This window comes from Muntiacus reevesi, chromosome 21 (assembly GCF_963930625.1).
Source record: "Muntiacus reevesi chromosome 21, mMunRee1.1, whole genome shotgun sequence".
Lineage (NCBI taxonomy): Eukaryota > Metazoa > Chordata > Mammalia > Artiodactyla > Cervidae > Muntiacus > Muntiacus reevesi.
Window position 1 is genome coordinate 48,793,507 of NC_089269.1, and position 258,749 is coordinate 49,052,255.

The 258,749-nt window shown below is 46.9% G+C and overlaps 1 protein-coding gene across 1 annotated transcript; it reads left to right on the forward strand.

The window, feature by feature from the left end:
* Positions 1 to 20,184: 20,184 nt before the first annotated feature.
* HUNK (hormonally up-regulated Neu-associated kinase) lies at positions 20,185 to 142,810 on the forward strand. The gene is made up of 11 exons (XM_065913751.1): positions 20,185 to 20,451; positions 64,774 to 65,066; positions 80,043 to 80,098; positions 85,928 to 86,063; positions 100,708 to 100,835; positions 111,580 to 111,715; positions 117,240 to 117,402; positions 122,736 to 122,819; positions 129,312 to 129,359; positions 134,854 to 135,034; positions 139,545 to 142,810. The coding sequence occupies exons 1-11, from the start codon at positions 20,185 to 20,187 to the stop codon at positions 140,192 to 140,194; spliced, it is 2,142 nt and encodes a 713-aa protein (XP_065769823.1). The 3' UTR covers positions 140,195 to 142,810.
* Positions 142,811 to 258,749: the final 115,939 nt, after the last annotated feature.

Genomic DNA, 258,749 nt, shown 5'->3' on the forward strand with positions numbered 1-258,749 from the left:
TAACGGAGCCGTCTTATCTAGTTTTAACTGGATTCTCAAGAGATTCCATATCCTACTTTCCATGTGGGAGTACCAGGCAAGGTTGGTAGACAGGTGTTATGACCCTTGTTTTCTCAGACGTACAGAGCGCACAAAACCACTAAGAGTGAAGTTTGTTGTTGTTCAGGTGCTCGGTCATGTCCGACCCTGCGACCCTGTGGACTGCAGCACGCCAGGCTTCCTTGTCCTTCACCATCTCCTGGAGCTTGTTCAAACTCATATCCATTGAGTCGATGATGCCATCCAACCATCTCATCCTCTGTCGTCCCCTTCTCCTCCTGCCTTTAATCTTTCTCAGCATTGGGGTCTTTTCCAATGAGTCGGCTCTTCTCATCAGGTGGCCAAAATTGGAGCTTCAGCTTCAACATCAGTCCTTCCAATGAATATTCAGGGTTGATTTCCATTAGGTTTGATCTCCTTGCAGTCCAAGAGACTCAAAAGTCTTCTCCAACACCATAGTTCAAAAGCATCAATTCTTTGGTGCTCAGCTTTCTTTATGGTCCACCTCTCACATCCATACATGACTACTGGAAATACCATAACTTTGACTATATGGACCTTTATCAGCAAAGTGATGCCTCTGCTTTTTAATATGCTGTCTAGTTTGGTCATAGATTTTCTTCCAAGGAGCAAGTGTCTTTTAATTTCATGGCTGCAGTCACCATCTGCAGTGATTTTCAAGACCAAGAAAATAAAGTCTGTCACTGTTTCCATGAAGCTAGAGGAGTCTCTCCAACCTAGAAGGGAGAAAGGGATGCTTGCCCTTCTTCCTAAGTGTAGGGAAAGGTGATCCCGTGGGCCCACCTTGCTGTTTGTGTCCCACAGCTGTGGAGGGGGGAACCTGTTGGCTGGTGTTTAATTCAGTCCAGAAGAACCTTAAACTCAAGGATCTGTCACTGCTCTGTGTGGCAAGGGGAGGTGGCCCCCAGTCCACCCCTCAGGACTGCCCTCAGCCCCTCTACCCTCCTGGCATCACAGAAGCAACTTCCCAAACGACATCAGCTTAGCTCCTTGCCCTCTGGCTTCCCACTGGCTTTGGTCATCAGGAGGCCCCAGGAGAGGGGAGTGTGGGCAGGAAGGGCTGCTCACAGCTTGACATCCCTGCCTCCTCTCACTTCTCCAGGCCCAGGGCTGAGAGATACTTCCGCTTTTCTAAGTTTCAGAGGGCTTCCCTTCTCTCCTGGTTCCCCTCAGAGCAGCCCACGCTTCTGTGGCTTGTCCTCTGCTGGTTTTTCCAGTAGTCATGTATGAATGTGAGAGATGGACCATAAGGAACATTGAGAGCCCAGGAACTGATGTGGTGCTGGAGAAGACTCTTGAGAGTCCCTTGGACTGCAAGGAGATCCAACCATTCCATCCTAAAGGAGATCAGTCCTGAACATTCATTGGAAGGACTGATGCTGAAGCTGAAACTCCAATACTTTGGCCACCTGATGCGAAGAACTGACTCATTGGAAAAGACCCTGATGCTGGGAAAGATTGAAGGCAGGAGGAGAAGGGGATGACAGAGGATAAGCTGGTTGGATGGCATCCCCGACTCAATGGACATGAGCTTGAGCAAACTCTGGGAGATAGCGAAGGACAGGGAAGCCTGGTGTGCTGCAGTCCATGGGGTTGCAGAGTTGGACACGACTGAGTGACTGAACAATTCTGTTTGTTGAATCAGCTCTCGTTTCCCTTCCAAGTGGCCCGTCTGCCTCCCACTGGAAAGAAACCTAGAGCCCATGTGCTGCAACTACTGAAGCCCAAGCACCCTAGAGCCCGTGCTCTGCACTAAGAGAAGGCTCTGCAATGAGCGGTTGGAGCGCGGCAACTAGAGAGGAGCCGCCACCCGCCCCAACCAGAGAAAACCCGCGCAGCGACAAAGACCCACTGGGAGAGAAGACAGACAGCTTGCTTGATCAGTTTTCTGTCTGCCTGGTCTGCCAGTGTATTCGTCACTGTGACACACGGTTCTAGGTATCTTTGCTGTGTAACAAAGCACCCCAAACGTGGTGGCATTTTGAAAAATAATTTTATTTATCTCTTTATTTTTGGCTGGGCTGGGTCTTTGGCAAGAATACTAGAGTGAGTTGCGGTGCATGGGATGCTCACTGAAGCGGCTTCTCTTGATATGGAGAGAAGACTCTATGAACTTGGGCTTCAGTAGTTGCGGCTTCCGGGCTCTAGAGCACAGGTTCAGTAGTTTCAGCGTACGGGCTTAGTTGCTCAGCAGCATGTGAAAATCTTCCCAGAGCAGGGACTCAAACCCGTGTCTCCTACGTTGGCAGGCAGAGTCTTTAGAACTGAGCTGAATCTCCTGGGCGGCATTCAGCTGCAATCACGTATCGTGCTCACACATTCTGTGGGTGAGGTATTTGGAAAGGGCACCGTGTGGATGAGACTTCCCTGCTGCGTGATGGCGAGGTGTCAGCTGGCAGGACTCCAGGCTGGAGTGGAAAGAGCAAAGGCTGCAGGAAGCACTTCTGGATGGCTCCTCCTGCCTGGGGCCTGAGCCGGGCTCGCTGAGAGCTGGGCTCCCCTGGGACTGTAGAGCCCAGCACCTCTGCATGGCTCACTTACGACTAGGGTGTCTTACGGCACAGTAACGGGGTTCAGGGTGGGAGCATCCATGCGGAGTGTTTGGGCGATGAGCCTTCTGAGTGCATCGGGGGAAGAGACTTGCTTAACTTCGTGGTTATAGGGGGAGGGCAAGGAGATGTGTGAAGCTGGTGAAAGCCGACAAACTTCCAACTGTAAGATGAGTAAGTTCTGGGCTTCCCCAGTGGCTAAGACTCTGCTCTCCCAATGTAAGGCACTTGGGTTCCATCGCTGGTCGGGGAGCTAGACTCCCACACGCTGCAACTAACCAGCTCACACGTCTTGACTAAGACTGGGTACAGCCAAAATAAATAAAAATAAATATTAAAGAAAAGATAAGTGAGTTCTGAGCCCTTAATGGACAGCATGGTGACTATAGGTAAAAGTTGTATACTTGAAAGTTGCTAGGAAGATACACCTTAAATATTTTCACCAAACACACACACACACACACACACACACAAGAACCATGTGAGATGACAGATGTACTAACTCACCATATTGTGGTAATAATTTCACCATATATGCACATATCAAATCACCATGTTGGATACCTTAAATTTATACAAAGTTGAAAGTCAGATGTATCTCAATAAAGCTGAAGAAAAAATTAAGATGACGTTTTCAAACCATCTCGTATATACTCAGCAGCTAACGCAGCTCCCAGCACATAGAAGATAACAAGTGTTTGTTGACTGCACAAGCAGAAAAGCTCAAGCCAAGTGGAAGAAATATCACCCTTATTCTACTCCCTGGAGACAATCACTATTAAAATATGCTTCTGCTATTTTTTTCAATGCATGGACTATATACACGTATGTTGTTTTTACTGAACCATTACTTCTATAAGTGCCATTAGCCTTATAATATTTTCTGCTTCATATTAAACATTTTACGTGTCCATAAATGTTCTCCCACACTTTCCAGGTGGTGCTAGCGGTAAAGAATCTGCCTGCTAATGCAGGAGATGTAAGAGGTGTGCATTCAATCCCTGGGTTGGGAAGATCCCCTGGAGGAGGGCATGGCAACCCACTCCAGTATTCTTGCCTGGAGAATCCCATGGGACAGAGGAGCCTGGTGGGCTACAGTCCATAGAATCTCAAAGAGACTGAAGTGACTTAGCACGCATGCATGCAATATGGCACTTTCAGAGGTACCATATTTTATGCATTTGATCCTTTATTGCTGTGCAATTGGATGTTTCCCAATATTTTGCTATATGCAAATTCTGCAAAAAAGATGTTTGTGTGCATGTCTTTATATGTCTTTTGAGATTTCTTTTCAGAATAAATTCCTGGAAGTAACACTGTGGGTCAAAAGGTATGCACGTCTTCAAGACCTTTCACATTTACATCTATTCCTACATTATGATTTTTCCTTTTTCCTGACGAGCCAAAACTGAAGAGTTAGCAAAATCATTCCTGCATGGCTTTATTTTAATTGGAGTATAATTGCTTTACACTGTTGTGTTAGGTTCTACAGCACAACAGCGTGAATCAGCTATACGTGCACACCTTTCCCCTCTTTCCTGGCCCCGCTCCCACCCTCTCCCGTCCCATCCCTCTAGGTCGCCACGGAGACCCAGCGAACCCCCTGTGGTATACAGCGGCTTCCACCAGCCATCTGTCCTACACCTGGTGATGCATGTCTGTCAGTGCTGCTGTCTCAATTTGTCCCGTCCTCTGCTTTCCCCACTGCGTTCACAAGTCCATTCTCTATGTCTGCATCTCTATTGCTGCCCTGAAAAGAGGTTCATCTATACCATTTTTCTAGATTCCATGTATATGCAGTAATAAACGATATTTGTTTTTCTCCTTCCAACTTACTTCACTCTGTATGGCAGACTCTAGGTTCATGCACTTGCATGTTTTAAATGAGATTTCTTGTCTTTAAAACAATAAAGCATGCATGTATTTTTTTTTTGTCTCTTCTGAATGTTGATCTTTATGACTTTTGCTTTTTTTTTTTCATTTCCATAAAATCAGGAGCACTTCTGAAAAGAAATCTCAGGAGGCTTTCTAAAAATAGCCATCTTTGCAAAAATGTTCAGATTTGAAAATGAAATGTGTCCCTAGTAATTGAATCCCCCTGCAAACCAATTCATCTTGGTTCTGTGTAGCAGAGAAAATTGTAGGGTGAGAGGCGTCACTGGAGTACATTACTTGTGCTGCATGACTTGCAAACTTGCTTGAAAAAAAACCTGGAGCCTAGATGCTCACAAAGAGATGATTTAAGTTTTCAGTTTTATGATAGTGATATGACATTTCATCTCTTAGAACACAATTGTGTTCTATGAGTTTTAATCTGGTTGGGGACCATCTTGTCTCTTTCATGGTGGCACAGCTCTAGTTATATTAATGATGGGTATTATCCTGATGGATAATCTAACTTTTATAGTCTCACTAGAGTTGCAGAGTAAAGAAACTGGCTGTCATACCACATGATGCCGTTGTAGCTGCATCTACAATTGGTCATCTGTGTATAATCGAACTCTCGCTAAGCTTGTACTGTACGTTCTACATGCGTAAAAGGTGCACATTCTAGGAATCATTTGGCTTCACGGCATCTCATACTGAAGTGCGCCAGTGTGATGGCCACTTACTTCAACTATATTAGGAAGACAACCTGTAAAACATATATCTGCTTGTGTCTCTTACAGCAAACATCATCACTGGAATAAAATACTGCTGCTGCTGCTGCTGCTAAGTTGCTTCAGTCGTGTCTGACTCTGTGTGACCCCATAGACGGCAGCCCACTAGGCTCCTCTGTCTCTGGGATTCTCCAGGCAAGAATACAGGAGTGAGTTGCCATTTCCTTCTCCAATGCATGAAAGTGAAAAGTGAAAGTGAAGTCACTCAGTTGTGCCCGACACTTAGCGACCCCATGGACTGCAGTCTACCAGGCTCCTCCATCCATGGGATTTTCCAGGCAAGAGTACTGGAGTGGGGTGCCATTTCCTTCTCCAGAATAAAATACTAAAGGCTTCCAATTTTTAGATTAAAAATAAAATGATATATACTAGTTTTCTCCCCCTACATTGAAATATAGTACTTTAACATTTAAGATTTTATTAGTTTATACTGTACAACATAATGATTTGATGTTTGTATATATTACTAAGTGATTACTGCAGTAAGTTTAGTTAATATCCATTATGTCATACAGTTATAATTTTTAATCTTACTATGATTTTCTCTCTCAGTCATTTTCAAATGTGCAATATAGTATTGTTGACTACCATCAGGATGCTCTACATTACATCCCCAGAACTTGTTTATCTGATACCTGGAATTTTTGTACTTTTTAACCACCTTCACCTCCTCTGGTGGTTCAGACAGTAAATTATCTGCCTTCAATGCAGGAGACTGGGGTTCACTTCTTGGGTTGGGAAGATCTCCTGGAGGAGGGCATGGCCAGCCACTCCAGTATTCTTGCCTGGAGAATCCCCATGGATAGAGGAACAGTCCCTGGGGTCGCAAAGAGTCAGACACGACCGAAGCGACTGAGCGCACACACACACACATGTTACACATGAACGTTGTTAAGGGAGTAAATGCTGAGCTCTCATCACAAGAGATGAGAGATCTTTAATTTTACATGAATGTGAAACAATGGATGTTCATTAAACTTACTGTCATAATCATGATCACTGACTGTACTATATGTTGTACACATTAAACTTATACAGTGCTATATGTCAATAAAACTGGAAGGAAAAAAACCCAGAAGTCTAGAAACTCATTGATAGCATAAGTAAATGGAAATAGAAATACATTCCTATCCCAGTTCATCAATGACATGTCACATTTCTTTTCTTCTGTGTATTAAATGGAAAAAAAAGCCCAGTGATTTTTCTCAGAATATTTCCATTGAGTTGTTTTTACCTTGGTGCCTGGACTTTTCTTCCTTGGCAGTCTTCTGCACTCTTGAAATTCATCAAGGCATGCCATAGATTAGCCACCAAAGCTTTATTTTTATGCCTGTTTTCTTTTGCACAGTGTACCGTATCACCAAAGAAGCTATAATTTTGACTAATTAAGATGGAAGGCACTAAAATCTTTTATTACAGTTTGGTACAAGACTGGACTAAGAATTTGCTATTATGCATTTAGATTTGCCTGTATAAGCTTTAATGTGAATATTCTTTATTGATTCTCTTTTGAGATTGGTTTATATTTTATGCTTTATGCTTTTGATCTAAAAATAGCATTTAGTTTTTCTTTTACTTGTTAAAAAAAATTAATTTTATTGACGTGTAGTTGATTTACAATGTGTTAATTTTGGCTGTACAGCAAAGTGATACAGTTATATGTATATATTGGTTTTCATATTATTTTCCACTATGGTTTATCACAGGGTATTAAATATAGTTTCCTGTGCTATATAGTAGGATCTTGTGTTTGCTTCATTAGCAGTTTGCATCTGCTAATCCCACATTCCTAACCATCCCCCCTCGCCCCATGGCAACCACAAGTCTATTCTCCAGGTCTGTGAGCTTGTTTCTGTTTCGTAGATAAGTTCATTTATGTCATATATTAGATTCCACATATAAGTTATATCATATGACATTTGCCTTTCTCTTTCTGAGTCCACTTAATATGATAATCTCTAAGCCCATTTATGTGTTCGCAAATGGCATTATCTCATTCTTGTTTATGGCTAAGTAATATGGCCCTCACTTATATGTGGAATCTAAAATCCATTTCTCTGCTGACGGACATTTAGGTTGCTCCCATGTCTTGGCCATTGTAAATAGTGTTGCAATTAACGTTGTGTGCATGCATCTTTTTGAAATATGGTTTTCTCCACATATATTACATTTCTTTTACTTTTCACATCCATCTTGACAATGGAGGATTCACTTTTCTTTACTATTGTGATCTCATCCCTCAGTTAAGGGCTAACACTTCCCTCTTGTTTGGGAATGGTGCGGAGGCCTCGTTCCTCCTGGCCTCCTGGTCGAGGAGGCCAACCTCCTGGCCTCCTGGTCAACCTCCCCTCCTGGCCAAGAGATCAATAGCTAAGATTAAGTAACAACATAACATAGTCAGGGAAGTGCTGATCTGAATAAGGGAGCAATGCAAGCATATGTTGTAGGACCTAGCCAATGTGTGCTGGCAGAAGCAGAAGAAGAACAGAAGGAAGTAAATTCTCAGATGCTGGATGAAGGGATGTGGAATGTGAAGTCAGATAAAGGAGAGTTTATCAATTTGGGAGTACTCTTCTGGGATACAATCAACAAAATGAAAAGGCAACTGTAGGATAGGAGAAAATATTTGCAAATCACATATCTGATAAGGGGTTAATTAATATCCAAAATATACATGGAACTCATGCAACTCAATAACAAAAAAGTAGATAAGTTTATTGAAAAATGGGTAAAAGATCTGAATCTGAATGGGTAAAGGCTTGTGTAGTCAAAGCTATGGTTTTCCCAGTAATCGTGTACGGGTGTGAAAACTGGACAAGAAAAAAGCTGAGCGCCGAAAAACTGATGCCTTTGAACTGTGGTGTTGGAGAAGACTCTTGAGAGTCCCTTGAACTGCAAGGAGATCAAACCAGTCCATCCTAAAGGAGATCAGTCCTGGGTGTTCATTGGAAGGACTGATGTTGAAGCAGAAACTCCAATACCTTGGCCACCTCATCCGAAGAGCCAACTCACTGAAAAAGACCCTGATGCTGGGAAAGAGTGAAGGCAGCAGGAATAGGGTATGACAGAAGATGGGATGGTTGGATGGCATCACTAACTCAATGGACATGAGTTTGAGCAAATTCTGAGAGATAGAGAAGGACAGGGAAGCCTGGCATGCTGCAGTCCATAGGGTCACAAAGAGTCGGATGTGAATGAGTGACTCAACAACAACAACAAGATGGAAAACAGAATAGAGGGCCCTCAAAAAATTGAAATAGAACTACCATACGACCCAGCAATTTCACTTATGAAGGCATATCTAAGCGAGATGAATCAGTATCTCGAAGAGATAGCTGTACTTCTATGTTCATTGCAGCAGTATTCACAATAATGAAAATACGGAAACAAACTTCTGTCCATGAATGAATAGTAAAGAAAATGTGGTGTATAAATACAGTGGAATGTTATTCAGCCATGAATAAGAAGAAAATACGGGCATTTATAACAACACAGATGAACCTGAAAGACGTAATACTAAGTACAATAAGGCAGACACAGGAAGACAAATACTGCATACTCCTATTAATCTGTAGAATCAAAAATGATCAAACTCATAGAAATGGAGAGTAGATGGGACTTCCCTGGTGGTCCAGTGGTTAAGACTCTGTGCTTCCTCTGCGGGAGGTGGGAGTTCGATCCCTGGTCAGGGAACTAAGATCTCCTGTATGCCATGCAGTGTGGCCAGAAACAAACAAATGAAAAACATGAAGGAAGTGGACAGCTGGCTGGGGTTGGGAGGAGGGGACACGAGGAGATGTTGGTCAAGGGGCAGAAAGCATCAGTTACACAAGAGAAGCTACGGAGACCTAATATAAAACAGCAAAGTGATTGCAGGTGACAGTGTTATAGTGTAGGCTTGAAAACTTGCCAAAATGGTAGACATTAAGTCTTCTCAAACCACATACAAAAAGGGGTAACTATGTGAGGTGACAGAGCAAACACCCTCTTCCAATACAAGAGAAGACTCTACACATGGACATCACCAGATGGTCAACACTGAAATCAGATTGATTTTATTCTTTGCAGCCCAAGATGGAGAAGCTCTATACAGTCAGCAAAAACAAGACCAGGAGCTGACTGTGGCTCAGATCATGAACTCCTTATTGTCAAATTCAGACTTAAATTGAAGAAAGTGGGGAAAACCACTAGACCATTCAGGTATGACCTAAATCAAATCCCTTATGATTATACAGTGGAAGTAACAAATAGACTCAAGGGATTAGATCTGATAGACAAGAGTGCCTGAAGAACTATGGACGGCAGTTCGTGACATTGTACAGGAGGCAATGATCAAGACCATCCCCAAGAAAAAGAAATGCAAAAAGGCAAAATGGTTGTCTGAGGAGGCCTTACAAATAGCTGAGAAAAGAAGAGAAGCAAAAAGCAAAGGAGAAAAGGAAAGATATGCCCATTTGAATGCAGAGTTTCAAATAACAGCAAGGAGAGAGAAGAAAGCCTTCCTCAGTGATCAATGCAAAGAAATAGAAGAAAACAACAAAATGGAAAAGACTAGAGATCTCTTCAAGAAAATTATATACCAAGGGAACATTTCATGCAAGATGGGCACAATAAAGGACAGAAATGGTATGGACCCAACAGAAGCAGAAGATATTAATAAGAGATGGCAAGAATACACAGAAGAACTGTACAAAAAAAAAAGATCTTCATGACCCAGATAATCATGATGGTGTGATCACTCACACTCACCTAGAGCCAGACATCCTGGAATGTGAAGTCAAGCAGGTCTTAGAAAGCATCACTACAAACAAAGCTAGTAGAGGTGATGGAATTCCAGTTGAGCTATATCAAATCCTAAAAGATGATGCTGTGAAAGTGCTGCACTCAATATGCCAGCAAATTTGGAAAACTCAGCAGTGGTCACAGGACTGGAAAAGATCAGATTTCACTCCAATCCCAAAGAAAGGCAATGTCAAAGAATGCTCAAACTACCGCACAATTGCACTCATCTCACTCATTTCTTTAGCAAAGAAATGCTAAAAATTCTCCAAGCCAGGCTTTAACAGTACGTGAACTGTGAACTTCCAGATGTTCAAGTTGGATTTAGAAAAGGCAGAGGAACCAGAGATCAAATTGCCAACATCAGCTGGATCATTGAAAAAGCAAGAAAGTTCCAGAAAAACATCTACTACTGCTTTATTGACTATGCCAAAGACTTTGACTGTGTGGATCATCACAAACTGTGAAAAACTTTGAAAGAGATGGAAATACCAGATCACCTTACCTGCCTCCTGAGATTTCTGTATGCAGGTGAAGAAGCAACAGTTAGAACTGGACATGGAACAACAGACTGGTTCCAAATTAGGAAAGGAGTACGTCAAGGCTGTATATTGTCACCCTGCTTATTTAACTTATATGCAGAGTACATCATGAGAAATGCTGGGCTGGATGAAGGCCAAGCTGGAATCAAGATTGCTGGGAGAAATATCAATAACCTCAGATATGGCGATGACACAACCCTTATGGCAGAAAGTGAAGAACTAAAGAGCCTCTTGATGAAAGTGAAAGAGGAGAGTGAAAAAGTTGGCTTAAAACTCAACAGTCAGAAAACTAAGATCATGGTATCCAGTCCCATCACTTCATGGGGAATAGATGGGGGAACGATGGAAACAGTGAGAGACTTTATTTTCTTGGGCTCCAAAATCACTGCAGATGGTGACTGCAGCCATGAAATTAAAAGACACTTGCTCCTTGGAAGGAAAGTTATGACCAACCTAGACAGCTTTTGAAAAGCAGAGACATCACCTTGTCAACAAAGGTCCATCTAGTCAAGGCTATGGTTTTTCCAGTAGTCATGTATGGATGTGGGAGTTGGACTATAAAGAAAGCTGAGCACCGAAGAATTGATGCTTTTGAACTGTGGTGTTAGAGAAGACTCTTGAGAGTCCCTTGGACAGCAAGGAGATCCAACCCATCCATCTTAAAGGAAATCAATCCTGAATATTCATTGGAAGGACTGATGTTGAAGCTGAAACTCCAATACTTTGGCCACCTGATGTGATGAAGTGACGCACTAGAAAAGACCCTGATGCTGGCAAAGGTTGAAGGCAGGAGGAGAAGGGGACAATGGAGGCATCACTGACATGATTGACATGAATTTGAGCAAGCTCTGGGAGTTGGTGATGGACAGGGAGGCCTGGCGTGCTGCCGTTCATGGGGTCGCAAAGAGTTGGACACGACTGAGTGACTGAACTGAACTGAACTGAATGTGAGGTCGATGGATATATTTATTTACTTGATTATGGTGACTATTTCACAATGTATACAAATGTCAAACCATCCAGTCGTATCCCTTAAATATACAAAAGTTTTCAGTGTCTATTAAAACTCAGTAAGTTTCTTGAAAACAAGTTATTGAGGCTTCTGCCTTGCCTTCTCTTATACGTTACTGCACTGAGGGGAAGCCTTGTCCTGAGGATAGTCAAACTATTTGGAAAGGTCTATATGGCAAGGCACTGGCGCCTCCTGCCAAAAGCCAGAATGAACTTCCCACCCATGGCTCTTGGACTTGGACCATCCATTCAGTGAAGTCTTCTGGGATGGAGCATAACCAGGGCCTGAGGACTAAGCCGCACCAGCAGGCAGCTCAGACCTCCACAACTATACCATTGTGAAACCCGCAACTTTCCATCAGCTCACGTCTGTGGTCACATTTGGAAGGGGGATCTCTGGTGACTCACTGATGGAGGAGGGGAAAGGACGAGGTTGGGTGCTGGTAGGTTACAAGCCCAAAACACACAGTGATTATGCTATGACTGCCTCCAGGATTGGCCTTCCTTCTAATGGGTGGAGCTTCAGTGTTTTATCTGGTCATCCACTGGTCTAGATGGAAAATATATGTCAACCATCTATCTCCTATCTCTACACACAGACTCATCAGCAGTAACAGATGATTTGTCAGCTGATGAGGGGTCTCTGGAGAGGGGAACAGCAACCCAGTCCAGTATTCTTGCCTGGAGAATCCCAAGGACAGAGGAACCTGTCAGGCTACAGTCCATGGGGTCACAAAGAGTCGGACACTAAGCGATTAACATTACTGGAAGGAGAAACATTGGCAGGTCATCAGTCAAGGAGGTCTGATGTGGGGTGTGTGGATGGACCTATGACCGTAGGCAGAAATAAAGACGTCTCTGCTCATGTCAGTACTCCCCAGAAAGCCTCTGCCTTGAAAGGAAGAGGCTCTAAATGACCACATCTTTTCAACCATTCACTTTCCATTTTATTTAAATTTATTGTTTTTGAAGGTATACCCCTAGTGGCTCAGATGGTAAAGAATCTGCCTGCAATGTAGGAGACCCGGGTTCGATCCCTGGGTTGGGAAGATCCCCTTGAGAAAGGAATGGCAACCCACTCTGGTATTTGTGCCTGAAGAATGCCATGGACAGAGGAGCCTGGTGGGCTATAGTCCATGGAGTTGAAAAAGTATTGGACATGACTGAGTGACTAATACATACAATGTGTACCTAGGGCTTCCTTGGTGGCTTAGTGGTAAAGAATCTGCCTGCCAATTCAGGAGACTTGGATTTGATCCCTGGGTCTGGAAGTTTCCCTAGAGAAGGAAATGGCAAGCCGCTCCAGTATTCTTGCCTGGAGAATCCCACAGACAGAGGAACCTGGCGGGCTACAGTCCATGGGATAGCCAGAGAGTTAGACCCGACTTATAGACTAAACAACCAGGAGAATAAATGCCCCGGACACTTTCCATTTTGGCTTAAGACACCAATGACCAAAGTAGCTTCCATTTAAGAGGGGCACATGCATGCCAGTTTGCCTCATTTTATCCAGGCAACAGTTCTGGGGACTAGGAGTGACAGAAAGGAGTTATTCCCTTTAGAGATGGAGAAAAGTGAGGTCAGAGATGGTAAATGCCCTACGCAGGGTCACTGAAGGGGCTGGTGAGGGTCGATTCTGGTTTCCAGACTGGCGTTCTGTCTGTGGCTCCTTGGGCAGTTGAGTGGAGGGAAATCAGAGCCCAGTCACCAGCAGGCGGCGCCTGACTCTGGTTTGTCTGAGTCCGGCCGCTGGACCGCCCAGAGCAGGCTTCTGCAGTCAGCCTGCCTGCGTGCCGACCTGTGAGGGACGAGTGGACTCAGTTCCCCAGTGCCCCTCCTCTCACCGACCCTCCGCCCAGCACTCACACTCTAGAGCTGCTCCACTGTCTGAGCTCACTCCTCAGGGGTCACTGCAGACCCGAGGTGTCGCCCAGTCCCCAGCAAGAACCGGACAAGGGTTAGCACCCATAAATGCAGGTCATCAATTTCCAACCTTAGTACTAATAATAGCCTTTCCCTTCCTGCCACACTACAAATGAGCTTGCTTGGGAGGTTTATCTTTGTGGCATGGTTATTGATTCTTTTATTTTGTTCTTTCAAATCTGTCTTGATGATGTATGCTTTCTCTAGCAGAACCCGGTTTCGCTGGTTTTTTTTTTTCCCCTGCTTTCTTGTGTATCACCATCCCCTCTTTGGCTGTGGGAGAACCTGTGAATTACAAATTCATTCAATCACGGACAGACGTGTATTGAGTACTTCCTGTATGCCTGGCCCCAGGCAGAGAGCCCTGAACAAAGTCCCAGTCCTCATGGAGCCTCCATTCTAGGAAGGGAGACAGAGAGTAAACAAAGTAAATAAGGAAAATGCATGATTTGTCGCCTGGTGTTAAGCGCCAGGAAGGAGAATCAAGCAGAGAAGGGGAAGAGGGGGTTGGGGAGGTGGGAGTCTGGGGGAGGTCTGCATTGTAAAAAGAGGTTGGACCCAGGCTCACAGAAGGGGTGACATTTGAACCAAGACCCGAAGGAGCAGGTATTTGGGAGGAAGTTTTTCTAGGGAATGCATGATTTGAAGGGCCCACTGCAGGACTAAGCCCGGTGCCCATGGAAGCAACACGCAGTCCAGTGTGGCTTCACTGGAGTGAAAAGGGGGAGGAGAGGTCGGAGAAATAAAGGGAGGGGGCAGGGGTGGGGGTCACAGAGCGGAAGGGCTTTGTAGTACACAGGGGATGTTGCTGGTGAGGATGGTGTTGGTCTTGACCGACAATGAGAAATGCAAGCAAGGAGGAATGGTAGGAGGAGGAGGAGGTGTGAGGGTCTCTTTCTAGAAAACACTTTTACTTTCATTCCTTCTCAGTAGCCTCCCTCTGGAATTTGGAGGAAGGCACCAAATCTTAAATTGTTGTTATTGTTCAGTCGCTAAGTTGTGTCTGACTCTTTGTGACCCCATGGACTGCAGCATGCCAGGATCCCCTGCCCTTCACTATCTCCTGGGTTTGCTCAAACTCATGTCCATGGAGTCAGTGATGCTATCCAACCATCTCACGGTCTGCAGTCCCCTTCTCCTTTTGCCCTTGATCTTTCCCAGCATCAGGGTCTTTTCCAATGAGTCGGCTCTTCGTATCAGGTGGCCAAAGTACTGGAACTTCAGATTCAGCATCTGTACTTCCAATCAATACTCAGGGCTGATTTTCTTTAGGACATGGATTAGGATGAGAGAGAGCCTGGTGGCTGGCTCGAAGAGGGTGACAGAGGTGAAGGTGATGAGCCATGGTCACACGTGGGAGTGTTGTGAAAATAAAACCCATGACATTTGTATAGTCCAACTCTCACATCCATACATAACTACTGGAAAAACCGTAGCAGTTATGTATGGATGTGAGAGTTGGACTATAAAGAAAGCTGAGCACCGAAGAATTGATGCTTTTGAACTGTGGTGTGGGAGAAGACCTTTGAGAGTTCCTTGGGCTGCAAGGAGATCCAACCAGTCCATCCTAAAGGAGATCAGTCCAAGGTGTTCATTGGAAGGACTGATGCTGAAGCTGAAACTTCAATACTTTGGCCACCTGATGTGAAGAAATGACTCACTAGAAAAGACCCTGATGCTGGGAAAGATTGAGTTTGGGAGGAGAAGGGGATGACAGAGGATGAGATGGTTGGATGGCATCACCAACTCAATGGACATGAGCTCGAGTCAACTCTGGGAATTGGTGATGGACAGGGAGGCCTGCGTGCTGCAGTCCATGGGGTTGCAAAGAGTTGGACGTGACTGAGCGACTGAACTGAACGGACCTGACATTTGCTGAGGGACTGGATATGAGACTCAGGGAGGAAAGAAGGCGGAGGATGACTCTTAAATTTGGGGGCGAATTCGGGTGAAGCCCTAGCATAGGAGTAGGGCAGGGTGTGTGTGTATGTGTGTGCACGCGCTGAGCCCAGTGTAAGTCCGAGATCCTTCAGACAGCCTGGTGGAGAAGAAGGGGGTTGGTTACAGGACTCTGGATTTGGGGAAGTGAGCCAAACTGGAGGAAATGCTTTGGCTTCCTCCATGATAAGGGCAGTTGCATTTGTGGCATTCTGGAGTGACTTCTCCCAAGTGTCGTGATGATGCCAGAGTTGACTGAAGGGGTGAGAGCTAAAATTTACCAGGTGCTTCTAAGTGCCAGGCTCTGGGCTGACTGCTCTGTGTGCATCATCTCGCTGAATCCTCACACTTTCTCAATGCCCCAGTTTTCTAGATGGAGGAGACTGGGGGACGGGGAGACGGCGAGTCACGACTCACTTTCAGACAAGGAGTTCACCGCTAGGTGCTGCACGCGGTCCGCCCTCCAGAGCCAGGCTAAGTTGCCTCCACACCCCAGCCTGTGCCGGAGGGGACCCCGCCTTCCTCAGCCTTGCGCTGTGAAAAGATCACGGTGGACATGAACTCTGGGGACTATGAGTTCGAGTCCTGCCTCTATGATTAACCGACAGCTTTCTTTGGGGAGAATCAATGGGGAGCATTCAGAGAACTGTCTTCCAGGCAACGTTTCTTCGTGCCCGCTGTCTCCACTTTCCTTCTCCAGTCACCAGCCGGCTCTGCCAGCCTAACTCCCTCCAGCCAACTTTCATTTCCTGGCCATGCCAGCCTGATTACTTCTAATTGTCTTTGACTGCTTCCAGCTGGGTCTCCTAGCTGGCGTTCTGTGGGAGCACACAGGCTGTCTCCCAGCCATATGGTGGGAGGAGATGGAGAAGGAGACGACAGGGAGGAAGGAAGCAGCTGGTACAAGTCAACTGAGAAAGCTTTTCACGCCTTTCTAGCCTAGCCCACTGTCGTTGGCAAAATTGTTTTTAAAGGGTTAATGCATCTAAGTTAGAGACTTGTCCATCTTGGACAAGACAGCTATATTTGTTGACCACTCATAGGCAACCAATGCTTTTAGAAAGCTGTTAGAAATGCTTTCCCCCAGGACAGAGGGGTATCTTGCTGTCTGGAGCAGCGAAGCTCTGCTCATTTGAGAATCCGTGAACAATTGCTTTCGCTTATGCAATAAATACATACCTAAGAATGGCCATGTTTCAGGCACAGTGCTAGGTGCTCTAGGGCAAACATCAATAACAAATAAAATAAGGGAGCTCCCATTTGCAAAGAGTCTAAAAGAGAAGCAAGACATTCAATAGGAAGTAACATAGGCTTTGGAGGGCTTCCCCGGTGGCTCAGTGCTAAAGAATATACCTGACATGGGTTCGATCCCTGGGTTGGGAAGATCCTCTGGAGAAGGAAATGGCAACTCATCCCAGTACTCTTGCCTGGGAAATCCCATGGACAGAGGAGCCTGGTGGGCTACAGTTCATGGGGTTGCAAAAGAGTCGGACATGACTTAGTGACTAAACAACAACAACAACATAGGACTTAAGAAGAATGAGTGCTATGGAATAAGAGAGGAGGAGCAATTAGCCTCTTGCAGCTCATTGATGGTTGGGGGCTCTTTGGGGAAGGGAAAGTCTGTGTTGGTTAGAAATGGGGTCAGGGCAGCTGACTGGGCAAGTTCATGGCAGAGGCAAAGGTGCAGAGGTGAGGAACCCCCATCCGGATAAAGACAGCTGAAATGTAGTGCTCAGGGAAGTCCCATAGGTGGATAAGAAATAGAGTTTGAGATAGTCAGTAGAGAATCTTCAGTGCTGGACTCTGCTTTCAACCAGGTGTTTTCTGCATTTCTGTCTCATATGAGGGCAGTCCATTGTTTTGGGTACTCATCTGTCCTACATAACAGGATTTCTAGGGTTATTCCTTATTAAACAAGGCCATTTCAAAGAACAGGACCTGTAGTTCAAACCCCAGTTACTAAGTCCAGGAAGGGTGGGATCTGGACTACACTTTGGCATCCATCCCAGCTGATGGGATGCTGTAGCAGTTAACTTGAATCAAACCCAGGTATCAGGCTTGAAAAAGATTTAACGGGCTTGGATTTTCTCTCTTTTTCACCCCTTTCCTGACCTCCACCCCAAGAGGATAATTAAAAGGAAAGAAATCTCTATTTCATTGTAAATGCCTTCCACAGTGTTTGGAAGAATCAGCTAGCTTTTTTTTTTTTCAGGCCATAAAGACACTTTGATGAACTGTCTCTGACATTTGCCTTACATTATAAGAAAGTAATTTCTACATTTTCATACAGAGCTAATTATTCAAAAATTTAAAGAAAGTTAGAGTCCCTTGGACAGCAAGGAGAGCAAACCAGTCAATCCTAAAGGAAATCAACCCTAAATATTCATTGGAAGGGCTGATGCTGAAGCTGAAGCTTCAATACTTTGGCCACCTGATGTGAAGAGCCAACTCATTGGAAAAGACCCTGATGCAGGGAAAGGCAGGAGAAGCGGGCAGCAGAGGATGAGATGGTTGGATGGAATCAGTGACTCAATGGACAAGAGTCTGAGCAAACTCCGGGAGATTGTGAAGGACAGGGAAACCTAGCGTGCTGCAGTACCTGGAGCGGCAAAGAGTCACACAGGACTTGGCGGCTGAAGAGCAATACTCTACTGATACATATGCTATTAACTGGGGAAACTCTAAAACCTTTCTCTGAAAGAAGAGGCAGAATGGTTTTGATCCCAAAGTGAGCTCCGTGTTTGTCATCCATGAGATATTTGTTGAACATTCACTCTTCAGGCACGATGCTAGTCATACAGCCTCACTCTCCCCCGCCTTCCATTGTCCTAATACTTGATTATTGAATCTGAGACATTATTGTGACTACATTGGCCTTGCAAAAATTATGGGAGTGGAGAGGTCGTAAAGAAGCCCTTGAAGCACAGCAAGAAAAACATTTTTAAAGTGTATTTTTAATATTGGGAAAAGGGAACGACGAGAAGGCTGATGGAAGTCAACCTCAGTCATAACCCGTGAGTAGCTGATTACAGCATTTTTGAAATGAGATCTACTTAAAATAGGCGTTTCTCTGGGTCAGAAAGCCCCGGAGACACTGGATTAATGACTGCCGAGCATCCCTTTCTCATTCTGCCCCGCCCCAATCTCAGTGCACTGACGTGGATCGTGCCATAATTGTTTACCAAGGAATTAGTAGCGAAAGGAACTTGGTTAAGACCGAATCCTGCCTTTCAGCTCTGATGCTGTAACTCTGACGGGGGTGGGGGTGGGGGGTTAAGTATGCATTAAACGCTGGCGCCTTTTATCTGGCTGCTCAACAGGTAGCATTTTGTAACACAAAAGGGGGGTATCTCCCCCTACCACCCCTCCCCTCCCCACCCCCGCCTCCCCGCCCTCATTTTTTGCTTTGAGAAGACTTTGGGGATCCCGGAGAGGATCAGAGTGGTCAGGGCGGCTGCACTTGTTCGTCAGGGATGAGCAGGGTCCCGGCGCCTCAGAACAAAAGCCTCCAGGAGCAGGGAGCGCTGGTCCACCGCGTCCTACAATCACCGGCATCTTTTCAACGGAAAGCAGCGAAGGTGTAAATGTACAAGCAGAGGGAGCAAACGCCCTGATTACTACGTTGCTGCTGCTACTATTATTGTTGCGGCTGCTCCTCCTCCAACACCGCGTGCCCGCCTGGCGTGAGCCCAGGGTTTCGCCAGCCACTCCATTCTTCCATCCATCCACCCATCCCTCTATCCATCCATCCGGGGTCCAGAGGGTCCTACTGTGTGCGGGGCCCGGGGCTGGACACCGGGCACTTAAACCACAGTCCACGGGCTTCGAGAGCGCCTCCTTCCCTTCCTCCTGCCCCAGGTGGGTGCGGCTGCTGGTGGCGGATTTCTTCGCTGAAAGGTCCAGAAAGCCCAAGCCTAGAAGCCGGGCGAGAGGCACAGGCGGAGGCGGCCCGACAGCGCGCGTCTCAGAGGCCGCGCGGGGTCCCCCCCAGTCTGGAGCTCAGGTGGCCCCGCCGCCCCCCTCCCAGGGCCCTCCCCTCTCCGGCGAGGGTCGAGTTTGACTGTTGCGCGCGGGGAAGGAGGGGCTACGAGGGATTTGAAAGTGCACACGCTGCGGAGTGGAGCTCGCATCTGTTCCCGCCGCCCGCGACCGGATTAAATTTCTGCAAATTCAAACTGAATGGGGCTTTCTTCTGCTGCCTTCCAGAGGGCGCCTGCAGCCTGCCGCGCGCGCCGGCTCTCGGGCGGGAGCGGCCGCCCGGCGCGCAGCTAGGAACCAGCGAGCCGGACCCGCGTCCGTGCGGGCCAGCCGGCGGCGGCGAGGGCGGAGGCGGCCGAGGCGCCCCGGGCTCCGGGACCAGGCAGCTCGGCTCCGGGACCCGGCGCCGGATCGCGCCCCCCGCCTCCCCAACGCCCCTCCACGGCCGGTGCCGAGCCGGGAGACGGTCACTAGCCGCCCGGACGGGACTGGGGCAGGGTCTCCGCAAGCCTCCGAAGAAGAACTTCTTGGGGGTGGGGGGCGGGTCCCCGGTACCCCGTGGCCCCGGCAGCTGCTATTGTCTGCGCGCGGCGCTCGGCGGCGGCCCGGAGCGCGGGAGGGGCGGGCCGGGCGGGGCCGGGCCGGAGGCAGCTGCGGCGGCGGCGGCGGCGGGAGGAGCCCGGGGAGCCGGCCGAAGAGGAGGAGGAGCCGCGAGCGCGGGAGCAGAGCCGGAGCTGCGCGATGCCGGCGGCGGCGGGGGACGGGCTCCTGGGCGAGCCGGCGGCGCCCGGGGGCGGCGGCGGCGGCGGCGCCGAGGACGCGGCCAGGCCGGCGGCCGCCTGCGAAGGAAGTTTCCTGCCGGCCTGGGTGAGCGGCGTGCCCCGAGAGCGGCTCCGCGACTTCCAGCACCACAAGCGCGTAGGCAACTACCTCATCGGCAGCAGGAAGCTGGGCGAGGGCTCCTTCGCCAAGGTGCGCGAGGGGCTGCACGTGCTGACCGGAGAGAAGGTGAGCCGCCCGGGGCGCTGGCCCTGGACCCTCGCCCCCCGCCCCGGGACGGGAGATCGGGGCGGGAGGGGCGGCGGGGACCCTCCGGGCAGCCCTGCGCTGCGAGTCCGGCCGCGGAACCCCGGCCCCGCACCTCCCCGCTCCGCCTGCTTTTTCCTCTCGGGTTGAACGCGGGGTCTAGCCAAACGCGCGCGCCAGCTCTCGCAGACCAGGATACTGGCATTTCCCAGAGGGGCGATCTGGGGTCACTTTCCCTGGTGGGGGGGTGGGTGGGGGGCGACTGGTTTCCCAGCGAAGCCGCCGGCAGCTTTTTTGTATATCGAAGGGCGCCGCCTGGCGGACACCAGCGCGGGCTGGGGTGCAGTGGGGGGACTCTGCTCTCGGGCGAATAGGGGCGGCAAGATCAGTGGAGAAGCTGGACCCAGGACTGGAGTGCGTGGGCCCTGAGGTTGAAGGTGGGAGAGCCGATTAGCCAGCCCTTGGGGGCCAATTTAGAGCCTGATCCCCCTCACGGGCTCTGGGGAGGAGGCAGAGGAAGGCCGAGACCCCAGGGACATTGTCACCTGTGGGGTGCGGAGCTAGGGCACGTTTTACCTGGTTACAGGAGGGTTTTCACATGCCGCCCCTCCCGCCACCCACCCTTCCCGCCCCTGCGTCCTGGATGACCCCCACCCCACCCCCAGACATCCCACCCCCTCCTTCGCTCCTCACTCCCGCCTCTGGGTGGGCGCCACTGGCATTGATACCTCCAGACTTCAGATGCTGGGAGAGGCCTTCTCATCTTCTAGAAGCGAGGAAAGCAAAGGAAGACCTGCCCCAGACATCTGGAGGGGCACCCCCTCCGGCCCTGTGAAAAGTTAGCGGGGTGTGAGCCCGGGTCAGGCAGGGCCCTGCTAGACCTCAGCTGTTCACTTAGATCTGTGAGAAGAAACTCAGCATAGGATGACTTACTTTTGAGATGCTGCGCAAGCTAGCCTGGGAGTTACCTTAAGTTTGGAGCCACTTCAGGCTAGAGCTTCATGGTCATCTCAGACTCAAGGCTCCCCCCACGCCCACCCCCAGGCTGGGGCTTGCTCAGCTTAGGTCCGGTGGGGAGCAGCCCCCTTTGGTGGCCCATTCAGAAAGAGAGACGCCAGCAGTTTGGGAAAGGCAGGGAGGCTCCGGGCTTCCCACCTGCCCAGACACCCTCTGCCCTGGGGTCCTTTGCCAGCCTGGGGGGGCCCAAGGCCGCACTGCTGTGGGCCCTCTGACCCCAGGGCGAGCTCCCTGCCGCTCTGGTCCCCAGGTTCTCCTGGCTTTAATCTTCCTCCCCGGGTCACTAGTGTGCGCTGGAGCCCCTGGCATGTGACATGCCCCTTGCATGGTCTTCATCGGCCTTGTCGCCTATTCCCTTCCTCCAGCCTCACCGGGTGGGGTGCCCTTTGTTTCGGGTAAGTGGGGTTAGCAGTGCTAGTTTTCAAAGTGCCTCTGGCTTGAATTTCCATGCACAAGGGGGAGTGTTCGGGAGAGGAACTCGCTGAATGGAGGAGCTCTTTCAAGAAGAAAACCCCTCCAAACCGCCTTCTAGTCCAAAGTGAGCGGCAGCGCCGTTTCCTCCTGGGTTGGCAGTGGGCTGGGAACTTAACCCGTCGCGTCTGGGCGAAGGCGGGGATGCCCGCGGGTCCGGCTCGCTAATTACAGTGCGCTCACTTCCCCGCGCCTGGCACGGGTGGTAGAACTTTCTTTTCACTCGAAATGTAGAGGAGTCAGCCTGGTTACGCCCGTTTCCTCTTTGAAACTTAGCAGAAAGAGACGAGGTGCTCTGCTCACAGCATAATGGGCAACGTTTAGGCGCGCGCGCTCCCCTTGCCAGCCGTTCAGCTTGTGCGGGCCGTCTTCCTCTCTTGCGTGGCTCGGCTCCTCGCCGCTGCCCTTTCGCTCTTAACGTCAGGAGGTGAGCTTTGGCTGAACTGCCCGGGGCTGTACTCCGAGCTCAGCCTCTAGCCGGGTGCTGCGGTTCTGGAGCTCAGGGCTGGGCCCCCAGGCACTCTGGAATGCGAGGAATTCCTGCCCGGATGGGGGCCAGTGAGAATCCCCCCCACCTCCCCCCTACCCCCCCCCCCCCCCGCACTCCTTAGGGGCTCACACCCGTTTATCTCATCTTGTCTTTTTCAAACGCTGCATCTCACTTCCTCTCCGCAAGGGGAGGACCAATTAATTGGACGTAAAATTATTGCGTTGGGCTAACTGATTGAATCTAGTTAAGGAGGGTGGATCTTAGAGTGGTGGAGGAGACTGGGAGATATTTCTGATGTGTGCCCTACTTCAGCCCGGAGAATCAGGGGCTCCGGGACTGACTGCAAGCCTCCTGAGAAGTCTGGATTTTAGTTCACTTAATGGCGAGCTTTAAAGAAACGATGGGTGTTCATAGCTTGTATCTCACAGATCCAATAATGTGTGTGTGTGTGTGTGTGTGTGTACATGACTCTACCCTAGGAAGGACTGCTGAGTTGATGAGTCCCCAGCCCCACTCAAGTGCTGGTTACTGTCTTACTAAGAACAAAACAAAGGTGAAATCAACCTCACACAATTTGCAGCCTTCCTGGTCTCTTTAAAAGGTGACCTATTAACAGAGATTTCACCCAGAGAGTGGTTACTCCTGAGAGCCAAGCCAGGGGACACCTGGAGGTGACAGGACCTGGAGGAAGGGAAATGAAATGTCCCCAGAGTGGGTGCCATCCTCCATGGCGTGCTGGGAATTACTGTCTGAATCAGGTTGACAAAACGAGATGCTTTTTCCTGACTTTCATTCAATCCTATCTCATCAAGAGGCACCTTTTCCCATCACTGCCTGCAGGACAGTATTTCTGACACCCCCACCCCCACCCCCGCCGGCTTTTCTTTTGCATACCTCTTTCCAAAGTTGTTTGAAAGTCACTTGAATCCCGTTGGCCCTTTTACTGCTTGAAAAGAACCGATGGCTCTGGGCAGGACCTAATTTTGTCCTCCAGGAGCTTTCAGTTGGTACAGCCTCCCTTAATGTGGCTTTAAAAATAAATCATTCACTAGATCATGTGAAACTCTTAGCCGGCACATTCTCAGTCTTGTCTTTGACTAAGTTGATGATTAGACGAGGAGAAAAAAATGATGACAGGATCAGACTTTGAAAAGGATTCTCAGTGGCTTTGAGACCGAGAATGAAGTTGCTCTGCAGGAGTATGAAGTGATAACTTGGAGAGACCGAGAATGAAGTTGCTCTGCAGGAGTATGAAGTGATAACTTGGAAAGACCTAGAAGGGAGGTGTGTTCACGGCCTCTGATATTGGTCCCCAATACTGGGCAATGCAGAGTCTCTGGCACTTGATAGGTTATTGTAATTATTTTTTCAAAAGTATTTCTTTTTTCTTTATGGCTGCACGGGCTGCTCTTTGTCGGCACACGGACTTCTCATTGCAGTGGCTTCTCTCGTTGCAGAGCATGGGCCCCAGGTGCACAGACTTCAGTCATCACAGCGCAGGAGGGCAGTAGTGGAGACATGGGCTCCAGAGCGTGGGCTCAGTGGTTGAGCCTCACAGGCTCCGTTGCCTAGCGATTTGCAGCATCTTCCTGGACCAGGCCTCGAACCCGGGTCCCCCGCATTGGCAGGTGGAACCTTAACCGCTGGACCACCAGGAAAGCCCAAGGTTATCACATTTAAAACATGAAGAAAGTATAGTTGGAGAGGCTGACAGGGATGAGCGTAGGTGCTTTCAGGTATAGAGCTGTTTTCACTAACAGGCAAAACTGCAGGAAGGGGAAAATAGTTATTGCTGCAATTACTTTTTTTTGGGTGATTAAGTCTCTGTGAAGTTAGGTAGGTAAAATGATTGGTTTAGATGCTTAACTTCCTTGTTCTAACCCTTACTTGTTTTTTATTTTAAAGCCTGTTAATCATTTTCATTGGAGCTATTTTGGGGCTCAAAATAAGGGCTGCCTGCTTAGTAAGTTTCCAATAATTATGCCCGAGCATGACAGTGCCAGGTACCTGGAGTGAAGGAGTTACTAAAAATAGAATTTACTATGTTTTTTGAGCAGGAACTATGACTAATTTTAGAGGTGGCCTTTTGGCAGATCCCTTTTTAGCAAGTATTTCGGAGACAAACAGGTGCTAAATCCTGTAATTTTTTTTTTTTAAGTGCTAGAAATTTAGGGGTAATAGCTCTGAGGCACAAGAAATGCTTAGGGAACTGGATACTCCTATTAACCCTCAGCAGGGATTTCTTGGCAAGCGAGAGGCGTCGGGCAAAAGGCACCTGCTCCAGGAGCCGCGTGTGACAGGCTGTGCCTGTAATTTCGGAGATTGCGTGCTGCAGTCCGCAGGCACGGTCTTTTTGGAACTTCCTACCCTGCCTCATCTTTTTGAAGTCCCTGTGAATGATGGCAATTGGCACGTAGGGCTCGCTTCTCAGTGTTCACTGATCCTCAAGTCCCAAGGACTTCAAAGGGCGCTTTGAGTCAGCACAACAGTGCTGAACTGCGCCCATGAAGAGGAGCACAACCCCAAATTTTCTCTGCGGGTGTGTGGAGGCGCTGCTACAGGCTGGGCTCAACTACAGCCGTGTGCACGCCGGACGCTGTCCCAGGGCCACGAGGCGGTCATCCATGCCCGGGGCTCTCCTCCCCGGAGGTGTGGGGAGTGGCCCCCGTTCTCTGCCCTGAGAGGGGGCAGGCTGGGTGTCCTCTGTGAAAAGGTGGGCTGGGCACGAAGTATCATTTATCTCGGGCTATACACCCCATCTTGATTATTCATGGTAACCGAGCAACCTGCTTGCTCTCCTGGCTAATTGAAACCTATAGATAATCCCCGAGCCTTATTTTTAGCAAACTGGTGAAATCGCTTCCCCCACTCAGCCTGGGCCCTCGCCGCTTTCAAGTGCTGACCTGAATTGAATTTCACGTTCTTTGATGCAGTGCTGCTGGCTGGTAGGATGACCGGCAGGAGAGGGGTGAACCACAGGGCCTGAATGGTACCCAAGGAGGCGGAGGCTTCTACAAAGGCAGAGAGCTGTCGCCCCTCCTTTCTCCTGAATGCCAGCTCAGCGGTAGAGCACTTTCTGGTGTATCCAGGGTGTTTCATGCATTTTCTCATTAGATGCTTGAAGTGACCCTGGGCAAATGAGAACCACCTCTCTGGTATCCTTACCTGCATTGACCATGAGGAGGTTGCCCTGGGTGGATTTTTTTTCTCTGACCTTCTCTTCTCTATTGCCCGGGTGTGCGCGTGCTAAGTTGCTTGAGTCATGTCCCATCTCTTTGCGACGCTGTGGACTGTAGCCCACCAGGCTCCCCTGTCCATGGGATTCTCCAGGCACGAATACAGGGGTGGGTTGCCATGCCCTCCTCCAGGGGATCTTCCTGATCCAGGGATCGAATCCACATCTCCTGCGTCTGCATTGGATGCCCTAACAAATGACCGAAAGGGGAGGGGAGTTGGGGGAGAATGGATAGACGTGTCTATATGGCTGAGTGTCTCTGCTGTGCATCTGAAGCTATCAAAACATAGTTAATTGGCTATTGTCATTCAGTTGCTAAGTCATGTCCAACTCTTTGAACATGAACTTCAGCACGCCAGGCCCCTCTGTCCTCCACTATCTCCTGGAGTTTGCTCAAACTCATGTCCATTGAGTTCAACCATCTCTTCCTCTGCTGCCCCCTCTCCTTTTGCAATACAAAATAAAAAGTTTTTTTTTTTTTTTAATAACCACAAACTGGGAGACTTAAAACAACAAAATTTTATTTTCTTAGACTTCTGGAAAGCCCAGACTCCAAAATTAAGGTGTTGGGGAACCTCTGAAAGCTTAGGGGAGCTTCTGATGCTTGCCAACCATTCCTGGCATGTTTGGACTTGTGGCTGCAGCACCCCAGTGTCTGCCTCTGTCCTCACAGGTCCTTCTATCCCCTGTGAGTCTTCTCTGTCTCCAAATCTCCCACTCTGTATGAGACACCGGCCATGGGATTTAGAAAAGTGGCGAAAGCGTCAGTCGCTCAGTTGCGTCCGACTCTTTGCAAGCCCCCACCAGGCTCCTCTGTCCGTGGGATTCTCCAGGCAGGCATACTGGAGCAGGTAGCCATTTCCTTCTCCAGGGCATCTTCTGGACCGAGGTATTGAACCCAGGTTTTCTGCATTGCAGTTCAGTTCAGTCGCTCAGTCGTGTCCAACTCTTTGCCACCCCATGGACTGCAATGCAGGCAGTCTTCACTGTCTGAGCCACAAGGGAAGCCAGCTTCAGCCCAATTGGATTTAGGGTTGACCCTAATTGGTAGGAGCTTGCCTCGATGGCATCTGCAGAGATCCCATTTCTCATAAGGCCGTATTCACAGGTGCCAAGGATGGGACGTGACCTTCTCTCTGTGGGGCCCAGCTCAACCCGCAACAGCTTCTTAGATGATGAGGACTGGACTGCCGGTGACTTCCTGGGAAGCAGACCTTGGGAAGCAAAGAGTGTGGTCTTGGGGTGTAGATTCAGCACCGTGAGGAGGAGAGGCGAGGGGAGAAGTCAGGCAGCCTTGAACCCTGATGCAGTCCCAGCTGAAGTCCTCCACCCACACCACGCTGCACTCCCGAGCCGAGACGTCCAGGCTGGGGGCTTTATGTCCTTATATCTAGAGAGGGGTCCGGGTTGTGGGGACGGGACGGGGGCTTTATACCTGTGGGCCCTGGATGATCATTGGCCAGGAGCGGCCCTGGAGAGGGTCGTGGCCTTGGCACTCACTGGGGGCAGCAGCTGGGGAGGAAGTTCTTGGCCCAGAAGGGGAAGCGGGGCAGCGGGGCCAGGTGTCCACGGCTTCCTGCGGGAGACCAGGGTTCAGGGTCTCGATTTGAATCCAGGCCGGTTCCATAAATGAAGTGGGGGGCTCCCTGCCCCGCCTTGCCCACCTAGTGTGGGGCCACCCGGCCCTGGAATGAGGGAACAGCCCGCAGAGGCTAGTTCCCAACACCGAGCATCATGGTGGGAATATTCTGACATCATGGTTCTTTTCACTAGGATGCTCAGGGCTCTCTGTTGGGTTTGCGGGTGCTTTTGGGATAGTTATACATTCTATATATTTTCTCTTGAGGATGTCATGTCCACGGAGTTGGGCTAAATTTTCGACCAGTGGGTCTAATCAGAGACAGTGGGAGAGACCCTCCCTTTCGATCACTCTTGAGTTGTGGGAAACTGGATAGTTGTCTGAGTCCTGGTTTAGGACGTTTGGGTGACATTTGGGACATTTGGGTTGCTAGGTGAGCGCCATCTCCTAACATCCTGTTACCACCTCCACCGAACTGGCTCTGCCCTCCCTAGCTATGCGGTTTCTACTTACTGAATCCTTTTTGGTTTTTAATCACTTGTGTGTGTTTATGTTTTAAGATTCATTTGGTTAAAGTCTGGAATGTGTGATACAGACACGTGGTCTTAAATGGAAAGGTTTCCAGAGGGGGTGCAGTGAGAGGTAATTCTGCCTTCACCTGGGTGCCTTGGTGTTTGTTGGGTTTCTCTCCCCAGAGGCAACCCCACTTCTGGTTTCCTGTGTCTCCTTCCACACATACTCTGTCTGTATCCAAGTGTGCATACATTTGATATTCTATACACATACATTTGTAAATGGATAGATACAGGAAGAGATATTTTTACATCATACATGCTGTTCAGTGTCTTGATTTTTTTCACTTAGCAGTATGTCTTGAACATCCTTTCCCCAAATTTACTAAAGAATTGTCTTATTCTTTTTAATTACTGCGTGGTATTTAGTACATGCTGTTGTTGTTCGGTTGCTAAGTCATGTCCGATTTTTTTCAACCCCATGAACAATAGCCCATCAGGCTCCTCTGTCCATGGGTTTTTCCAGGCAAGAATACTGGAGTGGGTAGCCATTTCCTTCCCCAGGGGATCTTCCCAGACCAGGGATCAAAACTGCATCTCCTGCATTGGCAGAAGGATTCTTTACCACTATGCCACTAGCCCATTCAGTACGTGGAGGTACCATATTTATTTAGCCATTCCTTGATGAGTAAGTCAATGGACACTCCTTAAAGAGTTAAGCGCAATTAAAGAATTGAGATTTAGGTTGCATATGATTTTTTGTTATAATAAATCCCCTACATATGAATTGAGTTCTGTCCTGAAAGCACATTCCAAGAGTAAGTCCAGTTTGTTCGGAAATCCAACAAAGTTCGCTTAGGTACCCAAATAGTGCAATCAGTTATACAGTACTGTACTGAAATAGGTTTATAATACTTTTCACACAAAGAATACACAAAGACAAACACAAAAGTAAAGAAAACATTTTTAATCTTACAGTACAGTACCTTGAAAAGTACAGTAGTATAGTACAACAGCTGACATGCAGGCGTTGGCATTGAGTGGACAGGCAAGAAGCGTTGCTGCCTAGAGGTGGGAGATGGTAGCGGTGAAGGATTATTAGCAATGGGAGATGAAGGGCAAACCGCAATGTTACTCCTGTTGATGGCAGAGGCTCTGAGCTTGAAATAAAGATACTGAGCGGCTGGACTCTATACAGCACTGTACAGTGAAGTACACAAAAGAACAACCATTTGGAGAGGATGCGCGCACGTGACAATGTACGCCAGACATGTGAACTTACTTGCCTGATCGGACATGTGGTTGCCCATTTGCGTCTTTGAAAGTTCACAGCTTGAAGGTTCGTATGTAGGGGACTTGCTATATCCCCAAATCGTGCTGCAGTAAATATCTGTGCCTATGCATCACCTTGTAAATGCTCAAGTACATCTGAGGTCTAAACTCCTAGTTCTAGGTGAAAGGGTATGTCTGGTTTTCTTTTTTTTTTGGTCACACTGTGTGGCTTTCAGGATTTTACTTCCCCGACCAGGGATCAAACCCCAGCCCTGGCAATGACAGTGCTGACTGGGTCCTAACCACTGCACTGCCAGGGAATTTCCAAGGATATGACTGTTTAAACTGTTGATGAGTCTTGCCAAATTGCCTGCCGAGGAAGTTGTCCTAGTTTATACTCTCATCAACCTGGTGTTGGGGATATCTTTCCACATTTTTATCAGTACAAGATGCTGTCAGAGTTTTTGATCTTTGCCAATCTAGTCGGTTAAACTTAGTATCTTGTGTTATGTGTAATTTATCATATTTGTGAGTTGAACGTATTTCATACGTCCAACAACAATTTGCATTTCATTTCTGTTCATTGTTTGTGTTCATTCACCATTTTCTCTTGGGTTATTGGTCTTTATCTTACTGATTTATAAGTACTTCTCTATATTAAGGCAATCAGTCCTCTTTCGGTAATGTATTTTGAAGCCCAACCCATCTTGCTTGCTCCGTTTCCTCTTTGTCTTTGTTTCTTGGTAGTTCTCGCAGAGGTTAGTTCCCTGGATTCCATTAACTAGCAAGGGACCATAGCGGAGCTCTGAGGTTCTGTTCAGTTCAGTTCAGACGCTCAGTCGTGTCCGACTCTTTGTGACCCCATGGACTGCAGCACGCCAGGCCTCCCTGTCCACCACCAAGTTTATTCAAGCTCATGTCCATTGAGTCAGTGATGCCATCCAACCACCTCATCCTCTGTTGTCTCCTTCTCCTCCCGCTTTCAATCTTTGAGGTTCTGTGGATCCCTATACATTGTACTCTTGAGAGTCCTTTGGACTGCAAGGAGATTAACCAGTCCATCCTAAAGGAGATCAGTCCTGGGTGTTCATTGAAGGACTGATGTTGAAGCTGAAACTCCAGTACTTTGGCCACCTGATGTGAAGAACTGACTCATTGGAAAAGACCCTGATGCTGGGAAAGACTGAGGGCAGGAGGAGAAGGGGACAACAGGGGATGAGACGGTTGGATGGCATCACCGACTCAATGGACATGGGTTTGGGTGGACTCCGGGAGTTGGGGATGGACAGTGAGGCCTGGTGTGCTGCTGCCCATGGGGTCACAAAGAGTCTGACATGACTGAGCGACTGAACTGAACTGAATTATATTTCTGGGATGAGGATCCATAACTTCATCAGATTCTAAAAGGAATTATTTACCCCCCAAATGTTAAGAGCTACTGCTTTGATGCTCCTCCCTGTCAGCAGTGCTGTCTGGATGGAGGTTTGTGTGTTGGGATGAGGATTTGGGTCACGGTGGTATGTTAGCACTTGTGCTAATTGAGTTTGAATTGCAGATTACACTTGGGTGAGGCAGGTGTATGGTTGACACCATGACCTTGGCTTGACATGCCTGATTTCTTTCTTCCTGCCCCTGCCATGCCTGGGTCCCAGGGAAAGGACATGCTGGAGTGTAGACGGGTCTTTGGGAGAGCTTGACTCTTGCTCGGGAAACTCTGATTGTGTCCTGTTATTTCTTCCTGGGAAAGAGGATGCATAGAGTGTGTGGTCGGTGGTTGAGAAGAAAGAAAAAGAGGAAGCATTAAGAGAAGTGAAAACCTTTCTAAGGGGCAATAGCTGCTGTTTAACTTGGACATAAGATGCACTGAGCCAGGTGTAAGCACAGGTGTAGAAATACACCCGGGGCCCTCCGGGGCTGTTTTGTCCACCCGAGAAGCCCTTTGAGGGCTGGTCCTGGTGGAGTGAGCAACCAGACCTGTTTGGGGTCCTGGGGGTCAGCATGGGCTGCTCTGATGCCCCTCTGTCTTGTCCCTTCCTCTCTGCCCCCTCACCTTGCTTGTCTTTCCGCACAGTGCGTCCTGCCACCTGTGTTAGTTTGCTAGAGCGACTGTGACCAAGTACCGCATGCTAGGCGGTTAAGTAGCAGACACTGCCGCACGGTTCTGGAGGCCAGAGCCCAGGCCAGGTCTGGGTCTGCCCCAGGCCCCTCTCTCGGTCTGTGGATGGCTGTCTTCCCGTTTGCCTGTGTGTGGCGTCTGCGTTTCCCCTTTCTACGAGGACATCAGGCATGTTGGATCAGGGTCCGTCCTGATAACCTCAGGTGATGACCTCTGGCAAGATCATCGCTGCCAAATAAGGCACGTTCTCAGGTCCTGGGGGTTAGTCTGAATGTGTCCTCTCAGAGTTCACAGGTTAAAACCTCATCCCCAAGGTGATGGTATTAGGAGGTGGGGCCTTTGGGAGGTGATTAGGCATGAAAGCAGAGCCCTCGTGAGTGGGATTCGTGGTCTTAAACAGGAGTCCCCAAGAGCACGGGGAACTCAGCTCAGTGCCCTGTGATGACCTAGATGGGTGAGATGGGAGGCCCAAGAGGGCAGGGATATATGTATACAGATAGCTGGTTTGCTTCGTGGTACAGCAGAAGCTGACAGAACGCTGTAAAGTGGTGATACTCCAAACACACACACTTAAAAGGAAAAAAGAGAGACCCCAGAAAGCTCTTTTGCCTGTTTTGCCACCTGAAGACACAGTAAGTAGATGTCAGTTTATGAACCAGGGAAAGAACTCTTACCAGACACCGAATCTAAGCCTGGATCTTGGACTTCCCAGCCTTCAGAATTGGGAGAAATAAATTGCTGCTATTTATAAGCCATCTAGCCTCTGGTACGTGTTGTAGCAGCCTGAACAGACTAAGACAGGACTTACACTGATAAATTTGGGGTGGATTCCTTCCAACTCATAACATCACCTGACCCCATGGTGTATATTTATGGGTTCGTGTGTTCATTGTTTGTCTCCCCACTAGACTGTAAGCCCCACTGCTGTATGCTGGGTGGCTAGAACAGTACCTGGTAGAGAGAAGATGCTCAGTGAATGTTTTCTGAGCGGATTGAAGAATGCTTTGATCTCCCCAGGACATGGGGACGACCTTCTGGATGTTCTGGTTGGCCGGGAGTGGTTTGAAAGCCCTGTCTCTCTTGCTTGCCTTTCCTGGTTTTGCCTATGTGAGTGGTGGGTAGATGGGACAGGTGGTCCAGCTGGTGCTCTTTGGGAAACATTCCAGACCCAGAACAGCTGTGCCTTCTTTGGGGACTCATTAAAGAAGCCACCTAGGTATTAGAGGGACCTACCAGAGGCAGAAAAATATTCTGCAGTGTCATGGGAATGTTAAAGGACCCTCAGCTCTTTGCTGAGAAAATGTAGCGACACCACAACAGATGGGCGACGCTGCTATTTGCAAACATACATTTCTTTGGATGTCTCCCATGGAGATATATGGAGCTTTGGATTCTGTCTCTTTGACTACACACTTTTTTTTTTTTTATAATTTATCCGTCTCTTGGCCAGCTTGCTGCCAAAACATTTAGCAAACCTGCTTACTTCTCTTGCCTGTTCCCTGAGCCGTTTGATTTGTAATCAACCCTTTCCTTGAGTTTTTCTGTCATTTTTTTTTTTAGTGAAGTTTAGTTGATTTACAATGTTGTGTTAATTTTTACTGTACAGTGGAGTGTTTCAGTATATATATACATGATTCGCTGGTGGCTCAGATGGTAAAGTGTCTGTCTGCAGTGCCGAAGACCCAGGTTCGATCCCTGGGTTGGGAAGATCCCCCTGGAGAAGGAAGTGGCAACCCACTTCAGTACTCTTGTCTAGAAAATCCCATGGATGGAGGAACCTGACAGGCTACAGTCTATGGGGTTGAAAAGAGTCAGACAGGACTGAGCGACTTCACTTTCACTTTTTGCTTTCATATACACACACACACACACACACACACACACACGTGCATTCTTTTTTATCTTCTTTTAAATTATGGCTTATCATAGGGTAGTGAGATAGTTCCCTGTGCTGAACAGTAGGACCTTGTTGTTTATCCATTCTATACATAAAAGCTTATGTCTGCTAGCCCCGACCTCCCACTCCATCCCTCCCCGAACCTCCTCTCCCTTGGCAACCACTGGTCTGTTCTCTGTGTCTGTTTCATGGATTGGCTCATGTGTATTGTAGTTTAGATTTGACATATCACATATCATATATAAATATTCCCTGTATACATGATATCACATGGTGGTATGATAATCTCTATTAGTATCAATGTTGCTGCAGATGGCATTATTTCACTCTTTTATGGCTGAGTAGTATCCATTTACATATATCACATCTCTCTCTCTTTTTTTGGGTTGTACCCTGTGGCTTGTGAGATCTTAGTTCCTCGACCATGGGTTGGGCCTGGGGCTGTGGCACTGAAAGGGCCCAAGTCTAAGCCCTGGACCACCAGGGAGTCCCTGGTGCCGCAGGTTTATTTTTTCATCTGTTGATGCATATTTAGGTTGTTTCTGTGTCTTGGCTACTCTGAATAGTGTTTCTGTGAACATGAGGGTGCATGTATCTTTCCGAATTATAGTTTTGTCTATATGCCCAGGAGTGGGATCGCTGGATCATATGGTAGCTCTGTTTTTCGTCTTTTAAGGAACCTCCATATTGTTCTCCGTAGTGGCTGCCCCAGTTCACATTCCCACCAACAGTGTCGGAGGGTTCCCCTTCCTCCACACTCTCTCCACCGTTTGTTATTTGCAGACTTTTTAATGATGGCCACTCTGGTGGGAGGTGACACCTCACTGTGGTTCTGATTTGCATTTCTCCAATAATTGGCCATGTTGTAGCTCTGTCGTTTTAATCTCCTGCTGAGTTTCTGTCGTCTTACATCCCGTCTCATGGCTTTCTGGTAAGGTGTCCGGCTGTCCTTCTGACTCTGTTCAGATACTCTTGTTCCACGAAGTTCCTCTCTTTGTCATGACTTGCTCTTTGCCAGAGCTCTGTGCAAGCACGTGGCGAGGGTGAACAATCGTGATGGATGCTCTCCGGTCACAGAGCATGGTGCTAAGGGTCAGAGGAAGTGGAAGATGCACCTACCCACAAGGAGACTTGCTAGCTCTGTTTCAGATGATGGGATAAAGTTCAGAGTCCCAGGGATTCTTTTATCTACCTGGAGGAAAGCAGGGTTCTGTGACCTTCTGAATCACCAAAAGTCTACAGGAAAGGATTGAGTGCTTGCTCTCTGCTTTGACCATGAGGATGTAATACTGATAACGATAGTAATCATTAACATTTATGGATCGCATACCATCTGCTAGGCCATGCCCTAGAAGCTTTGCTGCAGAATAGAATTTATCCCTTACAATGGCCTTCTGTAGTAGGTACTGTTGTCCCGATTTTGCAGTCTTAGGTTGACCAGCTGTCCGGGGTGCCCAAGGGTCTCCAAAGTCTTGCATTTTGAGAAACTCAGGAAGTGGCAAAATGAAGAAATCTCATCAGTGTTTGTAATCCTGCTAAGGGTTTTCAAATACAACTATTTAAAACATATTTATTTACTGACTTGGCTGCACTAGGTCTTCGTCGTGGCATAAGGGATCTCCACTGCAGCTTCTCTGGAGTTGTGGCGTGGGGGCTCCAGAGCTTGGGGCTCACTAGTGTCGGCACATGAGCTCTCTAGTGGCACATGGGCTTAGCTGCTCTGCCACTTGTGGGATATTAGTTCCCTGACCAGGTATTGGATCCACATCCCCTGCATTAGAAGGTGGATTCTTAACCACTGGACCACCAGGGAAGTTCCCTGAAATAAAAGTATTAAAGAGCAGTGAATTAGGTCATGAACCAGCAATGAACTGAACCAAAACCCAAAGCCCTGGGGGTAACTGGGCTGCTTGTTGTGGATGATGACCTCCACGTGTGGTCCTGGGTGGTGAGGGGGCTTTTCCCACCCTTAGGAAGGGGACAACAGAGGATGAGATGGTTGGATGGCATCACTGACTCGATGGGCATGAGTTTGAGCGAGCTCCGGGAGTCGGTGAAGGACAGGGAAGCCTGGCGTGCTGCAGTTCATGCTATCGCAAAGAGTCGGACATGACTGAGTGACTGAACTGAACTGAAGGCTCCAATATGCTAGGTTCACAGTGCACTCCAAATTTCCCGAGTGTGGGCAGAGGTCCTGGTCTGCCATCTTTTACAAGTTCACTGTGAGATGAAGAGCTTGAGCCTAGTGTGTGTGTACTATTAAAAAAAATCATAATACTAAATAAAATAATAAACTAAATATCAACACACAAGTTTTTGGTAGCAGACTTTCTTAATAAAGGAAGTTGTGTGGACTGGTACCCACTTTGAGTAGCTCTGGTTAACGTTCAGTCTTAGTTTTAGTACCTTTCCTTTGCACTGGAGCCAGAAAATTCTGTATGAGGATTTTGAATTAAATGGTGAAGCTGCAAGTACATGTCTTATGTGGCTCACTGAACAGTCCCTAATAGCCTCCTTGTTAGATAACCCCCCTTCAAGAATGAACACAGATTATTTATTGAAAACAAAGAAAGTACCCAGTGCCTTTGCCTTGCCTATTATGCAGACGGGTGGAGCTAGAGTAACTTTTCTAAGCCTTTGGTCTGTCCTCATTTGGACTGAGAAGGGATGCTGGAGGCAAAGGAAGGAGGAAGTGCCAAGTGAAAATGCAGGTCTAGGGAAAGTGGCTGTAAAGTCTGGGATCCAAATATTCTAGCATGTTATCTGAGCCCTACTTTGGTGAAACCAAATGGCTACAGATGAGTGTTACCACTTACGTAATCTGGTCTTTCATTGGAATTACTGCAGCTCTGAAGTAGCAGTCGAGCTTTTTAAGTGCATTCTTTATTCCTGGTTAAAAATTTAATTAGAGAAACTAGTTGATGACTCAGTTCTCAGTTGAACATTTACACTTACAATACCAATAAAAAACTTGAAAACACTTCTTCGGGTTTGTAAAGTGTCAGTCCCACAGGATAACATTTTATTCTATTAAAAACTAACATTTGTGAGCGGTAGTTGTAATTTCAAGGCCAATTTGACATAATGAAACTTGAATTTCCCTTTAGAAGGAAGGTGCTTTATGGCTATGGCACTCCCACCCAATTCATTACCCTGAGATGTCTTTTCCTAGATCAAGAATGAGCTTTTTATCATAGAAGCCATTAAATTGAAGCACCTGAGAGCTTGTAGCATAACAGATAGTTTCTTTTCAATAATCAGACTTAGAGTAATGTCCTACAGATTTCAACAGGGTATATTTATTTAAAAAATATATGTAAATCATCTAATATAAATCTGTTCTCCTATGATTAACTATAAATATCTCTAAAATAATTTTTTAAAGTACTTTGGACTACGTAGCTCATGTTTTAGAATTCTTTAAGCTAGTCTAGTCACAGGTGCATTCTAGACTATTTGAAGTTTTTAGTTAATCAAAATAAATCCAAGGCTAATATTTGTTAATTACCATGGATTGATATTTTGTTCTTGCATTGCCACTTACATTACTATTTGCTACCACATTTGACTAAACATGTTTCATTGTATACTCCACTTCTGTTGTAGATACCTTAAAAATTATCATTTTAAAATCTGATTATTTAAATATGATCCCCCCCCACCCCCTGCCAGTTTCTTGTGGAAAATAAACAAACACAAAGAAGAAAGTAAAAGTTATCTGTAATCATACTACCCAGCAATAATCACTTAGTTTAGGTGTTTGGGCTGGTTACATGTGATACAGATGTATACATATATACACATGCATATGTGTATATATGTATAGTTTAAAAAGTGTGTTTTGATAATTAGTAAGGTTTATCATAATTTGTGTATCCTCTTTTATTAACTATTGTTAATGGTTTACCCCCAGGTTCCTCCTGTTTGTCTTATTGATTTGCACAAACTTTTTACATATTAAAGATAATAGCATTTTTATCTGTTATGCTGCAGATGTTTTCTCTCAGTTGGCATTTAGCTTTTGATTCACTTTATGACTCCTTTTTTGGGGAGAGGAGTACAGAAAAATTTTATATTTTGTTTAGTTAAGCCAATTAGTTTTTTTTCTTCAGTTTTTATCTTATTTTTTATGCTAAAGTAAACTACAGGTTTTTTACCTTGTAAACTATCAGTGAATCTTGTCAGTGTTTCACTGTTGTCTGCAGAAAAATCTTTGTGTTGGGTAGGGATTTTTGACTGAATTTTTTAACCTGTTGCATGACAAAGGGGTCATGTACTAAAACTCAGGCTTACAGACTGAAAGCCTTGGGTTCTTGTGGCTTTTCTGGTGCTGCCTAGTATCTGTGTGATCTTGTGCAAGGTACTTAAATACTCCAAATTCCAATTTTTGTGTGTATAAACTGATGATAATAGCTCATGAGAATTCAGTGGAAATTTGATTAAATATATGTGTGTTAAAAAATGTATATCAATTTTATAACGTAACATATATGTGTATTTTACGTATACATGGCGGGGTTCACTGGTGACTCAGCTGTAACGAATCCGCCTGCAGTGCCGTTCGATGAGACGCAGGTTCAGTCCCTGGGTCGGGAACATCTCCTGGAGGAGGAAATGGCAACCCACGCCCGTATTCTTGCCTGGGAAATCCTATGAGCAGAGGAGCTTGGTAGGCTACAGTCCATGGGGTCACAAAAGAGTCAGACATGAAATTTAGCAATTTTGCAACAACAACCATGTGTATATGTGTGTAAAGCACACAGCCTGAAAATGTATTCAGTATGTTAGTGAATAAAAGGCAGTCGGTAATTTTCTTCTGTTAGATTTGCACATTTATATCCAACCCTTTGAGACTTGTGTTAATTAGGCTCTCTCAGATAACTAGTAATGGACACCCACTAGTTCCTCATGCAAGATGGAGTTTAAGGATACAGGGAAGGTAGGAAGAAAGACTCAGGCTGCATCTCTCATCTCTGCTGCCTACACCTCCCTGAGGATCAGAAGGGCTGCAGGACCCCCTTGGGGCCAAAACGTCTACATTCCAATCATTCTGCTTTCCTCCTCTGCCTCTACCTGGAGCTTCCCAGGCTCCTAGGGAATATTCCTATATCTACTGCCTTCCTCTCTGCCTTGTGACTTCTCTGCCTCCTGGTTTTCCTTTCTGCTTTAAGTATTATTTGACTCCTTGACATGTCTTGAATTGGTGACATAGTGCTTGAAAGGTCTGACCATTGAATCCATACTGTGTTGACCTTCTTGTCACCTTTTTGGCACTGAGCATTCTTGAAAAGTTGAAGAAATAGTCAATGTATAGGTAATTTCTCCACAACTTTGTTCTCCATGCTTTTGATTTGGTAGCCAACTCTTTCCTCAACACTTAGCAGACTATTTTTCTTTCTTTAGGGATTCTGATTTCTTCTACATGAATGGCTTTGGAGATATGGACCTATATTTGTTAACTGTCCCTTTGCTAGGAGTTCCCACTATTTCCATTGTGACCTAAGATCTCTTTGGAGTCCAGGCTTGTACTGAGCATTTTTACTGGATTATTATTGCCAAAATATCTGTCTTTCCAGTCCCTATAGTGCCCCCAGACTTATCCCCCGTTCTCAAAAGCAACTTTATTCATTTTCCAGCTACATTTGGCTCCCAGTCGTTCTGTGATGTGAGAATAGAATATTGATTGTTTCCTGTTGCCTGTGGGACAGGAATGTTTCTTGAATTAAAGCTAATTTTGGAGTTTAAAGTACTAAATGTCAACTTTTGAAGATAGTCTAAGATCTCTTTGTTAAAGGGAAGGCTATTCAAGGCCAAGGGGAAAGGAAAGGAAGATAGAGAAGGGAAAAAAGAGCAAACAGCTGATGGCTTCTTCTCTCTCTTCTGAGTCATTCACTCTACACTCATGGAAAACTCTTTCCATTTTCATAATGTCCTTGTTAAAGATTTATCTCTTCATCTAAAACCATTTGCTAGGTGTACTGTGAGGTCAGAACGCTCATGGCTGGAGAAATTTCCCGGTTGTGAGTGAGTTTTTAAAGAAAGCATTACCTTGACTTGGCTGTTGCAGATGATCATGTATTTTTTTCATTCAAACATTTATTGATTTCTTTCATTATGCAGAGCCGCTGGCAACTTAAATGGCCTTTTGTACAAATTAGAAAAAGAATGAATGTCTAGACAGACTGGTTAGATAAAGGTGTTGCCCTGGGCAGACTGTTTAGAAAAAGGAGTCTCCTTTGGTAGACCAGTTGGAAAAAGGTGCCCCCCTTTGAGTGGCTGCAGCTCCACGGTACCTGGTGCCTCAAGGGCATACGGGTTGGCCAGCCATGTGGAGTCTGGGTTTCTGTCCCAGATGGCCCCGCCAATGAATGTTGTGTGTGTGTGTGTGTGTCTAAGGCACCAAATGCACTGTGAGTAGACCCAAGAACCAGATCTGCCCTCAGGAAAACTGGGTTCTAGCATCAGAACTGAGCTATGAACCACAAATACAGAACTTATGGTATTACAGTGAAAATGTTTCCACAGACTTGACTGTATAGCACAGGGAAGTATGTTCAGTATCCCACGATAAACCATAATGGAAAAGAATATGAAAAAGAACTGTGCTTACGCTTAGTTGCTTAGTCCTGTCTGACTCTTTGGGACCCCATGGACTGTAGCCTGCCAGGCTCGTCTCTGTCCATGGGATTCTCCAAGCAAAAATATTGGCATGGGTTGCCTTTCCCTTCTCCAGGGGATCTTCCCGACCCAGGGATGGAACCCGGGTCTTCTGCCTTGCAGGTGGATTCTTTACTGTCTGAGCTACCAGGGAAGTCCCATGGAAAAGAATATATATAAAAGAATATATGTAAAGTGAATCAGTTTGCTACATAGCAGAAATTAACACAACTTATAAATCAACTATATATCAATAAAATTAAAAAAAGAAAATTTCCTCAGCGAGGGACCAATGAAGCATTGTAGGGTTTTAAGGAACCACAATTAAAATTGTGCAGAATCAGTCCTGGTTCCTCTATGGAAACATCCACTGTGTTACTTTGCTCGATAAAAGAAAGACAAGCAAGATGAAGCATCTGGGTGAGAAATAAATTCAGTTGTGTTTGTGTTACTCACTGTCTGGGAGACAGAGGACATGCTCTGGCATATGTGACATTAAGATCTTGGGGGAAATGCCCTTCAGTGGAGCCTCAAGACCTATGACCCCCCTGTCTCCTGAGTCATCATTCACGGCGATGGAGAGGCCCAGGGCTCAGACTTCCTGTGTGTTAAGAACTGCAGCAGCTGTTCAACTGGGATCCTATAGACCCTGCCGCAGGAGTTCAAGCAGAAATATTCCCCCAAAGTGGTGATTGGATCTCGGCTCTTTCGGCACAATACTTTCCTTGGATGGGTAAATAGTGTGACCATTTAATGAAGGGTCAGTGACAATTACATGTGAGTGGAGAGAATGAAAAGCAAGAGCCTTAGAACAGAGTTGGTTTTCATTGTTGTTTTTTCTGGGAAAGGAACATGATGGTGTTGGATTTCTCCGTGTGTAATCTGAGAGGTTCATCCATCTCTGGGTGACAGAGGAAAATTTCAACATTAGGAAAGTAACGTGATTTATTACAAACAGCTGGGTGGGCCATGCCTCACTGGCGCCTGGGCATCAGCGACCCTTTCAGTTGAGTTGCTCGGTGAGGTCTGCCCCTAGAAGGGCTTGTAGGCTGGTGTTGGGTGTTCGAAGTGGTTGTGAGCTGCTGTCATCCTGAGCATCCTTACTTAGAGGTGCAAGTCTTGCATCTCTTGGAGTTTTTGCTCTGGGATGAATTGTGTCCACCCTCACTCCTGTCCATCTTCCCAAATCCAGTGTTGGAGTCCTAACCCCTCGGACCACAGAATGGAGCTGTTTTTGGAGATAAGGACTTTAAAGTGGTAATTATGATAGATGAGGTCTCGTGGGTGGGCCCTGGTCCAGCAGGACAGGTGTCTTCATAAGAGGAGGGGATGAGAAGTGCCCTGTGTTGCTTGTTTCTCTGCCTTCCCACGGAAGCCTGTCCACCCGAGGGACCCCTAACTCGAACCTGGGTCCTGTATTTCTCAACCTTGATGTTCATGCACATGACCCCCAGTGAATCCCCAGCTGGCAGAACCATTTTATGGTTTGTCGTTACTATCACAACAAATTTTGTATTTCATGGCTTTATCAGGGCTCCCCTGGTGACTCAGATGGTAAAGAATTCAACTGCAATGCAGGAGACTTGTGTTTGATCCCTGGGTTGGAAAGATGCCCTGGAGGAGGGAATGGCAACCCACTCCAGTCTGAACAATCCCGTGGACAGAGGAGCCTGGTGGGCTGCAGTACATGGGGTCACAAAGAGTCAGACACAGCTGGGCAGCTCAGCACACACACACACACACACACACACACACACACACACCAGGCAAAAGTAAGTGTATGGAATATGCATTTTGCAAGTTCTCTCTTCTTCCAGACTCTGTTGACTACCCCGCTGTCTCTGGGTCACCCCTGGGAGAGGCCCAGCCCTGAACTTTGCTGTGGGTTGGAGTGGGACAGGGCAGGGGGTGGGGTGGAGGGTGATTAAAGTCAGACAAATGTGCAAAGTAATGAGCTCAGAAAGTTTGGCGGGAAGGCACTTTCTGTGGATACTCAGAGACTGACTTCGAAAGCTAAGCCTTTGATATCCTCAGAGCATCCAATCCGTGTGCTTCAGTAGTTTGGTGGGAGCCTTGGTGAGCCGTTGGTGAACCTCCTCTCCTTTATGGTGCGGTGTTGCAGACACCGATGTGCATTGTAGTGGAAGCGGTGATTGTCAGTTGTCACCCTCTTCCGCTGTGGCGACAGCGGAATCAGGAGAACGCTGATTCCATACTTGCTGCTACAGAGGAAGTGACTTTCGGGCTAGTTGAGATTTCCTAGTGAACTAACCCTACTCACAGCTTCAGTTTCCACGTTCATATTTGTTTCCTGGACCCACGTCACAAGAGGGTGGCCTCAAACAACAGGAATGTGTTGTCTGATGGTTCTGGAGACTTAGAGATTCTGAAATCAGTCGTCGGCAGGGCCAGTTTCCCTGTGAAACCCAGAGGGGAGCTTTTCCTTGCCTCTCTCCCAGCTTCACTGGGCTTCCCTGGTGGCTCAGAACTCACAGGAACTGTGAGTTTACCAAGCGTTGTGTTTTGATTGAAAAATATATATATTTTATTTATTTATTTGACTGCTCCAGGTCTTAGTTGCAGCATGTGTATTCTCCGTTGCAGCATTCGGGATCTAGTTCATTGACCAGGGATTGAACCCAGGCTCCCTGCATTGGGAGCACAGAGTCTTATCCACTGGACCACCAGGCAAATCTCTGCATTTTGATTTTATCACCCACTGTCCAGTCTCTTGACTGCCTTCAGATTTAGTCCTTGTTCATCTTCTCCCATCCTCAGTTCCTTTAGGCCAGAATTCATCATCACCATTGAGAAACCAACTCTATGCCGCAGCCCCGCTTAAAACAAAACAAAACAAAGACCTTTCGATTGGTTGGCTTTCTTATTATCTACAGAGTGGTTTCCAAATTCCATACCCTGCATCACTGTTTGTGTTCACCCAGATCAGGTGGGTTCTCTGTCCTGGACTGTCCTTTTCCGGGGCCCGTGACAGCCTCTGCTCCCTCTGGTGCCACCTGCGGGCCTACCCTTCCAGCCTTGCTGAGATACCCTTTCTTCCAGGGAGACTTCCTTGATCTGCCTGACCTGAAGCAACTTCTCCTGCTGCTGTGTCTCACCTCCTCTGGTCACTTCTCACGCTCCACGTGACATCTTGGGCATGATCGAGCATGCATGAGCTTCCTCATCAGTTTGTAGGGTTATTCAGGCTTCCCTGATGACTCAGACGGTAAAGAATCCGCCTGCACTGCAGGAGACCCAGGTTCGATCCCTCCTGGGTCGGGAAGATCCCCTGGGGAAGGGAATGGCAACCCACTCCAGTATTCTTGCCTGGAGAATTCCACGGAGAGAAGAGCCTGGCGGGATACAGTCCATGGGGTCACAGAGAGTCGGACACGACTGAGTGACTAGCATACAGACACATTTAAGTAGAAATGGGTTTTGAAAAGTGAGTGTTGGTTGCTTACTCGTGTCTGATTCTTTGTGACCCCATGGACTGTAGCCCACCAGGCTCCTCTGTCCACGGGATTTCCCAGGCAAGAATACTGGAGTGGGTTTCCATCTCCTTCTCCAGGAGGTCTTCCCGAGCCAGGGATCAAACCCGGGCCTCCTGCAGGCACAGCCTTTCCCGTCTGAGCCACCAGGGAAGCCCGGATCCAGCTCTTAGTGACTGGACATGAAGACTCCTCTGTGCCTCGCCTGATGTCTCATGCACAGCGGGACTTGGCAGCTCCGGAGGCTCCAGGTCTTCCTGCGGGGGCTCTGGCTGCACTTCTGAGGCTGCGTGGCCGTCCAGAGGTTTCCTTCGGCCAGCGTGACTGCCGAGCCCTGTGTGAGACCTCAGTTAATCAGTACTCTGGAGGTAAGCCTTTATCCAGAGTCGGCCGCCGCTTTACGGTGGTTTATTTTTAACTTCCTGTTGGGCCGGATGTGGAGTGGTTGGGAAGGATTTTCTAGAGGTTTCAGGATGGACTGGGTGCCACTAACCCTGGTGTCCTGGGTTCATTTCCTGGGCCTGTGTAACAGAGAACTGTAACCTGGGTGGCTTAGAACAACAGAAATTGTTTTCCCATGGCCCTGGAGGCCAAAAGTCCAAAAACGAAGATGTCAATAGGGCCGGGCCCAGCTTCCAAGGCTCCAGGGAAGACCGTGCTCCGGGCCTCTCCCAGCTCTGACAGTTCCTGGCTCGTGTCAGCGGAAACTGACCTTCACCTGCTGTTCTCCCCGTGTGTATCTGTGTCCAAGTCCCCCCGCCCCTTTATAAGGATGCCAGTCATTGGATTAGGCCCGCCCTAGTGACCTCATCTTGGGCTTCCCAGGTGGTGCTAGTGGTAAAGAACCCATCTGCTAATTCAGGAGACTTAAGAGACCCGGGTTTGATCCCTGGGCCAGGAAGGTCCCCTGGAGAAGGGAATGGCAACCCACTCCAGTACTCTTGCCTGGAGAATCCCATGGATGGAGGAGCCTGGTGGGCTACAGTCCATGGGGGTCACAAAGAGTCAGATAGGACTGAAGCGACCTAGCACACGAGCGGTGATCTCATCTTTAATTACATCCGCTGGGACTTTATTTTAAGAACGGTGACATTATAAGGTACTGAGGGGTAAGCTGCTTAGTCGCTCAGTCGTGTCCGACTCTTTGTGACCCCGTGGGCTGTAGCTCGCCAGGCTCCTCTGTCCATGGGCTTCTCCAGGTGAGAATACTGGAGTGGGTTGCCATGCCCTCCTCCAGGGGATCTCCCCAACCCGGGAATCGAACCCAGGTCTCTCACATCACAGGCAGATTCTCTACCGTCTGAGCCACCAGGGAAGCCCGCTGAGAGGCTGGCGTTCACATGAATGTTTTGGGGGCACATTTCAACCCACAACAGCCTGTAGAGCTGGGAGTGTGTCTGCTAGGTTGACTTGGGTAAAGCAGTGAATTTGGAGGGAGGCACCCTGAGAGATGAAGGAAGTGAGGAGAAGGGGCTGACCATTCCCATCCACTCTGCTCACCTCTGTGTGCTAAGTTGCTTCAGTTGTGTCCACCTCTGTGCGATCCTACAGACTGTAGCCCGCCGGGCTCCTCTGTCCGTGGAATTTTTAAAGCAAGGACACTAGAGTGGGTTGCCATTTCCTCCTCCAAGGGATCTTCCTGACCCAGGTATCGAACTTGTGTGTCTTACATCTCCAGTATTGGCAGGCAGGTTCTTTACCACTAGCACCACCTGGGAAGCTCCTGCTTCCCTCTAGTCCCTGGGAGATAACTCTAGCCCATACACCCGTCTGTGGGTGCATTGCAAGCGGTTCTCCCATGGGGGTGTGGGGGGTGGGCTCAGGCTGGTGGCCAGAGGGGCCCACTAGGCCTGGAGATGCAGGCAGAGGTCGGCAGGAATGGGAAGGCCCTGTCTGAGGGAGCTTCCGAGGTCTCAGCGCTAAGATTCTAGCATCAGTCACGTCTGTGTTCAGCTAATGTTTACACGTAACGACTTGCACTTTGCTGTTTACACTGTCCCACCTGTACCACTGCTTCCGCTGTTCACCAGGTTCCCATCACGCGTGTGGTCGAACCCCTTCCTGTTGGTTAAGACAGAAGGCATAGGATTGTTCCATCAGGCTGTGGAATGATGTACAGAGTTAGGATTTAGGCTTTAAAAGTGACTAATGTGGATAGTAAGATAACTTGTTTTCATTTTTCTTGGTTGCATCGAGTTACCTGATTTAGCTGTTTTGTAATGATCTAATAACCCACTGGGTAAGGCAGCTCAGGCTTCAACCCAGATCCAGTGGCCCCTCCACATGGCAAGAAGCAGCTTAGCTGTGGGATGAGAGTTAAATTCAGGCTGAGTCTCATCCCAGCTTGGCTGCCTGTGGGACTCTGTATAAACCAAGTTTCCACTCTGGTAAAAAGGGAAAATAGAGACTTCCGTGGCAGTCCTGTGGTTAAGACCTGTGCTTCCACTGTAGGGGGCCCAGGTTTGATCCCTGATCAGGAAACTAAGATCCCACATGCTATGGCAAGGCCAAAAAAAAAAAAAGGTAGAATCTGTGGGACTTGCGTGAGACAATGCATGTGAAATGTCTTGCAGCTTCTTGCTTGGCAAGTGCCTAACAAGTAGGACTAGTCCCAGTTTGAACTTTCCATGGTTTGGTGGCTGTCGTCTTTTAATTTGTTTCCACACTATGCAGTTAAGGAAGAAATGGCGATTGCCTAATAGCTCATTAATTTTATGCTTATGGACAACTAAACCAGGCAATTTACATCATTGAATGGCTCCCCAGTTAGTTCAAATATTTATGTAGCTTCAGTTATTGAGACAGCTGCCTACATTGATTGATTATCTGAACCATGGAGACCCAATCCTAATTACAACATGAATTTTTAATACTGTTCATACTATGAATCTTTACTTTATGTAATGATAAAAAATATGTTCAATATAATGAGATTGTCACCACCGATCCATTTTAAAAAGTATGATAATGATCAAAGTATCTATTTTTTTCTTTTGGTGGAGAGGGAGGGTTGAGGCTGCAACCAGGAATTTTGTCTTCTATGAAAAACACTTAAAATCTTTCCATTCTGATTTTGACATAACAAAATGCCATTAATTTTAATGGGAGAAAGAGATAACTAGTACTTGACCCAAATTCACAGTACAAGACCCAGTACCATAGGTAATCAAACTGAGTAATAATAACTCCCATCATAGGTACACCTCCACCCCCACAAAAAAATCTCAGAATTTAAAATGTGTTTCTGTAGTGATCCCTTTCTTTTTAAGTGAGAAACATCCTTTTGAAGTCGGTGATAGTCTATTCTTTTGAGATGATTCTTTTTATTGAACCTGACTATATAAATATTTATGTTGCTGTGTGTGCATATTTCGCGTTGTTTCATTAGTTACTTTTTTGCCATCGGAATAACAAAAAATGTTTGCTAGGTACAGATAATACCTAGTTGAAAAATAATTTTAATTCTTGGCCAAACAGATTAGTTTATTATTATGATTTTGGCTGCACTGGGTTTCTGTTGTGGCACTTGGACTTTTTTTCTAGTTGCAGTGAGAGGGCTTGCTACTTGTGACTTGTGGTCTTAGTTGCCTGAGGCTGTGGGATCTTAGTTCCCCAAGCCGGGATTGAACCCATGTCCCTTGCAGTGGAAAGCGGATTCTTAACCACTGGACCACCAGGGAAGTCCCCACATTAGTTCACTCTTGCCCAAAAAATTCACCTTTGCTGCAGGCCATTGAATAAATGATGAATAAAAAGTATATATTTTAAAAGAATTGTGAACAGTGGTGTCCTGGATAGAATTGGGATAATTTCATTCCAGTCTGGCATGGCCACATTGTCAGTGTCACCCTTGGTGAATCCCAAAACTCCTTTTAAATAAAATTTACCTCCTGTCATCAGAAGAACAGAAACTCATCAGTAGAACATCATTAGTAGAAACAGAACTCAACTCCCACTCCCTTCTTAAGTGGTCACATTTTAGGAGGGTTTGTGCTTTGAAAAATGTATTAATACTTTGACAACATGAGCAAGATTTTAGAGAAAAAAGAAATGTTTGAGGTTAAGTCTTTCTAAAATTATCAGATTGTATCTAATGGGATGAATAATATTGATTTAAAATGGTTTCTTCTTTTTTTGGATAGCTGATTTGGATAATGTTACTCTTAGGACCTTGATACCATTTAAAAAAACAAAATGATATCAATGGAAAAATAGCCTCTTTGGGGATAGGTGTAAATTTCTCATCTGACAGTTACTGAAAGAGTTTTAGGGTTTCTGAGGTGGCGATAGTGGTAAAGAACCCCCCTGCCAATGCAGGAGATGCAGAGGACACGGGAGACGTGGGTTCAATCCCTGGGTCAGGAAGATGCCCTAGATGAGGACATGGCAACCCTCTCCAGTATTTTTGCCTGGAGAATTCTATGGACAGAGGAGGTTGGCAAGCTACAATCCATAGGATCGCAAAGAGTCTGACACAGCTGAAGTGGCTTAGCACAGCATAGAGTTTTAAAGACCTCTTTAAGGAGGATGGAGCCAAAATCCAATTCAGTTCCTTCCTAGAACCATCTCTATCCGCCCCTGCCCCCATAGGCTGAGCAATTAGTCACAGTCCTCTGTCTAGCATGATTGTGACTATTCACCGCAAAGGATTGGATTTTTACGTGTACATATTGAAATCCTGGAAATTTTTAATCAGGATTCGTTTCAGGAAATCTTTAGGAATCCATCCTTGCATCCCTTTTCTGTCTCTTTATTTTTTGCTAAACTTTAAAGGGGCAAATGGTATGGAGTAGAGAGTGTAGTTATCTGGTGTTTCCTAAACTTTGTGTATCACTAAAGGCAGCTACAAACAAAAATGACAAGAGAGTTCTTAATTTATCCCTCTCTCCCACCTCCCCCCTTTGGTAAGCTTAAGTTTGTGTTGTAAGTCTGTGAGTTTGTTCATTTGCATCATGTTTAAGATTCCACTTATAAGTCTTATCATGTGATATTTGTCTTTCTGATTTACTTCACTTAGATAATCTCCAGGTCCATCTGTGTTGCTGCAAATAACACAATTTCCTTCCTTTTGATGGCCGACTAATATTCCATCATATATATATATATATATATATATATATATATATATATATATATAGCACATCGTCTTTACCTAGTCCTCTGTGGATGAAAATAAATTTATGTTGTTGAAGTCGGCCCATCTGACGTCGTTTGTTATGGCAGTCGTTTGCAAACGAACACACTGGGAGATGTTAATTCAGACGATGGAAAGAACAACCTGTATTAAAAAGAAGTCCTGGAGCATTCTGGTCTCACCTTGGCGCTCTTCTTGCAGGCCGCGTGCGGTGCCCGAGTGCCTGCGAATATGCGCACACCGCCCACCCAGCCCTCTTGTTAATCTGCTTGTGAATTTCTGGCTGGCCCTAAGAGCCTTTATCTGCTGTCAGCGGAAGCCGCGCTTTCAGGATTCCCAGCAAGTGGAGGGGAAGCTGGGAAGATTTATGGTGTCATTGCAGGAACACAAATTCTGCTTTCACGCCGACTGACACCATAAATGGAGGTGTATAAATCAGAGCTCGAGCGAGGGAAGGAAGACCTAGTTTTCTCTTTCCAAGGAGCACGGGCGCTGGGGCCAGCTGTGATATTTAACACGTGATTTATGCGGAGAGGAAGGCAGCTTTGTGTGCACGTGGCGCTGGGAACCGTCGCGGACTGAGGACCTCGTGGGAAGGGGCAGCAGCCATCGGAGGGGCTGGAGGCTGGGGGACTGGGAAGGATTTCTTGGCTTGGTGGGTGCACAACTATTATTGTGTTTCTTTTTCTGGAACCATCACATCTCCCCCACCCCCCACCCCCCAATTTTCTGGGGGCTGGTGAACTTCTCCACCTTGAGCAGGTCATCTTTCTTCTTGAGGGTTTCCGTGAGACACCCACCTCTCCCCTTGCAGTCCTTCCCTCCATCCTACTTTAATCCCTGCCTCTTTTCTTTCCTCTTTACTGTGGTCCTCTCTTCGTTTTTTCCTTTCTTCCCCTCCCTATAAGCGTGGTGTGATTGTTGCTGTTGTGTTTGACTCTGTGCGAACCCGTGGACTGCAGCACACCAGGCTTCCCTGCCCTGTAATCATGGTGTGATTGATTACAGCACTCATGTTCTTTCCCCACTGTGGTGTCACTATTGTTTGCTCAGTTTTAATTGCAACTAGTGAATGGTTATTATATGCCAACCTCTGTATGCGGTGTATACTGGCCACTATCACCCCCCAGTTGACCGATCAACAATTTGAGGTTTATTGAAGTTAAGTTTCTTGCATGGGGTTTCTCAGTTATAGATCTCGATCTTAGTTTGGCTCCAAAAGTCATGATTTTATTCTCACTCCGAATCTGTGTGATTGGCATTCTCCTTCCGACTGTGCAGCCGAAGACCAGGAGCACCTCTTCATTCCTTTCTTCATTCACCAGACCTCTTTGTGAGTGCTCTGTCTCAGGTAGGCTATGCTAGGTCCTGGGCTCAGAGAGTAAGTGACTCGGTCAGAGCCGTGGAACCAGGCCTGCCTGTCCAACCCTGGCCACCCGCTCCATCTGCCTGTTAAGCCCTGGAAATGTGCCTGGTGTAAACTGATGTGCTGTGAGTCTAAAATCCACGTCAGCCTTCAGAGACTTAGTGTGAAAAAAAGAATGTAAAACAGTTTGTTAAGGATCATTCACAGTGTGGAAAAAAATATCTGTGGACAGATGGATAAGAAAAATGCGAAAAAAAAAAGAAAGAAAGAAAAATGCGGCACATATATGTGATAGAGTATTATTGAGCATGAGAAGGAAGGAAACCCTGACATTTGTGACAATGTGGATGAAATTGGAGGACATTATGCTAAGTAAAATAAGCCAGACACAGAAACACAGATATTGCCTGATCTCACTCATATGGAATCTCAAAAAAAAAAAAAAAAAAAAAAAAAAGACAAATCAAAGAAAGGTGATTAACAGAGGAGGAAGTCATGGGGAGCTATTGCTTAAAGAGTAAGGAGCTTCAGTTTTGCAAGATGAAAGAGTTCTGGAGATGGGTGGTGGTAATGGCTGCACAACAGTGTGAATGCACTTGACACTACTCGATGGTGTACTTAGTAATGCTTGATTTCATATTAGATGTCTTTTATTCAAATAAAAATGAATGAAAGACAAACAAAATCTTCGGGACTGTGTGTCTCACTACCACTATTATATGAAAACATTTAAAGCATGAAAACTTCATTCAACTGACAGCATTCGGGCTAAATGAAAGTTGATAAAATTCAAGCTGGTCAAAATTTTGTTTCAAAAAAAGAAAAAGTAGGTAAGGGGGCGCTGGTGTCAGATCATGAACAAATTTTAATTTCTCCTCAAGGAGTTGAATTTCTTTTAAAAGTTTTTAAGTACAGAAGATGGTCATAGCTGTCCTTAGAAAGAAAACCCAGGGACTTTCCGGGTGGTCCAGTGGTTAAGATTTCACCGTGTGATACAGGGGGTACAGGTTCTATCCCTGGACAGGAAGCCAAGATCCCCCTTGCCTCAGAACCGAGAAACCAAAACATAAAACAGAAGCAATACTGTAACAAAAATTCAATGAAGACTTAAAGGGGAAAAAAGCCAGGATGTCTCAGTGAGTAGAGAAGGAGGAAGGTGGAGACTTGAGGGAACCCCAGGGAATCCTTAGGAGACTGGGTCGGGGTGGTGGAGGTGAGGAGGAAGGAAACTTCCAGATGAGATTGGGTGACTGGTTGCCATATGGATGGGTTTTGTGGGGAGGAAGGGAGTCAAGTGCTCAGCCAGTTCAGTTCAGTTCAGTGGCTCAGTTGTGTCCAACTCTCTGCGACCCCATGGACTGCAGCATGCCAGGCCTCCCCGTCCATCACCAACTCCCAGAGTTTACTCAGACTCATGTCCATTGAGTCGATGATGCCATCCAACCATCTTATCCTCTGTCATCCCCTTCTCCTCCTGCCTTCAATCTTTCCCAGCATCAGGGTCTTTTCCAATGAGTCAGTTCTTCACATCAGGTGGTGAAAGTATTGGAGTTTCAGCTTCAGCATCAGTCCTTCCAGTGAATATTCAGGTAGGTTGTGATAATGATGGGCTCAATAACGAGGGGAGTGATTATCTCAGAAGACGAGCGTGGGGGTATGGTCTTGGAGGAGCTGCAATGGGAGTGTTGGACGCAGGCTGTCCGTGTAGGGTATCCTGTGGGCAGTGGGGAGTTGCCATTCTCAGCCCGTTGACAGTGATGGCTGACGAAAGGTAGTCAAGCCTGACCATCCCATTATCTTCTGAATTCCATGGATCGATTTGCTTCTAGGTGATGTAATTTGAGCCTTCCTCTATATTGGCCCCAAGTTACATTCTGATTCATTATATGTATGCTTGCTCGCTTGCTAAGTTGCTTCAGTCGAGTTGGACTCTTTGTGACCCCATGGACTGTGGCCCACCAGGCTCCTCTTTCCATGGGATTCTCCAGGCAAGAATATTGGAGTGGGTTGCCATGTCCTCCTCCAGGGGATCTTGCAGACCCAGGAATCGAACCCGCCTCTGTTACATCTCCTGCAGTGGCAGGTGGGTTTTCTTTCTTTCTTTCTGTTTTTTTACCATTAATGCCACCTGGGAAGCCCCGCTATATGTATACCTTTGGCTGATTCATGTTGATGTATTGCAGACACCAACACAATATTGTAAAGCAATTGTCCTTCAATTAAAAATAAATAAATTGAGAAAGTTGGGCCTAGTTGGAAGAGAATTGGAGCAGGAAGGGGCTGCTGGGGGATCAGAGGTAAAGGGTAGTTTAGACAAATGGACATTGAATCTTTTAATTAGTATATTTATTGATGTAGTATATTTGGTGCTTTCGGAGCCAGACTCTGTGGGGAATACGAAGATGAATTACCCATGCTCTCAAAAAACTTATTGTCTGTTGCTGAGCTGGGGCTTTTTGATGCTTTTCCAAAAACCAAAGAGAAATGATTCTAGCATTAACCGTTTTAATTCGTACCTCATCTTTTTAAATTTGTACCTCATCTTCCCTTAGGATTTCTGCGTTTTGGTGAATTCCAATTGGGCAGGGAATTTGGGCTTCCTTTTATCCTCGTGGATCATAAATACATTTTGATGACAAAGGAAGCCTGCATATTTTAACTAAGTGGACGGTAGATGGACTTATAGGAATTGTAGCAACTGCACTACTACTGCCCTTCTTGGGCAGCCTGGCCCATCTACCCAGCTCTCTCGAACATCCTCTGTTCTGCACTTTTCCTCCTTGCAGGAACCAGTTTCTGGATTCCTACCTGCAGGATGTTTTTAGGGTGTTGGGATGTGACTTGCTTTCTGAGTTGGAGCTGGACTCAGGGCTCAGAGATCCTGGTGATGGTGGCTTCAGAACTTCCCGAGGTGGGGGTGGGAGGGTCTCCCAACCCTGGGTTCTGCTCCCATCTGCCCAGCACTGGGTTTTGCTGTCATCACCAAGGTCAGCCCTAATGAGCTTCATTGTTTAGACTGGGGAAGGAAACTGTCCCCCCTCATTTCCACAAAGACAGATTTTAGTGTAGAGTCCCGGGAGGGTGGCTGGCAGGGAGCCAGGGGTCAGAGCTGTGTTGCTCTGCAACATAAATTACAGCAATTAATGGACCCCCATAAAAGACTGCGATCTGTGTTTGCTGTCCAGCGTCATTTCTCCTTGAATTAGAGCGACGCTGAAATTAATTATACAGCCGGCAGAAGATATTTTCTGCTTTCTGCTAAATGAGTATCCCCCACACAGGCTCATGCTCTACTCTGATGCGTTGAAGGTGTGAAACCAATTTATTTTCAAAACTTCCCACTGGGTCATGCTGACTGCCACAGTTTTCAGCCCTTTTACCCTGAATTCAGGCTTGGCCTGGAGCCTTGGAGCTCTCAGCCCCATGCTGTTTTCTCCCTGAATTTTGGGGCGTCCCGTCCAGCTCACGCCTGCTCATTTTACTTCATCCAACATTGTCTAGGTTTCTATACATCTAGATTTCATTGACGTAGATGAGATCTACAACGTGAGCCATCCTATCACTAGTAACTTGCATGAAGTTTCTGTATAAGTCCGCTCAGGCTGCATAACAAAATAGCACAGTCAGGTGGCTGAAACAACAAGTTTATTGTCTCATAGTTCTGCAGGCTAGAAGCCCCAGATCAAGGTGTCAGCAGGTTAGATTTCTCCTGAGGCCTGTCTCCTCGACTTCCAGATGGCTGTCTTCTTGCTGTGTCCTTGCATGGCTTGTCCTCTGTATGACTGGATCCTTGGTGTCTCTTCCACTTCTTAAAAGGACACCAATCCTGTTGGATTAGGGCCCCATCCTTATGTCCTCATTTAACCTTTAGCTCATCTCCTAGTAGTCTCGTTGGGGTTAAGTCTTTAACGTAAGAATTTGAGGGGAGACACAATTCAGTCCATAACAGGTTCTGATCTAGTTAAAATAGAATCTTTTCCTTCCAGCTGTGCTTTCATTCAGTCATTCATTTATTCATCCAAGAAATGTTTGTTGGGTGTTGTCTCTGAACCAGAGACCATTCTGGTCGCTGAAAGCATGACAGCAAAGGAGACAGACCCCTGCTTCTGCAGCAGCCGCGGGTCAGGCAGACTCCACACTCGGTTGATGAGTTCTGTGGGGTTTAAGAGGAGATGTGCACTATTGGGAGGAATAGACTGGAGTGAGGCTTTGTTGCTGTTCAGTCACTAAGCTGTGCCTGACTCTGTGACCCCATGGACTGCAGCACGCCAGGCTTCCCTGTCCTTCACTACTTCCTGGAGTTTGCTCAAACTCATGGCCATTGACATGCCATCCAACCATCTTATCCTCTGTTCCCCCCCTCTCCTCCTGCCCTCAATCTTTCCTAGCATCAGGGTCTTTCCCAACATGTGGGCTCTTTGAATCAGGTGGCCAAAGTATTCGAGTTTCAGCTTCAGCCTAACTTCTTCCAATGAATATTCAGGGTTGATTTCCTTTTAGAATGGATTGGTGTGATCTCCTTGTGGTCTAAGGGACTCTCAAGAGTCTTCTCGCACTGCAATTTGAAAGCATCAATTCCTCAGCACTCAGCCTTCTTCATGGTCCAACTCTCCCATCCATACATCACTACTGGAAAAACCATAGCTTTGACTAGATGGACCTTTTGTTGGTAAAGTGATGTCTCTGCTTTTTAATACAATGTCTAGGTTTGTCATAGATTTTCTTTTTTTTTTTTTTTAATTTACTTATTTGTTTGTACCAGGTCTTAGTTGTGGCATGCAGAATCTAGTTCCCTGCCCAGGGATCGAACCCAGGCACCCTGCACTGGGAGCAAGGAGTCTCAGCCACTGAACCATGATGGAAGTCCCCATAGATTTCCTTCAATGGAGCAAGTGTCTTAATCCCATGGCTGCAGTTGCCATCTGTAGTGACTATGGATCCCAAGGAAATAACACCTGTCACTGCTTCCCCTTTTTCCCTGTCTATTTGCCATGAGATGTTGGGGACTGGAGTGAGGGTTTGGCTGTTAATAGGTGGGTCAGGGGAGCCTTGTGAGTTGTGCCGCCTCAGCAAGACTTGGAGGTGAGGGCGAGAGTCTGTGGCCGGGGCGGAAATACCCATGTCTCATCAGAGGACCTACAGGGAGGCCCGCGGGTGAGCAGAGTGGGTGGCAGGGAGATGTGGTCAGAGAAGGAGGCAGGTGTGTGATGCGTTCTCCAGGCACCTTCAGGACTGTGAATCTCTGGGTGTATCTGGTTGGTCTTTGCTTTAGGGGGGCTTTCTTCCTAGATGGTGCTAGTGGTAAAGAACCCACCTGCCAGTGCAGGAGATGTCAGAGATATGGGTTCAATCCCTGGGTTGGGAAGATCCCCTGGAGGAGGGCATGGCAACCCACTCCATCACTATTCTTGCTGGGAAAATCCCACGGACAGAGGAGCCTGGAGGTCTACAGTCCACGTGGTCCAAAGAGGCAGCTTGGCACACACACACTCACAGCCTGTCCTTCTGGAGGAGCTATTCTGGAAAAGATGCAGATGGCGCAGATGCGTTGAGGAGGGAGGAAGGGTACCTGGCAGGGGTACAGCCCGGACGCTGGGAGGGAGAGACCTGGGGGCACCAGGGGAGCAGGAGGCTACTTCTGCGGTGGACGCCAGGTGCCCAGATGGCCCACCTCACTGCTGGCCATGGGTGTCCTTCCAGCTCTCCTTCTCCTTGGCGACTTCTCCCAGCCAGGCTCTCAGGAAGGGAGAGGGCGCTTTCTTCAGCAGGATGGCTGGGCGCCTCCAGTGGAGCAGGGGACCGCAGTCTACCCCCTGTTGCCTGGCAGCGGTCCTGAACTTCTCTCTGTGCCCTGGCTTACCCTGAGACGGTCCACCACGGACACTGTTTGTTCTGTGTCATCTGATCTCTGCTCTAGTTTGAGCATTTCGTGTCCACTGTCTGCCATTTGTCCAGGAATCCACGAGGCTCGCTCGTTAACTGGGGAGGAGTGGAGCGTCCGTCTGTCCATCCTTTCTCCCTTTCCCCCGCCCTCTCTCACGCCCTTCTCCTCTCCTTCCCTCGCACAAGCCTTGGCTGTCTCAGTGGCTCCGTACACGTTGCCTGAGCCTCTTCTGCGTTCCCAACACTGCCAGGCACCGTGCGCGGAGGAGTGAGCTCTGTTTGAAGTGACAGTGGGGATCGGGTTCCAGAAGAAAGTGAAGTTACTCAGTAGTGTCCGACTCTTTGCGACCCTGTGGACTGTAGCCCGCCAGGCTTCTCTGTCCAGGGGATTCTCCAGGCAAGAATCCTGGAGTGGGTTGCCGTTTCCTTCTCCAGGAGATCTTCCCGACCCCGGGATCAAACCCGGGTCTCCTGCATTGCAGACAGACTCTTTACTGTTTGAGCTATTCTACAAAAAGGATACTGGAAACACAGTGAGAAGGGTTCAGCAGGACCAGTTCCCACATCAGGGAGCACTTTGTGCCATGAAGGAGGAAAGCCCTAATGGAATCAGTGGAAAACCAGAAGGGAGTGCGGGGGTTGTGGATTGCTGTCCTAGAGGGTGGGGGTGGAGGGCGTGGTGCAGCTCTAATCAGGCTGGTTAGGGAAGTCTCTGACCTGGAGACCTTTGGAGAGGGGGTGAGAGTGGGAAAGCGTGTTTCTGCATCACAATCACACACGAGCTGAAACCACACGCACAGGTGGCGTCACATTTTGTAATTTTCACGGTCGAAGGGAAGACTTTGGTCAGCCTGTGTTGAAGCTGAGAAAGTGGCGGGGAGGTGCTGCTCAAGTGGCCAGCTTACCCACGGCAGGCATAGAGATGAGCAACTGTAGCAGACGGCTGGGACCTTTCTTTGATTTCTTCCCCTCCTGTCCTCGCCCTGGATGAGCCAAGCGCAGTGCTGGAAGGCCAGACAGCTGCCTTCCTGGAAATGAGGGTGGAGGGTGGCCCCCCACCGTTAAGAGTGTCTGTGATGGGTGTGACAGCTGGGGAATTGCAGGGTGGCTCGAGCCAGTCTGGGCTGGAGAAACAAACTATAATCTGAGGTCAGAGAGAGGAGTTAGGAGTTGGGAGTTGCTCTGACCGAGAGCCCTGTGTGGGAGGGAATTCCAGGCAGGGGTGGGAGACCTCCAGACGGGATGGTGGTGCAGCCAGCCACCCAGGGGGTTGGGGAGGAGAGGGCGTGCGGAGACTTTACGAGGTGGAGGCCCTGGTGGATAATTACGTGTGGGACTAGGAGTGTGATGGATGGAGGAGGATGCGTGGTTGGGCTTCAAGGGCACCTGCTTCAGGGGGAGTAGGGCAAAGAGATGGGTTTGGGGAGCCAGTGTGCATGTCAGTCACTCAGTCGTGTCTGACTCTTTGCAACCCCATGGACTGTAGCCCACTGGGCTCCTCTGTGCTTCGGATTCTCCAGGCAAGAATACCGGAGTGGGATGCCATTTCCTCCTCCAGGGGATCTTCCCGACCCAGGAATCCAGCTGGAGTATCCTGTATTTGCTGGCTTTACCTCTGCGCTACCTGGGAAGTCCTTGGGAAACCAGAGGACCATTCACGTGGAGATGTCCCAGGCAGTGCTTTATGACTGATGAGGTGGGGAGGGATATGGGAGGGGGTTCAGGATTGGGGAGGGGGTGGGGACACACATGTCTACCTATGGCCGGTTCATGTTGATGTATGGCAAAAAGCATCAAAATATTGTAAAGTAATTGTCCTCCAATTTAAAATGAATAACTTAAAAAAAAAAACATTTGGGAAAGAGGTGTAAGCAGATGTAGGTGGTGGGCCTGGTCATGAAATGGATGCTCGTAGGTGTCCAGGATGTGGAGGAGGTGGACGGTACACTGCTAATGTGAGGAGGGAGGTGGCCTGCACCAGCACCTTGGGGACATCGGGCTGGGAGGAACAGCAGGAGGCTAGGAGGGAGGGCGGCCTCATGGACTGGGTGGTCAGGACGCCCTGGGGACCCTGCTGAGGACCTCAGGGGGTGGCGGGGGTGGGAGCCAGATGGGGGGGCTTCCTGGCTTCTGGTTCTACACACTCTTCCTATGCAAAACACACAGACCCTAACAGTGGACACTTATCAAGGGCTTCCAGGAACGTTCCCACCCTTCCTGGGTTTTCTTCTTTGTCAGTGTATCCCCAGCATCCACTTAAGGTAGGCACTGTGATTCCCCCCTCCATTGTTTGTAACAACGAGGACGCTGAAGCTTAGCGAGGTCCAAGGCACCAGGTGGCAGGAGCCGGCTTTGCAGTCCAGGCGCCCAGCCTGGGAACCTGCGTGTCTGGCTGCTGCGGTCTGCCACCTTCTGAGCTGCCAGGGTGTGGACAAAAGCAGAACGAACTCCAGCCCTTGGAGGATGGACGCTCCCCCTCAGTTCTTACTTATAGTCTCTCTCTTCTGCAGGGTAAAGGCATCTCGTAGAATTGTATGATGCTCGGATGGTCTATGAGTCTGCTTGGGTAGCCGCAGCAGATCACAGACCAGATGGATTAAGTGACAGACACTTAGCTTCTGACACTCATGGAGACTGAGAGCCCCAGATCCAGGTCCCGGTTGGGGTACTCTCTCATGAGGCTTCTCCTTGCTTTGTAGATGGCCGGCTTCTTGCTGTGGCCTCTTAAAGCCTTTCCTCCATGCAAGTGTGGAGAGAGAGATCACTGGCATCTCTTCCTTTTCTTATATGGACACCAGTCCAACTAGATTAGGTCCCCACCCTTAGCTGAAGCTCCAGTACTTTGGCCACCTGATGTGGAGAACTGACTCATTGGAAAAGATCCTGATGCTGGGAGAGATTGAGGGAAGGAGGAGAAGGGGGCGACAGAGGATGGGATCACTGACTCAGTGGGATGCGAGTCTGAGCAAACTGGGAGACAGTGAGGACAGGGAAGCCTGGTGTGCTGGAGTCCATGGGGTCACACAGAGTTGAACGTGACTTAGGGACTGAACAGCAGCAATAACCCACCTCTTGGCCCCGTTTAACCTTTTTACTGCATACAGCTCTCTCCAAATAGAGTCATTTTAGGGGTTAGGGCTTCGATGTGTGGATTTGGGGGTGGGGTGTGGGGGGAGACGATTCAGCCTGTGACAGATGGTCATCTTAAATCACTATAAAAAATCTGAATTATGGCCACAAGTAGGCCTGAAGATCCATGTCTCTTTCATAGCGTACGCTTGGCATGTAGAACAGTGTCAACTATATTTTAGGTGCCTTAATAAGAGTTTGCTAAAGAAGAAAAGAGTCACTCCAGTTTAACATAGTGTGTTTATTAAGAAACCAACATGGTCTGGAAAGAAAGCTCTTTTTGGCTCATTTTTACATAAAAAGAAAATTCAATCGGATCGAAGCCTCCTGTTCTCCATGCATTCTGATTATTTAAAACATCACGAATAAAAGTGCTTTGATTAAGGGAAGGCTGAACGTACAGAAACGCATTGTACATTGTATAATGGGTGAAGCATATATGCATGTTTCTGTGATATTAAAGAGGGGTTTCTTTGATCAGTGTTTTCCTTCCTCTCTGTCATATGAAGATCCATTTTACATCTGCCTTTTCATTTTGGAGATTGGATGCGTGACCCATCCTTGATGTATTTCAGAGGAATGAATTTTAAAGGCAGTGAAGGGTGATCCAGGATGAAGGGATGAATTATTTTAAATCCTGTTAAGTCTGATCCTATGTAGGCAATCTCAACGAACTCAATATTTAAAGAAGATGAGAGAGTAGACTAATATTAAACCACCGCCTTGGGATTTAAAAGCAGCTCGGTTCCAGAGAGTTCGAAACACTCAAATGTGATTCAAGCTGCTGCTGCTGCCTTTTTTTTTAAATTTAATATGCTAAAGTGACAGGTCAAGGCAATGCACTTTTTTTTTCTTGGCTGAACTAAGTTTTGAATGCTCTTCACCCTCGACAGGTGGCCTCAGTGAAAGCAAAGCGATAATGATTATAAGAATATCTTTTTAAGGAGCTCTTATTAAGTGCCAGACATTTTACTGAGTGCTTTATAAACATCATCTCTGCATACCCAAGGGTCTGTGGAAGTGTACGCCAAGACTGAAGCCACATGCTTTTGCATCCCTCATTTTAAGTAAAATTCTGTGTTGGAATTTTTCTCCTAAGATGTCACAGGGGTCATTAGGCATGAATGCCTTTCTGCAGCTGGCCCCTCTCTGGAGGAATTAGGATCCATGTGTTTCTCTTTCTCCTCCTTCCCCGTGTGGGAGGGAGCCGGGCTTCCCTTCCCCTCAGACCAGCCTCTTCCGTCTCTCTTTGCTTTCTCAGGATCTCCTTCCTTGCGTCACCCCTGCTTCCCTCTATCTTCTGTTTCTCTACCCCGTAGCTGCCTCCTCCTCATCTTGGATCTATTCAGTTTGGTTTTTTTGGCCTTGGGATATTTCCTTTCCTTTTGTGTAGTTTAGCTATTTAAAAGTTTGTTTGTTTTCTGCAGGAGCCTGGGAGTGGTGATGGGGTGGGAGTTGCCATACTGTGAGAAGTGCGGTGTCTCAGTTAGTGAGAAGCTGATGAATGATCAGTTTCACCTGTGGTCCACTGGTGCTGTGTTCATCTCTTTCCAGTAATTTCCCAGACTTTGCTACTTACTTGGAAATGTGGGGGCAATCTTTGAAAGCAGATTCCTCTGTAAAATTTCAGGAGGCTATGCAACTTGAAGCCATCAAAAAGTTGGAGTCTTTGTTTTATTGACCTTTCACAGCAAAACTTCTTTCCCCATATGCTCAGGATGAAACTCACAAATTCCCCTGACAACACCTCCCACCCCGCCCCATACCCCAATCACAAACTCAGACCATGTTGGGAGTTCTAGTCTGGTCCATCAACTTGGGTCCTGTCTGTCTGTGCAGGTTTAATTTTACTCTTTAAAACTCTCCGGACTGAAGCAGTTTATCTTTTCAGTTAGAGATCCACCATCACACTGGGCTTCCCCTGGGTAGAATTAGTGCCTGTAAATCTCTGATTACTGTCAAATTAAATTAGATGCCTCCCATTGCTGATCATTGATCACTGCCAATTCCTTAATTTCCCATTCATTTCCCCTCCACCCCATTTCAGTTGTTACAAGTGAAGTTGATTAAATGGTTTTGTGTAAGCAAGAACGTCATTCCATCTTCAGTATTATCAGTACAGAGTTTACAAGTTTAGCGATGCTTACAAGTGAAAGCATTTAAAAATAGAGAGGGACCTTTGTAGGATTGCTTCTCTAGGTGGGGCTGCCTAAGGTTCGGGGTTTTCACAAAGGGACTCTCAGAATCAGCAGAACTTGGGAACCAAGATGTCAGATGATGGGGGAGTGGACCCCTGGTATGTTACTTTCCTGTTGCTGCTGTGATGCGTGGGCTTCCCAGGCGGCTCCAGGAGACACGGGTTTGATCCCTGGGTCAGGAACACCCCCTGGAGAAAGGCATGGCAACCCACTCCAGTATTCTGTCCTGGAGAATCCCATGGACAGAGGAGCCTGGTGGACTGCCGTCCATAGGGTCACACAGAGTCGGACACGACTGAAGCGCCTTAGCATGCACCCACACGCGCTGTGATGTGTTATCGCAAACTTGCTAACTTAAAACAACAGAAGTTTCTTCTCTCACAGTTGTGGAGGCCAGAAATCCAGAGTCAATTTCACTGGACCAAAGTCAAGGTGTCAACAAGGCTATGCCCCCTCCGATGGCTCTGGGTGGATCCGTCCTTCACCTCTCCCAGCTCTTGGTGGCCGTGTTATTCCATCCCTGCCATCTCTGCCTGCTTCACCTCTTGGACTTCTCTGTGTATTTGTGTGAAATCTCCCACTGCCTCTATTTTATGGGGACACTTGTGGTGACCTTTAGCGCCACCTAGATAATGTAGGTTAATCTCATTTCAGCATCCTTCACTTTTTCCAAATAAGGTCACATTCACACGGTCTAGGGGTGGGGGCTTAATGTCTTTGGGTGGCCATTATATAACCTACTCCAGGCAATGAAAGAGCTAAATAAATTATCCTCCTAATAATTGTGTGCTTTGTTAAGAACGGCAGATCATATTACTGCCCGGCTTTCAGACTGTTGTTTATTCACAGTACTTTTAAGAATTTCACTGCCAAAGGGTGTAATTTTTAAAACGTTGCAATATAGAGTTGAGCAGACAGAATCTAATTGTACTTTTCAGCATTCCTCTTTCCGCCTCCACAAGATGATGGATATATATTTGTGTGTATATATATATGTGCGTGTGTTATGCATATATACATATATTTTGTCACAAATGAGTACAGCTTTTAAAGCTTTTGGTTTTGTATATACTGAACTGGTAGACCAAACTACAGCCCACTTCTGTGGGCAGACAGCATCAGCCTCACATCGCCCTGGGATGTTGCAGGTTCTGATTTATCTGGTCCAGTGGCTGATTGTCCCCTCTTGGTCATATCTGTGGTTTAAGGGCCTGATAATCTCCATTAAAATGGGCGAAGGTGGTCTAAAGATACAAACCTTCTGGTTGTAAGATAAGTCTGAAGGATGTAACGGGCAGCATGGTGACTAGTTAGCAGTGAAAATGAAAGGAAGCGTTAGTCGCTCAGTCATGTCCGATTCTTTGTGACCCCATGGGCTGTAGCCCGCCAGGCTCCTCTGTCCATCGGATTCTCCAGGCAAGCATACTGGAGTGGGCTGCCATTTCCTCCTCCAGTAGTTAGCAGTACCGTATTGCATATTTGAAAAGTTGCTGATACAGAAGATCATAGAAGTTCTTATCACACACACGTAAGTTTATAACTATAGTGATGGATGTTTACCTGGTGTATTGTGGTAAACACTTCCCAATAGAGACATACACCAAATCCCTATGTTGCGTACCTAAAACGAATACAATGTTATATGTCAATTATATCTCAAGTTTTTTTTTTTTAAAGACTGTTCTAGAAGAAATGATAAACTGTTTACAGCTAGATTAAGCTGTTTTCAGCTAGTTTTGCTTCAATGATTAAAAAAAAAAAAGGTCCCCTGATTTGCTTGGTTAGTAACCTGCTGGTCACTCATCGTTCAGAAAGGATAGTGTGTGGCAGAGTGGGGAGTGGCCCCTGTGTTAAGGGGAGGGATTGGTGCTTTAAATGGAATGGCGGGTGGTAGGTGAGGTGGGAGCATAAGACGGGAGTGTTAAAGAGACTTTCTGGAAGGAAGGTGGGACTGGAGTTAGTGTCTGAGGATTTGGAGGTGTAAAGAGGGTGGAGAGTGGCTGAGCATGTGGTCAGGGGGAGTGAGGAGCTGGGAGTCTGAACAGTGGCGGGGTTGATGGAGAAGAAGCTTCAGTGCTGGGCTGAGGCCGTGGGCCTTGCCCGACAGGCAGCAGAGAGCCCCCAAAGAGCTTTAAGCAAGAAATCAGAGTTCTAGACCCACTGATATCAAGGCAGGGCAGAGTGTGAATTCAAGGGGCCCGGATGAGTATCAAGGAAAAGAGGTAGGACATTGACGTCATAGTCCAGAGCAGCAGTGGCCAGACTTTTATTTTTATCACAAAGTTGTTAAGAAAATAACATTTGAAGCTGACACAATAGTGTGAATCAATTATCCTCCCATTAAAAAATTACAATTTGAGTGGGGGTTGCCAGGACCTGGGAGGACTCAGGGATAGAAGATTAGTGTTAAAAAAAAGAAAAGAAAAGAACATTTGAGCCCCTTTGTACAGACATGTATCTGCCTGCCTGTTGCTCAGTCACTCAGTCATGTCTGACTCTTTGGACCCCACGGACTGCAGCACGCCAGGCCTCCCTGTCCTTCACCATCTCCCGGAGTTCACCCAGCTTCATGTCCGTTGAGTTGGTGATGCCAGCCATCTTATCCTCAGCTCCCTCTTCTCCTGTCTTCAGTCTTTTCCCAGCATCTGTCTATCTATCATCTACTATTCCTTTATTAATTAATCTATATCACACTTTTGGACACTGAATGCTTTATGAAGCAGTTATAAAATATAATTACAAGGAAAAAGAAATAAGTAGAAAATAGCTCCAGTGTTCTGTCCTGCAGCCCAGGGGCTTGACAGCCTCGTAGAAGAATGTCCCTTGGGTTGCTAGAGTCTCCCATGGAGACAGGGCATCTGAAGGCTGGAAGGCAAGGTCCCCAAGGAATCCAGCCTGGCGTGGGAACGGAGAGGAAGGGAAAGTGGCAGAGGCAGTTAGCACAAGCCGGCGATGAGGTGTCACTGGCTGGTCACCTCAGAGAGGAGAGAAGACCTAAGTAAGAAGAAGTGGGCAGAACAGTGGTGTGTTTTAAGGCTGAGTGAGTGAACTGGTGACAGCTAACGAAGGAGGGGTGGAGACTTGGGCAGAAGTCCTCTCTCCCCCTTCATCCGGCCATCGTTACTTCTGTTCTCCTTTCCTTCCCTTCCTCCTTCCTTCCTTCCCTTTCTGCACAGCTGGAGGGTCTACACACGTGACATGTTGATAGTGGGGGAAGTGGCCCAGGAGGGGTGTCCAGGTGGCAGCGGAGATGTGTCTCTGGAGCAGTGACATGTTGGGCCTGACTTGGGGCCAAGAGGACCTATGTTGTGATTCAGAGGCAAAGAGGTGACCCCTGGAAGCCAGGGACAGCCGGACCTGAGGGCCTGGTGCTGGGCAGAGAAGGGCAGGGCTACCAGATCCCTGCGCATTGCACCCCTCAGCTCCCTAAACACGCCCCAGAACCCAAGGTTGGGGCAGATTTGGCTGTTTCAGAAACGAAGGCCTGGGGGGACCCAACCTGGAGCCATTACGAGGTCTGAGCGGGGTGGGGTGGGGGCCAGGAGGGGCCTTGGCTGGAGGTGATCTTGGTGTTTTCTCCGCAGGATAAAACACCAGGTTTGACACTGACTCTTCACTGAGCCTTCCAGACTAACTTGAGCTTGCCCGAGTGAATGTCATTCTCTTCCTTCGAGGTTGACTCTTCTGACCTTTGCTGATGTAACATTTTTCTTTTCTCCCTGGATGCTCTTTCAAATCAGGTTCTGCTCCTGGTGCAGAGAAGGAGCGATGTGTCTTCCTAGGGTTTTGTGGCTAGTCAGGTGGGTAAACTTCGCCTGCAGTGTCTAGTAATGGCCGCGTTCCTGGTGTCTCCTTAGGTGGCCATCAAGGTCATCGACAAGAAGCGAGCCAAGAAAGACACCTACGTCACCAAAAACCTTCGGCGAGAGGGGCAGATCCAGCAGATGATCCGCCATCCCAACATCACCCAGCTCCTCGATATCTTAGAGACGGAGAACAGCTACTACCTGGTCATGGAGCTGTGCCCCGGGGGCAACCTGATGCACAAAATCTATGAGAAGAAGCGGCTGGAGGAGGCGGAAGCCCGCAGATACATCCGGCAGCTCATCTCTGCAGTGGAGCACCTGCATCGGGCCGGGGTGGTCCACAGGTAAGGGCTGCGCCGTGATGCTGGTCACCAACTCTGGGCTGGACGCACAGTGCCACGCTGCAGTGCAAGCCGTGCAAGGTTGAGTCCATCCTGGCTCTGTCCTTCGGATAGTTATGTGACCCTAGCCTGGTTAGTTAACCACTCTGAACCTCAGTCTCTTCTTCTGTAAAATGGGAGCAATCATGACACTCATCTCATGGTTGGCATAAGGGGAAAGGAGTTGTTATATGGAAAGAACTTGGAACTGTGTTTGGTATGTATAGGGGCATGTTAAGTGTTGGCTGCTCTTCTTATTATTATTTCCAAAATAATAAAAACTCTTGCTCAGGTGCCTGAAAGAAGGATCGATGTTAGGATGGCATGAGATTTTTTTTTCATTTATTTTTATTAGTTGGGGACTAATTACTTTACAATATTGTAGTGGTTTTCGCCATGCATTTTAGCAATGCTTGGTGTTGCTTTCCCTGTGTTTGCTTTACATGTGTTAGTTGCTCATAGCTGTTTTATTCAGTGGAATTGAATTACTACGTGAATCATGAACTTGCCTTTGAAAGTAAGGCTTGTTCCCCATAAGCCAAACCAACCTTGCAAATAATTATGAAAAACTTTTTTTTTTTTTGTAATACCTTGTTCCCTCTTGAGGAGGAGTTTTGCAAGCAAACGGAATGGAGACAGAATTCTCAGCAGTGCTGCTGGTGGTGGTAGGGCCAACTTTCAGTGCTAGACTAAAATAAGGTCAACAGAATATAGTAAAATTAAAAAAAATGAAAGTGTCCTCTTTTCCTCCCAAAAAACTGTTGACTTCATCAATAAATGCATAGTTCTTCCTTCATGGAGTTATAATTCATAATTACTCTGGGTTACTGAGAAAAATTAGGGCTCATGTTTAATTGATTCTCATTTAAAAAACCAAGATCAAGGAATTATATAGATATGCACACAATGTTTAAAATATTTTGTATTGAGATACAGCTCACATCCCATTAGTTATCATTTTAAAGTGTACGATTCAGTCATTTTCAGTATATTCAGAGTTGTGCAGCTATGTCCACTGCCTTAATTCTAGAATATTTCCATCACCCCCAAAAAGAAGCCCAGTACCCACTGGCAGTCACTCTCCATTCCCACCCCTCCCACCACCCCCTAGTCATAACCACCACTCTTCTTTCTGTCTTGCTGAATCTGCCTGCTCTGGATCATGCATATAAATGGAAACAATATATGGTCTTTTGCAAGTGGCTTCCTTCACTTAACTTTACCAATGGGCTTGGCTCCGGGGATGCTCTGCCCTGTGCTTGAATCTGGGGCACAGCAGGGAGGTCTTGGTGGGGGGGGGGGGTGGCGGGAGATGCCGAGGGGAAGTCCCAATCTTGGATTGGGGCTCACTGTGGGGAAGTCTCTGGTATAGGGGGGACCCTGGGGGGAGGTCCCAGGCTGGGGGTGGGAGGACACAGCGGGGGAGGTCCTGGGCTGGGGGGGAACACATGGGGGGAGTTCTCAGGCTCGGGAGGTGGGGGGGACCCTGTGGGGGAGGTCCCAGGCTTGGGGGCAACTGGGGGGAGGGGGAGGTTCTGGACTTGGGGGGAACTGGGGGGATGGAGAGGTCCCGGGCTTGGGGGAGAACTGGGGGGAGGAGCCAGCCTTGACCAGGCCCCATTCAGGCAGATCATTTCCTCACCAAGGTAAGAAAATTTCTCCATGTATGTATTTTTAGTCACACACACTGTCAGGAAATCACGATTCATCAGAACTCTTCTGAGTTTTGATCAGCAAGGAAGGGAACATTCAGAAATTGTAAGTGAATAACCCTATTTTTGGCTCTTGTTAACAATCCCTTCGTGTAACCTGCGGTGTCAGAGCTCTGCCATGATGCGGGAAATGATGGTCATAAGGATGCGTGGTTTGGTGATGAAGGCAGAAACCTCACGGGTGAATCAGCTTGGGTTACCCACTCTGCTGGTCATGGAGGAAAAGAGAACTGGGAGGGAGCTTTCCGAGGGACTCAGGATGTTGTTACAAGGGCTTCCTGCTGTCAAAAATCAGATGCGCCCAGTCTCAGAGCTTCGGGGACAACAAAGGGAAAGCCAGCGAAGGCTGTGCTGCGCTTGCTGGTCCCTCCCGCAGGAAATTCTCACAACCCTTTTAAAGTAATTTTAACAAAATCCAATCCCTCTCAGCGCAATTACTGTCAGAACGTCAAAGGAATGCATTTAATAATGTTTTGATAGCATCGAGGGTGCACTTTTTCTCTCTCTGATCTCCGGCATTCCGCTTCGTTCCCTACCTTTTTGGAAATATATTCATCAGCCAATAGTGGCAAAGGCTCAGATCTTTTGAAGTTAGGGAAGGTTGGAAATACAGGTGTCGTTTTGGAGGGGTTCTTCATTTTCTCCTCTAGAAATCGCGTTAATGAGTGTCAGCGCACGTGGGCACAGGTGATTAGGTGGTGAAGACATCACAGGAAACTGTTTCAAATATATTCCTGGGTGGCTATATCCGGAATGTCTGAATTTTCAAAGGTTTTTGAATGTCTCATTTCTAAGTAGCCATAATCCGTAATACACTGTAGCCGTTTTCAATGGTGGAGAATTGTCTCCTTTATGCTGCAGAGATGGAATGAATTCATAAATTATTTCAAGGCTGGGCTTCCCTAGTGGCTCAGATGGTAAAGAATCTGCCTGCAATGTAGGAGACCTGGGTTCGATCCCTGGGTTCAGAAGATCCCCTGGAGAAGGAAATGGCAACCCACTCCAGTATTCTTGCCTGGAGAATCCGATGGACAGAGCAGCCTGGCGGGTTACAGTCCATGGGATTGCAAAGAGTTGGACATGACTGAGGGACTAACACACGCACATTTTGAGGCGAGAGTTTTCAAATGGGGAAGAGAGTTTAGATAGCATTTCAGAGATGTCCCGGTGTCCCTAGCGGGAAGATTTCTGAGCAAACAGATTGGATCATCCAAAAGGATTTAGGATGAATTTTGGTGGCTACAATATATGATTTAAAGGGCTTTAGGTGATGTGTGTTAGAGGATACTTTAAAAAGCATATTTCCTGATGAGTCTGATACCGTATCGTCATATCATCGTCAGCTTAATGCCTGGCAGAGCCCTCATTTCCTGTGAAATTAAATCTAAATATTTAATTATCAACCCAGAGCTATTTAAATATCATTTAAAGGAAGTGAATCTTTAAAAATCATGTAACTATTATAAGTAGAAGGGAAAAAAGAAAACCAAGCGTCTATAATGGATTTCCTTAGCTGGCAGAGGACTTCATTTAAAACTGAACCTGGGTTTCCCTGGCGGCTCCGTAGTAAAGAATCTGCCTGCCGATGCAGGAGACATCAGTTTGATCCCTGATTTGGGAAGATCCCACATGCTGCGGAGCAACTAAGCCCTCAAGACGCAACTATTGAGCCTGTGTTCTAGAACCCGAGAGCCACAGCTACTGAGTCTGTGCTGCAGTGACTGAAGGCCAGGTACCCCAGAGGCTGGGCTCCCCAGCAAGAGAAGCCCCTTCAGTGAGAAGTCCATGCATCACAACTAGAGAGTCATCTCCTCTTGACACAACCAGAGAAAAGCTCTCACAGTAATGAACGCCCAGCACAGCCAAAAATAAATGAAGATATAAAAAAAAGGAAAAAATAAAAAAGGATCTGCCATATACCTTTTGTGTTATCTGCTGCAACAGTGTGGTCGTTCACTTTTGCAAAGTTAGAATGTGGTCCTCACATCTTCATTACACCCTCTGAGGACTGCCTGAGATAACTTCGGGCTTCAAATCTATCAAGGGTTTCTTTTTTCCCATTTTTCTTTTTCTCAACTGGGCTCATGCCAACATCTGATGATTTTTCTGTCGTACAGAAAGCGTTGACCTTAACATCCATCATCAGGAATGCTGATTCTGCCGAGAGGCTCATTTGAGATTCAACTGCTCGTTCAAAATAACAAAGTCCAATCAAGCCGTGCAGACAAAACATACCTGGGTCAGGCAATACCGCCGTCCCTCAGCAGGAAGAGACGAGCAGGACTGGGAGTGAGAGAGAGGCGTGATCAGAGGGACCCGGCGCCTGTGTGTCACACGACTGTTCCCAGAGCCGCGACCCCAGTCACTCGTCAGGGCTGGCAAGGGGCCTTCTGCACTCCGGGGAGTGCCGGGCCAGACGGGACCCTTTGTTCTCGTGGGCCTGACAAGAAGCAGACCCCACCTGTGCTGCCGGGGTTTTACAAAGTTCTTTTACCTTTTTGGTTTCCTTTGGAAAGGGTGAGAGGGGGACAGTGGATGAGCAAGGGGTGACTTCTGCTCACCTTGGGGGACGGGCCTGTTGGAGACCCCAGGGCCCGAGCACACATCTGGAGACACTGGTTATATAGATCAAAGGTTCTTTCATTTAATGGGGACTGAGAAAGCATGATGAGAAATGCGGGATTTCACAAAGCTCTCGCCCGACACGTTTGTGGATTGGGGTGCACTGTGGTCCGCGTGTGGATTCTAAGCCAGGCTGCCTGTATCCACGTTCTGGGTCTACCGCTTAAAAGCTGCACTGGGCAAATCTCTCAGGCTTTTCTGCCTCACTTTCCGGAACTACACAATAGGGGTAGGGGGTTATCCACTTCACGTGGTTGTCGTGAGGATTAAATGGGTCAGTTCCTGTAACTGCTTAGCTCGAGGCCCTCAGAAAGTACTGAGTATGTGTTCGCTGTAGCTACCACTGAGTCCACCTCATTCATTTTATCCGTGGAGGCCGAGTTCTGTGTGTTCAAGGCCCCAGAGCTGTTCTCTGCTTCTGTTTGTTGCTTGGTCGTGTCTGACTCTTTGCGACCCCATGGACTTCTCCAGGCAAAAATACTGGAGTGGGTAGCCATCCCCATCTCTAGGGGATCTTCCCAACCCAGGGACCGAACCCTGGGTCCTGCATTGCAGGCTGACTCATTACCGTTTGAGCCACCAGGCTCTTGAAATCTTTGGCTGAATTGTCTTCCTCCTTCAGGTCCCAGCTCAGAAGCTCACCTCCTCCAGGAGTCCCTCCCCTGGTCAGAGACTCCCCAGCACCTTCTACTTTGTTTTCCAAACACTTTTCACAAGATTGTTGTTGTTGGTCAGTCGCTAAGTTGTGTCTGACTCTTTGTGAGAGTCGGACACAACTAACTCCTTCACTGACGCCAGGAGTTTGCTCAAACTCATGTCCTTTGAGTCGGCGATGCCATCCAACCATCTCATCCTCTGCCACCCCCTTCTCCTCCTGCCCCCAGTCTTTTGTCTTTCCCAGCACCAGGGTCTTTTCCAACGAGTCAGCTCTTCGCATTAGGCGGCCAGAATATTGGAATAACATCAGCTTCAGCTTCACAAGATAACTGACTTGTTTCCTCTCTGTCTTTTGCACAGACCACCATCTAGCCCAGCGCCCAGCCCAGTTCAGACACAGTAAGACTCTGTTGAATGAGTGAAGGGAAATTGAATGAATACAGATGTGTCAGAGTTAGCGCTGGGATGGAAGCTTTCAAGCGGCCAATTGATGTTCTTTCTGCAATATTCCATATTCTCTGTGGAATTTTAAGGGAGTTTCTTCATTGACTTCATACCACTTTATTTAGTTTTCAGGTCACATTTTGTAGGGTGACATCTTTTTAGTGAATGAATAACTTTTTCATTTTATGAGCAGAATTTGTTTCTGGAGCATTGTAGGAATTCAATAAAGGTTTCATTTTGAATAGATAAATCAGGTACATGCTTAACAAATTGTTCTTGTATTTAACCAAATTGCTCATCTTATAAATAAATCAAAGATTAAAAAATCATTTGGTTTTAAAAAAATTATTTATTTTTAATTGGAGGGTACTTGCTTTACAATATTGTGTTGGTTTCTGCCATATATCAATGTGAATCAGCCATAGGTATATGTATATCCCCTCCCCCTTGAACCGCCTTCCCACTTTCCACATTTGGTTTTAATACAGCGCTTTTGACGATAAAACCTAACTAAAAAATATACAAAAAAACAAACAAAAAAACTCTTGTTCGCTGCAAAATGCCTGTTGCCTTGGGGAGTTATGTGCTTTTCTTGAATGCTTTATTCTTAGCTCATTACTAAAATCCATCTTGTGGCCATCTCCGCAGGCACAACTTTCTCCCCCAGCCCTAGTCCTCTGTGAGTCTGGTCCAGGCTCCCCATCCCCTGTCTCAGACCCCTTCTATCTGACCTTTCGTTTGCCTCCCAAGCTGGGAAAGATTGAGGGCAGGAGGAGAAGGGGGGAGGGCAACACAGGATGAGATGGTTGGAGGGCATCACCGACTCGATGCACATGAGTTTGAACAAACTCTGGAAGACAGCAAGGGACAGGGAGGCCTGGCGTGCTGCGGTCCGTGGGGTCGCAGAGTCTGGACGGGACTGAGTGACCGAACAACAGCTGTGTGCTTCTCGCGAGGGAGTCACTTATCTGAAATCTCTTCTGGAGCCTCCCCTTCACTGTGTCTTAGAACCTCTAGCTTCACCGTCTCCCCTGGCCACACCAGCGTCTCACCTCTTATCTGTTGGTGCCTGTGCAGCTGCAAGGGGCCTGTTTTGTCGTCTCTACCCATTAATCCGTCCTGCCAGTTGGCCCCTCTTAGGATGCCATTTTCCAAAGAAAGAATCAGGAGCTCAGAGCATTTAAGTGACTCTTGCAGGGCAGCTCGGCAGGGCCGTTGGCGAGCCCCGGCCCCTGGAGCCTGTCTGCCCCACTCTCAGGCTGCCGTCCTGGCCCAGGTTCACCCCCACCTCCACACTAGGCCTCCGCCAGCTCTCCGCAGTCCCCCTGCCGCCCTCTGACCTCCTCTCCCCTCCCTGGCAGCCTCTGCTTCATGCCGCTCTGTTCCTCCCTTTCGTCTTGGGTCTCAGCCCTGAGTGGCCCCCGCGGGCGAGCTCTCTTAAATTCCTGACCCCCAGTTTAGGCCCGGGGTTTGTTAGAGGCCTGACCTACACTGCCTCGCGGGGTGAGGCCCCGTCATCCTGGTATTTGGACAGCATGTTTGTGCGTGTGCACACAGGCACACGTACGCACACAGACATGCTTGCATACACGTGCACTCTCATGCACGAGCGTGTGTTCTCCTTGCAAGCCTGTGCACACACACTCCCTTGCCCTGTCTCCCCAGCAGCTGCACCTCCCCTCCCCCAGGGCCCCCCAGGACCCCGTGTTTGTTATGGCAACAGGGTCCTCCCCTCCACCCCCTGGGTCTGGGAGGGCAGAGCTCCTGGTGGCCTGTCTCCAGACCTTAGAGATTACCATCTTGAAAGGGATGCCTTTAAAGGAGCCTTTGGGTGGGTGGGTTCCTGGAGGGGGAGGGATGCTTGCTCGCCTGTGGGCGAACCTTTAATTGTTAGTCAGGCCTGTTGGAGCCTGTGCTTTTGAAATAACCCAGAACAAAGGGCTGGTGATTAGGGCTCTCCCCTTGGGCCTTCCTCTCAGACTCTGGAAAAATGCCTACCCACCCCCCCACGCCCCAACCTCAAACAGTGTAGAGAACAGGACCAGTGCTGGGTCTGCGGGGCAAGCGGGGGTGGGATGGACGCCATGAGGAGCCCCACCGGGCATTTCTCCTGGCACTGCCCAGTCATCAGAGAAGGGCCGAGAAGCCCCTGGGTTGTGGTCCTTCTTGCTCGGGCAAAGGGCCGCTCCACTGACTGCTTTCCTTCGCTCCCAGGACACAGCGTTCCCACCCCAGCCCCCAGCACTGTCCTGATCGCCGGTTCCGCCACACACGCCCTGCCCCGGTTCTTACTTGTCCCGAGTCCTCTTGGAAGCCCCACTGGCCCAGGGAAAGCCAGTTCCTGTCCATTCAGGGACCACTTCCCTTCCTTCCCCAGCGCTTCAGTGACTCATTCACACTGCCTGCGGTCAGCTGGCCACAGAGAGGAGCTTGTCCCACTGCGGGCTGGGAGGAAGAGTCCTCCATGGCTCTCTCCTCTCCGCAAGGCGGCTGGTCCCATCAAGGGCTGTTAAATGTGAAACTGAGCATCGCCTTATCATCAGGTGCAAACCGGTCAGCTGTCAGACCCTTCCCTCCCATCTCACAGACCTGACACCGAACACAGACAGATATTTTGCTGTTGGGGTGGAGCTAAAAACCATGCTTTTCACAGGGACCATGGGGAGGTTTTCTGGATTACAGAGGCCTGCCAGTGAATGCAATACGGGAGACCCTGGTTCAATCCTTGGGTCAGGGAGATCCCCTGGAGGAGGGCATGGCAACCCACTCCAGTATTCTTGCTGGAGAATCTCATGGACAGAGGAGCCTGGAGGGCTACAGTCTATAGGATCGCAAAGAGTCAGACACAACTGAGAGACTGACGCACGCGCACACACACACACACTCACACACATGTATATGGTACAATTTATGCTAACGCTAAAACTTTGTGAATAATTTTTAATTTTTTTTTGGCTCCTCCATGTGGCTTACAGGCTCTTAGGACACCAATTAGAAATTGAACCCTAGCCTCCTGTTGTCGGAGTGCAGAGTTCTAACCACTGGACCATCAGGAAATCCCCTCATCCTTCTTTTATTATTCAAGAAGTTATCTTTCAATTTTTGGCCTCATGGGATTGTTCATGGCCTTTTGAGTCATGGTTGAGTAGCTGGGCAGAGGGTCTGAGTGGCCCGCTGTGCTGAATGGACTCATAATTAACTTCGGGTGGAAGGATGCTCCACACGGAACATCCTGAGTGAGGCTTGGCAAGGGGCATAGCGTTCCTAGTACTGATCTCTTAGGAAGGGGAGAATATCCAAGTGTTACTTAAAAAGTTAATAGACTTAATTTTTAAAAGCAGTTTTAGGTTTACAGAAAAATCATGCAGAACTAGAGTTCCCACTTCCCTTCCTTGTGTTTTCCCTATTATTAATATCTTGTGATAGTATAAGACATTGGCTACAACTGCTGAATCAATATTGATACATTATTATTAACTAATGTACACAGTTTACATTAGGGTTCTTTAGGGTGCATAGTACATTAGGATATTCTTTGTGTTGTGCATTCTATGAATTTTGCAAATACATGGTGCCATCTAGCCACCATTATAGTGTGCAGAATAATTTGTTGTTGTTTAGTCGCTAAGTCATATCTGGCTCTTTGTGACTCTGTGGACTGTAGCCTACCAGACTCCTCTGTCCTTGGGATTATCCAGCAAGAATACTGGAGTGGATTGCCATTTCCTTCTCTAGGGGATCTTCTTGACCTAGGGATCAAACCTGAACCTTCTGCATTCGCAGGCAGATTCTTTATTGCTGATCCACCAGGGAAGCCCATACAGAATAAATTTGTCACCCTAAAATAATGTGTTCCACCTGCTCATTCTAGCCCTCCTTCTGCAACCTCAGGCAACTGGTGATCATCTGCCTGTCCGTGGTTTTGTCTTGAGAAATGGAATATTTCCTGCCATATCAGTAAACAAAGGATGTCACTGTCATCAGTAATTGCAGCCACCATAAATGGTGAGCTGGTAAGAAGCAAAGACTACTTGCCATCTAGTAGCTATCAGACCACAGCCACTCCCCACAGTGAGCCCTGAGGACCCTCAGGATGTGAAAATACCGGATCCTGGCCCCAGGGAGCTGAAGCGCATATCAAAGGAATGAGTTCAGTGAGGCCAGACTCTTGCATCTTTCCATACACCACAAAGTGCTAAATTCCTTAACTTGGGATAGCTGGTTTTCTTTAATTTATAATTTTTTTTACATTCAGACTACCTGCCTTTGTTGCTAAACTTCTATATAACCAGCTCTCCTCCTCACCTCCTTGGAGTAGTTCCTTCAGGGTTATTTGAGATATTTCCTCCTGGGCTTGAAGTCCTAAAATTTCCTGCCGATTAAAACATAACTCTCAACTTTTAAGTTGTGAATATTTTTAAAGTCTATAATCTTTTTCAGAAGGTCATAGAGTTGGAATCATAGTCTATTCAGACTACCTTCTTTCACTTAAAAACATACATTTAAGGTTCCAGGTTTAATTCCTGGGTCGGGAGGATCCTCTAGAGAAGGAAATGGCTACCCATTCCTGTATTCTTGTCTGCAGAATCCCATGGGCAGAGGAGCCTGGCAGGCTACAATCCATGGGATCTCAAGAGTCGGTCACAACTTAGCTACTAAACCACCACCAAGGCTCTTCTAGGCTTCCCTGGTGGCTCAATGGTAAAGAATCTACCTGCCAGTGCAGGGGACTTGGATTCAGTCTCTGGGTCAGGAAGACCCCCCTGGAGAAGGAAATGGCAACCCACACCAGTATTCTTGCTTGGTAAAACCCGTGGACAAAGAAGTCTGCTGGGGTACAGTCCATGGGGTTGCAAAGAGTGGTACATGACTTAGCAACTGAGCATGCATGCAAGGTTCTTCCATGACTTTCATGACTTGGTAACTCATTTCTTCTTTAAAAAAACTCTTTTTTTTTTGGATGTGGACCGTTTTTTAAAGTCTTTATTGAATTGGTTACAATATTGCTTCTGTTTCTTTTTTTTTTTTTTTTGCCACAAGGCACATGGGGTCTCAGTTTCCTGACCAGGAATTAAACCTACATTCCCTGTGTTGGAAGTTGGAATCTTAATCATTGGGCCACCAGGGAAGTCCTAATAACTTGTTTCTTCTTATGACTGAAGACTATTCCATTGTCTGAGATGTCCCCCAGTTTGTATATCCATTTACCTACTGAAGATCATCTTGGTTGCGTCCAGGTTTTGACAATTATGAATAAAGCTGCTGTAAACATTCGTATCCATAAGTTTTCAGCTCATTTGGATAAATACCTAGGGTAAAATGACGTTTTAAAATATGACTTTTGAGCCTTTTTTCCCTAGAGTCAGAAGGAAAGTCGTCTTCTCCTTTGTAGATAAACCTCCAAAGACAAATCAGGAGGTGAAATAAAGCCAAAAGAGGTTAACTGTTCCCTTCATTTGGGTAGATTAAATACATTGATCTGGGTGGAGACTGATATACCTACCTTTCCATTAACTAGTTATGAAACTTTTAGGCAGTTCTATTGGTTGTCACTGGAATATTTTAGAAACCTTGATGAAAGGGTATGGGTAAATGCCCATTAACCAGCTTTGCTGTGAGTGTTTTTCTTAGGGGTTGGGGTGGGTGTCTAGGGGATGCAACAGGTGAAAAGAAAAACTGATTTCATTTCCCTCCTTTTGCCTAATAATTACATTTTTATACTTTCCATCCTGATTTTATGACATTTCCCCTGTTTTAAAAGTGGATTTTTTTTCTCTTCTACATCTTCTTTTATTTTGGGGGGCTTCCCTTGTGGCTCAGACAGTAAAGAATCTGACTGCAATGCAGGAGACCCAGATTCACCCCCTGGGTCAGGAAGATCCCCTGGAGAAGGAAATGGCAACCCACTCCAGTATTCTTGCCTGGAGAATTCCATGGACAGAGGAGCCTGGTGGGCTACAGACCATGAGGTTGCAAAGAGTCGGACATGACTGAGCGTGATAATTACATTTTTATACTTTCTACCCTGGTTTTATGACTTTCCCCTATTTTAAAAGGGGACCTTTTTTTTCTCTTCTGCATCTTCTCTTATTTTTAGCCTTTCATTTATATCCTTCTTACTAATCACTGCGGTTGGTTGTTCCTTGGTCTTTTGTGGCCCCAGAATTATCCAGCTTAGTTTTATTATTCTTGGCAGTTGCATTCTTTGACCTTACCTCTTTAAGCTGTTTTTCTTCATAATATTTGTTCTGAACCAAATTTCTCCTTTAATGCCTTCGTGTGGCTTCCATGCTTCCCAGGGAGAGGTTTAATTTTGCTGGAAATAAACTGTGGCCCTCTTTTAGATTAAAAGAGTGCTGCTGCTTTATAATCAGCTTTCACAGAATTCACAGTTTGGCCTGTTGTTGGCACATTGTTTTGTGAGTCCATGCAAGTGGCTGGGAATTACCATATATGCTTGAATATAAGTGTAACACATAGTCTATCATTTTCAGGAAGGAAGAAGTGCCTTATGGAGCACTTGCAAAGTCTCTCATAGTATCAGGCATAATCTCCATTATTTTCAACAGCAAAGTACCAGTTAACCTTGACCTGACTCACCGATGGCCTTGGAAACTCTAGAAGTCTGAGAGAACCAATGGAAAGGGAGGCAAAGGCACTTTGTGTGGCTTTAATGACAGTTGCTAAAGGGATATGACTCACAGTGGTGAGGGTTTGTGAGACCACTCTAAAATCAATTCACTCAGTGGATAATTTATAGAGATTTTAAATGGGCTCTTATTATTTAAATGGCTTGGGATAATATTCCCAACAAGCATATCACATACAGGTTCGAATAGTGCTTTATCTCAAATATCCAGTCAATTGAAAGATCATGTTACACTGGAGACTCCTGCTCTTGCCTGCCACAAGTCTGAATGAAACTGTTGCATAAGATGTGAGGGCATGGGAACAGTATTTCTAAAGTAATTATGTTAAGATAATAGCATATGCTCTGAAATAGGATGGTGCAGCTTCATAGATAAATAGTGTAAATAGTCATTTGATCATTTCATTGCATTTCTAAAAATTATATATTTGTGTTTTCCAAAAAACCTTCTGAGGGGCAGAGTCTTCCCCTTGGAAAAGTAAGGAGAATCACCTTATATGGTGGAGGGGGGTGCGGCTTACCCTGCATTTGGACATAGGTGACATCTTTTAAAGACTGGTACAGTTTTTTGAGTGTATGGTTTTATTTGAATCGAAGGGCATGTGTACAATTCTCCTTCCCATTGGTGAACGCGTATGGATTTGTTGTTGAATTGCTAAGTTGTATCCTACTCTTTTGAGACCCCATGGGCTGTAGCCCGCCAGTTTCCTCTGTCCATGGAATTCCCCAGGCACGAATACTGGAGTGGGTTGCCATGCCCTCCTCCAGGGAATCTTCCTGACCCAGGGATCAAACTCAAGTCTCCTGCATTGCAGGTGAATTCTTTACCAGTGAGCCACCTGGGAAGCCCGCATGTGGACTGGGGACTATCTATTTACCTTCCCCAGCTGCTCGGTTCAACAGGTTCAACACAATCTCCCTTCTCATTCAGGTATTCAGCCTTGAGGCTACAAGTCATGGGTCAAGGATTCCAGTTCTGAAATCCAGTGGTGACTGTTTAGAGCTCACTTCTTCCTGCACTGGACTCCTTAACTCTTCTCACCTTGAAATGCTGCCCTTTCGTCATTCCTATGCCAATACTTGCCTGACTGTTCCTTCTTAGCTGGCTCTGAGCGTCCTTGTTCCTGCCAGCATGTTGGCACCTCATTTTCTCCCTCTCCCTGGGCATCTCATGTCCTTTGAAGGCTGAGCTTCTACCCATACTGAGGTTGAAAATTGGTAGTCTGTAGGCTGGATCTTGCCTGTAAGGTTGGCCCACGCACTGTGGATATAATTGTGAATTTGTTGCCCACATTGAAAATCTGGGATTGAATCCAGATTTCTGGCCACTCTTGGAAGATGGGATGAGGTGGTGGTGCTGGGACCAAGTTGTAAACCCCTGTCACCAGGAGATGGGACACAGATGGGGCACTTTGGCTCCCCAGGCCTCCAGAGTTCTAGCAAGTGCTGTTGCCCTCATCTCTGCACTTCCAAGAAGTGCTATCAGTCACCATTTTTGTTTATCATGACCACACTGTTCTAGTCCTCATAATAGAGGTAAGAGGACAAAAATAACTCTTTTGGCTATGTCTGGATTCAGAAGTCGGAACATAAAAGCTGGACCAAGAATGCTATGTTTCAAAACAATGGAAAAAAGCATTTTGTGTATATATAAAAGGGAAGAATATGCTCACACATTTAATGTTCATGGTGTGTCTGAGCTGACAGGTTGCAACTTAAGGTGCTCATGATCATTGACATAGATGGCTTATACTTTCACCCATGTTTTTTTCTTTTGGAACCCCAAGTGATCTCTTGGATAATGTACAGTCATTGGTATTTACCAGGTTATGGAATGTGCAAAGGTCCTGGGGCACAGTGGTAAGCAAGGCAGAACGTTTTGTATCCTCAAGGGGGTTACAGTCAGGTTGCACAGAAACCACCAACCCCTCACACTCGGCATGACCTTGAGCACGTGTCTCCCTCCCACCTCCCGAGTTATCTCAGTGTCCATGATCAAAAGTCACTCGTCCTCTGAGTAGCAATCTTCGTTCCATCTGCAAACTTAATTCTCTTTGGTTATGTAATGTTTACATATCCAAGGATTAGAACCCTGACATTTTTGGGGTCTATTTTTCTGTCTACCGTAATAGCTGCTTGCTAAATAGTTTATCATCCCTTGCCAATTTGTGGATGACTATTGGGCTTCCTTGGTGGCTCAGCTGGTAGAGAATCCGTCTGCAGTGTGAGAGGCCTGGGTTCAGTCTCTGGTTTGGGAAGACCTCCTGGAGAAGGGAAAGGCTACTCACTCCAATATTCTGGCCTGGAGAATTCCACGGACTGTTTAGTTCATGGGGTCGCAGAGTCAGACGTAACAGAGTGACTTTCACTTCGCTTGGGCTCCAAGCATGGAGGTTGTAGGACTAACAATCATGTTTTCAATTAAAAGGAAAAAAAAGAAACTGTTTGCCTAAATCTTCCTTACTCTGGCTGGTTTTACTCACCATCTCACAAAAACATGGTCACATTTGTATTTTCTCGACTGTCCTAGCAGTGCCCGTCTTGAATGATGTCTTCTACTGTCTCCTGGTTTTATTAACTTCCAAGTTTCAGCTCTGGCCCACTTCTTCCAGAAACTGATTTGTTATGCCCTGCTTGCTCTCTGTCTTCTCTGAAATCCTTTAGCTTTTTGACTCTGCGGCAATTACATATATCATGTTCCATAAATATTTACTTATTGATTGTGTGAGTTTTGGCAGCAAGCCTTATGGGTTGGTTCAAAGTGGCTCTCAACAGTTCGTTTCCCTTCGGAAGCAAAATGTTATTCCACTGTTTCGAGTGCTTATCTGAAATGTTGTATGGTTTTGTTTATTTCAGAGACTTGAAGATAGAAAACTTGCTGCTAGATGAAGACAATAATATCAAGCTGATAGGTATGACTTTTTTTTTTTAAAGCAAGATTATCCTTTAAGTGCTGTGTTGTCATTTCTCAGTTATTTATTTCTGACTTTGAAAATTACCATGGTCTATTTCTAATCCCCAGACAATACTTCTAGTTCATCTCCTTTAACCTGCAACATCTAAGCATGGTTTTGAATAATTTAAACATAAAACATGGTTCTTAGGATTCTTCAAAGTTTTGCTTCTCTGTTAATTCAGATGGAGTTGAACTTGTGGAGGGGATTCTTTTCACTTGAATTCACCTGAAAGCTTCTTAAGAAAAGGGGAACATAGTTTTGTTCAAAAATGCTGCTCTTAGCTTGGCCATGCTTTATTCCACTTTTCAGTGAATGTAGGGGCACTGAAATAAGAGGGAATGCATAAGACATCTTTTTGATGTCTTTGCTTTAGCCCTGTAGCACACGGATGATGGTGCAGAGTGAAACAGAGGGCTGCTTTAGAGGTCTGTGTCAATCAGGAGGAAATTCCAGGATGGAGTGAATCATAACTGATTCACCACTAAGGGTTCATAAGCAAATTCACCTCATGGCTTCTTCTCCAGAAATATTCTACTTTTGTTTACCTGTGTGGTTGCTCTTGGCAAAAATATAGGGCATCATGTTTCCACCCAGATGTCAGCCTCATCTTTTACTCCTTTCTTTCTTTTCCCACCCCAAGTACAAGTAATTTCTTCTGCCTCGAGGGCTTGAAAAGACTTTCCATTAGAAGAAAAGAGAAGAATCAACAGAACTTTGTGAATTTTAGCTTTTGTACCCAAGAAGGAAATTTTGTTTGGCAAATACGGAAAACCATCTCCAGACTCTCTAAAACACATCATTCAAATGACCGGTTATATTCCTTGGGATCCCAGATGGCTTCCAACCCAATAACAGGCAAGAGGCTGCCAGGGACTCCAGGCCTCTTGGCTGGGTGATTAAGCATCGTTGACAGGTGTTGATAAATACACCCATTATTGGGACATTAACAATTAAGAGGAAACCAATCCCCTCCCGCCCCCCGCCCCAGGGATTTTATAGGATGTATTCGGTTTTTATTTATTTATTTTAATTGGAGGATAATTACAATATTGTGGTTCTTGCCATAGATCAAGAGGAGTTGGCCATAGGTATACAGGTGTTCCCTGCATCTTGAACCCCTCACCCCCATCCTACCAATCCCTCCAGCTTGTCACAGAGCACCGGCTTTGGGTGCCCTGCGTCACACATCAAACTTGCACTGGTTCTCTGTTTTGCATCTGGTAATGTATATGTTTCAGTGCTGTTCTCTCAAATCAGCCCACCCTCTCCTTCTCCCACTGAATCCAAAAGTCTGTTCTTTCCATCTGTGTCTTCTTTGCTGCCCTGCATGAAGGACTGTCGGTACCATCTTTCTAGATTCCACACGATATGCATTAATATACGGTATTTGTCCTTCTCTTTCTGACTTACTTCACTCTGTATAATAGGTGCTAGGTTCATCCACCTCATTAGAACTGACTCAAATGCGTTAGGATGTATTCTTAGAAGATTCTTGGATGATTCAGGTCAGATTGTTTTACTATTGCACTTGAGCTGTCCTGAGAGCCAGGTGCAGCAGCCTTAAACAAGGCAGACTCTGAAATGTCTGGAGGATGTCTTTTTGCTCCTGGTTTCCGAGGTCTGTAGCATTAGACAAAGGCACGTCCTGGTGGGGGTAGGGGGCGAGGAATGGAGGAAAGGAGATTTCTTTGTAGGTTCCCTGGCAGGGTGACCTGGAACTTGTCTTTGTGTGGGGATCAGTCACAGAGTTGCCCTAAAGCTGCATAGTATGTAAGAGAACAGGCGGTGTGAAGGCTGGATGTCCATTATAGTATGAATTAGAATATGTCACTTCCCCTGCGCGTTGTCTATGCTGAGGCTGGTGATTCCAGCAAAGTGCAGACCCCCGCCAAGTGCTCTCCTTACCCACCCAGCACCCCCCATGCTGCTTCTGCCCTTCACTTTGCCCCTCTCTCTGCCCCTGTGTATGTTTTCTCTTTTTTCTCTTCAAGAGATAGCCCTAGACAATCATTGGTAAGAGTGGAGAGTGTTGAAAAGCACAGACCTTTCCATTGCTGAGAAGCTTCTGGAAGAACCAGTCTCTGTAAATAGTGGGTTCATTTGCAAGTAGCTCACACTTTGGCTGGGCTTCCCCAGTAGCTCAGCTGTAAAGAATCTGACTGCAATGCAGGAGATGCAGGTTCGATCCCTGGGTTGGGAAGGTCCCCTGCAGAAGGAAATGGCAACCCACTCCAGTATTCTTGCCTGGAAAGTCCCATGGATGGAGGAGCCCGTGGGATAGCACACACCTGGCTGAGTGAACACACATACACACACACATTGGCCACGTGATAAACCCTCTTAGAGGAGACCTGTACAAATAAGATGGAGACACGGTAGACCTACATTAGAGCCCATGGGTCCCTTGAGATGGGTGGGGGGACCTTTAGATCCAAGGAACCATTTTACGCAGAGTCATCGCCTCTCAGCTTGGCAGCTTCTGAACTGGTACCCAGGCAGCCATCGTAGCTCATCTGGACACAATGGGCCATGTCAGAAACCAGGTGTCAGGAACTAGAATTCCCGAAACAGTTGCAAAGGAGGCTTTGATAACTGGATGTCCCTTTGTTAGAACTTCTCACTTGGCACCCTATTTTCTCCTGACCCGCTAAAACCAAAGAGCCCTAACATACATGCTAATGGAAAGAGATATTATGCCATCCCAGAGGGCAACTGGGAACTGCATTTTGTTTAGCAGAATCTGCATTTCCTCATTTTTTTTTCATACAGGGTGAGTGGGAAGAGAGGGGAAATGTTCGAGGCAAAGAATGCCCCGTGTCTTAGGTGTTTTCTTGCTTCTGAGTTGGGCAATTTGAATCAAAAGTCTCTATAGCTGCCCTCTTGCAACTTGAAAGCCCTTTGAACCTTTTCTTCAAAGGAATTACCTAGTTGTTTATTCAAAGGTTGATTATAGCTATTACCATTTTCTCTTAACAGTTTCTCTTTCTTTGAAATAATCTGATTTAAATAAATTTACTTAAGCCATGTAAGCCACAGTTCAAGTTAACTAGAATTAGCTGGAATAAGATTTGATTTAATTAGGGTCCTTTCCCCCTTTAAAAAAAGAAAGCGTTTGTTTGGGTGTTTTTTGAGATTCATTTCATAACTCTCAGAAAACTGAGTGATAATTGGCTTATGTATATACCAAATCTAATTGGGGCAGACCCGTGTGACATTACTGGGAGGCGAACTTCTCCCTAGTTTCACAATTCTAATTATAGGCATATGTGTGAAGCTTTAATAATTACAGTTGTGCATGTGAAACACACTAGTTATTTCTCCACAATATATTTTACATTAAACCCTTTTGGCTAGGTCTCCATAAGTCACTTAAAATGTAGATTTTATCTTCTCTGTCCCACAGACCTCTGCTCATTTATCTTTTTGAAAGTGTGGTTAAGACAAGGCAAGACGCCAGTGTTCACAAGCTTGCCTGGAAGCAAGTGGGGAATCTGGTCTCTTATTTCCCCCTTCCCCACCCCTGCCCTTTTTTAAGATCAAGCACTTAGTTGTAGCCCCAAATCAAGAGCTGAGGGAGTAACCTGAAGGAGTTAATGGAACCCTTGGAGATTAGAAAGTGAGTTTTAGTGTATGGGTTCTCAGGAGACTGGGCCTCTAACATGACTGTTTATGAAATTATTCTTAAAATGTTGGCCCATTTAATATGTTTATTCCATGGTGCTGTCTCTCCATCTTACCATAGTGAGTGCTCTGTACGCATTGATTGTCTTCTTAAATTTCCTTTGGGAAAATTTTTTCTTTTTAGAGATTTTTTTTATTTTATGTGGACCGTTTTTTTAAGTCTTTATTGATCTTGTCACCCTGCCGGTGGTGGTGGTTTCGTCGCTAACACGTGTCCGACTCTTGCGATCCCATGGAGAGTGTTGCTTTCTGTTTTATGCCTTGGTGTTTCGGCCACAAGGCGTGTGGTCCCTGACCCGGGATTGAACCCGCAGCCCCTGCACTGGAAGGGGAAGTCTCAACCACTGACCACCAGCGAATTCTAAATGGCCATTCAACTGAAAGTTCAGAATCATTTTTCTACTTCTGACCCACCTCCCGGTTTTCCCAGCTTCAGTGATACTGCAGGGTAGGGCCTGAGAGCAGGGGCCCTCAGAGTCTCCGGAACAGAGATCTCCTCCTAAAACATGAATCCAAGACAGCCCTGCTGAAGGGGCCTGCTGGTGCAAGCTGGGCTGAAGGGAAAGCAAACAGGGGCCCCTGTCTGTGAGGGCAGGAGTGGATGAGTAGGGAGCAGAGAAGACAGGAGGAGAGAGGTTAAGAGAGAGAAAACAGAACTCTCCCAAACAAAAGAAGAACAGGCAGCGCTCCTGCTGGGTTTGCTCATCCCGATTTGGGTTCTGATTTTTCATTCCAAGCTTCAGCTGAAGAGTTTGGGTGACCTTCAGAGCTTTGATGTGTTTTCTGTCTGGATGAGGTTCTATTTAGAAATGCTCTTTCATTGTACAGCTTAACCCAATGATCGTAGGGGGAATGTTTGTGGTGCATCTTGACCCGTGGTGTGTGAGTAACTTCATGGACTCACAACTCTGCCTTTCCGGCCCCTGCTGGGTTTTTTTTCGTGAGCTTGCCTCTAGCTTTCACAAGTGCCATGGCTTTGCAGGTGGAGACGTGTTAGCATGAAGGAAAAAAACGAAGTTAGGTGTATGTCCTAGCAGTTGAGAAAGTGCAAGGGTTTTTTTCCCCCAATGTGGAGTCTGTCTCTGACCACAGCCCCTTTCTATCTGAGCCCCTTGGGCTGAGTCTTCTCTTTGGGGACCAGAACCGTAAATATTTACATTGAAGTTCAAAGGAGGAGGCATGATCTTAATTCTGCACTCAGCAAAGTTTGAGGAAAGATATCAGATGAGGACCAGACACTAACTGCTCTCTAATGACCTGTCAGCTGCCCTATCTGTAAAATCAAAAGTAAACAGAGCACAAAAGGCATAATGGACCCAGTGTGGCTTTAGATGCGCTGAGTGCTTCTTTCTTCTGCCCCCTGCCTTAATCACCCAGGATCCAAGCAACGGATCATTGCTTGGATCATTGCTAGGTTTAGTCTACTTCTCATTGCTATTTTTTCTGGCATTTTTCCCCCCCAGCCAACGCTCAGCATTGTCTAAATCACTGGATGTATTTTTCCCCCTCTCTTCAAATCACCATATGTTGCCTCATGCATTGGGAACATTTTTTTTTTTTTTAAGAGACTTGCATGCAATGAAAACATTCAGCTGAAAAAAAGTCAACTCTTTAACGGGTGGGATCGCGTGTCATCTGGGGTGACACCAACACCCGCCAGAGAATATCAGTCTTCCTTTGGCTCTTCCCCCTTGGCCACTTGGAAGCCAGAAGGCTGACTCCAAGGACTGTTGGCTCGTTTTCTCCTCCTGCCTTAGTCCTCGAAAGCAAGCAAGCCTGTCTTGTTTTCCTGGATGACTCATAACCCAAGAGTTGATGAAAATATGTTTTGGTTCAGCATACTTTTTAGCTCTCGCTGGATTTGATTGTGAGGCCCTGCTAGAAAATATTTCCAGTTTGGCCAGGGAACCACCGCCTGACATTCTTCTGTCTTGAGACCCATATCCAAAGGTTACAGTTCACAGCTGCTGGGTTTCCTGGTGGATGTGAAATGATGTGTTAGCCCCAAAGAATGTTTCCTTTCCTGCTGCCTCCCCCCGACCTCCCTCCTTGTTCGCGTCCACAGTTTTCTAATTCCGAGCTGGTTTTGTCCTCCTCTTGCAGACTTTGGTTTGAGCAACTGTGCAGGGATCCTGGGCCATTCCGACCCATTCAGCACGCAGTGTGGCAGTCCTGCCTACGCCGCTCCCGAACTCCTTGCCAGGAAGAAATACGGCCCCAAAATCGATGTCTGGTCCATGTGAGTTACCGAGCTTCTAAAACAGCCCTCTAATGACCTGTCTCCCTCCTGCTGTCTCCGCGGCCCCTTTCTGATGAAATAACCTTTGCGTGTTTAATGAGCATGAATGATCAGCCCTGGAATATATACACAGTGATTCTCCAGGATCCCACTTTCCACCGCTGTTCTTTCTGTCGTTTTTCCACCAACTGCCCCAAGAGGCCCTAAATTTAAATTCAGCAAGGTGCAGGGGGGAGAAGAAAACAACCGAGCACTCGCCAAGATGATCTTTGGTTTCATGAGCCACTCGTGTCCTTCTGCTGCTTTCCATCAGCGTCAGCGTAAATCCCAGCCTCGGCCCTGGCCCCGCACCTCGTGTGGGCCTGCCCACCTCTCCTGCCCCTTCACCCACTGCCCTCCGCCCACTGCTCAGGGTTCTTCACGCAAGCTGTCTTCTGTTTTGTCTCCCCGCCTCTGGGCTGCGCGGTCGCTGCGCCTTTCATTGAAGTGCAGCTGGCGTACAATATCATGTTAGTTTCAGGCGCGCAGCACCCTGACCCGACGCTTATATATATTATGAACTGACCCGCGCGGGAAGCCCAGGAACCATCTGTCACCGCACGGAGTTAGTGCCGCGTTACTGACTGTACTCCCTAGGCTGTGCACTACACCTCCGTGGCTAGTTTATTTTCTAACCGGAAGTCTGTACCTTTGAGTCCCCTCATCTGTTCTGTCCCGCCTCCCACCCCACCCCCGGCCCCGGCCAGCAGTCGGTGGTGCTCTCCCCTGGAACGCTGTTTCCCAGCTCTTCGAATGGCCCGTCCAGCCCCATGTTCCAGTATTGATCAGTGTCGCCACTGTGGAGTCCGTCTCTTGTTCTGGGGATGGCTAGCACATGGCATGGAGCCTGGGCTGGAGAGGGAAAATGAAGGGAGGAAGGAAGGAGGGATAGAGGGAGGAAGGAGAAGGAGAGGAGGGAGGGATGGAGGGCAGGACAGTCATTTCAACCAGGTGAGCAGAGGCTGGAGAGAGTGAAAGTGTTAGTAGCTCAGTCCTGTCCAACTCTTTGCGACTCCGTGGTCTGTAGCTCAGGCTTCCCAGGTGGCACTAGCGGTAAAGAGCCTGCCTGCCAATTCAGGAGACGTAAGAGATGTGGGTTGGATCCCTGGGTCAGGAAGATCCCCTGGAGAAGGAAATGGCAACGCACTCCAATATTCTTGCCCGGAGAATCCCATGGACAGAGGAACCTGGCGGGCTACTTGGGGGTCACAAAGAATCGGACACGACTAAGTGACTTAGCACACACATACAGACTGTAGCCCGCCAGGCCCCTCTGTCCATGGGATTCTCCAGGCAAGAATACTGGAGTGGATAGCCGTTTCCTCCTCTAGGAGATCTTCCCCACCCAGGGATCGAACCCAGGTCTTCTGCAATGCAGGAAGATTCTTTAGTGTCTGAGCCACCAGGGAAACCCTAGAAGCTAGAGGGTCAGTGCTAAAGCCAGCAGAGGAAGCAAACAGAGAAATGTGAGTGAGTGAGGGGATTGCAGGAGGTCTGGTTGGAGATTATTCAGAGGAACCAGAGACGAAATGAGAATCAGAGGGCACCAGAATTCCCTGAACATTCCAAGAAAGGGCCGGCTCTCCCGGGAAGCACAGCTCAGCTCATTCAGCCAGGGGGTGAGACGTTAGTGGGGGTCAGCCTCCTCGTTGCTGAGACTCTGAGTCTGCTATTTCCTTTGATCCTCAGGACCACCTGTGAGGCCGGCTATTACCCTCTTTCACACAAACAGGAGGGTGGCTTGGTGGTTAGTGTGGCTCAGGGCCACTCAGCCTGTAGGCTGGGGAGCTGCGCTTGGCCCTCAGGGCTCTTCAAGCCTCAGGCTGAGCTCCGGGTTCCTCCCACTTCTCCAGAGGATGTGAGAAGGCTGCCGAGTGCAGGGGGTTCTGTGTGCAGATGGTGCCGTGTGCAGAGGGTGCCGTGTGCCGAGGGTGCCGTGTGCCGGGGGTGCCGTGTGCCGAGGGTGCCGTGTGCAAGGGGTGCCGTGTGCAGAGGGTGCCTGTGTGCCGAGGGTGCCGTGTGCCGAGGGTGCCGTGTGCAGGGGGTGCCGTGTGCAGAGGGTGCCTGTGTGCCGAGGGTGCCGTGTGCAGGGGGTGCCTGTGTGCCGAGGGTGCCGTGTGCAGGGGGTGCTGTGTGCAGGGGGTGCCGTGTGCAGAGGGTGCCATGTGCAGCTGACTAGCTGGAGACCCCTGGTGCAGGGTGGTGGTAGTCGGAAGCAGAGGCAAAGAGTGCCTCCTCTTTGAGATGCCCTGGGTGATGTTAACAGCATTGCAACTCACAGACTCTTTTTATGTTGGGCCCAGATGGGCCTCAGTTTCCTTCTCAACACAGCCCTCTAGGCAGCCAACCCCGGTGGATGACAGTCAATACACAGGTGAAATCCACTCATGCCCTTGTAAGTGTCTGGCATGTCATCTGCCCTTAATAGTTACTTATGTATGAACAGGGGCTTCCCAGGTGGCTCCGCAGGTAAAGAGCCTGCCTGCCAGTGCAGGAGCTGTAGGAGATGCGGGTTTGATTCCTGGGTCGGGAAGATCCCTTGGAGGAGGAAATGGCAACCCACTCCACTATTCTTGCCTGGAGAATTCCATGCACAGAGGAGCCTGACAGTCTACAGTCTTTGTGGGGTTGCAAAGAGTCAGACATGACTAAGTGAGCATGCACATATGCATGTATGAATTGGTGAATATGAAAGTCTGAGTCTATAATCACTCTCTTTCCTCAGCATTTAGGGAATGTATTTATACTAAATGGAAAGCTTTGAACAGAATAGTTTGTGTACCAAAAAACAAAAAGAAACAACAAACCCCCTCTCCTCCAAAAAAAACCATGTGGAGAATGGGTCGTGATAGGGACTGGGCCGGGTGACACAGTGATCAAAGGGAAAGAGAGGCTGGAGAGGGGGTGACGGTTTGTTCCTGAGGTCCTGCTCTCGAAGGGGCCGGATAGTACAGCGTCATCACTGGTCGTCATGGTGACGAAGCTCAGCCTGTGTGAGCGGGACCCTTTCTGGCCCATGACTAACAAAACAGGCGTCTCCGCAAAGTCTAGAACTGCTGGTGGAGGGAAGGAAGGAAGGAAGGAGCCTGTGGCTCGTCAGAGCTGTAGGCGACCACGTGGCCTTATAACTAACTGCCTGGGGCCTCTTGTCCTGTCCTGGGAACACCAAAACGGAGACTGATTATTTCTCTTGCGTGGAGAAATACGAAGGAAAATGAAATGTATGGCCACTAAGGGAGAAAGGGGGGTGGGGTGGATTGGGAGATTGGGACTGACACTTAGGCTCAACTGATGGGTGCGTGTGTCAGTTGTTCAGTCGAGTCCGACTCTTTGCAACCCCATGGACTATAGCCGCCAGGCTCCTCTGTCCGTGGGACTCTCCAGGCAGGAATACTGGAGTGGGCTACCATGCCCTTCTTCAGGGAATCTTACCCACTCAGGGATTGAACCTGGGTCTCCTGCGTCCCCTGTGTGTTGGGAGGTGGATTCTTTACTACTAGTGCCCCGTGATGCTGTGTATGAAATAGACAGCTGGTGGGGAGGCAGAGTGCAGCGCAGGGCCTCTGCTTAATGCACTGTGGTGGCCTGAGCGGGAAGGAGGTCCAGGAAAGAGGGGAGGTGTGTGTGCATATGGCTGGTTCGCTTTGCTGTATGGTAGAAACTGGCGCTACGTTGTAAAGCAACTACAGTCAAATAAAAATTAACTTTTAAAAATGAAAATGAAAATGACAGGCTGCAGAAGGATCAGTATTAAGGTCAGTATTAAGCTCAGACTTTGTTCCTGCCCCTTCTTCTGAGTCCCTGGACCCTGGAAAGGAATCCACGTTTAGTGACCATTTTAGATGCTCCCCTTCTTAGTTTCGGGGCCCCGGGATTAAAATAAAGGGACCTGGTCCATTGCTACCTGCTGTGTCCACATCCGTCCAGTGGCTCCATCCAGGTAGAAGTGAAGCTTCAGAAGAAACCGCAGAAGAAACAGAGATGACCCGAGACTAGCATGCTGGGGCCTCGCTTCCCCCTTCCGCCCCGGCTGCCAGCAGGACTATGTCTGGGGTAGGGGGGTCCTTCTCTGCTAGCTTCCACTCAGTTGCATTTTTCTTTTTTTTTAAGATGATGATGTGCAACTGAAGGTCTCTTGAAAGCTCTCATCAGGCCTCATTCTAGTCATGATGCTGTCAAGCAATGTATGCGAAAGCCTTTGATAAGTGATTATGTAATTTACAGACTCTGGGCTTCAGTTGATCCTGGCAAAGCTCTGGAGGCCCATGGGGGATGTCCAGGTAGACCAGAAACCCCAGTACGCCCCCGCCCCCGAGTCCTTTGTTCTGTCCCCAACATGGGGAGTCAAGGTGGAATACATTCTCACCCTTGCTCAGCCACCAAGGACCATGTTTTACTCTTTCTAGAAACCGGGTTTTCCCAGAGCAACTCTGTGTTAGCTGACTCCCTGGAACATTCCCCAGGGGGATGAGACCCCCATGACCCACACCTCATTCACAGGGATGCTATAAACTAGGCCCTTTTTAGAAGCTGTTGATAAAGCTTAAAAAAACAATAGGAAGCTATGTGAGCCACAAACTGGCTTACAAGAGATTTGTTCATTCGGCACATATTTGTGGAGCCAGGCACTGAGCCGAATTCCGAATGCACGACGGTCTGTCCGACTCCTGTGATGATCGTGGTTAACCCTTGCGTACCTCCCTCCGAGTGTTAGGCAGTGTTAAGGTCTTTGCATGTTTTAGCTTATCTCGTCTCATCTGCCTCAGAAGTCTTCGGGAGAATGCTGTGTTGTCCCACTTTGCAGATGAGGACACTGAGGCGTAAACAGCTGTAGACACTCACCCAGATAACGTGGCTGATGGGTGATGGGGCCAGGGGATGGGCCAAGGCGGTTTGGCCTCTCGAGTTCTGCCTTTAATCGTCACCCTCTACTGCTTCTGCCATGTTGCTCTTCCTCTTGTAGGATTCTAGTGGGGCAGAAAGGCAGTTTTTTAAAAAGCTGTAAATTCACTGCACTAGTCTCTCTGGAGGAAGTGGGAGGGCTGCAGGGAACAAGGATGGGGGTGGCCTCTTGAGAAGACCTCAAAGCCGAATCTGAGGATGAGAAGAATCAGCTATGGGAGGAAGAAGATGTGGGCAGAGGCTCCAGGCAGGACAGAACAGGATGTATGAAGGCTGTGGCGTGGGAAGCAGTGGGAAGGGGTGTGAATTTTGCCCCAAAGGAAGGGAGAGGCTATGGGGCAGTTGTAAACAGATGCAAAACAAAATGTTCTGCATTGATTGTGTCTCTCCAGAGAAAGACATATGGGAGCCCTAACCCCCAGGACCTCAGAATATGACCTTACTTAGAGATGGGGTCTTGAATGAGTTGAATGAGGTCATTAGGATGGGCTCTGTTCCAGTAGGACTGTGTCCTCATATAAAGGGGAGATTTAGACACAGGGAGACACAGGGAGAAGGCCATGTGACGATGAAGGCAGGGACCTGGGTGACCCATCTGAGTCAAGGAACCCCAGATGGCCAGCAAACCAGCAGAGGCTCAGGGGCCGCGGGAAATGGACCCTCCCTCACTGCCCGCGGGAGACACCAACCACGGCGACACCCTTAGCTCAGACTCTGAGCCTCCAGAATTGTGAGATGATAAATTTCTCTTATTTAAACTCTGCCCTCTCAGGAAAGGTCAAAGGTGAGTGCAAACTGACTGGTCCAGATCCCAAGAGCCGATCTCTTCCCAAGAGGGAAACATTTCCTTTCTTAAGTCAAGTCCACTACCTGACCGATGAACCGGACGAGCTGAGGTTTGGTCACCCCTCATACTCGACCCCCAGTGGACTGTAAGCCTCCCCAACAGAGGTCATCAGATGGTCAGATCATAAGGCAGATGTGTCAGTCCTTGCTGTGCCCTATAGGCAACGCACTATTGGCTACGTGAAAACCTGAAAGCAAAGAAAACCACCAGTATGTAGAATTTCGTTCACATGATGGTGGAAAAGTCCCTGGAGTAAGAGAGGATAAGCCTTGCTGCAGAAATACTTTTTAAGAGTCCTCTGAGTCACATTGGCTAGTGTCTGTTTGAGCAAAACAGATGGCTCAATGGCTAAGCCCAGGGTCAGGAGGAGAGATATTTTCTATCCCTGGATGGAAAGAGTAACAAGGAATTTGTGGTTATTTTTTCAAATTGAACATACTTATCTACTGCTATCTACAATCTGCCTGTAATGCTGGAGACTTAGGGGATGCCAGTTCGATCACTGGATCAGGAACATCCTTTGGAGTAGAAAATGGCAACCCACTCCAAGTATTCTTGCCTGGAAAATTCTATAGATAGACAGAGGAACCTGGCAAGCTACAGGCCATGGGGTCGCCAAGAATCGGACACGACTGAGAATGTGCACAAAAAAATTTTCTGCTGTGGATTGAATGGTATCTCCCCCAAAGGCATATGTTACAACACTCACTCCCAATGTGGCGGTATTTGGAGATGGAGCCTTCAGGAAACCTTGAGGGTGGAGGCTTCATGATGGCATTGCTGTTAAGAAGAGCTTGCTTAGTCTGTCACGTGTGAGGACACAGGGAGAAGGTGGCTATCTCCAAGCAAGGAAAAGAAGCCTCAGCGGAACCTGACCATGCTGGCATCGTGATCCAGACTTCCAGCCTCCAGAATTGTGAGAAAATTGACTTCTGGTGGTTAAACCGCCCCGTTGGGTTATGGTAGCCAAACTGACAAAGATACTTGCTTATAGGTGACCTAGAAGTCTCACCTTTAAACCAGTAGAGCATGTCAGGAGACACTGTGCAGAGAACAAGTGTGGTTGCTCTGGTGGGTTAAATTCAGGAGGGCAGCAGGGACTTCCCTGCCAGTTCAGTGGTTGAGATTTCACATTTCAGTACGCGGGGTACAGGCTCAGCCCCGTGTCCCACAGGGCTCATAGCCAAGAAACCGAAACGTAAAACAGAAGCAGTATTGTAACAAAAAATTCAACAAAGACTTAAAAAATGGTCCACATAAAATTTTTTTTTAAAAAAGAGAAGACATCAGAAGAGAGTTTAGTCTGCTTCTGAGGGATGAAGGAGTTCGTCAGGTGGAGAAGAGGAGGAGAAACTTTTCAGGCAGAGGGAACAGTCGAGCAAAGGCAGGAAGCTATGAAAAGCCTGATTCCTTCTGTTCTTAATCTTGGAGAAAACACAACTTCAGAGCCTTTTAAAGAGATTAATTTCCCACCACTTTGGGTTGTTGTTCTGAGATGCTGGGTAGGTTTCTATTTGGTGCCCACGATGTGGCTGGCAGCACTGGAAATGGAAAGCCCAAAGAGAATTTAATTTGAAAGGCTATTTAAAAAAGAGTGAAAGTGGGACCAATTTTCTCCCTGGGTCAGACACTGTTATTACAAAGCATCCCTCTTTATAGCTCTGAAACAACAACAGAACGAAGCATCCACTTCCAAAATTGAAAGCAAGCTTCCATCTCCAGAGGTTGTTTTCTTTTTTTGACCTTGACAGGTTCATGGGGCCTTTCTGACACTGGTTCAGGAAGAAGACCAGCTTGTCATTCAAGGAAACCATGGGAAAGAAAACTTCCCCACAAATGGGGCCTGTGGGAGACTCCTCCTCTAGTGAATCAGGAATTAATGATGGAAATGGAAAATGGTGAGGATGGTGATAGCAGCCATGAAATTAAAAGATGCTTGTTCCTTGGAAGGAAAGCTATGATAAACCTACACAGCATATTAAAAAGCAGAGACTTCCCCTTTCTAACAAAGGTCCATTTAGGCAAAGTTAGGATTTTTCCAGTAGTCACGTACGGATGTGAGAGTTTGACCATAAAGAAGGTTCTCCATTGCAAGTCCTGCACAGGCAGCCTCAGGTCTCACTTTGGGATATGCGAATCAGCAGCATTTATCATCCTGGAGATTCAGCCTAAATTGAGGGAGAAAGAAAAAGTGGGGGGAGGGAGGTGTCCCATTTTTAACATCCTATTACATATAATATACAAGCTGACTCAGCAATAAGCAATATTTATAGGGTATTAATTATGAGAGCCAACAAACTGATGCTTTCAAATTGTGGTGCTGGAGAAGACTCTTGACGGTCCCTTGAACAGCATGGAGATCAAACCAATCAATCCTAAAGGAAATCAACCCTGAATATCCATTGGAAGGACTGATGCTGAAGCTGAAGCTCCAGTACTTTGGCCACCTGATGGGAAGAGCTGACTCACTGAAAGAGACCCTGGTACTGGGAAAGACCAAGGGCAGGAGGAGAAGGGGATGACAGAGGATGAGATGGTTAGATAGCATCACTGACTTAATGGACATGAATTTGAGCAAACTCTGGGAGATAGCGGAGGACAGAGGAGCCTGGCGTGCTGCAGTCCATGGGGTCACAGAGTCAGAATACAACTTAGTGACTGAATAACAACAACATCTTGGGGAATTCCCATTATTTTCAATGGTCAGTGTTTTTGTATTTGGACCATATATGAATATCTCTAAAATAATTCACTTCTTTCCTTTAATCCATATGAATGAATTATCTATATCTTTATCTCCAATGAATTTGAAATTTCAGAGACAAAAACTAAATGTTCATTCTGTTGCAGTGAACCTTTTTTTTAATTGTTGACTGACTTTTCCTCAGAGTGGCATATATGCTAATTAAAAAAAACAATGCAGATATACTTTTTAAATGAAAAGAATCAAAATTAACTTAATTTTCAAAATATTACAGTGCTCTCTGGAGAACTTTGGAGAGTCTCTAAGGGTAGGGGATGGAGAGTTCTGTCCCCCAGAGATTGAGAATACATTTTTTTTTTCACCAAAGCTGCTTTTTGCTCTCACAGGGCCATGGAATGAGGGAAGCATTTGTGTGAGGACCTGGGGCTTGGTTGAGTGTCCTGCCCAGCAGAGCCAGAGCATCTTCCCAGGCACGCTGAGTGGGAGAAGTCTGCCCCAGTGCTGTCCTTTCGGGTAGACAAGTTGGCTGAGGGGCGCCATCTTGTTTCTGGTTCTGCTATCCCCATGTAGACCTAGGCTTTCAGGAGGAAGAAATGGAGAATTTGTTTCAGTCCCCAGAACTGTTTCCTAAAAGTATACCAGACACCACCAGCTACTTCCAGGGCTCAAATCTGGAAGGATAGCATTTTGTCTCCATTCAGGCTCCCTTCAAATGAAAGATGGCAGGAGAAACAGGCAGAAAGAACAGTCTGATCACTTCTTGGTGTAGTTTAGAGCTTTTGACCTTTTTTTTTTTTTTTTTTTTTTTGAGCAGAGAAAAGTTTGTTGCAAGGCCATGCAAAGAGATAAGGTGGCTTATGCCCTAAAAAGCCTTGAGCTCCCCAAAGGGTTTTGGCAAAGCATTTTTAAAAGCTTGGCGAGGGAGGAGGGATTCCTCTGGGTACATACACATTAACTTTTAAAAGAGAAACTTTCTTTAGCTTCAGAGATTTTTCAGTTACAAAATCCAAGACTTTGTGTTTTTGAAGCTAGCATGCACACTTAGAAGAGAAGAGGGAGGAAAGGAAAAAGGGGGGGGGTCTTAAAATCTACAAGAAAACAATCTTGCTGAACACAGACCATATAATGGAGTAGTAGTGAACTTTGCGATTTTCCAAATGGATGGATCTGTTCCCACTCTATTTTAAGACCTTAAATTGGAGGCTGTACTGAAAGTTGTTACTGAAATGTGGAAGACTATTGCTTTTAGGCATTTATTTTAATTTTTAAAAGGCAGTTTCTTTCTTGAAGAATCACATGGAAGCAAGGCATGTCGGCTGAAGGTTCTCTCGGCTTCACTCTGGTATAAGCTGAGCTGCCCACCAGCCCCGTGAGAACCAGTATTCACACTCTCCCCGACACCGTAGCTCTGCCAATTACTTTGTCTCTTGTGTCTTGTTAAAGTTGCTGGTTGACTTCTCTCCAGGGAGCTGAGTCCCTCTGTCTTTCCTTTTGGAGATGCCAGGTGATACCCTAGCTTTCCCTCCAGGGAGTATTTTTGTGTATTAGACTAAATATCAGGGCTACTACTTGGCTCCTAATAAAAAAAAAAATTATTTTCATTTATTTATTTGGCTGCGTTGGGTCTTAATTGTGTCGCAAGGGCTGTAGAGTGCAGGCTGCCATAGTTGCAGCACGTGAGGTCTCTAGTTTTGGCCCACAGGCTTAGTTGCCCTTGGGCATGTGGGATCTTAGTTCCCTGACCAGGGACTGAACCCGAGACCCCTGCATTGCACAGCAAGTTCTTAACCACTGGACCATCAGGAATGTCCCCGGGCCCCTGGTTTAATGCCAAAGATTCCACATCTACATTTCCCGGGACCCCTTCCTCTCTTCTTCCAGCTACCCGTCCGGTGCACTTTTTCTTTCTCTTTTGACATTAAAGTATTCCACCTAGTCAGTGTCTCTGGATTTGCTTGCATCCGTTGGTGACTCACCCTTATTTTCTCTGTTTGGAAGCCTTGAATTTTATTTCTTATCAACCTCCTTTGGGCTTCCCTGGTGACTCAGTGGTAAGGAATCTGCCTGCAATGCAGGAGATGTGGGTTCGATCCCTGGGTCTGGAAAATCCCCTGGAGGAAGAAATGGCAACCCATATCCAGTATTATCCCGTGGACACAGGAGCCTGGTGGGCTATGGTTCGTGGGAATGCAGAGTTGGACATGACAGAGCGACTGAGCTCACTGCATGTCGCCCTCCTTCATCCCAATATCTCATTACTTTCTTTCAAACTCTCTGTGGTTCTTGGGGGCCCCATGTCTGCCAGGGAGAAGCGAGAAAGCCCCTGGGCCATGTTTCAAAAGACACATCAGGAAATTCTGAACATGTTTTGAAACTTCTACTAATTCTGTGGGATTACGGAGGTTTATACAGCGCATTCCACATTTCTCCCTTGGTATTCTCACATCCTTCCGAAATGTCAAAGGGGCTAGATTTTCCTTATCCAGATATTAAACATGTATGAAAACTCCAGGGGAGGGGGATTAAGATGCTCACTCTGGTTTCCCTTTTCAAATGTACTGTGGCCATAGGACTATTAATGTAGATTTCCATTATTATTTGGCAATGCGGTACAAAAATAATTGTAGCTTTTTATCTCTTGTTTCTAAAAAGTTTTGTGATGAAACAATAGGTCACATTTATCAAGTACTAAGATTATGCCAGGCATGGCATTCAGTACTTTCTGTGGCTTAGTTCATTTGACTCTGATTCAAACTGAGAAGTAGGGTCTATTATTATCCACATTTTATAGGTAAGAGATACTGGATAGAGACATGGGTCTTCTTTACAGATTTATGACTGTTTTTGTTGATGATAAACTTCTCCGAGAGAAGTGGGAATCTGGAGTGAATTTGGTCAAATAAGCAGTTTGTTGTTGTTTAGTTGCTGAGTCGTGTCGACTCTTTGTGACCCCATTGACTGTAGCCCTCCAAGCTCCTCGGTCCATGGGATTCTCCAGGCAAGAATACTGGAGTGGGTTGCATTTCCTTCTCCAGGGGATCATCCTGACCCACAGATCAAACCTGAGTCTCCTGCATTGCAGGCAGATTCTTTACCATTTGAGCCACCAGGGAAGCCTGCTACATGGATTGAGTATAAAAAAAAAAACTACCTGTGGGAAAAATAGTTTTGTTTAAGTACCAGACTCTTCAACTTTAGGTGTGAGTGTCAGAGCCAGAATTAATGCACACCGAGGTGAGTGGGACAGGACTGGCTGGTCCCCCAGCTGATGGGTAGGAGTTGTAGACTCTGGCTCAGTATTTGAAGCCCTTGCCCATGCATAGAGTTGCCCTGAATGGCCTGAGCTGCCTTAGGGGGCTGGATGAGCTTGACTCTTAAGCTTTACCCGGGTCCCCAACAACAACCTTGTGGAACGTCCCACGGGGTTTCCATCCCCAAGAGCGATGTGTCCAAGACCCCTTTAAATGCACAAATGGTACAATTTGGAGGACCCTCTTAGCTTTCCCTCTTTATCAGTCTCTAAGAATCCTCCAAGCAAGGATGGTTGGCTCTGCCTCAAACATACCCACAATGCAGCAATGCATTGAAGGTTCTCAAACAGGTTAGTTCCCCTAATCCCCTTTTACTCTGCTCCTAGACTACCTCTCCTCCCGGCTTCCTGGCTTCTGTTATATCACCACCATCGTCCAACTTTCCACACTGCATCTTGGTGTCTCCCCTTCAAACGTCCCTATTGCTAATTTTCCTCCTCTCTTTTGCCACCGTACGCTGTCCCTCCCATTCAGAACTTAATGAACAACGTGCCTTAGTCTGCTGGTCCCCATTCTGAGCCCCCTTCACCCACTTCATGCCAGATGATTACCTGGTGTGTGCATTCTTACCTGCATTTCCTTTTTTAAAATTTAAATATTGATTTATTTATTGTGGCTGTGCTGGGTTGTTGTTGCTGAGCAAGGGCTTTCTCTCATTGCTGCGGGTGGGGGCTACTCTCTAGTTGCGGTGCACAGGCTTCTCATTGCAGAAAACAGACCCCAGCGCACTCGGGCTTCGGGGGTTGCAGCGAGTGGATTCCATAGTTGGGGCACATCGACTTGGTTACCCTGCATCGAGTGGAATCTTCCTGGATCAGGGATCGAACTGGTGTGCTCTGCCTCGCAAGGCAGATTCTTAACCGTTGGACCACCAGGGAAGCCCTTTTGTCTCCACTTCTTGGCCCACATGATTTATCCTCATAACCAGTTGGCCGAGACAGAAACTCACACACGTATACCTATCCCGAGAGGGCTTCCATCTTCAAGTACTTATTATAGTCGTGTCTCTCCCTTAATTGAACTCCTCTGGGGTCCAGAGCAGCAGACTTCAGCATTTTCTTATCCCCCTGCACTCACTACTTGAAAGGATTGTACTTATTTATTTGTTGATTTGCTGGTTGTCTGCCTTCACCCAGTTCTAAGTCTGAGATGGCAGCTCCTTGTCTGGTATCCCCCCTGGGGACCAGCCATCAATACCACTGCCTGAGACCGAGAGTCAGCCTGCAAGCATTTGAGAAGTGAATGGAGATGTATCCGTCTCCCTAACTCCACTTCAAGTTACAGAGCAAGAACTGGGTCTTAGCATACGTCTGCAATTCGAGAATGACATCTAGCCGAGCCCGTGGGTTCCAGACCTGTCCCTCTCCAGAGTGCCGTAATTCAGAGGCACCTCAGTGGAATGGGCCCCACGGGTCTTCATTTCAATCAGTCTCACTGGATTTGTTTTGACTGGAGATCTTGTTGCCTCTTTTTAAAACACTCCCTAGGGTGCTTTTGAGCACTTGAGACCTCTTGGCAGGCCAGGCATTTCACCCCATCAGGAAATCTCATCAAAATGATATTAGGTTGTGCACATCAGGAAAAGAAAATCCTCCAAGAGATGTTGCTGTTCTCTAGTTTGGCTTTGGATGTAGGCAGTAAAGCCCATTCAGAAGGCATTTTGACCACATGTGAGCTGGATGGCGGAATCTCCCAATAAAAAATGATATGAAAAATAAGATTGGGAAAGAGACCTCCCTTCCTCCCCACCTCCAAAGGAATTTCTCTATGTACAGGCCAAAACAGAATTCAAGAGAAGAGCAAAACACCAGTTTGGGGTGTGAGACTTCTGTCTCCAAGGGCTGAGTAGTAGCCAAGCAGGCTGGCCAGACTGTGACTTGCCCTCCCGTGGAGGGTCTTGCCGTGTATCTTTTTGGTCTGGCCTCCTACTGGCTCCACCTTGTAAACTATACTTGAAAACCGCATCATGGCGGAACTACTTTTATTCGAAGTTCACACTTACACGAGATTTCCCAGGCATTTTTCATATCATTTGGTCTGGACTTCCTTCCAGAAGAAAAGGACATAGTTTCCCCTTCTTCCGGGGGTAGCTTCTGAAGCTCTTTATTTACTTTTTAAAAGTTGATTAATTAATTTATCTTTTGGCTGTGCCCCGTGGCCTGTGGGATCTTAGTTCCCTGACCAGGGATCGAACCCGTGTCCCCTGCAGTGGAAGTGTGGAGTCTTAACTACTGGACCTCCAGGAAAGTCCCTCAATTTATTTCTTTTTAATTTTTATTTTATATTGGAAGATAGTTACAATATTGTGATAGTTTCAGGTGTAGAGCAAAGAGCTTCAGTCATTCAGATACACGGATTCATTCTTCTTCAGACTCGTTCCCAAATAGGTTATCACAGAATATTGAGTCGCGTTCCCTGTGCTATCCAGTGGCGTGTGTGTGTGTGTGTGTGTGTGTGTGTGTGTGTGTGTGTGTGTGTGTGTGTGTGTGTGTGTGTGTGTGTGTGTGTGTGTGTTAATCCCAAACTCCTGAGTTATCTCCCGCCTCTCCCCTCTGGTGATGCTACGTCTAAGTCCGCTCCTGGTTTATAACAAGTTCATTCGTGTCACCTGGACGCTCCTTAAACCCCGTTGTCACCGCGGCCCAGCTCTTCCCAGCTGTGCCCCCACCCGAGCCGCTCACGCTTGCTGTTTCAGGGCAGAGCTGGGCGCTCTAGGAGGCGACGGAGCGGGCCGGGGACCGTGGGGTGGCAGGGCCCTGATGCCCATGCCCCTGGGCCGCCCCGTCTTCCTCTTCCCGGCTCGTCTTCCGGCCTCACGCTCTGGTGTGTCTCTCCTTTCAGAGGTGTGAACATGTATGCCATGCTGACCGGGACGCTGCCCTTCACGGTGGAGCCTTTCAGCCTGAGGGCCTTGTACCAGAAGATGGTGGACAAGGAAATGAACCCGCTCCCCGCCCAGCTCTCCACAGGTAAGGCACCTGCCGCTCCAGGGCCCAGGGCCGCCCTCCGTCCTCCGGAAAGGGTGTGTCTCCTGCGACTCTGGTGTCTAGACGACCCTGTGTCTTCCTAGTATGAAAACGAAGCCTCCAGACAGGGTTGGGTTTCCCATCTCTAAGGTCACACGTCCCCTTCATCTCCTCTGAGTCCTTTCCTTGTCGGTTATAATTCTGACCCCGCTAACTTCGTCCTTCCTCCTCCTACACATAGTACACACCTATCAAAGGATCGTATAGTCTCCCTTGGAAAAATAATTGCAGGCTGAATTGTGTTCAAACTTACCATATTATAATGTTGACTCAGAAAAGAGAAGGTTGATCATCATATTTCTATTGTGTCTTCCTTAGTCAACTCACCATAAAGAAGTATTAGTTTCATTCGAGTTTGTTCTGGGATTTGTTTAGCAACGTGAGTTTCCGAGTCTGTTCAAAAGCTTTTAAATATATATGGGTTCGGTTACTTGATTAGACTGAATCCTCAGGTGTGTTTGGAAATTACTCTCAAACTTTAGCTGGTTCACATTTCAGTAAACAGTTCATGTTAAGGTTTGGTTTCAGATCCAGGAAATGAGTGCAATTTGTTCTTTTGTTTGGTTTGCAATTCACTTCAAGTTCCTGGCCTCGGCTTGGCCTTGATGGTCATTTAATTGGCTCCTTAGAATAAACTCAGCTTCACTGAGATAAGGCATGTGGCCAAAAAAGAAAAAAAGGAGTAATTATTTAATTCCAACTTATGATACATGGTTCAAATATGGCATTTTTGTTTGACTACTATTAGGTTTGTTTTTTTTTTTTTTGCTTGAGTTTATAAAGCATCCATGAAGCTGACCTAGAATTTATGCTTGCCAAATGGCACCCAAGCTGAAATGCATTCTTCTGTAATTATCTAATTCGGTTCATTCTTTCACCTCTGCTGAGGCGGGTTGAATCTCTGGAGGCTGAAAGCAAAGCAGGCATTGTGTACTTGGGAAGATGAGTTACATTTCTGTTGTTGTAAAAGGAATAGTTCTGCACTGAGACCTTGGAGTTAGAAAATGTGCAAAATGTTGATCAAATTGTTTTGTTTAGGTTTTAGAGCTTGCCAAAATGTTGAAAGTGCTGCAATGAAAGTACATTCATTCATTCATATTTCACATTCATTCACTTATTCCACAAATCGATCCTGGGGGTCAACTTGGTGCCAGAGATGTTCTAGGCACCAGGAAGACAAAACAGTCTCTATCCATGTAGAGCTTACATATCAGCAGAGGAGGCAAAAAATAACAGATAAACACATGGGATGTTTAGTAGTTTAAGTGCTCTAAAGAAAATTAGAAAGGGGCTTCCCCAGTGACTCAGTGGTAACAAACCCACCTGCCAGTGCAGGATACATGGGTTCGATCCCTGGTCCAGGACGATCCCACGTGCCTCAGAGCAGCTAAGGCCCAGCACCACAATTGCTGAGTCCATGCACCACAGCTGCTAAAGGCTGATGCCACAGAAGCTCTGCTCCCTGGGAGAGGCCGCTGCAGTGAGAAGCCCATGCGCTGCAGCTGGAGTGAAGCTTCGCAGCAGTGAAGGCCCAGAACAGCCAAAAATAAAGGAAGAAAGTAAGATGCACCAGGATAAGGGGACAGGGAATAAAGATACAGTTGGGCTTCTTTTTGTTTCTTGGTTTTTTAGCCAATTAAGGTTTTTAGAAAGCTTTTTGTTGTGTTGTGATTGTGGACTCACATGCAGTTGTGAGAAATCATGCAGATATGTTCATCCTTCACCCAGTACGCCCGTTGATGGGCTCTTAAATAACTAGTTTAGTGTTGCCACTAGGATACTGTTAAAATCCATTGACCTCATTCAGATGAGCATGTACTTGTGTTGGTTTGTATTTAATTCTCTGCAGTGTCATCACCACATGTGTAGATTCGTGTGGTAATTAAGTCAAGGTATGGAACAATTCCATGATCAGAGTTCCTTATCTCACCCGTCTATAGCCTGAGCCAGACCCCTGCCTCCCACCTTGCCTAACCCCTGGCTACCACTAACCTGTTCTCCAATTCTGTAATTTTATCTTTTCAAAAATCCCGTATATTTATATCTCTTTTTCTTCACTTAGCATAATTCCTTTGGGATCCATCCAAGTTGTTTCACATACCAAACCTTTGTTTCTTTTTCTTGCTGAGTAGTAGTCCATGGTATAGATTTACCATAGTGTATATATTTACCCGCGGAAGTATATTGAGTTGTTTGCAGATACTATGAATAAATCTGCTGTCAACATTTATATATAGGTTTTGTGAGAACATGTTTTCACTTGCCTGAGTGAAATCGCTGGGCTGTATAGTAAGCGTATAATTGGTTTTGTAAGCAACTGCTGCATTTCTGTTCTGAGTGGCTGTACCATTTTGCTTTCTTTCTAGCAAGGCGTGAGTGATCCAGTTTCTCTGCATCCTTGCCAGCATTTGGTATTCTCACTGTTTTTAATTTTAGCCATTCTGATAGGGATCTAATGGTCCCTCATTGTGGTAACAAATAAAATTTAATACTTACAAATAAATGCAGTCTTTCAAGGTAGTCTCTTTAAGAGTACTTCATCTTTCGGAGTGATTTTGAAGTTCCTCTTCTTGTTCAGAGCCTGTTTTGTCCTAAATGTCCCAGTACAAAGAACAATAGGAGGTTGTTTCTAACCTCATGCCTGGAAAAAGCAGACACTGTTCACTGAATTCCAGTGAGACCCTGAAGAGCTAGAGCTGCTTCTCATTGTACTAGTCAGGATAGCCTAGGTTCTGCTGCAGTAACAAATAGCCCCCCGATCTCAGCGGCATAAAACAACAAAGATTCTTTTTTTCCTGTTGGTTGTGCCATGTAGCATGCAGAATCTTAGTTCTCCGAGCAGGGATCGAACCCGTACCCCCTGCCTTGGACGCTCGGAGTCCTAACCACTGGACAAGTAGGGAATTTAACCAAGATTCATGTCTCATTCATGCCACATATCTATGGAGAGTTGGATCAAAGGTTGAATGATTCTGCTCATTCTTGTCAGTCAGGGTCCCAGACCAATGGGGCAGCCACTATTTCAAGTGTGTCTGATCCGTGCAGAGGGAAACAGAAATCTAGAAGGTCTCTTTTCAGCAGTGAAATCTCCCACCAACATTCCACTCGTAACTTTCTGAAACATTTCACATGGCTTCACCCAGCTAAAGGACCTGAGGAAATGCAATCCTACCATGTGTCTGGAAGGTGAAAAGCCAGAAATATCTGATCAAGCAGCATAACTCTTGTGAGCCACAGGCTGTGGGAGGACGGGGTCCCTGCCATCGGCACTGGGGTGGGTCGGGCAGCAGGGCAAGGACAGGTGGACTAAAAGCACAAGGACATCAGTTTCACTGCTTCTGAACCAGCCTTGTTTTTATCCCAGTGCTATTACTCAGCATTAGCGGTCTAGACTCTAGGTGCCTTCTTATTGTGACAGTTAAATTTACCTTTAAAGAAGTAAAAGTTGTACCCTGAAAATATCTTTTTTTTAAAGTCCAAAGGGAACAAAAGAAATATTAAAAATGTTCCAAGCAATTTCGGTATCATTGCAGTTGATATCCAGTCTCACGTAGCTCTTGCTTGGAGCAGACAGTTTTGACTTCGGCCTTAAACTCTGTGTGTGCTTTTTAGAGATTTTCATATCCGTACAGGACCCTATAGTCTTGACTGGTCAAGCATGAACAAGCATGAAATGCATTTTTATATCTGATTTTATGACATAGGAATTTGGACATCGCTCTCCTCCCCTTTTGACTTCCCTGATGGCTCAGTGGGAAAGAATCTGCCTGAAATGCATGAGACCTGGATTCGATCCCTGGGTTAGGAAGATCCCCTACAGGAGGGCATGGCAACCCAGTCCAGTATTCTTGCCTGGAGAATCCCATGGACAGAGGAGCCTGGTGGGCTACAGTCCATGGGATTATAAAGAGTCAGACACGACTGAGCTACTAACACTTTCACTCCCCCCTTTTATTCTCTTACTATTCCAACACAGAGGGTTAAAGCCTGAGATGAGTAGATGTTTCAGTTCAGTTCAGTTCAGTCACTCAGTCCTGTCCAACTCTTTGCGACCCCATGGATAGCAGCATGCCAGGCCTTTTTGTTCATCACCAACTCCCAGAGTTTACTCAGGCTCATGTCCGTTGAGTCAGTGATGCCATCCAACCATCTCATCCTCTGTCGTCTTCTTCTCCTGCCTTCACTCTTTCCCAGCATCAGGGGCTCTTCCAGTGAGTCAGCTCTTCGCATCAGGGGGCCAAAGGATTGGAGTTTCAGCTTCAGCATCTGTCCTTCCACTGAATATTCAGGACTGATTTCCAATAGTAAGATAGGTAAATATCTACTCATCTCAGGCTTTAACCTTTTGTGCCAGGTTTGTGCTGTCAGGCATCATGCTGGCACATAGTAGATGCTCAGGGAATCTAAGTCCCTGGCCCTTGTGTTAAAGTGTGTGGTCTGGGAAGGCAGCCCACAGATTCATTTGGCTACTTAGATATGGAATCTGGCCTGATCCAGTAGGGCCCAGAACTGTACCCTTGATGCTGAGGAAGCTCAGCTCATCTTCTCTACTTTATAGAGTGAAGGACATCAGTTTGGGGGGTCAGCCACTGCTTTCCATCAGCCCCCTGCTTCTCCAACTCTTTGTTATTTGCACCCCAAGTTTACCACTTTTTCCTTCCACCATGCCTGGCCCACCTTCCTCTGTGGTACCATATGACACCAGCTTGTTTACATCCCAGAATACTAGCTTCCAGTAGCAGGAGTGGCTGCCATTTATTGAATGGCCATGGGTAAGTGCTTTTCATACTATCTTCTGTTCTCATAACAACTCTGTAAGTTAAGCTCTATTATTCCCAATTGACCAAGGAGGAACTGGGACTTGCTGGGACTTGCTGAGTCCCAGCAAGATTATATAGCTTCTCCAGTTTTTTATTTACTTCCCTTTGACCCCCAAATCTGAACTTCCCTCCCGTACTGGGTTGCTTCTCTGAAAGTGAAAGTCGTTCAGTCGTGTTCGACTCTTTGCAACCCCATGGACTATACAGTCCATGGAATTCTCCAGGCCAGAATACTGGAGTGGGTCGCCTTTCCCTTCTCCAGGGGATCTTCCCAACCCAGGGATCGAACCCAGGTCTCCCACATTGCAGGTGGATTCTTTATCAGCTGAGCCACAAGGGAAGCTCAAGAATATTGGAGTGGATAGCCTATCCCTTCTCCAGCAGATCTTCCCAACCCAGGAATCGAACCAGGGTCTCTTGCACTGCAGGAGGATTCTTTACCAACTGAGCTATGTATGAAGGGTTGCTTCTCTATTTTTCCTTACTTTATTTCTTGTAAGATGCCCCTCTCCCCTCCCTACCCCAGATTTGGCAGTGTTATCTGTTGTCCTCATGTTTTGAGTAATATCAAAACCGAAATATCCAAATTGAAAATGTGCCATTTTATTAAGTGTCTTATTAACACATCTTTATTAATTTCTATCACTCATACTTGTAATGATCTCTCCACGTCTACTGTATAACAACACTTTTTTTTTAGATGAAGTTGGAAGAATTTTTGCCAATTTGAGCTGAAAAAGAGCACCGTGTTATTGCCCTCTGAGTCTGTTCTGCATGCTTTCTAAGAATTGTCCCTCTTCCCCACCATGCAGTTCGAAAGCTTAAGCTGTTGGATCTTTCCAAGTCTGGCTTCTTCTTGTGTTTGTTGGTGCTTGTACATCACAGAGTCCTGAATGCCTCTCACAGCCTCCATGTTCACCTTTTCATCACTACACCTCAAGGAAGGCATTTTGAACATATTCCAGACACTCACTTTGAATCAAGCGGGTTTTGCACCATGAAGTCACTGAGGTGATACTAAAGGCAGGGTGTTAGCATCTCCGAGGGTTGTGCCAGTGTCAATTGATTTTACATGAAAAGATGCTCAACATCACTCATTGTTAGAGAAATGCAAATCAAAGCGACAAAGAGGTATCCCCTCACACTGGTCAGAATGGCCATCATCAAAGAGTCTACAAATAACAAATGCTGGAGAGGGTGTAGAAAAAAAGGAACCATCCTGCACTGTTGGTAGCCATGTACATTGGTGCAGCCACTATGGAGAACAGTATAGAGGTTCCCTAAAAACTAAAAATAGAGTTATTACCATGCGTGCATGCATGCTGTCACTTCAGTCGTGTTCAACTCTTTGCGATCCTCTGGACTGCAGCCCACCAGGCTGCCATGTCCATGAGATTCTCCAGGCAAGAATACTGGAGTGGGTTGCCATGTCCTCCTTCAGGAGATCTTCCCGACCCAGGAAGATCTGCATCTCCTGGACTGCCTGCATCAAAGGTGGTTTCTTTACCCCTGAGGCACTGGGGAAGCCAGAGTTACCATATGATCCAGCCATCCCACTCCTGGGCATGTATCTGAAGAATATTCTAATTTGAAAAGATACATATACCCCAGTGTTCACAGCAGCACTATTTACAATAACCAAGACGTGGAAGCAACCTAAATGTTCACTGACGGATGAATAGATAAAGACTTTGTGGTGTACACACAGACACACACACACACACACACACATCCCAGAGCACTACTCAGCCATAAAAAGGAAGGAAATAATGCCATTGCAGCAACTTGGGTAGGCCTAGAGATGATCATACAAAGTCAGACCGCTAGAGACAAATATGATATGATATGATAGAGACACATATGATATCACTTATATGTGAAATCTAAAAAAAAATGATTTAAATGAATTTATTTATAAAACAGAAACAGATTCGCAGACATGGAAAACAAATTTATAGCTACCAAAGGGCAAGGGGGAAGGATAATGAGGAGTTTGGGATTAACAGATACACACGACGATACATAAAATAAACAAGATCCTACTGTATAGCACAGGGAACTATAGTCTTATCTTGTCATAAACTATAATGATGAGAATCTAAAAGAGAATATATATAGATAGGGTAAAAAGGATTTCTGAGAAGTCTCAATCATCAAATAACTGTTGTTGCTGCTTTCTCCTGGGAGCTGATGGGGAAGGAGCCTCTGGTAGGGGTGAGATCTCTCTCAGCATCCCACGGGCTGCAACAGAACAGAGAATTTGATGGCCGCGTCTGCTTCCTGGCGCCCTTTCCCAAGGCACGGGATCATGGAGCTCACACAAGCCAGCCCAGGCTCCAGAAAGCTGATGCTTGGAGGAAACAGGTTTTGCACTGGAGGAGTGTGTACCTCCTGTGACACGGGGCGCAGAGAGGGACCACACCCTGGGTGGGTCATTCCTATGCCTGGCTCCTAATGGAGACCCTAAGCGCTAGCTTAGAGGTGCTGGGTGGGATGTGTGGCCATGCAACCCACAGCTTTCCAGAACAGTGGAGAATATTTTTATGCCTTTTGCTCATGAGTCATAGGGATATTCAAGACCCTCACACAGACTTCAAAGAGCTCCAAGGATGTTTTCAAAGTCCTTTTAGGATACTAATGCAATATTTGTGACGTCCAAAGAAAGAAAATTCCCTGGTAGAGATCTGAACTAAAATTATTGTGCTCATCAGCAATTTCTGACGGCACAGAGTGCTTGGTTCTGAAAATAGAGCAAAGACGCACATCCAGTCTGTTCTTAGCTCTTCTGGGTAATCATGCTCTGAAAAAGCCTGGGGTGCTGTTTAGGTCCTTTGAGGGTGAGCAACAGAGATGTCCAGTTTTCTGCTGATGGGTGGGGCTGTATTCTCTCCCTGTAGTTTGTCCTGAGGCCAAACTACAGTAGGGGTAATGGCAGTAATGGCAACCTCCTTCAAAAGGACTTAGGCCAGCACACCATGGCTCCTAGAACTGTTGTATTCAGTGCCCCTGACCTGCAGCAGGCCACTGTTGACCCACGCCTCTGACGGAGACTCCTGGATGCTCACAGGTGAATCTGGCTCAGTCTCTTATGGGGTCACCACTCCTTTCTCCTGGGTCCTGGTGTGCACAAGGTTTTTTTTGTGCCCTCTAAGAGTCTGTTTCCCCAGTCCTGTGGAAGTTCTGTAATCAAATCCCACTGGTCTGCAAAGTCAAATTCCCTGGGGGTTCTCAGCCCCTTTGCCAGATCCCCAGGTTGGGAGATCTGTTGTGGCCTCTGTAACTCTTGCAGCAGTGAGAGAACTTCGTTGGTGTCATTGTTCTCCGGTTTGCGGGTTGTCTGCTTGGGGGCTCTATCGTGGGGTTAATGACGACCTCCTCCAGGAGGACTTACGCCACATACTGTGCCTCAAGGCCTGCTGCAGGCAGGGCCCCCGTCCCCGTGGCAGGCCACGGCTGACCAAACACTCAAAGGCAGCTCTGGCTCAGTCTCTGTGGGGTCTCTGGGTCCTGGTGCGCACAAGGTTTTGTTTGAGCCCTCTGAGCATCTCTGGTGCGTATGGGGTTTAATTCTAAACACTGTTTCACCCCTCCTGCTGTCTTGTTGGAGCTTCTCTTTTGCCCTTGGATGTGAGATATCTTTTTTTCATGGGATCCAACATTCTCCTGTTGATGACAATATTGATCAAGAAGACAGCAGAGAAGTACTTGTGGAAAATTCTTCATGAAATGGGAATACCAGATCACCTTACCTGTCTCCTGAGAAACTGTATGCAAGTCAAGAAGCAACAGCTAGAACTGGACATGGAACAACGGACTGGTTCCAAATTGGGAAAGGAGTACATCTGTATATTGTCTCCCTGCTTATTTAACTTCTATGCAGAGTACATCATGAGAAATGCTGGGCTGGATGAAGCATAAGCTGGAATCAAGATTGCCAGGAGAAATATCAGTAACCTCAGATACGCAGATGACACCATCCTTACAGCAGAAAGTGAAGAGGAACTAATGAGCCTCTTGATGAAACTAAAAGAACTCAGCATTCAAAAAACTAAGATCATGGCATCCGGTCCCATCACTTCATGGCAAATAGATGGGGAAACAAAGGAAACAGTGAGAGACTTTATTTTCTTGGGCTCCAAAATCACTGCAGATAGTGACTGCAGCCATGAAATTAAAAGACACTCCTTGGAAGAAAAGCTATGACCAACCTAGACAGCATATTAAAAAGCAGAGACATTACTTTGCCATCAAAGATCTGTCTGGTCAAAGCTATTGTTTATCCAGTAGTCATGTGTGCATGTGAGAGTTGGACCATAATGAAGGCTGAGCACCAAAGAATTGATGTTTTTGAACTGTGGTGTTGGAGAAGACTCTTGAGAGTCCCTTGGACAGCAAGGAGATCAAACCAGTCAATCCTAAAGGAGATCAGTCCTGAGTATTCATTGGAAGGACTGATGCTGAAGCTCCAATACTTTGACCACCTGATGCAAAGAGCTGACTAATTAGGAAAGACCCTGATGCTGGGAAAGAGTGAAGGCAGGAGGAGAAGAGGACAACAGAGGACAAGATAGTTGGATGGCATCACTGACTCAATGGACATGAGTTTGAGCAAGCTCTGGGAGATGGTGAAGGACAGGGAAGCCTAGCATGCTGCAGTCCATGGGGTCTCAAAGAATTGGACACGACTGTGTGAACAGCAACAACAACAGAGATGTCTCAGAAACATCATTAACTGAAGAGTCTCCTGGTTTCAACTTATTATACTCACAGTCTTTTTTTCTTTGACCAAGCAAATTAAGATTAGTTTCTGCAAAGTTTTATTTGGTATATTGGAAATGGGATATCATGTACAAAGTTACATAAAAGAATATTTTGTCTATTGCAAGGATACTATCACAGTGCTTTATAAAATGAGTATAAATAAGAAAACATCCTGGTCCCCAAACTCAAGCAAGACAGAACATCTTCATTTTCAGGGAATCCCTGGCTGTCTTTGTCCATATGAGGACCTGCATATTCTCATGCTCAACAGTTTTGGAGCCTGTGACCTTCATGTGTGTTATAAACATTTTCTTCAGTGTTGTATACTTGTCTCCATTGTTATAATCTTAAAGGATGCATGTATAGCACAGGGAACTCTACTCAGGATTTTACAATCATCTGTAAGGGAAACAAATCTGAAAAGGAGTCTGAGTCTTGGTTGTGGCATACAAGATGTTTTAGTTGTGGCATGTGGGATCTAGTTCCCTGATCAGGGACTGAACCCAGGCCCTCTGCATTGGGAGCACAGATTCTAGTCACTGGACTGCCAGGGAGTTCCATATAAATATATATATGTGGTGGTTTAGACTTTAAGTCATGTCCAGCTCTTTGTGACCACACGGACTGTAGCCCACCAGGCTCCTCAGTCCATGGTATTCTCCAGGCAGGAGTACTGGAATGGGCTGCCATGCCCTCCTCCAGGGGATCTGCCCAACCCAGGGATCAAACCTGCATCTCTCACATCTCCTGCATTGGCAGGTGGGTTCTTTACCACTAGCGCCACCTGAAAAGCCTATATATATATTCCTTAAAACCTACCTTGAGATCCAGCGTTGTCTTTCTACATTCTTCCATTCCTCTTTGGCTCTCCTTTAGTGGTGAAACCACAAGGGGTTTGGGGAAGTATGGTTTGTGGGGAGACCTACGCCGGTTCCTGCTTTACTGTGTTCCAGATACCTCCTTGGACAGATATCTGAAACTCTGGACGGGTGGCCCCTAGAGATCCAGAAAATAGATGAGCAGTGGCCCGGGAGGTGTGGTGGGTCCCCTGCCTTGGTCTGCCTTCAGCCTGTAACACGTGTGACGTTTGCTCAATGTCTTCACAGGAGCCGTGAACTTCCTGCGTTCTCTCCTGGAGCCAGATCCCGTGAAGAGGCCCAACATTCAGCAGGCGCTGGCGAATCGCTGGCTGAATGAGAATTACATGGGCAAAGTGCCGTGTAACATCACCTATCCCAACAGGTACTGAGTGCATGCAGAGGGACCCTCCTCAGGCGAGCTGGGGCCTGTCTTACAAGCCCTGAATAGTTCTGGACAGGGTGCTCTCTGTGATTCAAGGGAAGGCCGCATCTTCTCCTGGCTGCCCTGCCCCTTTCTGCACCCACAGGTCTGCACGTGGGGCTCCCCTCCGTGCACCAGGAGAAGTGTAGGCGGGGCCGCCCCATGTGGTTGTGCAGAGTGCACCCTCGGGGGCACCTGCCAGAAGGTACGTGGGGGGCTGAAGTCCAGGCTGCTCTCCCCTCCTCAAACCTGCTGCTGAGGGCCTGTGTGTCTTTCTTGAGCAGCACCTCTTTCTAATTCACACAGAGGGACTGTTTAGACAAGCTATGGCTTGAGTGAGCAAGTGAGTGTGTGTATGTGTGTGTGTGTGTGTGTGTGTGAGTATGCTTATGTGTGTCTGTATGTGAGTGTATGTGTTTGCATATGTAACTATGTGTGTGAATCTGTGTGAGTATATGTGAGTGTGTATGTGTGTCTGCTGGAGTGTCTGTGAATGTAACTGTTTGAGTGTGTGTGTGTCTGAGTATGCCTGGTTGTGTGTGTGAGTGTATGTGTTTCAGTATGTGAATCTGTGTTGAGTGTGTGAGGGTATGTGAGTATGTGTGTCTGCTGGAGTGTCTGTGAGTGCATCTGTTTGTGTGTGTGTGAGTGTGTGTGTGTGTTCAACAGCTGTCCCGCCAGCATTGGCTGAATGCAGTGGAATTGCCCCCGTCCCTTCCAAACGACCCACGGGCTCCTTTTCCACCACCTCTTTGCTCTGATGTTTGTTTCAGCCCCGAGTCCCTGTTCTGAAATGTTGGGGGCAGGAAGAAAAGTGGGAGCAGGAGTCCTTTGCTTCAGGCCGTGTTTCCCTGTGCCGTTTGCTCGAGGAGGTGTCCGTGAGGAAGCTTCCAGGCAGGAGCCCACAGTGTGGAGACACTGAGAGACGCCTTGTGATGGCCCACGTGTCCCCGCGTGGGGGCCTCGACTGCAGACTTGTAAACAAGGCCTTCCCTGGTGGCCCAGACAGTCAAGAATCCATCTGCAGTTCCAGAGACCCAGATTTGATCCCTAGGTTGGGAAGATCCCCTGGAGAAGGGAATGACTACCCACTCCAGAATTTTTGCCTGGAGAACCCCATGGACAGAGGAACCTGGAGGGCTACATGGGGTGGCAAAGGGTCACACAGGAAAATACTTTTGTACTTTTTACTACTCGTTTGACATACTGCTCACTATCTGAGTTAGGGGAATAAGGACCCTCCCCTTGGTGACTTTATTTTGTAAAAAAATTTTTTAAGATTTTTTTTTTTTAATGTGGACCATTATTTTTAAAAGTCTTTAATGAATTTGTTACAATACTGCTTCTGTTCTGTGTTTTGGAATTTTTTTTTTTTTTTTTTTTTTTGGCTGAGGCATGTGGGATCCCAGGTCCTTGATCAGGGATGGAACATGCACCCCCTGCCAACCCTAACCCCAACCACTGGACCACCAGGGAAGCCCCCCACCCCTTGGTGACTTTAGAGCAAACGTGAAGACCCCAGGGGTCAAATACCTTTCAGGACTGAGACCCACCTGGAGTCCTTCTTCCTTCAGACCTAGAGGGGCCTGCACAGTCTAGATCTGAAGTCCAGGCGACAATGCGGGAACCACTGAAGAAGGGGGACACGTAGAGCAGTGACGGGGCAGGGAAGGGAGCGACCTCCGTCACTGTGTTTTCAAAACGCCCAGGAGGGTCTGGAGACATGCCCCAAGCCTTATGAAAGCTGCAGCACCAACTTCTCCAAATAAGATGGGCAGGCAGAGCTCCGTCTTGGGGAGGAGGTTCTGAGGAACTTCAGAGGGGGTGGGTGGACGGCACTGGGACCTTCATCCTGGCTCCTGGGCCCCATTTACACTCACCTTGGCCAGAGAGGGCTGCCATCTAGAATTCTAGCCTTTGACTCATGAGAGGTAATTTAAACAGAGTCTAGGTGACTTGGGTTACCAAGGGAACCTGGAAATAGACTGCTGGTTTCCAGTGCTGGCTCAACGTGGGCTAATACCTGAAACAGACACCAGAAATGTTAGCCCGACATACGATGGAAAGCGAAGCCAAGCGGCCAAGCCTCATCACCAGGCTCATGCTGCCTGGCAGCACACAGCTGTGCTCTCCGTAAGGGAGGAGGCGCCGGTGGCAGCCAGATGAGTCATTAACCTAATGTAATCACCCTCTAGATGAGCAGAACCAACCCCTCAGTGCAGCAGGTGCTGAAGGGCATGAAGCAGCTACTAGAAATACAGCCCTCCCTCCTTGCTGGCTGCATCTTCATTCACAAAGATTCATGCCCGGCTCATTTTGTCGCTTCTCCGTGGGTTATAAACAGCCTTTTGTAGATTAAATCTTAAATTCTAGTTACCTGTACTGGCTCTGCCAGTTTGGTCATTTCTGCATTTGGACTTGGTCAGAGGCATGAAGGCTGTTCAAGATCTAGTTGCGTAGACTGTAAAAATGATTGAGAGCTTGCATATGAAGGAAAGCAGCAGCTCAATGCCTTCTCTTTAGGTAAGGCTCATTACTCATTTAATGAGGCAAATCAATGTCCAATTTTTCGAGGCAAACCAATGTCCAATTTTTACAGTAATGAAACCAGAAATCTAAACTATTAGGAAAGACACGTGTTCCTTAGTCTTTATTTTGAAAAAGAATGCAAAAAAAAAGTGCCCTTGATAATTATTTTTCTGATTTTACCAGGACATAGATAAGATAAACAGAATAAGAACATGCGACCAGAGAAAGGAATATTTTCTTTTTGAAGTCTATTTTATAGTTTCTCAACATATGTAGCTCCAGATTTAATTATTTTAGATGTTGTCAGCGTTTTACTGTTGGGACAGAGAGAAAATAAAGGTCTCATATTTTCTATCACTGTTCTGTAAAGCCTTCTGTTAATTCAGTCAAGCCTTTGAGTTGACCTGCAAGAGGCAAGAAGAAAATATCTTTAAAAGGAAACTTTTTATAATAAGTTTATAATAAGTTCATGCCAGTCATTTACAGATGTCTGCTGTGTGCCAGGCTCACCTCACTGTTCTGGCAGCAGACATTTTTTTCTAGAGCAGACCTTGGCTGCCTCCTCCCTCAGCCTGCCTGGGATGGTCTCCCACACTGCAGGTTAGCTCTGGAGATGGGTGGGAGGGAAAGCAGGTCATTGGTAACAAAGGGTAGAATTAGACCAAACTGGAATGAAGTTAATTTAATGCATATTGACTCAAAATTATACCTCATATTCTAGAACACTTTTAAAATATTGTTTATAACATTGAAACTTGGAGCGGTAATACAAATTCAACAACTTACACAAGAGAGCACTCAGCATGGTTGGTGGTCGTTTAGTCGCTAAGTGGCGTCTGACTCTTTGTGACCCCATGGACGATAGCCTGCCAGGCTCCTCCCTCCATGGGATTCTTCAGACACTCAATACATACATTGCTCATTGAAAACGTTCAAAATACTGCCGTTAGTCAAGCGCCAGCCCACAGTCTCTGTTTGGCAGAGCTCGCCTGGTTTTGAAGACTGGGTGTGAAGGGCAGAGACTGCTCACTTTTCTCCTCTCTCTGCCCCAGCCCCAGCCAGGTGGCATCTCACACCCAGAGTACACTCCCTTCCACGGCCTGCTCCTGGTACAGGGTGGAGCCATCCAAAGGGCAGCCATGGGATGATTGGCTAGGGCGGAGTCACAAAAATCATGATCTGATTGGCTGAGGGAGTGGCCATGAGGCTGTGGTCTGATTGGCCAACATAAAGGGACCGTGATCTCATTGGCCAGGAGTGGGGTCAAGTGGGCGTGGTTTCATTGATCAAGGGCAGGGCCAGGGGCACATGGATGTTACCAGGTAGTTTCCAACAGTTGTGTTTTCTGTGTTAAGTGCTTTGGCAACCTTCAAGGAATCGTATCCTTTTAAAACAGATGTTATTACTTTTAACCATTAATCATAGGAAGCCTACTCCAAACTTTCTAGCATTTGTGATTTTTGTAGCCAACAGGAGTGAGGAAGGCAGATTTCGTGGTTTCCCGGGCACCTTTTCTTTGGGTGGCACTTAGCCAGACCTCGGAGAGGAAGGGCTGACCTAGTTACATGGCCAGCAGACCCAGGTCTGCCCTCGCTGCCCTGTGAGCTTGGCAAGTCGGTCTCTTCCTCTGCACCACTATGGGGTTGTACCCTGTGGTTTTTCCTAGTGTTATTGTTCTCAGGTTCCACCAAAAGTGTCTTCAGACTCGTTGGCGGGGCTGCAGAGCTTTCTAGCCAGATGTGCTTGCTTTCTGCTCACAGAGTATTGTCCTTGCCTCTTCAGGAATGTAGATTGTTCTATCTGATGACCCACCTCCAGTACCCACACAAGTATTCCCTATGCCTGTCTCCTGCTTTCGTGTTCTACATAGCTGCTGCTTCTTGCCAGTGTGTCCCTGGGCAAGTTACTTTCCTGCTGTGGGCCTCAGTTTCTTCATCTGTTAAATGGGGATAGTAATGGTTTGTTGTTGTTGTTTAGTTGCTAAGTCATGACCAACTCTTTGTCACCCCATTAACTGTTGTAGCCTGCCAGGCTCCTCTGTCCATGGGATTTTCCAGGCAAGGATACTGGAGTGGGTTGTCATTTCCTTCTCCGGGAGATCTCCCCAACCCAAGGACTGAACCCACGTCTCCTACATTGGCAGGTGGTTTCTTTACACTGAGCCACCAGGCGAGCTCTGGTACCCTTCATAAGACTGTTGTGAAGAATAAATGGATTTATTTTCTCTCTTCCCCATTGCCATGTAAACTCCATGAAGCAGGGACTTGAATGAGCGAATAAGTAGATAAATACAAACCTGGCATTCGTTTCGGGGGCATTTTATCCCAAGGGGGTTTATCTTCATACCACTCTTGTGTAGAAGCTTTAACCTGTCCTCTGAGAGCATCCAGCTTCACAGCTGCATCCCAAATCCCCTCTTTGTGAAGTTGTGAGCTCACACTGTTCGTTTAAACATGGTCTGGGCTGGCTCCTGAATACCCTTCTTTCCCAACCCAACATCCACCCAAGCTACCTGGGCTCTACCCATGTTCAATAAAGACATTTTAAGGGAAAAAAGTGTCAGATTGTAAAGAAATTTGGGATGAATAGGGAAATTGGAATAGTCTAGATACCAGAGAACATTAAGAGATTTCTAAACTTTTGGGGATGTTTTGAAGGAGAGTCCCATGGACAGAGGAGCCTGGCGGGCTGCAGTCCATGGGTTCACATAGTCAGCCACAACTGAAGCGACTCAGCACACACACCTAGGGTAATCAAACTACTCCCTGTCGTGTTTTGTGTATGTTAATGGTTCATAATAAGAAGTCAATGGATGAATGAGGGGACTGGCTGTCCACGAGGGAGCCCTTATGTGTCTGCAGGTGGGAGGGGGCTTCTGTGCTGCCGTGCTTGTGAGCATCACTAAGGGGGCCCCGGAGCCTCGCGGTGACTGGTTGTCTGTCCCTCCGTCGAGCAGGATCTCCCTGGAAGACCTGAGCCCCAGCGTGGTGCTGCACATGACCGAGAAGCTGGGCTACAAGAACAGCGATGTGATCAACACCGTGCTCTCCAACCGCGCCTGTCACATCCTCGCCATCTACTTCCTCTTAAACAAGAAGCTCGAGCGCTACTTGTCAGGGGTGAGTGGGGCCCCGCGATGGCTTTCTCGGCTCTCTGTGGAAAAAAAGAGAGCTCTGATGCCCGAAGTGTTTCCCAGTGGCTGACACTTGATCTGAGCTGCTAATTGAAACTCATGTGAGGTTGAGTTTCCTGAACGTGGGATAAAAGAGGAGCAAAACCTGCTTCTCGGGGAGCGCTTTTTATCTGAGGTGTTTTTCAAATATTCTCCCACAGAGCCAAGCTCTGGGCCGACTTGCGAGAGACCCAAGCTTCTTTTCCCTTCAGCTTCCTGTTGCCTTGTTCCTTGGGGTCCCCACTTAGGATCACCGGGGCTTGTGTGGTCATGAAAACTGGGGAGCAGAACCCCTCAAACACTCACCTCTAAAGCAGGGTAGATGAAAGCCACTCTTGACATTGACTTCTCTAGAAAGCAAGAGTGACAGTGACCTTGGCCTCTTCACGGATCAGTCTGGGCACCAGGTGCCCTGTGTCCCAGGTGAGGGAGGTGCAGCTGGGAGTCTGGGCTGAACCGTGCGTGGCACCCTCACACTTAGGTCAGCTGTGACCTTCTGCTGCATGCAGTTCACAAGTGCCCAGGTGAGGGAGTCTACACGCTTCCATATCTCTGGGTGTGTGTGCTTAGTCACTCAGTCGTGCCTGACTCTTGCGACCACATGGACTGTAGCCCCGTAGGCTCCCTCTGTCCTGGGATTCTCCAGGCAAGCATACTGGAATGCCATTTCCTGCTCCAGGGGATCTTCCTGACTCAGGAATTGAACCCAGTCTCCTGCATGGCAGGCAGACTCTTTACGGACTGAGCTGCGAGGGTTTTGATTAAATTGTGCTGTGCGTGCTAAGTTGCTTCAGTCGTGTCGGGTTCTTTGCATCCCATGGACTGTATAACCTGCCAGGTTCCCCCGTGCATGGAATTTTCCAGGCAAGAATGCTGGAGTGCGTTGCCGTTTCCTACTCAAGGGAATCTTCCCAACTCAGGGATTGAACCCAGGTCTCTTAGGTCTCCCGCATTGACAGGCAGCTTCTTTGCCACTTGGGAAGCCCTTCATAAATCAACTCTTTCCAAATGAACAATGGCTGAAAAAGAATTCTGCAAAGAAGCTAGACCAGAGGCAGTGGGGATTCTGCATATCTTTGCTGCTGTTTCTCCTACTCAGAATGGTGAGGGCTGACCAAATCTAACAAGAAGTCAGGCAGAGAAATTTGCAATCAGTGGGAAGCCCATCTGAAGTCTGATTTCACACCCACTCTCCTGAAGCATGGTCTTCACCCTGTGTATGTGGGCCTTGAGATCTGATTGTGTGAGGTCATCCCTGTTAGGAAGACATTCAGAATCCAGAACATGAAGACGAAATTCTGGAGTTTTTCAGTGCTACTTAAAGTCATGTGATACGGGAGATTGGGACTGACATATAGTCACTGTCTTCCCTGGTGGCTCAGACGATAAAGAATCTGCCTTCAGTGCAGGAGACCTGGGTTCGATCCCTGTCGGGAAGATCCCCTGGAAGAAGAAAAGCGCAACCCACTCCAGTATTCTTGAATCCCATGGACAGAGGAGCCTGGAGGACTGCAGTCCCTGGAGTCACAGAGTCATATACGGCTGAGCGACTGAGCACACATACTGTGTATAAAGTAGATGACTAATGAGATATAGCGCAGGGAACTCTAGCAATGCCCTGTGGTGACCTAGATGGGACGGAAATCCAAAAACAGAGGGGATATATGTGTTCGTATGGCCGATTCACTTTGCTACACAGCAGAAACTAACGGAACATTGAAAAGCAACTATATTCCGATAAAAATTTAAAAAATACATAAAGTTATGTGATAGCCCAATTAGAGCTAAAGCTGAAAATTCAGACAGTCAGGGAAATGATATTCTCCCTGGTGAGGTAGAAATAACCAAAACGATGCCCAGAAGACAAGATGGTTAGAATGTGTCTCTTGTTTGCAAATAGATTTGGAAGACGTCTGGAAAACATTGCTAAATAGATCAAGAAGCTTGATGGGAGGTTTGTTAAACAATGCAATGGAAGGATAGATGTTTCTAAGCTGATTCAGCTTAGGGTATTTCCTAGATTTGGCTGCAATGTGAAATTATTCACAGAAGAACTTTTTTTTTTGTGAGCCACCAAGGGAAAGATTTGGGCTTCCATGGTGGCTTAGATGTAAAGAATCCACCTGCAGTGCAGGACACCCAGGTTCGATCCCTGGTTTGGGAAGATCGCCTGGAGAAGGGAATGGCTACCGACTCCAGTGTTCTTGCCTAGAGAATTCCATGGACAGAGGAACTTGGAGGGTTACAGTCCATGGGGTTGCACAGAATGAGACATGACTGAGCGACTAACACTTTCACTTTCAAAGGAAAGAGGTACATGAGAAAAACATTATAGTAAAAGACTGTTAAAAATGAGAGCAGTGTTGTATGAGGGAGAAAAAAAAAACACGCTCTAGAAGCAGTAATGGAATGAAACTTTGGAAGGGAACAGATATGCAGCTGCAGCTGGATTTCAGAGACAATACCTCGGTCAGTGGAAAGCTGCCACAGGAGAGAGGTAGAAGTCAAAAAGACTGGACCTTTAGCCCATAATGTATTATTTATATCATTTTACTATGTGATAGGATTAAGAAATTCTCTCACACCAGAGAACAGAGGTCCTCTGTTCACCTATGACGATGAACTCAAAAGACATGTTAGACTTGAAGCCATTTCTCATTTTTCTCTTATTTCTGTAACAAGAGGTTGTTTTGTTTACGTTGGCTGCTCTGAGTCTCCGTCGCTGTGCGTGGGCTCCTCTCTCGTTTCGGTGCTTGGTCTTTGCTGCGGTGGCTTCTCTTGCTGTGGAGCACGGGCTCTAGGCACACAGCCTTCAGCAGTGGCAGCGCGTGGGCTCAGGCGTTCGGATGCATGGGCTTAGTTGCCCTGTGGCCTGTGGGATCCTCCCAGACAAGACGTTGAACCGGTGCTTCTGCGTTGCAAAGTGGATCCTTAACCTGGACCCCAGCGAGGCCCTCGTGGTTTTGTGAGAAAACCGTCTGTCCCATATATTCCTTATCCTTTTGATCCCCATTTTATTGCGTATTTTATGATGTACGTGATATATTAGTGCAGTACATGCTTATAATTTATAAAATAAATATGCACATATTGTCAATGCCTGCTGACAATTTTTTCATTCGTATGGGCTCAAGGTCACACCATTTAGAGACCACCGTGCTAGAGACAAGCAGTTCTCAAGTAAAAGGGACAGAGGAGGTTCACACACTGATTTTCTTTTTGAAATGATGAATGCCACTGAAGAATGAGGTTTAGAAAGTGTTTCCAGGAAACTGCCTATAAAGTTCATGATTCCACATGTTTAAAGGATGACACTGCTACTTTCCTAAGTAAGCAAGCAGGTTCAAACATCCTTCTTTCGGCAGAATCAGTTCTCTGAATATGATCAATAAGACAGAGGGTCTTTTGTTTTAAAAAATAGTTTCTTTCTTATGTCTACCTCTGTAGAGCCCCCAGCTTTGGTTACTCACACTCTTAAACAATCACGGGGCTCATCCCAAGTAAGAGACATTTGTGTGAAGCTCTTAGGCTGTGTCCTGCCTTCTCCGGGTGTCTTGCCTTCTGCAGTGATCACTCAGCATCAGAGCTGCAAGTGTTGCAGTGTGGCCAAGCTTTGTGGTTTTGTCTACTGAGAAGCTAGAGTAGGAAATGGCAACCCACTGTGGTATTCTTGCCTGGGAAATCCCATGGACAGAGGAGCCTGGAGGGCTACCGTCCATGGAGCTGCAGAGTGGACATGACTGAGCAACTGAGCGCGCACACACACACACACACACACACACACACACCACACACACACACACACACACACACCACACACACACACACACACACACACACACACACACACACTACTGAGAAGTCCCTGGTGGAAACTAACATAGTCCTAACAGGACACGGTTCTTGTTTTGTTGTCTGTTTCACACTTACCCCTTAAATCACAGGATATAGCTGGTCTGAGAACCAGTGCCTCGGTGGGTGACTGCTATTAAGAGTGAGTTATTCCCCATAAGTAACTATAGCTAGTCCACTCAATAATTTCTGTGCAAGGCTAATTTAATTGCACCCGAGGCACTGTCCCAGTTATTAATGTCATTAACCAATTACTAACAGCCATATATAATTTTGAAAGGGTAACTAGTGAACTAAAAAATTATACCTTAATTGCCATTTCTCCCCTTCTCCCTTGATTCTTGTTTCCTCTTTCTAAAAAACCTAGATGCATGGATTTTAATTTGGAGAGCCTGTGAAGGCCTTCTGGGAATATTTGTTGACTGATGCATTAATCAGTCATTTAATTTCAGCTGTCGCCAGAGAGGACTGCACCTCAGTCGTACCCCTAGACCATCTGAGGTGTGGTTGTGTATCTTCTTCTTTAAGCTGTATTGTGGATTGCTGTGACTTTTACTGGGGCGGGGGACAGGAACCAGGGCTGTGTTTTTATAACTGGAGTCTGGTTGATACATACTGTTCTGTTAGTTTCATGTGCACACCTAACTAGTCCAGTTATATACATATATTCTTTTTCAGACTATTTTCCATTGTAGGTTTTTATCAGACATCAGATATAGCTAGTTCCCTGTGCTATATAGTAGGTTCTGGTTATTTATCCATTTCAGGCCTGTTTTCATTTTATAAGTTAACTTGTTTTTGGTTCCACTGGGTCTGTGTCGCTGCACACAAGCTTTGCTTCTAGCTGCGGTGAGTGGGAGCTACTCTCCAGTTCTGGTATCCAGGCTTCTCATCGCGGTGGTTCTCTTGTTGCAGAGGACGGGCTCTAGAGCAGAGCTTTAGTAGTTGTGGTTGCAGGGGTTTAGTTGCTCCACAGCTTGTGGGATCTTCCTGGACCGGGGATTGAACCCACATCCCCTGCTTTGGCAGGTGGATTCTTATCCACTGCACCACTAGGGAAGTTCTTAGGCCTGTTTTTAAATCAGCAAGACTGTATCCCATTCAGTAGTTCCATAAAATGAGTTGTCCTCCCCAGCTCACATATTTGGTCTCTGAGCTCATGTCTTAGCGTGGTCTTCATCGCACAGGTGAAAGAGCGGATGTGCAGCAGGAGCAGTGACGTGCCCGGGGCCGCCAAGCCCTTGCCTGGCAGAGCCAGGAGTCCAGGTCCTGCCTCCCCCACGCTCCTATGGGCTGTGCTAGAGGGGTCTGCCAACCGCATTCTGTCGTTTCTCAGCCAAGTGCTGGTTTAAAAGTTAATGACTGCTTGATAGACATTCCTATTTTCCGAGAGTTAAGCCCGGCTTTTTTCCTCTTCTTCTCTGGTAGAAATCTGACTTCCAGGACAGTGTCTGCTACAAGACCCAGCTCTACCAGATAGACAGGTGCAGGCCCACCAAGGAGCCGTATGAGGTGAGTGGCTCCCCAGAGCAAAACCCAGGACCTCTTAAGAAGAGTGGATTTCCTTTACGGGAGGAGGACTGGAAAGGAAGCCAGTTGTTGTGGGACACGGAAGTAGCCAAAGACAAATACTTACTCTCTTTACTGAACCCCTAAGAAATGGCTTCCCTGGTGGCTCAGATGGTAAAGAACCTGCCTGCAATGCTGGAGACCCAGGTTCAGTCCCTGGGTGGGGAAGATCCCCTAGAGAAGGGAATGGCCACCCACTCCAGTGTTCTTTCCTGGAGAATACCACGGACAGGGGAGCCTGGTGGGCTGCAGTCCATGGGGTCAAAAAGAGTTGGACACAACCAAAACGACTCACACTTTGACCTTGTAAGAAATGGCTTACAGTGGGGCCACCATTGTCCAGTCTCCAGACTGTGGTTCTTAGCTGTGGACATATAGTAGAATCCCCAGGGGCATTTCAGCTTGTGAATGCCTGGGTCACACCTCAGACCTATTCCATCGAAACTCAGCGGGCAGGATTGGGGGGTGGGCGGTGATGTTTCCTTTTTTTAGCTGCACCATGCAGCATGTGAGGGATCTTAGTTTCCTGACCAGGAATTGAACCCATGCTCCCTGAAGTGGAAGCATGGAATCCCAACCACTGGACTGCAAGGGAAGTCCCAGATCTGGGGGGTCAGTATTTTTTAACGCTCACTGGATGATTCCCAATGGAGTCACGGCTGGAATCCATTGTCAGATTGCCAAAAGATAAAAACAAGATGCTGAAAGACAGGTGTATGTAACACTTGGCATCAGAAGAGAGTAAGGAAGGTGAGGATCGGGAAGAAGGATCAGGAGTGAACCTTTCCAGTCCGCTGTCCCTGGTGACCTGATGCGACCTAGGACGTACCTGAGAGAAGATACCAAGATTCTTTGATTTCAGAGTAAAGACTAGTATCGTATGATCCAAAATTTGGACCCCAAATCCATGCTTGTTAAGAGATCATGCTAGGATCTCCAGATCCAGGGCCTGGCGCACAGGGTGAGGGCCCCCACCCCGGGACCCCTCATTCACTGTTCTGTCCAGTGGGGGTCCCTGACCTGCTCAGGGGTTTCCCATAGAATGTGGAGCCCACTGAGCTGTGCTTCACTGTGGCAGCAGAAAGCAAGTGGGACGTGGCCCAGACCACCGCAGTGATACAGGTGACAGGGGAGCTGAGCTGCCGTGTGAGAATGCAGCCACCCCGAGCATCGAGGCGGGGTTGGGGTAGGTAGCTGGGTTGGGAGGGGGAGGCTGATCACTCCAGACGGAGCCTGGGAGATGGCACAATTCAAGCAGGCGGAGAAGAGGAGATGCTGATGACAGAGGAACGAGCAGAGATCCTGGGGCAGCTGGAAACCCAGGGGGGAAGGATGTTGGGGAGGACGTGGGAAAGGTCAAGTATAAAATGGCCCGTGGTGACGGCTGAGCAGCTGCTTGTCATGGAAGAAGTGGAAGGGCAGAGAAGAGATTGCATGGACTGCGGGGAGTGAAGACTGTGAGCCTAGATCTCTCCATGTATGATGCTGGAGGACATGACCACCTCTGCTGAAGGATGCACGGGGGTGGGAAGGAGTCAGGGTGGGGAGCAGAGGAAGGAACCGCAGCAGAAGGTGGGGACAGGTGGGCATTCAGAGCAACCCAGGTGGGACCTAGCCCTGACCCTGGACTGGAGGCCCCCTTCCTCTGAGACTGTGAGTCACCAGCGTGGTGAGGGTGGAGATGAGCCTTTGGTGGGGTGGATTGTGTGGGTTGGTTCTGGGCAGGAAGCACATGCATGGCTTTTGGGTTGCGAGCGGAAGATCAGAGACGGTGAAGGGCCAGACACCCCCAGCTCCAGACCCCTCCAGCCAATTGCTTGCCAAATCTCCTCTCGCATGAGTGCAGGTCTCCAGTGTAACACACAGGAGCCAACCTGCAGCAGCCCTCCTGCCCTGCCCCTGTTCTCTCTCTCCAAATGGCAGCCTCGCCCTCAAACGGGGCGGAGTCTTTTTATTCCTTTCCCTCATCCCAGGAGCTTCCCAGGTGGCTCAGTGGTGAAGAATCTGCCTGAAATGCAGGAGACACAGGTTTGATCCCCATGTTGAGAAAAATCCCTTGGAGAAGGAAATGGCCACCCATTCCAATATTCTTGCCTAAAAAAAAAAAAATCCAGTGGACAGAAGAGCCTGGTGGGCCACAGTTCATGGGGACACGACCAAGTGACCAAACATGCACATGGTCAACTCACCCCTGAGAGCCAGTCTGTCACCAAGTTCTGCCAGCTTGACTCCTGAAGCTCCCCAGCCCCATCCTCCCGCCCTAGTCCAGCCCCCATCACCTCTTACGTGGACCTCAGCCGCAGCCTTCTAACTATCCCCTCTTTGTCCCCATGACTGCAGTCATGAATACAGGCTGTCCGCACACAGGCCAGGGTGAGCTATTCACATTCAAATGAGACCATATCACTTCCCTGCTCAAAACCGTCAAAGTCTTCCTTACCGTGGAAGGCAAACTTTGACGTTGCCGCCGTGTCACAGATCGGACTGGCTTCTGCCAGCAACTCCGACCTTATCTTCTAGCTACCCCTACCCCCACCCCCATCACCCTGCTTCTTGCCTTTTTTTTTTTTTTTTAATTTTCATCTTGTCACTCCCTGAGGTATGTGGGTGGGATCTTAGTTCCCTGACCAGGGATGGAACCCGTGCGCCCCTGCATTGAAAGTGCAGAGTCTTAACCACTGGACCACCAGGGACGTCCCCTGCTTCTTGCTTCATGCTCAGTCCCATGGGCCTTCAGACTTCTGTGCTCTCTTGTCGTCCAGGGCTGTACACACCCTGCTGTCTTCCAGAATATTCTCCCAAGCTCTCTCTGCTGAGTCAGTCTCTGTCTGCAGATTTGGAGCAGGGTCATGTCCTCATGGACCCCTGCTGTTTTGTGACCTGTACCTTCGGGTGCAGGCTGTCACACACCTCCTGCCTCCTGGGGCTGATCTCCTGGATGAGGTTCTGTTTGTTTTGGGATGATTTGATTCTCATCTCTCGCCCACTCTGGTCTGTGAATTCCTTAAGAGGAGGGATGGAGTCCCTGTTATTTATTTATTTGACAGCTCTTGGTCTTAGTTGTGGCGCTCGGGCTTGCCCTGCAGCACATAGGATCTTAGTTCCCCAACCCAAGTTCCCCTGCATTGGGCTCTTAACCACTGGACCATCAGGAGGGTCCCTGGAATAGCATCCCTTTTGTTCTTCACAGTGTCTCTAGAGTCTGCACGCTGCCTGTAGAGGCTTGATAAATATTTGCTGGAGGAAGAAATGAAATAATCAAGTGGACCTTGGCCTGAGTCTCAGAAAATGGAATTGGGTCAGCGTCTTGGGAAGGTTGAACATTCCAGCTGGGACACCTAGCTTGCTTAAAGCAGGGGGACCACCTGCATGGCAGCATTCAAGTCGAATTACCATCACTTGATGGCCATGCCCTATGGGAGGGACCTCTTACAGTCACTTGCATTGGGGGTGGTCACCTCGGCTGGGGTCCAGGGGATACAGAAGTCACCGTTAGAGTGACTTAGTCACGTTAGAAGACACCGTTAGAGTCACTCCTGCCTCTTGGTTTGACTCTTTAGGGCCTCAGGTAATAATGCAAACTTAGATGTGCCACATCCCCTAAGTGTGTATCCTAGGCGGCCTCTAAGCCACTTGGATGCCCACGTCCTTGTTCGCCCTGGTACCCAGCACTGCTTGAGTGCTCCAAAGTGTCAGGGCCACGACGGGAAGGGGCCTCTTTTTTTTCCTTCTACATTATTTTTCTCAGCTGCTTATTGCATTTGGCCGGAAAACACATGGTAAGCATTTTAAAACATTTGTTGCAATATTTAATGGTTAGAGTTTCAATAGAAACGCTAATGGGGAAACAGCATTTCAATTTTCTAGTTTCCATTTGTTTTCTCCAAACCGCAGCAATACTTGAGCTAATTAAATTACAGGCTCTGGCTAGATGACCCAGCTCCTCTCTGTTGGAACCTAGCAAAGTGGAATGGGGCCAGCTAGAAAAAGTGGTGAGAAGGACTGAAAGAGGTCAGATTCTCCAGGGAGAGTCCACTCCGGGCCTCTGTGGGTTTCAGCCCAGCTGGTCCAGGAGGAGAGGTAGAGGGGATGGGTGGTGTGCAGCAGAGTGAAGTTCAAGGTTGTACACGAGTGGGCTGGGGGGTGGCTCTGGGGCCGTGTCTGGGCATTGAGGGCAAGTGTTGGCCTCTTTCTTCTTCTGGATCCCAGTTCTTTTTCTCCAAGGAGACAGAGGAGCTGAATTAAGCAGAAAACACTTCCCTCTCAGGATTCTAGTGCTATCATGGTATGACTTTGCCACTTTCTCCCCGTCTTCGTACTGTAGCAGGCAGAGATCACGTCTGGAAAAGGAAGACCCTTGTCTCACCTTGGGCTAAGGCCCCAGAGACTCCTTTTCCTAAAAGAGAGGTCCAGAGGGGCGGGGGGCAGGACGCCATGGAGGGTTGTGGCAGGGAAGTCATCACTAGTAAACTGGCTCAGTGGAGCCACAGAGAGCTGGAAGCCAGTGTTGTCCAAGTCTTGAAAAATAATGCTGATATGTAGCAAAATGTCACTTAGAAATACAAGGACTTCTCTGCGATATCCAAGTAACTCAGCAGTTTTGGAAGTTAAATCATGCAGACGGTGGCGGAGGGACTGTATGAGTCTGCGAGGGCTCCCATCACTAAGTCCCACAAACCAAGTGGCTTAAACCAGGGGTCCCCCTCGTCTGGAATCTAATGCCTGATGGTCTGAGGTGGGGCTGATGTAACTATAATAGAAATGAAGTGAGCAATAGAGGTGATGCACTTGAATCATCCCCAAACCATCTCCCACCCCGGTCTCTGGAAAAATGGTCTTCCACGAAACCAGCTCCTGGTGCCCCTGGGGGCTACTGGCTTAAACAAAAGAAATGTGTCGTCTCCTGGTTTGGGAGTCCAGAAGGTCAAGGTCGTGGTGTCTGCAGGACTGATTCCTTCTGAGGATGGTGAGGGAGAATCTTTCATGCCTCCTAGCTTCTGGTGGGTGCCAGCAGTCTTCAGTATTCATGGGCTTGTAGGAGCATCACCCTGATCTCTGCCTTCATCTTTACGTGGCAGTCTGCGTGTGTGTCTATGACCAGTTACCCCCTTTCTATAAGGATTCCTGTCACACTGCACTAGAACCCACTCTGATGACCTTATCTTAACTTGATCACCTCTGAAAAGGTAAGACCAAGAAGAGGTTCCTTCTCAAAGGCCAAGGAGAGCGAGCTTTCATACTACCCCCTGGTACCTCCTGCCAGGCTCCAGAGGGGATGGGACGGGCCTCACCTGACCCTGTCTTCAGGTAAAGCTGCATTCTGAGGTCCAGGGGTTAGGACTCCAATATTCGAAATTGGAGGAGTGATGAAATGTGGGCTTCCCAGGTGACTCAGTGGTCAAGAACCCACTTGTCCAGCAGGAAATGCAGAAGACGTGGGTTCGATCCCTGGGTTGGGAAGATCCCCTGGTGGAAGAAATGGCAACCTACTCCAGTATTCTTGCCTGGGAAATTCCATGAACACAGGAGCCTGGCAGGCTGCAGTCCGTGGGCTTGCAAAGAGTTGGACATGACTGAGCAACTAAACCACCACCGCCATCATAATTAAATGCATAATGGGAACTATAAGTTTAAAGGTAAAATATTACAGTATTTTCTTTGTGTCATTTCCAAATCTGTACAAATTAAAAAAATTTTTTTTTAATTTATGTTACTTTTGGCTTCAGTGTGTTTTGGGTGTGGCTTTCTCTAGTTGCGATGAGCAGGGGCTTCTCATCATTTTGGTGTGTGGGCTTCTCACTGCAGTGGCTTTTCTAGCTGTGGAGCACAGGCTCTAGTTGTTATGGTTCACAGTCCTGAGATCTCTCGGACTTCAGTAATTGTGGCCCATGGGCTCTGTCACTCTGAGCCATGTGGAATCTTTCCAGATCAGGGATTGAACCCGTGTCTTCTGCGTTGGCAGGCAGATTCTTATCCGCTGGACCACCAGGGAAGTCCTGCACAAATTTTAACAATCAAGTTTGGGATCAAGTCTCTGCTGTGGCAAATCTGAACGGTGGTTACCTTCGGGGGCGGGAAGAGAATGTGGCAACGAGGGACTTCTAGGTGTTGTCTGGGTTCTGTTTCTTGATCCGGGCACCGTTTTCATGCGTGCTTTTGTTGATTGGGAAAACCGAGTGAATGCTTTACTCATCATCAGAGCACCCCTCCGTCATGTGTCCTAGACTTTAATATAAACCTTACCTAGAAAATCTCTCCAGGGCAGGAATTAGGACATATGCTGCCTCCTTCCGGAACAGTTTGGTTTCTTGTCTGCAAACACTGAAATGGGTAATCCTCAACCAGAGCTGCAAGTGGGAAGAGTTTAGGGAATAAACAGCAAGTGCAGCTTCTTGACTTGTTAAAAAATGCTGTTTGTTTTTTGTTTTTTTGCAGGCCTCCCTGGACACCTGGACAAGAGACCTTGAATTTCATGCTCTGCAGGTAAGAAATTGGGGCTTCTGATGGATTAGACATAGTCCTCCAGAAAAACGGAATCGACAGTGAGTGTGTGTGTGTGTGTGTGTGTGTGTGTGTGTGATGCATGGACACCCAGGGAAGGGTTGATGTTTCAGCTCCAGTCACAAGGGCTGGAGACAGAATTCCTTCTTTCTCAGAACACTTCAGTGTTCTCTCTCTTTTTAAAAAAATTAAATTTATTTTTAATAGAAGGATATTTGCTTTACATTATTGTGTCGGTTTCCGCCGAACATCACCATGAAGTCTTCTCTTAAGCCCTTCAACTGGATTGCCCAAGACCCACCCAGACTGTGGGGGATAAGCTGCTTTACTCAAAAGCCTACCGATTTAAATGTCCTTCTCATCTAACACAAGCCTTCAGCACAAACTGTAGACTGGTGTTTGACTGGACACTGGGTGCCCTGGCCTAGGCAACTTGACACTTGAAAGTCACCATTGCACTTGACCCTGAAGATTAGTGAATCCCTGCCTGGGGCTCCGGACTCTGCGGACCCCTCCTCCTGTCCTGAATTCAGACATGCAGAACCCTGTTGTAAGTGGATTTGTCAGAATCCCCTCAGATCAGATCAGCTTTCTCTGTGTGTGTGCTAAGTCACTCAGTCGTGTCCAGCGCTTTGACCCTATGAACTGTAACCCGCCAGGCTTCTCTGTTCATGGGATTCTCCAGGTACTGGAGTGGGTTGCCATGCCCTCTTCCAGGGAATCTTCTCAACCCAGGGATCAAACCCATGTATGTCTCCTGCATTGGCAGGCGTGTTCTTTATCACTAGATCCACCTGTATAGTTGACTTTTTAAAAATTCATCTTGCTATAACAACAAACTTGGCTGTGCATTTGTGTTTCTACCTATAAAGAAGTGGGGTTTAGAACAGTCCATGGCTTCCTGGTTCCTGGACCTTTTTATTCTCAATGCATTTGTTTGTTTCTTAGGGCAGAATCAGGCCTCTGTGGCTTTCCCTTACGTTATGGGCCTGGGCTTGTGCTCAGTCGCTAAGGCGTGTCTGACTCTTTGCAACCCCTTTGTCTGTGGGGATTCTCCAGGCAAGAATACTGGAGTGGGTTGCCACGTCCTCCTCCAGGTTAGGATCTTCCTGACCCAGGGATCGAACCCGCATCTCCTATGTCCCCTGCATTGGCAGGCGGATTCTTTACTACTGGACCACCAGGGAAGTCCAGGTCCGCACATTCAGGGCATCCAGTTTTTTTGAAAAATGTCCACGCACAGGTGTGGTGGTTGGAAAATGGTTTAAAGAGAAGAGGCTGTTTTGTGTGGGGTTTGCTAGCATCTGGGGCCTCTGGTTTCCTCTTGGATCTTCCTTGGAGGGTATGGACTGAGCATGAGGGGGCAGAGAAGACCCTTGAAGCTTCAGCTCCACCACCCGCCTTTAGGCACATGCGGATGAGGGGCACACTGCCCACCCATGAGAATCAGAGGTAAACTGAAGAGGCCTGCAGGCAGCCAGCGTTGCTGGGTGGGGTGTGCGGGAGTGGGTGCAGGCATGTCGAAGGGGAAACATAATTAGTCCTTCTGAAGATCTGTTTCTGTTACATAAGGCAATTTAGCATCCTTCTCCCTGGGAAATCTCTTTTAGAGAAAATAGGCCATGCAAATGAAAATGGTAGAATTGGAAAATCAGTTGCATTTATGAACCTCTGCTTGAAAGACATGAAGATGGCTGCTTGTAAACAAGTCAGTTTCCTGGGGACTGGTGACCTGTCCACTGGGACAGATCCAGGGTGTTGTCCCCCACCCCCAAGGAGCAGATGGGTGGTAAACTCTTGGCATCTCCCTAGAAACCAGTCACTATGAAGTCATCTGTTCTTTCAGGCTGAGAAGAATGCTCTGAGGCTGGGGGGAGCGGATGGGGGCAGTTTGGAGGAAGTACCATGGTGCAAAAGATTGAAGGCAGGAGGAGAAGGGGCGACAGAGGAGGAGATGGTTGGATGGCATGACTGACTCAGTGGACACGAGTTTGAGCAAGCTCCGGGAGATGTTGAAGGACATGGAAGCCTGGCGTGCTGCCGTCCATGGGGTCACAAAGAGTTGGACACAGCTGAGCGACTGAGCGACAACACCAGGGTGCAGGATCGACAGGGGATGTGAGCAAGGTTCCCCAGACCCTTTAGTCCTAAATTCATGTCCTCTTTCTTCTGTCCCCATTGTGGGCTTTCTTCTTGTTATTGCTCAGTTGCTCAGTTGTGTCTGATTCTTTGTGACCCCATGAACTGTAGCACAGTTCTTTGTCCTTCACTATCTCCCAGAGTTTGCTCAGACTCATATCCATTGAGTCGATGGTGCCATCCAACCATCTCATCTTCTGTTGTCCGCTTCTCCTGCCTTCCATCTTTCCCAGCATCAGGGGCTTGTCCAATGAGTCAGCTCTGCTCATTGCCAAAGATCCCTTTGTGGGTTGCAGGAGAAATTTCTAGAGCCAACCTTGATCTCGTCCTACAGAGAACTCTCATACCTTGGACACACTTTGGTTCATGAGCTCTGTCTGGGTGGTGATACTGGCTCCCCTGAAAGTTTGCATCTTGATCCTTTATCTTTGAGAAGCCACAGAGAGTTAGAAAGGAGCTGAGATGAACCCAGGAGGCTGCTGGCAGGAGCCCTCTGAGAGTAGGAAATGCAGGGTAGCCCAAAGGAAGATACACTCATGTTTCTTAAAAAAAATCCTTCAAAGGGGCAGTTTTGGGGTTGTGGGGGGGGGAGAGAGCAAACTCCAGTTTTATTTTTTCTTCCAAATACTGTTTTACAATGTATCACAAAAGTGCATCTGATTTCTTTTTTCCTGTTTAAGGTGTTATTAGATAGAACTGATGAGTTTGCTCATAAAAACATATAGAAAGAATGGAGCCAGACTTTGGGACAGGCTGTTTGTTGCCTGGGGAGAAGCTGGAGATGGTGAAAGCTCACTCTTCTTTGCTGCGGAGCAGAGGGCCTGTTGGTGTTTGATAGAAACGGGGAAAGGGAGGCGGTGGAGAACTGTGCTTGTCCTTGGTGTGGAGCGGATGCCCCCCTCCACCCCGCCCTTTATAGCATCTTGCTCGTGGTCTCATCTGTAGCATCCTGGATGCCCTGGACTACAGTGCGGTCCCAGCCTTTCTCTCTGCCACCAGAACAAGCCTGGCCCTGCCCCAGCTTCCAGAGGGCAGTGTGGAGTCAAGGGTTAAGAACACACCGACTTTCAGGAAAGGCTACAAAAATCTGAGTTGCTGTCAGGCTCCTGGGTGAATTCTTTTTTAAAAAATGGAAGTATAGTTGATTTATAGCGTTGGGCCCATCTCTGCTGTGCGGCCAAGTGACTAAGTTATACATGTGTACACATCCCTGTTACTGACTATTCTTCTCCATTGTGGTTTATCGCAGGATATTGAATATAGTTCCCTGTGCTCAACGGTAGGACCTTGTTGTTCATCCATTCTAAACCTAACAGTTTGCATCTTCCAATCCCCAAGTCCCACTCCATCCCTCCCTCTCCCCCCAACCTTGGTGACCTCAAGTCTGTTCTCTGTGAGTCTCTTTCCATTTCACAGATAGGTTCATTTGTGCCCTGTTTTAGGTTGCACATGTAAGTGATATCCTGTAGTAGTTGTCTTTCTCCTTCTGACTTGCTTCACTTAGGTTGATAATCGCTAGCTGCATCTTCATTGCTGCAAATGGTGTTCTTTTCACAGCTGTGTAGCGTTCCATTTCAAGTGTGTGACCACATCTTCTTTATCCATTCATCTCTGGACAGACGGTTACATTGTCTCCAGGTCTAGGCTGTTGTGAATCCTGCTGTTGTGAACATAGGGGTGCATGTATCCTTTTGAATTATCTGGGTATATTTAGCTACTGCAGGCACCTCTGGAAGAGGGGATAACAGGATTTGCCTTATCATGGGTCATGCTCTTAGCATAGTGTCTGGTGTTCCAAGCATCCTCAGTAAAGGTGGTGGTGGCTGATAAGATGTTGGGGAAGGTGTTTGCAGGAGCTTCACCTCTGCTTTCTTCCTGCCTCATCCGTCCATGGGTCTGGGCCACCTCAGCTAAGGTCTGGGCTCCCAGCAGCTACTGTCCTGAGGTGACACTCGAGGCTGGGATGGGTGCCCCCCTACTTCCCATTTCTTTCCTGCCATCTTTCCCACTCAAAACCTGGACATAATGAACCTCAATCCAGAAAGACTTTGAAAATCCTTGTTAGAAAGGGCTACCCAAGTGCAAGGGGATGTTTCCTTGAGAAGCTTTTCAATAGCATCCATGAAAAATAGATGAGCTCTCTTGAATTGCAAATGTTCGTAAGGTTTAAGGCAAAAAATGTGAAAATTGGTCTCTCCCCACCCCACCCCCCACTCCTGGTGAGGTCAGGGATTCAGTTGTCTCTGTTTAACAATAAACATCAAACACAGTCTTTAGGGCCAGAAAAAAGCTGCTTCCTTGTGGCATCACCCTTCCCAGAAGCTTGAACCCAATTAATTTTAATTCACTTCCATTTCCACTGGCTTTTTTGTTTTTGTTTTTGTTTTAATATTTCACTAACTATTTAATAAGCTTTCTCTCCATGCCTGGCTTCATGCCAGAGGCTGTGGGGTTGAAGATGTATAAAACAGTCAAATTCACTCCCATCAGAGGGATTATAATTGAGTTCAATCAGGGCAATACTTGACAGCACAAATGGCTGATTTGTGCCAATTTAAGTACATAAGAGCCCGCGTGAGCTTCCCAGGTGGCTCAGTGGTAAAGAATCTGCCTGCGGTGCAGGAGACACGGGTTCAATTCCTGGGTCAGGAAGATCCCCTGGATGAGGAAATGGCAACCCACTTCTGTATTCCTGCCTGGAAAATTCCATGGCCAGAGGAGCCTGGCGGGCTACAATCCATAGGGTCGCAAAGAGTCAGACATAACCAAGTGACTGAGCACGCGAGAGAGACACGGCCTAGTGACTAAACAAGAAGATCCCACGTGAGCAGAGGAAGATGGGTCAGAAATTAACCCAGGCAGGCTCAGGGCTCCACGGGTTGGTCGTCCACCTCCTTGGCCTCACTGAACACATAAACACTGAGGTTATGATGGAGCACTTTTTGCCTCTGCAAATCCGCTACTTGGGCAGAATCTCAGGACTCTGCTCTAGCTGAGATGGGAGGTTACCAGGAGTCCTCATAGGCTTTACCTCGGTTTGTTCAGCTTGTTCTAGGAAAATGACCACCCAGGGATATCCTTGCCCTTGTTGGAACAAGTCAGAACAGCACAGTGCAGAAAGCTGGGGACCACGAAGCCCACTGTGGCCCAGGGAGCAGGCCGTGGCTTCCCGGGGCGTCCTCTGGGTCTGGGCGCTTCCCTTGTTCACCACGCAGCTGGGAGCCTGACGCTTTAGGAAACCAAGGCTCCTTAATTCCACTGTGATAGCTCCTGAAAGGGGGTCCTGCTATGCATTCTTGTGTGCCTCTGAATACCCATGTTTGCTTCTCATTGGAAGGATAAAAAGCCCAAAGAACAAGAAAAAAGAGGGGATTTTCTTCATCGACCGTTTTCCAAGAAGCTGGACAAGAACCTGCCATCGCACAAACAGCCGTCGGCCTCGCTCATCACGCAGATTCAGAGCACCAGGGCCCTGCTCAAGGACCGCAAGGCCTGCAAGCCTGGCTTCTCTGACAAAGGTGGGTCAGCGTGGGGGACTCTCTGGGCCTCATGTTCAGCTGTGTGGCTGCTGTGTATCCCATGCTGGTGTCTGTGTGGGCCCCTGGGACGCACACAACTCCTGTGCCGCGGGAAAGCAGAATTAATGCTTGAGAGGCAACGAGAGAACAAGCAAGGTCCTGACTGCTTGGTGTGGTCCACCTGTGTGGGCGGGATTTGTGAGACCAGAGATGGAGTGGGTATAGAAATCAGGGTGTAAAGTATTGCAGGTGTAGAGACTGGGGTGCAGGAGCAGAGATGGGGTGCAGAAGCCGAGATTGGGGTTCGGGAGCAGAAATGGGGTGCAGGAGTATAGATGGGATGCAGGAACAGATTGGGGTGCAGGAGTAGAGATGGGGTACAGGAATAGAGATGGGGTACAGGAGCAGAGATTGGGAGGGATGATTTTGCAGATGTCAAAGAAGCAGACGTCAAGGTGGATGGTACTATGGGAGCAGAGATTGGGGTGCATGGTTTTGTGGGAGAGCAGATACCAGGGTGCATGGCATTGTGGGAGTAGAAACTGGGGTGCTTGGTATTTTATTGAGGTAGCTGAGATTGGGGTGCATAGTATCATGGAACCAGGCATCAGTGTTCAGTTTTGGGGGGCAGAGATCAGGGTTCAGGAGCAGGGATGGGGCATGCTCTCGTGAAAGCCTTCCCCAAAAAGTGCACCCTGAGAGGCAGTGACATGTGATCCACAGAGTCTGTGCTCTGGCTGGAGGTAGGGTGCTTAAACCCAGCTCTGAGGCTGGTGGTGGCCCAAGTTCCTCACCCTCTGAGGATCTTTATTGATTCCCTTCCCTGTGAAAGGAAATCTAGCTGTCAGAGCTATTGGGTGGATCCAGTGAGATAAGGGCTCCCCTAATAGCTCAGATGGTAAAGAATTGGCCTGTCAATGCAAGAGATCCAGGTTTGATCCCTATGTCAGGAAGATCCCCTGGAGGAGGAACTGGCAACCCACTCCAGTATTCTTGCCTAGAGAATTCCATGGACAGAAGAGCCTGGTAGGCTACAGTCCATGGGGTCGCAAAGAGTTGGACACGACTGAGCAATTTACACTTTCTCACTTTTCACTTCAATGAGAAACACGTGTGGGCTTCTCCTCATTCATCATCCAGCACTTGAGGTAACTGATGGATATGGGTCTCCTCCTCTGGAGCAGGCATCCAGGGATATGGAAAGGAGACTTAACACACCCTGAGGGCCTGGAGGGTACACAGGGAGCCTGGGAATGGGTGTTCTGAAGCCACCTGTGGAGTAGAGGCACGTGCTCCTTACAGAGGGGATGGGAGAGGTGGTGGCGTCCAGCCTTCAATCCCTTTGCTTTAACTATGAAGAAACTAAGGTTCCAGGAGGGCTCTGGGCTGTCTGGCATTAACCAGCAGGAAAGCAGTTTGTTGTTGTCCAGTCACAATATCATCTCTGACTCTGCGACCCCATGGACCGCAGCACGTCAGACTTCCCTGTCCTTCACCATCTCCCGGAGTTTACTCAAACTCCTGTCAGCTGGGTCAGCGATGCCATCCAACCATCTCATCCTCTGTCAGCCCCTTCTCCTCCTGCCTTCAATCTTGCCCAGCAGCAGGGTTTTTTCCAATGACTCAGATCATCACATCAGGTGGCCAGAGTATTGGAGCTTCAGCTTTAGCATCAGTCCTTCCAATGAGTATTCAGGGTTGACTTCCTTTAGGATTGACTGATTTGATCTCCTTGTAGTCCAAGGGACTCTCAAGAGTCTTCTCCAGCATCACAGTTCAAAAGCATCAATTCTTTGGTGCTCAGCTTTCTTTATAGTACAACTCTCACATCCACACATGACAACTGGAAAAACCATAACCTTGACTAGATGGACCTTTGTTGGCAAAGTGCTGGGGACATTCAAAACAGTAGCATGGGTCTTTCTGACTCTAAGAGGGACTAGCTGTCACCCAGGGAAGAGCAGATCTACTTGGTTCCATTTCATTTTGCAGGCATCAGGAAGGCAGGGGCCCCACTGCAGAGACTGCTTGTCCCTCCTCGGGAGACCTTCCTTTCTGGCTTTGGAACCAGCAGTGAATCCGGGCCCTCGACAGTGGCATCCTGTGGGTTCCCTGAAGGAAGGTCTAAGTAGTAGCTGCATATTTGGGGTTAACTTTGTAGCGGGCTTTCCTGGTGGCTCAGATGGTAAAGCATCTACCTGCAATGCGGGAGACCCAGGTTTGATCCCTAGGTCAGGAAGATCCCCTGGAGAAGGAAATGGCAACCACTCCAGTATTCTTGCCTGGAAAATTCCATGAATGGAGGAGGCTGGGGGGCTACAGTCCATGGGGTCACAAAGAGTCAGACACGACTGAGCAACTTCACTCACTTATGTAGCTGCAGAGGTCGAGTCTGTTCCTTGGTACTTTCCTGGGTCAACTGTCGTCGGTTCTCTGCATTTTGCCTTTGTCTTGGGACTTGGGAGTCTGTTGCCGAGAAGCGGTGAGGAGCCTGTGTTAACTGTTCACACTGACCACTCATGGTGTGACGGGCACTGCTTCAGCTCTTACCTCAGCCGGTGAGATCATTCTCACCCCCATTTCTAGAGGTGAGGAAATAGCACAGAGAGTTGTCCAAAGTCAGGAGCTGGTAAGTGATGGAGTCCAGATTTCCAGCCCAGCAGCCTGTCTCTAGAGCTCTCTCTGCTGACCAGGGTAGCTGACTCCCTCCCGGGAAGAACGGGGTGAGGAGGAGCCAGTCCACATGCCCAGGACTCGGGCGTGACTCTGCCCTTCTCGCCGGGGACCATGCAGGACCCAGGTCTCTGCCCCGGGGCTGACTCTGGGGTGGGGTAAGGAGGGTGCCTGTGGGAGGGATCCTGCCAGGATTTACACCTCTAGGCAAACAGAGGAAGCAGAAGGGGGTGGAGGGAGAAGCTGGGCTACAAGATTGGGGCACACAGCCATCTCAGGGAAGGGCAGGGGGCTCACGTGCCAGCTGGAACACTGGAGACGTTAGCCGTCAATGAAATTTCCCTTCTCTCTGCCCATGAATCTCAGGCATCTGTGCTGGCCCCAGGAGGAGATTTATTTGGGGGAATCTGTGTATATATTTATGTAAGGGGAAGAGGATTCCCAGTGCCCTTGGCTGTCGCCGAAATCGCTCCCAGTGGCAACCGCTCGTTCCTGCCTCCGGACTCCAACAGGGCTGTCAGGTGTGATGGTAGGAGAAGCAACCAAGTCAGGCCTTGATCCATGTGGACCTGGCTTCACTTCCCTCAGTGCCAAATGCCGGGGGTTTTCCCTTTCATCTCTGCCAAAGGCTGCAAACCTGGATTCTAGCCTGTGCCAGCTTGAGATGGAAGCCATGGGAGTTGGCTGGTTGCCTGAAATATATAGATGAAGAGTATTTCACCCCCGTTCAGGATTGGGTGAGGCTCCGCGGAGACCAGAAGTCATGAGAGAGTCTTTAAAAGGGAGGAAATTCTGGGGCTTCCCTGGTGGCTCAGTGGTAAAGAATCCGCCTGCCAGTGCGGGAGCCACAGGTTTGATCCCTGATCTGGAAAGATCCCACATGCCGAGGAGCAAGTTAACCCAGGCACCACAACTGTTGAACCTGTGCGCTAGAGCCCTTGAGCTGCAGCTGCTGAAGTCCACACACTCTGGAGCCCACGCTCTGCAGCAAGGGAGGCCGCCAAAATGAGAAGCCTGCACCCCGCACCTGGAGAGCAGCCCCGCACAGCAGTGAAGCCTCGGCACCGCCGAGAGTAAAGAATAAATAAAAATTTTAAAAAGGAAGGAAGTTCTGACGCATGCTCCAGCACAGAGGAACCTGGAGAACACTGTACTCAGTGAAACAAGCCAGTTATGAAAGGACAAATGCTGTAGATTCCACCTACATGAGAGCTAGAGTAGTCAGATGTATAGACCAGTTGCCCCTGACAACCACTAGCAGATCTGCAAGTGAAGAGTTCTATTTCACAGCCGTGTGAATGTCCTTAACTGCACTGTACACTTAAAAGAGGTTGAGTAATAAATACATAAACAGTTCAAAATTTGTTATGTAATTTTTACCTTTTTTTTTTTTTTTTTAAGTTACAAGAAAACCTTCTTTCTGGTTTTGATCATCTGAGGACCAAACTTGCAAGTCCTCAGTGAGTTGGGGATCCACATGCTTCCGGCAGCTTTGTGGTCATCCTGTTGAGCAGCAGACCTTTTCATTCAGACGCTCTTGGGCAGGGTCCAGAGTTTTAAGCAACCAAAAGGAGAGCAGAAGTTAAGCTGGTGCCATGAGGCAAGTCAGAACCCAGGAGGCCTCCTGTCACCAGCCTTCTGTCCCCTCCACTCCAGGAAGACCATCCAGTTCCCCATGGGGAGAGTGGGAAGCCATGATCTCCTTGGTCCCATCTGACCTCCCTGGGCACCTCCCACCCCATCTCGATGAAACTGGAGGTCCGAGTGCATGGGAACAGGGCCGTGGGCGCTGACTGTGTGGCCGTCTTCATCTTTTCTTTTCTTTCTTGATGTGCAGATTCCTTCGGCTGCCGCAGTATTTTTCGCAAAACCTCAGACTCCAATTGTGTGGCCTCCTCCTCCATGGAGTTCATCCCCGTGCCACCCCCCAGGACCCCCAGGATCGTAAAGAAACCGGAGCCCCCTCAGCAGGGGCCTGGGAGCACCAGCCTCCCCGTCAAGGAAGACCCCCTGCTGCTGGATATGGTGCGCTCCTTCGAGTCCGTGGATCGCGACGGCCAGACGGAACTGCTCTCCCCGTCCCATCACTACAGGATTCTGAACTCCCCTGGGGGTCTGGCTCGCTGTGAGCGGACACTCTCGCCCATCCTGCTGCCTGGAAGCCCATCGCCTCTCCAAACTCCTTTGCACCCCACTCTGGTCTCCTTTGCTCACGAAGATAAGAACAGCCCACCCAAAGAGGAGGGCATGTGCTCCCCAGCCCTGGGGCCCGGTAACGGCCCCGCGCAACCCCTGGGGAGCCCCAACTGTGTCAAGAGCCGAGGCAGGTTCCCCATGATGGGCATCGGACAGATGCTGAGGAAACGGCATCAGAGCCTGCAGCCCCCTGCAGACAGGCCTCTGGAAGCCAACGTGCCCCCGCTGCAGCCCCTGGCCCCCTCAAGCCTCTCCTTCGACTTGGCTGATGGGGTCAAAGGCCAGTGCTAACCTGTGCCGGCGAAGGGGATCCGGGCGTTTCTAAGGAAAGCAGTGCAAATCCGTCACGCCTCTCCTGGGGCACCCTTCACAGCCTCACCTCCTCCTGACACTCACTGTCCCTACAGCTGAAGCCCACAGACCCAGAGCCTGTACGGCCCGGTCTCATGTAGGGTCCCCACTGGAGACTCCCAGGAGGGTTGGCTGTCCGTGCGGCCAACTCCATCACCCATGGCCTCCTTCCTCCTGCCTGCTCACTGGCCCTCCACCCCGCTCCCTCAGCCGGGCTGCAGGGAGAACCCTGCACTGGCCTCTGGCCTGCCCAGACGACACGCCCTTCTGAGCTGTTTCTCCACTGTGTGCTGTGTCTGCTAGTGGGCTGGTCTCATATCAGCGCTCACATGGCAATGGAAGCACAGCGTGGTTCACCCAGGCCACAGTTTCCCCTCCTTTGATAGAGGGAACTCCCTGCAGGGTGGCAAGAGCTGGTCAGCAGAGAACCCAGCTTCAGGAACCCCTGGGGAAGATGGGCAGGAAGCTTAGAAACCAGCATCACCCACTCTGATCGGGTCCAAGACTGATCCCCACAGTGGGGTCCCCAGTGAATGGAAAGGACCCATGTGGGACACTCATTTGCCAAGCAGGGTCTTGATGGAATTTTTTTTCACTTGGTTGAAACTTGCTAACAGTTGAATTATTAGTATCTTCTCCAAAGGTGATTGTTCTTCATGTGATGTCGTTAAATCGATCAACATGATTTTTAGAAACCTGGGTGGTGAGATGGGAAGTGATTTCACCAAACTCCTGTTCTCACAAGAGGATGAGCATGGAGCCCATCAAGGCTTGCCCAGGTGATGTTTTTAGTGGCACTGGCCCATGGTGGCCTGCAGGAGGGGACGTGATCCTAGCTGGCCACCTGTCCTTCCCTTCAGATCAACAGAGCCCAGATCCTTCTGGAAGGTGCAGAGCATAGTTACAGTCAGTTATTTAGAAAGAGAAGACAGGTAAGGTTGAATATGGATGTGCCTGGAAGGCACCATTAGCTCTGTGCATTGCAGTGTTCAAGCTGCTAAGGAAACAAGTGTGGTTTAGAGCTCAGCCAGTTTGCCATGAGCAGTGAAAGGCTCAAGTGGAGGGACTCACGTTCAAAATACAGTACTGTATCTTCTTTGAGGAAAGCAGTGTTCCTCAAACAAGGCTTTGAATCTGTGGTCGGTTTTCACACCTTTAGCCAAGGATGGAACCAAAGATGCACCTCTGGGTCTGTGTCCGTGCCGTCCCTGTGTATGTGTTTTGTGGACCCCACTGTTGTCTGACTGTGTCTAGTTTGGAGCCTGCCAGGAGCTGTCTCCACTGGGGCCGGGGCCCTGGCCCTTGGTGGGGACCACTCGGCCATGAACAGAATTGGCAAAAGAAGAATCGGCACAGGTTGGATGCAGGTCAGCTCACAGACAGGTTCCACTGTGGCTTGGCGTCTTCAACTGCTGGCTGGTGCGGGCGTGGCCAGAAACCGCTGCTGGGGCCACCCCAGGGCTATTCCTCCCGGCCCACTGATCCGAAAGAAGTCCATGACCCTGGAGCCTTGCAAAGCCCGCCTTCACTTCTGCCAGCAGCCAGCCTGTGCCAGAGAGCGGTGAGGGTGGGTCTTCCTTTCTTCTCGTTCCGCACTGGTGATCTCCTTCAGCCCCAGGTGTCCCTGAGTGAATGAAGAGAGGGGGGGACACCTGGCCATGCCCAGCCCTGGCTGATCTTGACGAGACCCGGGGCGGCTGCTCCCCTCGCCTTGTTGGGGATCGCCCCAGCCCTGGAGCTTGTTGGGAGGAGGTCAGACTCCCCACTGTGGGTGACACTCATTTGAATGGCTCCAGACCAGGTTCTGGAACTTTCCATTGAAAAATACAGCTTTTTAAATTTTTTAAGCAGAGGGAAGAAAAGCAGCAGCTGAGAAGCCCCTCTCTCCATTTGACACGGAGTGCTGGGTTTTTGATCGGTGAAGAAGCCTCTTTGAAGATGGTTTCCAGCTGCCAGTGTGGCTCCACAGGCTTGCAGGCTGTTTGCCCGAGAACTTGGTCTAAGCTCTTATGCCTCTCTCGTGTGTTTTACTGGCCTCGAGACCGTGAGTGTTTCTGCGTCGCTGTGTTTGCCTGCTGGGGCGTGTTCTCCGATCCTGGCACGCTTCCAGAACAGCTGACTGTCTGTATCACCACTGGCAGCTTGAACTGTGAACTCAGGTTTATTCCAAGCCCAGTGAGAGGTGAGGGGGGCAGTGAGGAAGGGGAGAACCCGTGTTTTGCGTGTGTGAGGGCCTGACAAATCTATGGGATTGAGTGAGAGGAGAAATGTTGAATTCTTTATTATTTTATTATATTTATATGGAGACCTTGAGTATCCCTTTGGTAAGTACAGAGCGTGTTTTGTCTCTTGGACCCATGGCTGTCTCCTGTTAGTCTGCACCCGTGAGCTTGGCCAGCCTGTGTGCGGTTACTGCCGGAAGTGACGACTATCCTCGTGTGATATCCGGAAGCCAGGGTGGCTTTGGTTGTACGGTTTGGTCGTAAGTAAGGACTGTATTTATGTCACCTTTATGAAATATATGTACTTTTATAACGACTGTGAAATACACTTTTCCCTCACTATGACTGCTTCGTTTATTGACTGGTACGTCTGAAAACTAAGAGTGTGTTTGAAAAGAGGTGTGTCGGCTTCTAAGTAAGGTTCTTGGCCCGGCAACAGACAATACAAGAGGGGACCGAAGTGTGGGCATTCAGGGCATTTTCGGCTTTGCCTCATTGCTACAGGGGTGCCTGCAGACTTCTGTCTGCCCGATGTACTGCAAATGGCTGTTCAAGGTGAATCAACTATTTTTTTTTTTGGAGGGGAAGAGTTCAGGTTTTTCCTTGTGAGAGTGTAAAAGTGTTAGTCACTCAGTCGTGTCCGACTCTTTGTGACCCCATAGACTGTAGCCCACCAGGCTCCTCTGTGCATGGAATATTCCAAGCAAGAATACTGGAGAGGGTTGCCATTCCCGTCTCCAGGGAGTCTTCCTGACCCAGGGATTGAACCTTGTCCTGCACTGCAGGCAGATTTTTTTCACTGTCCAGGCCACCAAGGAAGCCCCGGAATTCCTGACTTTCCCCAGCCTCCCTCCCATCTCCTCAAAGGCATCTGCCCTAATAAAATCTTCACATGCTTAAGCCATTTCAATGTCTGCTTAAGCAAGACACAGACTAGCTTAAGGCTCTGAAAATGACGCATGAAGAATGACATCTGTGAACGTCCCCTCTAGATTCTGGTCCTTGTTTCAGGACTTGGTGAGGATAAGGGGGAATTGAAGTGATGGGTAGAATGGACGGGGAGTCCAGATGGGGTGTTTGGATTGGCCCAGTTCTGACTTCCTTTATAACTGTTCACAAAACATTCTTCATATTGATGGACTTTCTTAAGCCCTGCGTCCCCTGGGCTGTATGGCCTTCCTGTGCAGTATAACATGGTAGAAAGCGGGAGGCCTATGGTTTCCGCTTCACGAAGCTCTCTCTGAAGTTTCATGGGGTGGGGGTGGGGGGACCAGAAGGTGTAGCTAGTATTGATGATAGCAACCCACTCCAGTATTCTTGTCTGGAGAAGCCCGTGGACAGAGGAGCCTGGAGGGCTCCAGTTCATGGGGGTGCAAAGCATCGGACATGACTGAGTGATAAATCCTTCTTTGTTTCCAGAATCAGGGCATTTTAGAACAGAAAGGGACTTGAGATTATTGGATGCAACTCAACTTTTTTTTTCTTTTGAACTTTTCATTTTGTATTGGAGCATAGCCGGTTGACAGTGTTGTGATAGTTTCAGGCGAACAGTGAAGGGACTCAGCTGGACATAGACATGTATCCATTCTCTCCCAAACTCCTCTCCCATCCAGGCTGCCACATAACATTGAGCAGAGTCCCATGGGGTGGAACCCCAGCTTTTTTGAAGAAGAGAAAACTGGGAGCCCAAATGGACTTTTTTGAAGAAGAGAAAACTGGGAGCCCGAATGGTTTAGGGACTCCAGGGTCCTGAGTGAGCTGGTCCCAGAGGGATTTCGGGGGACATGGCCTCTACCTCCATGAACACAGAGAAATCAGAGAGCTTGGCCACCACGGGCAGAGGGGACAGTCAACTGCAGATTGAGCTGTCCTTATAGCACACATCTTTGAGGTGTCTGTGTGGGCCAGCTCTTCGCAGTGTTAAGCCATTCTCAAAATCATATGGCTTGTTGAGATTCTGAGCATCATGGCCTTTCCGCCATCTACCATCAACTCTTAAACCAGGACAAAGACTGTTTCTTTCTCAACAGATCTCCCAAGTAAGCAGCCACCCTGGATCGCCTCCTTATCTACGTTAACTGTTAAAAGGCTGCTGGGTTTTACTAGATTAAGTCAATAAAATACTTCCTGTATGGCCGTGTCATAAAATGAGACCAATCCAGAAAGAATGCAAGACTGATATTTTTAGGGGGGTGTCTGGAAGCCTCTCGAATATGCATTTGTTTTCTCTGTAAGACACTCTCTGTGCTACAGGCACAGTTAGAATAATTCAGAGCAGGACTGGGAGCTGGTTCAATTTCATGTCATCACTTTTGAATGAAAGGAGCATATTTCCTGAGTAGTAAATGAGTGTATTATTTGTGGCAGTTTTTTTTTTCTGTCAAGGGAGCGCTTCAGACATCTGGTTCCAAAGACAAATGTGGGTCTATATTTGTTCTTCTTTTCTGCGGACCTCTTTTCAGGACACTATCTCTCAGAGCTGATGTCTGAGGCACCAAGGTCTGGGGGTGGTAAAAGTGGGGAACATCGTAGCCTTTGCAATTTCCTTCCACATGTGTATCAGCCTTTGAGCTGGGGTGCACATAAGGAGGCCTTTGGGGGCGGCAGCTCTGAGTGTGTGGAATAGACTGATGTACTGGAAGCTCAGGGACTAACCAATGACCACATCACAGAGTGGACAATGCCAGGAAGATGCATTATTTACAGATGAAATAAATAAATAAATGGCTCTGATTTAAGGGCCTGAGCTAGTTACACAACATATTCCTTGCTCAGGAGATGGCCCAAAGTTATTTTTTTCCCTAATATTTATTTTTGGCTGCATCAGGTCTTTGTTGCATGTGGGATCTTTGCTGTGGGCTCTCTGATTGTAGCGCAGGGGCTCGGTAGTTGCAAAACGTGGGCTTAGCTGTCCCACGGCGTGTGGACTTCCCCAGTGACTCAGGGGTGAGGAATCCGCCTGCAGTGTAGGAGATGCAGTTTGCTCCTGAGTCAGAAAGATGCCCCGGAGAAAGGAAATGGCCACCCATTCTGGTATTGTTGCCTGGGGTATCCTGTGGATGGAGGAGCCTGGCAGGCTACTGTTTCTGGGGTCACAAAAGCAATGGACGTGACTGAGCAACTAAACAACAATGTGCAATCTTGGTTCCCCAACCAGAGATCAAGCCCATTTCCCCTGCATTGGATGGCAGATCTTAACCACTGGGCCTCGAGGAAAGTCCCAGCCTAATAGCTATTTTGAAAGAAAAGTCTTTGGCTGATATTGTATATATAAACCCTCAGGAATAACAAACTGTATTCTTTCTAGGCTTTGTTACCATAGCCAGCTAACCAAGGGCAGAGTGCATGCATGTGTTAGGAATAAGGCTTCCCGTGCAAGATTAGGTAGTGAGTTCGCGGCAGGTCTGAGATGGACATGTCTTTTGTGACCCTTTCCCAGCATTCAGCTCTCTTCTGACAACCAGTGTGTTTGATAGATCAGGTTTTGCTGTGATAGATTGAGCCCCAGATCTCTGTGATTTGCACAATAAAACTTTATTTCTTACTTAGGCAATGTTTGTGCAGTTCGGCTGCCGCCAGAGCAGCTCTCCTCCATGTGTTAGCTCAGGGATCCAGGTTGCTTCCAGCCTGCAGTTCTGTCCATTCAGAATGAAGTTGGTCTGGCTGCCACAGCCAAGAAGCTTCCTGAGACAGGGAAGCTTGGTATACTGCAGTCCATGGGGTCATGAAGAGTCAGACTGAGTAACAAAATGGCCAAGTAAGGGCGAGCTGGAGAGCGTCCACTGGCCCTTAAGAGCTCCATAAAGGCCAGAACTAGTCCTCTGGGCCTTCCTGTGAGCAGGATGCTGAGAAATGTGAGGGAGTATATGGTAATTTTGAGCATTACTTTGCCAGCGTGTGAAATGAGTGCAATTGTGCGGTAGTTTGAACTGTCTTCGGCATTGCCCTTCTTTGGGATTGGAATGAAAACTGACCTTTTCCAGTCCTGTGGCCCCTGCAGAATTTTCCAAATTTGCTGGCATCTTGACTGCAGCACTTTCACAGCAACATGCATATTTTGGGTGCACTTAATGTTTCTGCCACAGGGGACGTACAGATGCCTCTCTTAACAGTCCCTTAACATTGGACTGGACTTCCCATTGTTACACAGTTATGGATCCTCTTCACGTATAAGGATTGTTCATTGTTTAGTCGCTCTGTCATGCCCAGCTCTTTGTAATCCCATGGACTGCGGTGCTACAGGCTTCTCTTCCTCCACTGTCTCCCAGAGTTTGCTCAAATTCATGTCCATTGAGTCGGTGATGCTATCTAACCATCTCATGCTCTGCTGCCCTTCCCTTCTCCTTTTGCCTTCAGTCTTTCCCAACATCAGAGTCTTTTCCATTGAGTTGACTCTTCACTGCAGGTGGCTGAAATATTGGAGCTTCAGCTTCCACATCAGTCCTTCCAATGAATATTCAAGATTGATTTTCTTTAGGGTTGACTGATCTCCTTGCAATCCAAGGGACTCTTAAGAGTCTTCTCCAGCAAGGATAAGGATTATTTGTCCTAAATAAAGGGATAAGCATTGTTAATTATTAATACTTCCTGTAATTTAAGAGGACAGTTATAGGCTGAATTGTACAGACCTTCCAAAATTCATGTACTGAAGATGTAACCCCAGGTACTTCAGAATGTGGCTATGGTTGGATATAGGGCCCTTAAAGAGGTGAGTTAGGGACTTCCCTGGTGATCCAGTGGTTAAAATTCCATGCTTCCACTTCAGGGGGCATGGTCAGGGAACTAGGATCTCACATGACATGAGACACAGCCAACCAAATACATAAATAAATAAATAAACATAAAAAAATAAAGAGTTGAGTTTAAATAAGGCCACCATTGGAAAGTGAAGTCACTTAGTCATGTCTGACTCTTTGTGATCCCATGGACTGTAGCCCACCAGGCTCCTCCATCCATGGAATTCTCCAGACAAGAGAGTACTGGAGTGGGTTGCCACTTCCTTCTCCATTGGGGTGGGCCCCAGTTCAGTCTGACTGGTGTCCTTATAAGAAGAGAAAATTTGGACACACACAGAGGGCCACCAGACAGGGGAAAGACCATGTGAAGACCCAGTGAGAAGGCAGCCGTCTCTGAACCCACAGAGCGGCCTCAGCAGAAACCCAACCTGCAGACACCTGGGTCTTGGACTTCTGGCCTCTGGAGCTGTGAGAAAATAAATGTCTGTTGTTTAAGCCGCACCGTCTGTGGTATTTGGTTACGGCAGCCCCAGCAGACTAACACAAGGGGAAGGCCAAATAGAAATATTTATATATTCTACAAATCCTACAGATTTTGTCCCATATGTTGAATCTCATTTACCCTTTTCTTGCAACTACATTATTCCCAGAAAGTTGTCCTTTTACTTGGAGTGAAATCCCACCTTTTCCAAGTATCCCTTATGTGCTAGGCCCTGGGCCAATTATTTTCAAGTGTATTTCTTCCTTCAGTCCAGAGACCCACACAATTGTTCCGTAAAGGGGCAGGTAGCAACATGTTACACTTAGCAGACCATCATGCAGTCTTTATATATTTTTATATTCTTTATATTCTTTTCTGTCTTTCTTTTTAACAACCCTTGAATAATGTGGAAACTGGGGCTCCGCTGGTGGCCCAGTGGTAAAGAATCCACCTGCCAACCCAGGAGGCATCGATTCGATCCCTGGTCTGGGACGATCCCACGTGCCTCAGAGCAACTAAGCCCGTGAACCACAACTACTGAGCCTGTGCTGCAGAATCTGGAGCTGCCACTACTGAGCCCACGTGCTGCAACTATTGAAGCCCATGTCCTGGAGCCCATGCTCCGCAACAAGAGAAGCCACCCCAATGAGAAGCCCGCACACCGCAGCTAGAGAGCAACCCTCACTTGCTACGACCAGAGAAGAGCCCACGCAGCGACCAACACCCAGCACAGCCAAACACTGGAAACATTTAAAAACATGTGGAAACCACTTTTGTCTGATGGGAAAACATAGGCCACACAGACTTTGATCCTCAGGCCTCCTGCTTTAATCCTCATAGAGACTCTGTGGAATGGTCAAGTTGTCTTAATTTTAGAGGTATGTGTAGGCAGCTTTGGAGAAGGAAATGGCAACCCACTCCAGTATTCTCACTGGGAAAATCCCAAGAACAGAGGAGCTTCCTGGGCCACAGTCCATGGGGTTGCAAAGAATCGGATTGAGCAAGCACACCACCATAGGTAGCCCTGTTCAGATGTGTCCCGTCACCTGAGAGCTCCTGGGAATTCCCTGGTGGTCCAGTGGTTAAGACTCTCTGCTTCCAACGCAAGGGGCATAGGTTTGATCCCTGGTCAGGGAACTAACACCAGGCACATTGTGTGGTATTAAAAAAATGATTAACAAAGTAGTTGAGTAATGAAAATATATGCCAAAAGAGAACGCGCGAGCTTCTTCCTACGTTGCTTTCGGCAGATCTCCAGCTCCGGTTGCCATCCGTAGGGCATGGAAGTGTTTCGGGGAACATCTTGGTCACCAGTCTGTTGCAGCCACTTAATCCCATTCTTGGATTCATCCCACGGAGCAAAGCGTGGCCCTAGCGCTCAACTCACACTCCATTCAAGCCGTTTTCCATTCTCTTTGTGAATGGCCTCTCTAAAATGGGCTCTTGCTTGCTCATAAAAAGCGAGCTGAGTCAACTTTTAAGGGAACAAGTCTAAATCTGGAGCCAACGTGGAGCTGCGTAATGGCTCATAGACGAATCATGGCCATTACTCACACCTGAATGACGTGGGGTCACCACCGGCTGGACCAGCGTCCCCTCCACTGAAAGATGAATCTTGCCCTCTGAGTCAGAGAGCCCTGAAGAGCCCATTCAGAGTCCTTCCCACCCGTGGCCACTTCAATGACAGGAGCCATACTCACTTTCAGAGCACTGGAGCCCAAGTCACAAAACCACAAGGATCTGGGGTCACCTGGTTCCTGGGTTTAGGGGCAGGAGTTTGGGGCAGTCCAAAAAGAGCACCAATAAATAGGGGTTCTCAGGATAAACACGAAGCAGCTTCTTGGAGCATTGTGTCATGTATTCAGATGCAAAATTAGTGTGAATATTGTGAATCCACCCCTGACTGTCCTCTTTGCTCTGGACATTTCAGGGGATAATTTAAGAGGCAGAGTCAGGGTTGACTTTCCTCATTTACAGACGATGCATTTGAGTCCAGACCGGAGAAATGAGGCATGAAGATCACAAACTTGTCATTGGCAACATCTGCCCCCATGGTCAGTTGTCTTCTCACCACGCTGGGTGAAGAGACCAGAATTAATCGGGGCTTGGGGATTCTTAGGGCTGTCATGACGTCTGGAGTCCAATTTTTTCCTCTTTGCAAATTTTGGGCCACAGAGAGGGTGGACCTGGTGATGACCATGATAGAAAGAAGGAAATTATTTTGTGAGGAGTGTTTGAAAGAAGAGGGTATATCCAACTGCTCTTTCCACCTTCCCAAGTATGATTTGTCTTGCCCTTCTCTGCGTACTCCTGGTCCTCCATGAGTACATCCAACACATGGATGGATGGGTGGGTGGATGGTGGATGAATGGATGAGTGGGTGGATGGGGGGGTGATAGATGGATGGGTGAGGGGATGGTGGATGGATGGGTGGGTGGGTGGGTGGGTGAGCTGATGCATGAATGATACAGAAGGTCCCCTACATATGAACAAGTTCTATTCCCAGAGCATGTTAGTAAATCCAATTTGTTTGTAAGTCCAACAAAACTAGCCTAGGTACCCAACTAACACAATTGGCTATATAGTACTGTAGTATAATAGGTTTATATTACTTTTCACACAAATAATGCATTTAAAAAAACACAAAAAATAAAGAAAATATGTTAAATCTTACAGTGCAGCACCTTGATGGCATCACCAACACAATGGACATGGGTTTGGGTGGACTCCGGGAGTTGGTGATGGACAGGGAGGCCTGGCGTGCTGCGGTTCACGGAGTTGCAAAGAGTCGGACACAACTGAGCGACTGAACTGAACCGGGCAGTACCTTGAAAAGTACAGTGGTGCAGTTCACAGCTGGCCTACAGGGGCTGGCACAGTGTAAACAGGCAAGAAGAGTTATTGACTGGGGGAGGGAGAGGAGGTGGAGATGGCAGAGGTGGGATTGTCAGCAATAGGAGACGGTAGGAGGGCAAGCTGCCATTTCACTCCTGCTTGAAGAAGCTGATGGCACAGAGCTGGAAGAAAAGGCACTGAACTACTAGACTGTACAGCGCTGCAGACTAAAGTACACAAAAGCGCAGCCCCTGTAGAGGATGCATGCACAGGACGACGCACACCAGATGCGTGAGCTAACTTATGTGACCGGACATGTGAACGCACGTTTGCCTCTTTGAAAGTTCACCACGTGAGGATTTGTATGTAGGGGATTTACTGTACTAAAAGTAAATGTCGAGAGGACTTAGTTGACTCTGATTAGTGGATGGCTGAAGGGCACTTAAGGGGAAGGAAAATACTCCCAATCAAGAGTGTAAGTCCCTGAATGTAAACATTCAAGTGGAGGGTCCGGGAGACAAATAGTCTCACAGATTGGATACCAACATCCTCCACAGAAGATGGCCAGAGGACTCACTCTTACTAATATTGGTCCGTGTGCCACCCCGGCAACAGGTAACCGTGGGCCTTGGGTGCGTGGTGAAGCCATTGTCCCCATGTCTGCAACGCATGTGGGTCCACTTGACTGTTTTCCTTTGGTGACCGTGCAGAGACTTGGCACGAAGGTGAGATGCTGGTGAGAGAAGCTGGGACAGCGCCTGGCCCACCCCTCCACCCTCATGGCTCTTTACTGGCCAGTTTGCTGAGGCCCAAACTCTTAGCTGTGTCCTCAGGCTGGCTCTGAAGTGCTTTCTCTTATTAATTTTCATGTCTTGTCACCCCAGTCTTTCAGCTCTGTTGCACACAAATCATCTAAAAGCTACAAACAGATAATGCATTCTTACCAAGGAGATATAATGTCTAGTCAAATGGCATTCTTCCAGCTCCAACTCACCCCAGTTGACTTGGTCCCATCCCCTCTGCTATAGGCTGAATCGTGTCTTCCCACCATCCATATATTAAAGTCCTAATTTCCAGCATCTCAGGCTCTGAATTTATCTGGAAACTGGGTCTCTATAGAGAGATAATTAAGTTAAAATGAGGCTGCCGTTAGGGTGGGCCTTTATCCAATGTGACTAGTGTCCTTATAAGCAGAGGAATTTGATTGTGCAGAGAAATGCCAGGGATACATGAGCACAGAGGAAAGATAGTGAGAGGATACAGGAAGAAGGCAGCCGTCTGCAAGCTATGGAGAGAGGCCTCACGAGAAACCACCTGCCAGCCCCTTAATCGTGGACTTCCAAGCCTCCAGAGCTCTGAGCAAATAAATTTCTGCTGCTTAAGCTTCCCAGTTGCTATAGGAGTCCTTGCAAGCCAATACACCCACAGAATCCAGGAGTGGAAGCAATGAAGGACACCTCCCCCCACCAATTAGGACACGCAGACGCGATTTCTCAGAGCCCACTGTAGCCAGGGAGTCAGAATCATCTCTACAGCTGAGGGGGAATGCTTACTGGTGGAATCAAGGGAAGGCATCAGGTGCGCCCTGACAGGAAGCTATTGCCATGGAGAAGCTGGAGGCAGATTAACTAGAAGCAGGGCATCCTATGTGCTTGGGTAGGGGAGCATGGTTGGCTGTTTCTAGTTGGTTTGCAGTTGGAAGCAGAGGTAAAGCTAGGGAAACTGGCGGTCGCTGGCCAAGTCCCGACCTGTTGCAGAGGGAATGGTTTGGTTTTGCAGGCTGGTTACTGCAGAGGTTGAAAATCAGAGTCCCATTTTTCCATTTGTCTATCCTGCATCGCACAGGTCTTCTCATCCCATTTACCCGGCTGTGCTAGTCTCCTGGGACTGCTGTAAAAAATGACCACAAGCGTGGAGGCTTAAAAACAACAGAAATGTGTTCCCTCACAGTGCTCGAGAAGAGAGTGTGAAATCAAGGTGTCAGCGGGCCGTGAAGGGTCTCGGGGAGGACACTTCCTTGCCTCTTTCAGCTCCTGGTGATTCTCGGCAATCCTTCGCATCCTTGGACTGTAGATTCACGACTCCAAAGTCAGCCCCCATCTTCACTTGCCATTCTTCCTTGTGTGTCTTTAAACGGATTTCTTAGACACCCGCCTTTGGACTGGTGTCTAACTCAGTAGGACCTCATCTTTAATCGTATTTGCAAGATGCCTATTCCAAATCAGGTCACATTTCTAGGGGTCCAGGTGGATGTGAATTCCAGGGGAGACACTAGATGACGCACTAGACTGGTTAAGGGCTCTCTTCTGCCATCCCCAGGACCAGTAGCCTGGCAAGTCTGGACCCAACACGGGGTCTTGGCACCACAGGGGAGTCAACTCTGTGAAGTCGCAGGATGTTCAGAACTGAGGATGTTAGGAAGAGATGTTTTGATTGAAAACTTTGGGATGCTTGGGGGCGGGGGAGGGGACGAGAGGAAACCACATCTGGAGGGAGTGGCAGGTTCATCCCAAGGAAGGCAGACCCTGGGGCCAGGTTGATGCTCTTTTTACCTTCTGACATAAACTTTTTTTTTTAACTGCTCTCCGGGTCTTTGCTGCTGTGCCAGGGCTTTCTCCAGGAGCAGCAAGTGGGGGCTCCTCTCTAGCTGCAGTGCGGGGGCTCCTCATTGCGGTGGCTTCTCTTGTGGCACAGCAGGGGCTCTGGGGTGCACGGGCTTCAGCAGTTGTGGCATGCAGGCTTGGTTGCCCTGCGGGAAGTGGGATCTTCCCAGACCAGGGATCGAACCTGTCCCCTGCATTGGTGGGTGGGCTCTTAAACACTGGATCACCAATGAAGTCCCTGACACAGACACACACAGAGAGAGACAACCTGAGGGGGGGATGCTGAATTGTGAGAATACTGTGTCCAGTTCAGTTCAGTCGCTTAGTCATGTCCAACTGTTGTGACCCCATGGACTGTAGCACACCAGGCTTCCCTGTCCATCACCAACTCCCAGAATCTACTCAAACTCATGTCCATTGAGTCAGTGATGCCGTCCAACCATCTCATCCTCTGTCGTCCCCTTCTCTAGCCTTCAATCTTTCCCAGCACCAGGGTCTTTTCCAATGAGTCAGATCTTCGCATCAGGTGGTGAAATTATTGGGAGTTTTGGCTTCAGCATCAGTCCTTCCAATGACTATTCAGGGCTGATTTCCAGGGGTTTATGAAATCTTGATTCTCTTGATCCACAAAATCCGTGGATCAACATACTGTTCACCCTAAAACTCTGTCTTCAATAAGAATCTGCTCTGAACTTCAGGCACATTTATCAAGCCCCAGAAAAAGACTGTATTCCACTCAGTGTCTCCCAAAACAAGTGATCTCATTCTTCAGACCAACCTCTCCCGGGCTCCCTCTTGTAGTGAAGGACATCACAGATGTCTCCTTGTCCAATTCGCATCCTGGACCACACTCTCCCCCTCACAGCCCATGTCTAGTCCATTCACAAATCCTGTTAGCTCCCCCCCAAAGATGCAGGGCTAGTGAAGGCTAGTACAAGCTCCATACGGACGTATGAAACCCACTCTCCATTCATGCCGTTTAGCAGGGTGTAGAGGAAGATGCAGAAAATCCAGAATCACCTCTATGAACAGAAATTCGAGGTAAGAAGTAAATGAGGGTGAAACAGTTAATATAGGAAAGGCCCTTAGAAAAGTCTGATATAAAGCCAGTGTTGGAGACAGTAGCTGAGCTACCCTGTCATGCAGCGCACCAGAGTCAAGGGCCTGGGTCCTCATTCTCAGTCTGCAGTGAAGAGCGATGGAAAGCTGCCCTACTCTTTAGGGAGAGACTCCTCGCTGAAATAAAACGAAACCCTCTGGTTTCAGCCCCTTGGGAAACTAGACTCGTGTTCTAGCATTGCTGCCATTTTTCAAAATGCTCTGGGCGAGTTCCATCTTGGTGTCTCTCTTAGAATTCATAATATTCTTTTTTTAATTGACTTTTAAAAAGGAATTTTATTTTATGTTATTCTGGCTGCGCTGGGTCTTTGCTGCTGTGTGCAGGCATTCCCCTAGTTGTGGCGAGTGGGGGCTACTCTCTAGCTGCTCAGGCTTCTCACTGCAGTGGTTTTTCTTGTTGTGGAGCATGGGCTCCAGACCACGGGCTTCAGTGACTGTGGTGCGCAGGGCATGTGGAATCTTCCCAGTCCAGGGATTGAGCCCAGGTCCCCCGCATTGGCAGGTGGATCCCAACCACTGGACCACCAAGGAAGTCCTTAATTGACCTTTTAGTTTGGAAAAATTTTAGATTTACAGAAAAATCACAAAGATACTACAGACAATTCCCTTTACCTGTATAATCCTCACCCCGTTTCTCCCATTGTTATACATCTTACATTATCAGAGAATTTTTGTCACCTTAAGAAACTGATATGGGTGTATTCCTATTAACTCATCTCCAGATTTTGTTTAGGTCTCATCAGTTTTCCCATTAATAGGACATTTTCTGTCCCAGGATCTAGTCTAGGATAACACAATGCATTTCATTATCCGATCAGTGGCAGCTCCTCAGTCTTTTGTTTGAGGGTCTCAAGGAGTACTGGCCAGGTGTCCTGTAGAATGTCTCCTAATATGGGATTTTCTATTGGTTTTCTCATGAGTAGACCAGACTATGGGTCTTTGTGAGGAAGTCTGCAGAGAAGAAGCGCGAGTCTCATCACACTGTATCAGTGTGCACACGGGAGCCACAGGCAGCGTGGTGATAGAACCTCGGTCACCTGGTTAGGGTAGATGTCAGGCTTCTTTGGTGTAGAGTTACTGTTTCCCCTTTTTCTACTCTAGCTTTTGGAAGCCAGTGACTAAGTGAGGAGGGGGGAACCAAGCTCCCCCTCCCAGAGGAGGGAGTATTTCTCCTTTGAGGAAGATACACCTCCTTTTCCCCATTTGTTTGTTTATTCAACCACTTAGTGATATCAGCATGGACTCATGGCTTGTAAGCTTATACTTTAGGTTATAATTCAATATACATGATTTATTTTGTTGCCCAAATTGTTCCAGGTTTGGCCATTGAGAATCTTTTCGGGTTGGCTCTGTGTTCCATTGACACTCTTCCTCCCTTTTGTTTTGTGAACACTCCCTTACTTTCTGGCATTCTACGATGCTCCAGACTCATCTCCTGTTTTGCCTGCTTCAGTCCTAGAATCAGTCGTGTTTCCAAGGAACCATGATTCATTGCGTTCTTTTGAAGGTCACCAACAGTGCCAAGTCCAATTCCTTTGTGAGCAGGTTTAAAACATATTTTAGGACTTTCCTGGTGGCCCAGTGATTAAGAATCTGCCTGCCAGTGCAGGCGGCAAGGGTTCAATCCCTGATCTGGGAAGATTCCACATGCCATGAAGCAACTACTGAAGCCCGAGCCCCTAAAGCCCATGCTCCACAACAAGGGAAAGCCCACATGCAGCAATGAAGACCCAGCACAGCCAAGAAATAAAATAATAAATGCTGAAAAAATATTTTACTAACCAAACATCATTTGGTATTTTATCTGATGACACAGATTGGTAATCAAGTGAGTTAAATAACCTCTTTCATCCAAAACTATGAGACAGAAGAAAGTAAGGGCTGAACCAAAGTAATGGCATAGTTGAGAAGCAAATCACAGCCAGTCTTGTTAAAAAAGTGTTTGACATTTCCCAATGACTTTCGTGTTTGTGCATTAAAAAATATGATCAACTCTCAGTTTTTGTGGGCTGCTTTGAGCGTGAACAATGTCACCGACGTGAAAGAAAGAAATGAACATTTCCCTTTGCTTTTGAAGCGGGGCATTTTTCCTAAGTCTTAGGGATGTTGAAGTTTTCCACCATGAATATTGACACTTAGCTTCTGGATCATAATAGAAACACCATGTTCCATGATCAGTTACTATTTTTCTCAAAAACATGTGTGCTTTTTCATTTCTTCAAACCCCCCTTGAACAATCTGAGCAAATGCCAAGGCTTTTTAGCTTTAAGTTCATCAATCAAAATTCTTGGCAAGTTTTCACAGAAATTTCCCTGGCATTCAAGTCCACTTCCATCCGACTGTACCACTCCAACCATCATGCTCACAGTTAATTGTCCAGCGTGCAGATCTTCAACATTTCCATTGCTCTTTTGAGTGACAAGGCAACTCCCCATTCTCCATCACTGAACAACCTCCTTCCTTTCTTAAGCTTTTCGTGACAATCAAGAGCTCTCTTCTTTGCCATCTGTTCTTGGCTTTTTATCCAAATGCTTTTTTTTAAATGTTAGATGTCCAACTTGCCCATTGTTCTATTTTATAGGAAGTTGGAGACTCTTTGCTTTTAAAAACTGCCCTCACTTTTACTAAGACTTGAAGGGACATGCATGTCCTCTGCAGCCCCCTGGCACAGACCTGCCTGTGTGGTGTGGGAAATCCTGTTGGTGCCAGGCAGATGCAAGTTACGGCAAGTCCTTTTAAAAATCGGTCTCTGACTTCCACAAGTCTCATGGGCCACTCCTTTGGATACACAGAAATCCTCTACAGTGGATGGACAGATATTCATGGTGCAAAGAGTTTAAAAATGTCTGTCTTGTCTATGATGATTAATTTTACCTGTCAACCTGTCTGGCCATGGGGTGCCCAGATTCAATTTTATTTTTAGTATGTCTGTGAGGGCGGTTCCAGATGAGATTCCCATTGAAATGGGAGTGGACTCAGTGAAGCACTGAGTCCAAAACGGGTGGGCATTATCCAATCCCAAATAGAACAACAGGTGGAGGAAGGACAGAGTCTCCCCTTTCATCCCTGCCTCGGTGCCAGAGCTGGGACATCTCATCTCATCTTCTCTGGCCTTTGAGTTGGGGTTTATATACCAGATGGTGCCTGGTTATCCTGTCTTTGGACTTAGACTAAATTATATCAGTAGCTTTCCTGGGTTTCCAGCTTGCAGACGGCAGACTGTGGAATTTCTCAGTCCCCAATGCCTTATGATAAATCTCTCTCCCTCAATTTCTCTCTCTATATATGTATACATTTAGGTATATGGGGGCTTCCCAGGTGGCTCTAGAGGTAAAAAACCTGCCTGCCAATGTAGGAGATCTAGGAGACATGGGTTTGATTTGAGTTGGGAAGATTCCCTGGAGTAAGAAACGGCACCCTCTCCAGTATTCTTGCCTGGAGAAGCCCATGGACAGAGGAGCCTGGCTCTCTGTCTACAGAGCTGGGCTCTGGGCTACAGTACACAGGATCGCAAATAGTTGGACATGACTGAAGCAACCTAACACACATAGGTATAAACATTCTACTGATTCTCTTCTCTGCAGAAACCTGACTCATACACTCTCTTTAGAAGGACCACGTATCCTGTGGCCAGGAGAAACCCCCAAAATCAAGGTGTTGTCAGGACTGAATGAAATTCTGGAGACGCTGTTTTCCTACCTTTTCAGCTTCTAGTGGTTGCCTGGATTCCTTGGCTTGTGGCCACTTCAAAGTACGTGACTCCCATCTCTGCTTCCTTCATCACACCTGTTTTTTCTCACTCTAACCTTCCACTCCATTTGGAAGAACCTTTATGATTAGACTGGGCCCATCTAGATAGGACACTCTCCCATGATAACATCCTTACATCCTTAATTTAATCACATCTGTAAAGTTCTTTTGCCCTACAAAGTAACATTTATAGGTTCTGGGGATTAGTATGTGGCTATCTTTGGGAGGGACATTATTCAACCATAATGCCCCTCTCTGATTCTCCTGTAACTATTGATGCATATCCTCATCACTTAACTTATTATATTAGTTTGTAGGTATCTACTTCTGCATGCATCTCGCCCTTCACACCCTAGCTGTTCTTCAAACTTCGGAATCTTATCTTTGTCATCTGGTATTCCCCATACCAGCTGTGCCTGGAGCATAATAGGTGCTCAGCAAACATTTGTTGAATAATGAAATGAATGAAGATCTCACCCTGATTTTAAGATCGGACCTTTGGCTGGACTTGACATATGCTGAGATTGCCCAAGAATTCAGTAGTTCAGAGAGGAAAGGGCACAGCAAGTTGTATGCCTCTCCTGTACCCACCCCCCCAAGCCCAGAGAAGCAAGAGGCACCACTTTCAAAGAGCTAGAGGTTGGGGGTGCACAGGCAGCCCTGCAGGATTGGGGTACGGAAGGTTCCCTGAAGGTCCTTCCTCCCTACGCAGGGGAGGTTTGAGGTTTGGAGGTATTAGTATTGCCAGTTTTGCCTGTTGCCAAGCCACACAGAGTTGGAGCTTGTGATCTGATTTGAACCCACCCTCCCCGTTGTGGTGTATGGGCTGTGAATTCCCTTGATTCTGGGCGAAGCCACAGCTGTGGGTTTGAAGCCACCTTCCAGCTCTCCCACAGCGGTAACCTGGAGCCCTGATCCAGGGCCGTGCCTGTGACCCCACTGACCTAGGAAATGCAAAGCTGTGTGACTGTGGGTTAGCAAGGTTACCACAAGGTCACGTGTCCTGCCTTTATCTTCCCAGTGTGGCTGGCATCTCAGATCCTGAAGCTCATCAGGTCCCGTGGTCCTTGTTCTGAGCCCCTGCAAGGTAGAATTTGGGGAGGGGCCTTCTGGGTAGGTATTAGTGTTCCAGGTCAGTTTTTTCATGAGCAATTCACCAGACTAGAAAATAATAAGGCAAAAGGGCTGGAGGGACTCAAATGACAAACTTGTAAACAGCCGTTTTAGATTTGGGTCTGGAAAGCAGAGTTTCACAACAGCTGATCCAAATGCAGCGCCTACCCTTTGGTGGCCTGATGTGGGCTTGTCAGGAGAGCAGCTGGCTTGGAAAATGCAACGAAGGCCAGCGTGTTAGTTTTCACGGGCTCTTGTGTATACTCCTGGCTGGGAGGCTTAAACAACAGGCATATACTGTCTTACATTTCTGGAGGCTCCAAGTCTGAGCTCATGGCATCGGCAGGTTTAGTTTCCTCTGGAGGCTCTGGCGGAGAACCTGCTCCAGGCCTCATTCCCAGCTTCTGGTGGTCTCAGGCACTCCTTGGCTTGTAGTTGGCTGTCATCCCTCTATCTTCAGATCGTCTTTCCTCTGTGTATGTCTGTCCTTGTATCCAAATTCTCCCCTTTTTTAAGAACACCAATCATTTTGGATTAAGGCCCATCCTAGCAACCTCATCTTAACTTGATTATCTCTGTAGGAACTCTATCATGATCTCCAAATAAAGTCACATTCTGAAGTCTTGGGGGTGACACATTATCTTTTAGGGGGAGAGGGGTCAATTTTAACCTACAACAGCCAGTCAACTGGAAATGAGACTTCTGCTCAAAATGACATTTCTTCTGGAGAAGAACGTTCTCTGCATCTTGTGGGGTGGATTGCTATGGGTAGAAAAGGACAGAGAGTCTGATGAAAGATACCAGAGCTCCCACGTTGTGATTGAACTTCATAGAAAAGCTTCCTGATCATCAATGACAAGGCCACTAGTCCGTTCATGGCATTGATAGAACAGTTCAGAACAGACCATCCTGTCCTTAGCCTGGGCTGGGACTGATGCCTTTATTTTCTTTTCAGCCATTGATTTGGTTTTCATCTCACCACTGATTAGAGGGATGGGGATTATGTTAATAATTCCTTCAATACAAATTTATTTGTGTTTATAGACATAAATCTATAAATATTTTTTATTAAAAAGTGAGTTGCTAGAGATCTAACAATAAGTTCTGCTTTGGCCCTCAAATATGAAAAGAGACTCACATTTCTATATTTGACTGGAAAAATAGCAGAGGGCTTTTTAAAACTGAGAGTTCCCCCCCAATTATAATAATACACTTGCATTTGAGCAAGTCTAGAAGGTTAGAAAAAAAGGAAAAAATGTTTTCCCCAGATCCCATGCCTGAAAACATTTGTAATTCTTTTCTATGCACTTATAAGCACACTTTTACCCTTCACAGGGTTTGCTCATTTTACTATTATTTTTAAACTTTTTATCTGGAAATAATTTTAGGCTCATGCAAGTTGCAAAACTAGTATGGAGAGTTCTCACGTACCCTCCCTCAGTTTTCCCATGGCGATATCTTTTTCATTTATTTTTACTTTTTGGCCACACTGCAAAGCTTGCAGGATCTTAGTTCCCCGACGAGGGATTGAATCCTGGCCAAGGCAGTGAAAGCACTGAGTCCTAACCACTGGACTACCTAACCAAGAGAATTCCCTTATTTTAAAAAATCATGTAAAATAAACACAATAAAAATTTTGCATCATCTTAAGTATCCCATTCAGTGTTGTTACGTACTTTCACATTGTTGTGCAACCATCCATGCTGTCCATCTTGGAAATTCTTTCATCTTGCAAAACTGAAACACCAGACTCATTAAATCAGAATGCCCATCATCCTTCCTCCAAGCCCTTGCTCATAGTCGTTCTACTTTCTGTCTCTGAATCAACTTTGCTAAGGGTCTCATGTAAGTGGAAGCATACAGCATTTATCCTTCTGAGACTGACTTATTTCACTTATCTTAATGGCTTCAAGGTTCCTCTGTGTCGTAGCAGGTGTCAGAATTTCCTTCCTTTTTGAGGCTGAACAGTCCATCATATGACTAGACTACATTTTCTTTATTCATTTGTTGATGGACACTTGAGTTGCTTTACCTCTTGGCTATTGTGAATGATGCCGTTATAAACGTGGGTGTGTAAATATCTCTTCAAGGTCCAGCTGTCACTTCTTCTAGGTATGTACCCAGAAGTGGAATTGCTGGATCACATGGTCAGTCTATGTTTGGTTCTTTGACGCACATCCATGCTGTTTGCCACAGTGGCTGCACCACTTTATACTCCTAACAGCAAAACACAAGGTTCTAATTTCTCTGCGTCCTCACCAGCTCTCGCTATATTCTGTGTTTTTGATAATTAGCCATCCTAATGGTTGTACCCACTGATAACATCTTCTGTAACCATAGCACAATTAGCAAGATATATGAGTTTTTAAATTTTATTTTTCTTTTTAATTGCATATGCAATCTTTTGTGGCCACCAGCTTTGTTTACTTAACAAAATACAGATACATAATAAAAAGCATTTGGCCCTGTCACTAAAACCTCTCCATAAATACCATTTTCATTGGCAGCTTCCTACTGCTTTGAGGGGCTGTGGTTTCTCTGCCATACGTGGACTGGCCAGCCTGTGAGGCCAGCAGGTCACTGGGTCTCCTGTGTCTTGAGTGACTCCTTGAGTCTGATGACCGGGACTGGGGATGCTGAATGGGAAAATGTGACTTGGTGTGTGAAGGCTCTTTTTTGGCTTATTGGTGCAATAAGTCACCAGACTTGGAAATATTGTGATGGTAGGTCCATAGGAAGCCTCTAACATGTGGTCTTGAGGCTCAAAAGAGAAGGCAGAAGTTGGAGCTTTGCTTTGGTCTGAGTGGGGGTCAAGCTAGCAACGCTGATTGCAGAGGAAGAGCTGCTTTCGTAGCGACTGTGTTTGGCCCGTACATCAAATCCAGGGCACTTAGACCTCAGGACCTCAGCAGCTGCCCTTGTTCCCACTAGATGAAACAGCCCTAACTGCTTGGGGCCCTTACATCTCTGCCCCGTAATTACATATTCCTCCTGGCCTAGCTTCCTGTCGCTTCCATAACAAAAGACCACAAATAGAGTGGCTCAGAACAGCTAAAAGTTGTTCTCCTGTAGTTCTGGAAGCCAGAAATCTGAAATCAAGTTGTCCATAACCAAAGCTCACTTTGCTCTTGTTGTTTAATCACGAAGTTTTATCTTACTGTTTTCTATCCCATAGACTTGTTAGCCCACCAGCCTCCTCTGTGCATGGAATTCTCCAGGCAATAATACTGGAGTGAGTTGCCATCTCCTTCTCCAGGGATCTTCCCAACCCAGGGATAGAACACACATCTGCTGTTTGGCAGGCAGATTCTTTACCACTGAGCCACCTGGGAAGCCCCCTTATGATCTCATTTAACCTTAATTACCTTCTAGGGGGCCCATCTCCAAACACAGTCAGATGGGGGTTAGGGCTTCAGCATAGATTTGAGGACTCTTTAACATCCTCCACGAAGACTGGTCACCAAATACATTTACAAGAACACAAGCCTGGGAGGCAGCCTCCTCCTGCCTCTGTGTTTGCATGGATATGGGGGCCCCTTGCCTTGGCCCCCACAGATGCACCTGGCACTGTGGCTGAGTGGGTGGGGTTTTCCAGGGTCCCCTGTGTATTTCCCCCAGCCTGACCTTTCTCTTTGGCAGCCAACGGCAGGCTCAGCGAGTCTGAGCCAGGAGTGTGAATGTCAAGCGGATCCCAGGCATTGCTCCTTTTCAGCGTGATGGGTGTGGAGGTTCCCAGAGGACCTCACGTTGGCAAAGGGTAAAGAACCTGTGGATGAAAGGCAGCGTCTCAGACATCCTCATCTGTGCTGGAATAGGCATGCGGCGGTGGCGCCCAGCCTGTCCCCAACCGTGTGGGGTCAAACAGCTCCCAGGCAGACACAGACAGGAATTCAAGGCAAGGCCTATGTCATTGGTCCTCCCTGCCAGCCGCAAACCCCAGCTTGTTTTGAAGGCTTGGGGCAAAACATACCATTGTGGTGAGTTAGACTGATTTATAAAAGAAGCTCCACATAGGAGGTTTTGCCAGCATTTCTGTTTCACATCGACCTGCTGTCTGATTAAAATGTTTTGGTGAACTTCTCTGATGGTCATGATGGTATTGGCCATCTAGTCAAAGCTGTGGTTTTTCTGGTAGTCATGTACGGATGTGAGAGTTGGACCATAAGGAAGTCTGAGCACCGAAGAATTGATGCTTTCGACCTGTGGTGCTGGAGAAGACTCTGGAAAGTTCCTTTGGACAGTAAGGAGATCAAACCAGTCAATCCTAAAGGAAATCAACCCTGAATACTCATCGGAAGGACTGATGCTGAAGCTCCAATACTTTGACCACCTGATGCGAAGAGATGACACATTGGAAAAGACCCTGATGCTGAAAAAGATTGAGGGCAAATGGAGAAAGGGGTGGCAGAGAATGAGACAGTTGGATCACATCACTGACTCAGTGGACATAAATTTGTGCAAACTCTGGGAGAGAGTGAAGGACAGGGAAGCTTGCCTCTCTGCAGTCCGTGGGGTTGCAAAGAGTTGGACACGACTTAGGGACAGAAAAACAACAATGGTGTTGGCCAGGGAAATGTTATCAAATCTTGCATTAACTCTGGGAAATGGGTCCAGAAGTCTTCAAGATCCAACACAAGCATTTCCGCCTCTTCATCTCATTCAGAATGATTGCAGAGCCTTCCAAGGTATCACCTAGATTTCCGGCAGATGGTGGCCTGCACTCACTCTGAATCTATGACAATATGCAGAGCTGTGACTTTTGGAGGGAAGCTATGGATAGACCAATTCACAAGGGAAAGAAGTGCCTTATGGTACCTATCTGCAATGCTGGAAGTTTCAAGTTCAGTTCTGAACTTTGCTCTTTCCTCTGGGAATAGGAGGACACTGAGAAGGGAAGGAGATAGGAAATGGCCTTTGGTGTTTGGAATAAAAACCTGTCCTTCAACAGGTAAACGGTGAAGATTCTAGGACATGCCACCTTGCCCACGTGTGTTCATAGGTGATGCTGGGTGGTTTCAGCTTCATTTCAGAGGGGAACCCAGCCATGAAGTTCCTCACTTAGCCTCCAAATCTGAGTTTTCTCTGGGCAGGGAAGGAGGAAGTTCTGCTCATAAATAGGTGCCCAGGTTTTGACAGCTTTTAAGTTCTATTGCCCAACTTCAGTGGTTATGTGAACAGGCAGGTCTGGGTGTGGGCAGAGGGGAGGGGAACCCAAGGAAGCGAGAGAGGTAAGGGTCTGGGTGACATGGAGACGGAATAATTTCCTCTTGCAAAACTTGGTGCTGGTTGTTGGCTCTGATTTCTCCAAATGAAATCTCCATGTGACCAATGGCAAAGAAAAAGTGACTGTCATCTCTTAACACTGCCATGAGTTATGATTTCAATAAACCCTGGGTACCACGCTTTTATTAAATCCCCCAATACCTGCCACTTTTGTTGGTATAATGGTATTATTTTGCTATCATTAAAAAAAAAAAACAAATCAGAATTAAGTCCATTTTGAGGTAAACCCTGGGAGTTATAAGTGAAAAGGTTTCCTCACTTGGAATGAGTGGAGACCACCTCCCTGAGTTGTTCAAAACCCTCCTAGGAAACTGTATTGTTGTTTTTAGTTTCTGTTTCTGGAGTTCCTAGTGAGGTTGAACATCTTACATTTTTTTGTCATTTTTATTTTTCCCAGAGCATCTGGCCCATGTCTCTTTCCTTAACTCTCTCTTGGAACCATCCTAGAATTTCAGAGAATATGAAGGAGAAGTTGTTTAGTTGCTGAGTCATGTCCGACTCTTTTGGCGACCCCGCGGACTGCAGCACACCTCTCTCCTCCACTGTCTCCCAGAATTTGCTTCAATTCATGCCCATTGAGTCAGTGATGCCATCCAACCATCTCATCCTCTGTCATCCCCTTCTCCTCCTGCCCTCAATCTTTCCCAGCAACAGGTCTTTTCCAATGAGTCGGCTCTTCGCATAAGGTGGCCAGAGTGCTGGAGCTTCAGCTTCAGCATCAGGTCTGGGCATTCAATGGGTATTCAGAGTTGACCTCCTTTAGGATGGACTGGTTGGATCTCCTTGCAGTCCAAGGGACTCTCAAGAGCCTTCTCCAGCACCACGGTTCAAAAGCATCAATTCTTCAGTGCTCAGCCTTCTTTATGGTCTCACTCTCACTTCAAACATCCTCAAATAATATGACAGATTCATATTATATCTGCTCAAGACCTGCATTTTAGGTGACAAAATCTCATGATTATCTTAAAAGAAAAAAATGAGTCAGGTTTGTCTTTAAGGCCTCTAGACATCATGTATGTGAAAGATTTCAGAGAGGTATACTAACCCTATTTTTGCTAACCCCCACCCACATCACTGGTGGACTCCAAGGACTCAGGGCTCATCTAGATTAGTGTTTGGAGGTGGCATCTGATCTAGAAAATACAAGTGGGCTGAGGAATTAAGTCCGTCCAGATTGATGGGCTTCCCTGGTGGCTCAAATGGTAAAGAAACTGCCGCAATGCCCTAGGAGACCCAGGTTCGATCCTTGGGTCAGGAAGATCCCCTGGAGTAGGAAATGGCAACCCACTCCAGTATTCTAGCTTGGAGGATTCCATGGACAGAAGAGCCTGGTGGGCTACAGTCCACGGAGTCACAAAGAGTCAGACACGGCTGCCGGACTAACATCCATACCCACAGACTGATGGGCCCAGTGAGGAGAAACGGATGGAATGAGTGTCAGGATGTGCGTAAAGAATTCAGCCTCGCCCAGGGAGAGTCTGGCCTTTTTCTTCTGAGCCCTTGCGGGGGAGACCTCTAAGCCCTTGGGATGTCATGCTTGATGGGAGCTTCTTTAGTTTGCCTGAAGGTTTTGAGTCACACCAACAATGTGATTTAGGGTGGGGGCTTTGTATGGCACGGATATCAGCTAACCTCTGGAGGAGCTGGAGACAGCTCAATCCTGTGGGGGGCCAACCAGGTTGAAATGATGGGGCCCCTATAAAGGCTGTGGATTCCGAGCCTTGGCCGTACTGTGGATTGTCACACATCTGGATTGTCACACATGCTGGGAGAGTGGTGCTGGCCTGACTCTGCTGGGAGAGAACTGCTGGAGCTTTGCATCTGGATCTTCTTCTTTCTTTAAAGTTTTATTTATTTATTTTTGGCTGTGCTGGGTCTTTGTTGCTAGATGCAGGCTTTCTCTAGCTGCGGCAAGCAAGGGTATTCTTCAATGCGGTGCGCGGGCTTCGCGTTGCACTGGCTCCTCTTGTTGCAGAGCACAGGCTCTTAAGATGCACGGGCATCAGTAGTTGCGGCTCACGGGCTTTGTTGCTCTGAGTCGTGTGGAATCTTCCTGGACCAGGGATTGAACCCATGTCCCTTGTATTGACAGGCAGATTCTTATCCACTGTGCCACAAGGGAAGTCCATGCCTTTGCATCTTTCTTGGTCTCCAGCCTATGCTTCTCTTCCCTTGGCTGATTTTCACCTGTAGCCTTCCACTATAATAAACTGTAACCATGAACATAGAAATTCAGTGTGTTCTGTGAGTTCTCCTAATGAGTTATCAGACCTCAGGGTGGGGACTGTGCCCCTCTGAACTTGGCTCCTGGTGCAGAGGTGAAGGATCTCTCTTCACAGCTTCACAAGCAAAGACCAGCAACAGCGGGAGGAAAAAGGATGGAGGCTTAATTTTTCCCCTGCGACTAAGTGCGCATCTTGCCTCCTCCATCAGCCCCTGCCCTTCCTCCTGCTGGCCCTGCACTGGTGCCCGCTGCAGCCAGATCTCCAGTTACCAATGAAAAAGCAGAAATAACCGAAGAGCACTTGTCTTCGTGGCGTTCCAAGGATTTCACACACAGATCCAGTTAAGCCTTTCTATGTCACAGGGTGACTTAGAAATGTATGGCCTCCAACTGAAATAAATAATTAAAAAATAAAATAAATAAAAGAAAAGAAAAGCAGACTCAGATAAACATCTTTTATTTGTTTTTTAGTGAAGAATTAGTTCATGATTTGGCCCAAACAGAAGAGCAAGCCCCTCAGAGCTTCCATACAGTCATCACCCATGAAAGGCAGGGTCTCTGAGCCCCCTCTGAGTCAGGACCAGCTCATTTTTAGATACATCTCATTTCATGTCCCAAATCAGGACTGCCTAGGCTTCATTTGAGTTCAGGTGCTTTTATTTCTGACAAGCAAACACAGATATGAATTAAAGAGAAGCAAAGCCAACCATTTGAGTGAAATGTCAAGTTCAGCCATTCAAGTGAAATGTCAAGTTCAGCCATATGAATTTTCTTTTTTGCAGACTGAGCAACTGACACACAGGCTGAATGATGAGAGTTAGTCCCCATGGACAGACACTCCAAGATGAAGAGGAGAAGAAGCTGAGCCTTGCCCGGATAAGAGACCACATATTTCTCATTCTCGAGGTCAAGGAGATCCTCCTGACCATACATGCTCAGAAAGGCTCCTCGAAGGTCAAGACAGTGGGGGGCAGCACCCTGTAATAGGTGATGTCAACTTACCCATAGGCTGCCTCGCTAGAATCCATCTTGGCTACGAGATGCATGTGCACAAAGGGAAGAACCTTTAGATAGCCGAATACAGACTCAGAATCAGGCAGAACAAGATGATTAGCCAAAGGAAACCCGGAAGAAATGCCCCATGTAAGTGATTTAAGCTACCATGGGGGTGCATGCAACTCTCTCTCCCTGAGCCTGCCTGTGTGTCTAGCCACACGTACCCTTTTTCCTCCACTTTACTTGTTTTACTACTTTCGGTCTCTATGTAGAAATTCATTTCTATGCAGCTGACAGGCCAGAGCCTTGTCACTGGCCATTGGTCTGGCGGCTAGGATTCACTGCTCTCATTTCTTCAGCCTGACTTCAATCTCTGGCCAGGAGCCAAAATCCTGCTTGAAGCCGCTGCAGGCCAGGCCACTGAGACCATAAGGATCGTGGGGCACAGACCTGTGGGGAAGATACCCTCCCCAGGAGCAGGATAGAATTTTCTATGGACTTTTTTTTTTCTCTCTGTAAAAATCTTTCCCCTTCTTCTATAACCTTTTGCTTCTACAAAGCAAAAGGTTCTTGCTTGACATGTGAGAAGTTGCAATTCTATCTTCACCCACGACAGAGAGAGTATACATCCTGCCTGTGTCTTAAATGAGTATGGAAGGTCAGTTTGGAGGAGAAGAGTGAATGATGATGGGCAGGGAGCTTTGCTGACCAATTCAGCATCAGATGATGGGTGGACATGAGCTAGAAGGGTAAAAACACTGCCTCATTTTAACCAGAGATGGTTCGCACCAGGCTCCATGGACTCAGTCTGAACATCAGTGGCTCATTTCCTCTTTATCTGCAGTGTCAGGATCCTGGTAGAAAACAGCATTCTCAAGCTGGGTCACTGAGGGATGTTTACTGAAAGGACAACCTACGAGGTGTGGGCCGATTCAGAGAAGGAACCCTGGGAGGCAGCATCAGTGGGAAGCCGTTGCCGTCTGTGCCCGTAGGGAGGGGCAGGGAGTGGTCACCTCCAGGCGAAGAGACGGTGGAGCGGCAGGAACTCTCGACGGGGCAGTGACATTTGCTAGATGGACAGAGCCATAGGTGGCACCATAGTGAAGAATCCACCTGCCAATGCAGGAGACAAAAGACACGTGGGTTCAGTCCCTGAGTCAGGAAGCTCCCCTGGAGGAGGAAATGGCAACCCACTCCAGTATTCTTGCCTGAAGAATCCCATGAACAGAGGAGACTTGTGGGCTATGGTCCATGGGGTCACAAAGAGTCAGACACAACTGAGCAACTGAGTGATGACCGGCAGAGCCAAACTGGAGTCCCGCAGTGGAAAGGGACCCTGGAGAATAAACATCCGAGGCCCGTGCTGCATCCCTCCACCCAACTCCAGTGCTGCCTCCCACTGGCTGAAGCCAGCTGGGGGCAGGCTGGTGACACAGTACATGCGGGCCAGCCTTGCAGTGGGAGGGGCAGAGTGGGGAAGGGCAGAATGGGGAAGGGTGGAGGCAAATGAGAAACATCAGGCCTGTCCATCTGTCAAGGCACATTCCAGAGGACCATGCCCTGGGTAAGGGTTTGCAAACCCAGGCCTCCATGTGCCTTCCCTCTGCCCCTTCACCTCATAGACAAAACAACTACAAAACCAAACCTCTTGTAGCTACAGAGAACGTTCCCCTGAGCATCCCTTGCTTGGCCTGTCCAGAGCTGTCCCTGGGTGGAAAGAAGGCTAAGACATGCCACAGCATTCTTCCAAATCATTAACTCAGGTGACTCGTTTCTTCCCACCCCACTGTATGGCCTGTAGTTCCAGCTTTGTGGGATGTGTGTGTGCATGTGTGTGCACGTGTGTGTGTGTGTGTGTGTATCCTCGGTCCACAGTCCCTGGATAAGAGCCACAAATGTCTTACCAAGGAAGGGGTCCTTGATAAGGACTTGGCTCAGTGCTAAGTGCAGCTGAAGCCTTGCTTTCCTTTCTCCTCCTAAGGTGTAAAAGTGAGACCTTCACTTATTGGACCTTATATGATCATTGGGGTTCTCAATCTGGTGTTGGGGGAACTCGGGTTGTATAAAGAGGGAGCTGCTGATTGGATGATCTGAGAACTCAGTGAGAGGAAAAATTAAGGGATGTTTCCCAGAATCTAAAACACAGATTCTCCACTCTGACTGCAGAGTCTAGAATTTCCCTCTTAGATGCCACATGCTGCTTTGTAAATCCTTGAGAAGGTAGCATGATGTCATGAATGTCACCCTAGGAATGAGTTTATCAGGAGCCTGTCTCCCAGGAGCCGGGTTTGCAGCAGAAGGGCCAGGGGCCAGTCTGGGAGAGGAGGCAGGAAGGGAGAAGGGTCTTTGGGGATTCTCCAATGTTCTGGACTTTCGTCCACCCCCAGCAGCAGTCGCTGAGATTCTAAACAAAGCATGAACTCTGCAGAGGGCCCAGGCATGAATTCCTCCTGGGGGGCTTCTCTAGAAGGAATACGAATTCCCTTTGCATTTCCACCTCCGAGTGGAGCAGAGTGGGACCCCCTGCACCCTCTCCCTCCCAGGCCCCTTCTTCTCCTGGAGGAGAAGGACATATGGGCTACATACCTTGGAAGAAGACATAGCCCCCCCACACCCCACTTATGACTGAAACCACTGCAGGTTGACCAGTGGGAAGGGAGAGAAGCCACAGATAGAAAGGGGCTTCCAGGAGAAATTCTGTTTGTATCACACAGGCCAGAGTTGCAATTTCTGGAAGGGCCAGTGTGGTGGCTCGACAATCAGCCTACACTGTGAAAGCAGGGGAAAGAGAGAGCAAAGGGCAGTTTTCCTGGAAATGAAACAAACAAGCAAAAACAAGCCACCATACAAGGTGGGACGTGGATGGGACAAGAGGCAGGGATGGTGGGAAGACCTCACGAGATCTGAATCCTCAGGCCCCTAGAGGATTCTATCTGCTGCCTGAGGCTGGGCCTTGGGTCCTGCTCAGCATGAAGCAGCCACACCACCTTCTGATCTACTGCAACCAGCCCCCAAGTCACTGTCCTACCAGACTGGCGGTCCCACAAGCTTGCGACAGTCACTCCAACTTGTTCTTCTGGACCCTCTTTGCCTCAAAAGCCACGTGAAGGGAGCTTCCTTCAGACTCTACTTTTCCAGGTGGGAGATCTTTTCCCCAAGCAACGAAGAAAAGGATCTGAGTTACCACCATCCACTTCTGTGGCTATCCCTCCCTGCAGACCTGGCCACCACTAGTCACCTCACCTGGATGCTACAGAACTTGACCCCAAGGTGAGGAGATCCCAGTCACACTGGCCTCTTGATCAAAGAATAAACTTGGAAACGGCATTATTTCATTCCTTCTTTGTGGCTGAATAATTTTCCTATATATAGAGATTGTCATATTGAGTGAAGTAAGACAGAGAAAGACAATATTATATGATAACATTTATATGTGGAACCTAAAGAAATGGTACAAATGCACCTATTTATAAAACAGGGTCACAGATATAGAAAACAAGCTTATGCTTACCAGAAGGGCAGAGAGGGAGACACAAATTGGGAGATTGTTACTGACATACATACACCACTATATATAAAATAAACAACTAAAAAGGACCTGCTTAGCACAGGGAAATCTACCCTTTAATGGGCTACATGGGAAAAGAATCTAAAAAAGAAGGGACACATGTATATGTATAACTGACTCACTTTGCTATACACGTGAAACTAACACAATGCTGTGAATCAACTACACGCCAATAAAAGTTAAAAAGAAAAAAGGAAAACTTAGCCCTCCGGCTGTTCGAGGTTGCCAGTCTGTTGAAGAGCTATAGACTAATCCTGAAATATGATCAGGGTCTCCCTACTGACAGAGAACTCTTGATGCGGGCTTGTACGCTAATCAGTGATGATGGTCTGGGGTCTAGGGCCTTAAGATCCCTCCCTTTAGGAATATGACTCAGTCATAAGAAAGAATGATTTATTGCCATTTGCATCCTCATCGACGAACCTAGAGACTATTATCGTATTAAGTGAAGTAACTCAGACAGACAAGACTAGTATGATATCAATTATATGTGGAATCTAAAAAATAGTACAAATGAACTTACAAAACAAAAACAGACTCACAGACATAGAGGCAAACTTATGGTTACCCAAGGGGAAGTAAGGGGGAAGGAAAAAAGCAAAAGTCTAGGATTAACAGATACACATTACTATATACTGTATGTATATAATCTATATACTACAGACTATATGTGCACACTCAGTTGCTTCAGTTGGGTATGACTCTTTGTGATCCATGGATTGTAGCCTGCCAGAGGAGTCAGAATACTGGCAAGAATACTGGAGTGGGTTGTCATGCCCTCCCCCAGGGGATCTTTCTGACCCAGGGATCAAACCTGCATCTCCTGTGTCTCCTGCATTGCAGGCAGATTCTTTACCCACTGAGCCACCTGGGAAGCCATATATATATATATATATATATATATATTTAGTTAGTTAGCTTGTTTTCTACATCTATGACTCTGTTTTATAAGTAAGTCCATTTGTATCATTTTTAGATGTCATATATATAGACAGATAGATATACAGATCACTTTGCTGTACATTTGATACTAACACAATATTACAAGCTTCAATTAAAAAAAGATTTCACCCTTTAGAAAAATGTTTGCTTTCAAATACTTATCTCCTCTTGACAGTCAAGAGGAAGCCTGGCTATTTGATTTCCTCCAGAGGAGTTTCTCAGCCTGGGCACTGTTGATGTTCTGATCGGATCACTCTCTGCTGTGGGGTTGCTCCCGTGCATTGCAGGGCACTTGGCAGCATCCCTGGCCTCTCCTCACCAGATGGGGTGTCCGTCCCCTCCACCATGGCAACCAAAAACATCTCCAGACATTGCCAAACATCTCGTGGGGGTGTGGGTGGGGCAAAATCAGCCCCAACTGAGGAACGCAACTGCAGAATAATTTTATTCAAACCCCAGACATGTGTTGCACAGGTCTGTGATACCTCATGATTTGTTCATCTCACCTGAATCAGGAACTGGAGGTTCCTTAGTCTATGACTAAGACATCACTGCTGTTCTCTTGAAGCTTGGCCCATGGGACTGGAGATGTCCCACAAATGACCAGACAGAAGAGAGAAGGTGAATGCCTCAAGGTAGAAGAGGAGCCCTCCCTGCCTCACTTTTGATCAGGGAGTAAATAACTTTCCCAACAGAGGATGAGATGGTTGGATGGCATCACTGATGTGATGGACGTGAGTTTGAGCAAGCTCTGCGAGTTGGTGATGGACAGGAAAGCCGGGCATGTTGCTGTCCATGGGTCACAAAGACTCAGACACGACTGAGCAACTGAACTGAATTGAAATAACTTTCCCAAAAGTCCTCAGTAGATCCTTCCTGATGTCTCATTGGCCAGCACTGGGTCGGTCACATGCTCACTCTTAGATCAATAGCTGGTCAAGGGGGAGGTGATTGCCAGCCAGGCTGGGCCAGTTGTGACTCCCCCTGTAGGGGGAGTGTTCCTACTTGCCCCTGCCCCCAGCCACTCACCCCAGAAAACACTTTTTTCCCCAGCAAACAAGTAACCATAAAGAGTACCGATGATTCAGCTAGCAGAGTCTGCCACATCATATCCCAGGACTGGGTCCCCCTGACCATCTTTTATCCTCTTATTACCACCCACAGAATATGTTCTGCTCTTTGTGGTCACAGAGACCCTTGATTTAATGTTTTTGGCTTTGCTTTTTATGAGAAAGCCAAGTTTGGGCTGCCTTCAGATTAAGTCACGGTAGAGTTCAGTGCCTCGTGTCAAGAACAGACGTTGAAAAAGAGTTGAGTTGGTTCTGCCTCAAAATGTGAGCAGTCTATTGTGGTTGCTAAGAGTTGATTCAGCCTCTGGCCAAAGGGGTTTTCATCTGCTTTATTAATAAATGCACAACTGGGCCACACAAAGAAGCCACTGGCTATTCGTGTAGTGCTCAGACGCTTGTTTTGAAGACTGTCAAATATGCCTGGTGTCTGGCCGGTTGTGTGTCAGGCCGTCTTGCCCACACTTGGCCGGGCGTGTTCAATGACAGCTGCCACTTACTGCACATTTACCTGCCTGGTAAGAACTGTTAAAAGAATTTCTTCAGAGGGAGGAAAAATGATATAGGTTAGAAAGCCAGATCCACACAAAAAAGGAAGAGTGTTAAGAAGGAATAAAGGAAAGTAAAATAAAATATTTTATTTTTTTTATTCTTGGTCGATTTAACAGGCTTCCCTGATAGCTCAGTTGGTACAGAATCTGCCGGTGAGGCAGGAGACTCCGATTTGATTCCTTGGTTGGGAAGATCCGCTGGAGAAGGGATAGGCTACCCACTCCAGTATTCTTGGGCTTCCCTTGTGACTCAGCTGGTAAAGAATCTGCCTGAAATGTGGAAGACCTAGGTTTGTTCAAAATGATAATAGCAACAGTGTATCATATGATTATAACTCATGGATAAGTGATACGAGGGACAGTAGTGTTATAAGAGGTGGAAAAGAAGAATTGGGAATACAGTAGCTAAGGTGTTTGTATTACACATAAAGTGGTATAGTGTTATTTGAAGTTGGACCTAGATGAGCAATAAATGTATATTACAACTGAAGGGCAATTGCTTCTTTTAAAAAGAAGTAGAATTGATATGCTAAGAGAGGAGACAAAATGGGATCCTATAAAAAGCTCAGTGAAAGCCAGAGAAGGCAAAAAAGAATGAAAGACCAAAAATGTAGTAAAAGACAATGAACAGAAAATAGCAGCAAGTATATTTGTCTAAATATAACAATAATCATTTAAAAATCTAAGGTCCAAATACATGAATTAAATGACAGACATCATCAGTGTGAATCAAAAAACAACACCCAACTATGTGTGGTCTACATTAAATCTACTTTAAAAACATAATTAGAGGGACTTCCCTGGTGGTCCAGTGGCTAAGAGTCTGCACTCCCAATGCAGGGAGTGCGGGTTCAATCCCAGGTCAGAGAACTAGATCCCATGTGTCACAACTAAGAGTGCACAGGCTGCAAATAAATATTCTGCAAGCCGACACTAAGACCCGATGCAGCCAAATAAATAACTACTCTTTTAAAAAACAAATGCATTAGATGAAAAGTAAAGGGCACTCCTGGTGGCTCAGTGGTTATGAATTCTCCTGCCAATACAGGAGATGCAGGTTCGATCCCTGGGTCAGGAGGATCCCCTGGAGAAGGGAAGAGGAAATGGCCACCCACTCCGGTATTCTTGCCTGGGAAATCCCATGGATAGAGGAGCCTGGTGGGCTCTATCCATGGACAGTCCATGGGATTGTAGAGGTGGACGTGACTTAGCAACTAAACAACAACAAAATGTGTGAAGGAAGATATACATTAATTTAAAGAAAGCCAAGAGTAGCTATAAAAATATCAGACAAAGCAGACTTGAGAGCAAGGAAGTAATCAGTGGTTTCGACCAGTTCCAGAGGAGAGAAGAGGAATGAATAAATAGGGGACAGTGGATTTTTAGGGCTGTGACACTACTGTAGATGATGCTGTATTGGTGGATACAAGGCATTACACGTTTGTCAAAACTTATAGAACTGCATAGGACAAGGAGTGAACCCTGTCGTAAACAGAGGACTGTAGTCAATAATAATAAATCAGTTTGTTCACCAGTTGCACAAATGTACCACACCAATATAAGATATCAATAGTAGGGGACACTTTGCTGGGAGACAAAGGCATATATGTAAAATCTATATACTTTCTGCTCAATTTTTCTTTGATCTTGAATCTGCTTTTTAAAAATAGTTAAATTAAAAATTTTTTTTAATGAAACAACACTCACTCTGAGCACTTGGCCCTCTCCTCCCCCATTGCCAAGCCTGGTCAGTCTCGCCTCTCTCCATCCATGGAGCCCCTGAGAACTGAACACCCTATGACACCCATCAGGACCCCCAGACTGGCCTCTGCTGACAGTTCTGTTGGGTCCCTCTTGGACGGAGGGACTGGGGACAAGAGGCTCATGGCAGCCCCAGGGGTACACAAGGGGAATCTGAGTCCCCTCTCTGGTCTTCCAGAGAGATGTTAGGCGAGTGGGATGTGGTTTAATAAGACAAAAGGGAGCAATTCAGCCAGAAGGAGGGCTCCTCTCTCCCCAGAGGTTCATTTCTGAAGAGGATTCAGTGGATTGGAGACTTCCGGGGCCACTTTGGTGAAAGAAGAAAATGAAGACTTCCAGTCACTGTGTCACTCCTGGCGTTGAGTCATTTCCTCCTACCCACCCATCCCAAGAACACTTGGGTTGCACAAAACTAATTCCAAAGAAAATCTTTGACCTCATGAGACCCTGCCAGTTGCAACTGATTCCCCCTGAGCTGTTAGGATTGGACTTTTCGTTAATACCTTGGGGGATACCTTTCAATCTGGTGGCCCTGCCTGTCCATTCACAGTGACCACAGATAAAGGAGAGAGGGAGCCACAGAAAAGGGAGACCGCTGGGACCTCTAGGGGGCAGGACCAGGCTGCCCTGCATAAGAAACTTTAAATGAGCAGAATAGGGTTTACTTGGGGACAGAGCCCCACCCAACTGCCCCAGGGTGCTCTTGTTTATGGAAAAAGACACGCCTGGCCCTGCTTGGAGCCCCTGGGCTTGCTGTAGGTCCAGGCGGGGCCTAGAGTGGCCCACCTCCAGGCTCCGATCAGACCCTGCCACCCCCCCAGGACCTGCATAAATGAGATCTCTTCCTGCTTCAGAGCACTTAAGGGGAACTGTTTCCTAGAACCTGGCTGGTGCCTCCCCCTCCCCCAACCCAACTGATCTACCCTGGTTACGGAGCGATCGCTACCATGGAGACAGGACATCCGCAGGGTTCTGAGCAGTCAGTTGTGGCTCACATGACCACTGGCTCTCAGAGGTTGAGCTGTGAAGCCATGGAAAGCCTGCTGCCTGCCTCCGGATCCACTTTCCGGTTGATCCTGGAGCATCTGCAGGGTGTTCTTCTGGTGGTTTCGGAAAGCTTGACCAACGTCCCGGGTCCCCCTGCCTTTCTCTGGGCGATCCTGGTATGTGCTGTGATGATAGTTGTGATAGTGAAGAGGCGATATACTTTAAAAAGTGCGAAGTTGCTGGACCAAAAGGGTTCTGCCCACGATGAAGTCTGTGGACCATGCAGTGAGGATGAGAAGGCTGGGCCAATGGCACAAGCTGAAGAAGCCCTCAGGTCCCCTGGGCTGGAGGCTAGTCCTCCCAGGTTACAAACCCTGTGTCAGTCGGCCATGAGTGCAATGTGGAGCAAGCCCTCATTGCGGGGCAATGATGACTTTCTGAAAATGGCACAAGAGAGTCAGCCTCCTCGGTTTTCCCAAGTGACCGATGGGAAACCCATCTCAAAAGCATCAAGGAAGAGTGGGGCCCAACCTCAGAAGAAAATGGATGATTCAAAGAAGACCACTCGTTTTCCAGAAGGCTCAGTTCTGCTCGCCCAAGAAATTGCTAGATGGCAGATGAGAGTCCAGAAAATGAAGGAGAAAGAAAGGTTGGAGCAGTCCAAGTCACAGACGGAACAAGTCCTGAATGGTAAGATTACTCCCTTGCTTGAGCTGCTCGGACATTACATGGATGATGGGAACCCCAAGGTCCCACGAAAGAAGGAAGCAGAATATGGTCCTCCATCCATCCGTCAGTCAGAAGCTGATCTGAAAGGTGTCATTGGTGATGCTGACTTCAGTGGGTCCCTTTGGAGTCCTAAAGAAATAGCCCAACCACTGTGGGAAGAAAGACAAAGCAATGAAGAGCTTTCAGGACAGATATCAAGTCTTGAAGCAGAAGAAGCATCGCTGCGGGGTGAGAATTCACAGCTGGAAAGAGAGATCCGGCGGCTAAGGCTGAAGCTTCAAGTTCTGCCCCAAACGTTTGCAGATCACGTAGCACAACTTCAGAAAAGATGTCTTGAGGAGGAACTGCGCTGCTTAGACACGAAGAAGAAGCTTGGCAGCGTGTGTAAAGCTGTGAAATCTTTGAGCGAGGATCGTGACCTCTATAAGAGGATGGCAGAGGACCTGGGCAAAGAACTGATGAGAACGAACTGCTACCATCAAAAGCAGATCTGTGTCCATGAGAAGCGAGCTCAAGCACTGGAGATGGCAGCTGTGTCCACCCAGAGCAGGATCAAGGAGCTAAGGAGAGAAAGTGACCGCACGAGGCAGACGCTGGCCAAGCTCTACTGCGGGTTCCAGCCTTTCCCAAGGGGCCCTCACGCTCCCGCTGCTCTGCCCACAGCCCGCAGAGGCCCCAAAAGGTCAGGGCACCCACCAGGTCCTCAGGCTCCCCAGGGAGCAGGACGGTCACGCGGTGAGGGGTCTGGAGTCTGAAGTCACCTGCAGGTTTGACTCAACCTCCCAAGAAGCCAGGTTCTGAATCCTCATAACCACAGCTTAGCATCTGCATATGCTTTCCCTTTAAAGTAATTCCCTTTAAAGTAATCTTTTTAGCTTAGTGACTGCTACTTAACTGATGCCACAGTTGCTCTTATTCAAGGAGATAGTCTAGTATTTTAAAATAAAGATTTATGTAATATATTTCTTATGAACTCCTTTTCTTCGTATATTCTTAACAGAATTATTGAGTATATTGAGCTTTCCTGGTGGCTCAGCGGTAGAGAAACCACCTGCAGTGCAGGAGATGCAGGTTGAATCCCCGGTCAGGAAGACCCCCTGGAGGAGGGCATGGCAACCCACTCCAGTGTCCTTGCCTGGAGAATCCCCTGGATGGAGGAGTCTGGCCGGCTGCAGTCCATGGGGTCACAAAGAGTCGAACACAGCTGAAGTGACTTAGCACAGACACAGGCATTAGAATATCATTTTCGCAGCATCCAACCCTCTAGAATAAGTATTGCCATAGTATTTTGATTTAAATAAAAAGGCCCATTATTATTCTGATCATCACTTAAGTTTAACATGGATATACTTAAAACAATAAGGATGGTTTTGTATGCCATGAATGTTATTAGAAGTCTGTATAGTAGCATTTATCTGAATAAATTTTGATTAATTTTTTAAAACCAATTGGGGAAAAACCCTAAATGACACTCAATTCAAGCTTAACATATTTTTATTAGGTTAGTCCTAAATTCATAGGTTAATTTTGGAGAATTAGCATTTTGCAATCATTTTTTTCTTATTTTGTCATTTTTAAAAGCTTTTCTGTCTTGTTGAAAGCATTGTTTTTTACCTAACTCTAAATTTTATACAATTATAATAAAAGTTTTCCCTGGATGGTAAACACACACACATACAACCACAATGTAGAAACAAAGCACTTTTAGTTTGTATGTCATTAAAAGAGCATGATTCAAAAATACAGTTGCAACATTTAAAAAAATTGTTTAAAGAAAAAAAGAAAGAAAATTCATGCTCACACTGTATGTACATAAAAGATACCCTAACGCATATATGGGTTTGCCAAAAACTTTGTGCTTTTCTGGAAGATGTTATGGAAAATCCAAACAAACTTTTTGGCCAATCCAACATATTGCAATGGCAACCCAACTCCAGTATTCTTGCCTGGGAAATCCCAAGGACAGAGGAGCCTGGCAGGCTACAGTCTATGGGGTCGCGAAGGAGTCAGACACGGCTTAGCGACTAAACAGCAACAAATACATTGAATAGGAGAGTTGCCTGGTTTATCAGACGGGATTCCAGCAACACTTCATCCCAAGTGGTGTAGATGGAGAGACAGTCATGAAGGTTCAGCTTCCTGAGTCCTGGAGGGATGAAGGAAGGACCAAGGATGGGAGTGGAGGGGGGTGGCGGGGGTGGTTCCCAGATGCTGATGAGAGAGGACACAGTTCCCCGCTCTGGGCCTGGAGAGAGAGCAGGAAGTGTGTTGCCTGGTCAAGGGGAGGAGAAAAACTGGCCCCCACCCTCAGCCCTCCCGGGATTTCATCTATTGCTGCAGTGACCGCAGCCACCTGCCAAGAGGTCCTGGGTGGTGTTGGCGGGGAACCCACTTCTTGGTACAGAGCAGGCCAGAAAAGGGCCCCGGTGAACTTGGAGAATGACCTGCAGATCTCAGGCTATTTGAAAGTGTGTGTGTACTGTGTTGCGTTTATTCACGCTCATTTCTTGAGTACACATCTACTGAGCTGCAATGATGCCTTCAGCACTGTTCTAGGTGCTCAGGGTGCAGCTGATGGAAAAGCCACATCATGAGGCCTGTGGACCCACGGAGCTAACATTCTAGTGAGAGGCGAGGTCAGATAATATGAAGGAAGAAGGAGAGGTGACGGTGGACGAGGAGGAAATGACGAGATCCTCGGCTTGCGGCTGTAGCTGGGCTGACCCCCTCTGCCCTCTGCAGGTGCCTTCAAGCTGTGGTCTTGGCGGGGCCTGATCTCAGCAGAACCCTCCTGGGCAGCAGTTTTCACAGCCAAGCATGCAGCCTGCTGGCCCCGGGGCTGAGCCTGTTGCCTGCCTTCTTCCCCGCTGGGGGCTGGGGCCCCAGGCTGGTGTGGAGAGGCAGGGCTCCTGCCAGAGCATCAGAAGCCAGAGCGGAAGAAACACGCCAGCTCCATGTTTGGGAGTCTCTAATGATTCTTTCTGGAAGTGTTCACTTCCCCTCTCGGGGGTGTTTTTCTGTGGCTGAATCCAGCCTCCTCATTGCCCAACTCAGCTGAGCATGGTGGTTAAGAGGCTGACTGTGGGTTCCAGCATGCGATGGCTGTGTGTCTTTGGCCAAGTCTCTTAACCTCTCTGCACCTCAGTGTCTCATCTGTAAAAGAAGAATGCTAAGGAATAGTACCTATGGTGGGTGTGAGGTCACGTGATAACACTGGTGGGTGCTTATTTGCTTGGCACACAGCAGAACCTATATACGCCAGGAGCAGCAGCAGCAGCAGCAGCAATTTCCCCCCGGACCACATGGAGCTCCGAGGTGGTGGGCTGAGCCAGGCCTGGAAGGCAGACAAGCCACCCATGGTGAGGCAGGTACATGCAGGTCCAGCCTGTACCCTCATGGGGATGCAGGAGGTGCAGCCAGCCTGGCATGGGCCAGCTGAGCAGGGCATAACGGCAGGGGGCAGGCTGGGTGCTCAGGGTGCAGGTCCCCAGGAGGCTCAGGTGGCCACAAGGAAGCCACCAAGACCCATGGAGCCCTGGGACTCCAGCACCTCCAATAATCCACCCCCAGGCCGTCAAGGGTGGGGCCAGGCTGAGCCTGCAGGTCACATTGCTCTATGGGCCAGAGCTGGGCGGGCGTCACCCTCGACCCTCGTCATCTGTAGAAGCGGGTACCTACAGGCGCACTTAGCATGAAACCCGTTCTCTAATGACCGTCATGGGGTTGGGGGAACCAAGAAGAGTGAGCCTGAGACGCTTACAGCTGGGCGGACGCGTGGCGCACTGTGAAGCCTGTGGGTTCTGTTTTGAGCTTTTGGAAAAAAAAAAAAGCTTATCTCTTTTTCCTCCTTCCCAACGTGCTTGGGTCTTCCATGCTGCCCTTTGGCTGGCTCCTAACAGCGATCATGCCTCTAAGCCTAAACTTTCCCTACTGGGTCAATTTAAAATTCACGCTTTCTTCTCTCTCTTTCATTCACATGGCTCCATTCCTGAATACTCATCAGCTCTGCATGAGATGAAGATTAAACGAAGGATTCACACAGTACTGTGAAAGGCTGATGACTCTTGGGAACACTTGTATTTTTCAAAATGATGCCTGGTAGCCAAAGGACTCGGGTTTCAGGAGGTGGAAGAGGTGTGCTTCCTGATTCCCATATTTCCCACTCATCTTATCTCAGTCATGTCCGACTCTTTGCGAGCCCATGGACTGCAGCACGCCAGGCCTCCCTGTCCATCATCAACTCCTGGAGCTTAATCAAACTCATGTCCATCAAGTCAGTGATGCCATCCAACCATCTCCTTCTCTGTCGTCCCCTTGTCCTCCTGCCTTCAATCTTTCCCAGCATCAGGGTCTTTTCCAATGAGTCAGTTTTTCACATCAGGTGGTCAAAATATTGAGCATAAGTTTCGGTATCTTTCCAATGAATATTCAGGACTGATTTCTTTTAGGATGGACTGGTTGGATCTCCTTGCAGTCCAAGGGACTCTCAAGACCCTTCTCCAACACCACAGTTCAAAAGCATCAATTCTTCAGTATTCAGTTTTCTTTATAGTCCAGCTTTCACATCCGTACATGACCACTGGAAAAACCATAGCTTTGACTAGATGGACCTTTGTCAGTAAAGTAACCTCCTCCAATAGCAACGTTTTTTTGCAATCCTTTAAAATTTGTTATGTTTTCGAATGTCTGAGCTTTTCTGGTCTTTTCTAAAGTTTTTAAAAATTAATTATTATTGGATAGAAAATTTTAAAGAAAATATTGGTTGCTATCTAAGACACATACATGAAAGTGTACCTTATACACACAGACATCCGAAATGTGCAGTCTGATGAATGATCACAAATGGACGCATGAACGTAACCACACCCCAGGGCAAGAAAGGGGTCCTTAGCAAGGTCTGCAGGCTTCCTCCCAATGCCCACCTCCTCCCGTCTACTCTAATTCTAATGCCATAGGTGGGTCAGTGTCTAATATTTCATACTCGTCTTCTTCTGAGCTGGGCCTCTTTCCCTCTGCAGTTTGGTTTTGCTTATAGTTGTGCTGCTTTCATTTCATTCTTAGCTACTGTTTCATCATATGGAGATACGGTAATCTGCTCATCCTCTTGTTATCAGACATCTGGGTGGCTTCACTTCTGAGTAATTTCTAACAATGTGGCTATGAACATTCTTGCTCATGTCTTTGGGTAAACAGCATGTGTGCTCAGTCGCTCAGTCGTGTCCGCCTCTTTGTGACCCCGTGGACTGCAGCCCACCAGGCTCCACTGTCCATGGGATTCTCCAGGAAAGAGTACTGGAGTGGGTTGCCATGTCCTCCTTCAGGGGATCGTCCTCACCCAGGCTTGAAACCTGAGTCTCCTGCATAGGCAGGCGGATTCTTTACCACTAGTGATGTATTTTCACTTATTTTATTTTTTACCTAATTGAAAGTCTTCTGGCTGTGTTCTCAGCAGCAGATCCATGACAGGGAATTTCAGATCTAAACTTGTTTCCAAAATGTCTTGGCCATCTACGTTAGCTGCCCAGGGTTGCCATAACAAATTACCGCAAAGTTATTTTTTTATTGATGTTATTTATTTTCACTGCTTCTTAGAGTAGGCTCTCCTATGATGTACCTGCCTGTTCAAGACTCTTACTCTTCGCTTCTTTAGGGTTGTTCTTTGCTATTGTTAAATTAGTAGGGATCTTTTAAATTTTTTATTTCTTTCCTTTTGGCTGCCCTGGGTCTTTGTTGCTGTGCTTGGGCTTTCTCTAGCTGTGAGTGATGAGCAGGGGCTACTCTCTGGATGCAGTGAGCAGGCTTCTCACCGCCCTGGTTTCTCTTGTGGAACACAGGCGCTGATCACAGGCTCAGTTGTTCTGATGCACGCATATAGTTGCTCCTCGGCACATGGGATCTTCCCAGACAGTGGACTGAACTGGTGTCCCCTGTGATGGCAGGCGGATTCTTACCCACTGGACCACCAGGGAAGTCCCTAAATAGTTAACAGCATCTTTGATGAACAGAAGCTCTCTACGTTGGTGAAATCTAGTAAATCAATATTTTCTACGATGGCTGTTGTTTTATGTGTCTTGAATAAATCTGTGCTGACTCCAATGTCATGAAGACATTCCCCAGTTGCATTTCCAGAATTGTTACTGTTATCACTTGAGCCTGATCTGGAATTGATTTCTTTGTATGGTGAGGAGGCTAACCAGAGAAATATTTTTCCCTACGGATAGCTAACTGGACCACGAACCATCTATTGAAAAGTCCCCGTTTCCCCTCTGTTCCATGGTGCAAATCTTTTGTTATAAATCAAAAACAAAAGTGTTCTTTGGTATGTGGTTCTGTTGCTGGGTGCTCTATTCCATTCCATTGGTCTGTTTGGCTGTCTTTTTCCTGATAACACATCATTTTAGTGACTAGTTTGGTAAAAAGTCTTGCTGTCCAGGGAGTCCAAGCCTTGCTTGTCCAAGGAGGGCAAGTGTTCTATCTGTTTTGTAGTTCTTTACGATGGTTTTGTCTGTTCCTGGGTGTTTGGGTTTCCACGCATATTTTTAAATCAACTTAACACTTTTCACAAATGTCTACATAGATTTTGATTGTGGTTTCATTTAACCTACACTGTGATTGCATTAATCCATTTGGAGAGAACTGATATCTTTGCGGGCTTCCCAGGTGGGGCTAGTGGTAAAGAACCTGCCTGCCAATGCAGGAGACATAAGAGACTTGAGTTTGACCCCTGGGTTGGGAAGATCCTCTGGAGGAGGGCATGACAACCCACGCCAGTGTTCTTGCCTGGAGAATCCCCATGGACAGAGGAGCCTGGTGGGCTACAGTCCATGGGGTCGCAAAGAGTTGGACACGACTGAAGGGCCTTAGCACGCACGCATGATATCTTTACATTCCTGAAACTTACAATCCATAAACTTAATATACATATTAATATAAACCTTATTTCAAACCTTCACTTAAGTTTGTAAGTAAATTTACTGGGTATTTTACTTTTCTGAGTATTTTATTTTTTCTGTGTGGAAGTCCTGCATATCTTCTGTTATATTTATTCCTAAGTATTTAACATGGCTGATCCTATTATAAATGATAGAGTTTAAGTCTTTTATTTTCTAATTATTTGTTGATTATTCTTCTTATGTTGATCTTGTATTCAATAAAATCTAAATTAACTTCTAAAAATATTCTTATCAGTTAGCATCAGTATTTGTTTCCCAGGGCTGCCATAAAAAATGACCACAAACTTTGTGGCTTAAAACAGCACAAATTTATTCTCTCACAAGTTCTGGAGGCCAGAAGTCTAAATAAAAGATGTCATCGGGGCTTCACTCCCTCTGAAGTCTCCAGGGGAACGTCGCTCCTTGCCTCTATCAGCTTTTGGTGGCCCCAAAAGTTCTTTGGTGTGTGCCAACATAATTCCAGTCTCTGCCCCCGTTCTCACATGTCTTCTCTCTCTGCATCTCAGAGGTCCCTCTTGGACCTGATTGGTGGCTGAGTGGGTAAGAATCTGCCTACCAGCACTATTTACAATAGTTAGGACATGGAAGCAGCTTAGATGTCTGTCAATGGATGAATGGACAAAAACGTTGTGAGACATATACACAATGGAATATTACTCAGCCATGAAAAGGAACAAAGTCAGTTCTAGCGAGGCAGATGAACCTAGAGCCTATTATACAGAGTGATGTAAGTCAGAAAGAAAAAAAACTAATATTGTATTTTAATGCATATGTATGAAATCTGGGGAAATGGTACTGATGAATCTATTTGCAGAGCAGGAATAGCAATTCAGACGAAGAGAATTATGGACTTCTGGACACAGCAGGGAAAGGAGTGGGTGGGACAAATCGAGAGAATAGCATTGAACACATACATTACCATATGTAAATAGAGAGCTAGTAGGAAGTTGCTTCATAACGCAGGGAGCTTTGTGACAACCTGGAGGGGTGGGATGGAGGCTGGGGAGGTGGGAGGGAGGTTCAAGGTGGCGGGAGCTTAGGTATGCTGAGCTGTGCTTGGTTGCTCAGCCGTGTCCAACTCTTTAGGACGCCAAGGACTGTATCCTGCCGGCTCCACTGTCCATGGGTTTGTCCAGGCAAGAACACTGGAGTGGGTCACCATGCCCTTCTCCAGGGGATCTTCCCAACCTAGGGATTGAACCCAGGGATTGAACCCAGGTCTGCCACATTGCAGGTGGATTCTTTACCAGCTGAGCCACCAGGGAAGCCCGAGAATACTGGAGTGGGTAGCCTATCCCTTCTCCAGGGGATCTTCCTGACCCAGGGATCAAACCAGGATCTCCTGCATTGCAGGTGGATTCTTTACCAGCTGAGCTACCAGGGAAGCCGGAACGTATACCGATGGTTGATTTATGTTGATGTATGGCAGAAACCAACACAACATTGTAAAGTAATTATCCTCCAACTAAAAATAAGCAATTTCTTTTTTTAAAAAAGTTTTAAAAAGAAAAAGAAAAAAGAAGAATCCGTCCGCAAGTGCAGGGGGCATGGCTTTGGTCCTGGTCTGGGAGGATCCCATGTGTGGAGGATCAGCTAAGCTGGGGCACCACAGCTACTGAGCCTGGGCTCTAGAGCCCATGCTCCGTGACAACGGAGACTCAGCTCAGGCAAAAATAAATAATTTTTAAAAGTGTCACTTTCTCTTAAAAAAAAAAAAAAAAGCTCCCTCCCTGGGAACTTCCTGATGGTCCAGTGGTTTGGATTCCATGCTTTCACTGCCGAGGGCTGGGAAACTAAGATTTGGGCCCATTCCGAATCCAGGAGGATCTTATCTCAAGATCCTCAACTTGATATAATCTGCAAAAGACCTTATGTCCAAATAGGTCCCACTCATAGATACTGGAGGTTAGCACTTGGCCATGTCTTTGGCGGGAATACAATTTGACCTACAGCATCCGAGAAGCAAATACACGTGTTTTGGCCTTTCTTTCCTCGAGTGAGCTCTCCACTTGGCTTCTTCTTTCACTTTGCAGCGTGTCTTGAAGACTGTTCCATAGCGACCATTTGTTCACAAGTCGCCTTGTTCTCTTGAAGGTTGCTTGGTTCTCCACGATGGGGAAGTACCATCATTTAAGGGACCCACCGTCTATTATTGGGCATTTGGGAGAAAGTAGAGCCTTGGAATCCACTCAGTCCATTCTAGGAGGTGACTTCCCTGGCCGCGTGGTTTCTGTCCCTGACTTCAGGAGCCTCCTCTATAGGGTAGATAGTGGAGAGATGGTTGTCACCTGACTTCCAGCTCCCAGGCGTCAAGGTCTGGTCTGACCCTTCAGCTGTACACTCTCCAGAGAGGGCCTGGGGAAGGGAGACAGCACCCCGTCTTCCCTGATTCCTGCCCGGGGAACAGATTGATGGTGGTTTGCACACACGGGAGGGATGCACAAGAGGAGATAGAGGGTTCTGACTTAAACAGAAGGAGCGTTCTGAATGAGCTCCTTCCGTCGTGTCCACATCAGGGGCTTAGGGTGTTGGGTTGAGGAAAATTGCAGCTAGATGCCCTCTGCCCCCCTCAGAAGCACAAGCAGGACTCTCCCCAGGCCCAGTAGGGTCCAGGCCACTAGTCAATTTCTTGCCTTTGTTTTGTAATCCTCTGGGCGACTTCCATGCCTTATTAAGGTTCGGGTTTCTGAAATAAAAAACAGATGCTCAATGCCTCAGCACTGTGAATGCTTTTCTAGAACTCTTTCAGAGTCACTCATCTCGGGGAGTCCATGACGGCTGCAGGCAGCGTGTCCGCCCGTGGCTCCAAAGTGCTCAAGAGCCTGCTGCAAAAATCATGTGTCATAATATTATTCTTTAGCATAGGTTAATTATAGTAATTTTTCTCAGCTCACAGCAGCTAGAAAATCCTCTGTGATAGCCGAGGATCCAGGTTCCTGGGATCTGTGTGCATCCTGTGTTTATGTTCCCATTTGCCTCGACGTACCGGTCCTTGATGAGCCTAAGGTCACCTTGGTCTGCAGAGACCTGTCACATGCTGTCAGCCCTCCTGTCCTCACTTGCTGCACAGCTCGGGAATCCCAGAGCTTTCATGGCAGGTCGATGGTCTTGGGCATAGCAACACTTGTCCTAACTGTCTTCCCCCGTTTATCCTTTTCATCTGAAATCGTTCCTATTCATTTGTAAGTGGAAAGAAAGAAAGTGAAGTCGCTCAGTCATGTCTGACTCTTTGCGACCGCATGGACTATAGCCTACCAGGCTCTTCCGTCCTTGGGATTTTCCAGGCAAGAGTACTGGAGTGGGTTGCCATTTCCTTCTCCAAAGTGCAAAGTCTTCAGCTATCTAAACCCACAGCCAAGGCTCGGGGGTCGACCTGGCAGGGTGAGGGCAGAGGCAGGTCTTCCGGCTCTGACACTATCATGAAAACCCTTGACCTTGGGCTCTCCCATCACGGGTACTGAGTGAGCCTCAGTTTACCCATGTATGAATTCAATCACCTGCTAAGGCTACAGAAAGGAATCAGGCCCCACCCAAGCTCACAAGGGGCTCACAGTCTAAGGTGGGAGACCAAGTTGAAAACCAGGGCTGGACAAGGCACTTCAGGGGCTTTGACAGAAGTATGTAAGGCTGACCATGTGGACACAGTAGAGGAAAAGCTCAAACCTCCCCTCGATGTCAAGATGCTAAGGTTGCACCAAATGTGGAATGTGAATGGGCATTTACCCCATGGGGCAGGAAGGCAGAGCATTGTGGAGGGAGCAGAGGGATGAGAAGCCTGGCATCCTGGGGAACGACAGGCAGCCCAATGTAGTTAGAGCATGGGCAGCAAGTGAGGGCCGAGCTGGGAAAGACCTGTGTGCTCTGCCCCGGCTTTGCCCCAGGGTCTGGGTTCTCACTGGGGGTGTTTCCCAGTATCCGCAGACATCTAAGAAGAGTTTCTAGTTGTGGCATATGGGATCAGTTCCCTGCCCAAGGATCGAACCCCAGGCCCCCTGCATTGGGAATGCAGAGTCTTAGTCACTGAACCACCAGGGAAGTCCCTGAAGACATTTTCCATTGTCACCACCAGGGAGTCAGGGGTGCTATGGCCATGTGCCGGGTAGGGGCTAGGGACGAAGCGGAGCATCCTGAATGCTCAGCACAGCTCTCTCCTCCCCTGCCCACCAAAGACTTATCCAGCTGCAACTTCCCAGGTGGGGCTAGCGGTAAAGAACCTGCCTGTCAATGTAGGAGACCTAGGAGACACAGGTTTGATCCCTGTGTCGGGAAGATCCCTTGGAAGAGGGCACAGCAACCCACTCCAGTGTTCTTGCCTGAAGAATCCCCATGGACAGATGAGCCTGGTGGGCTACAGTCCACGGGGTTGCAAAGAGTCGGACACGGCTGAAGCAACGTAGCGTGCACGCACACGAGGATCAATAATGCCAAGGCTGAGAAACCCAGTTCTTAGGTTAATGGGGGCCTGTTGGAGGGTTTTGAGCTGGAGAGTGGCACACACAATAACCGTCCTAGGAGCACCACAGGAGCAGCCTGAGGCAGGAGCCCTGGACAAAGAAAGATTGCTTTGGGAAAGAGATGTGATGGCCCAAGCTAGGAGCTGACAAACCATGGCCCATGGTCCAAATCTGGCTCGCCATCTGTTTTTTGTATGGTGCAACAGGTGGAATGGATTTTACATTTTTAAATGGCTGAGAAAAATCAAAAGATGAATACCATATTATCAGATGTAAAACTTACATTAAATGCAAGTTTCAGTATCCAAGAGTAGTTGCTTTGGGATACGGCACATTTATTTCCCTATTTTCCTATTATTTAGGATGGCCTTTGAGCTACAATGAGAGCATCGAGTAGTTTTGACAGAGATCCCGCAGCCCACAAAGCCCAAGTTGTTTACTATTTGGCCCTTTATAGTAAAAGTTTATCAACTCCTGGCTTCAACCAAGGCAAAAAGGTGGAGATGGCAGAAAGACACATGCCCAGTGATGATATAAAAGGAGTAGAATTAATGGCTTGATCACCAATTGAATATGGTGACATAAAAAGAGAGCATTATCTAGTTTGGGAGCTTTGATAAGAGGGGAAAAAGGATTCAGGTTTCAGGGGAAGATAATAAATTGGGTTTTGGATATATAGAGTCAAATATGAGTGTCATAAGAATAAATATAAACTGTAATTCCAGGAGATAACAGGACATGGAAGCCTGGAGTGCTGCAGTCCACGAGGTCACAAAGAGTCAGACACAACTGAATGACAGAACAACAAAACTCTAGGTTGCACATGCAGGACTGGGGCTTAAGAAAGATGTAGGGTCTGGATGTAGCAGAGGATGGATGAAGTCAGGACAGCAAGTGAAATGACCTAAGACAAGATATATATATATTTTTTCCGTTTACAGGTCACAGTACTCTTGGGGGATCTACTAAAATTTTGGCCTTCTGGTGAGAAAAAGAACACACTCAAAATTCTTCATGGGGGTTTATGGTTCCAGAATCACAATGAAGTCTGGGACTCAAGACTGAGAACTTCTGGTCTGGAACAAATTTAAGGGCAAAAAGAAGGTCAAGTATAGCCTTTGGGGAACACATCAATATTAGAGGTGTGGGCAAAGAAAAAAAAGGAGCCTGTAAGGGAAGCTGGTCTGGGAGAAGGGAAGAGAGCCAAGGTGCTCTAAAAACTAAGCCCAAGAAGAACAGATTGAAGGATCAAGGTGTTCTGTGCCTTAGAGAGGTTCAGCCACGTGGTTGAAGAGAGTCCATTGGGGATTTGGTGGCAGTGGTCATGGGTGAAGTTTGTCTGAACTTCTCGGGGGAACTGGAGAGTAGGTGAGGGCTGGAGGTGGGGAAGGGCAGACAGTGAGTGCAGGCTCTTCTGTCTGGGGGTGGGCATGAGAAAAGAAGAAAACCACGGCAATAATTTGAGTGGAGTCGAGGATCATTGAGTATATGTTGCTAGTACAATCTTAATCTGAGATGGACTTGAGTTTTATAATATTTCGGCAATGAATAACAGACAAAGAGAGGTCACAAATACAGAAGCAAGCAGAGGAAGCTGAGGAGCAACATTCTGGTCCCGAGAAACTATAAAACTCTTAGAGCAAAACATAGGTAGAATACACTATGACATAAATCAGAGCAAGAGCCTCTATGACCCACCTCCTAGAGTAACGGAAATAAAAAACAAAAATAAACAAGTGGGGCCTAATTAAATTTAAAAGCTTTTCCACAGCAAAGGAAACTATAAACAAAGTGAAAGGACAAGCCTCAAAATGGGAGAAAATAATAACAAGTGAAACAACTGATTAAAGATTAATCTCCAAAATATACAAGCGTTTCATGTAGCTTGATACCAGAACAACAAACAACCCAGTCAAAAAGTGGGCAGGAGACCTAAACAGACATTTCTCCAAAGAAGACATATGGATGGTTAAAAAAACACATGAAAAGATACTCAACATCACTCACTATTAGAGAAATGCAAATCAAAACTATAATGAGATATCACCTCACACTGGTCAGAGTGGCCCTCATCAAAAAATCCACAAACAATAAATGCTGGAGAAGGCGTGGAGGAAAAGGAGCCCTCTTGCACTGTTGCTGGGAATGTAAATTGATACAGCCACTATGGAGGACAGCATGGAGAGCCTTTAAAAACTAGGAATAAAACTACCAAGAAAGAAAAGTGAAAGTGAAGTTGCTCAGTTATGTCCGACTCTTTGTGACTCTATGGACTGTAGACTACCACACCCCTCCGTCCATGAGATTTTCCAGGCAAGAGTACTAGAGTGGGTTGCCATTTCTACCATATGACCCAACAATTCCACTGCTGGGCATATACTCTGAGAAAACCATAATCGAAAAAGACACATGTACCCCATTGTTCATTGCAGCACTATTTACAATAGCTAGGACACAGAAGCAACCTAGATATCCATCAATAGATGAATGGATAAAGAAGTTGTGGTACATATACACAATGGGTTATTACTCAGCCGTAAAAGGAAAGCATTTGAGTAATTGAAGGGTTTACTTGAAGGATAATTGTAAAGCAATTATCCTTCAATTGAAAATAAATTTTTTTAAAAAAGAAAAAAAGAGATCCTGGAGTAAATGCAGATGATGGGTATGGGGAGGACAAGAGATTTCACCGTTGACCCTTCAGTTTTCCACACTTCCTTCCACTCGCCACATGTCCGCTGCTCATCACAACCAGGGTGACTTCAGCTGAATGTCTATAGCCTCCCTTGTGTGTGTGCTCAGTCTCTTTAGTCGTGTCCGACTCTTGGTGATCCCATGGACTGTAACCCGCCAGGCTGCTCTGTCCATGGGATTCTCCAGGCCGGAACACTGCAGTGGGTTATCATGCCCTACTCCCGGGGATCATCCCGACCCAGGGATTGAACCCATGTCTCCTGCATCTCCTGTATTGCAGGTGGATTCTTTACCCACTGAACCATCCAGGAAGCCTATAGCCTCCCTTCAGTTCAGGTCAGTTCAGTCACTCAGTTGTGTCCGACTCTTTGCGACCCTATGAATCGCAGCACACCAGGCCTCCCTGTCCATCACCAACTCCCGGAGATTACTCAAACTCATGTCCATCGAGTCGGTGATGACATCCAGCCATCTCATCCTCTGTCGTCCCCTTCTCCTCATGCCCCCAATTCCTCCCAGCATCAGGGTATTTTCCAATGAGTCAACTCTTCGCATGAGGTGGCCAAAGTATTGGAGTTTCAGCTTCAGCATCAGTCCTTCCAATGAACACCCAGGACTGATCCCCTTTAGGATGGACTGGTTGGGTCTTCTTGCAGTCCAAGGGACTCTCAAGACTCTTCTCCAATACCACAGTTCAAAAGCATCAATTCTTCGGCGCTCAGCTTTCTTCACAGTCCAACTCTCACATCCATACATGACCACTGGAAAAACCATAGCCTTGACCAGACGGACCTTTGTTGGCAAATTAATGTCTCTGCTTTTTAATATGCTATCTAGGTTGGTCATAACTTTCCTTCCAAGGAGTAAGCGTCTTTTAATTTCATGGCTGCAATCACCATCTGCAGTGATTTTGGAGCCCCCCAAAAATAAAGTCTGCCACTGTTTCCCCTGTTTCCCCATCTATTTCCCATGACCAGATAGCCTCTCTTCAGTTCAGTTCAGTTCAGTCGCTCAGTCGTGTCCGACTCTTTGTGACCCCGTGAATCGCAGCACGCCAGGTCTCCCTGTCCATCACCAACTCCCGGAGTTTACTTAGTTATTCCTAAAAATTTGTGATAAATGTCGATCTACGTGGAAAAGTTTTTGGAATTGTATCGAAAATATTGGGTTGGCAACAAGTGCATTCGGGTTTTTCCATAGCATCTTGTGGAAAACTGGAAAGAATTCTTTGGTCAACACAATACTTTGCCTAACTTGAATCTTACCGAAAAAGTCTGACCCCTAAGCAGTATGTGAACTCAAATTTATTGATGCCATTATTTGCTTTTAAGGGAATGATAAGTAGGTGTTGATATTTTAATGACAGTTATCTTGTTGAGAATCATATATAAAAGTAGTTGGTTTAAGATGTTTGAACCAATCAAATACACACTATGTCAAACGAAGGTGCAAATTAGTAGTAAAATATACAACAAATCAGCCTTTCCCAGTATTGCTGAGTTTAAAAATTCCTATATATGGTAATAGGAATCATTGATAATCAGTCAGTGTACATTTCCAGAGAACTTGCTAAAATATTCCTGTAATTGCTGAGTGTGGGAGATTGTTTCCTTGGTGGCTTCTAATGAATACAGGTCCTTCCCAGTGTCCCCTTCCCTTGAGTCTGGGTTGGCCTGGACCGTCTTTAAAAAGGTGAAAAAATAAAGCGTGTCAGGCATGATAGTGAGCCAGTTCTAGGTCTCTATCTTTTAAAAGTAAAGTAGCTCCAGCTTTTGTGCTCTGGAGAAGCCAGTTACCGTGTAAGAGGGCCAAATGCCCAGAGGTGTGTATGTCAGGAGGAAGTCAAGCTAACTATGTGAAGAAGCCACATGGAAAATAAGGGCCACTCCCACTCCCCAAGAGTGATAACTGAGGCCCCAGACATATGAACCAAGTTGAACCATATCGGACAGACCTAGCTGCTCAGGCTACCAAGTAAGTGCCACATGGAGCAGAGACAAACTCCCCACACCAATTTCTATTCAATTTGCAATATCTTGAGCACATAATAAAATCGTGCTGTTTTAAGCTGCTAAATTTTGGGTATATTGTTCTGCAGCAAAAGAAAATAGAATCTTGGAGCTTTCTGGTAAACTTAAATCACACAGAATGGTAGAAAGACATACACAGTAAATATTTGCAAAGGATCAGATCAGTTGGTTGGCCTTGGGTAGTGATGAGAGGGATAAAGTTAGATCCTTCACTTCAACCTAGATGAAAGTCAATTCTGAATGGTATTTGTACAACACTTCTGTAAGATGTTATAGAAAATGTTGGTAAGATTATATTGTTAGGGAACCAAACTTGAATCCATTTACCTATGTGCAATAAAGTCAATCTACACCAGGTTGTGGTTAAGGAAAATGCAACATATATTGCTGACTCCAAGCAAGGAGTCCAGGTAGCTAGTGCTTAAAAAGCCTGAACTCCCTAAAGGCTTCCAGAGAAAGATTTTAAAGATAGAATGGGGGGAAGGGGAGTTGCGGGGTGTGTAATCGTCTCATGGACATTCTTTTGATTGGTTGGTGGTGAGGAAATGAGGAATCAACATTATCAACCTTCTGGTTCCAACCAGTCTGGGATCTACATGCTTATGGACAGTATGCCATTAAGCTCTACCAGCTGGTGAGAGTCTCAGTGTCTGCAAACCGTTCAATGTGATTCAAGATGTTATCTCTAGCCTTCAAGGAGGAACTAAAGGTCCTTGACCTTGTTTAATGGCTAAACTATCACTATTTTGTCTTGCTTGACTTTTCCTTTCCTTTTGCCTTTTCTCACTTCTCTGGTTAAATTTATCCTTTGGAACTCAGGGAAGGCTTAGGAGGTTAAGCTTATCTCCCGATGAGGTAGGTTACCTCCACAAGAGGTCGGTGGAGGATGTGGCAGGTGGGGGTTGTCTATTCTGGGAAGGCCCCGTAGGCTCCTGCTCAGTTATAGTATGTTTATGAGTTTTCGGTCTATTTTGTCATGGTGTGGACTTGGAAAGGAAGCAGAGGCACAAATAATCTATGTTCCTTGTATAAAAATCCTAAAGGCCAGATAAACAAAAAAGGAGAAAATAAAAATTATCCACAGTAATATCATACAGAGACGACACTCTTAGAATTTTTGTTTATATTCTTCTAGGGGATTTTCTGTGTGCTAATGATTGTAAAATGTGGACTTATATTGTGCAATCACTCCAATCTATTTTGTTTCACTCTATACTTTATTGTAAACATATGTTCATGTCTATCAATTAGGGCCACATAATTTTACATCAACGGATGTCTAACAAATTTCTGATTGCGGGACACTGAGACAGGTTGCAATTTTTCAGTTCCACAGGGAATGCTTTGGTGAACACTGGTATAGCTAGATCTTTGTGCACATTTACAATATTTCTTAGAATAAATTCTGATACATGGAATTGCTAAATAAATGAGCTTGCATTAGTAGAGGTTTTTTGGTGTGTAATTTCAAATTACCATTAAAAAAAGAGATGCAGAAGTTCCTCCATTCCCAATAGTACCAGAGGATAACTTTCCCTGCATGCATGTTCTTCCAAACCATGGATAGTGTCACTCTTGTTAATTTTCAAAAAAGGCACTACTTTTTGAAAATTGCTTCCAGTATTTGACTAAATCATCCATAGTTTCCAAGCATCACGGGAAGGGTGAGGGTCGGGAGAAGAGCAAGATAGCATATATTCTAGGCTCTGAGAGTCAAACAGTGAGAATATTATGGACATACTTACATAATCACTGAAAAACATGAAAATGGTTCTTCGCATGCGGTACCAAGCAGAAGGTGGGCTGGAGTTGACCTTTGGGCCATAGTTTGCTGACCACTGCTCTAAACTGTCGTTTCTCAGGCCTGAGGCACTTCCTCTAATTTATCAAAGGTCACGGATGTGAGTCCACACCGGGTAGCTCTCAGGATGGAGTTTTCTACACAAGTCCCCTGTGGAAGAGTTTTCTGGAATCCTGGATTGCCATCGTTTTCCGTGGTCTATTAAATGCTCCACCCATGTCTCTGGCATCCAGGTGGCTGCGTCCACGGTCATGTAAGTGTGCACTCAGACAGCCGGCAGAGCTCATGCCGTCAACACACTGCTATGAGATGGGGTTCTTTCTCACTGTGTGATTTATAACATGTATGTTTTCTTTATATATTTCTTTATAACATGTATGTTTTCTTTACGCATATTCTTTATAATATGTATGTTTGCCTACTTTTCTGATCATAGAAGTATTATACACTTGTTTTAAGAAGTAGAAAAATTATTAACACACTTGTCTATCAGAAAGTGTGTTAGTCCCTCAGTCGTGTCCAACTCTTTGCTACCCCTGTCGACCTTAGCCTGCCAGGCTCCTCTGTCCACGGGATTTTCCAGGTAAGAATACTGGGGTGGGTTGCCATTCCCTTCTCCAGGAGATCTTCCCAACCCAGGGATTGAACCTGGGTCTCCGGCGTTGCAGGTGGATTCTTTGCCATCGGAGCCACCATGGAAGCCTCACCTATTAGAGACAACCTCTATTAATATCTTGGTTAATTTCCTTGTAGTTGTGTGTGTGTGAGAGAGAGACAGACAGAAAAATGGAGAGAGACAGAGAGATAGAAAGATAAACAGAGACAGAGAGAGAAATGAGGGAGAAAGAGACAGGCACTCCAAAACTGGGATCTTATTTGTATACAGGGTTCTAAAGGGTTAGTTTTATTCATTTAGTGTTGAGCGATGGGTGTCCTTGATTAGTTGATACCACATCACATGGATGTGCCTTTTTCAAGTGAGTTCCCAGCCAATAGACATTTGGGCTTTTCTCAGTTTCCCAATGTTATAAATGCCACACAGAATATCTTTTAAGTGTAAGTCTTCATCCACGTTTTTAGCCTCTTATTTATTGATTGATTGATTTTCGCTCAGTCGTGTCTGACACTTTGTGACCCCGTGGACTGTAGCCTACCAGGCTCCTCCATTCTTGGGATTCTCCAGGCAAGAATACTGGAGTGGGTTGCCATTTCCTTCTCCAGGAGATCTTCCCGACCCAGGGATTGAACCCAGGTCTCCCGCATTGCAGGCAGATGCTTTAACCTCTGAGCCACCAGGGAAGCCCTAGCCTCTTATTATCTCCTTACAATAGATTCCAAAAGCAGGAACTGTCTTTCAAAGGGTAGGCATGTATTTGGGTTTCCCTGGCGGCTCGGTGGTAAAGAATCTGCCTGCCAAGCAGGAGACACGAGTTTGATCCCTGGGCTGGAAATATCTCCTAGAAAAGGAAATGGCTACCCACTCCAGTATTCTTGCCTGGGAAATCCCGTGGACAGAGAAGCTTGGCGGGCTACAGTCCACGGGGTTGCAAAAGAGTCAGACATGACATAGCAACTAAACAACAACAATATTTTTTTCTACTTGCTTTTCCAGAGAAGTTGTACTAATTTATGGTAGTGTACTTGTATGATCAGAAATATATCCTTAGAACAACAAAATTTTCCAAATTTTGCTAAGTAAAATGCTATTTTGTTGTTGGATTTAATCACATTTATTTGATTTCATGTTTATTTCACGTTTATTTGATTTGGCTTATTATTATCATTTTCATATGCATATTATTCATTTGCATTTCTTTTGTGAAATATATATTTGCATTTCTTACCTATTTTGCTATTTTTTCTATTTTCTTATTGTTTTGTAAGAATTCTGTAAACACTAATAAAATTAACTATATTGTTATGTTACTGTCCTATATCTTGCAGATGTTTTGCAACTTGCCCTTTAACTTTTGGGGGTAACTTTTTGGTGTGGAGAAGTTTTATGTATATTTACGTATTCATATCCAACAATTCTTTCTTTGTGACTCCTTCCCTTGCTTTTATGTTTGGGAAATTCTTCTGTGGGATCATCCTCTAACCCGCTGCACCTTTGAAGTGTTTTTTTTTTTTTTTTAATGGCTCCATGTTTTATGTTTAATTCTTTAAGCCATCTGGAATTAATTTCAGTCTAAGTTAAAGTGAAGGATCTAGCTTTGTCCTCCCCCTTCCCCAAAGCTAACCATCTGATCTGTCTTTATGAACTAATCCTTTCCAAACATTTAATGCATGACTTTCTCCTACCCTGCAGTCTTGGGGGGTGGGGAAGCAGGAAAGGGGAAGGAAGAAGGGAGATAAAGAGATGGAGATTCTCTGAGCCTCCGCCCCCCCAAGTCCTGGGGTGGGGATGGGGGGCTTTTGTCCCCAGCAGCCCTTCATTCTCTGTAAGGCACTGAAAGTACCCCTGCACAGAGCAGCATTTCTCAGCCAGGAACAATGAGTGAGAGGCCATCTCCAACTTCGGCCCCCAGTCAGAGGTCTCTGATGCAACTTTGTCTGTGCTGAATTATCAGCCTGAGCCGGGGGAATGCTGTCTCCACCTCGGGCATTCATGTGGGCACCAGTGTGCTTTGTTGAGGATGGAAGTGACTGTCCAGTGAAGACCCTCCCCGCAAGGCTCCTCTCCCACATGTGATATTTATGTGTGTCCCATGACCCTGGGGCTTTCAGAGATTCGTCTGTCTGGTCATCTGTCTGCTGGAGACTATGTCCTTGGCCACAATGTTGGCTAGTCATGAGCTCCCCTTGCTGCATTATTTGTCTAAAAATTTACCATGTGGACAATGCGGAATATTTGCCACATACAACAAGGAGATCCAACCAGTCCATCCTAAAGGAAATCAGTCCTGAATATTCATTGGAAGGACTGATGTTGAAGCTGAAACTCTTAATACTTTGGCCACCTGATGCGAAGAACTGACTCATCGGAAAAGACCTCGATGCTGGGAAAGATTGAAAGCGGGAGGAGAAGGGGACAACAGAGGATGAGATGGTTGGATGGCATCACTGACTCGATGGACATGAGTTTGAGTAAACTCCAGGAGTTGGTGATGGACAGGGAGGCCTGGTGTGCTGCAGTCCATGGGGTCACAAAAGGTTGGATACGACTGAGCGACTGAACTAAACTGAACTGAACTGCCCTCTAGAGACTGGCTTCGCAGGTGGCGCTAGTGGTAAAAGAACCTGCCTCCTGATGCAGGAGATGTTAAAGACTCAGGTTTGATACCTGGGTCAGGAAGATCACATGGAGGAGGAAATGGCAACCCACTCCAGAATTCTTACCTGGGAAATCCCATGGACAGAAGAGCTAGACGGGTTACAGTCCATTGGGGTTGCAAAAGAGTCTGACACAACTGAAGCGACTTCGCATGTGTTGCCCTCTAGGAACTCATAGTCTGAATAACATGTGGCCAAGAGACATTTCACTGCTACCTGGGCCCTAAGGATGATCGGCAGGGAGCCCCGTGCTTGGGACTGTGATCCTAAACCCACAGCTAAACCTATAGACACTTATGCAACCAGTGTTTCTGAAGTGCCTCCAAGGTACCTGGACACTAGTCATTGCAGGAAGGCTGTGCAGGTGCATTTTAAATAAATATATTCATATATGTACAAACATTATTATAATTACAAATACACTTGCTTTTATTTTGAGTATATGTAAACATGTTACAGTTGACCCTTGAATAACACAGGGTCAGGGTCGCAGCCAAAATTTCACATATAACTTTTAACTCCCCTCACAACTTAACTACTAATAGACTTCTGTTGAATGGAAGCCATACAAAGAACATAGTCAATTCACACTTATTTTGTATGTTATACTAATATGTATTAGATAATGTATTTTTACATTAAGGAAAGCTAGAGAAAAGAAAATGTTGTTAAGAAAACTAAGAAAATAGATAGCCAATAAGAACCTACCAAGAGTCCTAACCTCCTTGGTATAGCTTCAGGATCTCTTCTCAATGCTCTGTAGTAGCCTATATGGGAAAAATATTAAAAATAGGTATATGTATAACTGATTCACTTTGCTGTACTCTTGAAACTAACACAGCACTATAAATCAACTATAATAAAAAATCTTTTAAAAAATAAAGAAAAAGGAAAATCATAAGGAATAGAAAATACATTTACAGTCATGTACTCTGTTTATTCACATCATGCATTTATATCATCTGCTTATAAGATAAATTGTCTGTTAGTATCTACATCAGTATTATCTTATATAATACAAAATAATGTAGATAGTATAGGATCCCATTTGAGTTACTTCTCTTTCCTTTCAGTTCTATCCTTTTTTTAAAAAATAAATTATTTATTTGTCTGTGTTGGGTGTTAGTTGCGTCATGCAGGATCGCTGCTGGGGCCCGTGGGCTTCTCCAGTTGTGGCGTGCAGGCTCTAGGGCACGTGGGTTCAGCGGTTGTGGCACGTGGACTTCATTGCCCTGTAGCATATTGGATCCTAGTTTCGAGACCAGGGATCGAACCTGTGTCCCCTGCAAAGGAAGGTGGATTCTTAACCACTGGGCCACCAGGGAAGTTCTCTTGCTTCCTGCTTGCATCCACCAGCATATCTGCTTGCCCCCACGTCCAGGTGACTCCTATTCTTTCTCCAGCTACATAGCAAAGTGATGACCTTTGTATAGGATGCTTCTGACTCTCAACCCAAAAAGTGCAAGCATAGTATGTCTATAATCGGGTATGGTGGCTTTTATCGTAAATCTCGATCAAACGTGTGCAGAAGACATGCCGGGGAGAGAGGCCACACATGCAAAAATTTGCATTTTAGGATCATGATAAGTCTCGAAGGATTTTGCTTTTCTTTCTCCCCTACTTTCCTCCCTCCCTCAGTATAATTATTATCAACATTCTGAATGGATGATTCTTTTTTTCACCAAAGAAAAACTCTCATATTTTGCAGACAGTCTCCCCACAAGGAGGAAAGTTTGGGTGCTTCTGCTGTGTGGTTAGATGTCTGGATTTCCATGGTCACGTGGAAGGTTGTTTGCAGTTGTAGTTGCTGTCCTTAAAGTGTGCGCAGGGGAAAACACGTAAGCACATTTTAAAAAGCATGTCCTTTTCGGTGGATCCAGATCCCTTTGTTCAGAGAGTGTCAGTCTGCCCACTTCTCTGCTCTTCTTCCTCCCCTGATACAGCCACGTGAGCACAACTCTGACAATCCACCTATAAGGAGCTGAAATAAAACAGGAACACTGTGTCATCAGCTGCCATTCCAGTCCCCGGGCTCCCCGCACTCTGCTGGATGCTGTATGTGGATCGTTCCATTTAACCTTCACAGCAGCTCACAGAGGCAGGAACTCCTTTGGTCATACCCATTTTACAGATTGGGAAACTGAGGATCAGAGGAATTAAGAAACTAGTTCAAAATCACATAGCTAGTCAGAGGCAGAGTTGGGGTTTGAACTTGGTTTCCTGGCTCCAGAGTCACCACTCCTGATTTCTGGCGCCTCTAACACTAAGGCTTAGTTTACGGGGTTGTTGTCAAGAGTCCCCAAGCAGGCCTGACTCCTACAAAGGCCCTGAATTGTAGCAGTGATGGGGATTAGTGCTGGGATTTGTGACTTACTCTCTGGATGTCGCCAGGCCGTGTCCTGATGGGGGCCTGTGTCTCCCCATCACAGCTACGGTCACTTGATGTCCACCTATTTTTCTGAGAGGCTCAGACGGTAAAGAATCTGCCTGCAATGCCGGAGACCTGGGTTCGATCCCCAGGTCAGGAAGACCCCCCCCTGGAGAAGGGAATGGCAGCCCACTTCAGTATTCTTGCCTGGAGAATTCCATGCACAGAAGAGCCTGGCAGGCTACTGTCCATGGGATCTCGAAGAGTCGGACATGACTGAGCGACTTCACTTTCATTTGCACTTTATTTTTATGAGCACGGCTGAGCCGAGGGCCAGCATCACCAGAAGAGCAACGCCTTCATTTCTTCTCTTTTGAGTTTCCATTTCTGACAGGGCTCCTCCCCTCTCTCTGCCTGTCTCTGTCCGGGTCTGGCGCCTCCTCAGGCCTTGTTCCCCCACCACGTCACCCCTGGTGGTGCAGGGGCTGCTCTGACGTGGGGCCACACTCGTGCTGACCTGGGCATCGAGGCACTTCCCCCTCTTGACTGCCCCTTCTGCTGCCAGCACTTCTGGGCATCAACTCAGTGACTGGTCCCGAGTCTGGCTGATTTGTCTGAAGCATCACATCCAGGTCCCCGTAAACAGAACTGAGGAAATCGCCTTCTAGGATAATTTGGAATCTAAATGCCCCCTTGGAATAAAAGTTATGACCAACCTAGCCATTAAAAAGTGGAGACATTTTGCTGCCAGACACCTTTGCCAGCAAAGGTCTGTCTAGTCAAGGCGATGGTTTTTCCAGTGGTCATGTATGGATGTGAGAGTTGGACTATAAAGAAAGCTGAGCACTGAAGAATTGCTGCTTTTGAACTGTGGTGTTGGAGAAGGGTCTTGAGAGTCCCTTGGACTGCAAGGAGATCCAACCAGTCCATCCTAAAGGAAATCAGTCCTGAGTGTTCATTGGCAGGACTGATGCTGAAGCTGAAACTCCAATATTTTGGCCACCTGATGCAAAGAGCTGACTCATTTGAAAAGACCCTGACACTGGGAGAGATTGAGGGCTGAAGGAGAAGGGGACGACAGAGGATGAGATGGTTGGATGGCATCACCGACTCAATGGACATGAGTTTGAGTAAACTCCGGGAGTTGGTGATGGACAGGGAGGCCTGGCATGCTTCAGTCCATGTGGTCGCAGAGTTGGACACGAGTGAATGACTGAACTGAACTGAAATGCCCCCTGCGTGCTCTATAACTTTGGCCCCACGGTGGGGACCACAGTGAAAAGTCGACGAGAGAGAAGCACGGTCTGAGAGAGGAGCAGAGGGTGGGAGAAGACGCCTGGGGAAGGGGCCCTTGCACACATGAGAGGTGGGTGTCCCCCATGGATGGTCCTTGTGTGGTCCAGGTCTTCCTTGGGATGCTCTGCCCGCCATCTTGGTTTCCTCTCTGTTGCCAGGAAACATGTGGATAGCATCCTGCCTCACTGCAGCATCCAGAAGCAGCCTCTGCGCTGTGAGTCGCCTCTCACATCCCTCCAGTGGAGAGCGCCCAGCTGCGCCAGGACCACCAGCCGACACCACCGTCAGGGCGCAGAGGCTGCCCAGGTATTCCTGGGCAACACGAGCGCGGATTTGCAAAACAGGGCCTGCTCTGTGAATAGGCACGTTCAGTTGAGTCCCGTGTCCAGGGCCGTGTGGTTAACTGTATCTGCAAACAGAATCCCCAGGGGAACTGGTTTAAAAGGCCGATTCCAGGGCTGACCCCACATACTTGGAAGCTTGATCAAATCTAACCCTTACTTGGTGCCAGGAATGACCCTCTGTGCTTTACACGTGTTAATTCACTCCGACCTGACACCCCTAAGAGGCAGACGCTGTGATTATTGTTCCCCTTTTGCACACAAGCAAACTGGCACAGAGAAGGTGCGTAACTTGCTCTGGCCACACAGCTCATAAGCGGCTGGCCTCTGAATCCAGACTGCACAGTTCCAGAACCCTCTGTCCAGCCAGTTTGAGAACCTGCTGTCTCAGGTAGAGAAGTCATTCTACTCTCAGAAATGGTTATTCAATTTACTGTGCTAATAAGAGTTCAAGTCGTGAGTTTAAAGAAAACCTCATTCATCTATAAAATTCATATTAACCCCACAAACATGCTTCTTTCACCAAAAATAGTTGAAAAGTTACATCTACACAAAAACTTTCATGAAGATGTTTATGGCAGCTTTATTTATAATTGCCAAAAGGTAGAAGCAACCAAATGCCCTTCAGTAGGTGAGTGCATAAACTGTATTACTTGTAGACAGTGGAATATTATTCAGCACTAAAGAGAAATGAGCCATCAAGTCATGAAAAGACATGAAGGAAATTTAAGTGCATATTACTAAGTGAAAGAAACCAATCTGGAAATTCTGCACACTGTAAGATTCCAACCGTATGACTTTCTGAAAGAGGCAAAACTATGGAGACGGTAAAGAGATCAGTGCTTATGGGTGGGTAGAAGGGAAGGAGGAGTGAATGGGCAGAACACAGGATTCTTAGAGCAGTGAAAGTACTCTGTATGATGCTATAATGATGGATTCCTGCCCTACATTGGTCCAAACACAAAGAATAAACCCTAATGTAAACTATGGACTTTGAGTGATAATCATTTGTCAATGTAAGTTCATTGATGGTAACAAAGATACCACAATATTGGGGTGTGTGGATAATGAAGGGAGCTGTGTATTTAGGGGGGTGAGGAGTATATAGGAAATCTCTGTACCTCCTATTCAATTATGTAATGAACATAAAGTTGCTCTAAGACATAAAGTTTATTAAAAAAAAAAATCACAGTTTTCAGTTGATCAGCCACCTCTTTGTCCTCTAAGTGGGATGGAGTTATCTTTCCAAACTCTGTAAGAAGCTTCTGGACCCATGTGGGAGTCATTTACCATTTTGAGACTCTGATAAAAGTATGGATTATCTCCTCATAAAAAGGCATTTACACACAAACATGCACCACCTTTTATACGTAACAAGCAGGGATCCTCAGGAAATCTACAAACCCCCGGGTTGAGAACCCCAATCTCAACACGTTAAACCTCCCTTAGCTGTGCCCCCTACTCCCACCTTTGTGCCTCTTTCAAAATTCTTGGTCAGGAAGAAAGAATACCTAGGAAAATTATTTGGTTGGAGGCAAAGTAATTAAGGCACAATTTTACTTTTCCTTGGTGCTTATAAACATTCATCTTAATTAAAGTGCTTTAATGAGACTAGAGCTCAGGGCTGCCAGGAGACAGGATGAGACAGGGATTATGCAAGGTCATTGCTCGCTGAACCTAGGATGCTTAGCCCTGAAGTGACCCTTTGCCTTGGGTAAGTTTAAAAAGATTCTTCCTGGCAGCAGATGTGGGTATTTGCTTCCTCTTTGAAGTCAGCTTTCACCATAAACTGTAGAGTTATATTACTGTGTGTTATTCAGCAAATGTTAAATTAAGAAATACCTGGTGATGGTCAGTTTTATATGTTAACTTTGCCAGGCTCTGGTGCCCAGTTTTTTGGTTTTTTTTCATGTCATCATTTTTAAAAGTTTTTTTTTTTTTTTAATTTGGAAGATAATTTGTTTATGATACTGTGTTAGTTTCTACCATATATCAACATGAAACAGCCATAGGTTTACCTATGTTCCCTCCCTCATGAAACACCTTCCACCTTCCCAGTCCATCCCACCCCTGTAGTTGTCACAGAGCACCAGGTCTGAGCCCCCCATGTCATATAGCGAGTTCCCACTGGGTGTCCGGTTACTGAATCAAATATTAATCTAGGTGTTTCTGGGAAGGTACTTGTAGAAGTGGTTAATATCTACATAAGTTGACTTTAAGTAAAGGAGATTACCCTTGATAAGATGGATGAGCCCCATCTAGTGAACTGAAAGTCCTTAGGAGCAAAAAACTGAGGCTTCCTGGAGAAGAAGAAATTCAGCCTCGAGGCTGTAGGATCAACTCCTGCCAGATTAACCAGCCTCCCAGCCAGACATCAGCTTTGGAACTGACAGCCCTCAGAACTGCATGAGGCTATTGCTTTTTAAAAATAAATCCCTTAGATGGATAGATTGGTGGATGGATAGATCCACTGATAGACAGATAGATCTAAAGATAGATTTGGATTTATAGATCTACCTACCTATCAATCAATTGATCTATCCATCCATCTATTTACCTATCAATCCACCCATCCATCTGCACGTATCTCCTGTTGACTTTATTTCTTTTGGAGAACCCTGAATGATACAAAGCCTAAAGAAGCCAGCGATCTGTATGGGTGACAATTGCTCCCTAAAAATTGAAAAACCAGTATGCTATCCAATGCCTCCTGCACATGCGCACCCCATGCTCAGAGCTCCTGGCCCCTGGGAGGAGAGGCGTGAGCTCAGAAGGGGAGCCGGGAGGCAGGCAGTCACCTGGGTGCTCCTCCAACTTTCTCCTGAGGTGATCTCCCTGAGTGCGGCAGGTGAGGGGTCCGAAGGGTTTGTTTAAAACACAGGCTCTCAGCATCCCACCTCCCAAAGTTCTAAATCTATGGGTCTGGGCTCAGACTCCTGCCTTTGAACAATCCCTCAGATTGATTCTACAGCAGGTGACCCTTTGAGAAACAGAGCTTACAGGATGGCCTCCAAGCCCCAGACCAGACTAGAGTCTAGACTTCCTCACCAGCCTCTCCAGTTCCAAAGCTGGGAGCAGGGGATGTAGCTTTCAACCCTCTGGGTCTCTGGACAGGTTTAGTGGCCTGACTGTGCCTGTTGACATCCAAGTACTTAAAATCAGGGAAAGCAGAGGCCAGGCTCTGTGGCTTCCACGGCAGAGCCATTAAGCTTATGAACTCTAAGACCAGACTGCCTTGGGTTCAAATCCCAACTTGCTCTCTTACTGAGTCTTCTTCCCTCCTCCTCCTCTTCCTTCTTCTTCTTTACAACTATGTTTATAGCCACGTGTCACCTGATTTCTCTTCTCCCACACTTGGGGTACAACAGAGCGCACTTGCTTAACTTGCCGATCCAGTGGCCCTTTTGGTCTTCCCCTACGACCCAAAGTTTAAACAGTAAAATATGAATGTTTTGGTCCTAAGATCCTGGGGGGTTCACAGTTTGTTGCTGACCTGTAGCCTTACTTTATGCTGCCACCCTCACTGAGCAAGACGGAAAGGAACCCAGGACTCGCGCCAGGCACTGACCCGACAACCCCCAGCCTGGGACTTTTCTTCCCGGCATCAGCTCCCCGGCTGCATGCGGGGCAGCTTTGCCCCTCCTCAAGCAGAGGGGGTTGGTCCGTCGCTGCCCAACCTCGGAGCGTGTTCTCAGCAGGTGATGCTGCCGGCCTGCGTTTGCCAGTGATGAATAGGGCTGACCTAACGCTGCCCTGGAGCTGAATTAAAGTCTCTCCTGGGAAGAGAGTGATGGGGGTGTGGGCTGGGTTTCTGGGGCAGAGGTGGGAGGAGAGTGGGGATGGGAATGGTCATAAAACATGGAGGTAGGAGGCGCCGTGTTTGTTCAGGTGACGGAGATCTCCCGGGCCGGCCCGGACGGTACCAGGGGCCCCCCCTTCCCTTCCAGCACTTGCTCCCTCTTGACACCCCTTACCTCTGGCCTCTCCTACAAATAGGCTGGGAAAACGTCTGGAAAAACAGTCCTGGGCTGCTCTGGCTAGTGAAAGAGGCCGCGCGGAGTCTGTTTAGCTTTTTAAGTTCTGATTTTATCTTATTTATAAAATCCATCTGGAGAGAGGAGGGAAAGGGGGGTGGGCCCTGGGGAACAAGTAACTTCTGACCGCTCGGAAGAAGTGCATCTATCCTGGGCCTGGGGCTTGCTTTGCCTGTCACACAACTCACAGCCTCTCCTCGGGGGCGCCTGTCTGCTTATCTGAGAGCAACTCAGAGGCAGCCTTTTTAGCTTTAGCTGCTCAGCTAAATGTCACTCCCTCCAAGAAGCTTTCTCCAGGCTCCTCGGGTTTTCAACTCTTTCCCTCATGGAATACATGGAGTTGTAGTTACAGGTTTATTATATGACTTCATCTCTAAAGTAGCATCCCAGGTCCTCTAAGGGCAGGAACTAAGACTTGTTCTTTTGTAAATCCTAAGGTCTAGAAGAATGCTTTTCACAGAGTAAGGAAGAGTGAATAAATGGAGGGATGAAGGGGTCAATGGTTGGATGGATGGACAGATAGATGGGCTGATGGATGGATAGATGGACAGACGGATGGATGGATGGAAAGATGAATGGATGTATGGGTGGGTGGAAAGGTGAACAGAGAGGTGAATGCAAGAGTGGATGGAAAAAGTTTGTAGACTTGCCTCAAGAACTGCCAACACTTGCTGTCTCTCTCTGAGTTGTCTTTGAATATGGTGCTAAAATGATTCCCTTGTGTTCAGCTGACATGAATCAGTGATCAGTACAATAAGCATAGGAGGAGGGATGGACTTTTAGCGAAAGGTTACTTCACTCAACGTCACACCTAAAATATGGTTCTGCTCCCAGATCCAGCCGGCGTTTGTTCCTCCTCAAGGGACTCTGCCTCGCACAGATTGGGTATTTGTCTCAATTGAAAGCAGCTGTATCTGCCCCATTACTCAAACTCCCCCACAGAATATCTGCCACGGCAGACCTGACCAAACACATCACGGCCTCAGGGATCAGAAGCGATCTTGCGGCATCCTTTATTAATCTCTCAGTGGTGGGAGAAAATGACTCCTTCTTGTTAAGATGGAACATGGTATTTAACAAAGATTGCTGGATTGGAAACCAGGGCATTCGCTCCTGGCCTGGTTCTGCCACTGATTTGCTCTGGGATTTGGGGGCCAGTCACTTCACCTCACTAGACCTCAGCCTCTTTGCAGAAAAAGAAAATGGGGACTGTACCAATGCCAAGGTCAGCAGGCTCCAGAGGGAAACAAAATGTCTGGAAACCAGGCCCTCGACCTTGCCCTTCATGACTCGGGGGACTCTCCCAGTCCTCCTGGTCTGCCCACCCTCTGCTGAGGACACTCCCAGTGCGGTGGACACAGCCAAGACGAGGCTGTTTAGCACAGTGGTTACATGCTCAGAGCTTGACTCCACCCTCTAGAGCTCTGCAGCCTTGGGCAAGGCCCTCTGGGTCTCACTTTCCTTATGTCTGTGAGATGCAGTATGCTTGCTCACTTGCTTCTGTTGCGTCTGACTCTTTTCAACCCTTTGGACTGGAACCCTCCAGCCTCCTCTATCCAGGGGATTCTCTAGGCAAGAATATTGCCCTGCCCTCCTCCTGGGGATCTTTCCTGACACAAAGATCAAACCTGCGTCTGCTGCATTTTCCCCTTTGCTGGTGGATTCTTTATCACTGAGCCATCGGGGAATCCCTAGGGTGTACTAATGATGTGCTAATGGTCCACCCCCTCCCCAAACGCCCCCAGCAGGGATTAGATGAAAGATGCAACACACAAGACATGCCTCATGCAGTGAACACTGGAGGGATGTGAGCTGTCACTACAGAGGCCCTGGGAGATGATGGTGGCCATGACCCCTGGCCTTCCAATCCTGGGCCTTCCCCGGGGGGCTCACCCCCAGGATGCTAAGGTCTGTGGGTCCTGGCTTCTAAACGTGCATTCAGCTTCCGCACTGCTGGTGTGAATCTGGGTCGAAGTCAGAGACCTGCTGGCTCAAATGAAACCCTCGCCTGGATAAAGGGAGCCCAGCTGTAAAGGCCAGTCCTTAGGGGACAGAGAAGCAGGGCTTCTGGCCACCCAGGTGCCTCTTTATCTACTCCCTCCCTTTGTCATTGTGGCTCTGTGGGCACTTTCATCTGAGCAGAGGGCCTCTGACCACTGACTGGGAGATGGCTGCCCACCACACGCCTGGTGATCATGCTAAACAGGAGAGCTGGAGCCTCCTGGGCTCAGGAGGGCTGCTTTCACACAGGGGGCCCGGAGGAGGCAGCTGCCCCACCGCTGATCATTTCAAGGATGGCTTTGTCTCTGGCCATCAACCCTTTGGCAGCCAGGCCCTTGAAAGCATTGGAGTAACAGGGCACCAACATGGGCCGTTGCTGAAGGTAACAAAGGTGCCTGTCCCCAGTGGGTTGGAAAAGGAGCCCTGCGTTGGAGCTGGAGTCTGCTCGGGCCATCCTAGTGGAGGACCACCATGCCCATGCATCGTCCCACGAGTCTGGAGGCTGAGAGGAGGAGGTCCAAGGGTTGGCAGGGTCGCTGCCTCCTGAGAGCGGGGAGGGAGAAGCTCCGGGCCCCTCCTCTAGCTCCTGGTGCTTTCTGGGCTCTCTTCGGTGTCCTTGGCCTGGAGGTGCGTCAGCCCCGTCTCTGCCTTCACCTTCATAGGCCTTCTCCCTCTGTGCATGTCTGCATCCTAACGTCCCCCTTTTACAAAGACAGCCACACTGGATAAGGGGCCTGCCTACTCCAGTTGCCTAATCCCATCTGCAACAACCCTAGGTTCACACATTGGTTACACTCTGAGGTCCTGGGGGTTAGGGCTTCTGCATGTGAATTTGGGGGAGACAGAAACAATTTAACCCCAAACAGTTGGCTTTTCCATAAGGGTCCACTTACAGCTGAGTTTCAAAACTCATGGGAGATAATCCCTGTTTCCTCTCTGTGTAGAAAGGAGCTTGGAGATCAAGGCGATTTACCTTCTGCTGAAGAATTGCCTCTCACACCCAGGGCGTTGACTGTCCCTTCTGAATTTGAATCCATCTAGCAAGAGGAACAGACTCCTACGTTCCCCCTCCTTGAACCATTCTTTAATGGACCTCAGTTCTTTCCCAGTAGCTCCATCCCTTGTCTTCAGCTCATGGACATGCTCAAGGATGTCTTCAGCATCCCTTGTCTGAAGCTCCATCCCTTGTCTCAGCTTCAGATCACGGCAATAAGCACAGGAGGACTGATGAGCTTTCAGCTATTGTCACTGTAACTCAGACCAAACTGTGTGGCACCAGGCCCCATGGGTGGGAGAAGTGCCCTGGGCTGGCACTGGAAGACTCCAAAGGGATCCTGTCTTTGTGATCCACTCCAACTTGATAGATGACCTTGGACTGGCCACCTGGCCTCAATAAAATGAGATGTTGTAAGCAAGTCAGTAGGGCTTCCCTGGTGGCACTGGTGGTAAGGAACCCACCTGCCGATGCAGGAACCTGCCCATGCAGGTTCGATCCCTGGGTCAGGAAGATCCTTGGAGGACGGAATGGCAACCCATTCCAGCATTCTTGCCTGGAGAATGGGTGCACAATCAGGCTGTAAAACAAGGCATACGAGGGTGGACAGGCCCGTGGTGGAGTTTCAGAGGAGTCAGGTGAACTGCGGCAGAGCCCAGGAGGGCGGACCCACAGGTTCCCGCCAACCAGCTGGGTGACCACAGGGAGGTTACTCGCCCACTCTGGGCTCCCTACTGTTGGGTGTGGGCTTGAGAGCACCTGCCCAAGGGTGCTCAGCGCGGCCAGCGCTGGGACGGGCACGGAGAGGAAGCAGCAGGCCCAACTTGGAGTCCTCTCCGGGACACCAGGCACCCTGACCAGGGCCAAGTCATCAGCTCCGCGTGTGTCCCTCTTTCCTCCTTAAAGTGGAGTTGATGAAAGCTGGGTCTGAATTGAGGAAACCCTTGTGATATGATCTGAAAATGAGGAAATGCTATTCAGTGTATTATTATCTCCTTGGATTCCAAGCCTTGGGAGGTGAAAGTCTTTCTCCACGCTTTGTTGGACCATGATTGTTTTTAATGCGTTTGAAGGCAGCTCACAGATTTCCATTGCTGCCATGTTGATTACTGGAGGTCTGTTTTCTTACTTAAACTGTGCTGTGTTCTCTTGGTCATTCATGTTCCTGGTAGCGGTGTTTTGTTCTGTACATTTGAGCAAGTGATCCATAGGGTCGCCCAGAGTCGGACACAACTGAAGTGACTTAGCATGCATGCCCATCTGACTTAGAGAGATCTTCACCAGCCAACCATTCTTTTTTTTTTTTTTTTTCCATTTATTTTTATTAGTTGGAGGCTAATTACTTTACAATATTTAGTGGTTTTTGCCATACATTGACATGAATCAGCCATGGATTTACATGTATTCCCCATCCCGATCCCCCCTCCCACCTCCCTCTCTATCCGATCCTTCTGGATTTTCCCAGTGCACCAGCCCCGAGCACTTGTCTCATGCATCCAACCTGGGCTGGTGATCTGTTTCACCCTAGATAATATACATGTTTCAATGCTGTTCTTTTGAAACATCCCACCCTAGCCTTCTCACACAGAGTCCAAAAGTCTGTTCTGTACATCTGTGTCTCTTTTTCTGTTTTGCATATAGGGTTATCATTACCATCTTTCTAAATTCCATATATATGCGTTAGTATACTGTATTGGTCTTTATCTTTCTGGCTTACTTCACTTTGTATAATGGGCTCCAGTTTCATCCATTTCATTAGAACTGATTCAAATGAATTCCTTTTAATGGCTGAGTAATATTCCATGGTGTATATGTACCACAGCTTCCTTATCCATTCGTCTGCTGATGGGCATCTAGACCAGCCAGCCATTCTTAACTGGAGGTGAGATAGAAGCCAATTCGTCAGGGAGTCCTGGTGCAGTCTCCAGATATCTGATGATAATTGCATGAACGACCCGCGGCAAGACGGCAGATGTTCCCAGCTAGGTCCAACCCAGTCTGCAGAACTGTGAGCAGCGATGGGACTGTTGGTTGTTATCATAAGTCACTAAGTTTTGCTGGGTTGGCTCCCCAGCCTCCTGTACCCCTGCTGAAGAATGGGGAAGGGGCAGGCGAAGGTCTCCAGTCACAGAGGGAAGGAAGGGAGGCAGGCATGCAAGTCCCTCCTGTTCAATTCTCCCAGCCTGAGCTCCCAGGATGAGCCCTCCAAGCAGCTCACCGGTCTCTGCGGGGCTCCGCCCTGCTCTGTCCCCACACACTCCAAGCTCAGAAAGCCCTGGACCAAAGCCTTGCTCCATCCTCTCCTCACCCAACTCCACTGACAATCTGCCTCCTGACAGCTGCTTCCCGCTTGGCCAGCCGTGAACGCATCAACATGGAACACTCAAGCTGAAAGACCAGTTTCTCACTTGAGATCTCTGTAGCTGGGCAGAGTCAGGCCAAAGTAAAATTTAAAAAATCAGTATTAGCTTTGCATCTATCTGACAGTAAATATGCTTTCATCTAAGATATTAAATCATTTACAAAGTCCCTCCAGAAATGATGCACTTTCTATCCTTCCATGAAAGGCAAGCAGTTGGAAAGTTTTTTTTTAATTGAAGGATAATGACTTTATAACGTTGTGTTGGTCTCTGCCATACAGCCACATGAATCAGCCAGAAGTATACGTATGTCCCCTCCTTCTTGAACCTCCCTTCCACCCCACCCCCCACCCTAGCCCTCTAGGTTGTCACAGAGAGCTGGGCTGAGCTCTCTGTGTATACAGCATCTTCCCACTAGCTGTCTATGTTTCATATTGTAATGTGTAAAGATCTTAATGAACTGAATCCTAATGTGTAAATCTTAATGAACCAAATTACTATGATGGCTAGTCACCTAGAGTCACACATTCTGGAGTGCGAAGTCAAGTAGGCCTTAAGAAACACTGCTGTTAATAAAGCTAGTGTATGCGATGAAATTCCAGCAAAACTATTCAAATCCCAAAAGGATGATGCCATCAGGGTTTTGCATTCATTATGTCAGCAGATTTTGAAGACCCAGCAGTGGCCACAGGACTGGAAAATGTCAATCCTCCTCCCAGATCTCAAGAAGGGTAGTACCAAAGAATGTGCTAACCATCAGACAATCACACTCATCTCCCAAGCTGGTAAGGTCATGCTTAAAATCTTGCATGCTGGTCTTCAGCTTTATGGGAACCAAGAACTTCCAGATGTCCAAGTTGGGTTTAGAAAAGGAAGAAGAACAGATTGCCAACATTCACTGGATTATAGAGAAAGCAAGGGAATTTCAGAAAAACATCTTTAATTGTGTGGATCATGATAAACTGTAGAAAGCTCTTAGAGAGATGGGAATATCAGACCATTTTACCTGTCTCCTCAGAAACCTGTATGCAGATCAAGAAGCAACAGTTAGAACCCTGTATGGAACAACCGATTGGTTCAAGATTGAGAAAGGAGTCCAACAGGGCTCTCTGTTGTCAGCCTGTTTGTTTAATCTGTATGCTGAACACATCATGAGAGATGCCGGGCTGGAGGAGTTACAAACTGGAATCTAGATAGGCAGAGATACATCAACAACCTCAGATAGGAGGATGACACCATTCAATGGCAGAAAGTGAAGAGAAACTAAAGAGCCTCTTGATGAGGGTGAAGGAGAAGAGTGAAAAATCTGGTTTAAGACTAAACATAAAAAAACTAAGATCATGGCATCTGGCCCCATTACTGCATGGCAAATAGACGGGGACGAGGTGGAAGATGTGAGAGATTTCCTCTTCTTGGGCTCCAAAATCACTGTAGATGGTGACTGTATCCAGGAAATCAGAAAACGATTGCTTGGCAGGAAAGTGATGACAAACCTAGACAGTGTGTTGAAAATCAGAAACATTAGTCTGCTGACAAAGGGCTGTATAGTCAAGGCTATGGTCTTCCCAGTGGTCATGTAAGAGCTGGGCTGTAAAGAAGGCAGAATGTCAAAGAATTGATGCCTTCGAACTGTGGTGCTGGAGAAGACTCCTGAAAGTCCCTTGGACAGCAATGAGTTAATCTTAAGGGAGCTCAACCCTGAATATTCACTAGATGGGCTGATGCTGAAGCTAAAGCTCTAGTATTTTGGTCGTCTGATGGGAACAGACAACTCATTGGAAAAGTCCCTGATGCTGGGAAAGATTGAGGGCAGAAGGAGAAGATGGTGTCAGAGGATGAGATGGCTGGACAGCATCACAGATGCAATGGACATGAACGGGGACAAACTCTGGGAGGTGGTGAGGGACAGGGAGGCCTGGCGCCCTGCAGTCCATGGGATTACAGAGTTGGACATGACCGGGCAACTGAACAACATCTCAGTTCATCCTACCTCTCCTTCCCTTGCAGTGTCCACAAGTCTGCTCTCTATGTCTGCATCTCTATTCCTGCCCTGCAAGTAGATTTTTTTTTTTAAAGAAGGGATAAAAGAACCCTATATAATAGTATGCCAGAATAGAAGGCTAAAAACCGTATTTTTCTAGAAAAACAAGAGATAGTCTAATTAGAGTGTCTACCTAAAGGATATTAACAAAATCTTCTCAGGAAAACCTATGGCCATGTGAAGAGACATCCCTTGTATGAGAGCTCTTAGCTCTGGGAGGGGAAGAGCGTGGCTCCCAGAGAGTAGAGCTGGCTGAGGTCACAAGGCTACCCCCAGGAACCTGTGCATTTTTCCCAAAGAAGAGACTGTGGTCCAAGTGGTAACTGATGTTAAGCCTTGTGTCTGAACTAACTCAGTTCTCTAATCGCTCTGCGTGGAGAATTAGCCCCACTCCAGAGAGACAGCAGCTGAGGCACTGAGAACACTGCAGACTGCAGGCTCCCTGGGTCTAACCCCTTCTGCACTGGCAACAAGGGCTCCCCTGGGGGCTCAGCTGGGAAAGAGTCCGCCTGCACTGCAGAAGACCTGGGTTCGATCCCTGGGTTGGGAAGATTTGCTGGAGAAGGGAACGGCGACCCACTCCAGTATTCTGGCCTGGAGAATTCCACAGACTGTATAGTCTATGGGGTCACAAAGAGTCAGACATGACTGAGTGACTTTCATTTCACTTCACCAGCAGCAAACACATCACAGACAGAATTTTGGGTGGCCTCTCTCCTGAGCATGGTCTCCGGTGCTCCATGAGATGTAGGCTGAGCTCGCTTCCATCTGGAAGGCAACATATGCTTGGATGTGAACCAGTGGTAAGAACATGAAAAAAAAAAAAAAAAACCCGCAAAGGTGGGGCTGACAGAAGGGCCAGGGTCAGCCTCTGGGAGTGTTCCTGCTCCCACTGGCCCTTGCTGAGGTCCTGGGAGAGGGGCATGTGGACAGTTTTTGTGAGGCCTCCCAGACAGCCTGGCAAGACCCAGGGGGAGCTTCAGGCTCCATGGACCAAAGGCATCGTCCCCCAGGTGTCAACCCTCTTTGAAGCCCTGTGGCTCCCTGGGGGCAATGGTCATCCTTTTGGGCTATACTTAAGTCTCCACTGTCTCCTTTGAGGTGGCATTGTAATTTGCTCACTTGCTCTCTCTCCCATGAGCTGTGGTCTTTTCATGGTGGCCTGCAAATGTTGATCTAATAAGGGATCCCCCATTCCCACCCCTCCTACCCCAGTAAAGGAGGAAAGGAGAAGTCCCGAGTCTACTGGAGAAGGAGGTGCCTGGACTGGATGCATAGCAAGAATGGCAAAAGAACTAGAAAATGTCATCTGTGGGGCAGACAGCAGTAGCTCTAGGGACCTGCCTAGTCCCAGCAAGGACGCTGTCCTTCTTCATGATGCTTGGACAAGTGAGCTCTCTGGGGTTCGGCCCCCTCATCTCTAACAAAGGCTGAGCAGCCCCAGGCACCCTCAGAGTGGCTGAGAAAAAGAAAAGGACAGATGCCTGAAGATCAAATGTTTTAGAACCCACAGCATTCTTGCAAATACACAGCATTGTCAAGGGTGCCTAGTAATTTGGAGACGGGACCAGGCATGTGGACCAACTGCTCTGTATTTCTTTCTTTTTTAATACTCCTTTTTAAATTGTATTTTTAATTTGGCTTCTCTGGGTTTTAGTTGCTGTGTGTGGGATCGTCATTGCTGAACGCAAGCATGTGGGACCTAATTCCCTGACCAGGGATTGAACCGGGGCCCTTTCATAGGGAGAGCAGAGTCTTAACCACTGGACCACCAGGGGAGTCCCTGTTCTATATTTCTTTAATTAAGTAATTAATTTATACCTGCCTTCTTCCAGAAACTATTACAATTGAGCAACTAAAAATTTCCATAAACATCTTTTCTGTATTCCAGAAGTTATTCATTTTTAATTTTAGAAAATACAGATTTAAAAAATGCCAACCATCCCCTCTCCTCACCTCCACACTCATTGTATCCATTTTTGTATTCATTCTTCTGGGTTTTTTTTTCCTTCTTTTTCTGTGCTTCAATATACTTTTAAATATTTATTTAACGAAGACAGGATCTTTTGAGCTTTACTTTTTACCTCGTAAATTGAGGATATCTTTCCATGTCTATAAATAGAAATTTGCAATTATAATTTTTAGTGGTTCCTAGCATAAAACTTATAAGACTCTTAGGAGTTCTGTAATAAGACTGTGCATACATTTGAAACAAACCTTTTATTATTTTATCTACTAGTTTTTCTGGTTTTTCATTACAATACACGGCAGTAGGTTAAATATCTTTATGCAGAGTGGGGATGGAGATCTAAAGATCAATGAAGCAGTGATAAAAATCATGGTTTTGCCCACCGCATTTCCTTACCTAACTCAAATGAGAAAATAAAAATGTGCTTAGTTGCTCAGTTGTGTCCAACTTTTTGTGACCCCATGGACTGTCATAAAAAAGGTTCAGCAAGATTCTGATTTATCTACTATGATAGTCCTCCAGTCTTTTTTTGAATATCAAATGTATTTCTTTTTTATTTTTATTGAAGTATAGTTGATGTACAGTATTATATGTTAAAGGTGTACAGTGTAGTGATTCACAGTTTTTAAAGGTTACCCTCCTTTGCTAGTTATAACGTATTGGTTGTATCCTTCATGTTGTACAATATGTCCTGATAGCTTGTTTTATATCTAATAGTTTATATCTCTTTATCCCTTATCTCTACATTGCCCTTCCTCCCCACCTGATGCAAAGAGATGACTCACTGGAAAAGACCCTGATGCTGGGAAAGACTGAGGGCAGGAGAAGGGGGTAACAGAGGATGAGATGGTTGAATGGTATCATCGACCCAATAGACATGAGCTTGAGCAAACTCTGGGAGATGGTGAAGGACAGGGAAGCCTGGCGTGCTGCAGTCCATGGGGCTGGAAAGAGTTGGACACGACTGAGTGACTGAACAACACCCTTCCCTCTCTCCTATCCCTACAACTCTTTTTTTCTCTTTCTTCTTCAATTTTTAAATTATGAAAATATGATAGCACATTTATAGGAGACTTGGAAAATGTAGAACAAAGCTATATATAGTTCCACTATCAGTTCAGTTCAGTTCAGTCACTCAGTCTATTACAATTATCTTTTTAAGTAGTACAACTCTTTCATTTTAAAAGAAAAGCTTTCTTTGCTTCACTGATGCCTAGACATGGGCTTAACTTTATCTCTTGGTGCTTTTATGCCAACACTTCTTAGAATGACATTCCCAAAAGGAGATTCCTGGGCCAAAGGATATGAATCTTTGCAAGATTCTGAAGACTCAATACCTAATTGTTTTCCAGAAATGATGTTATAGGTTTATATTTTTTAGAGGTGAACCTATTTTTACACACCCTCTTTGCTAATCTTTTAGACCAAAAGTAGCATTGCTTTGTTTTCATATGCTTTCTATTGACTTTGCATGCTTTTTTTTTTTACATTGACTGTGTGCACTCACTGTAGGAATAGGGAGTTCTTATTCTATCTCATTTACTTTATACTACACTATTTGCCGCTTTCTTTCATCAGGTATCCCTTTGTATTTTAAGATATTAAATCCTGTGTATGTCACATATCACAGCTATTTTCCCAGGTATAATTTACCTTCTATGTTTTTTCTTTTTTTAGAACTCTAAGACTAAAATATTTTTTATAATTATTTCTCCCAGTGTGCTACTTTATTGATATTTCCTTTGGTGGGATGCTTAGAAAGCTTTTCCTACTACACATTTCCTTCCTACATGTTTACATAAAATTTTACCTCTTTTTCCTTCTGGTACCTTGATTTTTTTTTTTTTTTAATATATAAACCATGTGCAAGTTATTACCATGGATATAATGAGGAGGAAATCCTGCTTGATTTTTTCCAAATGGTTAGCCAGTTATTCCAAAATGACGTATGGACTGGTTCATTCTTCTCCATTTAATTGGAATTCCATCTTTATCATATCTGATTATTTAGAATAAGTAGAGTTAGTTCTTTACTTTTCATTCTGTTCCTTATCTGTTTGTTCCTAAGACCATATCATATCATTCTGTTTATATTTTTGTCACTTAAAAAATATGTTTTAATATCTGGTAAAAATCAATGCCTCAGCTTCTTTTTTAAAAAAAAAACAACAAAACTGACCGGTTTCACATATTCTGTTGGTTCAACCTTAAAATTACTGTCAAGTTCCAAAAATAATTTTTTGGCGATAGAGATTGAAATTCTATTGAATGTATATAGTTAGTTTGTTAAACTACCTCAATTCTGCTTTTTTTTTTAAGTAGGCTTTAAAGAACTTAAAGTTCGTAGTTTTCTGACTCCAGATCCTGTATGCCCCTATCTTTCTTAGTATTTTATATTTTTGTTGCTGCTATGAGCAACCTCTCCTCTTCCTTCATGTTTTCTTAGCAACCACACAATGTTGCTAGTTGGTTTGTATTCCATCTCCATGAAGGCAGGAGCTCAGAGCCTGCAGGCCATTTGAGATCGATCATCTTTCCCCCCATTAACGTCAAAGTTGAGAGTTCTGGTGGAAGGTTCTACAGGCACTTAAATTTGTTGGAAGCATCTGGGAATTGATGGTGCGTTCTTTCAGAGTCTCTTACCACCCCTAGATCTGACGACCGAAAACACAGGTTTCCTGGACAGATTTGCTCCTCTCCCCAGCAGTGTGCATTCAGGTTTCTCTCCCTCTGCTTCTCAAAGGAAAATCCAAACACCCCATTCTCACTGTGGAATGTGCAGACCAAGGGGGTCCCTGACGGCCTGTTTCACCTTCTGTGCATCTCACCTAGCACAGCGATGGGCACAAAATTAGGACCCCTAATATAAATAATTGACTTGGAACCACTTGGGGACCAGACTGTATCCAACGGTCCTTAAGCCTGGCTGAATATTAGAGTCACCTAAGGACTTTTAGGTACCACTGATACCTGGGTCCTAGCCTTGGAAATGCTGGCTCAACATATGGGATTGAGCATTAGCATATTCTAACCCCCTTCCCCCACCCCCACCCCAAGAGACTCTAATGTACCTCTAGGCCTTAGAACCACTAATTTAAATTATGGCCAACTTTTTCATCAAATTCTCATTTATAAGCAGCAGAAAACACACTATGGATGATTTATGAAAAAAGGGGATTTATTTAAATAACATTTAAATAATTATCTTTGATCTTTGGGAGGGTTAAATAACAATACTAATGTCCTACATCATATTATAGATTGGTACCATGATGGCTGAGCACCGAAGAATTGATGCTTTTAAACTGTGGTATTGGAGAAGACTCTTGAGAGTCCCTTGGAAAGCAAGGAGATCCAACCAATCCATCCTAAAGGAGATCAGTCCTGGGGGTTCATTGAAAGGACTGATTCTGAAGCTGAAACCCCAATACTTTGGCCACCTGATGTGAAGAGCTGACTCATGGGAAAAGATCCTGATGCTGGGAAAAATTGAAGGCAAAAGAAGAAAGGGGCAACAGAGGGTGAGATGGTTGGATGGTATCACCGACTCAATGAACATGAATTTGAGCAAGGTCCAGGAAATAGTGGAGGACAGGGAAGCCTGGTGTGCCTCAGTCTATTCGGTCACAAAGGGTGGGACATGACTTAGCAACTAAACAGCAGCAACAATCGTGATAATACTATTGCCCACAGCTGCACACGCAGACCAAGGGGCAGAGCTGGGCTTCAAGGAGCCGTTCTCTAGCAAAAAATAGTGAACTGAAAATTAGGCACAAAAGCAAATATTTAGAATGAGGGGAAAAAATATCTAAAAACATTTTTAAAGCTGATAAATACCATAAACATCACAAAATCTAGAAATAGTACATAATAATTTATTTGCCTGACACACCTCACCTTATATTTTTCCATTTCATTTTTGGGCTATGTAAGAATAGGGTTATAAAATGTAATTTATAGTATTTTCTATAGAAAGATTGAAAGCAGGAGGAGAAGGGGACAACAGAGGATGACATTGTTGGATGGCATCACTTACTTGATGGACATGAGTTTGAGCAGGCTCCAGGAGTTGGTGATGGACAGGGAAGCCTGGCATGCTGCAGTACATGGAGCTGCAAAGGGTTGGACATGACTGAGCAACTGAACTGAACTGATAGAGGGAAGAAATAATTCAGTCTTTCTTTTACTCTGGTTGACCCAGGTTTCTTTTCCAGGTAACTTTTAAAATGTAGAAGAGTTTCAGATTTACAGAAGTTGTAAAGATAGAACAAAGAGTTCCTTTATACACCTCACCCATTTTCCTCTATTATGTATTTGTTAACAAATGAATCAAATTTGAAACATTTTTAAATAACTCCACACTTCATTTGAATTTTATTAGTTTTTCCCTAAGTTCTCTTTTCTATTCCAGGATAACGCATCCCACTCATTTAGTCATATCTTCTTAGACTCCTCTGGGCTATGACTGTTTCTCAGATGTCCCTTCTTTGTGGTAACCTTGAAAGTTTTGAGCTTTATGGATATTTTGTAAAATGTCCCTCGATTTGAGTTTGTCTGTTTCATCATGGTTTGATATAGATTCTAGGTTTGGGGCAGGAAGACCACACAGATGAAGAACCACTTTCATCTCATCAGATGTTAACCTTGATCACCAGCTGGCTGAGAACCAAACTTGTTTTGTATTTTTTATAATTTAGAAAAATTTCTTTCGGCTTCATACTCATTATTGGCAACATCATGGAAAGTTGTTGGATTGTTGTCAGATTTGGGAAAACTTCTATCAAGTTTCATTTGTGATCCTGAGAGGTTCAGAAGGATTTCCCACAGACAATCTTCTGGCTCTGTGCAATCCATATCTGATTTCTCCTCCACTCTCCACATAGTTCAGGACCTGGCATGAAGGATATATCTATTTGCAGCACAAGTCCTGGTCCTGAACCTTCATGACCTGAGGCTGAATGAATCAGCACAGTGGGAGATTAAAGTGTTCCTGGAAGCCATTCTGACACCAGGTTGGATAGCAGAGTAACTGGGAACCACATGTACCCCCGCTCACCTTCTCCACAGTTAGCCTGCCCCTCTCTCAGTGCTGCGGCCACTGCAATACCAAGAGTACAAAGGACAAAGTGTCTGCGGGAGGGGAAAGACAGTCTTAACTCACAGCAGTGAAAATATCTGGCTTTTGAAGATTTTACGAAAATGCCTCAACACGTTGCTGAAATCCCTTTCTAGGCTTTGGAAGAGGCTCATTCAAGTGAGGAGGCCTGAAGGTAAAGAGTGGTTGAAGGGATTTCCCTGGTTCTGGTGGTTAGGACTCTGTGCTCCCAATGCAGGGGCTGCAGGTTCAATCCGTGGTCAGGGAACTAAGATCCCACGTTTGCTGTTATTCACTTGCTAAGTCACATCTGACTCTTTGCAACCCCATGAGCTGCAGCATGCCAGGCTTCCTTGTCCTTCTCTGTTCCCCAGGGTTTGCTCAGACTCATGTCCTTTGGGTCTGTGATGCCATCCAACCATCTCATCCTCTGTCGCTCCCTTTCCCCACATGCTGTGAAGCAAAAAGAAAGAAAGAAAGAAAGCAAAGAGTCGTTGGACTCACTGTTAACCTGGCTTTGCAAACGCCTCAGTGGATGCCACTGACCTGCTTGGCCCTGGACTCCAAATGCTGCAGTTTGAACCACTGGCATCAGTGTCTCTGGTGTGCCTGCTTTGGCATTTCACCTCCTTCCAATTCACACTTTGGGCAGGTGGTTTTTGATTGGTTGAGCCTACATTATACAGCTTGGCCCCAAGTGTGGAGAAGGCTGGGGATGCATGTTTATTTGAGGTTATGGGGAGAGGGCAAGCTCTTCTAGTGTGGGATCCCCCAAACCAGAGAGGAAGCTTCATCCTTGTATTTGCATAAAGAAACACAAAATGATGCAAAAGTGGTTACCTCTGAGGGAAGGATACATGGGGGGCACAACTTCTTAATATGAATATTTGCATGTCATTTTGAGTTTTGAAACGTAGGCATATAATATCTAGTCAAAAATAAAGTTTGGTGGGGGACTTCCCTGATGGTCCAGTGATTAAGACTGGTTGCTTCCACTGTAGGGGGAAGAGGTTCGGTCCCTGGTTGGGGAACAAGATCCTGCATGCTTTGCAAAAAAATTAAAAATAAATACATAAAATTGTAAAAGATAATATAATCATGTTACCAAATGTCACAAATCTAGGTAACTTCTCTCTTTAATCAACATTCTCAGCAAGGGTCAAAAGAACAACTCTACAAAGTGTACTGAATTTAAATCTGTGTGATTTTATGCCACCAAATTCATCCGTCCAATCTTCTACCACGACTTCCCTAGTGGCTCAGATGGTAAAGAATCTGCCTGTAATGCAGGAGACCTGGGTTCGATCCCTGGGTCGGGAAGATCCCTTGGAGAAAGGAATGGCAACCTACTCTAGTATTCTTACCTGGAAAATCCCATGGACGGAGGAGCCTGGTGGGCCCCAATTCATGGGGTAGACGCAAAGAGTCAGACACGACTGAGCGATTAACACACAATCTCCTACCTCCTTTCTTGGACTCTTTTGGAACCCCTCCAAATAACTCATTTTCACAAAAGCACCATGAATTGGCAGTGATTACTCTCACTAGGGAGGGGGAGAATGGTGTTGATTTCCCATACAATGCAGTGTAATATGACTTGGTTTCTTGTTGGGAGATTTCAGAAGAGTTTCTTGCACACAAAGAAGCCCTATCAGAATCAAATACCACGTGGGGTCCTGAGGTAGAATGAACCAGTGGAATGATTCTGAAGATTTATTCATTGCCCAAAGATGAATCTTTAGGGCTTATGAAATTGGGGGTGGGGGATGGGAGAAATCACCATTCATGGGGAAATGTGAAAGGTTCCAGAAAGTGTCCCCAACCTCTGAAATATAATGCCTGATGGTCTGAGGTGGAGATCATGTAATCATAATAGAAATAAAGTGCATAATAAATGTAATGCCCTTGAATCATCCCTAACCCACCCTGCCATCCCCCCCCCCACTTCCCCCACTATTTGTAGGAAAATTGTCTTCTATGAAACTGGTCTCTGGTGCCAGGAAGGTTGGGGACCACTGCTTTAAGGCAATCTTTGTCCATCGAGACCAGGATTCCTCTTAAGAAGAGAAAGCCCTTGATGAGAATGATCCCTGGAAGGAGAGGACCCAGCCAGTGTGATATTCAGAATTAGCAACTTGTATGGGATGAACCTGACCAATCAGAACATACTCCAGCCATTATCTTAGTGCCAGATATGTAGCTGATTTTCTCAGCCCTTCCACTCATATCAGCGATTTCCTTCTCTTGGCCACCAGGGATTCTAGATCTTCTCCAAAGCTCAGAAATCCATGGGATTCAGGAAGAGGAGGTAGAGACACAGCTAGATCTTAACCACTACCTTTCATGGAGCGGCCAGATGCCACCATCACATAATCTACATAGTGAAAGTCAAACCGCTAGCCTGTCAGTCATCTGACTCTTTGCGACACCATGGCCTGCAGCCCACCTGGTTCCTCTGTCCATGGAATTTCCCAGGCAAGAATACTGGAGTGGGTAGCCGTTCCCTTCTCCAGGGGATCTTCCTGATGCAGAGATTGAACCTGAGTCTTCTGCATTGCAGGCAGATTCTTTATTGCCTGAGCCATCAGAGAAGTCTAACCTATGTAGGCCCTAGACGAATAAGAGAATATATACCTTACACTCAGTGGGCCTTCAGTAATTATGTCTGACTTAGGGTGGAACATAAGCTCCTTTGGAGTGAGCTGGAACTGAATCCACTGACAAGTACACAGAAGCTGGTCTATAAACATTAAAGACAAATTGATTAAATAAATGTGTTGGTTATGGGTTCTGCCAAAGTCTTTCTATAAGGATCCTCCATTGGATTTTTAGAGATGCTCCTTGCTCAGTAATACCATTCCAATCCTACATTGCCTATTCTAAGAAATGGCAGAAGAGCCTGGCTTTGGATGGTCTCTTCTCCTGGCAGGACAGGCATGGGAACAGATCCTCCTCTTCGTAAGCTTCTGAAGAATCTTCTTGAGAAAGCTCAGATTCACCTGGGGTCCCTCCTGCTTCCCACTCTAAGAAGAAGGGACACTTGCCTTCTTTGGATGCCATATGGAACCTACCATCTACTCCCACATCCAGGCCCTGTTCCTGTCCATCAGCACAATTGGAGTGTCAGTTATTCTGGGTATAATATGCATAGATGGAAAATTCCAGGTGTCCGTGTTAGTCACCACAACCAATGTGATTCCAAATGTCTATTTGGTTGGATTTTTTTTAAACTTTTCAAGTGAACCACTCCAGTCTTGGTTTTTTTAATGAGAGACCTACCTAAGCATCATAGGATAAGCACCCTATAGGAACAAACTCCTGATCTCTCAGCCCTGGGTGTGATTCTTTTTTTCATGTGTACTCATCTTCCTTGTTCAGATTTTGGGGCTTTACTTCCCGTGATAACTCCAAGGTTGCCCCTTAGGCAGAAGAGCCATTGAGATTCTGTCTGATGTTCTGCCACAGATTTGATGCACTGATACACTCTGGGAATAGGGCCACTAATCAAGAATTAATGACCCTGTGTGAAGTATAGGATTTACCTTGTCAAAAAAAGTTTGGCCTTTGCTCTCAGCTCTTGAAGTAGCTTCTAAGCCCTTGCAATGCCCTGCCTGAATAAAAGTGCCTTTGCTTATTGAGAGGCCTTGAGCCATGACAGAAAGTCTATGCTAACAAAGTCATTTATGGTGGGGAACCTTGGACCACATGGTATCAAAACCTACCTTTTGGAGAAGAGGTGGACAGAAGTCAGCCATGCAGATGTCTACTTGTATCTACATGACTGAGCCCCAATAAAAACTCTGGACACAAAGGCTTGAGCTTCCCTGTTTAATAATACTTCATGCATATTGCTTCACATCATATTATATCATGGAAAAGTAGGTGTTCTTGGGACAACTTGCATCTAATGACTCTTGGACCCTATTCTATATTCTCTTCCCTTGGCTGATTTTCATCAGAATCCTTTTACATTAATGAAATATAGCCACGAGTATAATGACTTTTGTGAGTTCCGTGAGTCCTTCAAGCAAATTATTGCACCCAAAAGATAGCCTTTTTAAAAAATGTATTTTATTGAAGTATAGATTTATAATGTGTTAATTCTGAAGGCAGTCTTGTAAGTAGACAGGGTAAAGGTCCTTGGAGATAGAGAACTAGGCAGGACTTTCTTGAAATGAGAGAAGTGATTTTTTGACCTAAGCCATTCTGTGATCTAAGCCTGACCACAATGTTTGTCCTTGAACAGGTCTCAATAATTAATAATCTTAAGGGAACAAAAGAATGCAGGAACAAGTAACTGTTATCAGGAGAGAGGAGTAACAATAGCAAAGACAATAAATCAGTTGTAAAGACTCCCAGCCAGGCTTCTCTGGTGGTAAAGAATCTGCCTGCAATATGGGAGACCCAGGTTCTACCCTTGGATCGGGAAGATCCCCTGGAGAAGGAAACGATTACCAACTCTAGTATTCTTGCCTGGAGAATTCTATGGACAGAGGAGCTTGGCTGGGCTACAGCTGTGGGATTACAAAGAGTCAGAAAAGACTGAGCGACTATCACTTTCACTTTCAAAGACTCCCAGTTCTGTTTCAATGGTAAAGATTAGCCTGATGTCTCTACCAGCAGATCACTTAGAACCTAAGAGAGGATGGTGTTGACCTTTTCTGACCTTCATGACTTCAATCAACTAAAGCTTGGACCGTGTGGATTGCTTCCACACCTTCATGAATACCCATGTACCCTTGGGTTAAAACTCAATTTCGCTGTTTGGGGAGACACTGCTTTGGGAAAGGTCCCTGGTGTTCTCCTTACTTGTTGCAAGTAATAAATCCTTCCTTCTCCTAACCTTTGACTTGGTTGTATCTCTTGGCTGGACACCCACCAGGAGATGAACTCAGTTTCTGGGTAACAGTCTTGGCTCAAACTTGCAATTTGTGTCAGAGTGAGAGTGGTCTCGGTGACCCCCAACTTATTAGTGACAAAAGTGATGGTGGTCCTGAACTTTGCAGCCCTAAAGGTGGAGCCCCAGCACTAACCACCTGGCCAGGGTTCCCATGAGAAGCGACCAGCATCTTCATCTCAGACCTTGGCCACATTCCAGCCTTTCTCCTGTTCCAGTCAACAGGTCTCTTCTCAGCCATCCCAGGCTGTTCACGGCGGCCTCTTTCCACCACTGAACTCCTAGTTGCCCTGTGCAGCCGTCACTGCTTCATCCCCAAGCCAGGGCAAGCCATTCTTCTTTCTACTTATCCTCCGGTAGAAGTCCCCCTTGTCCATATCACTGCCCTCTCTTACCAGGTACAGACTCAGGTCCATACCTACCCAAACGAGAACCTTCTTCTGACAGCCTTTTCCTGAACCATCCAAATTCACTGTTTCTTCTGAGCTAGCATGTGCCTATCAAACCAGCTTGCTGAAAATAAGTTCCAATAAACAGACATAAGGAGATCCCATTAAAATAACCTGGGAAATTCACTCTTCACCACAGAGCTACACATGGAGACCTTGATGTGAATCCTGAAAAGCAGAAGCTCTCTGAATTGAAGAGAAAGAAATGACATGAGGTACTTTCTTGGCGGTCCAGTGGTTAAGAATCCGCTGTGTAGTGCAAGGGATGAGGGTTCGATCCCTGGTTGGGGAACTAAGATCCTGTGCCATGGAACAACTAAGCCCATGAGCTGCAACTAGAGAGTCAATGCATCACAGCAAAAGGTCTAGTGTGCCACAACTAAGATCCCATGCAGTCAAATAAAGAAATATTAAAAAAAAAATGAAATGCATGAAAATTGGAAAGGACAGTTCTGTAGCTTGTAGAAGGCAAACCAATCAAAACTGAGAGAGAAAGTTAGATTTCCTATTCTATTTTTTCAATAGTGATCCAATTAATACTTGAGCTAAATGCCATCTACAATAGTATCGTGTTTCTTTAAATCTCTGATTAAATGTTGGTGAAGTGCAGTTACAAACACAATAATTTGGATCCATTTGCAAAGAATTCAATACGAGTTAGAGAAAGTTAGAATTACAGAATATAATGGAAGAAACACAGCTATATTACTTCTAAGCACTTACACAGATTTTTAAAAAATGATAAACCAGCCCAGGTTGGATGCATGAGACAAGTGCTTGGGGCTGGTGCACTGGGAAAACCCAGAGGGATGGAGTAGAGAGGGAGGTGGAAGGGGGGATCGGGATGGAGAATACATGTAAATCCATGGCTGATTCATGTCAATGTATCACAAAACCCACTACAATATTGTAAAATAATTAGCCTCCAACTAATAAAAATAAATGGAAAAATAAAATAAAATAAAATGGTAACCCAGTAGAAGTGTTATGAGCTCATTGTAATAAGTAGACAATTTTCATATGCTATCTTACATTATTTTAATCCAAATTGGTGCTACTCAATTGCTTTAATAATGTGAAGAGTTCCCATTCTTAATCAGGTTAAATCTTTTTCTTCCAAGGCATGTAGGTTGTTTGGTAAACTTCGTAAAAGTCTTATCCCTCATGAGAATAAAATTTGAGAAAAGAGGAGGTATGGAAAAGAAGTCTAAATCAATAAAGAATTACTTGATTTGAATGCGTTGTCATATTATAGGTCTACAATATCAAGAGATGACTTGCTTTCCACCAATAAAAGTAGATACATACTAACAAATGTATGGTCCAAAAAAGGCACTGTTCATTGTTCATCTCATTTATTTATGCATTCTTATTTTCATGCACTAATTCATTTAGCGAACATTTCTTCAACACCTTTCTCATTTCAGGCCTCATAGTTGGTTTTGATGACTCCAAGATGTGTGAAACACTATTTCTACCAGCAAGGAGTTTGCAGGATCCAAACGACTACAGTGTGATGAACGGCTGTCTGGTGTCTTCTCAGAGAACACAGGGTGGGGGATACTCTCCTTCTTCCTAGCTGATAGAGCTAGCTATTTCCCAGCCTCCTGTGCCATGGCATATGGTCATGTGACTTGGTTCTCACAATGGAGTGTAGACAGAAGTCACGCTGTCTGCAGCCAGGCGTAGGCTTTAAGAGATGGGTGTGCCCCCTCTAGTCTTTCTTTCTCTTGGAATGGGACAGAGTGATTCAGCTTTGGCCACAGACGAGGACGATGTCCTTGAGTCTGGAGGATAATGGAGCAATGACTTGACAACTTGGAAAAACTTGAGTCCCAGCCCACAAGCCTGGCACCCCTGAGTGAACAGATGGAAGAGAACTGCCCACAAACCTGGCATACTCACTTTGGCACTGTTACTGAGGGGGAGAAAAACAACTATAATTTTAAAACCACTTTATGATGGGGTCTTTTTATTTATTTTTATTATGAAAAATATTAAACATATAGCAAAGTTTTAAAAATTATACAATGGACACCCATATGCCCACAGCTTGTGTCTACCATTAACATTTTACTACAATAAAAAGAATTATAAGCCTATCCATCTTTTCACCCCACTATCCATCCGTCAGACTTTCTCACTTTTTGGACACAATTCAAAGTATATTGCAGACATCTGTATATTTTCCTTAGTACATTGGCATGCATATTATTAGCTAGACTCCAATACTTGTTTTCCTCTTGATGACAATTTTATATACAATGAAGTGCACAAACCTTAAGTGTGTAACAGTTGCATTTTGACAAATATTCACCAACATAACCCAAACCCGTCTCAAGAGAAAGATCATTCCATTTCCCCACATGTTTTATTAGGGTATTTCTGTTACAGTAGCTTAGCTTTATTCCAACTCACTCGGAGTAATAATTTTAATAACAGTTCCATGAGCTGAACATCTTTGATGGGTCAGGAATCATATATGCAAATCTTATTTAATTTTCATAATAATGACATGAGGTAGGTATGATTAGCTGTACCCTAAAGTTTAGAAAAATGAGGTTTAAGAAATTGTTCAGGTTCACCCGGCTAGTAAGTGGCAGAGGTGGGTTCTGCATCCAGGGTGTCTGCCTCCAAGGCCCCCCAATTTCTCACCACCTTCTGGATGACCGACCCTACCTGGAGGGCTCAAAGAAGAGGAAAACATTGAAGCTACATCTTGAGCCTCAGTCCTTGAAGACTGAGTTGACCTAAAGGACAGAGCAGGGATAGGCTTCCAGGCAGAAGGAGCATCATACACAAGGTCAATGAAACTTATAATACAAGCAGGAGCATGTGGCATTTTGAGAATTACTACTGTCTCCATCCAACCAGTCCATCCTAAAGGGAATCAGTCCTGATTAGTCATTGGAAGGATGGATGTTGAAGCTGAATCTCCAATCTTTGGCCATCTGATGTGAAGAAAGATTGAAGGTGGGAGGAGAAGGGGATGACAGAGGATAAGATGGTTGAATGGCATCATGAACTCAATGGACATGAGTTTGGGTGGACTCCGGGAGTTGGTGATGGACAGGGAGGCCTGGAATGCTGCAGTACACGGGGTGGCAGAGAGTAAGACGTGACTGAGTGACTGAACTGCACTGAACTGACTGCCCCCATCTGCCTACAGCTTAGGGTAAAGATATGAGGGCAGCCAAAGATGAGAGCTAAGAGTTGACCAGGGTCCACCTGGCAATGCAGGAGACATGGGTTTGATCCCTGATTGGGACGATCCACGTGCCATGGAGCAACTAAGTCTGTGCACCGCAACTGCTGAACCCCATGCTCTAGAGCCGGCAGCCACAGCTGTTGTACCCACGTGCCCTAAGTACTGCGCCCACGCGCCCTAAGTACTGCACCCATGCACCCTAAGTACTGCGCCCATGAGCCATAAGTACTGTGCCCACGTGCCATAACTACTGCGCCCACATGCTGTAACTACTGTGCCCACATGCCGTAACTACTGCACCCACATGCCCTAAGTACTGTGCCCACGTGCCATAAGTACTGCACCCATGCCATAACTACTGCGCCCACGTGCTATAAGTACTGTGCCCATGCGCCATAACTGCTGCGCCCACGCCATAACTACTGCACCCACTTGCTGTAACTACTGCACCCAAGCGCCCTAAGTACTGCACCCATGTGCCATAACTATTGCACCCACGTGCCGTAAGTACTGTGCCCGTGTGCCGTAAGTACTGCACCCACATGCCTAGGGCCCGTGCCCTGCAACAAGAGAAACCACTTCAATGAGCAGCCCGTGCATGCCAACGAAGAGTAGCCTCCTCTCATCGCAGCTAGAGAAAGCCCTCACAGCAGCAAACACTCGGCACAGCTGAAAATAAATAAATAAATAAAATAAAAATGTTAAAAGTTGACCAGGTTTCCAGTGCTTGGCTCGGCAGATTGCACTTGATCCTCTAGGTAGTGGGAAGTCATCAAAAGATTTTAAGTAGGGAACTGACACAATTAGATTTGATTTTTAGGATACAATTTAGAATATTGTTGGTGATGTAGGGAATTATATGAAAAAGAAACAGGAGCTAAAAAGACCTATTATGAAACAAGTGAAATAGTTCAGAGGCTCACGGACCCAAACGAGGGCAGTCACTGTGAAGACCAAGAGCACACGATGGGGGACAGGTCAGAGAATCCCAATCCTGGTTGTTCTCTCTTCCAGGCAAATGTCTGTCTCTTCTGTATGTGCTCTGATTAAGGAAATCTCCTGTATTAATTTTGTGATAGGGACTGCCATTGTCTCCCACAATATCCTTTATTCCCTTCCATAGTAACAGAAGTTTCAGGCTGAGTCAGTTCAGTTCAGTTCAGTCACTCAGTGGTGTCCGACTCTTGCAAATCTATGGACTGCAGCACGCCAGGCCTCCTTGTCCATCACCAACTCCCAGAGCTTACTCAAGCTCACGTCCATTGAGTCAGTGATGCCATCCAACCATCTCCTCCTCTGTCATCCCCTTCTCCTCCTGCCTTCAATCTTTCCCAGCATCAGGGTCTTTTCCAATTAGTCGGTTCTTCCCATCAGGTGGCCAAAGTATTGGAGTTTCAGCTTCAGCATCAGCCCTTCCAATGAATATTCAGGATTGATTTCCTTAAGGATGGATTGGTTGGATCTTCTTGCAGTCCAAGGGACTCTCAAGAGTCTTCTCCAACAACACAGTTCAAAAGCATCAATTCTTCAGGGCTCAGCTTTCTTATAGTCCAACTCTCATATCCATACATGACTACTGGAAAACCATAGCTTTAACTAGAAGGACTTTGTTGTCAGCTTGAGTAATCTAGTTAAAAAGATGATGTTTTCCAGCCTCCCTTGCAGCTAATTATGACCAACTGTATGGTCAGGCTGAGTCACTGGAATGTGAGCAGAAATTGAGTGTGCAACTTCTCAGGTGTTTCTGTAAAAGAAAGACACCCATACTCCCTTCCTGCTTTGCCCCTTTTCCATGGGCTGGAATGTGGAGGTGATGGAAAGCCATCCATGACAATTTGTTCAAGGAGAAGTTGCTTATGGATGAAAAAGCAAAGGATGGAAATGTCTTGGCTCCACGCACAGTTGAGCTGCGTCCCTGCACTCCTTGTCTGGACTATTTCATGACACAGAAATAAATCATTATCCCACTTGAGCCACTGTATTTGAGGAGATGTTATTACTGGAATCCAGTGTGAGATAGTCCAGAGTAGCTAAAGAGATAGATTCTCCCCCTGTAGATTTTAATCTTGACAACTCAAGGGCAAAATGCAGTTAGGAGAACTGATGGCAAAAATATAATCCTTGGTATTAGAGAGACTGGGGGTCAGAATACGAGCATGCCATTGGCTGGGAGGCCTCAAGCAAACTTTTTTAGTTTTTTGGCCATGCCTCAGGGCTTGTGAGATCTTAGTTTCCAGAACAGGGATCCAGGAATTGAACTTGGGCCTCCTGCAGTGGTGTGTGGAGTCGTAATCACTGAACCATCAGGGAAGGCCCTCAGGCAAGCTATTTAACTTCTCTGGACCTTGCTTTGTCATCATGACCTAATTGTTTTCTTCTGCAGAAGGGGGTAAATGGCCATGTTACAGTGAAAGAGTAGTAAAAGCCTACTTACACTGTCTAGTAAAAAATCTGTGCTCAGTGGTGGGCCTCCCACACATTGGTTATTGTGGTGTGAGTAACTGGGGGAAGAATGTAGAGACAGCCCACTAGGAGAGGCATCTCACAACATTGGGGCCAACACTTGCTTTTCCCTCTGATCAGCATCATACTGACTTTCTGATTTTTTAAGAGTTAATTTTTTAAAGAGAAGTTCTAGATTTACAATGAATGAGAAGGAGGTGCAGAGATCTCCCATACACAAGCATAGCCTCCTGCATTATCAACATCAGTCATCAAAATGGCATATGTGTATTTTTACCATGGATGAACCTACATGGACACATCATAATCACTCAAAGTCTGTAATTTTACTTTAAGGTTGACTCTTGGTATTGTCCTTTCTGTAGGTTTAGGCAAATGTGTAATGCTAAGTGTCCATCATTATAATATCATACAGAGTATTTTCACTGACCTGAAAATCATCTCTGCTTTGTCTCTGTACTTCCCTTCCCCTTACCCAAGGCAACCGCTGGTCTTTTTTATTTTCTCCACAATTTTGCCTTTTACTAAATGTCATATAGTTGAAACCATACGGTATGTAGCCTTTTAGATTGGTTTCTCCAATTGTTCATCTACAATGACCCTATTTCCAAATAAGGTCACATTCTGAGGTTCTGGAGGTCACAACTTCAACTTCCCCCTTTCTTGGTGGAAAGGAGTGAGTGGGAGGAGGAGGAATTCAATTTAACTCATAATACCTGGGATGAGGAGGAGTTTGAATTAGAAATTCAACTGGGCCCCTGAGCTGAGCCAACAGAACAACCTTCCTCCTCCCTTCCTCCTTCTCTTCTTCTTCCCTCCCTCCCTCCTTTCCTCTCTCCCTTCTCCCTCCTCCCTTCCTCCTCCCTCCCTCTCTGCTTCCCTTCCTCCCTCCTCCCCCCTTCCTCCCTCCTCCTTCCTCCCTCCACCTTCCTCCTTCTTCCCTCCTCCTTCCTGCTTCCTCCCTCCTCCCTCTCTGCTTCCCTTCCTTCTTCTCTCCTCCGTCTCTGCTTCCCTTCCTCCCTCCTTTCTTTCCTCCTCCCTCCTCCCCCCTTCCTCCCTCCCCCCTCCCTTCTCCCTTCCTCCCTCCTCCCTCCCTCCTCTCTTCTTTCCTCCTCCCTCCTCCTCCCTCCCCTCCCCCCTCCTCTCTCCTTTCCTCCTCCCTCCTCCCCCCTTCCTCCCTCCCCCCTCCCTTCTCCCTTCCTCCCTCCTCCCTCCCTTCCTCCCTCCTCTCTCCTTTCCTCCTACCTCCTCCTCCCTCCCCTCCCCCCTCCTCCTTTCCCAGCTTTCCCTCCCCCTGCTCCTCTCCCTCCCTCTCCCTTCCCCTCCCCCTCCCCCTCCCTCCTCCATCTGTCCATCCACCCATGTCCTCAGGAAGCCCCCAGTGAGATGCCCAGATGAGGAACGTCAGGCTGCCCAGGACGCAGCTCCCAGACAGTTCCAGGGCCCTCGGGAAGGGGAGGAGGCCAGGCTTATCCGAATGTCCTTCCGCTGTGCAAAGCCTGTCTCCTCTGCTGTTTTTAGCAGCGGCTTAACTCTGCCCTGGGCTTCCTGCGGTCATCCCAGACTCTCCCTCCCCGCTGTCACTGGCGCCCCGCCGGCCCGCTGACAGCCGCCCGCATCCCTGACATTGTGAGGCGTCTGCCTGGACCGCGGAGGACGGTGCTGCAGTTACCCTGGAAACCCGAGTGCCTGTGGGGACTCTGATGGGACTCTGACTGACCACTGGAAAAGCCCTGGACAAGATGTCAAGAGTTTAGGGACAGTGGTCAGCCAGCTTGCCTCTCTGGCAAAGAATTACAAACCCTGACTTGAAAGGGGATAAGGGGCCATGTAAGAAGCTCAAACACAAACTCGCCTTTAAGTGGGTTATCTTGCCATTTACTTGGGGATTTTGTTTGGTTATCCATGGGGCAGGGGGTCAGGAGGAGTTTGGGGTTATACCTGCAGAAAGAGGGAGATGGGGAAAGGGATGGAGGAGAGGAAGATGTCTCATTCCTCTGGGTGGGGAAGATCTCCCAGAGAAGAGATAGGCTACCCACTCCAGTATCCTTGGGCTTCCCTGGTGGCTCAGACGGTAAAGAATCGGCCTGCAATGCAGGAGACCTGGGTTCAATCCTTGGGTTGGGAAGATCCCCTGGAGGAGAGCATGGCAACCCACTCCAATATTCTCAGGTGTACCCTGAGAGGGAACAGAGGGCTCAGTTTTGATGAGAGGCGTGTTGAATCCTCCTGCAGTCCCAACAGCACCACTTGGGGTCCAGGGCATGCAGTCGAGGAGGGGCTCCATCTTCTCCTCGTCTTGTCCCAGGTCATGGTGCAGCTCAGGACCTCTGAAGGCTTGGCCATCCTGAGTGGGGGTCTTGGGGACCAGACAACACGTGACCAATGGGCCAGTTCACCAAGATCCTCTCCCTCTGGGTCTGCCATGCCAGGAACTCACCTATGGAGCCTTTGGAGGTGCCAAAGAGAGGCCCCAGGGCTGAAGACTATGAATGAATTCTTTTCATTTTAAGAAATAGTCACCATGGTAATTATTAGCTATAGCATCCCATTCACGGATCTTAAGCAACAGGCAATTTTTCTTTATTGACTCAGGGATGGATATCACATACCGTCTACTGAGCATGCTTCCCCAGGATCTACCCTCCCTTCTTCCTAGAAGGTACAGAAGTACCTGCTGGACTACATTTCCCAGCTCCCCCTGCAGCCAACTATGCCCACGTGACTGTGCTGTGCTTAGAGTGTCTGACTCATTGCAACATCATGGACTGTAACCTGCCTGGTTCCTCTGTCCTGGGGATTCTCCAGGCAAGAATATTTGACTGGGTTGGCATGCTCTCCTCCAGGGGATCTTCCCAACCCAGAGATCGAACCCAGGTCTCCCGCATTGCAGGAGGATTCCTTACCATCTGAACCACCAGGGAAGCCCAAGAATACTGAAGTGGGTAGCTTATCTCTTCTCCAGGGGATCTTCCCCACCCAGGGATCAAACCGGGGTCTCCTGCATTGCAGGCAGATTCGTTACCAGCTGAGCCAGCAGGGAAGCCCATGCCCATGTGACTAAGTTCCAGCAAATGGGATGCTGTGGAACTGAGGTGTACCACCCCCAGGGTCCTGTCCTTCAGGGAAGTTGCTTGCCCTCCATACCTTTCATCCGGGCTGGGAAGTGAACTTAGGGATAGTGAAGCAAGTTCAATGAGGGGGAGGCCACAGGAAGCACAGGAGGGTTGACCTGGCTGACTTGGTGGGTCAGAACTGCGACACACCTTGGACAGCCCTGGATGGCTCGAATGTCAGGGTGAGAGGAAAATGAGCCTTCTCTCTGTCTGAGTCTCTCTTACTTTCATCTCTGTTAAAGCAGCTGAACCAATATACCCTAACTGCATCCGTGAATAATTGACTTTTCATCATGCACACCTATTGGTGTCCAGAAAACATTAGAGTTAAACTTAAACCTCCTTTTTCCTTGAAATGTCACCTGTTTTTGCCTCTTAACAGACACAATCCACCACTTTCCTTGAAAGGGCTTCTTATCTTAGGAAGTTGGCCCAGAATCCTTTAAAAAAAAATATTCAGATTCTCAAAGAGGCAATGGAAAGGTCAAATCAGCTGGTTCCACTCCTGAGAGGGACCCTTGGTTTTAGGAGCTGTAGGGATCTCCAGGGGTCCCATGACCTTACATGCCAGATTTTGATAGCAATTTTAATTTAAAACATTCTGGCCCAGTTCATATAAACATATTTGTCAGTGTGTGTGCCACAGTTTTTGTGGCGAAACGTGGTCACTGTTCCTACAGGCCCCTCAGCTGAATGTCATCCCTTTATGCTACTTTGCTTTCTCACACTGTGACTGTCAACCCCAGAGGGTATGAACTCAGAAGACCGAGCCAGTCACCCTGACCTGCTCTCCTCCCTGACTTGCTTTTTATATTCTGACTTCATTGGAACTGTACTTATCTATAGAGAAGTGTTTCTCTCGCTCTCTCTCTTTTTTTTTTTTTTTTTTTTTTTTTTAGAAATTAAGCTCCTTTAGAGATTAAAGTTTGGCTCCCTCAGCTTTCTTGCAAACTCACAGTATTAAAACTGGGTCATGGAAAAATAGTTGCTCCATTTTCTAACCAGACAATAGCCCTGGGCAGTGCCAGATTCTCCTCCACTGGGCCCTCCTTCTGGACAGGTCCCTCTGCGACCTCCCCTTCTCCCTGCCAAGGGCCCTCACCCTTGTCACTTACCAGATGAAGCTGCACTACCCTTTCCCTTGTCACCTCTGATTGGTGCTGGTGGCTTCCAGGGGCCCTTCCCTGCTCCTGTTTCTCTTCCAAGTGCCTCTCTCCTCCTCCCAGGATGCAGCCTGATCAGGGACAAGGACACTTTATTGAGTCATGGTACTAAGGGTGAAATTTCTGGTCTGTCCTCAAGGGTTTAAAGCTCTGAGACTGTCATGGGTTGTGCTATTATTCAAAAATATTTGTGGGCCCTTCCTGAAAGAGATGATACTCTGCTGTTCCCCTCCTAACCGCCAACATCAGGCTTGACAATGTGACTTGTTCTTGACAACAAACGTAAGCAAAAGTCATGAATCCTGTCCAGGCAAAAGTTTTAAGAGTCACAGCATGATTTGCTGTGAGTCTTTTCCCTTCTTCCATAAGCTGGGCAATGATTCAGAAAGAGGCTGCTTCCTCAGCCTAGATCCTAAAGAAGATGGCATGAAGCCAAATATAGTCTACCCATGGTGAACATGTAACTTACGCAAGAAATAAACTTTTGCAGCTGTAAGTCATTGTGGGTTGGGGACTGTTGTTACTGCAGCATGACTTAACCTGTTCTGAGTGTTGCAGAGCACATGTGGAAATGGGTTCAGACTCTTCTTTCTACGAGGCTGTGGTTGGGCTTGGTCTGGGCATGCAAGGACCTTGCTGCATCAGGAGAGGATATTGTGGAGAGATTAGCCTACCTCTGCTTGGGGCTTTAGAAAGACATTTTCTTCCCCCCATTCCAGTCTTGTTGGGCTCTTGATGTCTTACATACCCTTGTTTTCATTCCTAGTCCATCTCAAAACGACATAATCTCTCTTCCTGGGCCCCAGAAAGAGACAATTACACCAAAAGTACTGGGGAGCAATTCTGACTTTACTGAAGATTTCATAGGGGAGATAGGGGGGTTTTCATACATGTCTTATGCCAACTGCCCATTCATGCTGTGTGTGTTACAGTGCACTCTGGGGCCAGACACTGAGTTCAAATATTGGCTCTTCCACTTCCCGTGTAACCTTGGGTACGTTATCAATACTTAACTTAATTAACTGAGTCGAATCCTATGAATTTTCTCTTCTGCAAACTGTGGGCAAAACATTTCTGTGTACCAGGGTTTGAGAAATAAAATTCATATTTTATGGCAAGACAATAGAAATTTAAATATGAATTCTTCTCTACCCTTTCCCCCCCAGCCCCCACCCTGTGCATTGCGTGTCTGCCCCACGCGCTGACCGTCCTCCCCCACCGGCAGGAATACCTGCCCAACCATAGAACAACTTTCTCCTAGCATCAACAAGACACTCCTCAAAGATAACATTCCTTCTTGATCTGCTAAGGGGTCACGATGGTGCTTAGATCTGGATTGTGTCAACTGTCAGTTACACGTCATTGAATGTACAGTACTCCGTTTCAAAAGCACTTAAATAGCTGTGCTTTGACTTCTAACAGGCGCAACAGTTCTCAGCGCTTCCTGAGACGCTCTTCCCAGGTTATAATCCTCAAACTTGGCTCCAAGAAAATTTTCCATTTCTTTCACAAACTATTGCTTAATTTTAATCAACAGGTCTCTGAAATTGGTCTCTGAAAAGTATGAACGTTAGACTTGAACTGACCACTTCCAGGGAATTCCTTGGTGGTCCAGTGGTTAGGACTCTGCGCTTTCACTGCCATGGGCCCAGGTTCAGTCTCTGGTCAGGGAACAAAGATCCCACAAGCCACACAGCCAAAAAAGAAAAAGAAAGAAACAAAAAACTGACCTCTTCCTGTTGACAGCCTGTTCATCCTTTACCTCTCCCCCCTCCCCACTAGTAATCTGGAATATCTATGGAAAATGAGACTGGGAAGGCGTACAGTACCAGACTCAGTAAATGCACAACAGCGTTAGTTATCATTAGCATGCCTTCTGTTACTTAGCTGTCTTCATCAGTATGCTTGCTTTGCTGGGACTTCCCTGGTGGTCCAGTGGCTGAGGCGCTGTGCTCCCAATGCAGGGGGCTGGGGTTCGATCCCTGGTCAGTAAACTGGGTCCTGCATGCTGCAACTAAAGATCTCACATGCTGCAGCTAAGACCCAGTGCAGCCAAATACATAAATAAAAAGTTTTAAAAGGAAATTTAATAAGTGTATACTTGCCTTCTTAAGTCACTTATTCTCACCCTGTCTTTCCTTTGAAAGGCCTTCCCCTAGAGGATGTCCAACCTCATGGCTCCAGTCTCCTCCATGCTAGACTGCAGCTTTCCCACCCTTCTGGATTTCCATTGTGTTTGGGATCCTGGCCTTTGGGCCTGCTTGCTCTCAATCCCGTTTCACATTCTCTCTCTCTCTGTCAGCTGTTCCATTTGGAAGAAATTACCCGCAGAGAACAGCCTGGATCTTGCAGTGAAACTTTGTCCCCAGTAGAAAGAGACAGGCTTGAAGGATTGCATCCAACAGCCCCTGGGACCCAGGGCGGAAGCTGGAGTCCCTCAGGGGTGCAGCCTCCCAAGCTGGGTCTCCTCACCTCCCATGTGCTGTGGGCAGTCAGATGAGAACCAGACGCACTGCTAAGGAAAGGATGCTGGCCATGTGTTCCCAGTATCGGCGAGCTTAGGCTCGGGTATATCCAGATCTATTGTGTTCGCATTTCAAGGATTTATCTCTTCTTGAAGAAAACATTTCTTAAAGGAATGCCTTTAAGCATTTATCTCTGCCTGAAGGCATTCCAGGACAATGGAAATTTAACTCAGGCCACCCAAATGTGCCTGTGCTGGAACATCCAGAGCCAAGCCTAGGTGGGGCAGAGGACAATGAGGTGATGAGGAGAAAACGCCCAGAATGCCCGTCTGATCACACTGTCTGAAATGATCGTACGTGCTTTTTACAGTAGCTGTGTCGCCGTCTTGGCTCATTTAGCCTCGCGTTCCATTAAGACCCTCAGATCTCCCTCATGGGTCCTTTAGAGTCTGATGAAATTCAGCCTTTAGTGGCTCAAAGACCGTGTGCCCAGGGGTGCAGATCATGGGTGGGGGTGGGCGGATACCTTTTTCAATCTGAGTTTTACTGTGTCAACAAGTTATATACTGAGGCTCACTTTCTTTATCTGTAAAATGATACTGCTGATGATCATCACCATTGTCATCCTCGCCTCACAGACTTGTTAGGGTTCAACAAAATAAGTTATGTGAAGTGTTTGGCCCAGGGCCTGCGACATAGTCAATTCCTGCTGCGGATGCTGAGTTGCCATTACTGAGTAACTGTTACTGCTGCTACAGGTCCTCTGGCCCTCCAGGCCCCTTAAAGCTCTTAAAAACATGATCCCTGACTCTCTGAGCCTGTTTTTACTGGCATCTTGCGGGGAAATAGTGTCATGAAGCCAAGTGTTCGCTCTTGCTTGTCCGCAGGCTCTTGCTTAGCAACCAGTGCTGGTGACCGATGCCCAGACCCCACTCAGTTCACACCCGTCGCCTTGCACAGCCCTCTGGGGTTGTCATTACCATTCCCACTTCATGGATGAAGAAGCCCAAGGAGGTTGAGATGCTTTCTATTTTTAATTTATTTTTTAATTGAAGGATAACTGCTTTACAGAATTTTGTTGATGTCACACAGCCAGAAAGAGGCGGAACCAGGTAAGAACAAACCGTCTTGTGTTGTTTGGTCACTAAGTCACGTCCGACTCTTTTGCATCCTCTTGGACTGCAGCCCACCAGGCTCCTCTGTCCATGGGACTCTCCAGGCAAGAACAGTGGAGTGAGTTGCTATTTTCTTCTCCAGGGGATCTTCCTGACCCAGGGATTGAAACTGCATCTCCTGCATTGGCAGGAAGATTCTTTATCACTGAACCATCAGAGAAGCCCTGAACCAAAGTCTGTCTAAGTTTAATTTTTTAACAGCCGCTTTTTTTGTAAGCACTTTCTGTGCTCCGGGCACGATTTTGACTGTTCTGCAAGTATGACATCATTTCATCCTAACAATTCTCTAAAGTGCAGTTACCGCACCCATTGTGTGGATGAGGAAACTGAGGCATACAGAGGCTGTCACTTGCCGGAAATTCTGAGTAGCAGATTGGAATGCAGACCCAGGTAACCTGGCCTCCTCATGAAGCCATTCTTGCCCATTCTCGCCTCTTTGCCTCTCTCCAGGTTCAGGGGTTCTCAGCAGGCAAGCTGACTGCCTTCCTGGTATACACACGGCTCCGCTTTCTTCATCCCCACGGCCCTGAGACGGGGAGCCCCCGCTCTGTGTGTGCCTCGCCAGGACGACAGAGACAACCAGGCCCTTCCAGCCCTGCTTCCTCCTTGCAAACCCGTGGGCTTGGGGAGCACACTGCTAGAGCTGAAGGGAGCAGGTGGTTGGGCGGGCTGCCAGGGTGGACGGCTCCTCTGCAAGTTTTCCAAGAGAACCAACTTGTCAGAGCTGTCTGAGTTTCTGGACCAGAGCCAGAGCCTGGTGGCCCCATCTCCCTGCCTATCCCACCACAAGGAGGTCCATCCCTAGCAGGACCCACTTGGACATCAGCTGACAGCATGCAAACAAACAAATAAATAAGGATCTCAGAGAGATAACCTGCCCTGCCAAGCCAAAATCCAACTCCTGGAGGCCTGGATCCTATAGACAGATACCTATCATCTCTGCCCAAAGAAGGTCCCCCCACGTCTGCTAGAGCTCACCACCAGGGGAAGGCGGTGCTTACTCCATTTTTTAAAACAATTTGAGTTATTGAGAAGTGTCTCATCCTGAGTCAGGGCTTCCCTGGTGGCGCAGATGATAAAGAATCTGCCTGCAATGCAGGAGACCCAGGTTTGATCCCTGGGAGGGGGAAGATCCCCTGGAGAAGAGATAAACTACCCACTCCAGTATTCTTGGGCTCCCCTGTGGTTCAGATGGTAAGCAATCCTCCTGCAATGCGGGAGACCTGGGTTCGATCTCTGGGTTGGGAAGATCCCCTGGAGGAGAGCATGCCAACCCAGTCAAATATTCTTGCCTGGAGAATCCCAAGGACAGAGGAGCCTGGTGGGCTGCAGTCCATGGGGTCACATAGAATCAAATATGACTGAGCAACTAACATTTTCATCCTGAGTCAATTCTAAAAATTCCACTCACTCTCCTACTGCATTTTCTGGAGTGACAGGGATAAGTCTGCTTCCTCCTCCACATGACAACCCTTTCATATTTAAGAGCAGCTGTTCTTTTTTTAAAAAAAATATCCAATTCCCTGGGCTAAATATAGCCCGTTCCTCCATCCAGTGTTTCTACAGGATGATTCCGAATTCCTCACTCATCAGAATGCCTTGATTGGAGTGCTCTCAAGATGGTCAGTGTGCGTGCATGCATGCTAAGTCCCTGCAGTTGTGTCCGACTCTCTGCAGCCCCATGGACTGCAGCCTGCCAGGCTCCTCTGTCTATGGGGATTCTCCAGGCAAGAGTACTGGAGTGGGGTGCTGTACCCTCCTCCAGGGGATCTTCCTGACCCAGGGATTGAACCCGTGTCTCTTAAGTCTCCTGTCTTGACAGGTGGGTTCCTTACCACTAGCATCACATGGAAAGCCTGCAGGATGGTCAATACTCACCTTGAAATAAGGCCCCAGGCAGTGAACCCACTGTTAGAACTGGAGGTTCTAACCAGCAGCAGGAGGCCTGGTGGTTAGACAGCCCTGACTGTGGTCTGATCTCTCGACATGTGGGCTGCCTTCCCTGTCCTTGCCCTGTGACTGACTTTGACCTGGACTTTGCACATAAGCTCCTGCCAGTTATGTTTTCCTCACCTTCTAAACTTGGATAAGAGGATTTTTTTTTTCACCTAATTGCAGGCTTTTGTATTAATTACTGCTTAATCTCATCTGAATCTCTGCAGATTCTAGTCAGATTTCTCATGCTGCCTTACCAATGGCATTATCTTACACTTTTTATTTCATATCATCTTCAAAACTGAAAAAAAAAAAAAATCCTCTTACACATCTATCCAAGGAAAAACACACTGAAAAGAAATTCTGCCAGAAGCAGGAAAAAAAAAAAAAAAAAGCACGGGGTTATCCAGTAAAGAGAATTCTCCAGAAGAGCATCAGTTGAAGAGGCATCCTGTCACACTGATCATCAACAGATTTTAAGCAGATGGCTCGGAAAATAGTTAGAAAGACTGTGACGTGATTATCTTTGGTCAACCAGCTGGTTAACTGAATCCAATTTAAATGTACTGAGTAAGATTTCATCTTATCCACCACAAAGATATCATGATAGTCTGTGTAATGCCTAAGGGAAATTAAATCATGCAAAGAGAAGTCTCTTGAATTAAGAAGCAAAACAAAAATAAATGAGACTGGGGGGCTTTCCTGGTGGGTCGATGGTTAAGACTCTGTGCTTCCACTGCAGGAGGCATGGATTCAGGGAACTAAGATTCCACATGCTGCATGGCATGACCAAAAATTTTAAAAAAAAAAAATTTTTTTAATGAAATTGTCTTGTTTTTTAAGAGTACGTGCTCATTCCTAGTGATCACTAAATTTTAAAATGTCCACAAATAATCAGTTTCATATTCAAATCCAATAGGATTCCAAAGACCGCATTCATTGATTTGGAGGTGGGGATGTGGTCCAACCCTGGCGAATCAGAATCAACTGAGAAAACTATGCTGAACCTATTTAGAACTATTTATTCCTCTTTCCAGGTGACGCTAGTGGTAAAGAACCAGCCTGCCAGTGCAGGAGATATAAGAGATGGGGTTGGATCCCTGGTTCAAGAAGATCCAATGGAGGAGGAAATGGCAACCTGCTCCAGTATTCTTGCCTGGAAAATTCCAAGGACAGAGGGACCTGGTGGGCTACAGGCCATGGGATCGCAAAGAGTAGGACACGACTGAGCAAACACACCTCCTTACCCTCAGCCGTGACTGTAGACTCCGTCCCCTTTGAATCTGCTCCATGGCCTTAGCAGGACCTCTAATTGGTAGGCATATACTTCTGTGGTCTTAGTCCTCTTGAACTGTCCTCCTGCTCAACTTGGAGGACTGAAACCTGCAATGCCCGAACATCACATGAAGATAACCCACCTGAGAATACAGTCAACATGCAGGTAATGAACGGGCAGCTACTAACTCAAGCTCACTACTAACTCAGGTTTTGACATCCTGACCTAGGTGTCTGGAAACAGAACCTCACTTGGACTTTTCAGTTACAGAAGCCAGTAATTCCTCCCTTCAGGCTAAGCCCCTAACTTTTTGAGCTTTAAGTCTACTTCCTTTTTTTTCGATCCCCCCTATCACCCCAACCAGTATGTGCATTTCAAGCTATAAATGCATTCCCACAACCTTTAATATGTCACAACTTAATTAGCATTCAGTTCAAAATATATTCTAATGTTCATTGTGATTTCTTCCTGAACCTATGTGTTATTTAGAAGAGTGTTGCCTGATTTTCAAACACTCATGACTTTTCTTTTAGTTATTATTTCCAGGTCCTACCAGCCTGTAAATACATGTACTGGCTCTTGTTTCCTATAAACTTTTCTTCAACAAGTATTTTGTGGACTCCACCTAGGTATCTTTCTTACATGGGGTCATGAGTGAGTTGTCCCCCTTCAGATGCCACCCCATTTCCTGGTGCAAATTTGCCATGTAGTATGTTATCTGCTGCTTATGTCTCATAAAAGCAGGGGCATGGAACCATCTAGATGAAAGCTGTGCCTTGTTCAAGTAGTGGAGGGGGAAGAACGTCCTGCAGTAGACAGATTTTGTTTGTCTGCTCCACTGATTTCCTTGGAGGACCTATGCTTCCACTCTGCCATACAGTTCTAGAGGGGCTGCCAATCATTGTAAAGTTCCTCCCCCTTTGCCTTCTGCTGTAGAAGTGGACATGTGACTCGGCATGGCCAATGAGAGTCTTCTTTGGGAATTTTCTATAGCACTCTCTACAGCTACTCCTTATCGTCGACTTTAACTGCAAGGTTATGAATGTGGGGCTTCCAGGGGCCATGTTCACAGCCCCATGGAAAGACCTGCAGAAAGAATAAAGTCAAGTAGAGCTGACAAAGGGAATGAAAGATAGAAAAGAACCCTGCTGATATCATTTGAGCCCTTGGAACCTCCATTATACTTTCCATTTTCATAAACTCACAAAATTCCCTTAACTTATTGTAGTTCAAGTAGTGGTTCTGTGCCATAAAACCAAGAGAGCTTTATATTGCTTATAGTGGGTTGAAGGGTGGTGGTGGTGGTTTAGTCGCTAAGTTGTGTCTGACTCTTTGCGACCCTATGGACCTTAGCTCACCAGACTCCTCTGTCCGTGGGATTTCCCAGGCAAGAGTACCGGAGTGGATTGCCATTTCCTTCTCCAGGGTATCGTCCCAACCCACATCTTCTGCATTGCAGGTGAATTCTTTACCACTGAGCCACCAGGGAATCCCGTGGGTTAAACAGTGACCTCCAAAAATGGCAACCTCACGTCCTAATCCTCAGAAGCTATGAATGTGACCTGATTTGGAGAAAAGGTCTTTGCAGATGGAAATAAATTAAGGGTCTCTAGATGAGATCATCCTGAATTATATGGGTTGGTCCCCAATTCAATGGCAAGTATCCTTCACCAGAGAGAGGGAAAGATGGCCGTGTGAAGATGGAGGCAGAGATGGGAGTGATGCAGCCACAAGTCCAGGAATGCTGGTGGCCACAAGAAGCTGGAGGAGGTAACAGAACCTCCCCAAGAGTTTCTGAATGGAGTGCAGCTTTGGCCACACCTTGATCTTGGACAACTGACCTCCAGAAATGTGAGGATAAATTCCTATTGGTTTAAGCCATCAAAGATTTCCCACTTTTATATCAACTCAGAGAGGGAGCCAAGAAATCTTATCTGGGTCCTGAAGTCTTCAAATGTTTCAGAAAACAGGGACTGAGCCAAAAGACGCTAGGCTAAATTTGGGATTGCTTATTCCCTCTGAACAAGTCTTCTCACTGGCTTACTTTGGGCATGCCTGCCTTATTCTTCACTGAGAATGAATGATCTCCCAGGACTCTCCTTAAAACCACGCCTCTGGTGAGCCTGTCCTCTCTCCCCCACCACTCCACCATGTTGTTGTTTCCTCGTTGTTGTGTGTCGTGTCTGACTCTTTGTGACCCCATGGACTGTAGCCTGCCAGGCTCCTCTGTCCATGGGATTTCCCAGGCAACAAGACTGGAGTGGGTTGCCATTTCCTGCTGTAGGGGATCTTCCCTCACCAGGGATGGGATTTGCATCCCCCCGCATTGGCAGGTGGAATCTTTACCCCGGAACCCCCTGGCAAGCCCCCTCCTCTACCATAGGAAAGTATGGAGAAGCAAACAAAGCGTAGAGCAAATGACCGGGCCCGTGGTTCACGGTCCATTTACTCAGTGAATATTAACTGTGTGTATTGGTCAGTTTGGGCTGCTCTAACAAAAATATCAAAGGCTAAGTGGCTTAAATGAGAGAAACGTATTTCTCATGGTTCAGGAGGCTGGAAGTCTGAGATCAGGGTGCCAGCATGGTCAGGTCCTTAGTGAGGGCCCTCTTCCTGGCTTGAGGACAGCCGCCTTCTGCTGTGTGTTCACATGGCAGAGAGAATGAGAGCATTCTCTGGCTCATCTTACAACAGCACTGACCCCGTAAGGAGAGTGCCACTTTTATGACCCAAAGGCCCCATTTCCTGGTATCATCACATTGGGGGTGTAGAGCTTCAACATATGAACTGGGGGTAGGGGAGACACAAACATTCTGTCTACAGAACTATGGCATGTTGCTAGGTATATTTGAAACCCAGTTTAGGATATTTTTCAGACATTGGAGCAATACACTCAAAGCCAGTACACCCAGTCTTATGGGGGTAAATCATAACTTGCCAGGAATGGTCTGGGACCCAGTTTTGGCCAATGAGGTGAGGTCTGCTAGGGCTGTTTGGGAAAGATTTCCTCCCTGATCAAAATAGGCACACAAAGAGGTATCCATTCACATGTTATGCTTTTGGACACTGTGATATAAAAATACAGTGCATAGAGTGCTGGCAGCCATCTTGTGACCATGAGGCAAAAACCTAGAACATCTCAGTGAGAAGGCACAGAGCCCTGATGTCCATAAACTGATGAATTTACAAATGTGTGCATGCCAACCTCCAATGTCTTGATGTGTAAGATAATAAAGCCCTGATTCTTATAATTGAAAACCGCCTTGAATGTTACCCAAGAATTTTACATCTTGCACAGTTGTTTTACTAGTGATACACTACTTTTAGGCTTAACAGGCAAGACCTTAAAGCAATTCCATAACAGCTATTACTATCTTCGACTTTCTCCTCAATGACAAAACCAAATAAATTTCATCCTCATGCTCTGTCTTCTATTGAAACATTTTCCCATCACTTGGGGGAATAAAAACAAAACCCTTTTCCACTAAAACCACTGACCATATAAACCTCAACACATGATGATCAATGTCACCAGGGGAAACATGTCACACATTAAAATCCAAGCACAGCACGCCCTTCTTTTGGAGACTGGGTGAGCGGAGGTGCAGCTCTGTAAGACCGTGTGCTGAGTTAGACAGAGTCAGGAGCTGTGCTCTCTGAACGCTGCATTTCATTTGATGGTGAACTTTGTCTTGTTTCTTTTCCGTCTTCCCTACATTTGTCCTCCTGAACCGAGGCCAGATCTTCCTCTCGTCTTCTCAGCAACAGGCAGGCCCCCCTGAAAGGGGCTCAAGAGTTCAGGCTGCCGGCTGACTGATGGTGACTAATTTAAGGGAGGTTGAGGCTCAGTTCTTCCGTGCATAAATCCTCCCCACTCTGCCTGACGCAGGCACCCGCGGGGTTGGGTCACTCGCCTGCCTTCTAGGAAGGCCCAAGAGAATGCTTTCCGACAGAATAAGAATTAACCCTTAACTGCCAGGTTGAATATTAAAGAGGGTCTGGTCGCTGCAGGACCAAGTCTCATCTCCTCTGTCTCATCTTTCTCCCCTTGCATCCTCACCACCTCCTCGCCTTCCCCACCCTGACCCTATTGCTTAGGCTACTGCCATGGCTTCCCTGCTGATGCCCATCTTTCTGCTTTTGTCTTCTACAAGCAAAGAAAGCCTTTAAAACTAGAAATATCTGCAAGTGGTCCTGTCGCCCTCCTGTTGAAAATGCCCCAGTGCCTCCTCTCTCACTTGGAACCAGTTCTGAAGTCCTGCTCACAGTGCCTGGGGCTCTGGTGGGCTCTCCTTCCACCCCCTTCCTTCACCTTCTCCTGGCCCAGCCCCACATCAGTCCCCAGGGTCAGGGGACGAACAGGACACACGTCTGCCCTCCTGCAGAAGAAGGGGGCAGGGAGATAAAAGTGGGAGGCGATGCTGATTCCCAGGCTCAGACACACTCCGAACAAATAGTCAGGTTTCGCTGGTAAAAGCTGAAGCTGAGAAACTTTGGGAGACTAGGCAATCTGAGTCAAGTACTGGATTAAAGTTACTGAACCCCCCCACACTCCACTCCATCCCAACAGACCCTGATGCTGGGAAAGATTGAAGACAGTAAGAGAAGGGGACAACAGATGATGAGATGATCAGATGGCATCACCCACTCAGTGGTCATGAGTTTGAGTAAGCTCCGGGAGATGGTAAAGGACAGGGAAGCCTGACGTGCTGCAGGCCATGGGGTCACAAAGAGTCAGACACGACTGAGTGACTGAACAACAATAAATGTCCCAACAGATGTCAAATGCCCAAAAGAGAAGACCTGGATCAAGACCAAGACAAGAACACTCTTCCATCCTGGGATCTGGAATGGGTATGATTGAAGGAGGCTGCGTGTTTTGGAGAGAGAATGATGAAAGAAAATCCACAAGTCCACCCAGCAGGATCCTGTGAAATGAAATGTCACGCTTGGCTCCTTGATGTTGTGGCTCTTGAAAGTCCAAAGCCCAGGCTAAGCTCCTGTACCACCAACTGTCACGGGGGTGCCCCATCCCAGCCCTTCCCCTCACTGAATTCTCATGCTCTTGGCGTCAGCCTCTGTGCCAAGGCATACACGTCTTTACCATGATCCCTACTGACTTAAAAAAAAAAAGGCCAGCTCTAGCCCGGAAGGTCAGGAGATCACAGCACCTTTTGATTCCACAGAAACACTGAAATGACTTTTCTGAATCAATTTGGCTGTAACATAAGTAACTACTACTGTATGCTCAGTTGCTAAGTCCTCTCCGACTCTTTTTGACCCTATGGACTGTAGCCGCCAGGCTCCTCTGTCCATGGGATTTTGCAGACAAGAATACTTGAGTGGGTTGCCATTTCCTACACCAGGGGATCTTCCCCACCTAGGGATTGAACCCACATCTCTTGCGTTGGCAGGTAGATTCTTTACCGCTGAGTCATCCTCCTACAGCATAGGAGACTAGGGTACCATGACTGGGTGGGGAAGATTCCCTGGCATAGGAAATGGCAACCCACTCCAGTATTCTTGCCTGGAAAATTCCATAGACAGAGGAGCCTGGTGGGCTAAAGTCCACAGGGTTGTAAGAGTCAGACACAACTTAGTAACTAAACCACCAAACTAATATTTCCCACGAGCAAAAGTACAACTAAAAGTCGACATCACACTGGGCCCTTTTAATTTCAGAAGGTGTTTATTTTTCCCACAAGGCCAAGCAATACCTTTTTTTTAAAAAAAAAAATGTTGTTTAATTACGTACACATGAGGAAAAATAAGACGCTAGAGGTAACTTGAGGTTTCTGTAAACAAGAGAGCTTTCTCCCATCTGAAAGGTGGATTGTATTCCTGGTTGGATGTGTTCTGTTCTCTGAGGGTGAAATGAGAACCTTGGGAGATGATTGTTCTTTGGAGGTTAAACCAGGATTCAGCTGGGTCTGCTGGATCAGGCAGGCTCACCGTCCATTCAGGGATGATCCGGGCGCAGCGCCGCCCCTTGGATGAGAAGTGCCACGTGCCCTAACTCACTCTTGTCTCCGATGCCAGTATATGTCAGACTGGGCTTCTGGGCCCCCTCGCAACTTTGTGCAAGTAAGATGTGTGTGCCTTGAGTCACATACACCTTTATGTCTTCAGTAGTTTCCAACTGCATACCGGGATGTTTGACTCTCTTACTCATGCATAAATAAGGGTATTGGAAAAAGAGATTTTGGAATGTCATGTGTGATTTAGTCTTTTTCCCTTTGCTCAGTCACTCAGTCATGTCCAACTCTTTGCAACCCTGTAGACTGTAGCCCTCCAGGCTCCTCAGTCCATGGGGTTCTCCAGGCAAGAGTACTGGAACGTGTTGCCATTTCCTCCTCTAGGGGATCTTCCTGACCCAGGGATTGAACCTGCATCTCCTGTGTCTCCTGCATTGGCATGCAGATTCTTTACCACTGAGCCACCTGGGAAGCCCCATTTCCCCCTTTATGTTTTTTAAATCACTTTTTATTGGAATATAGTTCTGTGATATGTGATGCTTACAGTCTTAGGTTAGTTTCTACTGTGTAGCAAAGTGAGTCAGCCACACACACACACACACGTCCTCTGTTGCTTTAGGTTTCCCTTCTAGTCAGGCCACAGTGTGTTAAGCAGAGTTCCCTGCGCTGTTGGGTATGTTCTCATTAGATATCGATTTTATACACAGTATCAATAGTGTGTGTGTGTTTTATGTTTTAACATTATATTACACTCATCACATCTTAGAAGATCCCCTTAAATAACTTCCCATTATCTTTGGCGATTCTTTTCAGATTTTTTAAAATATCATCGGTGGAATTTATTTTATCATGTGAATTTTACCCAGATCTGCAGTATATAGAACAGATAAAAGTGCAGCATAAGCTAAGCTCTTCACAAGCCATCGAGGAGAGGTTGGGGCTTTGACCAGTTCGAGCCTTGCTGAAACTCATCTGGGACAAGCTGGGACACATGTGGATCTGGGGGCCCTGAGTCAGTCCGGTGGCTCCCATGTTCAAATGATTAGAAGGCGGCGGGCAAAGAGGAAGCCGGGGGACGGGGGGACAGACAGGCCAGCGCATTTCCGGCCACAGAGCCCCCGCCGCACCCTGCACCCCGAAGAGCCCTCCTGCAGCTGCACCCCCCGCTTCTGGCCTGGTCACCCTGTGGCGAGGTGGAGAGACCCAGACCCCCAGGCACATCTGGTTCTCATGACTGAACGCCCATCCATGCGGGAGTGGGTCGGGTTTCCCAGAACAGCTGCGCCCCGCTTTCCACCTCCTCCCCCCACAAGGAAGGGAAGCGGGTCTGTTCTCCACAGGAAACGTGCTCTCAATAATGTTCACCGTCAGATGAAAACACGACTATCCCCTTGTTCAGGAGAATGGGAACCAGTTGCAGTGAAGCTGAGATTCTGCTAAAACATGCCGTTTCCTCCCCAACCACCTTGGCCAGAGCCAACTATCCTTTTGGAATCCATCACTGTCTCTAAGAAAGACAAACTGTGTCACCAGGTTAGGGTTTGGCCGCACGTTCATGGAGGTCTTCTGCACCTGGGATAAACTCTGTGTGTCTGGGTCCTCTTGGCTGTAAAGCTGGGAACAGAGATGAGCTCAAACATCCTAGAATTTCTGGAACTTCCCTGGAGATGAAGTGGTTAGGAGGCTGCTTCCACTGCAGGGGGCATGGATTGGATGCCTGGTTGAGGAACAAACATCTGAATGCCTTGTGCAGCCCAGCTGGGTGGGGGGGCGGGGGATTCTAAAATTTCTGATAACACAGCACAAGCTTCAGGCTGCAAATTCTATTCTCCTTAAGGCATTTGACGTTAAGGCTGTCCGATGGTGTGATGGCCTGCAAGGAGCAGCAGGACTCAGAGGAACTGAGACTGGTCCTTGTCTAAAGCCCAGCATGTCAGGGATGATGGCTCCCCACAGGTGTCCACTTGGCTGGGCTGTGTACCTGGTGATTTAATCACACTCTAACCTTGGTGTTGCTGTGAAGGCATGTGGTAGATGTGGTCACAGGAAGGTGACCCTCCATGATGTGAGTGGGCCACATCTAATCAGTTGAAGGCCTTAAGAGCAAAAACTGAGATTTCCCAAAGAAGAAGAAAGTCTGCCTCAAGACTGTAACACAGCAATGCTGCCCGAGCTTCCAGCTTCGTGGTCTTCCCTACAGCTTTCAGACTTGCTGACCTCCAGTTCTGTGAGCCAGTTCTTTAAATCTCTACTTCAGGTAAGTGCCCCAGATCCATCATCCTTAAGAAACAGAGACAACGGGAGCCCAGATCTCCATGGACACATACTTCATTCCTGCTCTTTCCAGCAAGACACGCACTCTTCAATTTTCTCCACTACAACCTAAATACTTATTTAAAAATGAGCTTCTCTTTCTGAAAGAATTTAGGGATTAGCTGAGCAGTATTTTTCACTGAGGCCCTAGAAATGAACAGCCCTAATGTTGCAACTCAAAACTTTCACATGCACACAGACACAATTAGCAAGGAACAAAACAAAAAATTCCCAAAATGTTATTTTTCAGATGTCATCCCATTTGAACATTTTTATTTTACTTCGCTAGAAAAAGTCATATCTGAAGAGGGAACCCTCCTACACTGTTAGTGGGAATGTTAATTGGTACAAATACTGTAGAGAACAGTATGGTGGTTCCTTTAAAAACTAAAAATAGAACTACTGAGTGACCCAGCAATCCCACTGCTGGGTATATGTTTGGAGAAAAACCATAATTCAAAAAGATACATGAATGCAATGGTCACTGCAGTACTGTTTACAACAGTCAGGACATGGAAGCAACCTAAATGTCCATCAACGAAGGAATGGATAAAGATGTGATATGTGTGATGTGTGTGTATTCCATCACGATAGAATATTACTCAGCCATAAAAAAGAATGATACAATGTCATTTGCAGCAACATGAATGAACCTAGACATTGCCATACTAACGAAGTGAATCAGACAGAGAAACACAAATGTCATATGATATCATTCACATGTGGAATTTAGCTTTTTAAAAAACATGAACTTATTCACAAAACAGAAACAAACTTACAGAGACCAAACTTATAGTTCCCAAAGGGGAAGCGTGGAGGGGAGGGGTAAAGCAGCTTGGGGTACATACACACACACACTACTATATATAAGATATGCAGTCAACAAGGCCCTGCTGTATAGTGGCACAGAGAACTCTACACAATATTCTGTGATGATCAAATGGGGAAAGAACCCTAAAAATGAATGAACATATGTATATGTATAACTGAATCTCTTTGCTGTACACCTAAAACTAACAGAACATTGTAAGCTAACTCTACTCCAATAAAATAATGTAGAGTCACATGTATTCAGTCGCTGGTGTGAACCAAAATTGTCCTTTGTGTTGGATGTGTCTGGTGCCCGTAACAACTCGAGTCATCCTTGAGTCTCCTCTGAGTGCAGTCTCAGTTCAGTTCAGTCCCTCAGTCATGTCCAACTCTTTGAGACTGCATGGACTGCAGCACGCGAGGCCTCCCCGTCCATCACCAGCTCCCGGAGTTTACTCAAACTCATGTCCATTGAGTCGGTGATGCCATCCAACCATCTCATCCTCTGTCGTCCTCTTCTCCTCCCGCCTTCAATCTTTCCCAGCATCAGGGTCTTTTCCAATGAGTTAGTTCTTCGCATCAGGTGGCCAAAGTATTGGAGTTTCAGTGTCAGCATCAGTCCTTCCAATGCATGTTCAGGACTGATTTCCTTTAGGATTGACTGGTTGGATCTCCTTGCAGTCCAAGGGACTCTAAAGAGTCTTCTCCAACACTACAGTTCAAAAGTGTCAATCCTTTGGTGCTCAGCCTTCTTCACAGTCCAACTCTCACATCCATACATGACCACTGGAAAAACCATAACTTTGACTAGACAGATCTTTGTTTGGCAACGTAATGTCTCTGCTTTTTAATATGCTGTCTAGATTGGTTATAACTTTTCTTCCAGGGAGCAAGCGTCTTTTAATTTCATGGCTGCAATCACCATCTGCAGTGATTTTGGAGCTCAGAAAAATAAAGCCTCTCAGTTTCCCTGTCTATTTGCCATGAAGTGATGGGACCAGATGCCATGATCTTAGTTTTCTGAATGTTGAGCTTTAAGCCAACTTTTTCACTCTCCTCTTTCACTTTCATCAAGAGGCTCTTTAGTTCCTCTTCACTCTCTGCCATAAGGGTGGTGTCGTCTGCATATCTGAGGTTATTGATATTTCTCCCGGCAGTCTTGATTCCAGCCTGCGCTTCCTCCAGCCCAGTGCAGTCTGGGCTGTGGTGAAGGGTTCTGTGTGAGCCCAGGCTCACCTTACTCTGCCATCACGCTCCAAACTTGCTGTCTGCAGCTTCCCGCCTTGAACCCTTGGGGGCTTGTGGTGGTCCCCTTGCCTCCCACACAGGTCCAGACTGGAAGGTGGGAGGTGGATACACCCTCCTCTAAGTGGCTTCTGAGATCACCTCCTAAATCAAAACGACCTGCCCCAAGTCCAAAATCCAGATGCAACTTCCAAGAAACTCTAAACCAAGACCCATCTCTCTCACTGCAGGGACATTCTTCATATCCAGATGGTCACTCGGGATTTGCTAGTGTCTCCAGAGATGATGGGGTTCTGGTTGCTTCAGCAAAGTCTTCTCACTGTTGAACAAGATGAACAAGCAGAAGTGAACTGGGGCAGGGGGGCAGTGGTATCCAGGGCTTAACACGGGTCAGGGATACTGCTCATGTATTTCACTCTCCTTGCTAAAAAGCAGTTTCTTCTTCTTCTTCTTCTTTTTTTTAGTTATAAACAGGCAAATTAACTTTTATTGCAGCTTTGGGGGGTATATTTACATACCATATGATTCACCCATTTAAAGTGTACAACTCAGTGGTTTTTCATATATTCACAGAGTTGTGCAACCATCACGCCTCAAAATTTTAGATCATTTCCATCACCCTCCCCCCAAAACCTGTAGCCGTTATTCCCATTTCCCTCTGACCACCCAGCCCTAGGCAACCACTGATCTGCTTTCTGTCTGAGTGGATTTGCCTGTCCCAGGCCTTTCATATAAATGAGATCATGCAGTGTGTGTCCTTTGGTGACTGGCTTCTTTCACTAGGTGTCAGGTTTTCAAGGTTCATTCTTGTTTTGGTTCATTTGGTTTTATTACTGAAGGATATTTCTTGTGCCCCATCTTGTTTATCTGTTTATCACTCAATGGACACTTTGGTTGTTTCAGAAAGTAGTTCCTTACGTTGAGCTGGAATTCTGTTGAACTAATTCTGCCTTAGAACCCTGTCTTAGCTTTGACCTTCGCGGTGAACCCATGACAAATATCCTCCTTCTGCAGTGAGAACCCCTTTAAGGTGGAGTTTCTTCCCCACACTAACCATCCACAGTTGTTGATATGGTAGATGGTCTAGACCATGCTCTTCTCCCCACACTGATCCTCTGACAGTCCTCTGACAAATTCTGATTTTCCACCACCCCACTAAATGTGAGATGGTCAGAGTAGAATCACAGTAAGTACTTACCCTCCTCACTATTCATTTATAGTATTATAGTTAATGATAAGATGACAAGTTGAATGGGAATCATCCTAAAAGTCTCTATCCAAAAGAAGAGACATCTAATTTATTTTTATTATTAACGTGCTCTGAGGAAAATGAGTCAGGGTCTGGGAACCACAGCGACATTCCTCTGGGTGAGCAGCAGAGCCCAGCTGCGATAATAATGCCATTTGCTCAGGAAGCCTTTGTGAAGTGGCTCCATACAGTTCTCTTCTCAGCTGTGGAAATGTGACCACATAGTTACTTTCAGCTGAGGAAGGCGTTTGACAGGGATCATCCTGCTACATGCAGCTCAGCCACATCTGATTCTTTGTAACCCCAGGGACTGCCGCCAGGCCTCTCTGTGCATGGGATTCTCCAGGTAAGAATACTGGAGTGAGCTGTCATTTACTTCTCCAGGGGATCTTCCCAATCCAGGTATCAGACCCACATCTCCTACATTGCAGGTGGATTCTTTACCGCCGAGCCATCGAAGAAGCCCCACAGGTAAATGAAAGGGAAGGAGGGGAGGGGTGGGCAGGGGCGGGGACGGCTCCGGGTCTCCCTTGTACTCCTCCTCTGCACTAATCATTCTAGCTGTATTACCTTTGCTTCTCGAGTTTGTCTTCCCAAATCAAAAGACGGCTCTCATCTTCAGCATGTCCCTTGTATCTCAGAGCGCCTGTCATAGCCCCTGTTAAACAAGTTGCGTGCTGGGTAAATACTTTTAGAGAATAATAGATATATAAGTGGAGGATGAATGGCTGATAAAGGGATGATGGATGGATGATGAATGGATGGATATGAAAGTGCACAACTCAGATTGGGACTCGAACCCACTGTCTTCTCATTGAGATCACACAGTTGGTCTCAGGGCTTAATGAAACTCAGGTTCTTTATGTCTCATTGCAGTGAGTGACAAAAGTGATAGGTAAGAAGTGGATCTATGTGGAGAGATGCACATTCCAGAGATAGAATGCAGTCCATCTCCAAAGACGAGGGTGGCCATGGGAGAGGCACACTCCACGGACATAGTGTGGGCCATCTCAGAAGGTGAGAGATCCCAAAATATGGGGGGGTGGTTAGTTTTTATGGATTGGATAATTTCATAGGATGATGAGTGGGAGGATTATTGAAAATATTTGGGGGGAGGGGTGGAGATTTCCAGGAATTGGGCCACTGCCCACTCTCAGCCTTTTATGGTCAGCCTAGGAACTGTCTTGGTGCCTGTGGGTGTGCCATTTAGAATGCTAATGCATTACCATGAGCATGCAGCGAGGCTCAAGGTCTGCTGGAAGTCAAATCTTCCACCATCTTGGACCTACGGGTTCTAGCCAGTTTATGCCATAGTCTCAATGACTGTAAAAAGAAAGAAAATGAAGTTGCTCAGTCATGTCTGACTGTCTGCGACCCCATGGACTGTAGCCTACCAGGCTCCTCCATCCATGGAATTTTCCAGGCAAGTATACTGGAGTGGGTTGCCATTTCCTTCTCCAGAGGATCCTCCCAACCCAGGGATTGAACCCAGGTCTCTGGCATTGCAGGCAGACGTTTTACCATCTGAGCCACCAGGGAAGCCACTCAATGGCTATAGGATTCCTTTAAGGGTTGATTTTAAACCTCAGTGATTCCTCTTGTTTCAGGTGGATGACAGATGATGGATAGTTGGAGGATGGATGGATCAACAGACAAAGGGAGGAAGGGAGAGAAGGAGTAAAAAAACACAACCACAGACAGAAGCATTACCTCAGAGGTTGATCAAAAACTTGCACTGAGAAGAAGCTTGTCTGGTTCTGAGTGTGGCCAGCTGCTGGAGGCTCACCCTACCTCTTGCGGTTGGTCAAAGAGTGTGCCTTTTCCATATACCTGTATCAGTGTCAGACCTCCCAGAAGCCTGGAGAAAACTGGGCTGCTTACCTTAATAACTCAGACAATATTCGTGATAGGCTTTGTACTGTAGCTCCTCATTTGAATGTGAACTGTGTGGGGCAGTGACACTGTTGTTCCCTTAGTACGTTTTGGGGACACGGAGCTGGCAGGCACTCTCTCTGCCCAAACTGATAGATGCAGTCTTAACCCCGACCCTTCACCTCAGGGCTCAGAGGCAGAAAACTGAGGACTAAAGAAGATCAGATGATTATGAGGCTTAAAAAAACTGGGATCACCTTGCCCAACGACTTCTTTGTACAGATGGGGAAACTGAGGACAAGAAAGGAACAGTGTCTTCTCCAAGGTCACACAAGTAGTTAATAATTGGTCCAGAAGTCGGGCCTAAGTTACACATGATTCCTGCTTTCTTCTCCCCAGGATTCCCCTTTAACATCCTTGTTTGATCAATTCACAAAGAACAGCACTCATCTTGAACACACTGCCATTAACCATTAAAATGACAGCTTCCTAGCAATCCCAGCAGAGCAGAGATGAGGGCTACTATTTCTCTTCTGTTCCTTTTTTTTCTTTTTGAGATTGTTGACTCCACGGTAGGGTATCTGGGCTCCTTTCAGATTCCTTTCTTCAAGAATGTTCTCTAGCTCCCAGTTTGGCCCAGTGGCAATGAGGCTGAGATGTGTGATGGCATTGGGAGCCTTGGAGAGCCTTTGAGAAGCGAGTGATGCCTCTGATGACACATTCGTTCATCACGGGACTTGGTGGGCTTAAAAAAGCTCTTTCAAATCACTCTGATTATTTCCCCTGATGGAGATCTGGCCCAAAATATCCAGCAGACCATTCCCAGTATACTTTTCAAAGCTTCAAGGCTGCTAGGATAGCGATCTTCTTGGGAAATGCACCTGCTATTACATAACAAGGGTTGGCACTTTCTTATTTTAGCAGATAAAACAGCTGCTGTGTGTTGGGGTAGGGAGTAAGAATTCATCGAAATTGTACCCCATACTCGGCCCTGACACTGACACTTTCTGCTCCAAGAATTCTTTAAACTGGAGAGGCAACTCATTTCAGCCTCTGGTGAAAAGCAAGAATGCCGGTTTGGGAATCCTTGATTCTTCTGATGTTGGGTGAGTCATCTAACCTGTCTGAGGTCTGGTTTTTCCTCTATGAATCAACAATAATAGTAATAACAGCTAAGTCACAGGCTGATGTTACAAGTAGCAAAAGAATCATTGAAATAAAAATTACCATTAAAGAACAAATTATTCAATGATATTTGAGAAAGCACGGTAGACTTTATGCAAGGGCTGGATGCCAATAGGTGTAGGACCACAGCACTGAGGAGAAACTGGACTCATCTCTGAATAACCACCTGGGTTAATGGGATTTCAGAGCCAAGGAGCAGGGTGGGGGTCAGTGAATAGAAAATGACTGAGAGGAAACATGAGGAACAAGAGGGGATTCTTGCTAAATCAACCAAGCAGGATTCTTGCTGAAGGCAGGTGAGGGTGACCAGACGTTACCTGGGAGATCACAGAGGATGAGCATCAAATAACAAAGGTGGGGGGTGGGATTCTGGTTAAACTGACTCTGTGGGATTCTTGCTAAAACTGAACAATGCAGAGACAAACATGAACATTCAAAAGTCAAGGCCTAGTTGAGGAGAAAAGCTTTGTCCGTATGAGACACGTGGGAAGGGGGTAGGGCATAACTATTAAAGGAATGACACAGCCATTAAGGACAGAATAGGACAAAAACTGGTTAGAACTGATCAGGCTCAAGATAGTGGAAGATTTGACTTGAGAGCTTGAGCCGGGGCTTCCCAGGTGGTGCAGAGGTAAAGAATTTGCCCGCCAGTGCAGGAGAGCCAAGAGGGGCAGATCACTTCCTGGGTAGGGAAGATCCCTTGGAGTAAGAAATGGTGACCCGCTTCAGCAGTCTTGCCTAGAAAATACCATGGACAGAGGAGCCTGGCGGGCTACAACCTATGGGGTCACCAAGAGTCGGACACAACTTCGCTGCTGAGCACACACACACAGACTTTGAGCTTCATCATACGCTCATTGTAATATATTAGCATATGCTAAATTACACACCCACGGACCAGGACCACGCCAGTTCCAAGGCCACCATCAAAGATCAAAAAGTGGAAGGTGGCCCAGTTCCCGGAAATCTCCACCCCTTCCCCCAAAATAGTTGGAATAATCCTCCCACTTTTTATCTGTGAATTTACC

Bases quoted from the DNA above. Each gene is read 5' to 3' on its own strand.
- HUNK (XM_065913751.1), top strand. From the start codon at position 20,185: ATGCCGGCGGCGGCGGGGGACGGGCTCCTGGGCGAGCCGGCGGCGCCC. The intron at 86,064-100,707 runs GTGAGTTACCGA...CTCTCCTTTCAG, and splicing joins AAAATCGATGTCTGGTCCAT to AGGTGTGAACATGTATGCCA. The intron at 100,836-111,579 runs GTAAGGCACCTG...ATGTCTTCACAG, and splicing joins CCCCGCCCAGCTCTCCACAG to GAGCCGTGAACTTCCTGCGT.